The sequence below is a fragment of the Pipistrellus hanaki genome, assembly GCF_964339955.1.
Source record: "Pipistrellus hanaki genome assembly, chromosome: 14".
NCBI classification, from domain to species: Eukaryota; Metazoa; Chordata; class Mammalia; order Chiroptera; family Vespertilionidae; genus Pipistrellus; species Pipistrellus hanaki.
In genome coordinates this window covers 24,480,929-24,769,286 of record NC_140516.1, presented here as the reverse complement: position 1 = coordinate 24,769,286, position 288,358 = coordinate 24,480,929, and the positions used below count along the sequence as shown (strand labels likewise).

Genomic DNA, 288,358 nt, shown 5'->3' with positions numbered 1-288,358 from the left:
ACAGATTCTTCTGATGGATCTGGGTAAAGAACTGAAAACCTCCAGAAAGAATTCACCCATTCTAGTTGTCATCAAGAACATTAATGATTCATGGGAAGAGGACAAAATATCAACATTAATAGGAGTTTAGATAAAGTTGATTCCAATCCTCATGGATAACTTTGAAACTTCAGTGAAGAAAGTAACTGCAAATTTGGTAGAAATAGCAAGAGAACTATATTTAGTAGTGGAACCTGAAGATGTGGCTTTATTGCTGCATATGATAAAACTATCATGGATGAGGAGTTGCTCTTTACAGAAAAGCAAAGAAAATGGTTTCTTGAGATGGGATTTACTCTTGGTAAAGATGCTGTGAAGACAGCTGAAATGACAACAAAGGATTTAGAAAATTAAATGAACTTAGCTGAAGTAGCTGCAGGGTCTGAGAGGACTGACTCAAATTTTAAAGCAAGTTCTACTGTGAATAAATTGCTATCAAACAGCATTGCATGATACAGAGAAATTATTTGTGAAAGAAAGAGTCAATTGGTGTGTCAAACTTCAATGTTGTCATATTTTAAGAAATTGCCACAGCCACCAACCTTCAGCAACCACCCTGATCAGTCAGTAACAAGACTTTCTACTAGCAAAAAAGTTAATGACTTGTTGAAGTTTCAGATAATGATTAGTGGGTATTTTGTCTTGTTTTATCAATAAAATGTGTTTAATTATAGTATGTACATTCCTTTTTAGACATAATGCTACTGTACATTTAACTACAGTGCAGTGTAAACTTATATCTTATAGTATACATTTTGTGCACTGGGCCTCTAGTATATTATAATTCTAAAGAGTTTATATTATTTCTCCACTCTTGTTAAAAATCAACAAAAATTTTTAAAAGGCCTTCTGATGTAAAATTGTGAGAACTATAGAACTTTTGCACTGGGAAGACAAAAAAAATGTGACTTGCTTTACTATAATATTCCCTTTATTACAGTGGTCTGGAACCAAACCCACAATATTTCTGAGGTATGCCTGTATATTTACTGCTTCTCATATGTATTAACCTATAAAAAACTGAAAAAAATAAATTCTTTTATTATGTTTACTTTATGCATAAGAAAAATGAGTCTTACAGAAAGCAATTTGCCTAGGGACTTTTGGCTAGAAAGTGACAGAGAAGAGATTTAAAGCAAAGTCTGATTGCTAGTCAAACTTCTAATCACTACATTAATGTACTCCCAGTTTTGTACGTTCCTAAGAATTAAGAATATAATTATGGAACAATGCTATATAATAAAAGGCCAGCAACCATAATGGCGTAACGACCAGAATGACTGATTGACCAGTCATTATGTGGTGCATTGACCACCTCTCAGTCCCTCTCCACAGCCCACAGACTCTGATCACCGGATGACGAATGTGTAACCATGGGGAACCGGGGTGGGTATTGGTGACGGGGCAGGACTGGGACTGGCGATGGGTGATGGGTGGAATGGCTGACCTCTTAGTCTCTCCCCCTGGCCTGGTCTGCAGGCTCTGGTAGATTGCCAGATGGCAAATGGGAAACTGGGGTGGGTGTCAGTGGCAGGGCAGAACTGGAGACTGGCAAAAGGGCAGACAATGGCCCTGACTGCAGGCTAGGCCTAGGGACTCACCCGCGCATGGTTTTGTGCACTGGGCCACTAGTATATTATAATTCTAAAGAGTTTATATTATTTCTCCACTCTTGTTAAAAATCAACAAAAATTTTTAAAAGGTCTTCTGATGTAAAATTGTGAAACACCTAACTATAGAACTAATGTCCTTGATTAAAATTATGACTTTTTATACTTAAAAATTCTCTGCTCAATGATACAGTTTAATATTAAATATATTTGTTACAATTCTCAATCTCATATCTGTTTACACACATATCTATTCACACACACAAGTATAGTTCCAAAAATAGTCCAAAGGTCTCCTCACAGAATTGCTGGGAGCCTCTTTCTGGCAAATTCAATGGGCAGAGGTCAGCCTGGGAGCTTTTAAAGGCTGAGGGCAACGTGTACCTCAATGTTTCACTGAGGCTGAAGTCTTTGGAATACTAGTGCTGATTTTCTCTAAATGGAAATTCTCAGCAGGATGGTTGTTAGAAGCCAGAGGAAGTTTGAAGAACCTACGTGAAATGAAAAGCAGTATTTAGAAATGAAGAGCTGGAACCTGGGGCTCTACTGTTACAAGAATTAGTGTTATTTTCACTTGTCTGAAGAAAAGGCCAACAAATTCTTAATCTGAATAACTATCAATAAAGGAAAGCTTTTGAGAAATGTGCCCATTTCTCTGCCCTTATGACACAATCACTTTCCACAGGCTCTAGCTTCAAACCATCACATTGGGGATTAGAATTTCAAAATTTGAACTTTAGGGGGATACAATATTCAGTCTATAGCAGTCCCTAAGCCTTCTAGCACTGCACTGTCTGGGAAGGCAAGAGAGAATATCCATCAAAGGTTTAGCAGAGGGCATGTCTATTCCTCTGTTCTGGGCATTGCTCTGAAGGAGGATGAAGTCACATGGGATAGAGAGTGAGGTTACCACCCGATAAGGCATTACTAAGTAACTCTGAAAATTGGTAAGGGCTATTCTTGTGTCTGGGAGAAATATCAAAACCCTAAATCTCTACTTTCACAGAAATATAAACAGATAAGTTGAACTATCCAAGTCTCTGTTAATTAAAATAAAATAACTTAATATTAATATCTTGATCATTTGTCCCAGGATACTAATGCTGATATAGGACTTCAGGTTCCTTGCAAGATTATTCAAAACAGTGATGGAAAATGTGTGGAATTAGATAATGGTGATAATGAATATACTAAAAGCCACAAGTATACACTTTAAAATAATTAAAATGTTGAATTCTACATAAGTGAATTTTATCTTGAAAAAGAATTCCCTCAAAATATTTTCAGAATCCCTAAAACTATGTTTCAGAAATGCCTACAAAACCAGTCCAAGACTCCTACTCACTTCTGGCTTCTACTACATGCCACTACTTTTCAATTTAAAAAAAAAAAAAAAAAAATATATATATATATATATATATATATATATATATATATATATATATATAGTAAAATACTTCAAACATGCAGAAAAATGCACAGAATACAATATCCACAATTCAAAATCATATCACCACCAAGAATCAACAAATATTAACAATTTGCCATATTCAGATTTTCATGAGATTTTTTTCATGATAAATGAAATGTAACACAGTTAAAAACTTTTTCCATCTCATTTCTCTCTCTCTCTCTCAAAGGACAGCAACTCTTTAGAAGCTGTTTTGCTTTTTTTCTCTTAACACATTTAACAATATTTATCACTCATATTTTTTCATATATTGACACATTATTTCACAAGTTTAAATGATAAATAAATTATATCTTATAGTACACATTTTATGTACATAATCATGTTTATCAATCTCTATGTTTCAACCTTTGCATCTGTTTCAAATTCTTTCCTACCTTGTCACAAAGACACTATTCTATATTTTATTAAGAATTTTACTTTTTTGCTTTTAACATTTAGGCATTTGTTCCTCATGATAATTTTTGTTTTTCTGGTAATTGACCTAGATTTTTTTTCTCATGTAAATAGACCATTTTCAGAGCAAGTGTTACAAAATAGTGTTGTTGTTTTTCAATTTAACATGTCATTTCTCACATACATCAAGTTCAGTTTATGCATTCTTTTTCTGCTTCGTGTATCTATTAATTTATCCTGAAGTCAGTACTACATTATCTTAAGTATTATAGCTTTATTATAAATAGGTTTTGATATCTGAAAGAGAAAGTCCTCAGATATGGCTTAGATTCCTAAGGGGGAAGAAAACCTTGAGATAGACATGAGCATGTATGGAGATTCACTGGGGATTCCTTTTGGGATTAAAATATGTGGAAGAGGAAAAAAAGTGGGATTGGGCAGGAGGAGAAGTTGATCTGTGATGCAGTTCCTGTGAAGGTCGAAGCCAACCTCACTGGGACCTCTGGAGCTGAGATCACCTTCCAGAGTTGTTCCAAAAGGGGATTAAGGGCTGAGTCTTAAACCCCAACACTGATCAGTAAACTACTCTGAACAAGGGACATGGTCTTGGGTTGGATGGCTCTTTAAACTTTGCAGTCCCAAGGCAGTTGACAACTAAGTGTCTATCAGCAGCCTTCTCAGCATTTAGGGCATTGATCCCTTCATTCCCAGTGAGGGACCTATATGGCACATCATATGCTCCCATTTTTTTCTAATTCAAAATTACTTCAACCATTCTTGGTTCTTTCACTGTCAATATACATTTTATAATCTTCTCATAAAATTACACAAAAATAAAACAACACCTGTTGGGGTATGTTTGGAATTCAGAATGCTTAAATTGTGAGGAGATGACATAATACTGAGTTCCCCATTCAATGACACATAATCTTCTTTTATGCCCTTTAAGATTACTGTATAATATTTTTATAATGGTCTTATGTATCATTTATTAAATGTATTCCTAGGTATATCAATGTTTTTGTCGCTGTTTCAAATGTGATTGTTTTTTAGTACATTTTAAAAACTGTTTTAAGTGGTGCATAAGAACTCAACTAATTCTTCTATCTTGAATTCATAGCCTGGCAACCTAACCCATTATTATTTCTGTTTGTCTGTAAAAGTTCCCTAGGAATTTTTATGTAGAAAAATACCATCAGTGCTATTTCTTTTTTTCTTAGCTAGCTATTGAAAGGAATTTTAGAGATAAAATAGGCAAGTTTAGGGAATAAAGAAGGAATGCAAAGAGAAGGGCAGAGGTATCTTTGGCCTGAGTAATTAAAGCAATTTTAAGGTAGATCAAAAGCAGTCCTGACCTGAGCAGCTTGGAGATGCCAAAATGCTTATCTTACTTGTACAAAGGATAGAGGAAATTTTAAAGATAAGGGGAGAGAAACAGGGAGGCACCATGTGGTCTTTGGCCTTTGAAACTGATATATACAACAAAATAACCCATGAGGAGATCATAAAGGTCCTAAATTAATGAAAGGTTCAATCAGAAACGGTCAGGTTTTAACAAAGAACTGTGGCATATATAAACCAGAGACAAAGGGACTCAAGGCAGGATTTGTTAATTTATTTTTTCCATAAGAGAGGAAGGGACGGAGGGAAAAAGGGAGGGAGGAAGAGAGGGAGGGAGAAAGGGAGGGAGGGAGGGAGGGAGGGAGGGAGGGAGGGAGGGAGGGAGGGAGGGAGGGAGGGAGGGAGGGAGAATGCACACAGGCTTTTCCCATTTGGGGGTCCCTCCCCAGGAGGTCCCCTTGGGTGACACCTCTGCCCAGTTGAAGTTTGTATATGCTTCCAATAAACTTCTACATTTTTATTAAAGAAATCCATTAGTCCATGAATTTACTTTTCATCTTTGTTGGACAAGAATCCACGAGAAGAAGTCTGTACCCAAACCCAACATTTCACTATGACTATCAAGTGCAACCTTGAATGAATGCAGTAATACTTGTCATTCTTATTCTGTTCTTGACTTTAAAGAGAACGCTAAGTAACCTTAATGAGGTTAAGTTCCCCTTAAATCCTAGCTTCTTTCCTAAAATTATTTTTAAAATCAATGTACTAAACATTTTAGAGATATTAGTAAGTTAATACTGATGATGCAGGCACTATTATCTAATTTTATCAATGATAAAATTGAAGTAAAAACTTGTCCAAGATCACACAGCTAGTAAATGTTAGAGCTGGGATTTGAACACAGATGTCTGTTTTCAGAGTACATGTTCTTAAATGGGACACTTACTGCCTCTCTTGAGTTCTTTAGCAAGCTCACCCAACTTCCTTGACATTATTTCATAGTACTTTATTTCTACCTTAATGTTCTTCCCCAACTTTCTTTTTCACCCAGAGTCCCACACCAATGATAAGATGCCTTGCCACTTCAATATTCAATTTGAAAGAAGGGGCAACCATTTTGACATCCTACCTTTGATATTTGTGAAAGAATCTCAGTTCTAGCTCTCATCTTTTGACAGGGGCAAGAATACATTTATGGCCTTTGCCTGGGTACTAAATCCCAGATTCCCAGCCATTAGGATTATATTTGGGGAAAATACCTCATTGGTCAGCAGTTATGGCACTAGCTCATGTTTACTATCCTGTTTTCATGTGTTTTTCTTTTCATTTTTAATTTGTAATGTTTTTCTTTTTTATTGCATTTCACATACCTTTTTTGTTTCACCCAGAATTTCTATGTATTTGAAACCATGGAGCCAGGAGGATCTCTCTCAGTGTCATCTCAGTATCAGTGTTACTGGAATTCCCTCTGCCTTTTTTTTCCCATTAAAATAAATATACAGTATTCTTTTTGTTAAAATATACCAAGTATATTTTTTCCACTGATTTTTAGGGAGAATGGAAGAAAGGGGAAGATAGAGATAAATATCAATGTGACAGAAACACATCAACCAATTGCCTCCTGCATGAGCCCAGACCAGGGCCTGGGCTGGGGAGGAGCCTGTAACCTAAGTACATACCTTTGACTAGAATTGAACCTGGGACCCTTGGGTCTGCAGACTGGCGCTCTATCCACTGTGCAAAACTGGCTAGGGCTTAAATATATATTTTTATTGTTAATAGTATTACAGATATCTCCCATTTCTTCCCTCTTCCCAGTCCCACTTACCTATCCTAGGTCTCCTCCTCCCAGTCCCTACTTAACTTTCCTAATGTCCAAATTCATGGGCTCTGCATATTCTATATAATAAAGGCCAATATGCAAATATACCAAATGGCGAAATGACCGATCGCTATGACACGCACTGACCACCAGAGGGCAGATGCTCAATGCAGTAGCTGCCCCCTGATAGACAGTGTAGGAAGCTGGGCTCAAGGCTGGTGAGCACAGCAGCAGTAGCAGGAGCCTCTCCTACCTCTGTGGCAGTGCTAAGCCATCGTTCAGACATCCCCCCAGGGCTCCCAGAGTGCGAGATGACGCAGGCAGGGCTGAGGGCCCCAAGTGCATGAATTTTGTGCACTGGTTCTCTAGTAAGTATATATGTTCTTCGGTTTATCTCTTCTCTTCCCTCACTGCTTCTTTAGTCTCTTCTAAGCTCTTAGCATTTTCTGGGGCTCTACCGCCAAGTCACTTTGTTAACCTGGCTCAATCACTCCCATTTGTTTAATGTTACTCAGTTTTGCAGTTACTTGTGAAGCCAGAGGGAGATTCTCTGCTCTGTGTGACACTGAGGTGCTGGTAAAAGGACAAAGCAGGTCCCTAGGCTTAACTATGGCTTGTTCCTGTTTAATGCTGAGTAATATTTCATTGTATGGGTTTACTATAGTTTGTTTAGCATTCACCTGTTGAAGGAAGTTTGTTTTTTCTGTGTGTGCATAAATGTAAGGGTTCATTTCTCCAGGGAAAATTCAGGAATGGGATTGCTGGGCCAATAGTAAGTGTATTATATGTTTAACTTCAAAAGAAACTGTTACACCATAATCTAGAGTAGATATGCAAAAACACTATATGAAAGTTCCTGTGATTCCACATTTTTGGCCAGAAGTATTAATATTTGTGGGGTTTTTTGTTGTTATTTTTAAAACTTAGACATTCCATAATAGGCATGTAGCAGTATGGATAGCAAATAAGCACACAAAAAGATGCTGAACATAGTTAATCACTAAGAAAATGCAAATGAAGCTCTTTAAAACTGTTATGAAAGTGGTATTAGGTTTCATAAAAAAAGATAAGAATATTTCCTTCTGGGAGGTATACAGTGCAGCAAGGCTAACAATAAGACTCTCAGTTAGATATAGCCTATGGGTGGAGGAAGAAAAACAAGATTCTGGAAGAATGCCTGGTCCCAAAATAAGTCCACAGTGTCCTAAAAGTATAGCGAGTATCTCTAATCTGTTGGAAATTGGTTGTAGAATTGATTTTCTAATAATGGATTTTTGACAGTTTTTCTTTTTAATAAAAGTTATCACATTTGCAGTTGAAAAGTGCAATTCTTCTGTGCTGTCTGTAAACTCAATGGTCCCTTCAGTACAGAAACAATGTATTATAACAGATAGAGTTATTGGGCATCAGTTCCACCAATGGATTTCATAAACTTGAGACCCTTTGGTGGTTTGTATAGTGTTAGAAACTTGAGATGAAATTATAGCCATAGATTTAAACTCCTGCTAGAAGCCCTTGCCCCCTATGAGTTATGTTCCCTTGGCCTTCTCTAGTTTCCCCTCAGCACTATGGAATTCTGAATATTATTTTCCTACTTCCTTCTTCCTAAGACTTGAAGGACTCCCAAGTCCAGGACTCCTGGTCTGCTGTGTCTCAACTTGCCTCCTAATGTCCCGAAACCTTAGCCCCAGGCTTCTAACCAGAGACATCTCACTCTTTTAGCCAGGCATGCTTCCCAGGGTTGCAGGGCATTTTCTCTGTGGTTCCTCTGAAGACTCCCACAGAATACTCTAATTCTGCCTTTCTACATTGATGATCTTTTCTTTTCTTTTTTTGTCAGCCCAAATGACATGTTTCTCTATTCTGAGCTTTGGCCTCACTGTTCACTAAACTCCACAACATATTTGAGTCTTGAGTTACTTTTCTTTTATTTCAGACTAGAGGCCCAATGCACAAAATTTGTGCATGGGCACGGGGGGGGGGGGGGGTGCGGGGTCCCCTCAGCCCAGCGTCCAATCTCTCCAATCTGGGACTCCTCAGGGGATATCCGACTGCCAGTTTAGGCCCAATCCTGGGGTTGGAGCCTAAACCAGCAGTTGGACATCCCTCTCACAATTCAGGACCACTGGCTCCTAATAGCTTGCCTGCTTGCCTGCCTGGTCGGCCCTAACTGCTGGCCTGGGCAACCCCAACTGCACCCCTGCCAGCCTAGTCACACCCAACTGCCCCCCTGGCCAGCCTGGTCACCCTTCACTGCTCCCCTCTGCCAGCCTGGTCACTCCTCACTAACCCCTTTGCTGGCCTGGTTGACCGATGCAGCCTGTTCAGTTGTCCATTCAGTTGCGATGGTTGCTTAGACATATATATATTCTTGGAGAGGAAGAATGGCCTGAGAGAATTTATGACATGAGCTTGGAACTTCATGCACAAATTCTAGTCCTTATTCTATTTTGACCCATGATAGGCCTTCAAGAAAGCTATTTAGAGGCATACTTGTCAGTTAAGTGAGGATAAACCGCGTCACAGGGTTCAGATGAGGAAAACAATGCTAAATACCTTTCCGAACGCATTGTGTTCTGCAGCTCATCCATTGCCAGGGACCTGAGCCAAGAAGTGGGAAAATGGCTTTCCATATATCATCACATATCCCTTCCTCATAGGTGAGTCAATTCTTTTGGGCAACAGAACTCACACATAGAACCTAGAAAATTTTTTTTACCTAAATCACAAAGGAGTTAATACTTTTAAGCAACTAAAATTTGGTGTGTGCAGACAGACACAAATTTTCAGATAAATTTAATCTAATTTTTAGTGAGATGGAAGGTTCCTTTTCCGTGTGTGTGTGTGTGTGTGTGTGTGTGTGTGAGTCTTCTAAGTGGGATTTATTTAATAGCCCACAAATGTCTGACTTGAGGTCTAAAAACACAAAAGGCTATATTTACATGGGAAAATTACATTGGAGGTCTACATTGGGTTAGGTCCATAGAATTAATCATCAGTGAAAAATGCCTACTTCTATCAACTTGGCCTCTTCCCTCAGTCATGTTTGTGGGAGCACCTAACTTTTTTTTAACGTGTACTTGAGTGTATGCAATAAGTACAATCTCTGACTACCTCCAGGATTTTCTTGTTATGTGCCTCTGGAACTACAAAGGATTCCAACAGTATCTGTTTATGTCCTCTGGGCACAGCTGAGGCTCTGCTGGAGGTTGATCATTAAGCCCCAGAATCTGACTGCACCTGTTTTAATGTCATTGCTATAGTAGTCACTGATTTGGCAGGTCAGGGAATAACATACTTGGTGGTAATCTGCCATGGAAATCCCATATCAAAGCAGAATCCTCACTTTGTTGAGCACTGGTCTCCAGGACACTCTCACCTCCCTCAAATGCCTTTAGCAAGTTGCTATGTGTCCCTCTGCCAGCCATCATCCCTTTCATCTTCATAATAAGTTTTTATAACTCTTCCAACTCTCTAGTATAAATGTAATCCATAATTTAAAGTTAAAAAATACTCAACACTGCTTCAGATCATAACCTCAAACTCTTGTACATGAGGAAGTGTCATTCTTGTTGAGATGGAAGACTTGAGTAAAATCAGAGAAGCAAAGGAAGAGTTGAGAGAGGGGAATACAACTGTCTAAAAGACCAACAATGAGTGAAAGAGTCTGGTTCTTTTAAGGAGCTGAACGACGTGAAACATAGCAGGGTAAAGATGAGGGAATAGAATCAAGAATTTAAAGAGTTAGATAGTGCAGGGAATTGGAATGTGTCTTCCTATTCTTCCTATTTTTGCTTCTCCTTCTCACTTCCATTGCTACCCTTATTCTTTTTGTTTTTTAAATCCTCACAAGATTATGTTTTTACTGCTTTTTAGAGAGAGAGGAAGGGAAAGAGAGAAAAAAATTTATGTGAGAGAGAAACATCAACTGTTTGCCTCCCCTATGAGCCCTCACAGGGGATCAAGCCTGAAACCTAGGTATATGACCTGACTGGGAATCAAACCCACAACCTTTTTGTGTACAGGAGACAATCTAACCAACTGAACTACCTGGCCAAGGCACTAGCTTATTCTTGAATGAAATACCTAACAACAGCAGCTCATTTTCAACTAGTCATTGAAGTGTACTATAGCTTTGGGTTTGTGACTTTGGGCTTTCATCCATAAGCAGGCCTTCATAGAAGACCAGCTGTACCACTTGCCAGTTGGTTAACTGTGGACCAATTAATTAGGCCTCAGAATCCTCATCAGAAAAGTGATAATAATAATAGTGTTTCTTTCTTAGCATTATGGTTCAACTTAGAGATAATGTATGTAAAGCACATGGAGTATCTGATACACAGATACTGCTATGGTAATAATAATAATCATAATATATTAATTATTATTGAATCACATTCTGCATTTTATGTTTAAAAACTGGATGTAAAATTAAATCTTTATAACTATTGGAAATAATACACAAGTAAACAAAGTTGCTTATATATCAAATGGCTTTTGATAGGGATAACAGTATGTAGAAGGGTTACCTCACTCTGTGGGAACCGACATAGAAGCATTTTGCCTGAACATTAAGTGAGAGGCAAGATTCCATCTTTTATCTCCTAACCTCACACCTTCCCCTTCCAATGACTAAAGTATGCCTTCTCAAATGAAAAGTAATAATGTTTTCTTTATGTTTAAATTTAGTTCGATGCTTTAAAGTTCTTACTCTATCCAGGGAAATGGGATGCTTTCTATTAAGAGATGGGGAATGTCCAGCCTATGGGTCATATAAGGCTAGAGAAATCATTTGGTCTGGCCCTGTCAAGGCATTAGGGGTGAGTTAATTAAATGTCTGACCAAATGTAGCAGGCTAATATTTAAGTTGATAATTTTGTATGGTCTATGAATCTATACTAATAAAAGGGTAATATGCTAATTAGACTAAGAGACCTTCTGGACATCCTTCCAAACAAAGCCATGGTGGCAGGGCTGAGACAGAGGCCATTAGGAATGATCAGGCCAGGAGGGGAGGGCAGTTTGGGGAGAGGAGGCAAGCAGGGAGGCATTTGGGGCAAGCAGACAAGCCAGTGAGGGGGCAGTTTGGGGCTAGCAGGCCAGCAGGGTGGGGGCAGTTAGGGGCGATCAGGCCAGCGGAGGGCAGTTGGGAATGAGAAGGCCAGCACATGGGGAGGGTGGAAGTTGGGGATGAGCAGGCCCAGGCCAGCAGGCAGAGTGCTTACAGGCAATCAGGCAGGCAGGCAGGCAGGCAGGCCAGTGAGCAGTTAGGAACCAGCGGTCCCGGATTGCGAGAGGGATGTTCAACTGCCAGTTTGGGGATTGGGCCTAAATCCTCTAAGTGGTCCCAGATTGGAGAGGGTGTAGGCCAGGCTGAGGGAGACACAAAGACACAGACACACACACACACACACACACACACACACACACACACACAGTGCAAGAATTTCGGGCACCAAGCCATTAGTGATTATATAAATATACAAATGGCCCTTGTCAGAAAAATAGTTCCCCACTCCCGTTAAGATGATCCTATGAAAGGGTCAGGCTGATGTGTGTGTGTGTTCCCCCCGCCGCCCAGGATTGTGATTTTGGTATGCTGTTGGCACAGACAGTCCCTATGGTTACACACTCTGTTAGTTAGAGCACTTCCTACAAGCAAGCAGAGGAATAGGGACCAGAATGGAGGAGGCAGCGGGCAAATGCTCAGCAAGCAATCTTGAGAGGGGAAAGTATTGGGGTAGGAATGATAGATTAAAAAAAATGGCTTGTGAAACAGAAGCAAGCAAATGCAGGAGGAATAATAACCAGGCTGAAAAGGACTCTGGATATAAAGCAAAAAAAAAAAAAAAAAAAAAAAGAAAGAAAGAAAGAAAGAAAGAAAGAAAGAAAGAAAGAAAAAAAGAATTTACAGCAGAAAAACAACATAGGGATAAAAAGATAGTAATTATTACTAGAAAAACAGATCAAAATGAACTTTTCTTTAAGTTCCTAAGTTATTATGTGAAAAAAAAATATTTATTTTGTTAATTTAAAGAATTTAGAATTATTTTACAGCTCCAAAGAGTTTTTGCAATTAACTTCAGAAGTCAAAGTTATTTGATGATACCAATTCTTTCCCCTTTCCCCCCAGCCCAGATCCAGAGAAATGGTTCTTCAGTTTTCTGCAATCAAGAGATATTTCTATAAAAATACTAGAGGCCTGGTGCATGTATTTGTGCGCCGGTGAGGTTCCTTGGCCTGGCCTGTGGACATCCCCTGAGGGGTCCCGGATTGTGAGAGGGCAGTTCTCAGGTGGCAAACCCCATAATCGGGCTCCCTCCTCTCTAGTTACAGGTGCATCACCCAAGAACCACAGCTGCCAAGACACCGCAGCTTGACAGCTCCTGCATTGAGCATCTTCCCCCTGGTGGTCATTGTGTGTCATAGCTACCAGTCAGATGAAGGGATGGATGGTATCTTAGGCTTTTATATATACAGATAGCATGCATAATTCTATTAATGCAGGGACATGCTAAAGCCTTAATTCTATTAAGTCATGGGCTCCAATATTCTCTGATAAAATGACTGATATAAAATCTTTTAACCTCATTTAAGTAATGCCTTAATTAAATGAAATCATATTTTCAGAAAAGAATCATGAGATTCTCAAGTGGTAAACAATGAGGAGGACAGAAAGTTATTATTTGGTCCTAAATTCTAAGAAAATATTAAAACCTTCATCCTGATTATGTTACAATACAAATTAAATATAACATTGACAAAGCTGTCAGATTGATTTAATACTCTCTGCTTATGTGTTTTCTCTAAGGGCCAGAATTATGTAAAAGAAAGTAAAAACTGTACATTTCAGTTGATTTACTTTAGTAGTTTGCTTGTCCTGTCAGAGGCAAGGGGTCTTCAGAAATAAAAAGAGGAAGAGGGCCAAAGAGGGATGGTGAACTGGGGAGAGATTTACAAACCTATTCTGTATGGGGAAATGAATGATGAATGCAACAAGATCAGAGAATTAAAGTCAGAAAATGGCCAAAACGTATAATTGACATGATATAAGGGCTCTGTAGAGCATAAATATTAAGACTCAAAAGTGAAATTTAAGAAACTATGAATTGCTAAATGTGATGTAGAATCCTGGGTTGGAACCGAGAATAAAAATAGTTCATCAGTGGAAAAGCTGGGGAAATCTGAATAATGTCTATGGTTTATTGGCTAGTATTGTAGTAATGTTAATTTCTTAATTTCCATAAATATTATGGTTCTGTATAAGATTGAGATTGGGGGAAGCTGAGTAATATATTTGCAACACTTCCATAAATATAAAATTATTCCAAAATAAAAAAAGTTAAGACAATTTTAAAGGAGGAAATAAAACACCTTGAAAATATCAAATGTGATTTTAGAAAATTAAGTGCTGAGCCATCCTACTTTGAAAGAAAGATTATATTCAGATTCTCAGTAAATCTACCCTCTTTATTTAAACTCCCATACTTTCACTCCTACGTTTTATTTACCTTGGTCCCTCTGATCAGGCTTCTTTTTATTCACGAGGAAAGGAAAATGCCATGCTTAGACTTTCATATTCTTTAATTAGCTCTTCCATTTCCTAGAGCAAAAGGATTCCTCTTTAGCCTTTCCCATAGACAAAAGTAACCCAGCAATTAATCATTTCCATACTGTTCAAATTTGCTTGAAAATTCAGATCCTCTTAAGATCCTATCTAATACATACTCAGTTTAATTAGGTGGGGAAATATCTATTGTGTTCTATTAAGTGGATGCCTTGGTGTGTGAGCAACGGGGGAAGAAAATACTGCTTTTCCAATGTTTAAGCAATATTGGCTGGCTTAATAAAAACAGTTCCGCTGAACATTTTTTATGTAATCCAATACAACAAATGTTAATTGAGAGCCTTTTATGAGCCATGTGCTGTGCTAAATGATGGAATAAGAAGGCTAAGATGAAATCCCTCACTGTAAAAAGATTCCATTTCTGGAAGGACACAAATAGGGGAAAAGGTAATTTCAGTGCATTAAGTGGTATTAGAGAAGTATGTATAGGGTCTTATAGGATTGTATGAGAAAGGCATTGGGACTACAGCCAAATGCATATTTAATCATTCTTTTGCCCAATGTTTAACACCTATAAAACAGACTAAAATGGTACTTTCCCATGGCTTAAAAAAACCAAACCAGATGCTTTCCCCCTTCACACAAAGGATCCTTAGATTGTCCTACTCTAGACACAATATATCTATGCCATGACATTTTCTATGAAACACACTTGCATTTTGTTTAACACGCTATTTTCCCAATGGCTCTATTTATCATCTGCTCCATGTTTCTCTAATGAACAAAAAGTGTGAGGCGACAAAATAAACTCCAGTGTAACAATGAAAAGGCAACCATGCATCATCGATTTAGCAGGAGTAAAAAAAGGAACAAATGAAAAGAGCATAGAGACTCAGTTGCTTCTGAATACCAGGAAAAGGCATCTGTGTTTCTGAATAAGTTAATAGCACCAACTGTGCCAACTAGTTGGAATCACTGAGAAAAAAGTCATAGACAAAGCTAGCCAGGATTTTAATTCCAAAATAAACCCAACAACTATTCAGCTGTAATGAGATATTTCAACAGTATTCAGTCAAGCAAGAAGCCAACAAAGCAGCTATAAGATTTCACATGTCCATACACAGTGATTTCTCTTACCACTACCACGAATTCAACAAAGAGAAATATACCAACATCTAGAACTACTCATGCACCCAAAGTATGTTGTTACGGCCACTTGGCTCCCGTAACAAAATAGCACAGACTAGGAGGCTTAAACAGAAATTTATTTCTCACAGTTATAGAGGCTAAGAAGTCCGAGATCAAAGTACCAGTAAGGGGGGGTCATCTGAGGCCTCTTCTCTTGGCTTGCAGGTGGCTGCCATCTTACTGTGTGCTCATATGGCCCTTCTTTGTGAATTGGGAGTCACAATTAGATGGGGAGTCAGCCTCTCTGGTATTTCTTCTTCTAATGACACTAATCCTATCAGATCAGGGCCTTACCCTTATAAACTCATTTAACTTTAGTTATTTTCTTAAGGACTCATCTCCAAATAGACACACTCTGGAGGTGAGAGTTTCAATGTGTGAATTTGGGGGGCACAAACATTCAGTCCATAACAACTCACACACAGAAAAAGAGAGGTGGGCTGGGAGTGAAAAATGCAGACCATCAGTTGAAAACTATAAAATTACAGCTCGTCCATCATACACATCCTCTAAAAGCAATGCCAACTACAGGAGCATTTTTAGAGATGTCAGAGCCTTAGGCATATCTTCGCTGATTGTCAGGATGAATGAAATGTCCTTGGAAACTTACATATGCCCCATGATAGGAAGTAATGTAGTGGTTGGAATAGAGCTAGAAAAAAAGGTGGTGGCCCTAACTGGTTTGGCTTAGTGGATAGAGGCCTGTGGACTGAAGGGTCCCAGGTTCGATTCTGGTCAAAGGCATGTACCTTGGTTGCAGACACATCCCCATTGGGGGGTGTATAGAAGGCAGCTAATCAATGTTTCTCTCTCATCGATGTTTCTGACTCTCTATTCCTTCTCTTTCTCTCTATGGAAAATCAATAAAATATATATATTTAAAAAAAAGTGGTGGATGAAAACCAAGTACCTAGTAGTTGAATAATATTCTGCAGGAAAGTATATTTAAAAATTTGAGAAATTGTAACTTTCTAAACTTGCATTTGAATTAAAACAATATGTTGATGACTTTCTGAAAGTATGTTTAAATGTTTTGGAAGCATCAGAAGAGAGACTATGGGGGTGGTGTGTGTGTGTGTGTGTGTGTGTGTGTGTGTGTGTTCCCAGTTCTATCCTCAATGTGTAAAGTGTCTTAAGGTAGAACAGTTTACCTTCCCTGTGTTTAAGTCTCCATATTTATTCTATAGAATATTACTGCCAAATATTTTTTCATAACTTATATTAAGACAGAGTAACTTTTTTTAAATTTAATTTGGGGAAAGGGATTCTTAGCACACGAACAAATACAGCTCATACATTTGAACAATGCACTGAGCATCACTAGTCATTAGATTCCTCAATTATAAAACAAGGACATTAAAATAAAATCTAATCTAAGATTCCTGTGGATTTTAAGACTATGTTTTTATATGATCTAACTTACAAGTGTAAAAACATGCCAGATCTTTATTCTTAGATAAAACTTTACACCTATTTTTTTTTATTTTACTTAAAAATACCATTTATCCTTTGTGTATATTAGAGGCTTTATAAATCATTTCCTCTAATTTTAATATTTTTTCTCACTATACCCTGTCAGAAGGAATTCATTTTCCATTTTTCAAACAAGGTAATCGTCCAGAGAGGTGAAATGAGTTGCTAAAAGTTATATCACTAGTAAATGGCAGAGACTCAATTCATCCTTTTAACTCTAAATCCAATATGCTTTCTACTCTCCCTGTTTGTAATAAATTTTACTTTTTAGGCAACATAAATAACATTTTCAAGTGGAAAATGAAAAATTATTCCACAATCAACCATATTATCGCATAAATATTCCATTTATTAAATACTTAGCATGTACTTGTGCTGAACTTTGCAGATATATGAATTAAATCAGAGCCCTTGCAGGACCCTTCTCAACAAAGCAAATATGAATCTACAGACAATGTTTGTAAAATTGAAATTTCCACCATTTAATTTCTTCACTTACCCACCTCACTAAATTCTACCCCTTCCATCTGCTATATATCATCTTTGACATTATTTAGTATACAAATGTGCCTTGACTTAAAGATATGGCAAGAGGTAAATACAAAAGGGGGGTAGTGTTACACACTTATTTTCGTTGTGGGTGCTTCTTGGCTCTTAAACATGGGCACTGGTTGCTTTGTGCTATTAGACTAATGTAAAATGATGGAGGATAAATATAAACTCTGTTGCATTGGCAGCTATTCAAATAAGAGCTCTAATGATGGTGGAAATTATAAGAATTGGGATGAAATGGGGCAGTTACACAAATAAGAATAATTCACTAAAGGAAATTCCATACATTACACTGTCTTGAGGTGATAGAAAGATCTCCTGATCTTTGCATTTTAGAGCCTCAAGGTTGAACATGCAGTGTGCTGGTATAATTACTATACAGGATTTCTACAGTCTAAGCTACCAGCAGCTGGGAAAATTTAGAAAGGCAGATCTTAAATGATATTCTCTATTATTAATAGACAACTGAAAACATAGGGACTTTGAGAAAACAGCTTGGTAGTTAAGAGCTCTAATAATAGACACAAAGATATTCTGAATAAGGGGCTGAGAGTGGAGTTGGATTTGGAAGTGGAAGACTTGTTACATTGCAGAGCAAGTTAACAAGCTGAGGTGTTTGGACACTCTCTAGGGTAGGGGTGTCGAACTCAATCAGAGAAGGGGCCAAAATCTAAAATCCAGCCTAAATCGCGGGCCGAATGGTTTACTGAACAGTCATAAACTGACAATGTCATAAACTGACAGCGGAGTGCAGTGATGACAGCGCGGTGCGGGCCACATTGCAAGGCCTGGCGGGCTGGATTTGGCCCGCGGGCCTTGTGTTTGACACATGTGCTCTAGGGTCTGGTCTAGGCTATGGCTGTAGGGTTGACAGGAAGGGATAGCCTAGACCTGAGATAGAGGTCACCAACGAGGCTATATAACTGGGAATTCTCATACCTCCTCAATTAATAACTCATTAACATTTACTGAGATGGGCACATTCTGTTCAAATATCTCCACGTATCCAAAAGAAGCTTTCTAGGAGCACTTCAGGTAAGACAATTATATTCTTATGTTAAATTGGCAAAAGAAGTCAGACGAATGGTTGCTTGGGAGTCTTGAGGTCAAGGAATATTTCTAAAAAAGTATTTCACTTCTGGCCCAAGGGATCCTTAACATTAAAGCGAACTACGTGGTTTCATTTGTACATAAAGATCACATTTACATTGCTGAACCAAAGCTGAGGAGCATTCCTGTCAAATAATTCTTAGGCATGAAAGAAAATATATGAAAAGTGCCTTCATTGAAAGGTAAGGATTACTTTATTAGTATTCATTCTTTGTTATCATTGATTCACAGAAAAACTAGAAAAAAAAATGAGGCAAGGGAAAAGAAACTGTTAGTGTTTGTTTTGTGTTTTACAATACTATACATATACTACATATCTGTAACTATCTTATTTAATAAAAGAATAATACACAAATTAACCATCACTCTGCAACAAAGATGGTGGCGCCCAAAGTGGCCAGGGCAGGACGCTGGCACACACATGCACACTGCCCACAGGCCCACCATCTTTGTTGGGTTAATTTTCATACTCAATCCTGATTGGCTGTGGGCATTGTGGGGGTATGGTCAATTTATATATTTGTCTATTATTAGTATAGAGATAATGCTAACTCTAAGCTGTTTTGTGTCTATTTATAGATATAGCTAAAAAGTCAATAGATACATTAAAATGAAATTCTTAAAAATCCAAAAGAAAATAGGGGGAACAAAAAAGAAACAGAACAGAGAGGGGAAAGCAAAAGTAAAATAAAAATGGAATCTGAATCTAACCATATAAACAATTATAATAAACTAGAGGTCCAGTGCATGAAATTCATGCATTTGGGGAAGAGAGGTCCTCAGCCTGGCGTGTGCCCTCTCGCAGTCTGGGACCCCTCAGGGATGTCCATCTGCTGGCTGTACCCTTTTAGAGTCCTGGACCCCTCCCTCTTCACCACTGGTCTGCAGTGGAGGTAGGAGAGGCTCCCGCCACAACCGCTGTGCTTGCCAGCCATGAGCCCAGCTTCTGGCTGAGCCACATACTGTGGGAGCTCACTGACCACCAGGGGGCATCTCCTGCATTGACTGTCCACCCCCTGGTGGTCAATGTGCATCATAGCGACTGGTCATTCCGTCATTCAGTTGATTTGCATATTAGGGTTTTATTATATAGGATGTTAGTCAACTAAATCCTCCAATTAAAAATTAGGGATAATCATAAAGGATTGACCAAAAAATACCCAAATATATGCTACCTATAAGAATAATCTTTAAAATACAGATACAAATAGGTTGAAAGTAAATTGATTGAAAAGATATATTAAGCAAAAAATAAATATAAGAAAGTTGGGAACTCAATAACAGATAAAATAAAACTCAAGACAACCAGAGATAAAAAGGAGCATTTCATAAAGTTTAACTCATAAGAGAGAAATAACAGTCATAAATATGTACATGCCTAATAATCTGATTTTAAAATATAGGAAACAAAAATTGAAAGATTTAAAGGAAGACATAGACAATTTCATTATCATAGATTGAGACATCAACACCTATGTCGCAGCATTTGATAGATGACATAGGCAAAATTCGTACAGACAAATGATGTGACTGGCACTATACACAATCTGGTCTTAAATGATATTCCCAATAACTACAGAAAACATATTATTTTCAAGTGTACATGGCATATTCACCAACAAAGGAAATTATTCATACAAAGTAAGTTTTCTTACCACAGTGCAACTAAAAAACAAAATAAAATAAAAATCTAAGGATTTTCTAAATAGAGATCAGAAATGGACTGACAAAAATAGTAGTATTGAAATGTATGATTAAACACTGTCCCATAGAATTATTATTTATCAATAATATAAAACAAAAGAAATATTTTAAAAGCCCAAACTTCAAGTGGGACAATAACCAAAGCCTGCAAAGGATATCTAAGTTTGAAGGCTTTAAAATTAAAAGTGAAAGGAAAAGAAGTAAACTATTAAACAGATTAAATAGCACTTAGGATAAAAGTAAACATTTCTAGGACAGGTCAACAGTGGCCACTTCACTCAGAAACCCTTGTAGAGTGTCTATATTGAGTAAAAGGAGCTTTACAACTGTGGTTCCTGTTCAATTTGGGGAACCCGGAGTGCATGAATTCAACTCTTTGTATTTTTGTTTCCTGTTTATTCTTATCAAACTTGGCCATGGCTCTTAGGAGAATTAATGAATTAACAATCTGAAACCATTTGTGGTTATTTGAGAAGATGGTGTTCATTTAGGTTTAATGTCCTTAGAGTAGAAGTGCTACTGGGTGTTTAGTGGTTATACTGTATGCTTTTCTTCCAGAGCAGAAGTTTGTGAATACAATTCTTATCTGATCACTTCTATTTGGTGGTGCATAAAGCTAACATTTACTTTGAGAAGTCTAAAAGAGGAAACCCTAAGGATTAAAGACTCGGACTTTAATTATCTCCTGGCTTACACACTGAGTTATATTTTTGTAGCTGGGCAAGTGGTAGTTAAATTATCATGTCTACAATGGGTTCCATCTTATCCTGGCCCTATCTCTTCAAGAATCCTTGTTAGCTAGTCCATGACCAAAAGCCTGATCCAATAAATGAAGACATTATAGAGATACACAGTGCTGTGCATAGAAATAAAGCCAAGTTTCTTATTTAATTACAAAAATGTAAGAGTGGTTTGAAAATGCTTATTGATTCCTTAATGTACAACCATATTTGGGTGAAATATATTTATAAGACAGATTTAAGCAAGGTAACTATGCAGTTTGTCTTGTAATCAGAATTACCTGACTAGATCAATTTTTTTTTCAATGTTTTCATGGTACCATGTTAAATTTGTTCCAGTTTTACAGTTGCTTTTATGATTATTTTAATAATATTTTTATCCTTTACCAGACCATAAGTTATAAGGGAAGATAATATGTTTGTTTTGTGAATGATTATATTCCTAGCACTTAGCATAGTGATTGGCATACAGTGTGCATTCAGTAACTATTTTTCATAGAAAAATAATGATCAAGTTACAATCTTTCAACCCCATCCATATTTCTTCATTCATATAATGTAGATAATAAAATACCATTAGCTGGTATTAAAAAGTTTAGATAACATAGATTAATATTCCTTATAAACAGCAAATTGCTTTGCAAATCTTATATTTTACTAGTGGCCTGGTGCACAAAATTTGTGTGTATTAAAAGGGAATTAGAGGAAATATTTTATATTGCTATTTGCCCTTTCTCTATAATAGAAGTGTCAGAGATGAAAGAAAATTAGCAAAATGTATATGAAAATCTTCCTCTGTCAGACTCCAGGGCGTGCAGCGGGACTCAGAGTCAAGTCCCCGCCCACTTGTGTGCACCTCAAAATTGTGCGAGACCCAGACCCAGCTGGCCCCACTTCTGTCAAGCCCTGCAGGATGGGGGTGCAGCCTCAGATTCCCCGGCTTGGAGCCTGGGCAGGGGATGTGGCCTCAGATCCCCCAGCCCCAGCACCGGGGGGGGGGCGGGGGGGATGTGGGGGGGTGTGTGTGCAGCCTCAGGTCCTCCAGCCCTGGTGTGAGGGCGCAAGGGCGTGGCAACCATTTGCATATTAGCTCTTTATTATATAGGATTGTTTTTATGATCCTTTTCCCCATACCCTTCTGTCTTACCAAGAGTTCTTATCATTTCATTCCTTTCTCTACCCCCTCCTTTTTTCCTTTGCCATGTCCTCTTCTCTGTATCTCTTTTCACTTACTCTAAATAAAAACATGAACATATTTATGGGTAAAAAATTAAGTTAACAAAGGGCATTAGAACTTGAAACATAGACATATTAATTATAAAATAGAATTACCAATATAATTATTAAATATCTTTTATATTTCTTTTTTTTCTCTTTCTGTATTAAGGCTATAACTTCTTGCAATGTACATACAAATTGCTGAGTTTCATAGATACTTGAAAGATTTATTTTCTGTGTGACTAAGCTACCAACTTGATCTAATTAGTATTGTTTTTAATTTTTAAGAGAAACTTGTTTTTCAGATTACTTTTATCAAGGTTGATTTTATATATTTATACACACACACACAGTTTATATGGTTATCTTTTTAAAACAAGTTTGAGATATAATTCACATACCATATAACTCACCTATTTTAAGTGTACAATGCAATGCATCTCAGTGTATTCAGTGTTCTCCAAGCACCACCATAATCTAAGTTTACCTAGAAGTGAAATATACATCTTTAAAAAGTACATTTTTATTATCTATACTAATAAAAGGCTAATATGCTAATTAGACCCAACATCTTCTAGACGTCCTTCCTGACAAAGCCAGGCCCGGGACAAGCTGCCCATCCCATGGTCCCAGGCACTAGAGCCAGCGGCTGTGGCCTGGAAGAGGGCAAAGTCGCCTGCCCCCGATCCCCTGTGGCTGCAGCCAGCCCGGGAAGTTGGCCTGGGTTTCAAGTGCCTGCGGCTGGCCAGAGGGAGGGAATCCTGGGTTCTGGGTACAGAGCCAAGGTGGAGGTGGTTAGAGGTGATCAGGCAGGCATGCAAGTGGTTAGGAGCCAGCAGTACCAGACTGCAAGAGGCACATCCGACTGCTAGCATTCGGATATCCCCTAAGGGGTCCCAGATTGGAGAGGATGCAGGTCAGGCTGAGGGACCCCCACTCCTGTGCATGAATTTCATGCATGGGGCCTCTAGTTATTAAAGAATGTAGTAGTGATGCTATCATTTGTCATGCTTTACAAGATCTAATACTAAGGAAAAAATATCTTACAGAAGTTCCCCCCTCTTTTTCTTATTTAATAGGTATCCACATCTACCTCAACTCAGATTTTGACATGATTTAGCTTTCTACCCAAAGCCCAGAAACACTTTTCATGGATAAAATCATTTGTAAATCTTCCTCCTGATTGACCCAAAGTATCAAAGGGTTCTTACTAAAATATGTAGACAAAATGAAGAATCACATTATGGAGAAGGTATGTGGTTGAAAATCAAAGATCTGGGTTCAGACTATAATTCTGCAACTCAGTAACAATGTTACCAAGAATAAATTACTTAACTCTGTGCCTGAGCTCTTTCTCTATAAAAAGAAGACAAATTAACAACACAGACCTTGTTAATCTTGTAAAGGTTAAATTTAAATTTTGGGGTAGTATGGATATTTTAATGATGTTGATTCTACCAATCTATGAGCACAGTATGTTCTTCCATTTGTTTATGTCTTCCTCTATCTCTTTTTTCAGCGTCCTGTAAATGTTATAAAGAGTATTGCGGGATGCTTTGCAACATATGTTCTATGAAAAATGCTAGTCATAATTATTTTCATTGTATAATTTCAGTTTAAGGGTAATATTAAGATTTTGTGAAAGGAGTTTAGTAACTACATTGAATTCTTAATCTCCAGGCTATATAATTTATTATCATCAATTCAACAGAGGTTTAGAACTAGCATGGTAGTGGGTTATAACACTGGTTTCCTTGACAAGTTATTGTGGAAAAGTTGTAAATATTCTGCTTTCAGTGATTTGTTTTTCTTCCTTTCACATACTATTAATAAAAAATAAAATAAAAACTTGGAAGATTTGAGGGGACAGATGAGAAGATGTCCTTAAAAATGATTATAGATAAAACTCAAGGAACTTGGCTCCTGCCCAGTGTTTCCTATTAGTTAAATGTAAATACCTCCATTTAGCTTTCTCCATTGAGACTTAAATCTCTTCTAGTAACAGCGTCTTCTATGCCTATTATCCTTAGGAGAAAAAAATTAATTTTACTTGGTTAAGATCCTATTAATAGCATAATAGGTCCAGGTATTCAATCATTGAATCTAAGTTAGTTGGTCATGACCTAGCCCCATTTGTTTCAAATTATAATTATGTTTGCCAAGTTAAATTTATTCATAAATCTTCTCAGGTGTCCAAAGGTCTACACAATGCTCATGTAAATTTGTTAAGAATTAAAATGCAAATTTAAGCTCAGCATCCTTTTAGATTTTCATTTATTTCAGATAACACTGTGCACTGCAGAACTGGTGATAAGCCAAAGTATCTTCCATAATTCTTACAAAATCATTACGTTTTACAAATTTGCTCTCTAGCTGTACTTCCTTGTTTAATAATGGAATAAAAAATATTTAAATAAAATTTATTCTATAGCAATAAACTTTTCAGAAACCTTATCATTATCCTATATAATAAAGGAGGTAATATGCAAATTGACCATCACTCCAACACAAGATGGCCACCCCCATGTGGTCAAAGAGGGCCAACCCCCATGTAGACACAAGATGGCCATCACAAGATGGCTGACAAGGGAGGGCAGTTGTGGGTGATCAGGCCATCAGGGGAGGGAAAATGGGAGGGACCAGGCCTGAAAGGGAGGGCAGTGGGAGAGATCAGGCCTGCAGGGAGGGCAGTTAGTGGTGTCTGGGCCAGCAAAGGAGGGCAGTTGGCGGTGACCAGGCTGGCAGGGGAGCAGTTAGGCATTGATTAGGCTGGCAGGGGAGTGGCTAGGGGGTGATGAGGCTGGCAGGCAGGCAAGCGGTTTGGAGCCAGCAGTCCCTAATCTCCCACCATTGGGATTGGGCCTAAATGGGCAGTAGGACACCCTTGAGGGGTCCCAGATTGGAGAGGGTACAGGCTGGGCTGAGGGACACACACACACACACACACACACACACACACCCATGCACAAATTTTGTGCACTGTGCCTCTAGTTGTTTTCATAATAAGAAATGTAAAAAAATCTGTAATGTCTTGTAACTGGTCCATTGACAGAATTATTGTTTCTCTCTTAAAATAAAATTCCTCATGTAAGAAAATAACATTTGGCAATGTCAAAATGCATAATAGGTTTTGTGAGGTATAATAAAAAGTTTATTCATTTTGACATGTAAATGTAGCCCATGAAACCATCAACACAATCAAAATAATAATAATTATTTCCAATAGTTTTCTCATGCTCCTCCCTTCCGCTCCTCTCCCCACTCTCCCACTGCTGCCTCATCCCTTGGCCATCACTGATTGCTTTCTGTCCTGTAAATTTGATTATAATATAAATGTATTATAAAAATAAAATTAAAAAGTACTCTTTTTTTTGTCTATTTTCTATTACTCCGTATAATTATTTTGAAATTCATCCACATTATTATATATCACAGTTTCTTTATCTTTTAGCCTATTCATAAATATTTGGGTTATTTTCAGTTCTGACTATTACAAATAATATTGCTGTGAACATTTGTCATAGGTCTTTGAATGGTCACATCATTTTGTTCCCCTTAGTAGGAGTAGAGTGGCTAAATCATATGGTATGTGAATGCTCAACTTAAAAAACAACAATCAGCTATTTTTCAAAATGGTTGTACCATTTTATATTCCCAGTGGTAGTGTATCAGAGTTCTAGTATACTCATCCACATACTTTAAAAAAAATTATTTTTTTAATTTTAGCCATTCTTACTGTTGCTTGAATTTGCATTTCCCTAATTCATAATGGTGAGCACTTTTTAAGGGCTTATTTGACATCTCTATATCATTATTATGTTTTTTCTTTCCTCAGTATTGAGTTTTGAGAGCTATTTATATGTGCTGGATACAAGTTATGCATTTTAAGTATTTCCCTCAGTCCGTGGCTTTCTTTTCATTTGCCTAAGAGTGCCTTTTGAAGAGCTGCTGTTTTTTTTGTTTGTTTGTTTGTTTTTTCATTTTTATAAAGCTCACTTTTTATGGATTGTGTCTTTGGTGTAATGTTGAAGAAATATTTTCCTAACATAAGATCACAAAGATTTTCTTTTAAATTTTTTATAGTTTTAGGTCTTATATTTAAATATAAGACTCTTTGTAAATTTTTTTTTAAATATATTTTATTGATTTTTTACAGAGAGGAAGGGAGAGAGATAGAGAGCTAGAAACGTCGATGAGAGAGAAACATCGACCAGCTGCCTCTTGCACGCCCCCCACCGGGGTTGTGCCCACAACCAAGGTACATGCCCCCGACCGGAATCGAACCCGGGACCTTTCAGTCCACAGACCGATGCTCTACCACTGAGCCAAACCGGTTTCGGCCCCTTTGTAAATTTTTATTGAATTGAGAGAGGGAGAGAGGGGAGGGAGAGAAAAGAAAAAAAAACACATTGACTTGTTGTTCCATTTATTTATGCATTCATTGGTTGCTTCTTATATGTGTCCTGACTGGAGATTGAACCCACAATTTTGGCATACTGGGAAGATAGTCTAACCAACTCAGCTACCTTCACGGGACCTGACTTAATTTTTGTATATAGTGCAAGGTACAGATTGAAGTTCCTTTGGAGGAATGGATATAAACTTGTAATTGTCCAGTTCCATTTGTTGAAATGACTTTCTCCACTGAATTACCTTTGAACCATTATATAAAAGCAGTTTTCCCAATGCATGTGTCTCACTTTCTGTTGGAAAAATGAGACAGTTGCTTCCAGTCAATCTTTTAGCTCATACCTTTTCTGATTTCCCACTTGGTCCTCTTATCCCTAGGTAAATACAGACGTTTATTTTGATTGCTGTCCCTTATCATGATACAACAGTGGATATTTTTCCTGCTGGGAGTGAGAAGAATGATAAAGAAGCAGCAATTCATTTATTTTGGACTCTAATTCTGTCCCTTTTAGTACTGTTTGTTATTTTATTTTATTATTTGTCTGTATGCAACAATTTGGTGATTCTTGCCCTTATGTATATGATTATAGCTGGATGCATCATCCTATGTCAGTAAGATATGAACTGAGCCTTCAAAAGCCCTCTTGCACATAGATAACATCTCTTTAGAAAAATCAGACTGATATCAGGAAGGCACACATTTCACACACTTTTTTACATGGCTGGTTCAGGAAGCAGACATGTAGTAAGTCCTCCCATACAGGACAGGACAAACATACGCACATAATTAAAAGTCTGTAGACAGAGAAATAGGAAAGGAAGTGCAAAAAATAAAAGGCATAGATAGAAGGAGGGCATAGATAGGAATGTGCCTATTCCTAGAGCATGTGGTTCTATAGATTGTCTCCTAGAGAACCAGCAATCCCTGATATCATAGTAACATAGTCAACCTTTCACAAGATGACAAGATCATGGGTTATTGTAAGATACCACTCAGACTATTCCTGTGGGTATGTGCACATGTGTGCACACACACACACACTGGAGTTTCTGAAACAAACCTTTAGCTTTAACTCACAAGAAAGCTGTTGAGTCACCTAATATTAAAATTGTAATAATGACATTAAATCGATAGTTAGCTATTGTTTTTTCAGTGCCTTTGCCATATCCCTATACAATATTCATATTTGAAAAAGACTTCTCCCCACATTTAAATGCCTAGTTGATGAAGAATAAGGAAATAATTAGAGAACTCTACAGCTGAAAAAAAATTTATTTAATTTTGATTATGTCTCTGAAATGTCTGGTAGAAGAGCCTCCATATAAATAATATAACTAATACCTCCTAAGTCATTCACATGTGCACAGGAGTCATACTGGTTGTACTTACAAATCAACCCCCAAATCATTGACTAAGTCTAGTTTTCCTTATCTATGTTTTTCATCGTCCAGGTATTTTTGCTCCTTATCACAAAAAGTTGAGAGTTGGTATCAGAATAAAAAAATATTGTATTATCATTGCAAAATAATAATGATAATGAGTTGGCCTACTATTTTCATATCTAAACTTGGCCAGGTGATAGTTATATGATTGGAATAACAATGTATGAGATTTGTGTTTAGTACAACTTAGTGCAAAAGTATCTAATTTCCTCCTATGGAAACATATCACCCAGGAAGTCATATATATATATATATATACTCAAGACAAGCTAATGATCATAATCTCTAAATAAGAAGAGAATAAAAACAAATTTTAGTTGCAGCTAATGGGTTTCTCAATAGCCTAGAACAAAAGTAAATAGTACATTTGCCATTGTCGTTAATATTTCATGAAACACCACTAAATTGTCCTTTGCTTTATGTTTTGGTTACATATAAAACCTCAAATCAAATTATTCTCACCCATAATTACTTTTCAGTCACTAGATAGTAGAGAAATGTGAAAGAATAAGGACAACTCCATGGGGATCTTGTATACTTAATTATACAATAAGTATTAAATAAGGATTCACAGTTCTTGAACCATATTTTTAAATATTAGCATTATACGCTTTAGGACAAGTCAATTGTCTCTTTTGGGTCATCCCAAGGGCTTTGTCTACATATGGCCAAACAGCCACCTGCTCACACCAGGATGTCATTTAGTTGGCTCTCTTAAACAATCCAAGTAGGTCACTGCACCACTGATTTGTAGGCAGCACATTCAGATAGATTAAGTATATTGGCCAGTTCCATTATGCTTGCCCATTTTCCAATTGCAACAGCTTATGTAATGTGTGAGTAAAACTTGAGGAATAGTTTGGGACACACTTGTTCCAAGTTTAAATTTTTTTACAGAATGAATATATGAACTACCTTAGATATTATTAACTAAACAGAGTCTTGACTGAAAGTGTTTAAGTAATGACAGGCCCACCTTCCTGTTGTTTTGAGGGGTAGAAAACCATCCTTTGTATATTAAGAGAAAATAGCTACAAATACTTACTTTGTACCTACCATGAACCAGGTAATTATCCGTATATTTACATTCATTGTATTTATTATTGCACAACTATAAGAAATGGATTCAATTATTATCCTCATTTTATAGAGATGAAAACTGAATCAGAGAGAGGTTCTGTAACTTGTCAAAGTCTCACAATAATAATTGGCTGAGATGTCATTGGGATTCCAGGAGTATGACTTCAGAGCTTGTGCCCTGAACTATTAGGCAATAATGCCCATCCTTTCTTTTACCTTCTTATAGTTTTCCTCTTGGAAAGTTTAAACCTCCCTCTGATTTCCAAAGAGACTTTTCACCATAGTTATCCTTTTATCAATGTGACCTCTTGCACATAGGTTGGGGTCGGGGATAGTCTAGAAAATAGTTGAGTTAAAAAAAAATAAGCTCAGTGATCAAAAACAATTTTTATGAATTAATGTAAAGAGATAAGTTCAGAGTAGGAATAACAAAAGTTTTGGTAAGTCAAAAATGGAATTTGATGATTAGTTTTTCCAAACAAGAGGACGCATTTTCTTTCTGAATTTGAAAGAAAATAAACTGGGGCAACATAATGACCTATCTGAGATAGCACAGAAGGCCTAATTAAGTAATGTGGATCTCTAATATTGCCAACTGCTGGCAAATCATGTTCTAAATATATTTCTGAAATGCTACAAATGGCAATTCAAGTGATAGTATTAAGGCAAGGATCAGCATAGTGGTAATGTGTTGGGTGTTCAGTGCTGATAAAAGTTTAACAGCCAGCTAGGAGGGAGGAGAAGGTGCCTGATATGTGGTGTTAACTGATATCTGTGGAATAAATGCTCCCACTCCAACCAATTTCAACCTGTAACTGAATGCTAATGAACACGAAATTTTAGAAAAAAATGTGTAACAGCTTTCTGTTCTTTGGTGTTTCCTCAATATAAATAAAATGTCAATAACCTCAAGAACATAGATAGTAGTAAATATGTAGCAAAATGATGTCTTTTCATAATATGTATATATATTTGCATGTTTATATAATTTAATTTTTGTTGTTAATTAAATTTATTGGGGTGATACTGGTTAATAAAATTATATAGGTTTCCAGTATACAATTCTATGATATATCATCTGTATATTGTATTGTGTGTTCCAAGTGTACCTTCCATCCTCAACCCTCTTTCCCTCTTGTGAGCTGATATGAACTACAATACTCTGCCACCAAAAAATGTTTAAATTACTTTGTAGGCTATACTGTCAAAAAAAAAAAGTCCAATTTCTCAGGCCTGATATAAAGTAACTAAGCATATGACATATAACCCTTCTACTTGAGTTCTAAATCCATTTGTGTTCCTTTAGTCTTCCAGCTTTCCTACTCAAATCTCCAAGTCATTAAAAATATGTTCTAGGTTTCTTCTGGTTCCCTCAATCCTGCTATATAAATCTGTCTCTGAGAACAGCTGGTAAGTTTCACGTGTCCTGGCAAGTTTACTGATACATTTTAGGTGCTTAAGCCAGGAAGGGAGCACACATTCCAAAAGACAATTCAATTTTAGGCCCGTAGATTCATACCATACTCCACATTTCATTAAGTAGTTATATACTATCCTATTTCTCTCTTCCTCCAAAAAGTGGTAACTTGATTCCAAATACCTGTTATTGACCATGTCCCCCCGGCCCCCACCACCATTGTCTCTGAAGCAAGGAATATCAAGCCATCTTCAGAATGTATGAATTCACAATGAACTATACTAAATTTCTACTCCTTTCTATTTTGTGACAGGTTCTGCCCCATGTTAACCTCTTGGAAGTGGTTTTGATTGCCTTCTATCTCCTTGAATCTTTTTTTTTTTTCTGACTTGCTGATTTCCCCCCAACAATCTGAGCAGCTTTATCCTGACTCATAAACCAGAGTCATCCATTCCTCAAGTCCCTCAGTTTCCTCCTTAGCAAGAAAGCTTGTTTGCATGAATATGCTAGAGAGGAAGGCAAAAGCATCATATCCCTGCTAGCAGTTTAAACAGACCCCTTAAATTTATGCTAATGGACCACAAGTTAAAATTTCCTCCTGAGAGTAGTGATTTGATAGGTCTGTTTTCTGGAGATTGAACAGACTCCTACAAACACTGCCTTAATCTGGCTTGGCCACTTTGCTCCCCTCTCAAATAATCTGTGCTAAAAAATAAATAATTATTATAACTAATTTTACCAGAATATCAACCTCATTTTTCCTTAATAAGCAAATAGCTATGTTACATGATACTTACCATTTAATGAATATCTATTATGTAGCAGGTACTTTATTTCATTTATCAAATTCTAGTATAGATAGTTATTATACTAGAGGCCTGATACACGAAATTCATGCAAATTAGGCCTTTCTTCCCCTGGCTGCCAGCACTAGCTTCCCTCTGGCAGCTGGACCCAGGCTTCCCTCTAGCCCTGGCTTTGTCTAGGACACATGTGTCAAGCACAAGGCCCGCGGGCCAAATCCAGCCCGCCAGGCCTTGCAATGTGGCCCGCACCGCGCTGTCATCACTGCACTCCGCTGTCAGTTTATGACATTGTCAGTTTATGACTGTTCAGTAAACCATTCGGCCCGCGATTTAGGCTGGATTTTAGATTTTGGCCCCTTCTCTGATTGAGTTCGACACCCCTAGTCTAGGACATCCAAAGGACATCCAATCTAATTAGTATATTACCCTTTTATTATATATTTTTATTGATTTCAGGGAGGAAGGGAGAGGGAAACAGAAACATCAATAATGAGAGAGAATCATTAATGGCTGCCTCCTACACTCTCCCCACTGGGGACTGAGCCCACAACCCAGGCATGTGCCCTTGACTAGAATTGAATCCAGCGCCCTTCAGTCCACAGGCCAACACTCTACTGAGCCAAAGCAGCTAGGGCTGCACACATTTTAAAAATGTATTTATTTCACATTTCTATGTGGCTCTACTTGGGCTGAGCTTGCTCATGCATCTGTACTTAGCAGTAAATCAGGTAATCCTGACTGGGCTCACTCACATATCTTGACTGTTAAATGATTTAGGATAGTATTTGTTGCAATGCCAAAAACAATTAAGCTCTGCCAGCTTGAAAATGCTCTGAAGGCAATGGTAGAAATCCAACAAAATAGGGAAAATATGAAGGTCTTTTTCAAGCTTTTACTTGTGCCATGCCTACTAACAACCCACTATCAAAGAAAGTCACTTGACTGGACACAGATTCTCAGTGATAGCACACTACTATCGGGTCTAGTAATAATTAATGCCGTTTTTAAACATTCGTTTAAAATCTTGCTTGGCGTTGACTTGTATTGACATAACCTTCAAACACGTGGTATCTACAGAACGTGTGAAGTGCAATTAACAAGTTTTGCTTGAAAAAGTTTGTGTTTGGTTTGGTTTTTGTTGCAGAACTAGGGCTAAGAAGATGGCGGATGAAGAGCATATTCGGCACTGCATGCTTTACGAGTTCCAATTAGGAAGAAAAGCAAGTGAGGCTGCAAAAAACATCTGTAGTGCTCTTGGTCAAGATGCAGTCAGTGCCAGAAAATGCCAGAGTTGGTTTGAGAAATTTCGCGAGGGAAATTTTTCGTTAGATGACAAGAGTGGTCGAGGCCGTGTGTCCAATTTTGATCAAGAAGCTCTTCAAGCTCTTTTGGTGCAAAATCCTCAAATTACCCAACAAGAGCTTGCGACAACTTTAAATTGTTCACAAAAAACAATTTCCAATCAATTGCGTGCACTTGGCAAAGTCCAAAAGTTTGGAAAATGGGTTCCTCATGAGTTGACCGACAACAACCGTAATCAAAGAGTCACAATTTGCAGTTCGCTCCTCTCTTGTCAAAACCGTTTGCCGTTTTTAGAGCAAATTGTTACCGGAGATGAAAAATGGGTGCTGTATGTTAATTTGAAAAGGCGGCTTCAATGGTTGGACAAAAATGAGGCTCCGCAGCCCACGCCAAAACCTGACTTGCATGCGAAAAAAGTGATGTTGTGTGTTTGGTGGAATTTTAAAGGAATTCTTCATTATGAACTTTTACCATCTAACCAAATCATTACAAGTGCAGTGTATAGTGCCCAATTGGAAAGGTTAGCCCAAGCTTTAAGAGAAAAAGAACCCGCCCTGATTAATCGGAAGGGCGTAATTCTTCACCACGATAACGCATGACCGCATACTGCAAGAATCACTGCTGAAAAACTGCGTCAGTTGGAATGAGAAGTTCTCCCTCAACCTGTATATTCTCCTGATATTGCCCCTTCCGATTACCATTTGTTTTGTTCTTTGCAAAACTTTCTTCTTGGAAAAAAATTTAATAATGAAGAATGCCTCAAAAATGCATTGACCGAATTTTTTGCATCAAAATCACAAGAATTTTACAACAGAGGGATTAAAATGCTTCCTGTGCGTTGGGCACAAGTAGTAGAAAACAACAGCAACTATACTGTTGATTAAATTTTGTTGTATTGTTTAAATAAATTTGATTTTAAAAAGTATTAGAAAACGACATTAATTATTACTAGACCTAATAGTATAAGGTTGCATGGCAAAGGGTGTCAATATATGAGGGGTGAAATATTGGGGCCATAATACAACCAATCTCCTGCAGGCTTTATCAGTGGGGCTCAGTGAACAAGTAATAGCACTATTCACTTAGTTGTATGTGAGAACTGATTATTAAACTTTCAGGAATTTTTGTGAGCCAGTTGTCAAACTATGGCTAGCTTCAAACAAGTCCATAGTGAGAGCATTTCTATTACAAAAACTAGTCAAAACTGCAAAATCAGGGCTATCTATTTCATTTATCAGCACACTAGTATATGTATCTCAGAAATTTCAATCTAATGTTTCTGCTACATACAGAAACTATCAAATGACTATGTCAGGTTACTTTTCTATTATGCATCAAAGAAACAGTAATGACATTATGATTAGGTTATTTTGTTTTCCTTATTTACCTTTTATGTCTGCAAAGAGCCTAAAATTAATCATCATTTCTTGAAAAGGTACATAAGAACATTAATTAGAATCAAAGAAATTACTTATGAGTCTAATATTCCAATTTTCTATTTTTAAGGGTATTTTAATTCTCATTCGTTTTGTGTTTTCTGCTATAGATAACCCCAGGGGCAGCATCAGGTTACAGAATTATGAATTTTTGTCTATAGACAGTTGAAGCTCTAATTTATGTTGACCTAGAATCATAGATCATATATGGAGTTCCTTCTATCACTGAAAGGATTTGAGCATAGCTGTGTCTTTTTTCATAAAAATAAAATAAAATTTCATTCTATTTCAAATATTAACAAGTGTTTCACAAACTGTGATTGATGAAACTGGGGATGCAGGAAATGTGAATCTTTCTAACCTTTTAATCATTTTCCAAGTCTCCAATATCTCATCACCATCACCATTAAAAAAGAACAGGAAAAAAATAAAATAGTTGCCTTGTTTCAAGAAATTATAATATATAATACTGGAAAGTGTTGAAAACGACCTGTATTTGCGTTTTTCCTTCCTCAGAAAAGGTAAAGAAAAAGAAAAAAAGGGCAAAGAAAGTGTGAAGTGATTCCTCCTTTTGTGAAAATTGTAACTATAGTAGTAAATTTGAAATTGTATCCAGTATTCCTTTCTCATTAAGAAATGAAAACATTGAATTTGAGCACATACACATATCTTTCCTCTCTTTCTCTCTCTCTCTCTCTCTCTCTCTCTCTCTCTCTCTCTCTCTCTCTCTCTCTCTCTCTCCCTTTCTCTTTCTCTCTCTCTCTCTCTCTCTCTCTCTCTCTCTCTCTCTCTCTCTCTCTCTTTCTCTCTCTCTCTCTCTCTTTCTCTCTCCATATAGTATATAATTTCTCTTTTTTGTTGTTATTATAAAATGTAAAATGCTTAAGCTAAAGTGTTTTAATTAAAATACAAGCTACAAGCTCCGTGTCTTTGAGAGAGTATTTAACTTCTCTGTGTTTATTTTCTCCATCTACAAAATGTGGATAAAAATAGTTTACATCTCGTAGGGTTGTTATATGTATTAAAAGAATTAATATATGTAAGGTACATAGAATTGCCTATAAATTATTTTAAAATGCTGCCTACCATTATTCCATGAATCCCAAAGCATTTTCATCCAAGTAAGTTTTTAAAAACTAATCAGTTAACTCAGAAAGTATAACAGCATTAGTTGTAATTATTTCAGATATTGCTTTCTTTCTCAAGGACTTGTATGCTACATTCATATAGTTTAGGAATGTGCAGATACAATCTGAGGAGGGCATCAGCAGCACAGGCTCACGATAAAGAAAAGGACCTCCCACTTCAGCTTTAAAGGCCAAGTATATTGATATATATGGGAGTTTATATAATAAATACCTTATGAAATCATGTGACATCTGTACCACTTATAACTCCATAATCTCTGAGATTATCCTTGTCTCAGATATCTCTTAAAAAGGAAAAAAAAACTTGTATGTTTTAGAAATATTTACCTGTATTTTTATCTTTTTATAACTCTAACTTCACATTTCACACTGGAGTGAAAGTTAAAGTGAGAATTGTTATCTCTTGATGGTATATGCCTAGCAAAAGCCCAGAACACATACGCAAAAAGAGAAGAATATATGATCCTGATATTGAAATATGAATTATTATAAAATATGACTTTATAATTTTATAATGTACTAAGCTGAGAATCAAAAGTGGTTTTATATTATGCAAGTATGGAGCTTAATTATACAGAAAAGATAATTGGAAATCTCATGTGTACAAAGACATGCATCTGTCAACAAAAACACAGAGGTAAAAGTTGAAAAGTTATTTCTATAAATGACTTTATTATGCAGTACTTATAGGACAGCAAAATAGGTATAGACTAGTAATGATATTTATAAATTTGGGTAATTATGTGATGTTATATTAGGTAGCATCAATAAAATAAGTCCAGTTTGTTTTTCTAGGCTTTATCTGAAAATAATATATATATATACACACACATATATATGTATGTATGTATGTATGTATGTATGTATGTATAATATACATATAGTTACATATGTTTATATCTTGGTACAGAATATCACTTATTCTTATGTTTATATTTTAATTATGAGAAATATAACTCATATTTATAGATTAAATAGCCTCAGACAATTTCAATATAATAGTCATAAAATATATTGTAAGAAAACAATACTGAATAATTTAACTTAAAAACTAAAACTTATGGTATGATAGCTCCTCATTCAAAATCAACCAGAGTTAAGTCAATATTTAGAAGCTTAGGTTTTCAAATAGCACTGAGAGACCAACCTGAGTGATCTTTACAGACAAAATCAGAAAACAAAGAATACTTTAAATATTAGCCTTTATAATAGTAGGGAGGTGTTTTATAGTATACACAAGTACTTCCAGCATATTAAATGAAATTAAAGTTGTCTATAGCTCCGATTTTATTATTCATCATTGTTAAATGGCCTCTGCACACAAAGCACTCATCCGCTCTGCTCATTAAAAGGATCCAATCTAAAAGAGCTTATCAGGTATGTTAACACTGGGCCATTTAATCAAACAACCTTTTTTTTCTGAAATATCTATCAAAAAAAGGGAGGGAAATGCTTTTAGGGGTAAGGTAAATGCTTTTGTGGATCCCTCCACAGGTTAAAACAGTCACTCAGCAGCACTTTGAGTACAATGTAGGGCCTACAAAAGCAATCAATCGAATGGCCCTTTAGTCTACTGTATTTAACAGCACTCAGAACAAGTGTTATTTTCAATGGATTTCCCTGAGCTGAAATGAATTTATCCCTTCTTTGTGCTTACACAGCACACGATTTCTTCTCTCCTACAACATTTGCCACATGTTGCCTTATTCTAAGCTCTACTTTTTGTGTAAAAAGGTAAAGTAACAATCTTACAAATATCTTTATAAAATAATTTTTTTTCTATTTTCCCCTCCTCTACATACCCTTCTTCTAAATCAGTAATTTTCAACTGTTATGCTGCAAGAATTTTTAAAAAATGCAATACCTGATTATTTAGCCGGGGCACTGACCTCATTTCCCTTACATTATCCAAAAATAAGATAAAATTTAAAAAAGACAATACAACAATAGTCATTCAGTGTGAATACATCAAAATTATACCTATTTCTTTTGTCAAATTGGCTGAAAATACATTTTTTGGTGTGCTACATAATTTTAGTAATTAATTTATGTGTGCCAGGAGATGAAAAAGGTTGAAAGTTACTGTTCTCAATTAATATGTAAAGCACATGCTTGCCACCCAAAATGCTAGGCAGTAAATAAATTGATATCACTGTTTAAAAAACCAATAACGTTGAAAAGGAAAGAAGAGTGAACTAGGATAAAGGCACAATGTCATATTTTATATATATTTTAGTCTGTACACTGGCATGCTAGAAAACTATCAATGTTTCTTTCTTTCTGACCAAAACAATGTTGGTAGTATTACTTTGCCATAAAAAATAAATTACTTGTGTGAATCTGAGTCTACTCAATGGCAGTAGACTGCTATCTTCTCATGGGTAAATTTAATCACAGATTAAAGTCTTATACTTCTCTGCTCCTAGTACGACATGGGAAGTAGTAAACATCTTTAAGTTGCATTAATGAAATCAATGGAATTTACATTTGTTGAAAAACCTCCCCTTAAAGAAGTCAGGCCACTACTATAAAAAGAAAAGAAAAGATGAAAAAAGAAAAGAAAAGAAAAGGTTTTAACTGACCTAGCTTTAGCTGTTTGTTTTGTTGTTGTTGTTGTTGTTGTTGTTGTTTTAGTCTGGAGAGTTGAGGAACAGAGAACAGACAGTTCTAGTTAAGAGGTCATGGATGAAACTTAAAAGCTTTAAAATATTTTATAATTCAGCTGATTAAACAATTTTATAAGTTAACTCTTTAAATCATTTATAAGTTATCCTATATAATAAGAGCCTAAAATGCAAATCCACAACAACCAGTCACTATGACGTGCACTGACCACCAGGGGGCTGATGCTCATTGCAGGAGCTGCTCCCAGCCCACAGGCCCCAGGCCAGCCAAAGTGAGTGTCAGTGGGGGCCCCGTGATCACCCCACCAGTCGCCTCCCACAGATCAGCCCTGGGATCACCGGCCAGGGCTAGGGACCCTACCCATGCACGAATTCCATGCACCAAGCCTCTAGTTTATTATAATAAAAGGCTAATATGCAAATTGCCCCCTCAACTGGGAATTCAATCGGGAATTCGACCAGGGGATGTGGCTGGCTGGTCAACCGCCCATGGCCTCTTCCCCTGGCCAGCCCTGCCTGATCAGACATGATTGGGTTGGGCCAGCCGGACCCCATCCGTGCACAAGTTCATGCACCAGGCCTCTAGTTATCTCAATAAAGGCCCTGGAACCTTAGGAGTGAAACAAAAAAGATAAGAGCTTTGAAAAAGAAATTAATATATCCAAATTAAGTCTGCATGTGAAGTGACAGGAAAACAAATCAATCATAGGTTTTGACCCAAGAGTATTTTGCTGCTCTTCCATAGGAAGGTGAGACCATTAAGTATCACGTGTTCCATTTACTACTACAGATTTGCATCCTCTTATGAAGATATGGGACACAGTCATTAAGAGCTGTGCTTTAAGAAACTCTACCTTGGTTTCAATAAGAGACTCAAAAAAAGTACTTTAAAAGTATTAAACAAATTAGATGCTTGGTTTGTTCACATGACACCAGACAAATTACTTAGACTGGCTACATACTAATATATTTCCTGAAGTAAAGAGTTGTTTGGGATCACATATAAAGACATCCTTAAGAGAAATAAGAAATAGAGAAACTAATGACAGCCTATAATGGTCCCAGTGCTATCATGCTACAAAAAAAAAGAAAAAGATCCAGAGAGAATGATTGATTCATGGGTGTAAGAATGTGACATAATATAAAACAGAAAACAGGCAATGAAATGTAGTGTGTGGCAAGAATGAAATTAAATGTGCCTTAGTCTGTCTTGGAAAACTAAATTTTGCCAGGAGATGGCTTAGAATTTAATTGGTTCCTTGGAATAGTAGCAACTTGTCTGTAAGCTTACAGTATATATAGTGACTCTATAAACTTAATCTATCTTTGGCTATGTTTGATTAAGGGCCATTTACTCCTTAGTTTTGCGATACATTAAATAAATTACTCTTAGATTAGGAACATTCTTATGGAGGAAAAAGTAAAAGTAAATACAGTACCACATAAGAGATGAAAAAAGTAATCTCCCTTATCATCATAGCAGCACCAACTAAATCCTTATAAGACTGTCAGGTTTGCTGTGAGAATATCTGATATAAGACTTCTTTATTGCAACTGTCAACACCTTCCACACCATGGAAGATTAGCCCAGCGTCTGTCCCACAAAATGTGTGAATGTACAGATACTTTGTTGTTATATGACACATATTATAAACAGAAAATCTTATCACCAAGATTCATGACATATCCTGATTTAAAGGTCTCAAGGACCATAGCGTAATCACATAAAATGTAACTACACTGCAGTAATTATTTCATTTTTTATATATTATGCATAATTAGCTTTAATATAATCTATGAATTATAAAAATAAGACCTGCAGTCATGTCATTCAGCTTAGAAATACAAAACTTTAAGAAGGTTGTCATGAGAAATAATAAAAGAAAGTTACTATAAAGGAACTTTACAAATATGAATAGGCATACATTGTCAAAAATTATCAAAGAACATTATTTAATGTGAATGAACTGGCAATTTATGTAAAAGTTCTTATTTGTAGATAAACAGTTTAAATGAGTTGCTTTAGTGTAATCAGATCTCGCCATTATATTGTGTGTTTAGTTATGGGCATTATATTCTAAAAAAGAAAGTATGCAATCTTAGAGCATATTCAGAGGAAAATAATATGCTCTATCCTATAAGGTAAGCTATAGTATTTGAGAAGATTTATACTGGAGAAAAGATAAATCAGAAGAGACAATGTTTGAATCACATATATGGCTGTCATGTGAAGAATTTTTTCTGTGTCTCCAAGATAAGGGAATAAAATAAATAAATAAATAAATAAAGATAAGTGGGGAAACATTGACAATGGAAGGAAGTTTTTTATTTTATAGTAGAGGCCCGATGCACGAAGTTTCATGCAAGAATGGGCCTTCCTTCCCCTGGCTGCTGGTACCACCTTCACTCTGGCCAGAGCTGCCTTTTTGCTCCCGCCCAGAGCTGTCTTTCCACTTTCCCACACTGCCCAGAAGCCCAGAGTGGCTGGGGTGGCACAGAACGCCTGTGTCCCACCCCGCTCTGGCCACTGGGCACCTGTGTATGCAAATTAACCGGCCATATTTGTTGGGTTGATTTGCATACTCACTCCTGATTGGCTGGTGGATGATATGAAGGTACAGTCAATTAACATGGTTACTCTTTTATTAGGTAGATGATGTTGACTCTGGAGTTCTCTGTGAATAGAATAGGCTATATTTCCTGAAGTAAAGAGTTGTTTGGGATCACATATAAAGACATCCTTAAGAAAAATAAGAGAGAAATAGAGAAATTGACTAATGACACCTTATAATTGTCCCATTGTTATCATGCTACAAAAGAAAGAAAGAAAAAGATCTAGAGAGAATGATTAATTTATGGATGTAAGAATGTGACATAATAGAAAACAGAAAACAGGCAATGGAATGGGTGTGGCAAGAATGAAATTAAATATGCTAGATATATTCACATACAACTTAATTACTTTTCAAACATAGGAAAGGCAGTGGTTAAAAAAAAAAAAAAAATCCTGAACATAAACTGTACACCTATGGATGAGGACAATGGGGGGTGGGGAAAGGGTAGAGGGTGGGGTGGGAACCTGGTGGAGGGGAGCAATTGGGGGGGGGGAGAAAGAGGAACATTTGTAATAATCTGAACAATAAAGATTTAGTTAAAAAAAAATAAAAAGTTAAAAAAAACACACATATCTTCCAATCTTTAAAGCACTTAACACTCATATAAATACTTGAGGCCTGGTGCACAAATTCATGCATCATAAGGGTCCCTTGGCCTAGCCTGCAGGATCGGGCTAAAACTGGCTTTCCAACATTCCCTGAGGGTCCCCCAGATTGCAAGAGGGCACAGGCCAGGCTGAGGGACCCCACTGGTACACAATTGGGGCCAGGGAGAGACACTGAAAGTTGGCCAGCCAAGGAGGGACTGCGGAAGTGCTCCAGGGCATGCCCAGCCAGTCTCGCTCAGTCCTGATCAGCTGGACCCCAGCAGCAAAACTAACCTACTGATCAGAACATATGCCCCCTGGTGGTTAGTGCCATCATAACGACCGGTTGACTGGTCAACTGTCTGCCCCCTGCTGGTCAGTGCACATCTTAGTGAGCAGTTGAGCCACCTTAGCATATCATTAGCATATTATGCTTTGATTGATTGAATAGCCAAATGGACACTTAGCATATTAGGCTTTTATTATATAGGATTATATAATGAACATGAATACATATTAGAATAGTCTAAAATATGTATCCTAATGATGGGGACATTATTATGAAGAGAAGAAGGCGATGGTTATCTATCTCCATGGCACTCACTATTGCCACTTTCTAGTTGAATCACCTCCTATGAATAGCTACTGTGATAATTTTTATGATCCCATCTCCTCTGGATAAAATTAGTTAACCAGAAGCAATTCAATTTCTCTGCATTCTAGAGTAACAGCAATAACAGGGTAGAGAGAGATGTTGTCATGGACAATGCCTCTCTTTTATCATCACAGAAAACCTAGTAGCCACTCAATAATGCACACTGATTTCATCCATACCTACATATCTATATACACACATACATACATATAAATATACTAGAGGCCTGATGCATGAAATTCATGCTCTGGGGGGTGTCCCTCAGGCCAGCCTGCACCCTCTCCAATCTTGGACCTCTTGGGGGAAGTGTGACTGCCTGTGAGATCGGGTCTAAACCGGCAGTCCCAAATCCCCCGTCACAATCTGGGACTGCCTGCCAGCCTGCCTGATCACCCCCTAACCACTCCCCTACCAGCTTGATCGATGCCTAACTGCTCCCCTGCTGGTCCAATTGCCCCCAACTGCCCTCCCTTACCAATCTGATGGCCCCCCACTGCCCTCCCCTGAAGGTTTTGTTGCCCCTAACTGCCCTCCCCTGTTGGCCTGATCACAACTACTCTCCCCTGTTGGCCATCTTGTGGCAGCCAACTTTGACAACATGGGGGTGACCATCTTGTGTGAGGGCATGAAGGTCATTTTGCACAATACCTCTTTATTATATAGGATATACATAACTGCATACAAATAGTACATACATAGCATGGAATCATCATTCAGTAGATGTTATTGACTGAATAATCTCTTTAATAAGCCTCTATCCACCCTGAAGTTTTTCTCATTAGATCTTGGAACAGGCCCCGTTTGGATGCAGTCAGGAAAGTTAAATTCCAATTAAATGGAGTCTACTGTCCTAGTCTATAAATACCTTATAATAATTACTTTTCTGAGCTACAATACTCTCCTAAACTCCTGTTTTCCTCCATCTCATTCAACCTATGAAACATGGGCAGATTAATAGCACTGCAAGTAACGTATACCTGCCTAAAAAGCTTTAGTAGCTTACCATTAACCATAGAACAAAAATAGTAGCCATTGTAATTTATTGATTACAATGTGTTTTAAGATTTGGTTTTAGTACATTATAGACTTTAAAAGTGAGAAAGATTGTATACCTGAAAACTTCAATAATCTGGTGAGATTATTGAGAACCTAAATGTATTATTTACCAGTATAATTTCAGGGAGGGAACTAGACGTTCAAGAAACATTGAAAATTTTTAATTGTTTTGAAGCTAGTTTGATTTACAGAGGAAAAGACAAATCTAAGTTACGTGATACTAAGGGACTAAGAGGATACTGCTACTGCTGCCAGTTGCTATAATGAGGGAAATTAGAAAAGGCAATCAATTTTGGGAAGGGATAGATTAGTTAGAAATGGTTATGGGAATGTATATTGTTCATTAATTGAAATAGGGCAATGACTTTGTTTATAGTTGGGGACTTGAGATAGGGATTTGACCATAATGGGGAGAATTTAAACATTAAGAAGACGTTAAAATTCATGGGAATACATGCATTATCAGAGAAAAATGGCTTTAAACAGGGAAGAACATAATGTCAGAGGTTGAACTTTAAATAATACTTACACTCGAGAGGGCAGCTTAGAAGCTAGAGTCGGTAAACATTAAGCACACAGGTAAGAAGAGATACAGCAGAGTTCAGTGCTATAGAAGTTCAGCAGAAATAAACTTGTAATATCAAAGAGGATGCAGGTGATAAAAGGCCTTTATATTTGGTGATGTGAAAAATCTCATCAAATCTAAAGATGACATTTGAAGGGTAAGAAACAAAGTGGAGAAGATAGATGACAAATTGTATGAGGATTAAAAGGAAATGGAGGTAATGAATAACTTTTATAGCACACCATAATTTATAATGGGCATTTTACATACCTTAGAACATTAGGAAAATGGATAAAGACTGTTTGGTTCAAGTAAGGTAATTTTTAAAATTAAGGAGATTCGGCAATATTTAAAGGCAGAAAAGGAAAAGAAGACTGATGACTGATGCAGCTGGAGGGGGTAAAAATAGGAAGCTATAATTCTATTCTGCAGTACACTGAATGGAGAGAACATATGATGGAAGAAAATGTAGCAAGTTTTCCAGGACCCACTGAGCTAAAAGCAACAACAAATTAGAAATATCACCTTGTCTTCACTTTTTTCCCGAGGAAAGAGAGGTGAGATCATCTTTTGAAATTGAGTGTGGAGAAGGGGTTTTCAAAGAGACAAGTCTGCAACAGCCATTCAAATGACAAGCACGCTGAATTTTGACAGCATGAACTTGTAATGGATCAAGTCATCCTAGGTCTCCACCATCTCCCATCATGTGATGATATAGAATTAGGAATGTAAGAATCAAATATTGGGGAGAAATTCAATATTGAATATTTGCTTATGAGCATGGCAAAACTTAACTACTGAGATAAAATCAAAAGCAAACATAATCTGATGTAATTTTAAAGGGCCCCTACACACTAAAACCAACGATTTTCAACTTCTTTTCCCTTCTTAGACTGTCAAAAAACAAACAAACAAACAAAAAAAAAAAAATCAGTGACACAAAAAAATCAGTGACAACAACCAACACAATAATATCATCTGGTGTGAATGAATCAAAATTATACGTTTTTGTCAGATCAGCAAAAAAATATAATATCTATATTGGTGTGCTGCAGAACTTTAGTAATCAGATTAAGGTTAGGAACCATGTGTGCTTCCACAAGTTCTCATAATACCCATCTATGAAGTAAAAAGGTTGAAAAATCACTGCACTAAACTATGAAGATATTCTAAATATAGGAGTTCTTTTAAGTTAGCTATATAGGTACTAAAATATTTCCAGAAATTTCTGGTGTAAAATTGACCAGATAGGCTTTCTTAGTGGCATTCCTAGTGTCCCATAATAACAATACCCTAACTTTTGAGGCGCTTTACAGTTCATACAACATTTTCATATGTATTATCTCATTTGGCATTCACAAGTCTCTTGACACTGTCTCGATTTGAAGTCTAACAACTTGCTAAGCAATCCTGTATTAAATGTTGGAAGTCAAATATTGACTCATTCTTATGTGATCTAAATCCTCAGCAAAAAGGTGCTTTGGATTAAACAGATCTTCTGCCCAGAAAGTCACATTAATGTTTCCCAAAACATTACCTCCTGCTCCCATTACAAAAATATTCTGGCCCAAGGACCTAATCATGTGAGCTTGCCATTTAAAGACTTTCAATAATTTCCCATTCCCTTAAAATAAAACCCTTTTCATAACTAACCAGACTAGATTAGGACCCATTTGTGTGCTTCCACAAACTCTCATAATACCCATCTACGTTTTGTGGTTGTTAGTCCTCACCCATCAAAGGATATTTTTTCTATTGATTTTTTTTAGAGAATGTGAAAGGTCAAAACAGGTTTGGCTCAGTGAATAGAGCGTCGGTCTGCAGACTGAAAGGTCCCGGGTTCGATTCCGGTCAAGGGCACGTACCTTGGTTGCGGGCACATCCCCAGTGGGGATGGGGGGGGGGGTGCAAGAGCAGCTGGTGATGTATCTCTCTCATCAACGTTTCTAACTCTCTATCCCTCTCAATTGCTCTCTTTGTAAAATCAATAAAACATATTTAAAATTTTTTTTTTTTTTAAAGGTAGGGAGGAAGGGGGAAGAGAGAGAAACATCAGTGTGAGAGAGATACATCGATTGGTTGCTATCCGCACCTGCCGCAGGGGTTCAAACCTGCAACCCAGGTACGTGCCCTTGCCCAGAAATCGAACCCGAGACCCTTCGGTGCCTGGGCCCACACTCTAACCACTGAGGAACACCAGCCAGGGTTCATAACACCCATCTTACTTTTGTTTTTTTCAATGTCTGCCTTTCGTGATAGACTTGAACTCAAAATTTCCAATATCTAGTATATCTTTCGTGGACATAGCAGGTGATGAATAAATATCTGTTTGTGTTGCAGTTTAATTATAAGCAGGAATGAATAGTTTTCGGCTATAAGTCAACCAACCGATAACCTAGCTCCCTTTGAGATTTGTAAAATTGATACTAGTATTCTGGAAGATGAACCCGCTGTGATTGGGTTGGCAGTATCGATGTCAAGTCCTCCAGAGCCAGGCATTATAGAACACAAGGAACTCACCAGTAAGTGCCATCTTGTCAGATTGCTTGACAAGTAACATTCATCCTCTCCTGGTGGACACCCCCACCTTATAAAACTACAAAAAGGAGATCCATCTTCACTCACACCTAAGTTCATAACGAGGACACTTCTCTTTAAGAAACCAATTATCTCCCACGGGTTTGTTTGTTTGTTTGTTTTTAACAACTTGCAGTTGTGGCAAGTTTTCTCTCGGGCTGATTGCCTGAAGCTGGTTCTTCTGTTTTATGAGACTTCCATTAACTATATTTAGTTATGTTAGGACTAAACGGATGTGGCTAGAAAAGATGGCATATAGCAATCTATATGTTACTTTACGGGTTAGACATTTTTGAAATTGGAAAATCAATTTAAAAAAAAAAAGGAACCTTAATGTCAAACACAAATACACACCACAGAGGAGAGGGAGGTCACAATTTTTTTTTTTTTTTTGATCCTGAGATAGCAACACAACTAAAAACTACCCCCAAAGAAGCAAAAACGGCAACAGAGGTCAACACGCTGGGAACTGCAACGATGTAACTTTTCAAGCATTTGTAACCTTCACTAAGTGCATTGCACATTCTCAACTGTCACTGACAACAATGGGCAGCCCCGAAGAAGCACATTTCCTAAAATTACAGAGAAGGGAGGGAGGCAGGGAGGGGAACTGGCTCTGTCCCTAAACCGTGCCCACTCCTCAAATAACCCACTCTTTCCCCGAACAGACGAAGCTGTCCAGAAGGAGCAGCTGGACAAGCAAGATTTGGGCATCGAGTCGCCAGAGACCTTGAGCCTGCGAAGGCAGTAGCCCTCTGGTTCCAAAGCGCCCAATACAAAGGGTCTAGCTAGACTCGCCTTAATTTTTTCCCCCAACCCTTGACAACCAACCTGCCCACCCTCACCTCCCCGTGCAGAAACGCCAGCCGCAGTGCCAACCTGGGCTCCCAGGGACACTGCCGGGAGGGAAAAAGGACACCAGGTCGCCCTCGCCAGGAGCCAGCGCCAGGTGAGCGCGCACGCGGCACCCCGGCCGCCCGCCGTTCCCGCGTGCTCCGCAGCCCGACGCCTCGCTCGCGGGATTACGGGGCCCGCGGCGCGAGGGCAGCCGGGGGCGCGTGCGCGCGGGGGGGTGGGGGGGGGGAGAGGAGGGCGGGCGCCTCGCGCCGGCAGGTGGGCGCGTCCTCTCGCGAGCGTGCGCGCGCCGCGCCGCGCCTCCTCCCGCACGTTCCGGGCGCTCCGCGTCCCCTCCCTCCCCGCCAGGAGCGCGCGCGCCTCCCGCCCTCGCGCCAGGTCCCTCTCGGTCTCTCCCGGAGGCGCACCCTCCCCGCGGAGCTCCTGCCACAGCCGCTGTCTAGCCTCCTGTGTCTTCCAGCCTCGATCCCCGCGCGCCTCGCCCACCGCGGTCCTCGCCTCCTTCCTTCCTCCGCCCACCCCCGACCCCTTCCCTTTCCCGCCCTTCGCTCCCACCCGGTCCGCGGGGAGAGAGCCTGGCCGCGAGGCAGGCGGACTCGAGGAGAAGGGGGTTCGGAAAATGGACGTGCCGCGCTTGGATCATGCCCTCAACAGCCCCACCAGCCCCTGTGAGGAGGTGATCAAAAACCTCAGCCTGGAGGCCATCCAGCTGTGCGACCGGGACGGTAAGAGCGGCCGCCGGCACCGTGGGGAGAGGAGCCGAGCCCTCGCGCGCGCCCGTGCGCCGCGGCCGGCCGGGTTCCGCGGACCCTGCCCACTCGGGCGGGCGGGCGGGCGGCAAGGTCTTTTGTTGTCCCCTCTGTACACATACATGCAGGTGGGGTGGGGGGGGTTCCCCTCAGCCCCGCCGCCCTCCCCTCGGACCCCCAACCAGAAACAATAGCACAGGGGCTGGCGCGTTTGGCACCGGGAAGGCGGCGGCGCCCCCTCGCTGTCCTCGCCCAACGGCCCCGGCGAGGAGCTGCCCGGCCGGCGCGCCGCTCCCGCCCGCCCGCCCGCCCGCCCGCAGCTCCCGCCCCGGTCGAACCAACCGCGACTCGGATCTTTGCCGCAGTCCCGGTTTTCCTGGGTCTCCTGGCACCCAAAGGGAGATGCCCTCTAGAGTGTCTAGATGTTTCCAGCAACCCCCGCCCCCGCCCCCCACCCCACACTAGTTAGCATTTTCTGCCCAGGAACTTAGATCAGTTCCTTTTAAAAACCCTCCCATCTTCGGCCATCATCCCCCCCGTCTCGCGCCCTCCTCCCAACCCCCATCCCCAACACACACACAATTTAGAATTATTTTTATCCTCTCTAAATGGGATTGGGACCACGGAGGTTTTTGGGGTGGGGGTGGGGGTGGGGGGTTGTTGTTTGTTTCCAGTGAAAGGGCAGGAAAAAAAAAAAGAGTGAGTTTCAGCACCAAGGACAGCCCCAAGCTTAGTGGTTTGGGGCTGTCGTTCAGAAACTCTGAAAAATCTATCAAGGAATCTCATTAACCAGTGTCACCCCAAAAAAATAATATAAAAAATAAAAAGTTCAGACAGGAAAAAAAATCTGTAAAGGAAGTAGACTCGCATATGTGCTGGGATTCAGAATCTGTGCCTTGATATTATCCGGTGCATTCCATTGTTAAAGTTGACAGTCTCCTAAAGAAGGAAATGGATTGAAGGCAGGCAGGTCTGAGCATTCTTCAAGATAAGCTGGTGCCATGTACAATGCGGGTATGTTCTAGGGCTTCTGTGTTAGTTGGAGTAGTTGAAGAGTCGGTGCTATTTCAGGAATGTGGAATAAAACTTCATTTGTAAAGAAGTTATCTGATTAGTAACCATTGGCCAGATATTTGTGGAAAAGGAAAAAAACAATTGTGTTTAAAAAAAAAAACAACAACAATTTATATTGTCAAGTTGACCCTGAACACTTTTGGCTGTAAATTAAATTAATGTTTAACTCTACATAACGTTTAACTGGTGATTTAAAAAGACGTTTTTAGCTAAGGTTATGTAGAGATACTGATGTGCTCACAATAAGGTTGTAAAATTTATCAGTGTGTAATCCAAATAGAGGGCATAGGTCTTGTTTCCCAAAGTCATTTACGTGGTAATAACTTGGTTAGGTGTTGCTATACAGTGCAGTTTAGATCAACTGAACATTGAATTTGTTTATTAATAAATTTAGGACACAGAATAATTGTTCTTGGAAACCAAAGTCACTTTAAATAATTTCTGAAATAGGTGTAGTATGGATAAGTATATACTCTTGCAAATGCTGCTTATAGTATCATTTATCCTTAGACTATTTTGGTCACCCTAATAATAGGTGCACATACTTATGGCATCTAAAAGTCATTATTTTGGAATTTTGTATATAAGCTTGCATTATTAGACTGTAAGGCTATTTTTAGTATACCATATAGAAGTCATGTGGGTTTTATTTATGCTTTTGTGAAATGACTTTTTGTAATGTTACCATTGTAAATATTTTACTTCATTTTCATTTACTTCAATTATATACCAAAAGCTCATTACTGTAGTAATTGGAAATACGCAATTCATAGTTGCTCCTCGGAACCCAGTAATCTTAATACTTAAAATTGCCCTTACCATTATGTTTTAGAGATATTAGGGAAAATAATGTTTCTTGTACTTTTTTATGAACTTAACAATGTTAATAGTGTAGAGTGCAAAAATAATGCTACATATATTGTGGTCTCTTTTAGAATTGTAGCTATTATATTTTGGTGGTATTTTTTAGTGTGTCGCTCACGATATTGATTCTGAAAAATGAGTAAGTTATGTAACATTTAATTTTGAGGCGAGGTGCTGGCATTAGGTAATATCTATGAAAATTACTACCTATTATAGACTTTTAATTGATTAAATATAAGTTAAATAGGATTTTATTTTATAAAATAGCTTATGCCAACAAATCTACCTAACTCCTCTATTAAAAGATGTGTAAAATTTGGAAATAGGTTACTCAGAGATGTTGTTTAAATGCTTACTTTTTTATTTTGTGACTATACATGTCAATTCCAAAAAATGTTGACTTCATAAGAATAATTTAAAAGAGATACTATTGTTGTTTTATAGAACAATTTAAAGTTGTTGCATTAAATTTGTCAACTAGACCTTATTTTTCATAATTTTATACTGAGAATTTTTCAGCTACATTGATGCTATTTGCTCCCTTCACTCCCAACTTTTCACTTCTTCTCAGGTCTCACTCATCATTTTATTTCTATAACTATATAACATAGAAAGATTATGTGGCAGAAGATTTATATGCTTAAGTACATAGTAAGTGCTGTGTCATAATTCTATGATCATAGAAACACATTTGTCTTATTTGCTCTTTACTTTTCTCACTATTTTACTCTATTATTCTTATAATAGGAAAAATGGGAGCAACATTATTTCTTTGGAAGTGGAATAAAACAGGAGAACATATTATTGTTAAATATACATTTCCTTTTACCCTCTCCACTTGTAGATGTTTTAATTTTATGATGTTTTGCATATTACATCAACTAAGAGCTATAGTTGCTGGTAAATGTACTTATTTTTTGTCTGTCACTTGCCTGTTTTCTTATAAATTAACATGTACATTATTAGTTACAATTCACAATGTTTCTTTATTTCATAGTTTCTCAAAGTATTTAATAGTCTGAAGTTAGAGGGTTCTTATACACTCACATATTATCTCATTGTGCTTTTATCCTAGGCATGTGATCTTTGGTTCCTAGTTCATGCTTGGATGTTACTTGTAGTTTAAAATGATGATTCCTGATAGACTTCTATTGGGAAAGCTAGGTAGATGTGCTGTAGATATAGTAGTTTGCATAATCTCTATTCCAAGTAGAAGAATATTTCTGTTCCTCCTTTCTGTTGTGCTGAAGTATCCTCAAGTTGCATATGTAATGTACTTTAATTGTGTCTTTCCAAAACTGAAGGTGGAAAAAAAGCATTAACTTCTCATCAATAATATGAGAAGCCACCTCCAGTTTGTTTCCTCATATACTTCAGACTCTAATTTACAGATGATAAGATAAAATAGCCCACTACTCACACATAGAATCTACATTACTTGTACTTTTCATTGTTTTTATCGTGCATATGTATATAGAAGCTTTCTTTTGTTGCTGAAAGGAATGATTTATCCATATGTTGCTTTATATGCGTTCTAGCTCCCTGCACTCTTGTGTGACTGATGTGTCATAAGTATAATAGTAAGGGAGAAAATACAAAATTAATTTGTTGTATAGCATTTAAATCTATCCCCAAGGTTTCCTAGCTTTAACAATATTATTTCCATGATCTAGGCATTTTATGACTCTCTTGATATGGTTTATGGAGTTTATGAAGCTAGTAGTCAGCAGGGGAACATGCTTTAAAGAAATTGCGCATACAGACACTGACAGATTTCCCTGTCTTTGTCTCTAACAATAGTTTTGTGGAGGAAAAGAAAGGTTTCCTCCTTTTTTTATATAGTTAAAAAAAAAGATAAATTTCTTTAAATTTGTACATTATCTTATCTATTAAGTTATAAATCATCTGGGACTTCCTTCTTTATGTTTATTGACATGTGAATTAAACAAGTTTTCACTTTGGAAACATAAGATAACATGGATATGCTTAGTAGAAGTATAGTTTATCTCTGCTGTATTAGGTAATCCGTAGGGACATTTTCTGAAGCAGACATCTAGGAGGTGTTCCCATAACTGTTACCTTTAATAGTACAGGACTGTGAGGTCTCACTGGCATGCATATAGCATAGTGATAATACCATCTTAGAATCAGAAAGACCTCTACAGAATATTAATTTTTATAGATATGTTTGTTATCTTAAGCAAATTACTTAACCTTTGTTTAGCCTCAAACTTTCTCATTTTAAATGGGTGTAATAATGTTGATCTGTAGGATTGTTAAAATAAATATTACATATCTTTTCTCACAAGTTTTGACACAAAATAAAGATTATTATAAATGGAATATAATTATCTGCATACATTCTCAAGGTGAACTGCTTTTTATTTTCACTTTTTGCCAGTGTTTTGAACTCTGTTTTTTTGTTTTTTTCATTTCAGTTGTGTTTTATTTACTTGGTAAATCCTTCTTATGTCAATTTAACTTCATGAGTAATAAACGTAAATTGTAAATCTGAATTTTAAAAGGACAGCTACAGTATTCTATCCTTTGCTTATATTTTCCTATCCCATCAGACATATCCTTGTCAGCCTTAATCTTGCAAGCTCTTTTCAGCTTCTGCTCCGCATGAATTTGCTGCATTTCATGTGCCTTGTGACTTTGATATCTGCTTTGGGTAGGCATTTGCACCGTTCTCTGTTATTGATTTAACAATTTTTTTCCTTATGATTTTTTTCTAAAGATACCTCTGTACTACCATATGTGATCTCTATATTCATTTATTTGACCCAGATATGACTGTAGAGATACTGTAAATTTTTATTAGTGACTGAAACAAAACAAAAAATAAAATAAAACAAAAAGAAACAAACTTGAAAAAAACTCTAAAACCATCAGATTATGTTAACTAATAGGGTTTCTGATTCATTCCCAGTGAAGAACAGGAAGTTATTAGAGTAAAAGTCACATCAAAGGATATGTGACCAGACTCCCTCCAGTGGTAGAGTGACTGATGTGTCATGAGTGGTAACACTGGCAACTTCCTTTGTTGCATAGGTAAGCCAGTCAGAAATTCTCTCCATAGAACACTATCTAGAAAACTTCCAAGTCGCTTGGTTTTTGCTGCTGATATTTCTCCCTCTTTTCAGCCCAATCTTGATTTTTCCTTTAACTTACGTGAGTATAGTTTTCTGATTACTTTTGTATTTTATCCTGGGCTTTAGGAAAACAGCAGTTCCATAATCCTAGTTTCTGGTTTTCCTTCTCTGCCCTTAATAGATGCATAATTTAAGTTTTGCCTTATAGTATTTGCTTCTTTCTTGGATTTGTTTTTCGTTTCTGTCAAATTTCTCTATATGAATCTTTTTTATTGTTTACAAATTATTTAAATTCAGTTTTTACTATAAACCATATCCCTCATTCTGTAACTGATTAAAATACTTTATTATTACTAGGCATTAGTTAAATTGTCTTATTATCAGGCTATATTTTATTCATACATTTGAAAGTAAGGTTAGTATTTGGGGAAGATTTCTAGCAAAAATGTATAGAAGTGTTGAAGAATCTTGACCAAAAAAACAGGTAGGCATCATAGCGTGTTCTCTATATGTAATGACAGTGAGTAGCAGTGGTATAAAAGAAATAACAAAATAATTACTACTAAGTCTTTGTGATTGAATTTTCAAGCAAATGGAAACTTATCAGGAGTAACTTTAGAATATTAAGTCTGGGAAATTAGAAGAATCACCAACTGGAAAGAAAACAAGGAGAAAGAAAATAATATTAAGACCCCATGATGACAGCTTTTTTCATTTCAAATTTTAGGTCTCAGTGAACATTCAAATGTGTCCCGAGCCCTTTTCCAGGGGCACTTTCCTCTCTCACAGAATTTATATATGCAGAACAGTAATATATACTGCCTTCTCATTATTGTTTCACTATGAATGCCCTTCACGGAACCCACTTAGTACATTCATTTTTAGACTTCTTTTACTTAATTCCTACTCTTCAAAGGCAGTTACTCATAGTCCAATGATAACATTTTTGAGAATCATTAATAGACAAAAACCAACCACTTGATACTTTATAGAAGATTGTGAACTAGAAATTTTTTAGTAATCTCTGTAAAGGTAGTTTTAGAGTCAGGAGAGTTTTCAGAGGGATTTAGCAATAATGTTTATTTTAAGACATTTTGAATCTAACTGTAAGACTCCCTTGGAAGCCTATTAAACATTTAGCAACTTCTATTGTGTTCTGGGGAAAAGAGTTGTAGAATGAGAAAGAGAATTGTTCACAGAACTGTACATTCCACTAGTGAGATCTTGAGCTTTAGCGTGCCTCACCCCTTGAAGGAAAGGAGTGAACATACGCTGGGGAATCCCAAAGATGAAATAAATCTACATCCCAGGTTTGTTAAAAATGGAAACAAGAGCTCTGCATTTGAAGTTGCCCAATAGATATAGTTAAGCGAAAAGGATCCTACTCTGAATTGTGGTTAGTTTTGCCTGTGATATTATGACTTTTTGGGCCAAGTTTATGGTTCACTTTAAAAGGGCTGCTCTGTGGGGATTATTGTACATGTATTACTTGTTGCAGTGGTATGGCAATTAATGTAAAAATACTCTATCTTTTTTTTTATGGCCAGTGGGAATGCTGCTATCTAATAATAGTATGAAAGGCTTATACCTTCCCTAAACATATGGGAAGGTATAAGCCTTTCATACTATTATTATGGTATTAAAGAAAAGGCACAACATTTTTTTCAATATACTTACTTTTATTTTCTTAAGAAATAGTGTCTTACCTTCTGTAAGCCTGAATGTTCACGAATGTCTCAAAGTCTTTCCATTTAAAAAAGCTGATGATAAATGCAAACAACAATGATAATTTTGAGCATCTACTGTGTGATAGTTTTTTTTTTTTAATGATTGTGCATTTATATTATAAATAATAGTGCAGAACAGGATCAACAAGTTAAAGTCCTTGGGCCAAATCTGAAAACCTGTTGCCAGTTTTTGTAAGTAAAATCTCATTGGAACACAGCCATACCCATTTGTTTACATGTTGTCTATGGCTGTTTTCTTGCTACAACAGCAGAGTTGAGTAGCTGTGATAGCCTATAAACCTCATAATACTTATTATTTGCTTCTTTACAGAAAAAGTTTGCCAGCTCGTATTGTCTAGGATTGATAAAATAAATTAATCTCTCTTGGTAGGAATAAATATATTGAAAGAAGTGTTTCTGAAAGAAAACAATACAGTTATTTTGCTTTTACACGTTACCAGGGTTTTGATATAATGCAGATTGGGCAGAGAGCTGAAGAAAGCTGAAAAGCTTTACCAGGCAATAGGATAGCTCTATGTGGAGTCAGTTAAAGATGGGTAGCCATCTGTGCCATTGTGTCTGATAGGCAGTAAGAGAAACAAGTCCTAATTATAACTCGAAATTGTCTTCATATGAATAACTTTAGAAGTAAATATTAGCTATGCATTAAAGTTCAAAAATAATGATGTGAACTTTCAGAAATACGGATAGTTTTGATGCATATTACAGAAATATATTTTTTTTCCTTCTAAACCAAATACTCATTGAAAGAGTCAAGCAAGATCTTATCTTCTATCTTTTATCTCTATTGTAATACTTCTCAATCTATGTTTTTTTTATTTCTAATCTATTATTGACTTATTACTTATAAAAATATAATTTAAATGAATTTTAGAGAAATTAAATTTAAAAGATCCAAAAAGATTGAATCGATATAAAAGTTCCTATCAAATTCCTAAGAAAGTTTCTAAATGCTTCATCATAACTTTTATATTTATCACATCAAAGACTGGTAAATAGGTTGCAGACCATAATTTGAGTACATTAGCTAAAGACAGTACCATTCTATTCTTGTTCAATGATTAATAAGTTTTAGGTACTAAATTTACTCTATTAATATATTTTTATTAGTTTCAGAGAGGAAGGAGAGGGAGAGACATAGGAACATCAATGATGAGAGAGAATCATTGATCAACTTCCTCCTGCACACTCCCTACAGGGAATTAAGCCTGCAACCCTGGGTATGTGCCCTGATGGAAAATCGAACTCTGACCTCTGTTTCATAGGTTGACACTCAGAGTAGAGTAGATGTATTTTCATATTAGAGTCAAAGAATAAGTGTTCTTTTTGGAGGGAGATAATGGGATGGAGTCATCAATGAGTTTAGGTTTTCATTGTGTTTTGTTTTGTTTTGTTGAGAAAATAATGTGTTTTGTGATATCCTGAGATATTTGTTGATAACATTAAGAAAAAAACACATACTTTTTGCTGATCTGTTAAATTTCAGGCACTGGAATTTATTTTACTTTCATAATGAATCTTAAAATTGTAAGAATCAATTTATCTGCATTCATAAGTTTGGTAACATTGTAACTATATTGTCAAATTGAATTTGTTCAGCGTATTAAACATCTGCATAATCAAATTAGTTTGTCCCTTATTTTTTTTGAAAGATATTATCAAAAGTTTTTTGAGCCATAGCCTGTTTGGTTCATTGGATAGAGCGTGGGCTTGCAGACTGAAGGGTCCCAGGTTCGATTCTGGTCAAGGGCATGCATCTTGGTTGTGGACACATCCCCAGTAGGAGGTGTGCAGGAGGCAGTATCTTGCTTCAGGACATTCACCTAAGCTCGGTATAAAAATGAATTTGGAAATTTTCTATTCATAACATTATAATTAGTTTTTAAAATCTTTAATTTTAGCAAGTCTGATGTGATTATCTAAAACTATAAATACCTTATTATTCAGTCCTTATTAGTAAACAATTATTACTTCATGAAAGCTGGCAACAACTTTTACAGAAACTAACCCCCTTAGATTTTAAAATTTTATTGACTTCCCTTAATATAGTCCTCTTAACACTTCTAACAATTTAGTTGATGGTATGTTAAAAACTGATTTAGACATTAAAAATTTATTCTCCATTGTTTGTCATTTTACCATTCTTGCATTTACCTATTTGAGAAACTTCTACATATGTAATGGAGAGATCTGCCACATTCATATTCTCATTAAGTTAAATTGGAAAGATTTTACATTATGTCACTATTTGAATTAATCAAGTATAAGTAATGAGTAATTTTGTATTCTCAGCATTTTCAGACATGTACCAAGGTTTTATTTCAATTTTTGGATAACAGTTTTATTAATTTAATATATTTATTGCAATGTCAGGCACACCTTTTCTTAAATCATGGAACTTGTCAGAGACCATATTTGCAAAACCTTGTATTATCACATATGTAATACCTTAATCAATAAAGAAAATTAAAAAGAAAAAACAAAAAAGAAATCTAATGAAAAGTTACCACTTTTTACCAGTACAGTGTAAATTTTACTGATAGATGGCTATCATTGAAATTTAGCATTGTATTTTAGCTTTTGTGAGAGCTTCCAGCATATTTATTTCATTTTGAACATAGTTGTGAGTATAGTAATATTAGCTGAAAAATCAAGTGGTACTAATTAATAGTAAAACTTTGAGACATCTTGAGTCAAATCAGTCTCAATACATACATGTTAACGTTTCTTTAACATTTCTTATTGTAACTAAGTAAGTTTTATAGATAAATTGCCTATATTGGAAAAAGTAAAACTTTATCCCAAACTTAGAATAACTTAATCACAGAGATAATTAGAATAATTAGAGAATTACACAAAATTCATAGAAAGCTCTTATATTTGAGCTGAAGGGCCAAACACATGCACCTGATATATACTATCCTACCTCTTTAAAAAACACTATCTCCAATATTTATTTTGTAACTGAGACACTTTTTAGTGTACAAGTATAGAGAATTTGAAGTAATGGGGGAAGTGCCTATTTTTATTTAGGAAAATAAATTTCAGTGTGCTGATCAATTTTATAATAATGCTCTGAATACAGATAAAGTCTCAGTTTTTAAAAGTACATTATGATACAATAGCTTCTCTACTGTTTGCAATTATACTTGCTAATGAAAACAAAACAAAATAATTTATCAATAGCCATTATGTATGTTTTGAAACTCCAATTTTTAAATTTCTGGTGCAGAGAAAAATGTACACCTCTCTTCCTAATTTTTCTTCATAAATCACAATTGTGGTATCTGTATTTCAAAGAAATGTTTGCTCTTGAAATATTTTAACTGCTTCTGTGCATACTGCTAACTAATTATATTGTCAAGTTATTCTACATTAAAATTTTTTGCATAAAGTTATATTGTGCAAAACAATGAAGGAACAGATGTGGAGAAAAATATCTAAATTATGGCACATAAATTATGTATTGTAGTGATATATCTTTATTTAATTTATAGAATAAAATTTAGATAGCTTGAATGTACTTATGATTCCTAATAAAAATGTAAGAAAAATGGAATGTATAATAATGCTTCCTACTAAATACATTTAATAGCTTTCATCATTCTTACCTTCACTGGAGAAACAGTTCCTTTTTAAGCATGCCTACCAGAAAAAGAGATTCAGGTATTATGTCAGCATAAACCTTTCTGAACTTGAACTAAGATAAAATACTTATTCTCTTTCCACTAAGTGTTACCTTCTATAATAGTTCACTACTGAAAGAATAATTTTGTAATATTTGTATAAATTTAATTGAAATCAGACTCAAAGGTGCCACTGCCAGTTCTGTGAGTCATCCAAGTCTCCAAGCTAATGATATTTGCTTAAGTAGCTGTCCTTGTTTCTGAATATGTTGGAACTCCATATATGAATTTTTTCTTATTATAGACATGGATGGATCCAAGTGTCTGAAGTTTATATAGTTTGGAGTCCTATTTTTTTTGGGGGGGGACAATATAAAATCTGGGGTACAATACCAAGTACTAAAAACAAGTACAAGTGAAAGGGCCCATGTAGCTTAAACTTAGTTTCTGGATAAATTCCTCTCTCCTGATATATTAAATATCATCCTCCCCATTTTTAGTGTGAATCACTTGAGTACAAATAATTTAGGCAACCCTTCCTAAGATCAGATAACTAGAAGTGGCAAAGATATGAAAGTCTTGTTTTATTCCAAAGCCTATGCAACATAGACATAGGGTAAAATAGAAGAATCTGTGGACTATATAGTACTGACAAAATGTTATTACAGTTCGAAGGAAGCTATCTGGATATCCTAGAATCATCAGGATAGGCTTTCAGCGATGTGGCTGGAAATCAAGTTTGAAGAATAGATTGCATTTTTTAGGAACCTTCAAATAGCCATCCCAGTAGGTCTAAGATGATTATCTCATTGTGGTTTTGATTTGCATTTCCCTAATGATTTGTAATGTTGAGCACCTTTTTATATACCTGTTGGCCATTTGTATGTCTTCTTTGGAAAAATATATATTCAAGTCCTTTGCCCATTTTCAGTGGAATTACTCTTTTTTGCTATTGAGTTATGAGTTCCTTATGTATTTTGTATATTACTCTTTATCAGATATATGGTTTGCAAATACTTTCTCCCAGTCTGTAGGTTGCCTTTTCATTTTGTTGATGGTTCCTTTGTTGTATAGAAAGTTTGTATTTGGATATAGTCCCACTTGGTTATTTTTGCTTCTGTTGTCTTTGCTTTTGGTGCCAAGACCTATATGTCAAAGAGCTTTTCCATGTGTTTTCTTCTTGGAATTTTAGGATTAATCATAAAGTTTAAGTTTAATCTATTTTGAGTTATTTGTATATGGTGTAAGACAACAGTTCAATTTCATTCTTTTGCATATGGATATCCAGTTTTCCCAGCATCATTTATTGAAGAGACTATGCTTTCTGCATTATGTGTTCTTCATAACCTTGTGGAAAATTAGTTGACCATAGATGCTTGGATTTATTTCTGGGTTCTCTAGTCTGTTTATTTGTCTGTGTGTCTGTTTTACTATAGCTTTCTAATAAAATTTGAAATCAGGAAGTGTGGTGCTTCCCACCCTGTTCTTCTTTCTCAAGATTGCTTTAGCTATTTATGGTCGTTTGTTCCATATGAATTTTAGATTATTCCATTTTTATGAAAAAATGCCATTGGAATTTTAATAGGGATTATGTTGAATCTGTATGTCATTTTGGGTACTATGGACATTTTAGCAATTTAATTTTTCGAATCCATGAACGGGATAATTTTTATTTATTTATGTCTTCAATTTCTTTCATAAGTGTTTTATACTTTTCAGTGTACAGATCTTTCACTTCCTTGGTTAAATTTATTCCAAAGTATTTTATTCTTTTTAATGCTATTGTAAATGAGATTATTTTTATTTTATTTTCAGATAGATCATTAATTACTAGTGTAAAGAAATGCAATTGGTCTTTGTATGTTGATTTTTTTAATCCTACAACTTTACCAAATTTTTTAGTTCAGATTTTTTGTGTAGTCTTTAGGGATTTCTATGTATAGGACCTTGTAAACAGTGGTAATTTTACTTCTTTCTTTCTGATTTGGATACCTTTTATTTTTTTTCTTGTCTGATTGCTCTTCCTATCATGTGGTTCAGCAATCTCTATTTTGGATATATACACAAAGGAAAGGAAATCAGTATCTTGAAGAGATAACTGCATTCCATGTTCACTGCAGCATTATTCACAATAGCCAACTTATGGACACAACCTCAGTGTCTGTCTATGGATAAAAGGATAAAAGAATCGTGACATATATATGTGTATACACACACACACACACACACACATGTGCAATAGAATATCATTCATCCTTTGAGGAGGAAATCCTGCCATTAACAACAATATGGATTAACCTGGGGGACATTGTGCGCATGCGCTCTCTCCCATCCCCCTTTCCTCCCTCTCTAAAAATCAATTTAAATAAATAAATAGGTAATTGGGAATACAGATTATGAAAACAAATGTGATTCAACATTTGCACTTTTGGCAATTTATCCAAATCATAGATAGTACAGAATTTGTATAGAATAGTGGTAACTGGTGTGTTATTATGGGAAGAGATTGGAAACAACATCTCCAGTATTAGAACAACTGATTAATAGAGTAAATCAACTTTCAATTTGAATTATATGTAGTCATGGAAAAACGTTCACAGTATATTAAGAAAAAGACAGGTTACCAAACAGTATGCACAGTATGTTAAGGGAGGATCCAGGGAGATGGCAGGAATGAGAAAAGAGGAAAATGGAAGGTCTAATTGAACTATGAGAGAATCTGAGTAAAGGGTATGGGAGTTCTTAAAAGTATTCTTGCAACTTTTCTATAAGACTGAACTTAAAAGTTTTATCAAGAAATTAAAAGGTGAATTAGGTAGTAAATAAATGAAACAAAAATGGCAAAATATTGAGAGTTGTTGAAGATGGGCGATAGGCACATGAGTATCATTATGTTGTATTTTATACTCAGTGTATTCTTACAAACTTCCTTAATAGACTTTTTTTATAATTATGCGAGCATCCTGGTATAGTTAACAACAGAGTTGGTAGGAACCAGGCCCAGGATGCCAGCCAGCTTCCTCCCAACAGTGTAACACTTACCTGGGTACAAGGCAACCTAGGCAGCTGCCTTCGGCTGGGGCCTTAATAGACTTTTAAAAGGGAGTGAATTGCTGAGACCAGTTTGGCCCAGTGGATAGAGCGTAGGCCTGCGGACTGAAAACTCCCAGGTTCGATTCTGGTCAAGGGCATGTACCTTGGTTGCAGGCACATCCCCAGTAGGTGTGGTGCAGGAGGCAGCTGATTGATGATTCTCTCTCATCGATGTTTCTAACTCTCTATCCCTCTCTCTTCCTCTCTGTAAAAAATCAATAAAATATATATATATATATATTTTTTTAAAGGGAGTGAATCTGCTATGATTTTTTCATTGATAATATAAATTTCTTTATTAAACACTGTTGTTTTTATGGCACTTAATATCTGAACATGTCAGAATAAATTAATGGTAAGGTATTTTATGTTCATAGATTAGAAGACAATGGTCAAATGGTTATACCATTCAAATTGATCTATAGGTTCAACTCAATCCTTACCAAAATTTCACCTGTCTTCTTTGCAGAAATTGACAAGCTGATCCCAAATTTTAGGTAGAAATTCAAAGGGCCCATAATAGCCAAAATAATCTTGAAAAAGAGCAAAATTGGAGGACATCATACTTTTCAATTTTGAAGCATACTGCATTGCCACTACAGTAATCAAGACAGAGTAGTAATGGAATATGAAAAGAGATATAAATCATTGGAATAGAACTTAGAGTGTAGAAAAGTATAGAAATAAACCTTACATTTATAGCCAACTTATTTTTTTTTACAAGGGTGCCAAGTCAGTTAAATGAGGAAAGAATAAATTTGAATAAATAATGCTAGGGCAACTGCATATCCACATGAAAAAAAGAATGAGGCTGGATGTCTATTTCTATCCAAATACAAAAATTAACTAAGAATGGATCAAAACCTAAATGTGAGGAGTAAAACTATAAAGTTCTTAGAAGAAAATGTAGGTGTAAATATTTGGGGTCTAAAATTAGACAATGGTCTCTTAGATATGACACCAAAAGTACAAGCAACAAAATAAGTTAGATAATACCACCTGGGGATGAGGATGTGGTGAAATTAGAACCCTCATACACTGCTGGTGGGAATGTAAAATGGTACAGCCACTTTGGAAAACAGTCTGACACTTCCTCAGCCAATTAAACATAGAGACTCCATATGAACTAGCAATTTTACTCTTAATTATATATCCAAGAGAAATGCAAACATATGTCCACACAAAAACTTATACATGAATGTTCATTGCAACATTATTTATAATAGCCAAAAAGTAGACACAAACCAAATGTTCATCAGCTGGTAAGTAGATAAACAAAAGATGGTATATCCATACAGTAGGATATTCAGCAATAAGAATAAATGAAGTGCTTATGGATGAAACTTGAAAATATGCTAAGAGAAAATACACTAAAAGTGAAAGAGGGCAGTCATGAAGAACAGCATATTAGTATATGATCCATTTATATGAAATGTCCAAATAGGCAAATATATAGAGACAATCAGTAATTGCCTGGGGCTGAGGAGAGGGAATAAGTAAGGGATGGGATATGATAGTTAAGGTGTGGAGTTTCTTTTAGAGTACAGTAAAGTTCAATAATTGATTGTGGAGATGGATATATAACTCTGAATCTACTAAAAGCAATTTAATTGTATATTTTAAATTTGTTATATGTTATATGGATTTATATTTCATAAAGCTGTTTGCTTGTTTTTAAATCTGGTCATTCTTTTGTAAGGCAACTTAAGTTTTGTGAGAACAGTCATATATACAAAATATGTCAGTATAATCTGGCAATGTTTCCAACTTGCATTTCAATAACTGCTGTTAGAAAAACTCTTTTGAAATGTCCCAAAAGCAGTTTTCATATTTTGGACGAATAAGAATCATTTATTTTTTATTCAGTATTACCAGCACTATAGCCATAGACATTAGAATAAGTTGGTATGTAAAGCAGAAAAATATAGCTAGAATTTACCCTTAATATGAAGTCTTACTAAGAAAGGGAAGCTGCATTTGGAAGTACACTTGATTGTGCAGATCTAAGATGGTACTGGTTGGTTACTGAATATAGGTGTCATGCGGATCACTGTTGTTTCACCAGTTTTATAGACAAAATCATTGTTTTCTGTTGCCTATCTTAAATTTCAGTTAAATATTCATTTTCAGAGTATAAGGAAGAAGAATATTACATGTAATTTAGGACTAATTTAAGTTCAGTTCTTTACCTCTTCTGCCCAAGTAAGAAAGCTGCATAGAGAATAATCTGGTGGCTTTGTAAAGAACTGTAGACTATGAACGGTTAAGTCATGGGTGATTTGACTATTGATACTAACTTAATCTAGAATGGTTACTGTGATCTCTGTGGATAAGAAAAATGGGGAACCAGGCCTCCCTGTGGCTCCTAAGAACTGGCTGAAGCTGGGGTTGGGGCCTTTCAAATATGGGATAGTTCAGGTTTTGACACCACATGTTGGCAAAATACTTGATGTTTCCCCAGCCTTACCTGAAGTTCCCAGAAACCTTTGAGAACTGTCAACAGAGCTACAGGAAAGTCAGTAAAGACTAATGGGCCTCACAAACAGAAACAGACAACTTTCTCTGCTAAAACGATGACCAAGAAGACTATTAAAGCAAAATGCTCTGCTCCTGCATCAGATGATACCTGTTGAGGAACAGAAACATTCACTCCCTTCAGTCCTTTATATTTTGAGAGTTTTGACCTGCCTGAAGAACACCAGATTGCACAGCCCCCACCCTCACCCCTTGGAGTACCTCGAAAATTGAAAAGCCGTTACACCTTGTCCCCCTTCACCTCTAAAGATGGCCTCTCCACTGTGGGAGTCTAATCTTTGTAGTCTCCCTCAAGCATTCTGTGGATTGTGAATGTTGAATTGCCATCTGTTTGCCATGACTTAGAGATTTAAGTTTCTTAATGATTTATAGTTTGTATATATGTCTTAATAGTTTAACAGATTCTTTTACAAAAAAAGAACTGGGACTATAATAAGGAACTTGAAAATGAAGATTCTTGATATAACAAATCCTTTATAAGTTTGAGCTTTATTTTGTTCTGAATGTGGAAAGGAGTAAAAGTTTCCACATTTCAATATTTTATATCTCAAGTTTTAATAGTAAGTACAAATGTATAACACAAAGTATTCTAGGACATAATCAAGCATTTGTTATTTTAAGGTTGCATAAGACAACAATAGTGTACGTGTAGTGGCAAAAAGCAGTGTTTTATATAGTGTTAATATTTCGGAGTACTTTTATTAAATTGCATCAAATGCAAAATAGCTTTACTTTTCTCTGTATGATCTTAAATAACAGTTTTTTCACTCAGTTGTGAAATTATATGGGCAGTCATAATCCAAACAAGTTCTACAGATATTTCTACCATTACAGTCCAGAAAGATTTTCATTAGTGTTGCTTATATTTTAAACACAATTACAATCAGAATATCAGGTTTAAATGTCAGCTTTTCTAAAGAGCAAAAATTACTAACCTTTGAGTATTTATTGCTTTTCCCTTTCCTAAGGCCATTAAAAGCATTTCACTTGCTATCTTCCCTTCCTTTGACATTTGAATGGCTTTAAAGCAAAAGCAATTTGGAAATTCTTGAGGTCAGGTGGGGAGGGATGAAAAAGATGGGGGAGTAATTTTTCTGGGAGTTTCACTGGAGAGGAAATCTGGTAAAACTGGAGTGTGAGGGAAGTACACATAAGAAATAAGGAATTTAAAAAGTATTGTTCAAAAAATGATAAAGTTATTTTGAAATTAGTTTCTATTGTCACTGGGTACCTCTGGCTACAACACAGCTTGACATGAGACAACATATGTCAAACATTTAATAATGCTGGGAATCGTCAAACATTTTATATTAGTAGTTGAAGTCAGAGTGTGGGGGCACACTTTTCTTTTTTTTCTTTTCTAGGGCATTGAATTTTATCTTGGCTTGGGAAAAGGGAACATGGGAAGGATGACTGGAGTAAAATTTGATTCAGGATGTCATTCCTATATATAAAACAAACTTGTCTAATCTGTTTCCATCATACTTTTAGCCAAAATGATAGCATTTGCTCTAAATGGAAATGTAGGACACAGTCATTAAAGTTATCGAATGTCAGATCAGTTCTCCAGGATTTTAATATCAATCAAGATAGCAGTTTTTTCTTTCCTGCTTTATCTATTGTTTTAGCACTCAAAATTAAATTTGTCAAGTTACAACAAATAAAAAGAGTTCTAGAGTAATTCTTGACATAGTAACTTGCAAGGGAATGGTCTTTAATATTACTTGTATATGTAGTATAATTATTACATGCTGTTGTGTATATAAATTTCCAAAAGGGAAAAGGAGAAGCAATTTTTACAGACTGCAACTGGACCTCATAGATTTTTTTTTTTTTAAGAAACATTTTCTTTTTGACTGGACTCTTCATTATCAACATTTCTGACTTCATCTAGCTTAAAACAACTGATATGCAATTTAGAGCAGAATTGTTTAGTCATATAGGAAAAAAAAAATGGTCTCTTGAGGCTTTTCAGATGGAATATACCATGTAAGGCTAATCTTTTATAGACTAAAAAGATAGATTAACAGTTTTTCTCATTCCATGAAAGCAGAAATTGGAAATTTAAATTGAAAATGTAGAGTTGGTAAGGGCTAATTATTGATAGTTATGCTTTTTATTGGTAATATGACTTTTTGCTATCATTAACACTCAAATTACTTCATGAGCAAAAAGAATCTCAAAGTTAGTAATTAGGTAGTTAAATTCAGAAATATGTACACAGCTTGTAAACTGGAGGAAAAATCCATTGGTTGGAAACTAACTATCAGTGCATTGTTCTCTTGCAGGGAACAAATCACAAGACAGTGGCATAGCTGAGATGGAAGAACTTCCAGTACCACATAACATCAAAATAAGCAACATTACATGTGACTCGTTCAAGATTTCATGGGAAATGGATTCCAAATCAAAGGACCGTATTACACACTATTTCATTGACCTCAACAAGAAAGAGAACAAGAATTCCAATAAATTTAAACATAAGGTAAAATCCTAATATGCCTATTTTAGGATCTTAAAAACTTTCTAAGTCTAAGGACATTTTGAAAGAAGAAATAATGTCTTATTAATTATATATAATGCATTTAACATTGGGAAAAATAAAAATTACATCTCATTTTAAAAACCTACACCTCTAAGAAATTTTGTAAGAAAATAGAATGCCAAGAATATTGTTAAAATACAGTTTTTCTCAAAAAAAGGTAAAGTCATGACTCTAACACAGACATAAAAAATGAACATATATTAAAGATTTTATTTTGCTTATTGGTAAGGTATAACAACCAGTTCAAAGAATAATCCAAAGAAAAGACAATCAGGATACTGAAATAAATGTGTAAGTAGAGACAAAACTTTTAGGTTGGAGGAGAGAGCAAAGCCAGGAGGGGAGGGTTGTGTGTACCCCCAACCCCACTGAACAGAATTCATTTGCATGTATTTAGACAGGAATAACTGAAATGTTATAAGATACCTACAAATTACAGGGTAGTAAAATATCTTCCATAGAATCAGAAGATAGCTAGAGGTGTGAGATAGGTGATGTATAGTTTTCCATAAAAGCACTCATTTTTCCTTTTGTTAACTGCCAAAAGAGGAATGTAAGAGAGCTTATAAACTTTAGGGTGCTTGTTAAAATACTTTAGGGCTAAAAAAATTTTTTTGTAGTCTTTTGTTTTATGGTTTGAGAATGGAAATTGTCCTTTAGTTATTTTAGGAATGTAACACTTATCTACTTAATCATATTATCTACTTAACACCTATCTTTTCTATTACATATCTCCTTTCATAAGTAACTACAAAAAGAAAATAATTACCTAGTTTAAGTATTCTTATGTTTCAGTAATTTTACTGATGATGGTCTGGTTCTTTATATTGATACTAAGTTTAACTTGACAAATCTTTTGAAAGTACTATCTTATTTTGCCTGAAAATTTTGCATTTTACTAGATATACAGTTATACATACTAATTATAAATGAGGATCATACTACAGATAATGTGATAACACTAGAGAAGTCATTATTTACTGTGTTCCAATTCTAATTATGCTTCCTTCGCCCCTCCCTCCCCCCTTCCCTCCCTTTCTTCCTCCCTCCCTCCCTCTATCTTTCCCCCATCCTTCCTTTCTTTCCTTCCCTAGGATGTTCCAACAAAATTAGTGGCAAAAGCTGTTCCTTTGCCAATGACTGTCCGTGGACATTGGTTTCTGAGCCCAAGAACGGAATATACAGTAGCAGTGCAGACTGCCTCAAAACAAGTTGATGGTGATTATGTTGTGTCTGAATGGAGTGAAATTATAGAATTCTGCACAGCAGGTAAGAGAAGAAAAAATGTTTAATAATTCCTATAAAGCTAATTATAGAAAAGTTTTTTTGTAATTATAAGGTGATATGTATCACATAGATCATTGTTGCATTGCCAGTAATATTGTATAACAGAACAAGCTGTGTTGTACTGATTGGAAGGAGCTGAGATTCTTAATAAAAGCTGGATAATGGCATTAAATGACTTCTTTGCTATGTGCATAGTTTGATTTTTCAAAGTAAAAATTTTGCAAATAAAAATGGATGCAGTTTGAAAATACACTCAGCATATTTTGTGGAAGAGTATTCTTTTTCTTTTTATTTCCTCCCCCCCCCCCCCCCCCCCCCATGAGTATTGAAAGAAAGAAGCAGCAAGAAACATCCTTCTCTCATTTAGGGGGAAAAAGGCAGATTTCAATGACTGTACTTAATGAGAAATGTTACTGGATTTTTTTTCACTTGAGTGCTGAAAATCTCTCTCTAAACTATCAATAGTATCTTGTGTGTGTGTACGTATACTCCTTTACTTCATTAGAAAATACCTCATGGCTGGCATGGCTCAGGGTTAGAGTGTCAGCCTGCAAACCAAAGGGTTCCTGGTTCGATTCTGGTTAAGGGTATGTGCCTGGGTTGCAGGTTGCCTGCCTGGTTGGGGCAAGTGTGGGAGGCAACCAATTGATGTGGCTCTCTCACATTGATGTTCCTCTTTCTCCCCTTTCCCCTCCTCCACTCTTTAAAATCAGTGGGGGGAAAAATCTTCCAGTGAGGATTAACACACACACAAAAAAGAAAATACCTCATAGCTATTTGGCATTGAGATATCTAATATGGAGAGCCCATCCCCTTTGATCTTGAACTTACCTTAATACTCTATTATATTGGAGATGTTACCAATCATCTCATTCATTTATTTATTCATTCAATCAAGAGACATTTATTGAGCATTTAAATGTGTTGAGGGATACATCCTCTCCTTTTGTCTAACAAAATGGTGCTTTGTTTCTTCTGTTTAGGTGATTATTTCCTAAAATAATTGTTGAGAGAGACTGAGTATTTAAAGGAGCTTGTAGAAAAAAACTCTTACAAATTGACTCACCTTTTGCAGGTTGCTAAGCAACTTTCCTCAGCTGAGGCTTCTTTCAGATAAATCAGCTATCTCTGCCTCCTAACAACCTAAGGGGTCCTCAAACTTTTTAAAGTGGGGGCCAGATCACGGTCCCTCAGAGAGCTGGAGGGCCGGACTATATGAACTACTAATTCCTACTGTAACACCTCGGCTGCGCTCACTGCCCAAAAAACCTGGCGGGCAGGATCAGACTCCTCTGCAGGCCGCATGTGGCCTGCGGGCTGTAGTTTGAAGACCCCTGCTTAGCATATTACACTTCGATTGAATGGCTGGCAGGACACTTTGCATATTAGGCTTTTATTATATAGAATTTGCTTAGCTACTGCTTAATCTCAGTATCTCCTGTTTTTTTCCTTAATCTAAAACTGAGTATAAAACTTCAGTAGGTATGCTGAATAGATGGAACTTAATTGGGTTATTTTGATTTTACCTTTAACCCTTTTTGTTTATTCTATGAGAAAGTTGCTAAGTACTGTATTGTGATATTCTTGGTTGCTAAGGATTTCAATGTTTAAGAGCAAGGAAAATATCTCTCTGGTATGTCATTGATTATAAGAAAAAAATACTGCAATTAAACTATGAAATAGTGTTTTCTTAGCTCATTTATCACACTCATGACAGAGATACTAAAATGTTTTTTAAAATACATTTTAGAATAGATGAAATATGGTATTGATAATAGACCAGTAACCAATCAGTAAGGAAATAGCTGAAGGTTTCTATATCATATTAGTCAATAAAGAATTCTCATTGACATAACTTTTACCTATATTTGATGTGTCATGTTGAAATTAATATTGCCCCTCAATTTCTTACCTGAATTAAAATTTCTATTTGGAATCTACCTTGTGTTTACTTCTCTTAGAGTATTTCTGTCCACTTACTTTAATTGTGCCTTCCCGGAAAGATTTAAGTAAGATACAGTATGACATGCCAAAACCGGTTTATCTCAGTGGATAGAGCTTCGCTTGTGGACTGAAAGGTCCCAGGTTCGATTCCAGTCAAGGGCATGTAGCTTGGTTGCTGGCACATCCCCAGTAGGGGGTGTGCAGGAGGCAGCTGATCAATGTTTTTCTCTCATCAATGTTTCAAACTCTCTATCCCTATCCCTTCCTCTCTGTAAAAAAAAATATCAATAAAATATATATATTTTTTAAAAGATACAGTAAGACACCCACACATTCTCTTTGATATTGTTTGAATTCATGCTATTTTCCATAAGACTAAATTGTATCATAGTATTTGTCCATTAAAAAGAGCTATAAGCTGGCTGGTGTTGCTCAGTGGTTGAGCATTAACTCATGCACCAAGAGGTTGCTGGTTTGTTTCCCAGTCAGGGCACATGCCCAGTTGCCAGCTTGATCCCCAGCAGGAGGCATCCAGGAGGCAGCTGATCAATGTTGATGTTTCTATCTCATCACTGTTTCTCTCTCTCTCCCTCTCCTTTCCTCTCTCACTAAAAGCAATAAAAACATATAACATTTAAAAAAAGAGCTATAATTTACCATTTGACATTAGGGAAAGGTGTGAAATATTAATTTATCTTATGGGAACCCTTTGGCATTTTTAGTTCAGAAACATATCTATCATCTATCAATTGATACACACATTTATTCTATAATCTATTTAACTAAATGTCTGTTTTATTTCTATGTATATGAAGGAAAAACTTAAATCTTCTTTTGTTTAGAGTGATCTCCTGTTGCTCTTATATTTAACTAAGTCCCATAATTCTTCTAAAGAAGTTATGGGGTAAATAATAAGGAAAATGCCAGCTTTTAAATGTGCCACAAAACTTTTCTCTATTTTGTATCTTTATTTCCATAAGTAAAATGTAAGAGGAACTTAAGCTGTTTAAAGCTTGTTTCAGTTTATCAAAACAATTCAGAGACTATTTCACCTATCTAAGCTTAATCTATAACGACTGTAAATTTTGAAGGCTGTTTTGTATAAATTATCTTTTAATCTGGACATCTCATTCACTCAACATTTATTGAGCGCATACTGTGTGCAATGCACTGTGCAAAGTATTGGAAGTAAAACAATACCACAGACTAATCTACTACTAGCCCAGTCTATGACAGATAAAACCCTGTGTTTACCCCATAATAAGTCATAGTTGTCTGTATATTTATCTCCTCCTTTAGACTCTGTGTTCTTTGAAAGGAAGACTAATATTTTTATCTTTTAACCTGATCATCTAATTTTGCATATTACTTTGTACATCTTATGTTCTAACCTAAATGTTTGTTGATCCAGTGAGGAAACAAACCATGAGCAATTCAACTAGGCTGTTTTTATTTGTAATTTTTGTAGATGAAAACTTCTGCTCACCTTCTGGTACGGGAGTTTAACAATAATCCTCAACTTCAAAACAGAAAGTTGGTGAAAAGATCAGATTATTTTGAGAGATGATTTACACTTTCATCGTCTTGTATACTCAAAAGCCATCAATTAAAAGCCAACCAGACCTAACCTATAAAATACGAACCACATAAACATTTGGCAAATCATTAAACTGATAAGCCACAATTTCTGCATCACTAAAATCACCATATTTAATCTACCTTGCCAACCTCATAGATTTAGGGAGTAAATTTAATGAGCATTATTTTGACTCCCTTACGTTCTACTTGCTATTTATTTCAGACTATCAGCTTTTTAAATTCAACTTATCAGCTGATTGAAGAAAAGCTTTCATGGTGCTGATTGACATTACTTAAGTTATGCAGAGTCTGTATTCCTTATTAACATTTTGTTTTAGGATCTTTCAAAGCATGAAAAAATGCAAGAGTATTCTAAAAAACAACCATAAACCAAACAAAACTATTTTTGTACAAAGAAACATGTGCCACACAAAGACAGTGAATATTTTCATTGTTAAATGTAATTTCCTGTTTACTAAGATGAATTTCCTCAAGGTGACAATAGTAACAATCTTCAATTTATTAAGTACACAGTTGATACTTACGGTAACATTTTTTTCTCTAATCATTTATATCCTCATGCCCTGTTCCATCTTCACCAACCCTTTGTGCCCCCCGCCCCCCAATCACCACGCTGTTGTCCATGTCCATGAGTTGTTTTTTTGTTTACTTCTTCCATCCCCCATCTGCCCCCCACCAGAACTGTCTGCTTGCTATCTATCAATCTGCAACATATTTTAATAACAGATTTTTTTTTTGTTATTTTCAGACTATTCAAAAGTTCATCTAACACAACTTTTGGAGAAGGCTGAAGTGATTGCAGGACGGATGCTAAAATTTTCTGTGTTTTATCGTAACCAGCACAAAGAATACTTTGACTATATTCGGTAAGAGTCAAATATATATAATATTAGCTTTATTAAATTATATTCAAAATTCTAGGCTTAGGTTTACCTTGAGCCTAGTTCTGGGAAATAGCAATTTTAGTTTTCAAAATAGTTAATTATACTCTGATTTTATTTCCCAGAATAATTAAGTAGAAAAAGTTAGATCATATAATTTTTCCACTTTATTTAGATTCCTTTCCATAATCATTTGTAATACCAATCCTGTCTATTTGAGTAAAAGATCTTAACTCTACAGTATTTAGGTTGATGTTCATTTCATGTATACACTCCTCTAATTCTCAGTAAATCAGTGCCTCTGTCTCATATCAACTACTAAATCTTCACCTCTTCTGTGGATCTCTAAGACGTTAAAAATTCGAGAATAAAAGAGTGATTATTTCCTGAAATATGATGAATCAGGTGGGATTTTTAGATTTCTGTCATGAGGACGGTTTCTTTTTTTAAATTTTTAAATTGTTGGTTTGAGAGAGAGAGATCCACTTATTTATACATTCATTGGTTGATCTTGTATGAGCCCTGACTGAGGATCAAATCATCTCCTTGGCATATCTGGACTATGCTCTAAACAACTGAGCTACCTGGCCAGGGCTTTTTGTTTACTTTTGAATTAAAGAGTTTGGCCAATGTTTTCAGAACAGCCTACTTTTAGTCTTGGGAGCAGTTTCCAAGAATTCAAAAGAATTTTAAGCAATAGGTAATTTCAATATTTACAGTCCTTTTATATTTGTATGAGAAAATTTCAGGAGAATAAATAAGGCAGATGTGTTTTGTAAAGTAAGACTACATCTTTTAAAATAAATCCTATATATAGGTTCTAAAACTTTTAATTTATAATAAAAAATTATAGTAACCCCTATGTTATTTTTAAAAGCCTTGGTTTCATGTTAAACTCTAAAGGATTCTCAAAATGACAAGATTGTATAGGAAAAATTAGGAAACTTTGCTTCATCTAGCTTAGTTTTTCTTAAGTCAAGACCCTAGTTTCATATTTAGATCAGCTCAAAGTTGTGAAAAATGAAAAAAATAAAGATTGTAGAGAGAGAAACTATAATTTATGCAGCCTTGTTAAAATGAAGTACTTTGCAATATCAAATGTTTATATATTTTGATGTCAAAAACTATTTCTGCCTTATATGTTTTAATAATATTATTATTATCCATAATAATATCCTATGAATAATGAGTTTAGTTCATGACTCTTTTAGATGGTAAACTTTCTACCCTTAAGTCTATATAACTCATGGTGGATGCCATTCACTTAATTTACAGAGTACAAAATGAGAGATACAGCACAAATCATTATACCTGTCAATTGTTGAATAGAAATGAATATATATACTCACCAAGAAAGGTATTTCTTTATATTTGTTAAGCATAAAAATTTGGGGCGGGGGGGAAAGATCCACTATTGCCATTTTCTTTAATAGAAATACAGCAATAGAAATAAACACATCTTTGGTATTAGGTTTAGATTCCAGAAACATTGCCCATGTCTATTTTAGATGGCCACTGGAGGTCAGTATTCCTCTGATTTTCTCTGTTCTTTGGGCCCTGACCTTCTGTTTTCCCTTCCTTGGATACTCTAAAATTGGCTTCATCTGTTTCCAAAAATTCTTCCAAGAAAAAAAAAAAAAAAAGGCAGAGCATGGAATATGCAGTTAGTGTATACGTAGTTATTCCAATATGCTAGTATGAAATATGTATTTACTAATAAGGAAAATTTTTGTTGGATTTTTCCGTAACAGTTATAAATTCAAGTAAATTCATTTATTTTTTCTGAGCAGGATTTTTCCATAACAGTTAAAAATTCAAGTAAATTCATTTAATTTTTCTGAGCAGGAAATTTATTAATGTTCTGTTGCAAACTCCCAAGGTTTGCAACAGAACATTTTTACCTATAGTCAAGGCTAGAACTTAGCCATCTATAGAAAAGGTAAAAAATGCATTCTGCTTGATGTGATATAGGACAAGCATTTGGGCTCTTAATAGAGAGTTGACTTTTAGGCCTATAACCATTCAAATTTATAAATCAGGAGCTTTACCCACTATTGTACCAAGCACTGACCATTTCTTTTCTCTTGCAGAGAACATCATGGGAACGCTATGCAGCCCTCTGTCAAGGATAACAGTGGCAGCCATGGCTCTCCTATCAGTGGAAAATTAGAAGGCATCTTCTTCAGCTGCAGCACTGAATTCAATACTGGGAAGCCACCCCAGGATTCACCTTACGGAAGATACAGGTTTGAGATTGCAGCAGAAAAACTTTTTAACCCCAATACTAACTTATACTTTGGGGACTTCTACTGTATGTACACTGCTTATCATTATGTGATTCTTGTTATTGCCCCTGTGGGCTCACCGGGAGATGAATTTTGTAAGCAGCGTCTTCCTCAACTAAATTCCAAGGATAATAAGTTTTTGACCTGCACAGAAGAAGATGGGGTGCTGGTATACCACCATGCCCAGGATGTCATTTTAGAAGTCATTTACACTGACCCTGTGGATCTTTCTCTGGGCACCGTGGCAGAAATCACTGGTCATCAGCTCATGAGTTTGTCTACGGCAAATGCAAAAAAAGATCCCAGCTGCAAAACCTGTAATATCAGTGTTGGACGTTAATGCCCCCTTTTCTTACTCTTATTCGGTCCCTTTCTTTCCCTTAGAAGCATTGATCCTCAGCTGTCCATTTTCATTACCAGATGTTTTCCACTGAAGCATGCATTTGTCGCTATCACCAAAAGCAAACTTCCACTTTTCAAATTTCATTCAGAGCCGTTTTAGTGTTTCCTGTTCCCTACCCTTCCCATGACTTTCTCTGATGAAATATCCTGTTCTCCTTCTGACACTTTATTATCTAGATGCTGCAATGTTTTTATTTTTCTTTTATGCCAAACTTAACAAAACAGTTATAGATCGCTTTAGCAAAATACAAAAATAATGGCTTATAAATGGTGTTTAAATATGCATTCATTTTTATCTACTGAAAAAAAATATTGGGATAACTCCAAACCGCATGACAAGATGTAATTGCAGCATGAGTTAAATCTTGAAGTCTAGAATTGTCAGCACTTCCAACTTGTTGTTTGACAGTGTTATTTATGTTATTTATATTAGCTAACAGGAAACAACTACTGTGTTTCAACATAATAAATATAATAGAAAAATATTTTATTTGTATTGTATAAAATATTTACAATCATATAGAATATATAGTTACATTTTAATAGCAATTGTACACGTCATGAAACCATTTCCCTTATCAAAGATGTAGTTTGTAAACCTCAAATAGTTGTGTATCTGTCCTGTTACAAGTATATGACTTTAATTAAATTATGAAGGACATTATTCTGATTCATAGAAATTACAAAGTATCAGGTAAATACAGAGAAAACAATAAGACTCTGAAATAGTCAATATTCTTCCCACCCAAACTATGTGAATTTGTTCAACATCATGCTTAAACATTACAGAAAATAGAAATACAAACATGGTTGGTACAAGAGAAAACAACGACTTTTTAATTATTTTTACAAAAGCAAAACAAACAAACAAACAAACACAAAACAATATAAAGTTGATGAAACTAATAAAATATTCTGGCTTTTTTTTCCAAGGTGTCACAGCAAACAATTTTCAAATCTTTCATTTTATAGAGAATGAAGAAAGCTCTTTGACTTGACTTTACAAAGTATAGACCTTGGAACATTAAGAAAAATGCATATTCCCAATGAAAAAATAGTTATATAATCTTAGTTATAGTAAACAAAAAGATTAGCAATCATAGCTATAATCACATTAGATATATACTGCAGACACTTACCTATCCAAAATACCTATTTTCAAATTTCAATACAATATTTTATTTTAATATAAACATCTGTCAGTTATAGACAAAGATAATTCACAAAGTACATGCTATCAGAATGAACTTTGGTAATCAGAAATGTAAAATTTCAATTAACATAAAATAATGTGCTATTTTTATATAGAAATAAAAAATTAGCAGTGACACATTCTATTATATTTTAAGGTATTAAAAGCCTAAGCAGACAAAGGGGACAAGGTAGATTTTTTTTTTTATCACTTAAAAATCTATTAGAAGTTTCAAATAAATTACTTTCTAACTATCTATATTCCTTCCTACCAAAAAGAGTTTCTTTTCCTCCTCTTAGAGTTTTTAATAAAATCATACTTTTTTCCATTAGCATAAGCAGTCTTTGGACACTAAATAGACTTCCCTGAACAAGTGGGTGTTGTTTAGATTTGATAAAATATTAGATGTTTTCCGAAAATATTATACTGAATGAGTTGTCTCCTTGGCATAGAGGAAGTTGACTTTATTTTTCTAATTATACTGTTACATATTGTATTTCCCTCCCCACTTAAATCTCTTCATCATTTATAATTACACTTGCCATCCCTTCTTAAAAACAGCTAATACTACCACTAAAGTGCTTTAGTCTTCAGTATGTCAAAACTACTTACTCAGCAAGAATGGCAGAGGAAAATAAACTTTATCTTGGATGAAAATGATCACAAGCATTTCTTGAACCTCAAATAGTTTTGGCCACATCTTGCTTGCTGATTAGGACCTCTAAAAGTCTCAGTTTGGCTTTTATGTGCTTATATTCATAGTACTCATCTGCCATGGGTATCTTATCTTCCTTTTGTGGACTTCTGCAAAACAGAAAATACCCTCTATTAGTTCACAATGAATCAAGTCATTACAAATCCTTTCATGATTCTTACTTGAGAAAAATATGGGGTAGCAGTTTCCACTTGATTTTTGCATTATGCCTTTTTTACCTTCCCTTTCACCTTCACTCACTCTCTCTTCCATGTATTACTATAGTAACCTTTGAGAACTTGAATTTCATATGTATTTGGCAAATATAGTCCAGTACATAGACATATCAATAGGGCAGGTGAAAGGTCTGAGGGGGAAAAAACAGAACAAGGCATTCCTTGTCTAGTGATTCTCCCATTATCCATGCCACAGGTCTATGCCTATACAGAATGTTCCACCTTTATAGTGATACTGGTTAAAAATATCAAGTAAAAACAATACAGAAATCATGGTAACAAAAATATTTTATAAATGTATGGTAATATAAGGAAAAAAAGCTCAATGACTACTTACAAACATTAAATACAAGTTTTCTTGAGATGATAATAGCTGTTTTTGCAAAAGTATAGTGGAATCACTGAGTTCTTTAAGAAATTTACCAGTGTAAATTTCAGTGGTTCTCTTAGCAAACTATACTAAGACTAGACATGATAATGCATAGATTTACATACATATGCATTCTAACTACTACATGTTCTTGCCATGTTCTTTGAACAACAATTGGGAAACATACGCAGTTAAAACCATTTGCCTTCCCACAAAAATGTTGCCAGGACATGTTCCCTACAGAGCAATAATTGCTTCAGGATATCAAAAGACTCATGCTTGACAAGATGGCCAATTGCTTTTAAGACATTTTATCCATTACTTTGAAATACAATGGGTAGAAAACATAGGTGAAGTCATCACAGTTGCTACTAAATATAGAAAACAAATATTCTCCAATAATACTATGACTGAAAATGGGTAAATAGCAAATTTTTAATGCTTTACCTATACCCTCTTCTATAAAGATATATTTATATCTCAACAAATAAAAAAGCTAGTCCCTAAAATGTAGTTATCTACCTGTATTGCACCACTATACTCAGAATAGTATTCAAATCTATAGACAGGGTTCCTTTTAAATGTCAAAATTATATAACATAATTCCTTTGCCTTCATTCTGTCTTATGGCCCACATCATGACTGGGTGTCTAAAAGCTGCCTTAATTTGTGTACACATATATAAGTGAATAATTATCTATTTTATAGGAAAACAGGAAGAATCCATTCTGTAATTTTCCCTGGTTCTGTGTACTCCATTTTGGCTAATAAATAAGAGTGCATTGGGTCAAATGAAAAATTTTGCTAGTATTTCCTGAAGCAGTTTTACCATTATATAAAACATGCTTTAAGTGTTTATTAGCATAGTTCCTGGCTCATAACTGCTAACAATGTAAAGTCTATAGGATAAATGTCTCATGCATGATAAATATTACAAGAACATTTATATTAGCTTAAAATTTTTAGTAATCCATGTGCATGGTTATGTTACCTTATGGATAGATAAGCCTTTCCAATAAAATTTAATGAAATTTTATTGGAAAACTTCTTATGAAAACAAGTTTAAGAAACATATTTCGAAGCCATACAATAAATTGTACTATATCACTACTTTTATATTTAGTTAAAATGTATTACCACAAGAGGGCATACAACCTCAGTCAAAACAGGATTATCTGAAATGGATTCAAGACTAACAGGTTCAGTAGAATACTGTATGTGGAACATAACTAACTTCCCTGTATATCAGAATTTATGTCAAGTTACCATTGCAGTCAAGACTACTAGTAAAAAAGTTCTCAAACTCTTCATAGTAGACTCATCGGTTCAAATAGGTAAAAATATAAATATAAGAGTTGTATGGAAATTTTATAAAGGGAAAAATGGAAATTGCACAAAACAAGAAATTATGTTTTATTGTCTAAGTTTAACTGCCATGTAACATTCTCACTAGATTAGTTAGCATCAGCAAAAAAAAAAAAAAAAAAAAAAGTAGCTTGGACTTGTACCAATCAATTAGAAAGGAAGATTCCAAGCAGAAAACTAGGTTGGTTACATCTGTATTTGCAAAATGCATAAAGTTTCTGACTTAGTAGGACCAGTTTTAGTAAACAGCCCTGAAGGACTGAAATGGAAACGTGGCTTAAGAGGTGAGTAGACTTACACTTTTTCAAGATGCTTTAGAAAATAGCCTCTATCTGTCAGGGCAACCTCATTCTGCTGAAATGAAAGCAGTTTAGGAAGGGCAGATGTGTAGATGGAGAGGACAACAGAGGACTCAGTGCACCACTGACTTCCACCTTTGCTACCTAAATAATTTGGGTGACTTTGGGAAAATTATACCCTTTATTATTTAAGACTGATGTCCCCTGTGACAGCTATGTGCAGTCATTTCATCATGGAAACAGGCTCAGGATATAGTTAAGTGATTTGTCACTGTCTCTTCCAGAAGTAGATCAGTAACCCTTGTATATAATTTTGGTAACTACACACCAAAATTTAGAGGAAATTAATGGAGTACATAATGAGACACTTGGGACAACACAGAAAAAGAGAAGACAAATAGAGGATATAGCTAAATATTTTTGAAGGAGCAGAAAGAATCCTGACCAAAATCCTGAAATAAAAGAAGGGCAGATCCTAAAGTTTAAGAGATATATTTAAGGGAAAGGAAGAATTACTTAATAAAATTAGAGAATAACTTTAGAACAAATAAGTTATTTGGACTGAAAAATCAGATTTTTTAAAGCTTTAAGTAAATTCAATAGTTACATTTATTATTTAACATTAGAGATTTTTGGAGTTCATCCTTTATTTTTTAAACTTTCATGTCATACTTGATAGTTACAGCCTTCCATAAAACATACCTAATAATGGATTATCAGAATGTTGCATTAGACAAATCCTGTGTCTAATTCATTACGAGAATTGTTTATATCTTGTATAGAATCACTGTTCCTCAAAAACTTTTAGTTCATTCTTAACAATAGGTCCCCAGGAAATACTAACTTAAAATATTCCTCTGCAAACTTACCTTCCTGTTTGTTTAAAAAATTGTTCTTCAAATTCTCTTAAGGCTTTCCGAAGTCTCTTCTTGTCAGCCCTAGTTTCTCGGAGATGGTCAAGAAGTACCGGCCTATATAAAATAAAATATATATTTGCCATAATTGAGCTCTGGCATACTTGAGAGATCATCCTAAGTAGACATCTACTTGGCAAAAACATATAATGATAAAGAAATGTTCTGCCTAAAAGGGTATCTTTGAATCAGTATGGCACATGTAGAGCCTGATCACAGGGGAGGAAAGTACTTAATGAAAACAATGTCATGGGAAAGGAGAGAGGACAAGGACAGATAGGAGGAAAGCAGAATAAGTCCATTAAAAAAGTGGTGAAGGTAAAGGGCATATAAATAAATGAGGAAGAAATGGACATTTTTAAGGAATATTCATCGGTATTTGGTGATAAACTGAAGAGGAGAGGATTTTAAAGAAAATTCTATCCTTAATCTAGAGTATGGGGAGAATAGCAAAACCCTTGGGAATGAAATTAAGACCCCCCAAAAAAGCTACATGCAAATTCCACCCATTTCATTCTAAGACAAGAGAGAAAAGTCATATACTTTAGAGCAGGAAATTTTATCTGGGGAACTTGTATGTGTTTTCAGAACTCTGAGTTCTTGGAAATTATATATGTGCATTTTCATTTAAAAAATTTCATTGCATTCAAAAAAAGTCTATCATCCCACATAAGAATAGCTGCTTTAGAACTAACCAACCAACCAACAAAGGAAAGGAGGGAGGAAGGAAAAGATAAAAGGAAGGAAAGGAGGAAGGAAAGGAGGAAAGGAGGAAGGAAGGAAGGAAGGAAGGAAGGAAGGAAGGAAGGAAGGAAGGAAGGAAGGAAGGAAGGAAAAAAGAGTGATTTTCTGCTTCCAAACAGGTCACTCATCTGTGAGCTGAAATTCATGTACCAACTGACTCTACAATTACACTAAAATCTCAATTTATACTTTAGTCCTTAATCCCACCTCATATATTTGCAGAGATTATATCCCTATCTTGGAGCATACAGTTATCACATTATAATACACATTAAAGAAAATCTCATAATCTGGCTAGTAATATACAAACCAAAGGAAGGTCAAATAGTTAAGAGGAATGTCCTCTACTGAATGATGATAATGACACCACTAATGAAATAATGAAAAACCAAATAGCTCCTGACTGAGGGGCCGTTAGGAGACAAGGAAGACTCATTTAACTTAAGGTCAAGGGGATTCCCAATCTGGAGAAATCATCTTTTTTGAATGAAGTGGAATGTGATAAAGGTTTTAACAACTATCGACTCAAGATCTCAATTCCTTTTCGCCCAGTATTTTCAAAGGCCAAGAATTAGACTGGTGCCAGGCCCTGAGGGAAAGATGTACAACTGTAGTAAACTGAACCTAAGCATTTATGGCACCCTTAGGGAGCCTTGGTTCCTCATGGCATTGTCTTCCTACTTCTCCAGTTAAGACAACCAGATTACGCTTTGAAGGCCACCCTCTGTTTGATGGCGTTTTCTAAAGTCTAATAGCGCTTCTGAATTTTGTGTGTATACATAAAGTACCACAGACCAGAAGGCATTAAAAGGTGACCCCATTCATTTTTAGGATTCATACTCACATGGTGGCCTCATGTAAATTAGACATGGAGAGGGCTGGTGGTTTGATTTCTTTCTTTTCATCTGGTAGCAGGACCCTGACAGGTTCAGTCCCAGAATAGGTGAGGTGATCACCACCAGGAAGGTAAGATGCTGGATTTGGCAAAGAAAGCTGTTGGTTTCTTTGTGTACAGTCTTCATCAGAGTCCTCTTCCTCCTGCTTATTGTGGGCAGAGTTAAATGAAGTCACAAAATTCTAAGTGCCTCTTGAGGGAGCAAAAACAGGATAGGGAACCATAGGTAAACACCCTGAAAACAGTAGATAACCCCTATGCCTACTGAGAACCAAAAGAAGAAATACCAAGAGGAACTCTTCCTCAGTTGCATCAAAAAATTTACGGAAGTTAATGAGCAAAGAAATACCCATGCTGGGCTAAAATGTTCGCCAAGTCCATCTCTGTTTGCTGGGCCAATGAAAGCATAAGCATCCAAGACATGGTATACTCTGGGCTGCATTCCCTCCCTTTTACCCAGACCTTCTGGGCCCCAGCTTCATAACAGTTATATGGGTCAGGATGGCAAAACACCTCTTGCCATCCAGAAATACCTTAAGTCAGATCTTAGTGTGGGCCTAATCAAATACAGAGAATACTCAGAAAATTGACAAATTCAGGAAGAGTTCTATGAAAGTCAAAGCAAAATGAAGTTATTTATTCCTTAAGCTGTTCTGGTAATGCTTATCACAACCAAGAGACTTTTTTTGCGGGGGGGAAAAAACACACACACACACAAAAAAAACCCTGAAAACCATACCCCATTTTAAATTATATTTACTTAATAAGAAAATTCCAAAGATTATGAATCGTTATTGTCGTCTTTAAAACTGTGGAAGAATAAATGTACTCAAGTATATTTAAATTTATATTTGTTAATATTTCCTTTTATATTGACCAAGTGACTGTTTGAATATTGATGAAGTAGGGTTTGTGGTGCTTTTCTAGTTCTGTATCCCCATAAACCATTCTTTATTAAAAGTAGTCTAACTCAATTTCAGTAGTCATATTTTCTATTGAAATGAATCTACTTATATCTTTACAGTAATGGTCAGATGGTACCAAAAACAGATGTTGCATTATATCAATCGTTGCATTATATCAACAGCCAATTATCTTGTTAAGGGAGATAAGTTAACTAACACAGAGAAGAGAAAGGCTGTCTAGCTGTGTTGCAAATTAGACAATGCCAAGCTGAAATCTATGGTTTGTTCTCCTCACCCAAGCATGGAAACGAATGTTAAAACTGACTTCAATATTACAGTTGCCATAGATTCCTGTTTAATAATAGTTTTAATCATCAGCCACATTAAGTAGAGTATGGGTGTGGAGAGAGACCATTCTTCTATTATTTTTTTTATTTTTTTTTTAATAACTGGCCTTTTTGGCAGCATATACTGCCAAGAAGGTGCCTTTATAACTTTCATAGTACTGCCTCTCTAACTAAACATCACTCCAAAGCACAAGTACAGGTCTGGTTAATGCAAGCATCCTGACTCACAATTGTTGGAATCAGGGAAGGTGTTGACAAGATTTGCTTGATAATCCGGCATCGATCATAAAGAGGCTTTACGAGGTTCTTATCTTGCTTAGTTACCTGAAAAAAAAAAATTAATTACTGTTCCTTTCTCACACAGGAATTAAACTTGATATTTTTAGTAGGCAAAAAAAAAGTTCTGAATCCTCAAAGTAAGGGATTATAAAATATAATGCAATAGTAACTAGAAAGGGGGAAGTCATTTATAAGATACTGTGTATAGCACATGCCAATTTTCTCCTAGGAAAAGTTTCTTAAAGGATAGGTCCTAGTTTAGAAAAAAAATTTTTAAAGCTTTTTAAAGGAGTCTTCAGTGTGTAAGTGGTAAGGAGTCTGTTCTTTAATTATTTTTTTCATTCTTAAAAAACCAATGGGTGAACAAAACCTATTGATTTTTCTTCTGAAATGTTTTGTATCTGGACTTTTGTGATTATATTCACAAACATTTATCTCACTCAGGTCTTCATCATTATATGCTCAGATTATATCCTAGCTTACTGGCTAGCTCTGACATCAAAACTATTTTGGATAAGCAATTAACTTCTCTGAATCCTCAATTTCCTACCTATACAAGGTGGTTAGAATTTCAAAGTTCTTTACAAATAAAAAATTCCATGTCTTGTTCCACTAATGCATTCTATCACCCCTCTGCTATATGACCCATCTCTCAGCACTATTTTCAACAGGTTATTGGTACATTGTGCATAAAAAGTTTAAATAGCTTCCTCTTTACCTATGTATCCACCTTCCTCCCTCTTCTATCCAAAGTGACGGACTTCTCTACTTGCTTTGCTTTCCTCCCTGTTGTATCCATGTTAATTCACTACATATCACAACCACCCTTTCATTCTGGACCAATGGTTCTCCTTTGGCACGTAGTGAGAGGTGATTGATAAAAATAGCCTGTAGCATAATCACCCAGGTATCTTTTATTAAAGTACAAGACATAAAAGGGGAGGGAGTAAAGGTCCAAATTTTCCAAGGGGGATGGTTTTTTAGATGCATTAACAAATTACTGTATATATAAAACTTTCTTTTTCATAAACTTAATGGTAATCTCTCTCACACACACACACACACACAAAAAAAAAAAATACTGAGACATATAACTTAAAGGAAAAAGAGGCAACTGACCAAATTGGAGATATTTACAAACAAAGATTTACTGTCAAAAATATATAAAGAACTCATATAACTCAACATCAAACAACCCAATTAAAACATGACAAAGGACCTGATCAGAAACTTCTCCCAAAAAGACATATGGCCAATAGATACATGAAAAGATGCTCAAATTCACTAACTATTGGGGAAATGCAAATCAAAATTATAACAATACCACTTCACACCTGTTAGAATAGCTATTATCAACAAGACAAGTAATAAGTGTTGGAGAGGGTGTGGAGAAAACCACCCTTATTCACTGCTGGTGGGAATGTAAACTAGTTCAATCCAGCAATCCCTCTTCTGGGTAACTATCTGAAAAATTTGAAAATATTTATTCCCAAAGATATATGTACCATTATGTCCATTTTAGCATAATTCATGGTGGCCAAGACATGGATACAACCAAAGTCCTTCAATAGAAGATTGGATAAAGAAAATATGGTACATATATACAATGGAATAGAACTCAGCCATAAGAAAAGATGAAATACTGTCATTTGTGACAACATGGATGGACCTTGATAATGTTATTCTAAGTGAAATAAGTCAGAAAAAGCTGAGAATCATGTAATTTCACTCATATGAGGGATACAAAATGAAAACTCATAGGCACCACAACAGTATGGTGGTTACCAGAGCAAAGAGAGAGGGAAGGGTAGTAGAGGGTACAGGAAGCAAAATATATGGTAAGAGAAGATTATTTGACTTTGGTGGGTACACAAGGCAATATAGTGATCATGTATCATAGAAACATTGAAACATATGATCTTATTAACCAATGAAACCTATATGATCTTATATAATTTAAGATCCTAATAAATTAAGTATAAAAAACAATGAAATGTATTGGGGGGAGAAGGGGAGTTGAATCTAATGAGATCATCTCAAATGCTAAAGAGATAATTGAGGAGCCAGAAATAATACTAGTTACTTTGAAAATTGACAGTCTTCCCTTTGACTCTGTTGTAGCTTCTGGACTCCCTCTGAAGACCCACATGTTAAAGCTCTCCCAGGAGCAATACTGAGGCTTTAGATAGGCCTACATGCTCGTACAGATGCTCTCTATTTAAAGGACCAAACTTCAGATACTTGGTTTATTTGAAGGGGCTTCTGACATTAAATTGTTCAAAAGATACTTTATTATAAATAATTAAAATAAATTGCCACTTAAAGATGACATTTGAAGGACGCTTAGGTTATTCTTTGATCTTTAGACTCTCGTTGCATGTCCCTGTTTTACTTTGATGCCTCAGTAGGATATCCAACCATCCCAGTTTGCCCAGGACTGAGGTGTTTTGTAGACATGGAATTTTCAGTGTTAAAAGCAGCACAATCCATGGAAACCTGGGGTGGTTGGTCACCCCATTCCTCAACAATCTTAAAATTAACATGTCCAAAATCAGACCTCTTGAGTTGTCACTTCCACTCCCAATGAGCCCATCACTAACTTGGATGCTTCCTTTTCACTTTCTCCCACCCAGTAATTCAGCATGTCCTTTGATTTTATGTCCCAAATATACTTTGAATATATCTTATTTCTTACCATCTACAAGGTTACCATGTTAATCCAAGCCACCTGTTTTACCCTCCCTTTTCCACTCTTTCCCCCTATGATTTATTCTCCATGCCTCAATCAGTAAGAATTTTTAAGTAAATCACACCAAGTCATTTTCCCGCCTATATATAACCACTCAACAGCTTCCCAATACTTTGAAAATACTTTGAAAAGTGTTGGTCCCATGAAGAAATGGAGAGGTACCTTAGAATCTTCCTCAAAGGGAAGCTGCTGTCTCTTATCCAAGCAAGTCAGCACGGCATCTGGAGTCCCCTCTCCCGAGGAGCTGGGCTCAGGGCCCACAGCTTCTGGCTTCCCTTCTCTGGGGACCGTGGGTTGCTCACAGGACAGGTTTCTAGGAGGCCCTTTGGGAGCACCTCCTTGTTCTTCCGACAGCTTCAATTTTAGTTCTAAGAGAAATGCCATGAGTTACCGTGAGCAAGGTAACTGGGCCTTCTAAGAGCACAGAGACTTTGAGGAATTCCCACCCCTTATGCCAAGTCAGCAAAAATGAAGACTGCTGATGGTGGCTTTCCATAGGGCAAGGGCAGTCTAACACCAGGACTAACAGCATTAGCTCCCGGTGACATGTGAACGTAGAGGGACCTCATGGAGGCTGGGATCTCATGGAGGTGGAGGATTATGTGTGGGAGCAACTCAGTGGTTTACATGTTAAAGTAGGAGTTCTGAAGGAAGACCAGTGGTACCTGGCCCCAAAGTTTTCACCTGTTACCTACTGTAGCAGCTGAAATTCTATACTTGTAGATTCATTTACCTGGATTTTGAAAGTTTTGCAGTCATTAAGAGCCCCTGTGGAAATGCAAGTACTTCTGAAAGGCACTGCACATGCAAATGTCAGAGGACATGCAAGAGGGATGGGAAAGGGGATGTGCAAATAGCCAGCCCCCTCTTCACAGATGTCATAGTTTGTCTAATGCCAGCTCTTCTAATCTAGGAACCACCACTATTGCAATGTGGCTTTATATAAACCTACATAACTTAAAAAGCCACCTGAGACTTATCAGGGAATTACATTTCACAATATGTTAGGGGACTGGTCATTTGAGCGAGGCTATTTAAATTGATTTCTCAATTACATAGCGCATTTTCTTTGCTTGATGTTTGCTTTTAGTGAGACACTGGTGTGGTGTTTAAACACTGCATATTTTATAAACCCGCTACATCATTCCAGTTTAACACCACTGAATTATTATGACCTTCCAATTCTTTAGTCACCATACTTCTGAAAATGTGGAAACTCTCCAATGTTTCTAAGTAGTGAAATGAATGTGGAGAGAGGAATAAATTTGTATTGGTAAATAACTACAGTCCTTTAAAATGGATTTTAGACTTAATTAACACTCACACCACCATCTCCAGAGAAAGAACAACACTAGATTAAGAGGCAAGAGAACCGAGTTTTACACTTAGCTCACCACTCCCCAGCGACATAAACTGTGGGCACAAATGCCCTCATCTGCGCAATGTGGTATGTGAAGTAAATGACTGCTGGGACCTCTTCTGGTTCTAACATCCAAGAATCCAATAACCCAGGGAAGTTAATGCTCCACATATTGAAATGTGCCTGGCACTGAAGTGCATCATTTCACTTGCGAGTCTCAAGTTCCTCAGTCTATTTATAAAAGATTTATTAAATGGGCCCCAAACAATGAAGGAGACCCAGATCCCTTTATTTTCAAAATGGGGCTTTCAATCTAGGTGGGAGACAAGGTTAAAGGGGGCACAGTTGAAACAGAATTTTTAAAAATGCCCTGGAGTACATTTGTCGTTACTTTGACTGCTTCTTTTCTCAGAAAACACATTGTCATTATTTTAACTGCTGCTTTTCTTAGGAAAGAGACCCTTGGCTGGTTTTACCTTTGAGTTGTTTGCGACCTTTAGCCAAATCATTCATCCATTTCAGGACTTCGGGATTAGAAGTCTTGTCACCATGTGAAGGCTACCAAGGGAGGGGGAAATGGGAATGGGAGGGAGGGAAAGAAAAAGAGAAAGAGAAGAGAAAAATTTTAAAACAGCTCAACACACAAAGACAGTTCCAGAACAAAATATATAAAGCTGAGAGATAAATTCAGGCATTAAAAACTCTAGCTCAGTGGTCGGCAAACTCATTAGTCAACAGAGCCAAATATCAACAGTACAGCGATTAAAATTTCTTTTGAGAGCCAAATTTTTAAAACTTAAACTTCTAAAGCCACTTCTTCATAATAGACTAGCCCAGGCCGTGGTATTTTGTGGAAGAGCCACACTCAAGGGGCCAAAGAGCCACATGTGGCTTGCGAGCTGCAGTTTGCCGACCATGGCTCTAGCTGATGGAGTTGCTTCCTCTACACTTTCATTCTTGTCATGGACATTGTTTCTAAACAAGCCTGGTTACCCAGCATTTTCACAACCTCCTAACCATTCCAATGCCCTGCAGTCTAACTCAGTCCCCTTGTGGGCCACGCCACCCCCCAACTACACACACACATACACACACACACACACACACACACACACACTGCCTGCACTTTTTTTTTTTTAATTGATGTGGATGAATGCACTGATACAAAACAGCGTTACTTACTTGTTTGTGTTCACATCTGCGACTTCTGACCACAACCTGCCTGGAGAATACTGAATATTTAGCTCCTATCAGTTATATTCTCCACGCTGAACAAAGGAGACCCGAGGTTCTCTAAAACCTGACAGTAGTCTGGGAAGTCAGTATGTCAGGGTAACACCCAGACTTCCACTGTTTATAGACTCAGTATCAACTTAACATTAAGCTTAATCATATGTGTGTAACCTTGAGAAAAGTATTTAGTCTCTCTGTCCCTCAGTTTCAGCATCAAATGAGAATTATAATCACATTTCCCTCATAGGGATGATGTGAGGAATAAATTAGTTAATATATGCAAAACACTGAAAAACACCCCAGGCATACTCTTAACACTATAGATGTGTTAGTTAGAATTACAAATATTATTATTATTACTAACAGGGATGGTAGGTAGCAGTGTTACTACCAGACCTTCAAAGAAACACTGAATACATCTTCACCAACAAACAAATACATATGGGTATTTTTTTTTAATCAATCTTTATTGTTCATATTATTACAAAGGTTCCTCATTTCTTCCCCCCTCCACCAGGTTCCCACCCCCCATTGTCATCATCCATAGGTGCACAGTCTATGTTCAGTCTCTTCCCGCATCCACCACTCCCCTTTTCCCCCTAGAATTGTCAGTGCACTACCCTCCCGTTTCTCTGATTCTATTATAATCAACAGTTGATATTGTTCATCAGGTTTTTTAATTTCCTTGTGTTTTTTTTTTGTTGTTTTTTTTTTAATTAATAAAATCTAATAATTTTAAACCTTGTTTTTTCTGCCCTGGGAACTGAGAAGCAAACTTGTTTACATGTAAACTTGCCCTTAGGCTAGTAGCCATTCCAATGTAAATGGACACATTGTTTTAAGATAGCTGCTGGCTGGAATTGGATTACCTGTTCTGGGTGGGAAGGGCTTGTCCTCCCCTTTCTCCATTGAAATTAAGGTGTTAGCTTTAAAACCTCTTTTTGGCAAGATACCTTAAACTTTCAGAACTTTAAATTTTTCAGGTAGTAAATCAATTACTTAGTATTTTCTCAAATCAATAATACCTCCACATGCCCAAGGATACACTTCACACAAAAGACACTTCCAAATAGGTCAACCAACCTCATCCAGACCCCACACAAGGCACTCACAGATCAACACCCCAGCGCTATAATAACTCAACACATCCAGATCTAAGTCTTCATCACTTGATTCAGCAGACCCTCCAGTTCCCCCAAAAGTTTCCAGCCATGTCTGAGAGGCAGCCCTGGGGCATGGGCAGGCGAGGAGTAAGCTGTTTCGGGCCTGGCTGCTCCGGGCTTGGCCTCTGTTGCTCTGGTCCATTCCACAACCAGCTGCTCCGGGTCTGGCCCCTGCCACTCGGGCCTGGCTGCTGCTGCTCTGGGCCTGGCTGCTCCCGACCCGGCTGCTCTGGGCCCGGCTGCTCCGGGCCCAGCCGCTCCGGGCCCGGCCACTCCCGGCCTGGCTTCTCTGGGCCTGGCTGCTGCTGCTTCACCCCTGGCTGCTCCCAACCCGGCTGCTCTGGGCCCAGCTACTCCAGGCCCGGCTGCTTCGGGCCTGGCCACTCCCAGCCTGGCTGCTGCTGCTCCAGGCCTGGCTGCTTCCGTCCTGGGTGCTCTAGGCCCAGGTGCTCCGGGCCCAGCAGCTCCTGGCCTGGCTGCTCCCGGCCTGGCCACTCCCGGCCTGGCTGCTCCGGGCTTGGCTGCTGCTGCTCTGGGCCTGGCTGCTCCTGACCCAGCTGCTCCGGGCCCGGCCGCTCTGGGCCTGGCCATTCCCGGCCTGGCTGCTCTGGGCTTGGTTGCTGCTGCTCTGGGCCTGGCTGCTCCCGACCCGGCTGCTCTGGGCCCGGCTGCTCTGGGCCTGGCTGCTCCCAACCCATACGGGTATTTTTGTCCTACCAAGTAATTAATCATACATACTAGGGTATGAAAATAACAATATATGTTTTATTTTAGAAGGACATGACTCTGTTAATATAAATCATTCACCTTGATTTCTGAATTTCTTCACAGAGCATAAAAGTGGATTTTCTACAGAAAAGAGAAAGTAGGAGATAAGAGCCAAACATACTGAGCCTCCATCCCCATTGATCAGTAAGAAACTTTCTTAAAAGAGTTGAGGCCACCCTGTTAACTAAAATGCAGGCTCAACAAGATTAATAGTTACTTTGAACTGAGGAATATACATAGAAATATAGAGTAGCGTTCATGATAACTTAATCATAAACATCATAATAAAAGAACCACGTGCACTGCTTGTGGCCAAGTCTAGGGGCTCTGCCATGTTTCTTTATGGGTCCACTAACTCCATGTAACATAGAGTTTTTGGTGAGACAGAGGCTTAGGGAGATGACTGTGTTCCTCTCAACTTCAAAGGGGAAAACTGCTTGTGTGACAGGGCCATCAAATGTGCTATTAGGGATTAATTAGATTAATTGTGAAACACCAGACATGCTTCTGTCACTCCTAGAGTGACGTAAAAACCATGCTTTCTAAATCAGGATGGAAAAGATGATTGACAGTGATTATTTTCCCCAGGGGAGTTTAGAAGGGATACTATGGCTTCCAAAAGGGAAGCCCTGGTTTCAGGACCTTGGAGAGTGAGATGGGGGCACCCCTCCAAAATATCGAACGGAGCTTGGTCCTATCCATGGTTGGCTAGAATGAGGCCCTGTGCTACTTCCTTGACATACAGTCTCCGGTACTTTGGCTTTGGGATGTATATCAAGTACAGATCCCATTATATGGGCAGTCAATGTACATTTTGTTTCTCTAAATCCTCACAGAATTCTCCACTCTGACCTAAAGAATCAGTCTTTGAAACTTGTCTTTTTTTCACTGGATAGGCTCCACATAGTTAATGCCATCTTTTGAAATACTGTTAAAAACAAAAACAAAATCTTCTGACAAAATGTTTTAAAGTTTGAAATTTTCTGGAATGAATTTTTTATTTCCCTGCTCTTGGGGGATATTTCAAATGAGGTTAAATCAAGCTCACAAGGGTAGCAGCTTTCAAATCACATGGAAAGTTTTCATGCACAGGTTTTGAATCTTTAAGCTTTTTAATTTTTGAACTGAATAATTCCAGTTTAAAAGGATCCCTCCCCCCCCCCCAAAAAAAAGCCATACACTCAGATATTACATTGTAGATTTTGTTCAGGGAAATAAAAATGGGGTTCCAGAGTTATATACTGAGGGGATCACTGGCCCAGAATTGTGGTCTGCTAACAGCAGTTTAGAAAGATTTCTAGGTTAGGAATGAAAATACCTGAATTATTGTCTGGCTAGATCAAATCTTTCCTGTCTGATCCTAGAGAAGTCATTTCCCTTCTCTGGGCCTCAGTTTCTCAATGGTCAAGTAAGAAATAAGACTGTCTGAACTCTTCCCATTCAAACTTCTTTAACTACAGTAAAAGTGGACATCTAGCTACAGCAGCCTTTTTTAGATCTATGGGGCTAACGATAGTTAAATGTAAAATCAGTTGTAGGGAATAAACATGGTCTTGGATAGGAATGCAAGGTGGTTACTCGACAGAGAGGGAAAGATGTACTGTATGTTATACCAGGGCCTCAGACTAGCAAGCACAGAAGCCTGGCAGGAGCTCAGGTTCAAAAATTAGCAATGGGTGCTATTAATTCCATGGTCAGGCTGCCAGGAAGGGAATGCCTTACCCACAGCATCCAATGAAAGCCCACTGAGATGTCCAACCTCTCAGCACAGCTGGCACCCTGACAGGAAGGGAGAGGAGAGGCCCGGTTTCCTGAGACAATGGCAGGTTCTGATGACCCCACAGACTGACACACGCTGAAGCAGGGGTGAGCATGAAGCCTCTCAGCCCTACTGCGTTGATCTATCCATGTGCATGTGTGAGTGTCTACCTGCGTGGGCCTGTGTCTGCTCTGGCGCCAAAGCTCCTCTAGTCAAAGAAGGTACCAGGAGACATTCTCTTCTAAAACAGGCAGGTGCTAGGTGCCATTATAGTTGAGAAAAAGTAACAGGGTCTGTGACTGCATGCAGAAATGTCTAGCAGAATCTAATGTGTATGGTTTTCCTTCCGTTTCTGCCTGCTCCAACATCACTTAAATAGATTCAAGAGTGGATACTATCTAGGACCACTGACTCCCATTGTGCTAAACACTGTAATAAGTTTATTTGTGTACTCCTTCACTTAATGCTCACAAACTTCTGAAGTCATTACTGATATTAACTCCACTTTACAGATGGATAAACAGAGACTCAGAAAGGCAAAGAAACAAGTCCCAAGTTATAAAATTGCTGAGTGTCTGTGCTGGATTCAAATCCAGACCAGTCTGACTCACGAACTGCAGAGTAAGAATTATTGACAGGGTTTGGGAATGGAGGCCCCTACTTGTCACTCAACAGTATCCAACGTGAGGGCATCACAGATCCACTAACACTCCAGCAGCAAACAGAGAGAGTCAGCTTCTCTCAGGAAACCTAGAGCTTTCCAAATGTGGTTATTATGAATTTGGCCTCTACTCCTCCATTGTAAAACCTACTCGAACTCAGTCTACCGCCCAAGCCTGAGCTGACAGAGCAGAACTACATTAAGCAAGTTATAAGCTCTTCGCTGGGCCTCAGTCGCCTTACCTATACTCTCAATGTGTAGAGCACCCTCCTGCTCTATAAAGGACAATGCGTAGCTGTAACTCCCTGGCTTCAAAGAAGGGAATAATTTTTAATACCCCAACTTAGGTTGTCCTGAAAGTCAATCGGATTTTTCTCTCCATTTTGCAAAGCTAAACACCATTCCCTTAGTAAACTTAAACCCACTGTAGGAAATACAAGACAGAACAGGAGTGGCACATCCCCCACTCTCGCCTTCCTTCCCAGAACTTATCCCACCTTCACGGAGACCTGCCGATTACCCCTGTACCAAGCGCTTAGTGAGCCCTTCAATATTTCAAGATGTATGAGACGTTATTCCCTGTTCTCTTTTATTCTTATAACAAGCTGATCTGGGCTCTCTGCCAAAGACCCTGTATCTTTGTGCATTTCTACATGAACATGAATTTTCTCTATGACATGGTCACCATTACAGAGAATAAATAAAACTAGCATTGCCCAGGCCAGTGTGGCTCAGTTGGAGCATCCCAAAAGGTCACAGGTTCGATTCTCGGTCAGGGCACATACCTAGGTTGCTGGTTCAATCCCCAGTCAGGGTGTGTACAGGAGGCAGCTGATCAATGTTTTTCTCTATATATATCTCCCTCTCTTTTCCTCTCTCTCTCTCTCTAAAATCAATTAAAAAAAAAACACATATCCTCAGGGGAGAATTAAAAAAATAAAACTAGCATTGGCTACCAAGACATGTACCTCTGACTCTACTGTTTCTTATGTAAGAAAACAATTGGACAAGGAGATAAACCAAAGATCTTATATACATAGATCATAGACATGAATAATAGGGTGGTGAAGACCTAGAGGTGTCAGTAGGGGCTGGGCAGAGGGAGTACAGTGGAGAGGGGAAGAGGTAGGAGACATCTATAATACTGTCAACAATAAAATAAAAAATAATTAAGCTTTAAAAAAAAATGAATTCTACACTGCAACACCAGCAGGCAGCCAGTGTCTCTCTGACAGGAAAGGACAGATCAGGGTGTTCTTATGAGTGGCCTGAACAAATGTCACTTGAGAGGCCCTCATCCATCAACTAGGATGCACTCTCATGTCAAAGAGAACTCTCTCATTATGTTCAATTAGAGATTCTGTCCTTTAGGTCATTAATAAGTTCTTATCAAAATGCAAATGGAAAAGGGTTAAAGGGAAAAATAAAAACATAATTCAAAAGCTTTTCAAACTTTAATTCCTAGAAACACTAGTGATAGTAAGGTTCCTTGAGGGGCAAAGAGGAGAGATCAGTAATTAAATTATTTTTAAAATAGCACTGTAATTAATTACTAGTAGCTATCTTAGTGGATATCAACTGACAATAGCATGTGAAAACAAGACAGACCCAAGATGGGAACTCAATTTAGGATGGGTCCTGGGCTGGCCAATGAAATGAGAGCTGTCCCTCATACAAAATGGTACCGAACAGGAAAGACAGAAAAGCCAACGCATCTCTTTACAAAAACCATGCTCTTATTTAAAACCCTCTAGTCCTTACCCGGTATTTCTTTTCTTGTTCAAATTTCTCTTCAAATTTCCGAATTTTCCTCTTGAGGCTCTGGATGTGCTTGGTGAGCTGGGCAACGGTCTGGGGCTCCTTGCCACCACTACAGCTGCACCGTGAAGAACTCCGGGGCCTGCAGTGATCACAGGGAGAGAAAGAATAAGCAAAACCAACGGTCTTCCAGTAAATGCCGCTGCTGATCTACAAACCACTCATTTTTTGATGCGTCTGCCATGGCATCTGCTCATCAATGGATGCCCCCGATCAGTGTCAGCAGGGACTTTAATATATAATTATTAGCTCAGAATATTAGTTCAAGAAATACATTTCATAAAGATTGGAAGAGACCCATCTAAAATTAAGAAGAGACAGTCCTATTGTAGGATTATCTTCAATAGCGTGCATGAGCCACAACTACCAACATTTCCAGGGAAGATTTAGGTGAGTGGTTAACGTTGACATAACAGAGCCTTTGCAAATCGGATAAAAGGTATGGGCCTCTTCTTCAGAAAATGCATCCAACTTCTCACATGACACACATTTTATAGTAACAGTAATTCACTATCTCCCTCAAGTCTATCAATATATAGTCCATAAGCCCAGGTTTGAATAAATTCATGAATAGCAACAGAAGTTAAGGAGATACTAGAGATTTTCTGCAGGTATTTTAGCTAAGGAAATCTCACTTTAGCTCTCAAATCAAAATTATTTGTGGAACTTAAGTAAAAAAGGCAAGAACACATAGTTCCACACTTTTTCTTAGGGGTGGGCAGCTATTTTAAGCTCCCACTTAAGGAGAAATTGGGGTGGACAACTAAACACTGCTACAGTCCATCCATGGAAGCCACTGGTGGACATGGAAAGAATACTGAACTCATGAAGAATGATATTCCTGATATTTGCACATGCATATACATACCTAGGATTCTAGTCATTTCACCAAAAAAAAAAAAAAAAAATGTTCAAATGTACAAGCCCTGGGGTGGCCTGTATATCATGACCATCTCCTCCTGAGATAATAAGGCCTGAAACAGCATTCCCAGCTGGAAAGTACAGATATTTGCCATTTATTGTTCAGGTCTCACAGTTGCATTTGGTAGTCACGTTTGCACTGTTCCAGACACACTTCATTTGGATTTGTAAATATAGTATTTAAAAAAAACTGCATGAAATGAAGACAAGAACAAAAACAAGGTTTGCTCACATCATAAACTGCTGAGCGCTGGGTGGAGAAGGGGCTGATTCGGGGTCTAAGTTGAATCTCTGGCTTTGGCTGAAGATGGAGCATCGCGGTGACAGCAGCGGGTTGTCGCCGTCAGTGATGTGATAGAGCAGCCGGCTGGTCCCCAAAGGCTGGAGGTCTTCCGGTGCACTGTCTGCTCCATTCTGCCCGTCTTTGTGGACTGGCGCAGGGTCTGAGGAAACAAGGTAAGTCATCAAGACTCAGAAGGGAGAGAGGGCTTGAGACTGTCATATTCCTAAATAAGGATCATCAACAGTCATTCTCTCTTGCCTCTTTGTCATTTCTTCCTTCTGGGGATATGAAGGCTTTCAAAACACTGTCATGTTTGTTCTCACAGAACCATGATAAAAAAAACAATTGTGTGCAAAGCCACCAGCAACAACAGAATGGAAACACAAATTGTTTCAGTATGAGTAATAGAATCAGCATAGCCCAAAACTACAAAAATCCTCTATTTCATATTATCTATAATGATAAAAGCATAATATGCTGATTAGACCAGATGACCTTTTGGGACCAGAGGTTCCCAAACTTGTTTGTGCCGTAGACCCCTTGCCATGTTTTTCGGTTTTGGGTAGACCCCCTAGTTACCTGATATTGATTTTTTTGTAAATTTCTAACTGTAGTGAAGTTTAGTGTTAAAATTTAATAAAAAATAATGTACCTACTTTTCTCCGGCATTCTCAAACAAAATAACACTGATTCACTATAATTTGTATGATAAACTACCAGTTTATATTTTTTTTAAATATTTTCTCAGCACTTTCCTATTCAAGATTCAGGAAACGAATGAACGTATTTTTCTCACATTCATATTTATAGAGTGATGAATTGAACAAGTCGGTGCAAGTTCGCGAAGCTTTGAGACAAAAATTGGCAAGAATGTTTACTGCGCGTATACTTGTAACAAAATGATACTGGTATATCATTATGTGCAGGTTTTTATCCTACAACTTACACAATTTTATAAACATATATAATAAATTTTTTACTTCATAGGTACTTTTATAAATAATTTATATGTTTTTATATTATAAGATAATATGATGTAAGTAAATAGGTACTATCAGTGTATGTTGAGTTCCACTATCGTGGATCCCCATTTTCATTTCATGGACCCCCAAATTTTTTTTTCGCTGACGTAGACCCCTTGCAGGTTGCCATAGACCCCTGGGGGTCGATATAGACCACTTTGGGAATCACTGTTCTGGACAAAGCCAGGGCTGTGAGGGAAGCCTGGGTCCTGGGTGCAGGAGGGGAGCCTGGGTCTAGGATGCCAGAGGGAAGCCAATGCCAGCAGCTGGGGTAAGGAAGGCCTGCTCTTGCACAAATTTCGTGCATCGGGTCTCTTGTTTGTATTATGTTGAAGGATGAATTACAAAATGTTTAGTGAAAGAAAGAGAAAAAACACAATAAAATGAAGCTGGGACAAAGGATGATAGACTAGGAGGAAGAAAAGAGGTAATACAATTGCCAGTGAAGTAAGAGAGAGGAGAAAACAAAAAAAAAAGGAAGAGAGGAGTCCCCAGACAGAAACATATTCAGCAGTCATTAAAAAGATGGAGAACTCTGCTTATCAACATGGAATAATGTTCAAAATGTGCTACATGAAAAACACAGATTTCAAAATAGAACAGAAATTATAACACACACATTAGATCCTTGAATTACGTCAGAGATCAGTTCCTACGGCACAATGTAACGTGATTTTCACTGTAAGTTGGAACCCACCTACGTAAGCACCTATGTCATTCACATGGAGCACATACACAGCAGTAGTGAAGTGAAACAATAAAACAAATTAAAAGAAATATAACAATTCCTGACCTTTACTTGTGGTAAATAAATAAAAAAAAACATAAAGCACATATGTACATACATTGAAATGATGGAACTTTTTTAAATAAATGGGAAATGGCGATGCAACCACAAAACAACAAACAACAAGTCCAACGTAACCCAAGGACTGTCTGTATATATCATAGATTTAGGTGTAGAAATAAATGCACTAAAGGATCAAAGAAGCTGCATAGCACCTACAAAGTAGGGTGAAATTCGAATGATTCTGTTTCTTCTCCAAAATTTTAGGAAACATTTCATTTTGGACAGAAACAAAACACAAGGACAAAACCTTCTCCAATCACTCTTTGTGCTTTAGACAGCCCTGTGCCTGATTCTCACTGTAATTATTCATTCCCTTTTTAAATGAGCTCATTAGCTCCCCACCCCTGGGTCGGTCTAGATGTGGGCAACCATGTTATAGAAGTCGGCAAGCAAAACGAGGAATGTTAGGACACGAGTCTCTCCCTCGGAGGGCTCCGTACAGTTACTCAGCAAGCAACCAAAACCAGCTCTTTTTCAGTTACACCCAGCAAACAAGTCAGGACAACCAGAGGCTCTCTCTTACTCCTACTACCCCAAAGAAAGAGGAAAAACACAGATTATCTGGGTGAGAAAGCAGAATCTGAAAATACTGACAATCCACTCTTACAAAATAAACACTGATCATAATTTGGTACCAGGTGAATCTTAATCAGGTTTAGAACGACTTGTGTTCTGTAGAGCCAGAAATGATGCTTTGTGTCAGCATCAAAGGTCTGATTAGGTTCTTGTGTGTTTTCAGTTGGTATCTTCCTGTTGGACTGTAGACCACGAGTGTGACTGACTTCTCCGAGGGTGCCTTTGAAGCTCACGGACAGTGGCTGAGGCTGGTCAGAACTGAGCAGGATGAAGGCTGGGGAAGAGCTAGAGTAGATGGATGCGACGGCCCAGACCCACAGGCAAGGTGTGTGCTGCTGTGACTGACACAACTCACCACAGGCAACACTCTTGCTAAGAATAATTTACCCCCAAACAGTGTGGTTCTGGCAGGAGCCCTAAAGAATTACTAATCAATAAATCACAGCATACACTAACAATCACCTTCAAAACCCAGCAGGAGCCATCTGGGTTCCTTTCCCAAATCCTTTTCTTAAAACAACAGGCTTAAACCATCTGAAATGTATTTTATTCCTATTACCTGTTTCTGGGTAGTATCTTTTGATGATAATATCAGGGAAGAAAATAATCTTTAGCAAGTACCTGGAACAGGCATGTTTCCATGAAAATGGGAAAGGTCTGAAGCCTTCAATCCTTCAGCTCAGCTGTGACCACCCCCTTCTTCAATCTCCCCCACCCCCGGCCGACCCCGCTTCAAACTCATAAGAGTCTCTTGGTGCTGTTTTCTAAGGCCACAACAGGGGGGCGGGGGGGGGGGGGGGGGGGAGGCTTAGGGTACCCAGCCATATGACTGAGGTAGCAGTAAGAAAAGGGCTTAGCTTCTGAAACCTGGAGTCCCAAGATGTAACTTCATAGAATTCCAGATTACTATGAATGGCTCTTTTTTTTTTTTTTTTTTAGTATATTTTATTGATTTTGTACAGAGAGGAAGGGAGAAAGATAATGAGAAACATCGATGAGAGAGAGTCATCGATCAGCTGCCTCTTGCACACCCCCTACTGGGGATGTGCCCACAACCAAGGTACATGCCCTTGACCGGAATCGAACCCGGGACCTTTCAGTCCCCAAGCCGATGCTCTATCCATTGAGCCAAACCAGTTTCGGCTGAATGGCTCTTTTTTTAACTGCACTGCAATAGTAGCTGTAAACCTCCAGTTACATGGCATCTGCTTCCTTGGTGCATGCAAATAATTTACCAGCGCTGCCTAATTAGCATCCTGATCCCCATGCTTCTACCTCACCACGGACAGGACCAGTGAGCCAGAAACGTCCCAAAGTGACCCATTGAAAACCAACAGTCAAAAACTCGTCATTCGGAATCATCTTAGGTCTTTGTCCAAACTTCCCATTGGAGCTGAGAAGGCTTGATCAAATCAGCTGGAGCATGTCTACATGTGCTCTTGTGCAGACGGAATCACTGAGCTCCTTGTTCCGGAGAGGCCAGCGTGGATGCTGAGCAGCCATCACTGCTGCCGTCTGGGAACAGAGAGCCCAGGCCACCAGGAGACTCGTCCCCAACAGGGAGAAGCTGATGGCAGAATTAACTCGGGTGGCTGCCAATGGTCCCCTGGGGGCACATGACTTTTCCTTCTCAAGGAACGGACAGCTTTGCCAGGGCCTGCGGTGTGATGCAGCATGGCTTAGAGGGAGGGGTCAGGGAACCAGGAGGCACGGCGTGCCTGTACTCTCTCCTGGGGCTCCAGTGGGGTCATCGACCTTGTCCAGCCCTCGTACAGGGCCGTGATAGAAAAGGAGATTTTGCCTATAATTATTTTGCCTATAATTTTAAAAGTTGCTAAAAATGTAGCTCTCATGAATGTGTTCTTTCAACAATAAAAAAATGCTTTTTCTTCTTTTTCTGCTTTTTCTGCTTTGTATTTTCTAAAATTTCTGTAACAAAAAGTCAATTTTATAGAGAGGAAAAAACAAAGTTAATATTAAAACTTTTTAAAAGGAAAATAAACCTTCTTGAGAAAAGAAGTGAGAAACCACCACAGAGGAAGCACAAAAGAGGGCAAAGATAGTTTGAATCCCATGTCTACCACTTATTGAGGGACTTCACAAATAATGGACCTTTCTGAACCTCAAGTTTTATACCTGTAAAATTAGGAGAATAATGGTACCTGCCTCAAAAGACTGAGAATGAAATGAAACTATCTTCACCAAGTTTTTGCTATACCACAGAAATCATTTTTACTAGATATATATATATATGTAGTGTGTGTGTATGTGATTATCCTATATAGTAAAAGCCTAATATGCAAATTGACCAAACAGCAGAACAACTGGTGGGACAATTGGTGGAACGACCAGTCATTATAATGCACACTGACCACCACAGGGCAGACGCTCAATGCAGGAACTGCCCTCAGCCTGCAGACCCCAGGCCAGCCAAGTCTGGTGCCAACGCCTCCTCCCCCCCATCACCCCATGGGTAGGGCAGGGCCGGACAGCAAGTGGACATTGCTGCCCCTGATCCCCCCCCATCAGTTGCCTCCAAGGCAGGTGTCAGCAGAAGGCGGTGACCAGTGGTGGCAGTGTGGAGCAGGGCCGACAAGCAGGCGGTGCCTGGCCAGCCAAGGCAGGGGCCAGGGGGAACCTGGATCGCCCTGCCAGTCACCCCTCAGACTGGCCCTGATCACCAGCCAGGCCTAGGGAGCCTACCCATGCACGATTTTTATGCACTAGGCCTCTAGTCCTATCTCATAAAGAGGGGATATGCTAACTGAGCCTCACTCCATCACAAAGGTGGTGGTGCCCCATAGCCAATAAGGAGGGAATATGCTAATTAACTGCTTCGCCTTCAAAGATAGTGGCACCTACAGCCATTAAGGAGGGAATATGCTAATTGACTACCATGCCCTCAGACATGGCAGCGTCCACAGCCACAAGATCATGGTTTCCCAGTCCCCTCAGCCCCACCAGGGCGGCAGGCGCACATCAAGACTAGGCCCACCCCCAGGTGGCCCAGCTGCTCTGCACGCCTGCCTCAGGAATTCCCCACCCCCCAGCTGCCCAGGGCCAGCCTGAGGCACAGGCAAGCCTTGGATGGTGCTGCCTGAATGGTGCTACCCAGCTGCCTAGGGCCCCTGAGGTTCAGGTAACCAGGGATAGCCAAAGCTTGCGCTGCTGGCAGTGGCAGTAGTAGAGGTGTAACGGGGTATCGCCTTCCCCTGATCACTGGGTCGTCTCCTGCCCCTGAGGGCTCCTGGACTGTGAGAGGGAGCAGACCAGGCTGAGGGATCCCCCCTCCAGTGCATAAATTTTCATGCACCAGGCCTCTACTATATATATAAAAGAAGTACATGTTATATACATAAAAATTACATATTTATTATGCATTTTATAGATTAATTTCAACCTATAGCTTTTTAAAATTTCAGCTTCATTCTAGGCCACAATGGCCAAGAAATCATGAATTTGATGTGCTAGTTACATTTTTTTCTAACAATACATATTAAAATAAATTCCTATCAAAACTAATAATGTCCACCCATGCATCTTTTGTATAGCTATGTTTTTGGTGAAACATTGAAATAGGGCATAGAAACTGCTAAAAAAAAAAAACAAAACCAAAAAACAACAACTATAACAACTATCATTTTAATAATATCATCAATGTAAGAAAATTGAAGAGTACCTTCTCTTATTGAACAACAACTATACCCTATAGGAATCTCTATGGGGTTAATATTTGAAATGAGAACCAACATGCCCATCAGCATGCTGTCCTTCTACCAGTTCTTATTTATAAATTAGAGGCCCAGTGCACAAAATTCATGCATTCGGGAGCCGGGGGGGGGGGGGGGGGGGGGTCCCTCAGCCTGGCCTGTGCCCTCTCAGAGTCCGGGAGCCCTTAGGGGATATCCAATTCACAGTTTAGGGGAGCAGGCCTAAACTGTCAGTCAGACTTCCTTAGTTCTGCCACAGAGGCTGTAGAGGCTCCCCGCCACCACTGCTGTACTTGCCAGCCATGAGCCTGGCTGAGCAGCACTCCCCCGATGGGAGCGCACTGACCACCAGGGGACAGCTCCTGCGTTGCGCACCTGCTCCCTGGTAGTCAGTGCGCCTCATAGCAACCAGTTTTTCTGCCATTGAGTCGATTTGCATATTGGCCCTTTATTATATAGGATAAGAATAATAGTTGTATATACTATTTATGGAGTGATTCTCTATGTCCTCCAACTTGTCATAATAGTTGTATATACTATTTATGGAGTGATTCTCTATGTCCTCCAACTTGTCATAAGAGTTTTTGCATGTATTTAATTTTCATAACAGCCACATGAGACTGGTAGTAATATGATCTCCATTCTAAATGCAATAGGGAAGGTGGTATGACTGTGTTCAGTTCATTCAGGGAGGTTTGACTAGTGCCCGTGGTAAAAGACTCCACACCTCTAACCCTGGGAGCCAAAGAGTGCGTCTGGCAGCCCATTCACTGAGCCATTGGGAACATAGAGAAGTAATTATCATTAGTGTGTGAAGGCCAGGAGACCACTTCTGATCTGGCGGTAACCCCAGGCAGAAGCAGATGCTGTATTACAGCTGTTAAATGAGTTAGTCATACTTAAAAATATATCTTTCTGATGTAAGTTTTTAAAGCCTTTCAAAATTTAAGGAAACCTCTATTTGCAAACCACTTGAGATGGATTGTTGAGATCTAACTGAGTAATAAATTAGTCATTGTTTTTTGTTTTGTTTTGTTTGTTTTTTTAAATATATTTTTATTGATTTTTTTTACAGAGAGGAAGGGAGAGAGATAGAGAGCTAGAAACGTCGATGAGAGAGAAACATCGACCAGTTGCCTCCTGCACACCCCCCACAGGGGATGTGCCCGCAAGCAAGGCACATGCCCTTGACCAGAATTGAACCCGGGACCTTTCAGTCCGCAGACCGACGCTCTACCACTGAGCTAAACCGGTTTCGGCTAAATTATTCATTGTTTTGTGGATTTGTTAATCTGTACTCTTGGGTTTGCTCATCATGGTGGGCTCAGAGGTAACATTCAGGTACTTTCCAAAGTGTCCAACGCCAGCCTTCGCTGGTTTTAAAAGCCAAATGAGCCCAAAGCATGACTCTAATGAGGATCCAGCATCATAGTTCCGAGTCAGCCTCACACAAAGAGCGCCACCAAGACAAAACACAAAATAACCCAAAAACACTTGATGGAAACACAGAGGTTTGGTGTGGGATGTGCCGAATTTGAGTGCCTAAAGGCAGTAGGGGTTAAATACAGGGTCATTAGAGAGAACACAGGGAAGGCTAAGTCACCCCAATAAGTAACTCTGGGGAAACTGATGAGCTCTTTTGCTCAGAGGCCACAGAGAGGAGAAGTGCCATCTCCAAGGTTAGGATGGACAGATGGAGAGGGGTTCCGGGTTAGTGTGGCTGACCAAGTGGGTATGTGAGAATTCTCTGTACTGTCTAATTTTTAAAAATCATAAAACTGATCTTAAAAATAAAATCTATTAATTTAAAAGAAATTACTATAACCCTGTTTGTTATGCTTGGGCTGACATGCCACTTGCTCACTGTTGTTATGTCCTGGGCCCGGCAAGCCTTGTCACTCAGAATCCTCTGTAAAGGGTTGTAGTGAGGAAAACTGAAAAATGTGTGTTACACAGTTCTTGGCCTGCCTTAAAAACTGAATTAAAGAAATTTTTAAATAATCACCCAGAAGTTTCTGCTGTAAAACTGATATTCTCCTTCCTTTCAAGGCAATTACAGAAACAGCAATTACAGAGAATAATATTGTCATCTATGAATTCTGAAATCATTTAAAAATACTTTGTTTGGAAAACAAGTGGTTAATATGAAGCTCCCTCTTTCAGAGACCATGAAGCATCAGAGAAAAATATTATTAACAGGAACAGTAAAAAAAATTATTAACAGTATTCTCACAACAGTCCTAAGTAGATTCTATCCTTTTCCCATTTTAAAGAAAAGGAAACTGAAGCAGAGAGAGATCAAATAACCTGTCCAAGTTATGTCATAGTCTTATCACAAGATAGGTTTTATGGTAATACATGTAGTTTCAACTGTAATAGAGGTAATTATTCAGCCATCACCTATATAGATTACTGCTGTTAGAAATAACTTTTGCTTAAGGGAGACAGTGTAATGTCAATCATATGCAAACTCCGGAGGGGACCTAGGGAATGAAGAGTATTAATAGTGTATAGATATCTTGAAAGTAGCTGGAAATTATAACAGAGTAGATATTTAAAGACAAATGTAAGCAGTATCAACTGGAGGAAATGCAACCTAAGCTCTGAATATTGCAAAAATGCCCAGCTTTTAAAATAATGAAAGCTGACATTTATTGAGCATTTACCTTGGGGGATATGCTAAGAGCCTCATACGTATTTAGCTACATCATTCTCACAAGTCCTAAAAAGTAGATACTATTCTTTTCCCATTTTATAGAAAAGGAAACTGAAGTAGAGAGAGATCAAATAACCTGTCCAAGATCCACCCAACTTGCACATCAAATTCTGCAAAGATCTGTTTCTGAACAAGGCAGAACCAAAAAATATAATTTACTTGGGCTTTCCAGAAATCTATGGCAGTTTTTCATACCAGATGTTTAAAAACAAAACCAAATGATGATTGGGTTAAATGCTCTGCGATGGATACAAAATCTACTTAACAATATGCAGCAAAGCACAGGGATGAGTTAGTATCTTTGTGATGAACAGGTCACTGCTAACACTTGCAAATGGATCCTGGGATAATCTTATTTTTACATTTCAGAAATGACATGAAAGAGGAAGTTGAGTCATGACTTTGAGTCTGCAGATGATGTTGATATTTTTCAAAGAGTAGAATGCTAAGCAACCACAGAAAAAGCCCACAAACCATGAGGAGGCTTATCAGTACAGATGACCTTCACTGTGGGCCAGTAGGCAACACAGCTACAGAAAATGAATCCATCTACTCTTAAAAAGTAAGCACAAAAGTGAATTTAAAAATAAAAATAGAATAGTAAGCACTAAACTATTAGTCTGATAAGTAACTGGATTTTTTTTTTTTTTTTGAGATCTTATGGAATACACAGAAATGACAAAAGGGTCAAGAAAATAGTAAAACTCTCTAGGAAGAATTTTGAAAACAATACAACAAACATAATAACTTTGTAATTATTTTATAAAACACCCCAAGCCAATATTTTTTTTTTAGGTATTCATTCATTTTTATGGAGATCATTGTAGTTTCACAGAAAGTTGTAAGAAATAAATCCCTTGTAAACTTTGCCCAATTTCCCCCAATAATAAAAGTATAACACCTATACCCATATGCACAAATAAGATTCTATTTCACAACATCTGGAATACACTATGCAGGTCAGGAAGCCCCCGTTCCTTGCCTTTCCTCCCAACCCCCACAACTTGTCAGCAAATTGCATTAACTCTTCAAGTTTACCTGCTCATCTTGCATCTGGGGATAATAATGGCACCTGCTCTCAGAATTGTTAGCTAATGCTGATATTATTAATTTAAAATCTTTTAAAGTAAAGTTTCTAAACCTTGAAACTATTGACATTTTGGGCCAGATAGTTCTCTGCTGGAGCAGTGGGGGTGGTGAGGAGGTCCTGTGCCTTGCAGGATGTTCAGTAGCATCCCAGACCTCCACCCACTAGATGCCAATAGCACTCACCCTCCAACTGTGACACCAAAAGTATATGGAAAGATTGTCAAATATCCCCAAGGATATGGAGAGGAAATCAGCTCTGGTCAATGTTTTGAAAATCACTTCTTTTAAAGGAACCAATTTAGGACATCAAGATGAAATACTACTTTCCATGTGGAAGTCATTATTTTAGTTAAAGCAACCAGTAATACATATTGGTTGTACAAAAAGGCTCAAGAAAGATATTGAAATAACACACACACACACACACACACACACACACACACACACACATACACACAAAATGAGTAAACTTTCTCAAAGATATTTGGAATTCTGTACAATTCTGAGGTTAAAATAACAAAAACTACCTCTTGACTTTCAGGAAGGCAAGCAGGCAAGCAGTGGGAGCCAGCAGTCCTGGATTGTAAGAGGGATGTCTGACTGCCCATTTAATTAGATCGGGTCTAAATGGGCAGTTTAACATCCCTCGAGGAGTCCCAGATTGGAGAGGGTTAAGGCGGGGCAGAGGGACACCCCCATCCTGTGCACGAATTTCTTGCACCAGGCCTCTAGTTTTATAATAAAAGAATTAATCAGGTACTTCTAATTATTTCTAGTAAAAAGTCTTCAGTTATCTTGTGACAGTTTTTGCTACAAAAATCTGTGCTGTCAATCACCTGTGGTCAGACAGAACCAGGATTACTCTGCTTAGTCATGTGAAACATCAAACAGTCCTCATGCATACTTTGAAAGTGACAAGCAGTTAAAAAGACAACCTCATTCCATTTTTCGTTCACAACATCAGAATAGATGCTTACTAATGCCACAGAGGAAACATTTGCTTCAGCTGTAAGAGGCTATTCATTCAGTTAGAGGGATTTTTGGCCCAAGTGTTGTATGTGATTTGCAATCTACAAGTGGGGTGGCTAGCTGTCCTGGATTGCCTAGGACTAAGGATTTCCCAGCATGTAGAACACTTAGTGCTAAAACAAACAAAGAAAAAATGGTCCTGGGCAAAGAAGACATTTGGTTACACTATGGACAGTTCCAAAGATGCCTTGCAGCTGGTTCCCTCTCTATCACTTTTCTTTAAGGGCCTCTATACCCTCAAATCTGGGTCTGTCTCCATCCCTTGTCCTGGTCCCCATGCCACCAATTTCTGGCCTGTAGACTTGGGTGCCTAAGCACCTTTCTCCTTCTGATAAAAATGGACTAAGCTGACTGGACATAGACCCTGAGTTATATGTCCTGTGGTCTGTAAGACTCTTCCAGTTGATGACATGGATGACACTGAGGTGAGGTAGAGGCAAAGAAACCCTGAGAGAACCTGCCCTTCCCTCTCATAATTCAAAACACTGTCAGTTGAAGAGTGGTTCCCAATATTAGGGAGTAAGTTTATGAAATTTAATGAGTCCAGGACTGTCCAGAGATGAGTACTGAGGATCCGATATTTGAAAAGCCTCCTAATCATCATGATGTGCAGGGAGGTTCAGGAACCCTAGCCAGAACCCAGTGCCTCCCAGGGCTGCCGGACTGTGCTCCGACTGCAGGTGCTGTGTTTAGCTGGGTTTCTAGAACAGGGAGTATTTCAGGTAATCTACTAAGAAGGACTGACCTTTGCAACTATAAATCCAATTAAAAGTCAATATTTTGATCTCAAGACATAGAGACTACTATACTTTGCTCAGACCATCATTTCAGATGCCCACTTAAGTCATGCCATAATTAACTATAAAGTAAGTTTGAAATCTACTTAAGTAACATCAATTTATATTTATGAATGTTTGTTTTTAATGGTTAATTGATAGTATATTTATAGCAAGGTATTCCTGTAAATATCACTTGGATTTTGTCTTTGTCACTAATTATTGATATTAACAATTATTAATTGAATATTCATATACATGTAAATCTCAGGGCTAGATGCTAGATTTTTAGAGAAAATTTTAAGTCACTATAATCTTTTATAGACTTATGGCCATCTGTGCTAATTTTATGCAATCAAACTCTCAATTGGGAATTTGTATATGCATACAAACAACTAAAGTTTCAAAGATCACTCCTCATATCCATTCACAGCCCCAAATTAAGAAATGCTGATCTACTATGGGAAAATTGTTTTTCCTTTTGAAAAAAAGGATTATAAAATGTATGGCCTTCCTATAAGTGTGTCTTGTGAAACCAAAAAAAGACCAAACCACCCCATAACTTGAAAGCCTCTTCCAAACGCCTGTCAGTCATTTTATATCAAAGGATTTTACTTTAAAATTAGAGGAAACAATGTGTCAAAGTATTGTAAGGTCCAATATAGGGGTTGGCATTTCTTCACTTTCCCCACATCAACTCCCATGCAGTCATGTTAGTTAATGGACACTCCTTACCAATAAGCTCAACGAAGATGAGAAACTTTGGGATGGGCTTTATCTTTGAAAACATGCAAGAGCTATTGCTGCCTATTGGAGAGAGAGAGGAAGAATAAGAGGGAGAAGGAAAGGGAAAGGGGGAGGGGAGGGGGAAGGGGAAGAGGATGGAGGGGGAGGGGAGGGGGAAGGGGAAAGGGAGAAAAGGAGAGGGGGAGGGGAAAGGAAAGGGACAAAGGGAGGGAGAGGGAAAGGGAGAGGAGGAGTGGGAGGGGGAGGGAGAAGGGGAGGGAGACGGGGGGAGGGAGAGGAGGAGGGAGAAGGGGAGGGAGAAGGGGAGGGAGAAGGGGAGGGAGAAGGGGAGGGAGACGGGGAGGGAGAGGGGGGGAGGGAGAAGGGGAGGGAGACAGAGGGAGGGAGAGTGGAAATCTTTTTCATAGACTTCCCAGATTCACCTATATTTTGGAAAATCCAACATCCAACCCACAAGCGTTATCTGTGAGGAGACTTCTGCCTGTTTCTCCCATTTGACACTTAACATGGAATATATTGACAGCTCCTTTGTATGAGCAATTCGGATGTAAACTCAGTATGTATTCCCCTTTGACAAGGAGTGTTAATAAGCTTGTACAAAATCCAGTCCATCTAAAATGAGAAAATGCAAAACTATTCTTGACCTTTTGAAAAAATGACAAATCTATACACATACAAAACTCGTAATTAAAAATATACACATAATGGGGGCAATGGGACATCCATAATACTCTCAATAATAAAAAATTAAAAATACATATATCCATTGCTTAGTAAACACTCTTTCCCAGACACTTGTGTACAATATAAAACATCATCAGGTAATTCAAAAGTTAAATTTGTATTTGGCATGAGTCTTTTCTATAGTTTTGAATGCTGTTTTTTGGGATTGGTGAAAGAAGAAGAAGGGCATTGTCTAATAATATGAATAAAATCTCTAATTGGATTGACACTGGCTCCTGCTCAATTTTACTTGCATCTCATCCAAACACAATAGCCAACAGAGCAGGGGAGCCCCACCAGGCAATAAGGACAGCCAGCTGGCCACCTGCATCCATGGGGAAAAGCACTACTTGCTAGCAGGATTGTCTTAGGCCTCAGTGTCCTTACTGTACTGAATAGTTTAATTTCACAGGTCAGTTTAAGAATTTAACATAATAGATACAAAATGCTCTGACCAGTGCCTGGATCATAGAAAGTCTTCAGTAATAATAAGTACAGCTACCAATCAATAGCTATTAACCACTGTTACTAATAAACATTCCAAAACTGGAGAAGAGTATTTTGCCTGCTTATACCACATGGGTCTGTTTTAAATAGTAATGTCTTAAATGTACTATCAGTAACAATACTAAAATAGATCACTTTGTAAATCTCTTCCTGCAGTTCCTGGAGATAATAGGTGTCATCTATGAAGCAAGCTCACCAATTTTTACCATCGACCCAGACACCAATCTGCAAACCTGACCCATTTGTGCTCTCATTTCTACTCACATAAGTTAATGTTTCCTACGTCTTCCTGGGAGTATTAATTTGTCTCCTGCTAGTTAGCCACCCTACCATCCCCTAGATTAAAACTAGAGGAACTAACAGACAAATAAGATCCAATTTTGAGACTTCTCAACACAGAAATTAATGCTAAAGAAATGAGACAGAACAAGACAATTTGGGATCAGAATGAATATACCACTCTCCTCCACTTTCCCTGTGTTGACAGACCATCATATGAGCAATATAGAAGAAAGGAAATAGCAATGTTGAAATTCTCCCATCCCTCAACACCTCAGAAATGTCATGAGTCTCGAAACTCAACGAGTTGCAAGCAAGATTATCTAAGTCCAGCAATATAAAATAAGGACTTGTTTGTCACATGATACCACACAGGAAAATGAAGTCTGGGAGTCCCGCTAACCCTCTCCCCCCCACCTCCTCATTTCTGTAGGTCTGTCTCTGACTCTTGGCCCCCAGTTGAAGAGAAGGTTCTATATCAGAGCACATCTTAATTCCTCCTGCTCCCTCTCAGCTCCCCTGGGGGTAACCCAAGCACCTCTTCAGCTTTCATGTTGCACCAGGCACCCTTTCCCACAGTGGTTTAGGATGAAGCAGCAAAAGCTAAACTATTCTGAGGGTAAAACGAGGACCTCCCCCCGCCCAGCCTCTTACCTGCAGCATCAGCCCCTTCAGCAGGCACACTCTGGGTGGACGCTGGGGCTGGGTCCTTGATTCCATGCACCTGAGCAGCTTCTTCCTGGTTTGTCAAAAACGCAGAGCACAGATCAGTTTCGAGGGCTTGGAGCTTCAGCAAGGAATTCTGCCAGCAAAAGCAGAACATCGGGCTAGCTAAGTAGATGGCTAACGCACAACAGTGGGTCTGCAGATCTTGTAAACAGCCTTCTCCAGTGCTTGCCAGGAAGAGGGTGGTGGGCACAGCTGCTTCAGGCAGAGGTGGCTGTGCCAGAATCAGCTTGCATTAGTCCTCATGCAGCCTCAGTTCCTGCCTAATTTAAAACCTAACGTTTGTGGGTTATCAGGGACACATGGGACTAGTGATTTCGTCAGCAAGAGACGCTGCAGCCAGAAAACCAATCTGAGAAGGTGTCTGCTTCCCGGGTGCTGGAGGCTTTACGTTCTGCAAGTGTTTCATTCATTGTGCTGACATCAGGAGCAGATGACATTGGCCCCTCCCAGGCTACCATTCACAAAAGCCAGCATCCCTACACCGCAAAGACTGCAGCAGACCGCAGTGCACACAGAGTTACTGCTGCAGAGGCCACCTGGCATCTGAGAGCTGCTCTGGGGCTCCCTTATCTACATTTGTATGTGGGGGTTGTGTGCTTGTGAGTGTGTGTATGCGTGTGTGTGCGTGTCTCCTGAAGTTACTTCTCTCACTTGGAATGTTTGTAGTGGCCTTTGATCAAGAACAGAATAGGTGGAGTGAGGAAAATGATCTTGGTCATTCAGTGTGGGCCAAGGAGAAGCAATTTATCTTTCATAGCTCCCAGCACAATTGGTTCTTAAAAAGAACAAAGTCATACAGGCTGACGCACATTCCTGCCATGATGCAGATGCCCAGCAAATTAATTCCAACCAGGTGAAAGTGAGTCACGCCTGAGTCCCCAGCAAGGCACGACTCCCCCGCAGCTGGGAAGCTCTGCAGGCCTCAGCAGCTCCTCCACCCACCAGGCTCCTGGCAGGAGCAGCTACCTGGAATGGAGCCACCAGTCCTTTCTTTACTACGACCCTCCAACACACACACACACACACACACACACACACACACACAAACACACACACACAACGACTCACACCCCACCATCCACATACCCTATTCCCCACCCCCCACCCCCATCTGCCTCACCTCCATACCCTATTCCTGCATATCCCCATTCCCAGCCTATACATATCTTTATCTCCATCTGCCTACTCAACCAAGTATTTTAACACCCAAATACCTCATATCCACTCCATATACATACTCATTCCTTCTCATGGTCATCCCTTCTGTCCCCTATTCCACACACATACACCTTACCTTATGCACACACTACTTACCACACACCCTCATCCCTAACCCCCACTCTCACACCCTAATTTATATACACATCACACATCCTTTCCCCTCATACACACCCTCATATTCTGCATCACATAAACACCTACCCCCAACATCTCCTCACACCCCAAGCCCTCCCTCCATACACACCCACTCTCCCCCACACACACACTCTAATTCTTTCTATTACCATGAGTCGACATGAACCTACAGCAGTGTTAAAGCTGCTTATTGAGGAACATCTTAATCTATTGTCTCTTGGCCATTGTGAAGGTGGCGAGTGCCTGAGCAAGCTCAGGGTCCCCTCTCTGCATGCTCAGAGATGGGGCGAGACCGGGTACAAACCCCCGCTGTGCTCAAGGCCTACTGCCCAAAGGCCCACAGCTCGGATAAAGCATCTAACTGAGACCAGGCCAGTTTTCACTGCTTCCCCCTCCTTTCTGGGATGTTTTCCCAGCAGCTAAGTATGGAAGCAAGAGCCCAAGGTTGCTGACAGGACATACAGCAGGAGGAACAAGGGCACCAAGTTTCTAGAAAGATTTAGTAACCAAACATCTGAGAGGCAAAAAGCAAAACAAAAAAAAAAAACAGTTCCAAGGCTAGCTAGCTCCCTACTGGAAGACCTTGGCTATCAGAGTGACCTCTAAAAACAGAGCAAAATTATTCATTAGTTAAGAAAAATTAAGAAATAATGCCATGAGAATGTAAAATGGTATAGCTGATACAGTAGGGGAAAAAAAACCAAAAAATTAAAAATAGCATTATTACATGATCCAGCAGTTCCACTGCTGGCTATATACCCAAAAAGTATTAAAAGCAGAGACTCAAACAAACATGTGTACACCGCTATTTATAGCAACATTATTCACAATAGCCAAGAGCTATATTATAGACTGAGTTATGTCTCTCCTAAGTTCATATGCTGAGGCTCCAACCCCCATGTGACTGCATTTGTAGATGGGGTCTTTAAAGAGGGAACTAAAGTAGAATGAGGTCCTAAGAGTTCAGTATGACTGGAGAGAGAGACAGACACACAGAGACAGAGAGACAGAGACACCAGGGAAGCACAGGCGCAGAAGGCCATATTAGGGCACAATGACAAGGTAGCATACAGTTTCAGATTGGAAAGATGAATAAAACTCTGGAGATAGATGGTGATGATGGGTACACAACAAGATGAATTACTTAAGACTACTGAACTATGTACTTAAAATAGTTAAATGGGCCTGATGGGTGTGGTTCAGTAGTTGAGCATCATCCTATGAACCAGGTCATAGTTCGATTCTTAGTTGGAGCTCATGGCCACAGGTTGTGGGCTAGATCCCTACAGAGGGCATGCAGGCGGCAGCCAATAGATGATTCTCTCTCATTATTGATGTTTACATGTTTTTCTCTCTTTCTCTCTCTAAAATTAATAAAAATATTTTTTTAAAAGTTGAAATGGTAAATATATATATATATATATATATATATATATATATATATATGGAAGGATCAGTCCCTCCCTACAATTCTACAATTAGAGGGAGGAGGATGTAGAACAAACTGAACCAACTGAGCCGCCTCTCATAAACTCCAGTTGCTCCTGTATACAAAGCAGAAGAGGACATGACCTTCACACAGAGCCAGAGGCCCTGTCAGTTCTCCTACATACTATGCATCTGACTGTGGGAATGCATCTTGGCTATTTTAAGCCTTATTTCTTCATCTGTAAAAAGGATGTAATAACAACAGTGACAAGAGCACTTGCTCTAATAATTAAATGAGGGCAAGCATGGAGAACACTTTGCACAACACCAGTGTTTGTCAAACTCTCAAGTACTGGACTCGCTGGTTAGTATACATATCTCCAAACCCCAGAAGTGCTGGGCAGAGCCAAGTTCTGCTCCAACTCTAAGGCCTTGACTCATCCCTTTACCTCCTAGGGCCTTACTTTCTGCATCTGTCTAGTAAGGAGCCGAGATTAGGTGCCTTCTAAATATCCTTCCAGCTTTAGAGGAGAGAGAGACAAACGTGCACCTATCCTGAAGATGGGAGCACAGAGTCTGGCATGGAATCAGTGCTTAGGCAGTGTTTGTGGAACTGAACCAACTATTCATGCAACATAAACAAACAGCAAATAATTCACTGCATAGCAGTATGTCAGCTCACATTCAGAAGACTCTAAACTCCCACAGAGAGTAAGAAATAATGTGGAGACTATATGATGGCTAAAAGTAGTAATGGGGCTATTACCCATCTTCCTCCCCCTCCCCCACCCCTTTCCCTGTACTCATATGGAAGCAGAAATGAGACTCTAAGCTTCAAAGGAGATATTTACCTACCTGGTTTATTCCTCTGAGATACTAAATAGTAGTAAGCTTAAAAGAATGGGGAAGGGTAAAAAAAAAAAAGTCAACTAGAACAGGAGAGAGAAGATGAGGGACTCAAGGGACAAGACTCCACATAGAAGGCTCAACATTAACTGCGATGCATTGAGGACAAGATGGAAGAAACTCTGCAGACTACCTGTTACTGATGATCTCCTTCACCACACCTATGACCTATGACCTGAGAACAGCCTGTTTCTCAGCAGACAAAAGGTGGGGACTCGAATACTCTGTATGGGGTGGGGTCATAAAGGGATATCTCTCCTGATGACCCAAGATCCCAGGACAGGAGTCTTTACCTATGAGCAATCCATGCCACTGTCACATTCATATCCTGCTAATGGGTCATGTCATCATGGCTGAACCACAAAGAGCCACTGGTGAGAGGGCCCATGGGCACTGTGTACCATGCAGGCAAGGGCCATGCCCCCTGCAGATATCATACCAGCACACTGCTCCCTCCCTCTGACAGCTTCCAAAGTACAGAGAGCTGCACTAGGCTGTGGAGTATGAAACTGATGTCAGCCCCTTCCTTGTGGGACTTACAGTCTAGTGGGAAGACAGTTAATACACAGGCGAATGAATCAAATTATAAGGACAGTTATTAGCGTCATAGGGCTGTGCAGGAAAGAGACTGTAAACCCAGGGAAAGACGAGTAAGCAGCTCCAAGATCATGCCTGACTTGGCAACTTTTCACGCATAAATATGGTTTCCCCCTACAGAAAAACCAAGGGCAGTAAATCCCTGTGGTCCTAATGCAACCTCGTTCTAGCCCTTCTCTTTCTAGGACCTCCACTCCCTGTAAGGCTATCACCAGCCCATCCCTGGGGCCCAGCCTGCTACTGCGTTTCCAGGTTTAGCGGCAATGTCTCCCTAAATGGTTTTCTAGAATCTGCAGGGAAAGTGAGCAAAGGTTGATGGATCCTAGCCTAAAGAGCAACAACAAGTATCTCTGTTTCTCCAACGTTCCCATCTGGTTACGAAAGAGCGGTCCACATAACCTAGGTGTGGTTTTCTAAAAGCTACTTTTTCTCTTTTACATAATGGAAAATATGCTGCTTGTTTTAGAAAATACTCCACTCATTTTCTCTCCTCTACAATTACCAGGTCCCACTTTAATTGGGTTGGAATGGAGAGCACCCACACAGGCTGATGGTTAAATGCTATTTTCGGGTGCCCTGGTCTGCAATTCACCAGTTGCAAAGCAGGGTCAACTTTTCATTTCTATGAAGAGGTTTAGTGGCCCTCTCCCATCCCTTTATCTATCAAAGAACCGTATATAGATTCTCTATGGTGATAGGAAGCAAACTCAAATTGGAAATCTGCTCAAATTTGGGAATATAACTTGGTCCCTGAATTTCTCCATGTCTATTTACCACTTTTCTTCCCTGAGTTCTTATGTTTTCTGTGCATACACACACACATACACACACACACCCTTCCTTTCAACCTCCTCTCTGCCCCCACCTCCCCAGGCCCAATTCAGCTGTCACTGCTTCACATCAAATTTCCATCGAATTCTAGAGCCAGTGCTGATTACCTTATCTAAACAGGGCCCCCATTTCTTTGTTACTGCCTTGTTTATTTCCTCCCTCATGTTCACTACAATAAGTCACTTTTATTTGCCTACTTGTTTATTGGCTCTTTCCAGCTCCAGAAGGGCTGGACCCATGCCCCCATTGTTCACTGCTGGACACAGCACAATGAGTAGGACAGGAGGCAACCAATAGAGAGACTGCCACTGTGTATCAGTTTGTTTTGCTGGACCCTTTAGGCAATACTTGGAGGCTCTTTGGAATAATCAAATTCAAGACCCCTGCTGCTGTGGTTTGTATATTTAAATACACGTATAAGTCACTGAGGAGTATGTTAAAGATGTGCACTCCCAACCAGGAATCACCCCAGAGACTTGGATTCAGTGGGGGTGGGGCAGGGTCATTTTGGTGCAGAAAGTCCAAGGTTTGCACTTTTGAGAAATATTTTGCTAATCCTTAGGGCCTTGACCCACAGAAATATTGCCTTGCTTGCCTGATTACTAGCTTACCTTTCCCAGGGACAATATCCTTTCCCTGACCCTCAGCTCTCTGGCATCCTCATTTGCCTCCTGCCTGAATCTCTCCTGGAGTTGCTTATGTCCCAGCATACTTTGCAGCCAATTCTAACTGAAGGATGTCACACCTGACTCAACCCATCCCAGTTTCCTCTGTGTGGGTTGGTTCTGTAATACCCAAAGGAGAAACTCAATGGAAAAGAACAAGCTGTCACTTCAAGTAGCCTCTGTTGATAAGAAGATCCAGGTCTTAAAGTAGTGCTAGCAGTACTTACAGAAAAACAATACCCCCACAACACACTATAACCAAAACCAAATGATTTCAACCTGTGCTTAGCTCTACCTCATCGTGCTATCCTCACTCTGTTCGCTTTATTAAATAACCAGGATGTTTGAGAGAAAATAATAGTTTTGTTAACACAAAACTATCTAATTCAGGACTCTGAGTTTCTAGATAAGACCTTGATTTTCTAAGAGTAGAAGATGTCCCATTTCAACTCATAGAATGGGCTTTAACATGTTAAGTGCCCAGCCTGTTTTTTCTTTCGGACGGAAAGTATAGTGTCAGTCACTGGTGACTGACTGAGCACTTAATGTGTTAATTGTTTCTCTCTGGAGTTTTAGTACTTAAATTATCCAAAAGCACAGGTATTAAGATGGACAAACCCCTAACAAATCATTTCTTTCCAGAACATCAATTATACCCTATAGGCTAAGTGCACTAATCTAGTCTGCATTGTAGCGCATATAATTATTGTTTTTGGCTACTTAAGTTCCTTTTTAGCCCTGAACATTATTCTGCTTAAAAACTACATTTAATAAAATGTTTGTACATTACTAGTAGAGGGTCCACTGGGGCTTTGAATCCCAACTCTGCCACTGGCTCATTTTGTGTTGAAAACCATCCAAGTATGCTGGCCTGTAGGCCCTTTATTTTCTCTCATGAGACTACTGTAAATTCTAAAATTAAATGGATATTAGGAATTAATAACCATCCCACTGGAAAATGAAATAAAATACCCACCGATGCCTCTGAAGATGGCAGGTCACACTGGAAAGCATCAGCCAGTCTCTCAAATACTAGTATTTTTGTTAGAAAGCAAGAAAATTAAGCTTTTGTTTGCCTAAAAATGAGTATTATAGCTCTAAGAAAACCAGCAGTGTCCTAAAAAAGGGTAAAAGATACCAACACGAGCAAGGCCAGGCTCTGTGATATGAGCTGATTTATATCACTCACTATAAATCCCTGAAAAGCAAGGATGACAAGTTTAATTCTTCTATTGCAGTCCCTACACACCCCACCCCAGCACCAAACCTGGAGTTGGGTACATAGTTGCTTCTCTGTAAGTAATGTTGGGGGGGAAAATTACTCTGTAGGAAAAAAAATTCAAAAAATCAGTTTTTAGGCAAAATTTTGGTCTTATGACCAGCAGAAATATTTTTTAAAAGCTGGCAGGGATTGGGGGTGCAGAATCCTATATAATAAAAACCTAATATGCCAAGTGTCCGGTTGTCTGGTCATCTGTTCAACCAATCAAAGTGTAATATGCTAATGATATACTAAGGCCACTCAACTGCTTGCTATGACATGCACTGACCACCAAGGGGCAGATGCTTTGACCAGTAGGTTAGCTATTGGGGTCCAGCTGATTGGAACTGAGTGGACAGGCCCAGACACACCCTGGAGTCCTCCTACGTTCCCTCCTAAGGTCCCTCCCCAGCTGGCCAAACTTCCGCATCCCTTCCCAGCCTCGGTTGTGAACCAGTAGGGTCCCTCAGCCTGGCCTGCACCCTCTCACAATCCAGGACCCCTCAGGGAATGTCAGAGAGCCAGTTTCAACCCGATCCTGCTCAATGCAGGAGCTGCCCCCTGATGGTCAGTGCACTCCCACAGGAGGAGCACTGCTCAGCCAGAAGCCAGGCTCATGGCTGGTGAGTGTAGCAGTGGTGGCAGGAGCCTCTCCCGCCTCTGTGGCAGTGCTAAGAGGGAGCAAATCTAAGCTATCAGTCAGACATCTCCAGAGGGTTCCTGGACTGCCAGAGGGTGCAGGTCGGCTGAAGGACCCTCCTCCCCATCCCGCGAGTGCACAAATTTCATGCACCAGGCCTCTAGTATATTACAAAAGCTGTCAGCTTTCTATTTTGCCAAGTGACAACATGTAGGAAAATAAACAAATAAAAAAACCTCCATTTCATTACACAATGACATTTTAAAGAACAATCTCTAAATTAAAGAATTTTTAGTAGACATTAGCTTCATGGAAAACTCACTACATGGTTCTTTTCTCCCTTAACTACAATACAGGCTGACTCCTGGGACCCTCTGATCTAGATACAACTGCTTCCAGCCTTCCATGAGGGGGGAAGAAAATTAGTGTGAAGAAGATTAAATGAAAGAATAGGGTGAAGAAGATTAAATGAAAGAATAGGATGAAGAAGATTAAATGACAGACTGAGAGACAAGGAAAAGGATTGAGATGCCATACAAGAAAGAGCAGAGGCCTACAGAACAAAGCTACAGTGGAGTGAGGGACCCGGGGAAAGCTGGTAGGCAAAGGCAAGCACAGGTGGGTCAGCATTGGTTAAGTCTTGCCACAACTTCTCTGTCCAGCCCAACACCTCTCAAATTTCTCCAAGTTAATTCTCAGACAAGGAAAAATATGGGCAGCTACTGGCATGGCTTGTGCCTTTTCTGCCAATACCAATCTAAAGATTCCCTGGACAATGAGTCCTACAGACCTGACTCCCCTGGAAATAAGAAGCCAGACTGGATAGGTGCCTCTGAATGATGGGTCAGAATAAACCAGGCCTGGAAACAGCTCAAGAGTTTATTTGCTGTGCAGTTCATTCAATCAAAATTAAAACTAGGGTTCACACCATCACTGTATTGGCCAAGGGATGTCCTCACGAACAGTGGCAAAAAAAACTTGGCTTAAACTAAATGAATCATAGGACACCATTTCAGCTTCCAGCTGAGTAATAAATATTAGTAGGAAAGCAAGGTCACATTATCCCAGCTCAGAAAACTACACCAGAACAAAATGCCAAATGGCATCCTGCAGTGGTCCAGCAGACAGGAAAATTACCTTGGATATTTTGTTTCCAGAGACCAGTATTATGCAGCACAGCATTCATTCATTCACCTTCTGATAACAGCACTCCCAGAACCAAAATGGGAAGTGTGGTCTATGTCTAGCCAATCTAGCCAAACCCCACGGTCATGGTGACTTGGTCAAAAAAGGGCTATATTCCACAAGCCAGAAAAATGAAACTCATCTATGGAACTTTTCAAAGCTAGAAAGAAGGACTTCCGCTGTATAGTAGGCAGAATCCTAGAGATATCCCCCAAGATACCTATACCCAGGCATTAAATCAAACATTAGTAGGTGCTGCCATAAAGGGATTTTGCAGAAATAATTGAAGCTCTAACTCAATTGGCCAAGGATACAGATGTAATTTGAGTGGGCCTGACCCAATCAGGCAAACCCTTTAAAAGCAGAGCGTTCCTTCCAGTTGGTGGAAACTAGACAGCATCTGAGAGATTCAGAGCACAGAAGGATTTAGTGTTGCTGGCCCACAGGTGAAACGATCCATGTGAGGAAGAATACGGACAACCTCTAGAAGCTGAGAGATGCCTCCAGCTGATGACCGACAAGGAAATGGGGACCACACTCTACAACTTCAAGGAAATACATTCAGGCAACAACCTGAATGGGCTTGGACATGGATTCTTCTCCCAACCTCCAGATTGCAGCCAATGCCTTTCAGTCTTGTGCGACCTTGAACAAAGACTCTAATGGAGTCTGCTCAGGTTTATGACCTATATTACTGTGAACTGATAAATGGGTGTTTGTAGCTTCTAAATTTTTTATTTTTTTATTTTTTATTTTTTTTTTTTTGTAATTTGTTACACCGATAGAAAAACTAATACACACTGGAATTACCAGCAGTAAGAATAACGTGTCCCTAGAGAGAGGTTGACCTAAAGATAAAGTCCATATAGGGAGGCAGGGTCCACAGATGGCATCTATACAAGTCTTTAATCCCTGTATCTAGCCATGCATGGAGCCTATTCCAATCCTAACGTTTCAGCTGTGTGAGTCAACAATATCCTGTCATTTATTAAAGCCAGGGTGACTTTACTTTTAGTCTCAAGGGGAAAAAATCCCTTATTCAGGGAAAAAAAAGAATCCTCAATCAATCCTAAACAAAGGCCTAACCATATAGCCTGGGTTTGCATTTCAATAGAAAAATACAGCTGCCTAGTCTATAGAAATAATACTTTTCAGCATACTCAGGACTATCAAAGGACTAAAAAAGCTTTTGCTGGATCTTTTATTTAAAAAAAAAATTAAAACAATTTTGAGGGAGAAACACATTCTTTAACCAAATAGCAAGAATCATCTTGAAATGTAATATGGCCAGGTGCCAAAATATATGCTAAAACCATGCCTGGTAATAAAAAGACAATCACATCCATCACATGGAGACACACATAGACACATGCATATAGGCTCAAAGGGGGGTGCACCAGAAATATGTAAATTGGTCTATTTTTAATAAAATTAAATTTTAAAGGATTCATCATAAACTTTAAAGAGGAAGATATTTTTAATATTAAGGCAAATGTTGAGCTATTTTGATCAGCATATTTCAAAAAAATAAGGGGTAATAGTAGCATGTGAAGGAAAGTAAATTTTTCATATTGATTTTAGGTAAATAATCTCTTTCATAGCCACCTAAATAAAAACACATGTCCCCTTCATAGTATAAAAACTATGATGAAAAATTAAAGGTTTAACTTGTTATTGATGTTACATCATTATTGAGCATTTGTTGGTTTAACTGGTTACCAAGGGAAAATGTGTTTCTATGCCAAGTTTTCTCTTGAAGGAGCAATAGAACTAGAATTTTCTCCAACTTCAGCAACCATTTCCTTTTCCTATTTCCCACCTCACAGAGTTAGATAGGTGGTAGCAGGGTGGGAAGGATGGGTTAGCATTACTCTTTTTGACCCTCACTGCTAAGTCCATCAGTTTTCTCCCCAATAAAAGGCAATGTCTTCTCCAATTCCATGACCTGGATGCATATGATGCAATGACTGCCATTTAGGTTGGTTTCTTCCTCATCATCAGTGGCCCTTTCTACATTCAGTTACTTTAACATCAGACTCATAAACATGCTAATAACTGGTCCCATAATTCCTCAGCCCCTTCAATTATAACACCACTTCCACTTAATTATGGCTGGCCATTTCAACAGGTTGACATTAACTTCCAGGATCTCAAACCTTCTAAGAACAACCTCTATCTATTTTCTCTTTTCCTCTCAACCCTGAAAGTAAACTTATTCTATCCTCTTAATTATGGTAAAGTTCTAGACTTCTCTGTTCTAATGATTAAGCATTCTATTTAGAGTCTTTGTTAGTTAGTGAGAACCATACATCTCCATAGTTTGATTCCGGGGATGGACACACACACACACATCACCCAAAAGTATTTCCCTCAATTATCCCCTTAATAATTAGCTACTTTGAAATCCTCACATTATAAGGCTTATTCTGAGCAAAAGAGTGGTGTGGCTTTTGTTCATTTTCCCATTACATTGTGCTTGACATACCTCCTCTTAGATAAACTTACTAAGCCATTGCAAACTTTTTTTTAAATATTATTTATAAACTGACTCCTTAGGCCCAGAGAGGATAAACTGTAGACTGGTCTATGTCAGCATAAGACAGTTTCATAGTCAGCAAGCCTCAAAAGGAAAGGAAAGAAGAAATCTATAGAAGGGCAACCAAAACCAAATTTGTCTTTTAGGGCTAGTTGCCTTGTGGCTGACCTTACCTCTAGGATCGTTAAAATTCCAGGTAAAATGTGAATGGAAACAAACTCTTATTCACACAGCAAAGGTTAAGTGCAGAATACCTTCAAAATATTTATTAGTTAAAAAATGTGCCCATTTCCGTCTGTAGGATGATGACATAAGAGTTGGGCAAGTATAATGGCAGAACTAGACAGAAGGTCCAAATTGATCCAAGCTCCAGTCTGTTCCTTAGGAAGGCTCTACTGTTTCAGGCCCCCAATCAGCTTTAATTCTTCACTTAGGATCACATAGGCACTTTCTCTCACTTTCACTTTCTCTCTCTCTCTCTCTCTCTCTCTCTCTCTCTCTCTCTTGACTGATAAATATGTCAAGCATATATTTCACTTTTATAGTACTAATTAGTATTCAATCCCTAAAACTGGCCTCAGTGGCTGCCCTTAAGGAGGCCTTGCCCCAGAGTAACCATGGGGAAACTCATCTCATTCCACCCCTGATGGAAATCTATGACTAAATTCTATAAATACTGGGAAAATGGAGGGAAGGATGGGGGGGGGGGGGGGTCATAAGTGTGCAAACTGAAAGGACTCCTAGAGTTAACCCAATTCAAAAGTTCCTGCCCCAATTTTACAAATGAAAAACTAAAAGGAGCTGATAATGGTGCTTTATAAAATGCAGTCTGGGAGGTGGAAAAGTACTAAGACAAGATTTCTCAGGATATGGAAGATCCATTAATTTTCTTAATACATCTATTGATTTTCTTACTTGGAACTGAAACTAGGAATGGGATCTATTAGTATGTGGAAAGGGAAAACAATTTTATTTCTTTCATTTTGTCCTTCAATAACTTTTTGATCTATCAAATGCTATCAATTACATGGACTTGGGTAAATAACTAAAACCAAGGATTAAGGTGGATGAGACATTAACAAATCTCAAGTCTAGAATATTTTTCATTCAGGATCTAGGAGATACCACAAATAAAATCTCCTGATACCTCACAGAGGGAGTCTGACAGCTCAGGTCAATGGCAGTTTTTCAGAAACCAACTCCTATAACATAGTCCCAGAGATAGCAAAATTCATCAAATAGAGACACACAAGTTCTATTAAGGTACCCAAGGTCAAAAACTGGATGCTTGAGACTAGCAGAAGAAACAAGAGACAGGCAGAAATTGAATCTATACACAAGCCAAGTGAAAACAAGAAGTGAGTTTCTTAGTTCACTGGGAAAATATGGGGATCACAGACAAAGTCAGATGCTCATTGTTAGATATGCCACACCATGTATCAATGTTACTGAATAGAGGAGACCTTGGGGTTAAGTACCAGCTCTGGAACCAAACTAAGCTGAGCTCTATCTATTGTTCAGAAGGTAGAAATGAAATACAGAGTGAAATTTTGGGAAAGTATAAAGCACATATGTAAAATTTCAAATCATTATTATTTAGGGTCTGGAAAATATTTTGGAACCATACTTCATGAGAGGCTCAAGAAACTCTTTTGGCTTTAGACTTGCAAGTTGGAGTGGAGAAGGAGAGAAAATATGGAACTAGTGGGTTCCTTTTAGAGAAATGGAAATCTGGGGGTAGGGGTAAAGAAATAAAAGGAATAAAAAAAACAATGAAGAGAGCTAACAAAAGAAATAATTCTACCTTACATTTCCATTTAGAGATGGAAGGAATACTCTGATAAAAAATCAGCCATGCAAAGAGACCAAAAAACAGTTAATGAAAGAAACAAAATAAAACTACAATCAGTAACAACTGATCATAATTGTCAAAAATTGGAAACAACCATACAAGGGGCTACAGCAAGGAGAATAAAAACTAAAAGTACATGCCAAACACAATTCTCACAAACACAATACTGAGTAAATGAAACCACACAAAAGAGTGCACAGAGTCTGTTTCTAAAAAGCTCAAAAATTAACAAAACAAATCTATGTAAGTGGGAAGAGCAATTATCCTGATAGGAGCGTAGTGAATGGAAGGAACTACAAAGGGCTGTCTGGGATGCTAATACGTTCCATTTCTTGACCTAGGGACTTGTTACATACTTTGTGAGAATTCATCCAGCTGGGACTTACAGTATACACACTTCTATGTCTTTTCTATTTCCATTAAAAATATTAAAGCAGTATTTCCCACCTGTATCCTATAGGACTTGGATGCCTAAAAAAAAATGTTATTATGGGATACTTTCATAAAAGAGTGGTTTCCGTTAAATTTGGGAAATGGTGGGAAAGATGCAGTTAAATACAGACCTCTACTGTATAGGAGGTCTCCATTAATAAGTCTGAACACGTGGTCTGGACCCACTTATGATGCCTTCTACAAGCTTTTCTAAAGTTTCCTCAAATTTCAGCCACAACAGAAACTTCATGAAATGATGAGGGCCTGCACACACAATTTGCCCCAATTGGAACAAAGCCAGTCTGAGCACACACTCACTGTTATTGATCTGTCTGGATCAGCATCACCCCCTTTCATGAAAGAGTGCACATTTAAAACATGGCACTGACTGCTCCTTTGGCTGCATGTCTCCATTTAGCATTCTTGCACCCATGAAATGCTAGAGCACATGTGTCAAACACAAGGCCCGCGGGCCAAATCCAGCCCGCCAGGTCTTGCGATGTGGCCCGCACCGCGCTGTCATCACTGCACTCCGCTGTCAGTTTATGACATTGTCAGTTTATGACTGTTCAGTAAACCATTTGGCCCGCGATTTAGGCTGGATTTTAGATTTTAGCCCCTTCTCTGAATGAGTTCGACACCCCTATGCTAGAGCAATGAGCTGGCACATAGCATGTAATTTGCAAATACAATAGTGAAGCAATACAGAAAAGCCTATTTTCAAATAGAGCTTTTTGCAATTATCACGTACGTAATCTCATGAGTTTCCAGCTCACAAACCAGTTTCTCCCAAATACTGGAAACCTATCACAAGTTGACTCTTACTACCACCTCATTTTTCTAGTCATTTGTGTCAAAGCAAATCATCACTTCTTTACAACCAGCACTTTGCTTGTTCACAGTGGGGCAAAAAGTTGTGTTCACTGATTCAGATTCTTGCCTCTTTTCTCTTAAATTCTTTTCCACTCTTGCTACCATGTATAAGATTGTGAAGTTTGAAGGCTGTCTCCGGGCACAAAGAAATAGCAAGCAGTGTTCTGTATTTGTTATCTTTAGGAGATTTCCACACCTTTAGCAATTTATTTAACTTGATTCAATCAGGCAGCTAGTTTACCTTGAGCTATTCATTTCAACCAAGTTCTACATTTTAAAAATATCACCTAATGTCAGTTCATTTTTGAAAGGGTAAGAGAGATGCATCTTCAAATGACAAATAAAAAATTTGCCTAAAACACATTCTTTCTCTTTCTGGCATTTGAACATCAAATCTTTTCATTATTTTTGTTATGATCCTAATCAGATATACCACCCACTGCTCCTAAATTATACAATGAGAACAAAAACAACTAGGCAGTATTACACACCAATGTCATAAGCCAAGGCATTCATAACAGAAATCCCATTTTTATTATATTGATTTCCAATAGAATTAAATTATACATTTCAAAGAAAATCAAAACAAGCTTATTAACACTGTAATGTCCAGTTTGGTGGGAAACCATTTGGGTTGGAAAAGATGGCTTCATTGTCTCAAAACACACTAAGGCTGTGTTGCCAGCACCACACTGACTCATGTTTCATGGATAAATAGCAAGCATGATTATATCTGAGACTGCAAAAGCTGTTAGAATAAAAGGAGAGATGAAATCAAATTAAGAGAAAAATTTTACAAATGTAAGGGTCAGAGCCATGGCTATCCAATCCTGAAGCAAAGTGGGAAAGTGTGCAATGAAATGACTGCTGGACTTGGTTCAGGTCCAAGACATGGTGAGCAGCCTGCAAATAATATTTTAAATGTGTCTGCTCCAGAGCAAGGAAAAACATTACCCTAAGGACAAAGGAAACAAGTTCACTTAAGAGCAAAAATACTTAAAATTGTTTTTCATCAGAGAGAATTCCTAGGTCTAGGAAAAAGTAATAGCTCTCATAATTGGCTAATTCGTGTTTCTGCAAACAACAATGATTGCACCTACCTCATTTAAGTCCCGCCGAGTTTCAAAAGCATCCTTTGGCAAAATGGCAGCCCTCTGGTCTATTCTATAAAATACAAAGAAGAATTGTTTCAATGTAAAAGAAACCTTTCAGCCGGGCACTTTTAAAGCTGGTGACTACAGATCTGAATATACCTGTTAGAAACCTTCAGTGGTACTCCACTGCCCAGAGAAAATATTGCAGACACTTTATAGTGGTCTGCAACACATTACAGTGTTTGAATCCTGCCACCCTCCCTGGCTCCACCTCCTATCATACTCATCCTTGTCCCCTATACTCCAGCCTCTCTGGCCTTCTGTTTCTTTAACACATAATGCTGGTTCCCTGTCCAAACCTTCAACCTTGCTGTCCCAGAGGCTCTTCCTCCAGATCTTCATAGAGCAGTGGTTCTCAACCTTTCTAATGCCTCGACCCTTTAATTCAGTTCCTCATGTTGTGGTGACCCCCAACCATAAGATTATTTTCGTTGCTACTTCATAACTGTAATTTTGCTACTGTTATGAATCGTAATGTAAATATTTGTGTTTTCCGATGGTCATAGGCTACCCTGCTAGCAGTTAACCTGTCGTGACCCACAGGTTGAGAACCACAGCTGTAGAGCCTAAGACCATCGGAAAACACAGATATTTACATTACGATTCATAACAGTAGCAAAATTACAGTTATGAAGTAGCAACGAAAATAATCTTATGGTTGGGGGTCACCACAACAAGAGGAACTGAATTAAAGGGTCGAGGCATTAGAAAGGTGGAGAACCACTGTCATAGAGGGACTCTTCTGAGCATGTAATGTGATCTGATACAGTTGTTACAAAATGACACATTTGTTCACTGAAAACAGCTTTTGGAAATTTCAGCCACTAAACTATCACAATAAATGGTATAGCAATTGCTGTGTAATATGGTGAAGCTGGTTTTTGCCACCACAGAGTTAACAATAGAAGAAAAAGAACTTGAAACAGGCAAGTCTATTGTTTTTTTTTTTTTTTGTGGGGTGTTTTTGTTGTTGTTGTTTTAGTTTAAAAATAAAAAAACAAACTTCACAACTGGTAGATGCTCAATTCCAACTCAATTCATCAAATGGCATCTATTACATAAGATTAAACTTTCTCTGCAGCAGTTTGCAGACTATTATATAATAACCTTAGAAAATGACAGTTATTATCCATATTAAAAAGCCTGCTATCTTGCCGAAACCGGTTTGGCTCAGTGGATAGAGCGTCAGCCTGCGGACTGAAAGGTCCTGGGTTCGATTCTGGTCAAGGGCATGTACCTTGGTTGTGGGCACATCCCCAATAGGGGGTGTGCAAGAGGCAGCTGATTGATGATTCTCTCTCATCGATGTTTCTAACTTTCTATCCCTCTCTTTCCTCTCTGTAAAAAATCAATAAAATATATATTTTTAAAAGCCTGCTATCTTAATGAATGAAAGATTTACTCAGTGTTCAGTCATTTGTAAAAAAAGATGTATTTGGGGACAGAATTATTTACAGTTGTTCTGCCTCAAGAAAGCATACATGTCCTCTAAATGATTTCTGAAAGCCAGGATGCACATTTAGAAATGCCATGAGCCTCACTTTGAAATAGTCTTAAGAATGCAGAGATCTTTCAGTCCATGGGCATTGCTAACTGTGCAAACAATTTATTTCTAATGAGAAAGGTAAAGAGATGGCCACACAAAATTGTAAAGGTCATATTAATGTCTCCCATGCCTGCACAAGCCAGTACATCCCTCCTGGGTGTGGTAGAAGGCTAAGGGTCCCAAACCAGCAGCTCAGAGAGAGAGAGAGAGTTCAAGTGAGAAGAGTGAGGATGTAAGGAAGAAGGACCTCTGTCATACCCATCCTATGCCCATCCAGTCTCTGAGCCACAAACACAGTGATTTCAGGCCTTCAGAAAATACAAAGCAGACCTTTCCTGAAAAATGGGGAAACCCTCCTGGGGATAGGGATTAATTTATTCTAATCCGTAACATCTAAAACACTGCATGACTCATAATTTCTTTGTAATTTACAGTGGTTCTCAAATTGTGTTTCTATAAATTATGGTAGCAACAGAAAAATGGAAGTGTTGTTCTTTAATAAAAACAATATTTATGTTTTTTAAAATATACTTTTATTGATTATAGAGAGGAAGGGAGGAGGGAGAGAGAGATGGAAACAGCAATGATGAGAACCATCAATCGGCTGCCTCCATACGGGGGAGGAAGCCCGAAACCTGGGCATATGCCCTGACCAGGAATCGAATGGTGACTTCCTGGTTCATAGGTTGATGTTCAACCGCCGAGTCATGTTGGCTGGGCAATATTTATGTTTTAAGCAGAAGTTTCTCTAGGTCTTCGGTGCCAATAGATGGAAAAATAAATGCACAAGTAGTGAACATTAATGGAAGAAAGAAAATATAGACTTGGTTTAAAACTATAGTATGGCTTGGCCAGAGTGGTTCAGTTAGTTGTGCATCTTCCTGTGCAATGAAAGGTTGCCAGTTTGATTCCTAATCAAGGCACACACCTGGGTTGCTGGTAACTGATTAATGTTTCTCTCTCTCAGATCAATGTTTTTCCCTCTCACTCTCTATCTCTATTTCTCTCACTTTCCCTCTCTAAGCATGTCCTTGGATGAAGATTAAAAATAAATAAAATTAAATTATATGTATTGTTGAGATGCACAGAATAGCCTACAAGTAATATATTCACATGATCTTCAAAAAAAAAAAATACTCATAAACTCAAAATCAAGTTTGAGAATTGTGGTCTAAGTATAAAAAGTGCTTTAATTTATTAGTCATTGGAGTATTTCCTAAGTGCCTGGTACATAGTTGAGGAGATAATAATCAATAAGCTGCTTTTATGCCTTTAGGAGTCTTACAATTAGTGGAATCTTAAGCACAACACAAAACTAACATTCAGCCTTGATGCTATTTCAGTGAATCAGGGACCAGCACATAGGAACTGGTGTTTGAATGGTAGAGAGAAACTGAGGAGGCAGAGACAGATCAGAGATACATTTCCAAAGGTAAAATAATCAAGAGATCTTGGGTATGGATTCAAGCTATGAAGTACAAGAAATTGAAAATTAATCTAAAGTCTTGAGCCTGTGTGATAAGGAAAATGACGTGTGGTTTCTCTAGTGGAGATACAAAAGTATGTAATTTTGGTGAGGAGCAGGCATAAAGACAGGTAATTTATGAGTTTAGATTTAGATATTCAAAACTTGAGGTGAGGCTAAAATAGGGAATTGAAAATACCTAACCAAGGCTCACCTAGAATGGGGCGCTCTGCAGTGTGTTCAGCAGCATGAGAGTGGTGACCGTCAAAGCGACGAGCAATTACCACAGGTTCCACACCCGTTTTTCCCTATTGTGTGGCCAGAGCACAGCACCGTGACTGCCACATGGCCTTCCACATGGATGGATAAATGAGAAACAGAAGAAACACATCTCAGAATGACTTCTCCATCTACCACTTAGGAGAGATGTGTACCCACGGGCAAGATATTAACATCTCTAAGCCTCAGTTTCCTTATCTATAAAGTGAAGATAATAATAACTACTCATGGGCAATTCATCATGGGAAGGACAGGTCATGAATAATGCTTATTACTACTGTTAGCTATATTAAAGTAATATGTGCATTCTACAATCATGTATAAAATACCATCATAATGATAATAAGGAGTTGTACATTTTATTAATAACAATAATGGAAGCCTATGAATGAATAAGCTGAGATAAAAGCTGGGACACCCTTCCTCAGGACCACTAACCAGGTTTCTGGAAGTGGCCAGTTATGGGGCAGAAGAAAGAAGAGCAATGAAGAAAATGGACACATCACTAAGGAGGCAAAAAGCTAAACAGGCTGCCACTCTGAATGCTGAAGAGAAAGAAGTTACAGGAAAGAAGAATGTCAAGAAGAACCAAACAATTCACCAGCCCTCACCATGCCAGGCCAGGATTGCCAGACAGTTTACCTATATTATTTTGTTTCATCCTCATGGTAACTAATGGTGTATGAGATTAGGCTTATAATACCCCTAATTCTGTGCCAGGTACCACTGAAGGTGTTGGGAATAAAACAGTGAATAATTAAAAAAAAAAAAAGTTTCTGCCTTCATAAAATGTATATTCTTGTAGAAGGACAAAGAACAAAAATAAATAAATAAAACCAGTAATCTCTGGTGCACCAGATGCTAATATGGGGGAAAGAAGGAAAGGCAAGGGGAACAGCATACACAGAAGGACTATCCAAGCTCATACTGCTAGAAAATCTCCGTGTAGAAATTAAGAGATTATGGACTGTAAAAGACAAAGGTCATGGCAGAAGAGGAAACAGAAACAAAAGCTTCTCATTGGAGAAGTTCAGCAATGAAAAGTGAACTGAAACAGTAGCTAGGTATCTCAAATTCCCTTCTTTGAAGATCTTTAAAGATACTGCCTGGGCCATTTACAATCCCGACTAGAAGCTGGCCTGAACTCAAAACTGGATCGCAGTGTTTCAACTCTCTCCTATTCTCTTTCCTCCCTTTGCCCAAAAACAAAAATAGATCAAATATGTCTCTATCACATGCATGCTTCTGGATAGGGCAATGGTCAGTAAGGCAGTCAGAGGTCTCTGTCAACTTCAATATATCCCTGCCCCCAGCCCAAAATCCGGGCAATGGGAAAGGCATCGTGGAATCCTCAGAGCCCAATTATGGCTCTCAGTGCTGATCAGAATGCAAAGCCTTCAAACAACACCACCATATTGTTACCACCACCATTATCACCTCACCATCACCATCACCATCACCATCACCATCACCACCCCACTGCTGTCCCATTGTGCCACCACATCCCTGCTGCCAGCACCATGATATAATATAATTCAAAATAAAAGCACTTCTCAGCAGAAAAACACAAAACCAAATTGTTTGCTGATACTAAAAGAGCTTCTTGCTGCTGGATTCTGTGACTGCAAATTATGGCTAGCAGACTGAAGTACAACTTTTCTAAAAACCTTTGGCGTTTGTTTCCACATTGCAGGAGCCCTAAAGCATGCGCTGAGCCAGTCTGCAGGGCCAGCCTGCAGTGGCCTTCCCCCAGGAGGTGGACTGGAATTCAAAATAGCACAACGCACAAAGCATGGAGACATGTTTCTTGGCTAAGAATAATGTCAAACCACAGATGTGATAATTTGTGAAGAAGCAGTCTTCAGCATAGGATTTTTTATTTATAGCAACATTTCAACTATCCATAATTAAGTCGGCAGATGAGAGTGTTCCCTAAATCGGTGTAAGGAAGATAACTCAGTTGTCTTCCCCAACTGCTCATGGAAGACAACTGAGTTACCTAACACTTTCCTCTCCCTCAAACCCAAGAGTCAATTTATTGCCAAGTCTTTTAATGTCTTATCCCAAATAACCTTTGCATCTGTCCTCTCCCCACACCCTTAGGCCGAACCACCATCAGCTATCCTCTTGACTGCCCCCAATGGGTCTCCCTACTTCTCCTCTACCCTCCCCACATCATCCCACACAACAAAGGCCACTGCCTTTATGCACTGCACTTATAATAAAGACTAAACTTCTTAAATTATGACATCCTGAAGGCTTTAGTATTTGTTCACATCTTCAACCTCAATTCCCATCAGTCTCCCTCTCTGTGCTCCCGCTACACTGCGTTCCTTCAGTTCCGCAGACACGCCGTGCCCCTTTCGACCTCAGGCTTCGTATGTGCTCTTCCTATATCCTCAATGCTCTCCCCGCTCCACGTTCCCTCCTAATGAGCCCATCCATCCCTCAGATGCAAAGCCTTCATACAACACCACCATACCTATCAGACCGACCACGGCTCCCTTCTATATGTCTTACTGAATTCTGGGCCTCTACCTCTGCTGTGTGCCATGTCTTAGGCTCTAATTACGTATTTGTATAATCATATGATTTGTCTCTTTCTCATGAGACTTGCTTAACAGTTATCTAGGGCTAATCCTTGTATCTGGCACACAGTAGGAACTCACATGTGGGCAGCTACCAATTCTGATGTATGCCTGAATATGTACAATGAACATGATAAAACTCATGCTCTCTCTTCCAAGTGCAGCATGCCAACAGGACTGACAAGAGGGATGTCTCTCATTCCTACAAGCAAATACATTTCTTCCACAGGAGACCTGCTGAAGATTACCGAGTGTCTTTCTAACCCACACTTAGAAAACCTGGGCAGAAAGAGTAAGAGGAGAGTATCCAACACACTTTTCAGAGTGCTTCATGGAGAGTCAGGACCTGAAAGCCAAACAGTGCCTACGGTAAACCACGTAAGAGTTCCAGGTAATCTCCTACATTAAACTGAGCCTCTATATTAAAAAGTCTGTATCAGAAAGCAACACAGGAAACACTAATGTATACCCGGAAGACTGTCAGCAGGCTGTATGACTATGGTTTCATGAAACTCTTTTGAAAACAAAAGGTATATCCCAAGAGGACAACCCTCTGAGCAAAACATTCTTTATGAACTAACAATGGCTCTATATGCAGACACAGACAAGACGCCAATAAATTCCAGTAATATTATTAGTAACAATAACAATCCTCAATGCCAGTAAATATAGAGTTTCTTTCTCCAGAGAGTTTAAGTTGCATTAAAGGCATTCTCTTACTGGTTTTCCCCAAAATTTCTATGCTAAAGGAATGAGATTAAATATTGGGCAGCCAACTTCCAAGATAAAGAAACCAAGGCACAGAGTTTAAAATTACTCTCTAAGAGACCACCAGCAGAAAACAAAACTAGAAGTCAATAAATGTTCACGAACTGACTTTCCAACGTAATGCATGTACTGGTACAGGTCAATGAACTCCCTTAGAGGAGATGTGGATGTCATGGCCAGAGGCAGAACACTGATCCCTAATAACATGCCTTCCCAATAGACAGAGCCTAAGGCCCACCCTCAACTCCCAACTTATACTTCTCTGAAGATTAGAATCAACCAGTTTTATTCAAAACAGATTCCTAGGCCCCATACTCACTGAATCAGTTTCCAGAGGAGTATACTGGTAACATATATTTAACAAGCATCCCAGGAGATTCCTAATTGGGAAATATTATCCCAAAGGTCTAGGTGCAACAACCTGGGAAGGGACCAATGATTAAAAGGCACAGGAGGTGAGGGGGGTCTGTGAGGACAGGTAACTGGGTGTTTCTCACCTGGCCTTTCAGGAGACACATTTCAGAAGCAGGAAGTGCAGTGTCCCTGGGGACACTACGAGAAACTCCTAACACAAAGCAGCCCAGCTATATTGAAATAAATACCTCTCCTCACCTTGGTGGGCTGGAACAGAGCCCAGAAACAGCCAGAACCACTCCAATGGCCAGAGAATGGGGGAACTAGTGCGTCAGACCACGAGGCCAGCGTCAGAATGGGCAGAGGGAAGGAGGAAGAGGAGACATGTGTATAGTTCAAAATTCCCCGTGAACCAGGAAGGAAGAGTTTGGGAAGGGATGTCGAGGACAGAGAATTCAGTGGGAGCTGAGATCCTAACAATACTTTTTGATCAATAATAATTAATGATAGCGCACCTGGCCTGCTGATCAGGAAACAAAGCCCTTTGCTCACATCATCTCATGTACCGCATTCATTTAATAAGTGATTATTAGACACCTGCTCCCTGTGCCAGGCAGGGCCGAGCCCAGGAGGCCCAGTGGTCGTAGCAGGTGCTACGGCTCCGCGGTCAGTTCTGCTTCCCCCTCAAGCACCTGCCAAGTCTCTTCACTTTCAACCTCAAGGATTTTGTGAGGCAGAGTTGGCTCCCCCGACCTGCAAGTGTTGGAGAGCTACCTCCCCCAGGGGCAACAGAAGAAGGAATGTATAGATAAACACCACAGCCCCCAATTTTCAGAGGGATACAGCTGAGAACTTTCTACAAAGTCCCTGAGAGAGGCCTCAGAGCACGAATTCCAGTCACTGGAAGAGTTCAGTTACACACCTGCTGTCAGCTCTTCCTCCTCCTGTGTTCCTGCTTCCTGGGGTCACCTCCTTATACCCAAGGCCTCCTATGAGGCTCTAATTTCTGTAAGAAAGTGAGCAATGTAACTAAGTAGACCTAATCCCTATCTCTCTGGAGTTTACAGTCAGGGACAGAGAAAAAAGTAACACACAAATGAAGAATTAGTTCAGGTGCAGACGCAGTGAAGGGTATAAAGGCTCACAAGTAATTGGGGGGAGGGGGTTGGCTAATTTGAATAACATGAATATTTGATGAATATTAAAGACTTTTTGCACTGGGCACTGTGATATTACATCTGAAACTTGGCCTTCCAACACTTTAACTTTTAAGTCATAAATCAGGATAGCTCAACAAACAATGGAACTTTAAAAAAAGCACAGAGGACTTGGGTGGGCATTGATATTAAGTCTAAATGCTATGTGTTCCTCATAAAAGTTTTCTTTCTTTCCCAAAAGGGAAAAGTCATGAGTAATCTATCTTCACCTGTCACATTCCTGCCTCTTTCATTGCCACCATCTCCTCCCACAAGAGGGATGCTTTCGCCTGCGAGATGTCTCCCCACAACACACGATACTTAGAGTGGTCTTTTAAATATGTAACATGAGCATGCCATTCCCATTTAGAATCTCCAATGGCTTCTCTTTGAACTTAAAATCTGAAATCCACACCCTGGCTACCAAGTCCTGGGCAGCCCGGCCACTGCCAACCTTTCTGACACACATTCTCTCCGCAGTGCAGTATCCTCAGCCTGACAGACCTTGGTCTGTGTCCTGAACAAGCAGCACTACTGTGCCTGCTATTCCCAGAGCACATATGTTAGGATTCCTATTATTATTTATTTAGAAGCAAACAACAAGTGCTATGCATACTTGCTGTCCTTACCAATGTGGTCTTGGCACAAGATCAATAAAACCTGGGTCAGTGTCTATCTGAGGGGCAAGAGAGGATTAATGCTCAGAGAGGCAAATCCACAGAATAAAACACTCAAACAAAGGAAGAGATATCTAGGACAGAAATTCTGGTTTTAAGCATTATCTGACCCTATAAAAGTCACCTTTAATATTTGCTTTCTGATCCCAACTGACCCAAACCACTAAAGCCACTGAAAATGCCTTGTTTCCTTTAGTTAACAAAAATTAAAAATAAATCCATTCTCTCCTAACTCTCTCCCAATATTTCTGTTTACCTCAGATTGAGATAATTACATCTTATGATTACAGATATTTTAACAAATATATTAGGGTTCCATAGCCTGAATAGTATACTATTTTTTTTTTACTTATAAATAAGTTCTTAATTTTCAAACTTAATAGGGGCTCAATGAGGGAAAATTTTGGAATCAAAAAGAATCTTTTTTAAATCACCCACTGTCATCCCACCTGAAAGTAACCACCAATAAAATATTGATATATGTCTCTCCAATATGTTTCTGTACATAATTATATAGTTAGGAAAAATAGAATCACACCCCAGTTGGGTGGCTCAGTTGACTGGAGCATCATCTCATGCACCAAAAGGTTGTGGGTTCGATTCATGGTCATGGTACATATGGGGGCAGCTAATCAATGTACCCCCCTCTCTTCCTCTCTCCTTTATTCTCTCCCCTCCCCTCCCCTTCTCTTCTCTCCTCTCCTTCAGTCCCCTTCCCTCTACATGCCTCCCCCCCTCCTCTCCATCTTTCCTCTCCTCTTCTCTTCTCCCCCTAAAGTCAATAAACATATCTTCAGATGAGTATTATTTTTTAAAAATGGCATCACATAATAACATAATGTAACTACTTTTCCCATTATAAATAGAAATGAAAATCATGTGATCATATCAATAGATGCAGAAAAAGCATTTGACAAATCCAGCACCCATTATGAGAAAAACTCTCAGCAAAGTGAAAACAGAGGGAACATACCTCAACATAAAAGCCATATATATGACAAACCCATAGCTAACAACATACTCAACATGGAAACACTAAAAATAATTTACCTTAAGATCAGGAACAAAATAGGGATGTCCACTTTCACCATAATATTCAAAACTAGAGGCCCAGTGCACGAATTTATGCACCAGTGTGGTCCCTCAGCCTGGCCTGAGGGATTGGGCCCAAACTGGCTCTCCAACATCCCCTGAGGGGTCCTGGATTGTGAGAGGGCACAGGGCAAACCGAGGGACCCTACTGATGCACAATCGGGGCCGGGAAGAGATGAGGGAGGTTGGCCAGTTGGGGAAGAACCACAGGAGGGCTCCAGGGTGTGTCTGGCCCATCTCACTCAGGCCAGATCAGCCGGACCCCAGCAGCAAGCTAACCTACCGGTCGGAGCACCTTCCCCCTGGTGGTTAGTGAACATAATAGCAACTAGTAGACCAGTCGACCGTCTGCCCCTGATGGTCAGTCACATCATAGTGAATGGTTGACCGGTCAACTATCTGCCCCCTGGTGGTCAGTGCACATTATAGCAAGTAGCTGAGTGGCCTTAGCATATCATTAGTATATTACGCTTTGACTGGTTGAACAGACGACTGGACATTTAGCATATTAGGCTTTTATTATAGAGGGTAGTACTGAAAGTCCTCACACCTCTGCAATCAGACAAAAAAAAAAAAAAAAAGAAAGAAAGAAAGAAAGAAAAGGCATCCAAATTGGAAAGGAAGAAGTAATACTGTCATTATTTGTAGTCACTATATTGATGACATAATAATGTATATACAGAACCCTAAAAATTACACACACACACACACACACACACACACACACACAACAAAAACAGAACAAAACAAAAAACACCCCTGATAGAATTGATAAGTGAATTCAGTAAATTAGCAGGAAATAAAATAATCAGAAATGGGTTGCATTTTCATATACCACTAATGAACTATCAGAAAGGAAAACTAAGTAATGCTATTCACATTTTACTCAAAATAATAAATATATATCTAGAAATAAGTTTAACAAAGGAGGCAAATGACCTGTTACTCAGAAAATATAAGACACTGAAGAAATAAATTGAAGATAGAAATAATGGAAGCATATATTGTGCTCAAGGATTTAAAAAATTATCATTCAAATGTCTATATTACCCAAATCAATTTATAGAGTCACTGTAATACCTACCAAAACAAAAATGGTGTTTTTCCCAGAAATAGAACAAACAATTCAAAAATGTATATGGAACCACAAAAGACCCCAAGTAGCCATGGTAATCATGAATAAGAACTAAATTGAAGGTATCACACTATTTGATATCAATTTATACTACAAGACTATAATACTCAAATAGCACGGTACTGGCATAAAAACAGACCTATACATCAAAGGAACAGGACAGAGATCCCAGAAATAAATCCACACCTATATGGTCAAGAACATAAGAATGGTGTAAAGACAGTGTATTCAATAAATGGTGCTGGAAAAATTGGAGATACAGGTAAAAAAAAAAAAAATTAAGACCACCTTCTTATATTATATACAAAAACAAATACAAAATGAATTAAAGACTTAAATTCCATAAAGAGTTTAAACCATAAAACTCCTAGAAGTAAACATAAGCAGTGAAATCTCAGACATTGCTCTTAGCAATATTTTTTCTGATATATGTTTTCAGACAAGGGAAACAAAAAATTTTTTAAATGGGACTACATCAAACCAAGAAGTTTTGCAAAGCAAAAGAAACTATCAACAAAAAACAACCTACAGAATATGAAAAGATACTCATTTGGTAAGGTGTAAATATTCCAACTCAACACCATCCAATTAAAAAGTGTGCAAGAGACCTGAATAGACCTTCTCCAAAGAAGACAGACTGATGGCCAATGGACATATGAAAAGATGCTCAATGTCACTAGTCATCAGAGATATGCAAATTTAAAACACAATGAAATATCACCTGTTAGAATAGCTATCATAAAAAAACTAGAGGCCCAAAATTCATTCAAGGGGCTTGGTCCTCGCAGCCCTGACTTCATCCAGAAAGTTGTCTGAAAGGTTGTCTGGAAGGTCATTCAGCTGTCCAGTCTAATTAGCATATTATGTTTTTATTACAATAGATGCACAATTGACAAGTGTTGGCAAGTATATGCAGAAAAGGGAACCCTCGTATACCTTCGGTGGAAATGCAAACTGGTGTAGCCACTGTGGAAACCAGTAAGAGGGGTCCTTAAAAAATTAAAAACACAACTGCCTTAAGACACAGCAATTCCACTTCAGGGTTTATATCCCAAGAAACCCAAAACACTAATTTGAAAGAATATATGCACTCCTATGCTCACTGCAGCATTATTTACAATAGCCAAAATATGGAAGCAACTCAGGTGTCCATCAATAGCCAAGTGGTGTTACATATATACAATGGAATATTGCTCAGCCATAAAAAAGAATGAAATCTTACCAATTGTGACACCATGGGCCTAGGTGGTATTATGCCAAGTGAAGTAAGTGAGTAAGAGAAAAACAAGTACCATACGATTTTAATATATATGGAATGTAAAGAACAAAATAAATGAACAAACAAAATTAAAACAGACTCATAAACACAGATAACAGAGTGATTGTTGCCAGAGGGGAGAAGGGCTAGGGAACTTGTTGGAAAAGATGAAGGCATTAAGAAGCACAACTTGGTAGTTACAAAAGTCACAGGGATGCAAAGTACAGCATAGACAATCTATATATATAAAAACCTAAGTGACCATTGCAACCAAAACAACTGATTGATTGATTGACTGATCGATAGAACAGGCTGCGTGGGGCAACCAGGCTGGCAGGGGGTTAGTGAGGGACGACCAAATGACTAAGCAGCTGGCTGCGTGGGGTGACCAGGCCGGCGGGGGAGTAGTGAGGGGCGACCAGGCCAGCAGAGGGAGGCAGTGAGGGGCGTCTCAGCTGGCAGGGGGGCAGTTGAGGGAGACCAGGCCAATAGGGGGGGCAGTTAGGGGTGATCAGGCAGGCAGGCAGATGAGCAGTTAGGAGCCAGTGGTCCCAGATTGTGAGAGGGATGTCCAACTGACAGTTTAAACATTTCTAGAAGATTGAACAAAATGTAAATGTAAACTGGCAGTAGACATCCCCCAAGGGATCCCAGATTGGAGAGGGTACAGGCTGGATTGAGGGGACCCCAGAGACCCTCCCTCCACCCCTCTTGCACGAATTTTATGCATCAGGCTTCTAATATAGTTAATAATATTGTAATAACTATGAATGGTGCCAAGTAGGTTCTGGAAATATAGGGGGAAATACTATGTAAAGTATATGATTGTCTAACCACTACGCTGTATACCTGAAAAAAAATACTTAAAAAATAAAAAATATCACTACAATTTCAAAAATATATTTTTTAAATGATTCTTACTACAATATCCCAAATATAAATCCAAGAAGTGACCAAAGTACCCAATAATTTGGAATTATTTAAATAAATCATGGTATAGTCACAAAATGGAATATTTCACAGCCATCAATATTGGTAATATTTCAGAATATGGGAAAACTTAGTAATTACATGGAATAAAAAAGTTATGCAGGAATGTGTTTAAATCTAGCATTGATTAAAGATAAAAAAGAGAGAGGAGGGGTTGGAGCTGTGTGTGTTACTATATGCGATTTGTGTTCATGTGTGTGTGTGTGTGTGTGTGCGTAGTATTTAACATAAGTCTTGGAAAGGAACAACTTGTTGATGAATACTATGACAGAAGCAATGAAGTAGTCACTGCCTCCTTGGGAAGATGAAGAGTAGGTTGATATTCTTACAATTCCCATGGCTTCAGGAACACTGACCATTTAACCAGCTGGTTAAAGATCTAAATTAGATTTTAAGTTTATACATTCTATCTCCTATCATTATTACTGAAATTTCTCTCTTAAATCTACTCCAAATTAGGCCAAGAAGCTTTCCAAGATGTTGAGATATCAAGAACAAAGTTTTTCATTCAATCTTCTAGAAATGTTTTTTCCATAACATGGCTATCATGACACTAAAGTCTGTAAAACATGTTTCCTGTAGAAAATTATATGTTATGCTATTTGTTGAGTATACAAGGATGGATAAGGCTTCCCCATTTAGTGGGAGAGAGGATGAATAAACAGATGAATATGATAACAATGTGGTGAATGCAGTGAGAAGGAGCTGTTTAGGGAAGGGTCAATGTCCAGCATTGGACTTGGGAAGAGGAGACAAAGGGGGCTTAAAAAAACAAAAGAATTTGTTGCCCACCTGGCATGACTCAATGACTGAGCATCCGAGTGTGGGGAGTGTAGGAGGAGCTGATCAATGATTCTCACCATTGATATTTTCTCATCATTGATATTTTCTCATCATTGATATTTCTCTCTCTCCCTTCCTAACATCAATAAAAAATATATTTAAATAATATTTTATGTTAGAGTATTTGTATGGCAAGTCAAATTTGTTCACCTTAGCCATAAAAGAATTTAGCAGCCTTGTGATAATTAACCCACTTGTCTATTATTTAGCTCAGATTGCATTCTGGCCCAACTTTATGCTCTGGAATCTGCTTGAAATAAATAGTGCTTCTAACAGATTCAAACCCTAATGCATCAGGAAGCCCCTTTTCAGACATAATTCTTTTTCATGCCCACATTAAAACAATAACATAAAAATGTACACTACAGTGGGAACAGTGGTTATATCTGAGTAGTAAGATTATAAGAAATGTTTGTGTCCTTGGAGTTTTCTGTATTTTCCAGTATAACCATGTTTAATTTATTTTATTATTGTTTTTTTAAATGAGAAAACGTCTGAGTTGCCCTCTTATCTGTATGCTTAATCATTGTCCAATGAAAGTGCTAAAAATTTATCAAGTGACCAAGGTCAGACTCCAAAAATAAAAAATAAAAAGAGGGTTTCATTTCCAGAATAATCAAGCATGGGCTCTTTTCCCATCACAGTTTAAGGATTTGGTGTGGGATTCTTTGTGCTCTGCCATCAGGGAGAGGGAAATGTTTTTATATGTGACTGCAAGAGCTTGTGCTATTAAGCTAAAGTCTTTCCATGTCTAATCCTTTAAACATCTAGAATGTTGAGCATTTCCGGTATAAAGGCCAGAAAGGGCCTTAGAAATCATCTGGCCCAAACTCCTGTTAGAGGAAGGGACTCGGGGATTTAAGTGAAGCAACCTAGGTCATCTGACAGACATAAGACTCAGCACTGCTTAATCTGAATGCTCTTTCCATTCTCGAGACTGTTTCTGCACCTTGGAGGTGAAGACAGGATAGGGGGTGACGCACAGCCTCGCTATATGGCTCTCTTCCTATGTAGTATACACAAAGCAAGCTATTTTAGAAACCACTCATTACATAGCTGCACTTCAGGGAGTCTTAAAACATTGTCAAGACAAGCTATTTTGTTATCTCTATCTCATCCCCTGCACTCCCCCACGTCCAGTTTCCCCACCCCCTCATCTCCACCTTCCCCACCTCCCCACCCCCCTGAAAAAAAGAAAAGAAACTATTAGTAAGAGCACACTAATGAGAAAGATCATGCTGGCAACAGGCAGAGCTCCTGCCCTGGTTCAGTCCAAGAAGGCAGACCTTGTTTTCTGTGTTATTAAAAATCTCTGGGTGCTCACTTTCTTCCTCATTATTTCTCTTTTTAGTAGAACTCATTAAGACTCTGCTTATTTCTATGGAAAACATTTAAATAAGAAACAATTAGCTATTAAAACACACACAAGTCATGTATATCAAAAACAAAAGATGAAAGGATTTATCCCCCATGGAAAAGATGCTGCCAACAAAACTTCCTCTTTCCATAGAGCAACAAAGCTTTTGCTTTCATCTGGAATGTCACAAAAATAGTCAAAGCCATCAAAGGCCATTCTCCTTACTGATACCACCCCCTTCAACCCCGGAAACTGGGGACTTCGAGATGAAGAGGCCAATGAACTTCAATTCAAAATGTAACCTCGGCCTTAATTAGTAGGAACACTATAGAATACTCCTATTTGTAGAGAGGCTTTAACAACATTAAAGGTTTAATGCTGTCATAAATTTTAATACAATGTTTTAAACACAGGTGAGTTAATCACTCTCAAATGTAAATTTACTTAGCTAGGTAAGAAGTTCCTGACTTCATTAGTTTTCTCTTATACTCATAAATTCCCCTTTGTCATATCTGAGGGTTCACGGAATTGGCACTGGCTTTAGCTATAAAAATCAATCAAACTGCTACGTATTCTTTCAGTGGCTGCTCTACACAGAGTGATGGTGCTTGTCTTGGTTCTGTTACAAAGGGAGTGAGGGCTTCAGCAAATGACAGCCACAATGAGTATCACACTAGAAAAATGAGAAGGTCGTATTAAATGATTACTAAGGTTTCACTCTTGTTCTCACTAAATGCCATTCTATAATTTCACATGTTTTGAGAAGCTCCAGGTACTGAGGAGCATGCCAGAGGAGTGCAATATACAGCCTCTCCAACTAAGATGCCCTGAAAATCCAAGTTAAAATATATACACACCATCTTGGGAAAGAAGGCATTAAGACAGTATCAGCCATCACCTTATTGGGGGTTAGCTCCAATCAGCTGGAGTCCCCAGAGGACAGTAGGATGAGCAGTTGCTGGGAATATAATGCCTATTGAAATAGGCATTATAAATCAAATACCTGTAGGACTTCAGGCAAAGAGCATACAGAAATGGGGAGATATGGGTGGAAATTGTGAAAAAATATAGTTCAGCTTCTCAGTTTCAGCTAATTGTTGCTTTGTAGGAATGGAGGCTCTGGGTCATCCCATCTTCAGATTTTTCAAAAGAATGCCAAAGATCTGTAAAACCTGATGTTAAAATACTTTACAAGCCAAATATACAGGTATTTCCACCCTAGATGTACCGACAGGACACCAAATTTGAGACCTCTGAGGTGGGGCACTGAACTGCCAAGGAAGGTAACATAGGGATGAGAAGGGAATGGCAAGTAGGAGGGATGGAAAGATAGAGGACAGAGGGGGCCACATTGACATGTGAGGTTGGCTCTGTTGGAATTCAGAATAGGAAGCAGACTTGAAGGAGCAGGGATTCAGACAGTCATTCAAAACCTTTTTGGGGATCATGAATACCATAGGAGATTCTGATAAATACTTTTAGAGTTTTTCCTGAAAGAGTAAAACAGTAGGTATAATAATGGTCCCCCAAAGATTTCCATGTCCTCATCCCTTGCCCTCTTCCTACATTACCTTACATGACAAAAGAGGTTTTACAACTCTGGTCAGTTTTGCTCAGTAGTTAGAGCATCAGCCTACAGACTAAAGGGTCTCGGGTTTGATTTTCTACTCAAGGGCATGTACCTCAGTTACAGATTTCCCAGCCCCGGAGGAGCACATGCGGGAAGGCATGTTTCTCTCTCTCTCTCTCTCTCTCTCTCTCTCTCTCTCTCTCTCTCTCTCTCTCTTTCTCTCTCTGCCCCTCCCTCTCCCTTCCACTCTCTCTAGAAATCATTGAGGGGGGGGCGGAGAGGGGGAATATCCTTGGGTAAGGACTTTTTTTAAAGTAGTTTTATAAATATGGTTAAATAAGGACCTCGAGATGGGGAGATTATCATGGATTACCTGAGTCAGCCCAATCACACGAGTCATTAAAATCAGAAAATCTTTCCCAGACATACTCAGAGAGGTACTATGTTGCTAGCTTCTAAAAATGGAGAAGAATCCATGAACCAAGAAATGTAGGCAGCCGTGAGAAACTGGGAAAGGCAAGGAAATGGTATAATTCTCTCCTAGCGCCTGCAGAAAGAATGCAGGCCGGCTGACCCCTTGAGTTTTCAGTCCAGTGAGACCCATGTTGGATGTCTATCCTATAAAACTGTAAGATTACACATGTGTGTTGTTTTAAGCCACAGGTTTGTGCTTATTTTGTTACAGTAGCTTCTGAAAACCAATACAGTACACACACACACACACACACACACACACACACACACACACTCAAACTTTGGCAAAAATATTCACAGTCCTCCCTGAAGCTCATCCACACTCAGAGATAAAGGCTCCTTGTGCTAGAAAGAGCTTAGGATACAAAGGCTGTAAGAAGGTATGAAGCTATTTCTCGTTGGCAGGTATGGAAAGATCAATGCCCACACCATAGCACAATCGGTTCCAAAATCTCACTTCTACAAGGATGGATTCATTCTCTGAAAACAACTCCTTTAAGTCTCACTTAAATGACACATGAGACATTTGTCACTCCCCTGACTGCTCACCTCTACAAAAAGATGTGCTTCTCCCCTTTCTCAAATTGTTTTTTTGCTACTAACATTCACTCTCCATCTTCAAGAAGGTGGCATTTCACACCTGCTGAGATTTAGCCAGGCTTCTTTCCTCACTCTGAGCCAGGCCTAAGTCTTATGTGTCCTGTTACAGTATCATGTTTCTATCAAGATCTTATTGGGCATGATCTGTCTGAACCTGACCATATGCTGACGTAAAACGGAAGACGAAGGTTATCAGGAATGTGAGCTACCTGACTCGAAGTTGTTTTTAGCCTCAGATCTCATTTCAACAGTTCATCAAGTTTCACAATCCCTGTCATATTTTGAGATGTTTTTAAGTACCATTAGAATGTCCCCGGGTGATGCCACCATGATTGTAAAAAATAACTGTAGTTTGAAGGTTACTGGCCCGGTTTAAATACTAGCCCAACAAGGCTCCTGATCTGCAACTTGACCCCCAGACCTTGGGATGGCCAAACCTGGGGCACGGAATTCCTGGAATACAGCTAGACCCTGTGAAAGTACAGCCTGGAAGCTAAAGAGGAAAAAGCAGACAAAATCAACAGGTCTTTAAGGTCTTGTGGACATTTACTTAGGTAAAGAGGAAGAGAGACCAGATCTGTCTTTGCAAGAAGTAGCCAGTCTAGTGGGAAGACAAGCCAGACTTACTGAGGAAGGCTGCCGATAACCTTATATCTGGTTCCTTTCCCTGACATGTGGCGGAGCTCTGTAACCTCCTAAATTTTATACAAAACTAGTGTGTGTGTGTGTGTGTGTGTGTGTGTGTGTGCGCGCGTATCTCTTTTTTTCTGAAAAAAGGTGCCATACATCTTTGCGAATCTGAATAAAACTTATTTTCCTACCCTCAAAGTAAGAGTTACTTCCCTCTGTGTTTCCTTATCTGGGGGTCCTAATTCAATACTCTTAGTCTTACTTCTCGTATGTGAATGATACCTATCACTTAATCCTATTAAATATCTGACTTGCCCTCTGTAAGAGTGATAACAGTAATATCACTATTTACCTTCCTCACTGTATATAGAATATACATTGTGTGTTGTTTTTTTATTGACTTTTGTTGTTGTTATTTATCCTCACCAGAGGATACTTTTTCCTTTTATTTTTAAAGAGAGTGGAAAAAATGGGGAGGGAAGAGTGAGAGAGCAGGAGAGGGAAGGGGGGAGGGAATGAGAGAGAAACATGAATGTGAGAAAAATCAATTGGTTGCTTCCCAGGCTTGCCATAACCAGGACAGGGATTGAACCTGCAACCCAGGTATGTGCCCTTGACCAGGAAATCAAACCTTCAACCCTTTGGTGAGCAGGCCAATGCTCTGACCACTTAGCAACACCAGCCAGGGCTAAAGTAATTTTAAGTTTGAGAAGGTTAATTGCTAATACTATTTTCTCCCATCAGCTTCTGTGGAATATCCACTCCAAAGGGCTATCATAATTCTATACACAAATAAAAATTATCTAGTGGATTTTTTTTGGCCTTTTATTATTATTATTTTTTACTTTTTTGAAATATGTATGTGAGCCAAGACCGGTTTGGCTCAGTGGATAGAGCATCGGCCTGTGGACTGAAAGGTCCCGGGTTCGATTCCGATCAAGGGCATGTACCTTGGTTGCGGGCACATCCCCAGTGGGGGTGTGCAAGAGGCAGCTGATCGATGATTCTCTCTCATCATTGATGTTTCTAACTCTCTATCCCTCTCTCTTCTTCTCTGTAAAAAAATCAATAAAATATATATTTTTTAAAAATATGTATGTGAATATAGTTGGCTTTATTCAGGCTGAGAGAGTCACCAGTCTGGTCGGTGCGGGGAGGCAGGGTGCAGACAGGATTACTGCCTAAACTGGCCCCAGTCAGCCCCAAACAGCTCTGTTACAATAATGCCTTAAATAGGACAGAGAATGTCCTCATCAGTAAGGCTGAGTCTTACCTGGCCTGAGGTCAAGTAAGAATAAACAGACAAGAGACGGCAACTTGTGAAGAGGGCGATGAAAGGTGCCTGTGAATCCAACTGGATTCTGGATCATCTTACTTTGGGGCACCCTCTAACTCTTTGGGTTTCTATGATTCTAAATTTAGTATGCTGGATATTTAAAAGCACAATCACATTGCACAATCTTCCCTGTTATTGTTGATTCATGTAGACTCTGAAACCCTAGGAAAAAAATTTCTAAAGGTCATGCTCAGAAGCACCGAACTCCCTTTCCACTGAGTCAGGGCTATGATTACACCGTACACAAGATCCTACAAAGACAGCTGACACACTAGTGGTTGAATTCTTTCTTCTGTTTACTTCTAGAAGAGATGTTCCACAGACAGCTGCAATGCCGAGCTCCCATCAGAATGTGGTGCCAACCTTGCTGTAGACAGCTTTCTACCCACGTCCCTGCCCTCGGTCCAGCAGGTCTAGCAGAAGCGCTGGTGCCTACTCGGATCAGCACAGAAGCCACACCTGCTATGCCATAATTAGACATTTGTCGGTTCAAATTCTGGTTCAGCTCTTTTCACTTGTGCAACAACAGGCCAATACCTTAATTTGCCAGCCTCAGGCTCCTCCTCTGTGAAATGGGGCTATGAGTAAGGGCTGAAGACTATATGATATAACCCGTGAAAAGCAATTGGCTTGCCATCTATACTGTCATCTCTATCGTTATTACAGAGGCAAGCCTAATCATGGCTTCCCTCCAAGGGCAGGACTAGCTCCATTCCTCTCTGGGTCTTAAGGCTGGTAATCTTCAAACTGCAGGCAGAGAAAGTAGGTTATTTACATTTCTCTTAAACTCAGAATCAGTGATACTCCCAGCCCCCTAAGCAGCTTTTACAGACCGTAAGAAATTGTCAACAAAAGTGAGGAAGCCTAGGTCCTACTGTGGGGGTGGCAAGCATACAGGAAGAAACCCCAGGCACAGGGGGACTTCTGACACCAAAGGGCCCACCTTGGTTGAAGCCACACTGCTTCTTGGCCTCTGAATGTGTGGTTTTGTGGACTCTCATGAGCTGGCGTTCCTGCTCTCCCCCGACACTCCGACGGGCTGGGGGCTGCATGCTCCGTGTCCTGTAAGAAGAAACAGCAGAAGTAGATGAGCTTTCAGCAGCCATCAGTTTCACAGCGTTCCTAGGCTGGGGTAGGTCTCCGGGCAGCGGAGCAGCAATACACAACACGTGCTACCAAATAGTAGTGGGGGCAGGGGGCTAGTAAGTGACCTCAAATTTACAAAGCCTCTTTCTATCAGTAAGTTGCTGCAAGATAACAGAAGAAAAATATAATAATAAAATAGCCTCATTTCAAAAGATATAGTCATACCACATTAAAACGACATTTTAAAAGCATATTTAATCAATAAGTGTGAAAATATAATTTATAGAATAGTACTTATAGGATATGATCATTTTTGCAAAAACAAAACATGTATGAATGTTCACACACACACACACACACACACACACACACACACACACTATTGCCATTAGCTACACTGCATCCAAAGAAATTGCTACATTGGTTATTTTATTTTGCAATCTACTAATTTAGGAAAGAAACCATAATGCTAAATTCTCTAGAGAATATCATAAAGACACCCAAGCTAATATGAATCTGGATTCAACACAAGGACACACAAACCAAAAAAGAAAAATTTGTATATGTTCAGCAGGTGAACCACTAGAGTCTTTGAGCAAGGTCAAACCTCTGACAAATAAAGTAGCCTCTCTTTACCTAATAAATGAAATACTAAAGCCAAAACCAGTGACAAATTCAGAATCTGGTGGCGATAATCTTGCAGTCAAAATATTCAAGTGGCACCATGAATCTGGGTCTGACAGTGCAGTATACTGTGGGGCACTATAGGGCAAGCTCTATTAGGTTGTGGGTGAGTCAGTACTTGTGCCAGTATGTCAGGTGTCTCAGAAGTCATTTTCTGAAATACTAGAATAATTTGGTGGAGCTATTTTCCAAACAGTCGTCACAAGCTTCTACAACAAAATTCGATTTGCCTTCCAATAAGAGGGCTAAATTGGGGGTTATGTGGAGCAGAGCTGAGAAAAAGCAATGAAGTAGGCCTGCCAAGATCCTTTCTTTAATTCAATTTTTCTAAAGCCCTAGCTTCAGGCAAGAGGACATTTCACATCAAAGTAGATACTAGCTCCCTAGACTTTGTAGATGCTGTGAAAATTTCTATAGCTACCCAAATGCTGGCCACATTGCCCTAAACAACAGTTTAAGTGAAATAAGTTCTGCTTGCTACTTGCTAAGTAGAACTCAGTTTCCTTGTCTGTAAAATGGGAATAATGCTCCAAGCTCATAAGGTCATTGAACAAGACCTTATTGAACCTCTCTCAGTGCCTGCCAACTGGAGGCATACAGTCGATGGGAGCTCTTCATGATACTATTCCTTTTATAAAAATCTCCATGATGCGCAAATTTCTGCAACAGTGTTAAGAGTAAGTTCAGCAAAAGCAAACCTATTTTTGTGGTGGAATTCTTATTTCAGGTTTCTATACAAATAATGATATTATTTTAAACATCGTATTTAGAAGCCTCAATACATGAAGGCCTAAAGAAATGGCCTTCTTTTTAATCTCTAAAATGTTTTAAGAAAAAAATTACCATTTTATTAAAACTTTACCCTTTTGGGTTATTTGTTTGCTTTTGTTTTTCTTTATTTTCAAGAACAATATTTTATCTAATCCTTTGAACCCACAAAGTGTTTAGCCGGGTAAGAGGCCACAAACTCCTGGACTTCTCTGGATTTTACAATTTACTTTAGAAAAAGTGCTGCCTTAATCTACTCAAGGCTGAGATATCAAATCATTGCAGAAACAGAACCATTTCTCCGGCCTGGGTGGATAAGGAGTATTTGCAGACAGCTGACAAGCAAGTCCCTGAGGAAATAAATGGCACTGTCAGCAATGCTTTTTCTGCCCACCTAGAGTTTAAAACTTCGACCTGGCATGGAGAGGTGGGAAAGAAGTAGTAAGGAGTTTGGTATAAGTCATCCTGAATACCAATCAAGAGAGTAGAATAAGCATGTCAAACTTGCGGGCCGCCTATGGCTCACAATGAGTATTTTTATGGCCCAGCCAATATAACAGTATCTAAGAAATATTTTAATAAAAATTTCATAACTTTTTTTAAAATATCCTGTTATACATAATTATTAATAACAAGCTACAACATTCACTAATGACTGATGACTAAAATGGTGTTGCATTCATTTCCCTTATGTGCCTTACATGCAGAAGTTCCATTTCTACCCACTAAGACCAGCAGAGAATATTTTAGCAGCCAATTGCCACATCATTAGTCTTGGACTGACTTGTTTGGTGTACACAACAGGAAATATTTCACTTTCAGAGAACAAGAAAAATAGGTTTATTTGTGTTACGCTTATTAATTTGTGCAGTTATTCAGTGTCTGGTAAGTTAGTATTCAAGAAAAAATATTAATCTTTATTAAAATTTTCTATTACTTTATGTTAACAATTACTCATTTATTTCAACCCTTTGTATCAGCATGTCTCTATTAAAATACACCTACATTTCTATGAAAATTAAAGCTTTTGGTTTTCTTGTGGGCCACATAAACTTAAACTTTGTTTATTTGGCCCATGTTAGCCTTTGAGTTTGACATGCTTAGAGTAGACCCTGATGCAAAATACAGGCTTAACTATAACGCTGCCCATTCCATTGAAAAAAATATCAGGTCAGCCTCCTAAGTGCTGATCTTCAAACCCCCTGAGATCAGAGCCCAAGTACAGCCCATCTCAGAAAATGTCAAATGGTTTCATCCTTCCAAAGCCCCTATGAGTTTGACAGTTCTTTTGTTCATAAGAAAAAGAATAAATATTTTCACTTGTCTCTTCATGGAATAGTCCTATGTCAACTAATAGCCCCTGCAAAGTTCACCTGGGGTCAGCCTTCAGACGATTCTAACTTGGAGGCTACAGGTCTTCCAGCTGAGGCTCCAGACAGCATGGAACAGAGACAAGGCCTCCCTATTGTCCCTAAGAGAATTCCTGATTCACAGAAACTGTAAGAGGTAATAAATTATTACTTTTAAAAGTTTTTTTTTTTAAATTGTTATTTGTTACACAGCTACAGATAACTAAAACACCACTACCTTTCATGTATTCTAAGATACTATAAATTATAAAAGTGACCTTTAGTTTGATTAAATAACAGCTTTGGGGGAGGGAAATGCCATATTAAATGTTTCCATAAATTTTAAGATGTAGTCAGCTATGAGAAATGTAAAAGATGTGTGTGTTCACATCAAGGAACTACTTAGCATGCCCAGCAGAGAGCATGCTACTATGAGTGATACACACACAAAAAGTCTTATCAAGGAGACACACAAGAAAAAGCAATTTCGCGGGACCGGTTTGGCTCAGTGGATAGAGCGTCGGCCTGGGGACTGAAAGGTCCCGGGTTCGATTCCGGTCAAGGGCATGTACCTTGGTTGCGGGCGCATCCCCAGTAGGGGGTGTGCAAGAGGCAGCTGATCAATGATTCTCTCTCATCGATGTTTCTAACTCTCTATCCCTCTCTCTTCCTCTCTGTGAAAAATCAATAAAATATATTAAAAAAAAAAAAAGAAAAAAGAAAAGAAAAAGCAATTTCAAAAGTCTAATATGGGAGACTCAGTAACCTCAGAGAAAACAGGGTAGTGAACCACAATCCTATTTACCCCAGTTTTTAAAAATAATTGTATGCTTTCCCCCAAAGAAGGAAGGCAAACAGTAAGGGAATACCATAATTATTGAATTAATAGAACAATAGCCTTCAAAGTGTTATATTGCCAGTTACCACTTATTCATAAGGATATAAAAGGAAAAATACAAAATGAGAACCATAATGCTCCACCATAATCATCTGGTTCTGTAAGAGAGACTTAGCCAGACACATGGGAAAGCAGGACACACGCTCTTGGTGAGCTCCCATCTCTATTTCAGTTGGACTCCACCACCTGACCAGTGACAAGGTTAACGAGGACTACCAAAGAAAGTTCTTATGCTACAGAAGGTACTTGTGGATGATTGAGAGTTAACATTCTCCCACCTCCTACCCCAGGTGACAACATCTGGACAAGATATAAAGAGAAGATCGGATTACCTTTGCCCACTTAAGCTTCATTACACCTTTGCTCGGAATCTGCTGTAACACGCAGCACAGAAATTCTAGAACATTAAAACAGAGTGTTTATCTTGAAATGCTTAAGATACTTATACTTAAAAAGAAACCACCTACTACATACCAAGGATGTTAATAGTTAAGGGGGTTATATAGTGAATGACATATTCCTGTCCCCAAAGAACTTTTAAAATCTAGTTTTTTTCAAAGACTAAAGTGCAAGAGGAAAGACTCTAATTTGCTTACTTCTGTGTTAATGCAACAAATGGTCAGATCCAAGCTGACCAAGGGGATTGGGGAAAGGAGAAGCCAAAACTTTCTCCTCCAGGCTGTCCTCCTGCCACATGGCCAGGTGCAGCCTGGATGGGCACTTGCTCCCAGCCATCCTCCTCTCCCTTTGACTCAGCTCCCCCCAAGGCCAGCCTCATTGATTTGTTTCTTCTTTGCTGCATGCAGGGACAATCAAAATGACTAAGCTCCGAGGTATTTCATGAGAAAACTGTCCATAAAACAAACGTTATTTAGGTTATGTTCTGATTCATAAGCAGAGGCTAGGAGAGAAGCTGCCTATTATGTTGAGAGGCTCAAAACCCCAGCCCAGGTAAGGAAAAATTAACTGCCCCTAAGAAGAAACTGTGAAATACATTTTGTCCTTGTTAGGATTTCAATGAGTTCAGCTGACTCGTGTAGAACCTGAGAGAACTACTAGTTTGGATCCAATGGCACGGCCACTACTTTCAGGCCCTTACAGGTTCCCGTTTCATACAAATGCAAGACCTAGAGAAAGAAAATGTTCCGTCCTAATCCCAGTCCTTGCCCATCTTTTCTAGCTTGCCCAAGTCATAATGTTACCCTTGGGCCTCAAGGACAAATGCATCCTCTAAATCTTGCTTCCAAACTGTGTTCAGCCAAAACATTAACTTTTTTCATCTTCTCTGCCTTGAGGTTTTATCTGTGTCCATTCTATTCCAAAACTGATAAAAAAAAATGTTTTCTTCAACTGCTGGCTTAAATTTTTAATTAAATGCTTTTATAACTAATCACTCCACTGCTAATAACAGTACCTTGTATTTATGAGAGCATGTTCTCCCCAAGAGCTCTAATAGTAATGATTAATACTGCTGATATCTCCATCGTTTAGAAAATCATAGGTATTCAGCGCTTAGATTAAACAAGGAAAAGTTTTATAAATCTATCTAATCACCCTAGGAATAGATAGGGTGTTTGTTACAGATAAACACTTTTCACCTTAGACCTGAATTTGTCTGTAAAAGTGGCTTCAAGACCTTTTGAATTTGGGAATTTTAAAGGCCTCTACTCCTGATTAAAAGAACTGTTGGATTATTATATTCACTTAAATAATTAGAAGGAGGACCTGGATGAGCTGATATAAATTTCCCTTTAAAATTGTGTGGCCCGCCAAAACCGGTTTGGCTCAGTAGATAGAGCATTAGCCTGCGGACAGAAAGGTCCCAGGTTCGATTCCGGTCAAGAGCATGTACCTTGGTTTCGGGTGTGCAGGAGGCAGCTGATCGATGATTCTCATCGATGTTTCTAACTCTATCCCTCTCTCTTCCTCTCTGTAAAAAATCAATAAAATATATTTTTTTAAAATAAAATAAAATAAAATAAAAATTATGTGGCCCTACCTGGTTTGGCTCAGTGGATAGAGCGTCAGCCTGTGGACTGCAGGGTCCCAGATTTGATTCCAGTCAAGGGCATACACCTGGGTTGCAAGCTCAACCCCCCCCCCCCAAGGGAGTGGCGTACAGGAAGCAGCCAATCAATGATTTCGCTCATCACTGATGTTTCTATCTCTCTCTCTCTCTTCCTATCCCTTCCTCTCTGAAATCAATAAAAAAAAATATTTTAAAAAGTCACGTCTGAAATATTGTGGGTTCAGTTCCAGACCACTGCAAAAAGCAACTTGTAACCTTTTTGCTGGTGGAGGGTCCTGCCTTCAATTTGCAAAAAAAACAAACACAGCATCCTAACATCTGTGAAGTGCAATAGAGCTAATAAGAATAATATAACGAGTAATGCCTGTATTTAAAGTATCTTGGCCCTTTATGAAACAGGAGACCGAGAGAACTGTTTCTTCAGACCTATTTTTTTTTTTTTAAAGAATGTCTACCAACCTTAGTCACCATTTCAGCCCAGAAATAAAATAAATCATGGACGAAGACTGGTATTGGTTCAAAATCCAAAGCAGGATCTCCTCTGATCCTGTTTCCTTATCTGTGATACAGAGATATCCCCCAGTTTACTGCTTACAGTTGTGAGCATTTCTAGTAGGAAACAGACATTCAAATTATGTTGTCTATCTTACCCACTTCCCAAATCAAATAACATTCACTGACTGCCTGATCAACACCAGCCACTAAACTAGGCACTTTAAAAAACAAAACAAAACAAAACACCTCTATTTCTTCACTTAAAACTACAAGGTGGGTTTCACTCTTTACCAGTTTTCCCCAGTGGCGATAAACAAGTGCAGACAAGACAGGGGACTGACCACGGCCAAATTGTCTTTTATGCAAGAGATGCCCTCCTGAAGACCCTGCAAAATCTGACTGAGATTTGTGTAATTTAAGAATATTCCCATGACAGAAGAAATTGGGGATTTCTGTTCACTAGCTAAAGAGGAAATGTTTCAATAAAAATAAACACAGCTTATTACTCAGTACACCCAAAGGGCTTTGGAATTATGCAAATCTTGATAGATGTGAGGGAACTTCAATAATTTAAATCATTTGCATGTGAATCTTATTACTTTGTATTCAATATTTAATTCAAAATTACATAAAATAGGGGGTCACACGGTATCACTTGAGTGAGCCAGAGAACTCAGATCCTAAATTCAAACTTTAAAACCCAAAATCAGAGTCCAAATAACAAAACTACAAATTTAGTGATGAGTCTGATGCCCCTTATTCAAGGGAATACAATCCATGGATTGGGGGAAGTTCAGTGCTCTTCCCGAATGGAGGGATTCTGGGATTTCTGGAGTCTCTCACACTCAGTTTTCCACCTGGAAATATTGGAACAAACAAATTCAAAGAGCTCAGAACGACAAATAAGCGGAGTTTCATCCACGAGAAGCTTACCGGAGTTCCCTGAGGGTGGCCCAAGAGGCAGTGAACCAAAAGGTTCCCAGGGCACCTTCACCTGCATCAAGGAACCATCCCAGAATCCTCTGCCTGTGGGTCTCATCAAAGTGCCAAACGGTCAAATAACAAAGCTAAACAATTCAGTGATGAGTTTGACATCCATTATTCAAGGGAAAACAATCCATGGATTGGGGCGTTCAGGCCCACACAAGCCGTGAGACGCTCTTCCAGAAGAATGTTAGGCAAGAGCGAGTTTTATTCAGAAGTGGTAACATGGAAGCAGGGCATGATTGGCTGGGGGTCAGGGATTTCCTTTTAAGGCTAGTGCAGTGTTTCCCAAACTTCTCTCATGATGAGAATCACCTGGTGGAGTTGTTAAAACACAGATTCCTGAATCCCAACTAAGAAGTGCTAAACTAGAATTTTTGGGAACATATAGGTAAAATTGTATACTTAACTAGTGCTCTAAGACAGATTTTATATACAGAGCACTAAGTTAGGTATGCAATTTTACCTATATGTTCTCAAAAATCAATTTTGATTTGACAGAAATTTATATTAAAAAGCATTTTATAACTTGAAATAAATTGATGTGGAAATAAAATACTAGTGCTCTAAGACAGATTTTATATACAGAGCACTAAGTTAGGTATGCAATTTTACCTATATGTTCTCAAAAATTCTAGTTTAGCACTTCTTAGTTGGGATTCAGGAATCTGTGTTTTAACAACTCCACCAGGTGATTCTCATCATGAGAGAAGTTTGGGAAACACTGGGCTAGCGGGTCCTAGTCTCCAAAGGAAGGTAAACCAGCTAAAGCTGAGCTGGAGAATTGTGATTAATTAAATTGCCTGGACAGGTATTTCCAGTAAGTGTGGGCTAACTGGTTTAGATTGGTGATGTGGGCTGGGCCACTGCAGCGGTCTCCATTTGCTGGGTCCCGATATACAAATTAACTTTATCACTGTAGAGCTGAGAAGAATCCTATGCAAATCAGCATGAACACAGTCACGTTTAACAAAATGTAACAGCTGGGGTGGGTAGTATTCAAGTGTATAATCAACAGAGCACATAATAAAGTTTAAAAGAGAGTCATGAAGCATATGGATTCTTAATGGTAGTATTTATTTTTTCCCTTTATAGCTTTTGGATAAAGGTTACAGAGACTCTGCGGTAAGAGAGATTCACAAAGAAAGAAAGGTCTTCCTTTAATGAGCTTGCACAAACTTGGGATGGAGGCAGGTGGGGAGTGGAAGAATTAACCAGCTGTGAGAGGGCAATTTTTGCCGCCCTGAGTGTTGTGACTGTGCAAAATCTATCTCCCTCTCCCTCACTCCAAGAATTCTCACATTTCTACTTTTGCCTCACTGAGGACTCAGGACTTGTACAAGCCTCCAAGTCTCCCACTCACTCCAATTATAATGTGTCGCTAAGTCTACAGAAGGTCCCAAACAGGACAAAGCTTGTAGGAAAGCAAAAGACAGATTCCGTTCATGATCATTTTGCTCTACTCCCTAAAGCACTGGTATCCCAAAATGCCATGCTCAGGCCTCAAAAAATGTTTATCCTCACCTTTGAACCAGCCTGATTCCTCAAGGTGTGTGGAGTTTCTGATGTAACCATTATAACTGGGGATTCTGGAACAGGCCATCCCTTCAGTTCTATGGATTTCTGACTACCGTACATTCATTCATCACTCAAACATGTGGTCCCCATTGGGTGCTACATTCTATGCTCTTCCTAGTTCCTGCCCTCAGGGAGCTCTCACTCTAGTCCTGGCAATGATGTTGATGCTACTGGCAAGGGGAGGGGGGGAGGCAGGAAGGAGGGTGTGACACAGGCCAAACACAGGCATTTACTGTATAGTATTACCAGTGTTACAATAGGAGAAAGTTAAGTGTGAGATGCTCTGGAAACATACAGGAATGATGCCAAACTCAGTTTGTAGGAGAAGTATCCCTGAAGAAGTACTATAGGAAATGGTATTTAAGGGGAGATGATTTAAAATATAATAGTACATACATATTCAATTTATATTAAAAAAATCACAGAAATTGGCACTTCTGATTCTTAAAATAATAGTAATCTTTCAACAGTTGAAAGAAGTCACTAGTTTCTATAATAAGCTTGACAGGCCACTTGGCTGAGAAGAGAGTAGAGACTTGACAAGATGCTCTGGGAACATACAGGAATGATAGCAAACTCAGTCCCAAGGCAAGCATGTGCAGTGAGAACATGGCATGTTCAAGGAACTCAAGTGACTGACTGTTTGGGGTTAGAATCAAACAAAGCTGGGGGTGGTGACCAACAAGGCAGGCAGGCACAGGGCGGAGGCCAGGTCATATGAACTCTGAAAGTCTTAAAAAGTGTGGGCTTCATTCCGAAGGCAATGGCAAGTCGCCGAATATTACAAGGCACGTCTAGATTTGCACTGGAGAAAGATCATCTGGGCCTATGAGGTAAAGAAATTAGAAGGTGAAGAGGGAAAGTGAAAGGAGAGAGGGCAGTAAGATCATTAGAGCACCCTAAGCAAGTGGTGACTGGCAATACAGAGTTGTTACCAGGAAGAAAACTGATTTAAAAGATATTAAAAAGGTAGAAACAATAGGCCTGGGTGATTGATATGATATGGTTGAATTGAGAAAGAAAACTGAAGATGATGCCAACTCCTCAGCTTGGAAAAGGGGGTGAATGATATTGCTGCTCCTGAGATGGAATCAGGAAGAGGAAGAGTGTTCAGGAAGAGTTGGGTATTAGTGTCCATAAGGTATCCAAGTAGACAATGATAGATGAGCTGGAGTCCCAGAAGCAGACCAAGGGCTGGGAATATTTGAAAATGAGCATGGAAGATGACTAAACTACAAGTTGTATAACACCATTCAGAGAGAGCAGAGAAAGGAGAGAAAACCTGGAAGAGAACACTTATGTTGTTAAAAATCAAGCTGCAACATAATATATATAGTGAGAGCTCATGCACAGAGGTGAAAGAGAAGACCAAATATGTATGCATAATTGTGTACTTGTTTTTTGTAAAGCATGTTGTTATAAACTGCTCTATTGCTTGAACTGTTTAACAAGTATGTGTTGCTTGTATAATTTAAGCAAGAATGCTTCATTTTAAAACATTTAAGAGACAAGCAGATAGGAAGGAGATTACAAAGAAGACCAAGAAAGAGAAATGGGAAGAAAATGCTAAGTAAAAGCTTATTGCCTGACCCTACATATATCTTAATGAATGGGATGCTAAGGTATTTTAACTAAGGGTAAAACAAAAAAAGAAACATTAAATATTGTATAAATGCACTTAACTATATGACTTCTGTCTGAAGATGGTGTTCTTTAAAAATAGGTGCCAATGCCTGGCCAGCATGGCTTAGTGGTTGAGTGCCGACCTATGAACCAGGAGCTAACGGTTCAATTCCTGGTCAGGGCACATGCCCAGATTTTGGGCTCCATCCCCAGTGTGGAGCATGAAGGAGGCAGCTGATCAAAGACTCTCTCTCATCATTGATGTCTCTCTCTCTCTCTCACCTTCCCCCTTCCTCTCTGAAATAATAAAAATAAATAAAATAAAATAGGTGCCACTTTTTCTTACAGTCTGCTTATATTAAATTTTAATAAAGATATATAATATTCTCTCCCTGACAGGTTTGGCTCAGTGGATAGAGCATTGGCTTGAGGACTGAAGGGTCGCAGGTTAGATTCTGGTCAAGAGCATGTACCTTGGTGGCAGGCACATCCCCAGTAGGAGGTGTGCAGGAGGCAGCTGGTCGATGTTTATCTCTCATCAATGTTTCTAAGTCTCTGTCCCTCTCCCTTCCCCTCTGTGAAAAATTAATAAAATATATTTTAAAAAATATATAACATTCTTTATATTAAAAATTTAAAGGATTAAGCAAAAAACAAAAACAAAAAACTCATAGACAACAATATGGTGATTACCAGAGGAAAAGTTGGGTGGGGGAAGGTAGGAAAAGGTAAAGGTGGAGATAAATGGTGATGGCAAGAGACTTAACTTGGGGTGGTGAACACTCAATACAATATACAGATGATGTATGATAGATTTGTACACCTGAAACCTATACAGTTTTATTAACTAATGTCATCCCCAATAAAAATTAAAATGCTAAACAAAAGGAAATAAGAGATACATAATTTTCAGCAAGGAATCAAAAATCATGACCTCCCAGCTGGCATGACTCAGTGGTTGACTGTCAACATGTGAACCAGAAGATCATCATTCGATTCCTGGTCAGGGCATATGCCCAGTCTGTGGGCTCAATTCCCAGTGTGGGGTATACAGGAGGCAACCGATTAATGATTTTCTCTCTTTGTTGATGTTTCTCTCTCTCTCTCTCTTTCCCTCTCCCTTCCTCTCTGAAATCAATAAAAATATACTGTAAAGAATAATGACCAAATGGGATAACTGGAGCAGGGAGTCAACACCTATAAATATGGCAACACAAGCCTAAGCTTTCCTACCAGTGCTTGGTCATAACCACAGAGCAGAGGCATGGGGGACAGGCGAAAGGCCACCTTCATCAAGTCTGTACTCCCTTCTCAGCCAAATGGCCTGTCAAGCTTATTGCAGAAGCTAGTGACTTATTTTGACTTTTAAAAGATGAGTGTAATTTTAAAAATCAGAAGTGCTAATTTCTGTTATTTTAATAAAAATTAAATAGTTATGTATATTTTAAATCATCTCCCTTTAAATACCATTTATTCTACAGCATTACCTTCCAAGGAAAAACCAGCTTTTATTACCCTTTTCACGGAGAAAGTGAACAGTCTGTTGCTATGGAATGTCTACCATGTTATTTTCTGAAATTATTAAACTATGTCTGTTATTCTTTGTTTTCAAATATCCTTCAATGTTTTATTTCACAAGCTCCCTTGTTTATTTTATTTCGTTCAGTAAGAATCAAATTATTCTTCTATTCCCAAAGGCAATCATGAGAAAATCCAAAATTACCATCACAACAATTATCTTTGTTCCCGGAGCTTCTTCACTTGTGTAAAGCACAAGGAAAATCAGAGATCCTCAAACGCAGGGAAAGTGCTACAACTAGTGTGCAGTTGGGCAAAGGGGGCCTCCCAATTCTAGTCATTAACAAACTGTGGTTCCTTGATGGCAACTTATTAAAATATTTACTGAATAGTATCTACAGTGCCAGGGATAGTTCTAGCTGTGGGGCTATTGTGACAAGCAAAGCAGATTATCACTCGGGAAAATAACAAAAATGAAGGAGAAGGAGAATGAGGAGGAAAGGGAGAGGGAGGGGAGGAGAGAGGAGGAGAGGAGGAGAAGAGGGAAGACAAGGGGAAGGAGAAGAAGAAAGTTCAAGTTGCTAAGTCAATACAGATTCCTCCCCATTTCTGATCTTCTATAATATTAATGGAAGATTGAATCTACAAAACTAAGAGCACCATAGGACACAAAATATATTCTGAGGAGATCCCTTTGCACCCTGACCTCATTCCAGTGCAATTTCCTGATTCCAGGAATGCCCACCTTACTCCCGTCTTATTTATATCTTATCTTAGTCAGGTCAGCCTGCTATAACACAAATACCATAAACTGGCTTAAACAATAGAAATTTATTTATTGCAGTGCTGGTCACTAGGAAATCCAACACCAGGGGCCAGCCAATTCAGTTTCCAGTGAGGACCCTCACCCTGGTTTACAGATATATGCCTTCTTGCCTTATGACACAGAGAGAAAGAAAGCACACTCTCGAATCTTCTCATAATCAAATTATTTCTATCTCTCCTTCTCACTTCCTCTCTGAAATTGATAAAAGGCCCCATCTCCAAATCCCATCACATTGGGGATTAGAGCTTCAATGTATGAATTTTGGGGGAAATACAAAAATGCATGGATCCTGGGTGGTCCCCCTCAAATCTCATCTCCTCTGATGACTTGAGGCCACAAAGAAACAGTCCTATTTCTCTCTGGAGTCTCTTCTCATTCTCTGTGTGTTTAATTCTGGACAGTCTTGTTTTGCAGTATACACAGAATCTGTGTGCTTGGCTTAAGTCCCCCAAGTTAAAATGTGAGCACAGGGCTCGATCTGGTTTGGCTCAATGGATATAATGATGGCCTGAAGACTGAAGGGCCCCGGGTTCAATTCCGGTCAGGGGCACATGCCTGGGTTTCTGGCTCATTCCCCGGTGGGGGGCATGGACATTTCTATCTCTCCTTCTCCCTTCCTCTCTGAAATCAATAAAAATATGTATTTTTAAAAAATGTGAGCACTCCAAGGGAGAGTGTCTTTGTCTTGCATTTTTTTTAACTTTCTCAAAGTGCTTCAGCACCTTACAAAATATAGGGTGTTCCAACAAAATGTATACACACACTTTAAATAATTATAAAGGCAGTGTTTATTAAAATATATTTCATTTTCAAAAATTGAACTATCAGTTGTTAAGAGTGTATACATTTTGGAGGGACACCCTGTATTTGTTGATTCATTCCGTCAGTCATAACATGTCCACTGAGTACCAGTGCCTGGTCTTAGAGAGTAGTCACACACACACACACACACACACACACTTCCACAGCATTGAAACTCTAAAGATTGGAACTAATTTTAGAAAAAGGCCAGTTGAAATTTCCGGAAATTATTTGGACTGAAAAGCCAGTTTCTCATTGCTTGCACGCTCGTTTCTGTAACTGGAATGAGGCTGAGAGAGTCTGGCCTAGGAAAGGGCCTTGAACAGCTGTTTCACTGACTTCATAAGAAATGGCCAAATAGAAACAGCAGCTTGCATTTGCGGTAGATAAACTTTTCAAATTGCTTTCCCATCTATTAGCATAACTTACCGAGTATGTTTCTTAAATGAGGGCATATAAGTACTTGGAAAGACTTGGAGCGGAGCTTCAGTGGTTCTCCTCTCTACATGATTACTATGTCTAACAATTTTTTATAGATGGTCATGTAAAATTCAACCCAGACCTTTTCTTACAAATTCTCAATAAATGAAAGCTTTAGGTCTTGCTATAGAACAAGAACTCCATCCAAGTGCTGAACAAAAACACAGCATTAGACAAGGGTGTTTCACAGCTTCCAACACTGGGCTGTAAACATGTTTCTGTATTAACAAGGGGCATGTGTCATTCGTTCTGTTGAGCCGGTCATGGAGGACTTGAAGAAAGTCTAAGAGTTCTCACAATATGAGGAACAGGTAGCATGCAGGAGAATCAAATCATTCCAACATTCTCCTTTTAAAAACCATAGAAATATCAGATCTCTGCCATCTTCAAAACATATGGTTCTGCTTTTGGTTTTTAGGGGTTTTTTGTTTGTTTGTTTGTTTTTGAGGGAGGTTATAAAAGGCAGTGGAAAAAGGAGGGGACATAATATTATCTCAGAAAGGCCTAGATAAATTTTGATTTGACAGAAATTTATATTAAAAAGCATTTTATAACTTGAAATAAATTGATGTGGAAATAAAATACTATGTGCTGCACTATCTTAAATTAAAAATAAATTAATAGCAGTAAGAAAGTAAAGTAGGGCAAGAAAATTATTGTAAGATATTTAAAGAGAATAGGCATACAAAAAAACAGTGGTATCTTGTGAATGCTTGACATTCATTTGTTTTATGGCTTCTCATCCATTTTATTAAAGCCAAGTCTTTAATATTAGGTGCCCTTGGTGATATCCCAGATACTAGACTTTGGAGCATTCCACAAAGGTGCAAATAGTAACTACCTCTTAAAAGACCTCCATCAAAAGTATCAGCACAAACTAGAACCCAAAAAAGGAGGTCTTTTAAAGTCTTTTACATGACCGTTTATAAAAAATTGTTAGACATAATAATCATGTAGAGAGGAGAACCACTGAGGCTATGCCCTATCTTTCAAAGGCACACACAAACAACCTCTATGTCTAATTTCCCAATTTACAGTGCTTAGGACTGTTTCCCTCTAAGTCTTTTATCAAACTCTTCAGCTGCAAGTAAAGTATGTAAAGTTTTTGCTTCAAAGGGGGTCTCTATTTAAAAAGAATGTTTCCATCTACACAATAAGACCAAATGATACATGTGGAATGAATAGAATATTCCAAGTAAAGGTAATCCACAAAAACGTTTTTATGTTGACATAGATTAGACCCAAATACTAATTGTAGCACCACCCATACTAAGGAAGTTTTTAATTTGGAAATCCAACAATTATCTGGAATATAGAAAGAGTTTACCACCCAGAACATAGGAATTCAAAAGCATTCCTATCTAGCATATCTAGCATCTCAGAACAAAATGCCACAGCTCCTGGCTCTAAAGGAATTTCTACAGACCTTCAAGATACAGGAAAAAATCTTGTCTCTTATGGGAGACAAGATTTCTTCCACCAAGTGAACCATGATGAGAATAACTGGAGGAAGCCTATAAGAAATGATTCTGCACATCAGAAAGTTAAAATACTTACCAGCCCTCCATTGCCTGCACTGTCCATCTGACACTGGGCTCAAGTCTGCAGGGATAGGAAAGGCAGGCACTAGGCCCTGTGTCAGGAGCACGCAAGCCCACAAGATGTATGTGGTGTGAAAGCTCCACCTGGACTCATTCTCCATAAAATCACATGGAGGTTATCCATAAAAATTCGTTGAATAAAGAGTTATCAGCTTTCCATCGTTTCTCAGGACATCAAGTTTAAGTGAAAGTTTAGGGGGAAATTATTTTCCTTTAAAATAAATATATTAATAAATAACAGCATTCTAAAGATTTTTTAAAATGACATGCATATACTAGTCAGAATTTTAAGCTTCAAACAATTTAAAACAAGCTCAGTGTTGCTCAATGGTTGAGCGTTGACACATGAACCAGGAGATGTCCAATTTGATTACTGGTCAGGGTACATGCCTGGGTTGTGGGCTCGATTCCCAGTAGGAGGCATACTGGAAGCAGCTGATGGATATTTCTGTCTTTTCGATGTTTCTATATCTCTATTCCTCTCCCTTCCTCATTCTCTCTCTCTCTCTCTCTCTAAAAAAGAAAAAAAAAATCGATAAAAACAACTCTAATTTAAGCAAAGAATGAATCTACTAGAAAGCTTATGAAATAACCCAAAGCTCTGAAGAACTAGGCATTGGGCTATGAGGCCAAACTTATGCTCAGAACTGGTCCCACATGGATACTTATGCAACCACCAAAAACTCTGCATCTTATTATTTTACTTTTAAAGGAAAAAATTAGATGCTGCTGCTTATCAAACTCTATCACAACATTGCTTGCAAGGAGCACTCTGATGTCAGCAATATTAAGATGCTAGGATTATGTGAATCTTAGGAGGATGGAAAGCCATGATTCTGCAGTCTCCGCCAGTCACACCACACACTCACAATGGGCACCATCACCACAACCACCACACATAGCCCAAGTCTCCTCTCTTTCTGCGTCCACTCCCACCCCAGATTGTGGTCGTGTCCTAGCCGAAAGGGAGGCTGAAAAAGTTGGCATTTCAGCTTGTACAGTGGAAACAAAAAGATTCTTCTTTTTTTCCTCTGTGGGAAATTTTCCAAGTACAACAACTGAGTTCAGATGCTAGGCAGCCAAAATAGAATGACAAATATGCCCTACACAGGAAGATTTCAAAGAAACTCCTTTTTATGGTAAAAGTTGAATTGCCTTTGCAGTTAAGACTAGAAACTTCAAAAAATGTTTGAGAAGCACCAGAAGAAGAAAACTCCCTAGGATGGAAACCAAAGCCCTTACAATCCAGGCCCTGTAAACTGTTTCAGTTTAGTTTCCATCACCTCACCCCTGCACACCCTACAGTTCAGGGATGACACATTAGGTGGCAGCCCTTCAACTGCCATTATCACTCATGCCTTCACTCACTGTGTGTGCCCTCAGAAGACCTGTCCCTACCCCACATTTTTCTCTACTTTAATTAAAACTCCCAATGCACAACTTGGACCAGAAGTCACTTCTCCTGTGAACTCTTCCATATAGTTCCCTTAGCATCTATACATATTTTCATCATTGAAGGGACAGGTGCCCACTCAATATCTGAACAAAGAGCTGAATTTATTGCTTGCCAAAGCAAGGGAGAACTGCACTTGAACAAACATTCTCCCTAAGCAAAGCAGAGACTATCTCATTCAGGTCCTGGAAAACTTCAGAAGCTGGAATATTCAGGTATTAGCTGACCTATAGGTGCAGAAGGAAAATTAGAGTGAGCATGTGGTTGACTGGCTAACTTGCAGAAGTGTGCACACTAGAGTTACGCTGTTGCCTGCTGTCTGGGGACTGGTGAAGCATGGGGGATTGCTGCTTTTGATCAACTTAAACAGGTGCAAAACAGGTTCTGATGGATACTGGTAACCATGGTCACAAAACAATAAGTCTTTTCCTAGAAGTATAGGAACTTATCAGTCTCACCATTATGTCAATACTGAGGCCCAGTACATGAATTCATGCACAGGTGGGGGTCCCTTGGCCAGGACAGCGATCGGGGATGGCCGGGGGCGTGGGGGGAGACCTTGGGAGGTTGGCTGTGGGAACACACTGACCACCAAGGAGCAGCTCCTGCATTGAGTGCCTGAACCCTGGTGGTCAGTATACGTCATAGCAACCGGTCGACTGGTTATTCGGTTAACCACTCTAATGGTCGCTTAGTCTTTTTCTTTTTTTTTTTTTTATTGCTTGAAGCATTACAAATAGTACCGTATTTTTCAGACCATAAGACGCACTTTTTTCCCCCCAGAAGAGGGGGGGAAAAAGTCCCTGCGTCTTATGGTCCAAATATAGCCTACACATATACTGTAAAAAAAAAGTTTTTTTACTTGCCCGGCTCTGTGTGGTCTCTGTGTGCTTGCCCGGCTCTAAAATGGTTCTAAATGCTGCTGTTTACTTTACAGGGTTGATTACATGTGTTTATGACTGTGATGTTGGGTTTTAATGCACATAAAATATTTTAGGACACTATTTGTTTCAGAATCTTTTTTTCTTCATTTCCCTTCTCTAAAAACTGGTGCATCTTATGGTCCGGTGCGTCTTATGGTCCGAAAAATACGGTAATACATATGTCTCCTTTTCCCCCCCATTGACCTCTTCCCAGCCTCCCCTACCCCCCCCCCCCCCGTGTCTTATATCCATTGGTGATGTTTATATGCATGCATACAAGTCCTTTGGTTGATGTCTTAAAACCCTCCCCCTCCCCCCCTCCGCAACCTCCCTTGCCTTCCCGCTATAGTTTGACAGTCTGTTCAGTGGTTCTTTATCTCTATAACTATTTTCCCCCGTTTATTTTATTTTTTAATTTTACAACTGCAGACTAGAAAAAAACATAATAACAAAAAACGTTTGAGTCCCAATTTCAATGTACAACAGTTCTGAGCCCCCAATGCAGGTCCAACCCTCTCTGGTTTGGTCCTGGGCTATACACACACACACACACACACACACACACACACACACACACACACGCACACACACACACTAGAATATAATAACCATACCAATTAGCAAACATTCTAATATTTATTGAGCTCTTACTAAATTCCAGGTATTACAGTAAGTACTTTACAAGGATATCTCATTTAAAACCTGGAACAACTTTATGGAGAAGGGGGTACTATTATCCATGATTTCACAAATATGTAGATAGCCTTAGGGGCCTCACTGGGATCCAAGTACAAACAGAATGACAACAGAGGCTGCCTCTTACCCTGCACACGATAAGGTGGTGGTTCCTATTGCTGTCTCTCCAAAGATAATACACTCACCCCACGCACACACACCTCTGTCAAAGGGAAGTCAGTGCGAATAACACTGCAACAGGCCTGTCTTGCTGCAACTGCCATCTGAAGTTTTACTCCGAGTACCTGCCCTTTTCCTGTCCCCAGGTTCCCACTTTGGACCCCACAGTAGTAAGTGGATCCCACTCTATATCCACAAATCTCTGCCCTGCCAGTCTGCTTAGGGCCCCACCTCCTCTCACCAGGCTATTGCTCTTTTGGAACAGGGAGGAGCCAGCTTGTGCACAATCTGACTTCCAGAAGCCCCTCGTATTAGTTTCCTTGGGCTGTTATAACAAATTACCATAACTTGGTGGTTTAAGATAGCAAAGTTTATTCTCTCCCAGTTGTGGAGGCCATGAGTCCAAAATCAAGATGGTAGCAGGGCCACACTCTCTTCAATGGTTCTAGGGAAGAATCCTTGCTTGCCTTTTCCAGGTCTAGAAGGTTCCTGGCATTCCTTGGCTGTGGAAGCATAACTCCAATCTCTGCCTGTGATTTCATATGCCTTTCTTCCCTGTGTGCCACTCTGTGTCTTCTCTTCTTCTTACAAGGATTTGGGTCATTGGCTTTTGGGTCCACTCTATATGAAGGATGATCTCATATGAATTCTTACCTCAATAATACCTGCAACGACCAAATAAGGTCACATTTTCCACTGATAAGAGGGGAAACAGAGGCCCCAGCTGGCACACTCAGTCCAGCATCACTGATGAAACTGAGCCTGGTCTGGCAAATCAAGCAAACATTGATAGACGGTTTTGCCCAGGAAGGGATCATTAGTGAAACTGACAGTTTGGGAAGTGAAAGAAAAGGCCTGGTTGGTATGTGTGGGCTGGGCCATATTTTAAATTGAATGTAGGTCCTAAAATCACTAAAACTAAAAAAGATATTAAAATCATTCATTTTGAAATAAGGAGACAGATGATAATTTGTATGTGTGTTAAGACACACTCCTGCCAAAACTGGTTTGGCTCAGTGGATAAAGCGTCGGCCTGCGGACTAAAAGGGCATGTACCTTAATTGCAGGCACATCCCCAGTGAGGGGTGTGCAAGAGGCAGCTGATTGATGTTTCTCTCATCGATGTTTCTAACTCTCTATCCCTCTTCTTTCCTCTCTGTAAAAAATCAATAAAATATATATATATATATATATATATATATTTTTTTTTTTTTTAAAGACACACTCCTTAGTCTTGTTTGCAATGGAAATAAAACTTCTAAAGAATACAACATTAAAAGGCTCTGAGTTAAATCATATTTAACAATTGGCTCACAAGTAAGAAGCCAAAATAAACTAACTTCAAAAGTACCCATAGTCAACAACAAAGTGTTCAGAGTTATGGCATTGCAATCAGACACTGTAATAAATTCTAGAGTGTCATTTCGTAAATTATAACCAAATAATGAAAATGTCATTGACAGGAAAATAAAATAATGCTAAAGTACAGTTGCAGCTGCTGCATTTTCTGATTTTTAAAATTGACCTTTGTGGGAGAGAAACCAAGTTGGCGGCATAGGTAAACACCTGAACTTGCTGCCTTACACAACCACTTCAAAACTACAACTGAAGACAAAACAGACATCATCCAGAACCACAGGAATGCTGGCTGAGTGGAAATTCTACAACTGGAAGGAAAGAGAAAAGCACACTGAGACTCAGAGGAGCTGCAGAAGTAAAGTGCAGAGGTATGGAGGCGCATGCATGCTGAAAGTGATGGCAACTGATTAACAAGGCTGTCTTTCTCAATTGGGAGGGAGGCACAAGCTCCCAACTGCTCTGAACTCCAGTTCTGGGCAAGACTCTGGGGACCCAGACTCATATGGGGAGAAACTGGACTGTCTGGCAGCGGGCAGAACTGGAGGGCAGCTTTCTCTCAGATGTGCTTGCAGGGATTATTGTGGGACACTGAGACCATGGGGGGCCTCTTAGGGCAGGGCTGAAGGGAAGCCATTGATGTTTGCTCTGCCCTAAGATCCTGCCCCAACCAAGCAGGTGCAGAGGCTTTTGCATATGAATTGCCTTGTCCTTTGAAATCTAAACTTACCTAACAAACTGCAGCTGAGTCAGAGAGACCCAGAACATGCAAAAGAAGGCCCAAGGCCCCACAGCAGCTTGCATTGCTTCACAGCTGGTCCTCATCTGGGCACCTCCAAAACCCAAACAAAGAAGAGGAATCTGCAGATCTCTCCGTAGCTCCTGCTGGGTGGCCTCAGACAGAGGCTAAATTAGCACATCCTTGGAGATCCAAGAGCCAGTCTACCCAGTAGTCAGAGTGGGACCACCCAGATTACAACTCCTCAGATCCATAAGGGACACACTCAGGGGGCAGACTCAGTGAGCACCAAAGCCTCACTGAAGCAAGTCTTGCCTCATAAGGGTGTCTCCAGCACAGAAGTTCTCCCATCATAGACACAGCTGATCCTCACAGCCAATTGGCCTAGAGGTCAATTCCTCCCAGTGATACCAACAACAATCAAGGCTTAACTACAAGTCTATGCACACAGCCCACAAAGGAATGTATCAAGAGTGTCCACCTCAAGTAACTGGGGAGGCTGAGCCACTGGGCCCTATAGGACACCGAGCACACAAAGCCGTTCTATCAACACAGGAAAGCAGCCAAATGTGGAGATAAAGAAACAGGTCACAAATGAAAGAAATGGAGGATATAGAGTTCAAAACCATGATTATAAGGTTTTTGAAGAATTTTCTAGAAACCACTGATAAATTTAGTGAGACCCTCAAGGATATGAAAAAGGACCAACTAGAAATTAAGCATACACTGACTGAAATAAAGAATAATATACAGAGATCCAACAGCAGACTTGAGGATCACAAGAATCAAGACAAAGATTTGAAAAACAAAGAAGCAAAAAACACCCAACTGGAAAAGCAATAAAAAAAAAGAATCCAAAAATATGAAGATAGTGTAAGGAGCCTCTGGGACAACTTCAAGTGTACCAACAACTGTAATATTCTGAACAATAAAGATTGTTTTTTTAAATGACCTTTGCAAAGGTTTTCATTGTTTTGTGATTAGGATTTTATATCCACTGCCCAGAGATTAGCTCACTACCCAGAGATTAGATCTCTGCCTTTTCCAGTGTGAACTCCCTGCTTCCAACTTATCCTGTTGCCCACTTTGAGCACACAGCAGTCTCTGCATTAAATTGTTTACGTGTTGGGGAACTGTGTACCTGGGTCCCTCACTTGTCACTAAGTCCTGAGACCAAAGACCACATCTGCTACAACAGAGCTCACTAGACTCCTGCCCTATATATGGCCCACAATGGCTCTCACTCCCATACCCTGATTGCTCCAGACTTCGTCACATTAAGAACAAGCACCCTGAGTTCCCATGCTGTTTTTAACATAAGGTGGAAGTGTGATCATTAGAAATTTAACTTATTCTTTCTCTCTATTTCTGTCTTGATGTTTCATATCAGGTAGAAAAAAGTTATAACTGTCAAAGTTTTTTAAAGTAACCAGCAAAAAATATATATAAAAATTTTCACAAAGAGCCTTAAATTATGATTATTAGCCTACTTTTTATTTAGAGCTGAATTAATTCAGTTTTTTTATTAATCCTTTTGTCTTGAAGACTGATACCTGAGTCTTCAGAGGGCCAGCTCTCCAGGTTTCAAAGTCAAATGTCAGTTTCAACACAACAGAGTGGATAACAGTAAGAGAGAAACCAACAAAGGGACCAGGTGGGAGGGAATGATGCCCTCAGGTAGATCTATAAGTACAACATGGAATGATATCTCCCTGGTGGTTTTTTAATCTTATAGATCATACCTTAAGTACAGTCAGTGTTTTCTAGAATAAAACACACTAAAAGACGGCACTTACCCCCACCACACTGGCAGATTGATTGAGAGCTTTATACCTTGACAGTATCCCTTTCTTTATTCAATGTTAGTTCCAGTTGAAAAGCCTAAAAATCTAAGGTTGGGTGACCTTTCCTCATGGAAATTTCACTGCCACACAGCAACAACAGGAAGCCACGCAATCATAACACTGTAGTTCAGTGTGTTAAGGAACACTGTAAAGAAGTGGAACTGCCAAAACCGGTTTGGCTCAGTGGTAGAGCATCAGTCTGCGGATTGAAAAGTCCCAGGTTCGATTCCGGTCAGGGACATATACGTTGGTTGCGGGCACATCCCCGGTAGGGGGTGTGCAAGAGGCAGCTGGTCAATGTTTCTCTCTCATCAACGTTTCTAGCTCTCTATCTCTCTTTCCCTTCCTCTCTGTAAAAAAATCAATAAAACATATTTAAAAAAATTTTTTTTAAAAGAAGTGGAGCTGAACACCTTTGTTCCTTCAGGAAAGCCCCTAATTGTGACTACCATTTATTAAGTAGTAAAGTAGTAGGGAAAGGTTCAGCTACTAAAAAAAAAAAAAAAAAAAAAAAAAAAGATTATAATAAAACCAAGCACTGGGCTTTGTTGTTTGGGAAGGCAACATTCCCATCATGACTCAAAGACCATCAGTTACCTGGAGTCAAGTGCATAATGAAATAATACTTCAAATAGTAAAGCCATCCTTGCATATTACTCTAGTGTAAGCCTAGAGCAATTTTTAAGGCAGCAATCCTGTCTGTCGTCTTATCTCCACTAGGATTAATGCTCAAAACACAAGGCTATTGTTCTATGTCTTGTATTCGTTATGTTGTTTTTGATCATTTGAACACAGAAACAGGTTCATCAAAATAAACCTTTGTATTGAATTGATGATGGCCCCCTTCATGTAAATAGGATCTACTCGGATAAATGGTTTGCAAACTTTGAGGGCAGATTTTCAAAAGTTTTTATACTTCCATTCAATTTTTAAGGTTTTGTCATCCCAAGAGAATGGGCTGCTTTTCCAGGCTGTTTCATGCTATGGAATACTAAAGATGTAAAATAAATACTACAATAAGCCTTCTAGACCTAGAGAAGCTGCTGACTCCTCTCCCAATGACTTCTGTAATGACCCTAGAAGAATCAAACTTAAAAAAAAAAATCCCAGTGCTCTCAGGCTGCATGGGTACAACCTCTACCTTCGAGGAGAAGGTGAGGAAATGTAATTGTTCATGCCATTAATTCTTGATATGGTCGCCAGATTTAGTAAATAAAAACACATGATGTCCAGTTACAAAGGCATTTCAATTAAGCAAGGAATAATTTGTGCTTGCACAACACTCCCATTCCTGTTCAAAGCAATATCTGCATGGGACATATTTATACCACATTACTCCTTGTTTATCTGAAATTTAAATTTAACTGGGCATCCTATACTTTATCTTGGCAGCTACATCTCTTGCAAAAAATCGGAGCCTAAAATTGCAGGTTTGAGGTTGATATGTTATGTCTTAGTCCCTAAGTAATATTTAATCATGTTTGAAAAAGTTTAGATTGGCAATTCTTAGTTACCCAAAATGTCAGTTCATTCTGCTTCTGCTACCCAGACTTCCCAAACAGCTTCCCTTCCAAGCTCCAAAACAGGCTGTCTAAGTCCCTGCTAAGCTGTTTTCTTTGCCTGAAGAACACCTTACTCTTGGATAAATATCACCAAGTACATGAGGATGTGAATTTGCATATCTGTGTATATGCAGAACCCAGCTCCCACATCTGAAAATATCCAATTTGACAAATCCACTTCCTACAGAAGTATTATTTTTTTATCAACTTAAAAAATGTCTCTTACTCATACCTCACAGGTTTAGCTAGCATAACCCAAAGTCACTACAATCTTCTAGCAAGTGTAAGACCATAGTTATTCCTAAATAAAATAACATAATTAAAGCACTCTGCAGTTTCATTTGGCAATGGAAATGAAATCAATAGCTAACCCTATTTCTTTTTTCCTGAGAATAATGAAGCAGGGGTTTAACTGAGGGAATGTTTACATTAAACTCCAATTACTGTTCAAAAACAATAATGTAATGGTATGTTTATACACTGGTGATACTTAATTTGCCTAATTGATTTTCTTTTTTCTTCTTTAAGTCCTTCACATTAATAACATTAATACTTCAGTATTGTGAAGGACTAGAAGAGAAAAAAATCAATTTGCTTATTGCGTTAGGTTAAATGCTGGTTTGGGTAGGAGATGTAGAAGTCATTAGTGCTGTTGGTCAATATTTCATTCTTCCCCTTAGGACACCTTGTAGAAGTATACTTCCTGGTCTCTTGTGTAATGGAGTTGTAGTTATAGGGGCAGCACATGACTAGCTCTGGCCAATGAGTACAGGATGAAAATATTGTGTGTTGCTTCAGGACTGAAGCTTCTAATGATTAGTGCAAACACCGCCAGAGCTCTTTTCTCTCTCTGACTCAGAAAAACAGCAGCATTCAAGATTGTGACTGCTAGGTTAGCATGGTTTCTTAATTGCCCACCATGAACCAACACTTTCCTGGTGACCAATGATGGATATGTGACATCATGAAATGTACTTAATGTAAACTACTAAGGTTGGGGTTACTGCTACTGCAGCAGTTATGGCCTAACTAGGGGACATTCAATTATTTGGATTTAAGTGTATATCTTGCCAGATGAATCTATAATTGTGTTCTAGGCATTATTTTTAGCCCCCTGAAAATTTTTAAGGTTACATCATTTTCACTTTTAATTCTCATCAAACTCTGAAGTAGATACAAATTATTATCTCCACTTCATAGATAAGAAAACTGACCCTTACAGAGCTTGGAGGTAGATGCTTGGAGTCATACAGAAAGTAAGGGGTCAGAAGGAATTTGAACCCATATCTATCTGGACCCACAGACCATGCTTTTTACCACTTCACTTTACCTCCATTCAACTATTAGCTCTGGGATTTATTAAAGAAAACTTCTGCAAAGTAGAGTGAGCAAGTCTTGGAACCCCAAGGAGCAGCAGGTACTAATAGGGACAAAGCTGTCCCAGGGATGTTACTATTCTCTCCATGCATTATTAAGTCTAGACTATGGGCTAAATTCATAAGGTTATATAGTTAGAAACTGTCTTGGATACTATGCAGGGAAAATAGGTAATTGTTTAAATCAGGATTTATTAATCTATGCAAAAGATGCAGAGGAAGAGGAAAAACAAGACAATTTCAAGAGCCATCCTATATGGAGGCCATCTACATCTGTCAAATATTCTAGTCTGCCTGTAAGCCAGCTCCCACTTGATTCTCACAAGAACCAATAACATTGATACCTTCTTGTCCATTTTTTAAGAGAATTTTTTCTGTAACTCCCATTGTAGGTGGAATTTCAACTAGATAATGTATCCCCAAGTATTACAATGCCAAAATTTAAATTTCCCATTACTTGTAAACTTGTCTCAAACCAATTAGGGTTGTTTTGAACCCAAAATCCCTCAGAGTGACTATATTTTTTTCTAACTTTTGAGATTTACTGCCCAGGCGAATGACTTATATTACTTGATTACAAGATTCTCTCAGGTCATTATTTAAGCTGAATGTTTGTTTATTTTTTTTTTTTTAAGTAATAAAGTGATGTTATAGACATTCCATGTCCCTTCCTAAAATATTTTTCTTCATCAATTTACTCATTTAAGAATAGGTTGGTTGTTAATTCGAAGAGAGGCTTCAGAACCTAATATATCATGAGAAATAAATAAACTGAAATATTAACTCAGATGATCTCATTTTCAAGGACCATAAATTTCTCAGAACTCTGTCCCCTTGAACCTCAACCATTTTACTCTTGGAGGAGTAAAGAGAAACTTGGAAAACAAACCCAGAGGACCACCTTTCTTCCTGACCAGTAGCAAGTCTTCCAAAAAACCCAGACCTAAACAGGAATTGAAGTAAAACCTCTACACTAGAGCTGCAAAAATCAGGCAAGAGAAATAATGCAACACAAACTGATGTGTCAAAAACAATTCCCTAACTAAGACCAATTGTTAGAATCACAGTGATTCTTGACATGCTCTTGACACACTGTAAGAAGCAAGCCCTTAAAGGCATATTCAGAACTTGAAAGTCTTCCTCTCACTGACAAGAAAGTAAAATCCTATTTGAAGTTCACTTCGGCTATACAATGCTCTCGATTTCAAAGTCCTTCAGCTGTCCTGATTTTCTTGCTTTTACCATTTGCACTTGTTCAGTAGTTCAGTAATATATTCAGGGAAAAAATGTACAAAAAGTAGGTCTGTAGTTGGAAAAAAACACCTTAGGTCCTTTTTTTTTTGGGGGGGGGGGGAGGGGGGAGAGTCACCCAGAATTAACTATTGCCTTTCTTCTACTTCAGAGTCTGAATTAACTATTGCCTTTCTTCTACTCCAGAGTCTAACTCAGTAAGAATAAACTGTTCTTATATGAATAGGGACCTCCTAAAAACAAAAATATCATAAACACTTCATAGTTAGGTTATTTTGCCTAAAACATGTTTAGGAGGTTTTTATTTCTGCAGAAAAAATAAAAATGTAAATTTCACAATCAGACCTGAATTCCTTTCTAGCCTCTTAACATGTCCACTGGAGCCAGTGGAAGAAACCTAATGTTGATGTACACCAGACTGAACAGCTGGTCTCTCCAAGGACCAGGGTTAGCAGCACGATCGCCGCACACAACTCCCTGCAGAAAAGCTCTCTATATAGCCTCCTACTTTTTGTCTTCTGCTAAAATAGCCAACAGAAGGGAGGACAGAAGGAAGAAACAGAGCCTGATGCCAGCTGCTAGGCAGTGAAGATGGTAAGACTTGATCTGCCAATGCTAACTCTAAACATCCTCTAGATAGTTATGGGGGTCCAGTGCAGCCGCTGGTTCTGTTAGTCAAGTCAGTCATCCCCAAATCAGGTTGTTAGGGATCAATGCTACAACAACATAGTCACAAATTATTACAACGTATATAATCTATTACCTTTTTTAAGCAGAGTGTGTTCTTTTAATCAGTAGAGGAATATCAATAAATATGGATTTTTTTAAATGTAATAGTGTGTTCATACATTTTTCAATTTTGCAATCAGAAAAGTGTGAATACAAAAATTAACATGAGGCAAGCGGTTCTGGGAAAGGTAGTAGTTGTACCAAGAACAAGACTAATCAAGAGTGGTAGTCACACACATTAAACAGAAAGTGCTTATTCTCCTAGATGAAGAATTATCCAAATATTCTAAAACAGAGAGAGGAAACCTCTATAGCTCACTGTTAATCATAATGAGATATGTTAAAGCACACATACATTTTTAGTATATTAGTTTTAGGTGAGCTACATAATGATTCCATATGTGTATATATTATAAAGTGATTACCACAATAGTTCTAGATAACAATTATCACCACTCACAGTTACAAATTTTTTTCTTGTGAAGAGAACTTTTAAGATCTACTCTTTTGGCAACTTTCAAATATACAATATAGTATTTATCAACTCCATAGGCACCACATATCTGAAAGTTCATACCTTCCAACCATGTTCACCCATTTCACCCACCCCTATATATCGTGCAATTTTTCACAAAATATTATGACATATATAATCTATTGTTTTCAATCAGTTATCTTCCTTAGAAAAAGGAAGACATTCCACACAATAACAAACTGTTGTCACTGGATTCTGCTTTGATAAGGAGTTTCTGTTTAGTACAAATTCACAAGTCTTGTTTTAACTTCATATTTATCCTATCAATGAACTCTAGTATTAGCAAAATAAAACCTGACTTTTCAGAAGACGGGTCATTAAATGGCCCTTAGCCTTTTGCAAAGCCTATTGTCTCAAGAAGAGGGAGATAAATCAGCAGAAAAAACAAACAAACAAAAAACTGCAACTGCTCCTGCTAAAATAAACATACTCCTTATTCCAAACCAGTTAACTTCTTTGAGGACATTCTTGCATTGCCTTTTTGGTGCCTAGACTTTTATTGGACCAGCAAATATACTTAAAGCCCGCCTCTTTTAAATCATTCATTGTGGGTGCAAAACTGAAATTAGTCATCCATCTGTGCAGGCAAAGATTCTGCTACTTTCCTTATGGTTCCTGCTCAGAGATGTGGGCAAGATCAAAATATTAATAATAACAATAAACCCTGGCCAGTGTGCTGCTCAGTGGTTAGAGTACCATCAGCCTACACACCGAAGGGTTGTGGGTTGGATTCCTGGTCAAGGTCATGTACCTGGTTTTCAGGTTTGATCCCCAGCCCTGGTTAAGCCCTGTGTGGGAGGCAACCAAATTGATGTGTTTCTCTCACATCGATGTTTCCCTCTCTCTTTCTCTCTCTTACTCCTTCTTCTTTTCACCCCTCTCCATCCCTCCCTTCCTTCCACTCTCTCTAAAAATCAATAGAAAAATATCCCCGGGTGAGGATTAACAGCAAAAAATTGCTCAAGGTGTGATTTGAATCTCACAGAAGTGAAATTTCTGATTCTAACGTTGGGCTGATCAGAAAACTAAGAAAGGTAGAAACTTCAATGATTACTCTCTGGCCCCTTCTCATTTGCTCCTATTCCCCATTCCCAGCCTGGTTAGGATCAGACTGAAGCTCCAGCCTGGGGTTCCGAACACAAATTATGCGACAAGAGAAACCAGAAATGGCAATAGCTAAACTCTCACCATGATGCCCTTCAGCTTCAGAGAGGGTTGTTTTAGGTTTATTAAGATTGTGCCCACAGATTCTTCACAGGTGCTGTGGGAATGCTACTCTCTTAACAAACCAGCGAGAACTGTGTCTGAGTGATGGCAAGAGGTGTCAGGCAGGACCTGTAGCATAAGCTCAAGTTCTTCCAAAAAATCCAGCTTCACAGACCCACTCTCTATCACAGTGTGTGGTAAACCTACTTGATGTGACATTTACCCTGTGATCAAAACTCATATGAAATAGATCTATCCATTTCTACATTTGTTCCAGTCTTTGTGCAGCTTTCATGCCAATATTAGGCAAAAGCCCTGTAGCATTATCAGTGATAATTGGGATTATTATCTAAAATGTTGACTTGGCCAGAGCCTCACTTCTTTCATTTGAATCTAGCATCATTCAGGCCAGTGGTTTTCAATCAGGGATGTACATCAGACTTACCTATAGAGTTTAACAAAAATGCAGATGGCTAGGACCTACACCAGACTTAATCTTTTTACTTATTAGTTGTTTGCATATTCTCTTAGAAGTATTATGTTATATCTCAAGATTTTTCATCTGTAAAAATTTTATTTATCCATTTTGGTAAAATCTGAAATAAATTTCCTGATTCCTTTTAAAACAGGCTTATTCATAGTCCTTTGAGACATTTAATTTGAGGGGAATGACATTATTATCTGGTTTTGCATGTCACAATGTGCATTATTCTTATTATGATTGCTCATCAGGCTTTCACATTTGAAAATTATTAGAAGTAAATTAACCACAACCACATTCAGTGACTTTTATCTATGCATGTCTGTTTTCCGCAGATGCCTGCCTGAAGTTTCTACCATCCGTCTCAGGCCAGAATTTGTGACTTTAACCAAGAAGAATACTCTCAAGAGTCCCAAAGTAAAGGCCCAGATACTAAACCGATGTTTCAAAGAACAGACTCTGGGCACAGGCATTTGATGACACCAACGGGCTGAGTCAGGATTTACAGAACTTGAGTCATGGAGCAGATGGCTTCATGTTACTGCTAAGCCAAGATCCAGCTGAACAAGAATCAATTACATAGGATGGAAAAGACTGAGAAGGAAAATTTACTGTGGTTATCTGTTGGGAATGTTGTTTTAATGCTCTATCTACTGAATTTATAAGAAAGGCCTTTCTCTTTGTACTTCAACTATCTGTAGTCCATAAATTTAGTAGGTTCTTATATTAACTATATTTTATTATTTTCTACTAGAGGCCCAGTGCACAAAAATTCACACTGGGGGGTAAGGGGGTTCCCTCAGCTTGGCCTGCACCCTCTCACAGTCCAGGAGCCCTCAGAGAATGTCCTACTGACAGCTTAGACCCGCTCCCCACAGGAAGCAGGCCTAAGCCGCAGTCTGGCCTCCCCCTGCGGGAGGTGACCAGCCGATCAGGGGAAGGCACCGCCATCACCCTGCTGCTGCTGCCACTGCTGGCTGCCGGGGCTGCAAGGCCTGAGCTCATGGCTGCCTGAGCTCTGGGACTCACAGCGGCCTGGGCTCACAGCTGCCTAAGCCCATGGCTGCCTGAACTCTGGGCCTCTGCAAAAGGGGGTGAGGCACTGGACTGGCCCATAGTGCCAGCCTGCCCCTCCAGCTCAGCGCCACCCACCCATGCCACCAGCCCTACACCCTCACAGACGCTGTGGCTTTGTCTGGATGGACATCTGGAAGATGTCCTATTTAGCATATTATCCTTTTATTAATATAGATATTCTTGATGCTCTGGCATCTGGAGTCAGGCTGACTCATGGACTGGGAAGAGACTGCCTCTCCCAGGACTGGCTGATTCTCAGTGCTAGGAAGCATAGCAGATGACTTGCCCAGGAGCTGACCTTTCATATCCAAACTAGTGGCCCGGTGCATGAATTCGTGCACATTGAAAGAAAATTAATTAGAAGAAATATTTTAATATCATTATTTGCCCTTTCTCTATAATAGAAGTGTCAACCAAATTCATGATCAACAATGACAGATCAAAACACACACGTGATTGGTGCCAGTGAGAGCTTTATATGTACTGCACATGAGCAAGTCAACTTAGCCTTTTATGGATATAAACTAAACTTGCTGAATTAGACCTGCTTTCTGACTTAGCTAAACTTTTTCCAGCCCAGTGAAACACCCTAACTTCTCTTCCAGGTAATTGTCAGCAACACAGCAGTAAATATCAACATGAAGCAGGTTATTACTGTAAATCCTGCAGGGAGAACAAAGGTTAAAATATTTAACTGCAGCAGTGTTGGACTGCGCAGTGAGAAAACCTGAAGTAATTTTCATGGTCCACCATTTCTTACTTCTTTTCAGTTGGGTCAGGTTTCTAAGCTTTCTAAATTTCTGTTTTCCAGCTAATGAAAAGAAAATAGGATTCCACTAAGTCTTCTATCTACCTACTCCAGGACTTCTGTGTGGATCAAATGAGATGAGGCATGGGAAAATGCTTCACAGACATTTGGTTAAAGTGTAAAATGTTTCCACCTATATTCCTGGGCTGAAGAAACTCCAAGGAGGCTAGTCTCTAGGGATAGGAAGCTAGGCATTGCTACATGACGTCATTACCCAGAGCCCAGAGTGACTGTTTCTGGGTTTGGCTGGGCTGTGGGCTGCATTTTGCACCATGGGGTCTAGGCAGCATTGGCTGAGATTTAGTGGGGTGTCGCTCTAGGGTGGTGGCCAGGCCTGTGTCCCACTTGGGAAAAGTGGAGTGCTGGTTTGTTGGTGCTAGGTTCGAGGTGCCAGCCAGTGCGCTTCATGGCAGCTTCTGTATTGAGCATCTGCCCCCTGATGGTCAGTGCTCCTCATAGCAACCAGATGGATGGTAGGAGGGACACTTCGCATATTAGCCTTTTATATATATATAGATTCACCAACCCAGAGCCCATACTCAAAACCACTTTCTTTTTCTGGCTCATACACTCCAGGGGGCAATCAATATTCCTCTGCCTTCATCATTCCAGATCCAGGTACCAGACAACTAGAGATAACCCTGTACATCAAAGTCCATGGAATTATTCAAACTAGCCAATCCTAAACCTGGTCACCCTGCTTGCTTTGCCAATGGAAACCACAATAAAGGCTCCAGTTCTTGCTTCTCTCTCCCCTCTCCTGTTTCCTGCCCAACCCTGGTGCTTCCCTGTGTGGTCCTGTGTGGCACAGCATCCCCCCACTCCTCTTGAGAACTGATAGTGGGAATCTTATCAAATGGTAGTCATATTCTGATCCGTCAGCCTCACCACACCTGAATAATAATAAAACCCATATTTTAGAACCATTCTATTTATATAAACTAAAATGAAGATTTAAAAAATGGTATCTGTGTCACACTGACCCCCAGAGTTCAGAAATTCATATGGAGTGAACTTCCTTTTCAAGGGAATAGGATTATTTGCATATACTCAATAATTGTTTTCCTTTTTACCAGAGTAACTGGAATGAATGTGATATGCAACCACCTCTTGCCTGAATATCACAGCATTGAGAATGATGCTTAATAAACCTTTTTCTTTTTATCCTACCTGAGGATATGTTTGTTGATTTTAGAGAGGAGCTAATGTGCCTTTTACTTCTGGAGCCTATGCCTGCAAAATTCTCCTAAGATAACTGGCTTACTATCTAGCTTAGAGCTCAGTTGAGTTTACACGCCAGGAACTGAAGGTTAGGGGACCTCAAGAGAAGAATTCACTCAGATGTATAGGAACTGCAGGTGAAATATGGTGGAGTTTCTTGAACTTGGTTTCCTTTGCCTTGGGATAGCAAATAATAGGGGCAGTAGTGCAATCTGAGATTCCTTATGAAAACTTACAGAGAGAGAAGTTAATTTTGTAATTTTCAAGACTAAATGCCTCTAAATTTTACAAAGCATACTTAAGAAGACTTGCATGGTAAATTAACACTCTTTGCTATGTCTATGTAAATAATCAGGTCAAACCTAATGAGATTAGCCTTATTTTGTGATCAAGAATATCTTATTATGATCACAAGGGAGAAGGTAGGGGACAGTGGGAGAATGTAAGGAAAAATTATAAATGACTGAAATTTAGTGGCTGTCCTGGCTAGTTCATCCATCTGGATAATCTCTGCTTTTGTTTGTCTATAACGAGGCTATTTTGCAAGGTTATAGAGATAGAAGTAAACCTGTAAGTAATGATAGCAATGCAAATAATTCCTCTCCACAGAAATGCAAATCGTGTCCAAGAAAGTAATGGATTATCACCCTTACGGATATGGCAAGTTTTGCCAATTTTTAATCCAATTTTAAATTTATTTTAGCATTTATTGTGAGACAACAATTACATAATACTTTGTATCTCTTTTTTAAAATATGCTTGTATTAATTTTTAGAGAGAGAGAGGAAGGGAGAGGGAGAGCAAGAGAAAGACATCGATTGGCTACCTCCTTGCATGCCCCCTACTGGGGACGGAGCCCACAACACAGGCATGTGCCCTGACTGGGAATCAGACCAGTGGTGCATGCGCTGCTGCTCAACCATCTGAGCCACACCAGCCAGGGCCTTTGCATCTCGTTTGAACTGGTTGTAACATCATATTGATTTCCTCTCTGACTAATGATTTAAATAAAATCTATGGCATGTCTGAATGTGATATCTGTATGAGTCTTCATTATATCCTTTTTTAAAATGTAACTTTTCACCACTGAATAAAGATATGCTTACATTTTATTTTTAAAAATGATACCAAACATATATATACCTCCCTTAGCAGCTCTGAGTGATTCAACAGGTTATACTGACTACTGAGGGTTGGATATCCGAAGATAAAGAAGGACTGAGTCATTGACCTCACAGAGCTTATGTCCTAGTAGAGCTAATGTTCACTCACAGGACACTTATCTAGCATTAGTGACCAACATCACAAAGCTTTAGGCAGAGGAAAAACATACTTACAAAATCCTTTCTTTGTAATCCTTTCTAAATAAGTAATTACTGCTTAGCAACACAATATATCATCAAAGGAAAAAAAAAATCTAGAGGGAAATCACAGGTTTTATATAAAAATTATAGTGTAACATGAGATAGGTAAATCTCTAGACACACAATTGGTAGATCTGGGTACCTTTGTTAGAGATACTGTGCTTCTATAGAAAATACATCCTGCTCAAGTTATTCCAAATCTGATTAAGCGCATGTAATTCCTCTCAGCCTTAGTTTTTTATTTGTACAAGATAATAATACCAATTTCATGGGATTGTAGTAAAACATGGTACATGCCTGGAACACAGTAAATGCTCAAATAAGTGTTAGTTGATTTTATTAATATTGTTTACATAAATTCAATACTCAACATATCTTAATTATCTTTCCCCAAAGAAAACAGAAAGAATTAGTCATGTTTCAAATTTTTCCCAGAGATAGAGCACTTAAAATATATTATCGTAGTTCTTCATAGTTCTTTTAGTCATTGGGGGACGTGGGGGGTGGGGGGGGAGGGCGATCTCATGGTGAAGAAATAGATGTTAGGACTGAACTGGAAATTTTACCTAAAGTCCAGGTTTCTGATGTTGTATTATAAATGATATATTATACAAGCACAGCTCTCTCCTGAAATCTTCCCGTATAGCCAACAAATTGGAAATGCCCCATTGGTACCTTATTGCAAGGGATGACTGTGCAATTTCTATGAGGCCAGACTATAGGATGACATAAGGGGCACTTCTAAAACAGATGGCTGGTCACCAAAGGCCAACAATGTCACAGGTGATTCTTAGCAGGAGATTCAAAGACAAAGCTTCCCTATAATCAGACTCCAGAGGAAACTCTGGATACCTATATCCTTCCCAGCACTGTACCCTCCTAATCAAACATGTGCTGGGTGCATTCAGTAACAGGCAAGGTCTCAAGTTTACTTAGGTAAATGGTATATCACACTCATCTCAGCTTAAGATAATCACAACTTGTTTCATGAATTCAGAAGGTATTTCATCTCACTGCAAAATTAACTAACAAAATAAGAAGTCATAATACCAAAGAGGAAATAAGATAAAAATCACAGGCAACGCCGAAACTGGTTTGGCTCAGTGGATAGAGCGTCGGCCTGCGGACTGAAGGGTCCCAGGTTCGATTCCGGTCAAGGGCATGTACCTTGGTTGCGGGCATATCCCCAGTAGGGGATGTGCAAGAGGCAGCTGATCGATGACTCTCTCTCACCGATGTTTCTAACTCTCTATCCCTCTCCCTTCCTCTCTGTAAAAAATCAACAAAATATATATTTTTTAAAAAATCATAGGCCAAATAAGAAAACTACAAGTTCAAAGGAACTGCCAAGCCAAAGTTGTTCTAACAGGAAGGTCACCTACCTAATGCCCATTTACTAACAGGACTAAATTTAAAGTCATAATTAACCTATTACACTTAGAGCCTCGCATATTATTTTGAAGGTTAACAGCTAAGGGTTAGCAAAAAGCAAAGTTAACCTTATGGAGCATCTATGTCCCAAAAACTGTGTTAGGTACATTACAAGTAAAATCTCAGTGTTGGAACCATTAGCCTCCTAGTAAGAATAATGTAGATTAAATTTGTATAATCCCTTTTGAACGCATCATAAATTATTTGAGGATTTTTTAAAACATTCTTTGCTATATCCCTCTACAACTAGAAAAATCTAATTTTCTAGATAGAGATATTAGGACTACACTGGAAACACACACACACACACACACACACACACTCACATGTATATATAAAATGTAAATTTATTACCCAAATCAAGTTGGAAAGATGCTTCATTCATTCATTTAAATACTTATTGACCTTGAAGAACCAGACACCACATGAACACACAAACAGGCACATACACACTTGTGGCTGCTAAACTGCAACCTAAGGAGGACAGCTCCAGGTAAACATGGGAGTTTTGATTTCTTGAGAAGAATCTCCAAGTTTGGGACAAGAAATACATGCCCTAGAAAAAAAAAAGACAGTAAGATATCCTCCTCTACCCTTCCCCCCAAAGAGGAAGGCAGCTTCTAAGTCAATATCACAGTCCAGTATTTAAGAATATAAATTTGAATGGGCACTAAATTATTAGCCTGCCCAGAACACTCCACTATTAACCAAGGAGAGCACTCATATGGTTAAGGCAGGTGATATTCACAATAACAAGTCATGCTGATCACCTCTTGCCCAAGAATGAGCTCAAAACCATTTGCCAGAATTGTGCCCTCACTGGAGAAGCGCCCATTCTGGCAGAGGCCTGAGGAGTAGACACACTACCTGACTTTCTCCATGGCTCCTCCCGTTCTCGGCTTTGAAGATGGACTTGGGCTTCCTGGACTTGAAGTTGCCCATGCTGGGTCGCAGCACGCCGTCCACCAGCACAGTCTGCTCTACATGCTGTGGCTCCCGGGAGGGCGCAGGCTCCTCTAGGAGAGCCCCGGTGTCCGGGTAATTTTCTTTATTGTCTTCATCTCTAAAACAGGAAAGACCCAATTCAGGAAGCGCCGCAAAAAAAATAATAATAAATTGCTGCAGGAAAGAGGTGCTGGCCATACTCATTGCTGCCCTATTTATATGGACCTAGCAACATTTTTGTGTCCACCTAGCCAGTTTCACAGGAATAAAGTTTAAGAAATGTGTTTTTCACTCTTTGGATTACTCCACATTCCCTTCTAATCCTTGTTAATGAATACATACTTTTTATTTTATTTTTTTAAATATATTTTGAGTTTTTACAGAGAGGAAGAGAGAGAGGAATAAAGAGTTAGAAACATCAATGAGAAAGAAACATCAATCAGATCCCTCTTGCAACACACTACTGGGGATGTACCCACAACCAAGGTACATGCCCTTGACCGGAATCGAACCCGGGACCTTTCAGTCCACAGTCCGACACTCTATCCACTGAGCCAAATCGGTTTATGCAATGAATACACACTTTTTAACTTTGTACTATCATGACTTCTTTAAATCTATCACTTCAAGATGCTTTCATGCATATAATATTTTTCTCTTGTAATAATATTGTATTCAGGTTAGATAATATCATCCCAATTTTATAGATAAAGACTCTAAAACTCAGAGATTAAATAAAGTGCCATAAAACAAATTAGCCCTAACCAGTTTGGCTCAGTGGATAGAGCTTTGGCCTGTGGACTAAAGGGTCCCAGGTTTGATTCCCGTCAAGGGTATGTACCTTGGTTGCAGGCACATTCCCAGTAGGCGGTGTGCAGAAGGCAGCTGATCAATGTTTCTCTTTCATTGATGTTTCTAACTCTCTATCCCTCTCCCTTCCTCTCTGTAAAAATCAATAAAATATTTAAAATATTTTTTTAAATAAATCATTTTTTCCCATTAGAAATTATGTAAATTGAATTAATTCATTCCAGACCCTCAAATGATTCCATTTTAACTTTTCTTATACACTGTTTAATCTATCAACAAACACTTCTTAAATTTATCAAACCACTCCCTACCAGCCTTAAAGGAATCACTTTTAGCACTCATTCTGGGGTGTCTTTCAGAAAGTCATTATGTGGCTTCTGCTGTCATTGGCTAACTGCTTTTCATTTATCAGAATCAGAAACAGTTTACCTACTCCTTCAATTGCTTGTGATTGTTTCTTTCACAACATTAGCACTCTTGATGGCCTCTTTATGTTTTAAAATTGTGCTAATTGTCCATTTCACTAGCAACAAAAGCAAAGAAACAAAAATATTCACAGCACAATTTCCAGAGATGTTAGCAGTAAAGTGACTCATACTGGTGCATTCTCTCTTTTGTTTGTGGCCTGAGAGATGGTTTTTGTCATGCTGATCTATCAGCATGAAAGGGTTGTAAATTGGAAAACCAAAGCTTGTTCAACAATTGAGACATTTTTTTCCATGAACAACTTTGTGGAGAACCAAATTATTTCAGATTGGAGACGTTAAAGAACCCAGGTTTGACTTTAGCTGGAAAGAAAAATTAATGCCAGTGAGACTAGTTAATATTTTCCCCTGAGATCATTTATAATTTTTTAAAAAATTAAAAAATTTAAGTCACTAATGGGTTTGGAAACCGGTATTGAAACATGATTTGGAACTACACTGGTTCACTTGAAATGCATTTTTCTCTGAGAGGGCAAATACGTGACCCTAACATATGTCATTTTGGCATGCTGATTATTTCAAACTGAAGACAATCAAGGCCCAACAGACTCCAAAAGAGCTTTTTACATTCCCCTTAACTGCCTACATGAATTTATATCGAGGGACTGTACCAGGAGTGAGCTAATACCAAAGGTAACTTTTTCTATCAGAAAGACTTATCTGCATGGCCTAGCACATATCTGTACTAAAGATTTTCTCATCTTCTTGGGAATCTTCTTCCTCCCCATTGAGGCCCCTGAAACCTATCCTCTTCTCCTTAGCTGAGCTTAGTATATAAACTTCAATTACCTAACTGCCAAAGAACCTCATATCTTTGGGATTCCCATATGCACAAAATTTATTTTTTTTTCTCCCGTTAATGTCATGCCAATTTAATTATTAGACCAGCCAAAGACCCTAGAAGGGAAGAAGTGAAACGTGCTTCTCCCCGACATCTCACTAGAAACAAATAATCATCATCCCTGAAAGGGCAGGGCGGGGCTAACTCCTTGGAATGAGAGGGCAGGGCAGAACTCCTGATCCTCCATTTTGTGTAACTGGACCCTAACCCTCACCCAACCAATCAGGGTCAGCCAAAGCAGTGACATCACCACCCCTTTACAACCCCTTGATCTGTTGAATTTCATGCTCTTCCGCCAAGCCAATGTCGGTGTAAGTGGGACAGAGCCCATGCTAGCATGGAATACATGCTTTCTGCTATTGCATCGGACTGGGCTTCCTGGTGGTCCTTGGGGATCTTGAAATCCCCACACTCTACACTCCTAGATGGCAAACAAAAGGAAGTACAGCTGCCTTTATGGTAACTTAAATGTTCCGCATTCAAGGAGGATTCTGGAAAACTCAAGAATAAGAAAAAAATGACTTTTCAGATCTAAATTGACTCTTTTAATAAATTCCTTCCTAAAATAATACCAGAACTTTATTTTTATATCGTATTTTCAAGGTGCCCAAAATTTATTAATTTCATTTTCCCTCTTGATTTGAAAATTAAAGAAGGTGGGTAAAGGGAGCAAAGAGCATTTTTCTTTCCTTATACAAGTATAAAGCCTAAATACAAAATTCATCTTTAGAAATATATTTATTTTTTTGTTTTTGTTTTTGTTGTGTTAATCCTCACAGCCCAGTATATTTTTTTCCCATTGACTTTTAGAAAGTGAAAGAGAGGAAGGAAGGGGGTAAAAGAGGAGAGAGAGAAACATTGATGTGAGAGAGACATAGTGATTAGTTGCCTCCTACATGCACCCCTACTGGGATCGAACCTGCAACCCAAGGTATGTGCCCTGGACCGGGAATGGAACCTGCTATCCTTTGGTTCTTGGGCCAATGCTCTAACCACTGAGAAACATTGGCCAGGTTTAGAAATATATTTCTAACCTATTACTAGTTCCTCACCCCCCCCCCACAAAAAAACAAAACACACACACAAAAAAACAAAACCAGAAAAATACAGGTTATGTAATTTATGCCACTACTTAATGGGATCACTCATAACTTAGAATGATCATGATGTTCTAAAAAGAACAAGAGTCTTAAGAATCTCCCTCCCACCCCGCTACTTATTAGATGAAGCCTGTGCCACCCCACTTCACTTCCCTGACCCTCATCTGTAAGAAGAATGTCCCTCTATCCTAGAGATAATATAGTCTCTGTAAAATGCCTACCATAAAAGCCGGCTCAAGGCCATAACCCAGTAAATGGGAGCTATTGTTATAAGATTTATAAGTGATTATTTGCAAAGAAAAAACTGAGGCTTCTTCATTGTCTTCCCATACCTCCAGGATAAATTCCAAACCCCTTAGCAAGACACACAAACCCTTTGAAGTTGGGCCTTTGTTTATATCTGGAGATTCATTTCTTATCACTCCTGACCTCCTCACTCCCCACCCAGCTCTAATGATTCCTGCCAACCTGAAGTGTTTGTTGTTCCTTTAACTTGAACAATTTTTCTCTAGACTCTGTTGGTTTTCTGATAACTTGCTCCCCCTGCTTGATGTCATCATCTTTTTCTTGGCTCTAGAGCCCACAAAAAAAGATCATAATAATAATAATAATAATAATAATAATAATAATAATAATGTGCCATATGCCATTTATAATTTTCTTCAGGAATCCCAGAAACCTCTCTGGGCTACTTGGTCTTTCTAAGTGAATCCTGTTTACCTCTGTTAAAATAGGACTTAAAGTGGCATCTCTATATTCTTGCTTATCTCCTTCAATGGACTGGAGCAGGGATTGATTTGTCTTTCACTATCCTGTACCTTGAATGGTTTCTGGGACACAAAACAGGCCTTCAACAAATGTATGTTGTTATCTAAGTGGACTTCACAGTCTGAAAGACTAAGTCCACATTCTGCCTCGTAGTGACTATGCTATCATGGATGAGCTTTATTTCTCTAAGCCTCAGTTTCTCCATCTACAATATGAGAAGAAAAAAAAAACACAAAAAACCAGCTTTCTTTCAGCTGTTCAGATTACATAATAAAATGTATGTGAAAGTGCTTAAACCATTTTCATGGTTTTGCAGTTAGACCATGAACACCTTGATAACCAACACTATAACTCAGATACCCAATGAACCTTTGGTGAAAAAATCTACTTAAGGTCTATGATGGGAACATTGAGATGAGTGAATCAATGTTGAATTCCACAATCATTGATTGAGAATTCCCCATATAAAAGGCACGGTCTTGGATACTAAGGGAGGGGAATTCAAAAGTGGATATGATAAAACTTCCTTCAAAAGCTAATGATCTATTAGAAGAAAAAAGACACAAGAACAAATTATTAGAATTCAAAGAAGAGACTACAGACACCAGGCCCAGATGGTTTCTGTCCTTCCTAATTAAGAACTAAGCAATGGTGGGTCATATCTGAGACTGGAGCAATCAGTCTGGTCTTCATGTAGAGAGACTGAGTCTTCCTCACACCTGGGAGAAGACACAAACCACATCAGATCCAACTGTCTGCTGCAGTAGAAGCAGCAATAGCAATATTGCAGTAGAAACTAATATCTTAAGATTAGCATGGTAAACTAAAAAAATAGAATAATCCTCAGCACTCTCTTCCAAACAGCTCAGATTCCCAACATATCTATCAGGGAATAATATGAATTATGTCATTTCATGTGAGTTTAAAAGCTCAGAACCAGAGGGAAGCTCTTACCTCCACCCCCCACCCCTCCACTGGTCTGCTTCACCTAAGCTAACAAGATCTTAGCAAAGACTTAAGGGCTCATAGCTCTTGAGAGGATACTGACATTAAGACAGATAGCTCTAAAGAGACTCCACTACATGCTTTTTTGCCTTTCCTCTGACTAAGACAGTCCCAAAACACATCTACAATCCCTTCCTTTTTATAAAACTTCTGTAGTAACCTTGTGGAAAAGTCTTGGCTATTCCATATTGAAAAACCTACAGTGTTCCACACTGCCCGAGGGAATCTGGAGTAGACCCATTCTCTGTCACTAGTGTAGGAGAGAGGCTTTGTTCCAGTTCTCAGCCATTCCCACCCCACCTCAACTCCATCACATGCCAGCCTGAAATGCTTTTTCCATCGTCAACTCCTACTCATCCTTCACTGCCCAAGTCTCACTAACTCTGGACCTTCCCAGCCAAGTTCATTCACATGCCACCTTAATACTCTTCATTATGAGATTTTGGTAACCAACTATATCTTGTCTCATACTGCTGTTTAGTTCTTTTGATACTTCCGAGATCTCTTTAATTCTAGGAGAAGAAATAACCATAATTTCTCAGTGCTGACAGTGCTACCCCAGAGTGGACCCTCAATGAGTACTTGAATCCAGTCATTGACGTTGGCCCCGCAGCTATTCTGATCCCTGAAATAACTTAGCAAGCGTGTGTTGAGCATTTATTGACTTCCAGGTACTACATTAGGCATTGGACCTGTGCTTCTCAAACTCTTTAGAATTCAAACTGGACTGACCAGTTTGTTTTCTACTTCCAAACCACTGTGGATAGATACTTTTGTAAAAATGTCACAGGAATGTCAAATTCCTATAAGCATTATTAAATGCTTATCTCCCTACTGTTCTTGTGTCAGACAAGTTATAACAAGTTACAAACAGTTTGGAACCCACACTTTGAGTAGCACTACTTCTAAAGGACACAAAGTTGAAAAAGACCTGGGCCCTATTTGAGAGATTCATTATGTAATGCGGAGGCAAAAATATACCTACGCACATAAATGTAACTGTGATATGGTATTTATACTATATAAAATCATTTAAAATTTTTTAAGATTCTTTACCAGCAATGGTTTATAATTTTACCCTTAGAAAAATTGCTAAAGTGTCCTCTTCTTTCCTTATTATCCCTTTTATATTATGGTTTTGTTCAGAATTAAACAAAGGCCACCTACAGACTAGACTGTACCCTCTCTACCTGCTGAAATACTTTGCTCTTACTGGCAGTTAAAAAAAAAAGTCAGTTGATTTAATAAAATGCTCTTAATTAAATGAACTAAATGTCCCTGCTTTCTCTTGTTTTTGACTGTCAATAACCCACTCTGTCCATCTCATAGAAAACAACAGTTAAATTCCTAAGTATTGCCGTGTTCTTCTCCATCATCTAAGCTCTGTAATGCAAATAAAAATGTTTCCCAATTAAAATTACCTAGCTAAGTAGAAAAATCAATGAAGAACAGAAATCTAGTATTGTTGCTTCCAAAAAATTAGGGTTCAACCAGAGGTTCAAACCTAGAGCTCAACAATATCTATTGTTTGGGGATTTGGCAAGAATTTATTAATCCTCTCCCACCCCCCCTTCATTAGATGTGTTAACCTTTCTTTTCAAAGTACAATTAGTTAAAAATGGAAATTCAGCACCAGCACACACAAAGTTGCAGTTGCTTTCTGAGGTATGAGGCCAGACCTAATTAGCTGATCCCATTCTAAGGCCTATTGAACCACTTCAGTTGCCACTCAAGGAAACACAATTCCTTGCTCACAGCAATGCAACAGATCTCCCTACTGGCTTATATGACATACACATACACAAACTCTTGTAGTTCAGTTGGGTTTTCATTTGCTTTGATGAAAATTGTCAATTTCTACTTAATTAATATTTCCTTTCTGATTATTCTACTGATTCCTTGTCCAGCAGTCACTGCAATGTACAATACTAACCCAATTATAAAACTGGGTTCTATGGTGGGAACTCATATCCAGATATCCCCTCTCCTGGAAGAAAGAGAATTCTGACCAAGTGCCTAACTGGTCTTGGGCCTGACACTCTCTTTTACATTAGAGCCCAATACAAGAATTTAAAGATCAATCTCTTTAATGATCTCCTTCTTCAATATTCACAATAGGCATCTTCTTTTATAATGTTTTTAAAACTGTAAGTTGTGAATTAGAGGGTCTTAAAATTACATAGCAGCTACCAGCAGTTTGCTGTTATTGTTAGAGAAACAGAATAGAAAATGCCACTATAGTAAGAGTTAAGTGTTTTTTCACGAAATTTGTTTAAATAAATCTTGTAAATATGTGGGTGCTGGATTGCAATATAAGATGTTTTTCCTACTGTTGTTTGTAGTAAAAAAAATAAAATAAAATGAAAGTGAGCAACACTTCTATTAAATGACTTCCTTTGAAGCATCAACTAAATGTTAAGTCCCAGAGTTCTTGATTTGTGGTTGCCTAGACAATATGTGGACAATCTGTCCTTTCCATTACCTCTTTGTGAAATGCCCAGAGTTGTTATCTTTTTCTCTGTTCAAACTTTTACTCCCTTTTTCAACCTCAAACAAGAAAAAGCATATGGTTCTTCGCAGCTCACTTTCTCTTTTACATTATCTCAATGAAGCCTGGTAATGCTGTGCCATAAAAATTACCTTCACACAAGAAGCTAAGGAATTGCCCAGGGTTCCAGTGTGGACAGTCACTTGCTCCACCCCTCTGAGTCCACCAAATCCTCTCTTCAGTCTACATTCCCAGAGACTCACAAGAGAGGGAAAACAACTTGTTACTTAGAAAATGGTGGTGAAAGAAGTGCCCCTACAAGTTCTCTTGTTTGACTTGTGGTAAATAAGAAGAAAGGCCTCAGGTTGGCTATTAGATAAAATGTAGTCTAGTCATGCCAGGAAGGAGACTGTCACCCACCTTGAAGTACCGTGTACCTGAAGGCAAAGTTGCAGAGGTACAGCCTGAAATCCTGTGGGATTTCTGAGGGTGTCCCCAGCACCACTTGCATTAGCACCACCTGGAGGGCCTGGTTGAAAGAGCAGGCTCTGATTCTCACCCCTACCCCAACCACACATCACCCTCAGATCAACTCTCTGAGGGTGGGCCCAGGATGTGTATTTTTCAAACCAGATTGCCCTTCCCTCTCCCTAACTAGTATGCTTCTAAAAAGTTTAACAAAGACCTAACTGTTTACAACCCCAGACAGACCAGCTCTGAGCTGACTCCAACACAATCACTCATGCTACGTTTCCACTTTGAGATAAATCCTGGGAAGTTGGATTTTTCCCAAGCCCCAACCCCCTCCCACAGTTGATATAGATCAGGGGTCCTCAAACTTTTTAAAGTGGGGGCCAGATCACGGTCCCTCAGAGAGCTGGAGGGCCGGACTATATGAACTACTAATTCCTACTGTAACACCTCGGCTGCGCTCACTGCCCAAAAAACCTGGCGGGCCGGATCAGACTCCTCGGCGGGCCGTATGTGGCCCGCGGGCCGTAGTTTGAAGACCCCTGATATAGATGATTAGTTGGTTTAGAAAAGCACTGTTTCAGATGATAACTAACTCATTGATAACTAAATCAGAATTCAATGCTGGCCAAGCTTCATTTCAAACAGCAGGTCCGCCAGGACAACCTAGGAAATGACCATGGAAAAAATAACCAATGAAAGAGCACTGCAGATACCAAGGGAAGGCCAAGGCCACTCTGATCTTGGAGGACTGGGTAGAAGAAGAAAGTGACTTGGTCCACAGCTGCCCAGACAGAGCCAGGCCTGGGGAAAACTGAGAAGAGAATAAAATCTGTCGTGAGTCCCTCCCACTTCCCCTTCCCTTTGACTCTTATACTCCCCTGCCCCAAACTGGTCTAGTAGGTTAGACTATCTGATAACATAATTTATATTCAAGTAATAATGACAACTTGAAACTACCTCCCAGGGGCACAGACTTCTTAATTTCCATTTTAATAAGTGTCATCACCAGAGGCCTTAAACCAAAAGAAATCATCTGTAGTTGGAATTTCAGGCTCTAAAAAAAAAATACATGAGTGTGGAAAGGAAGAAGTAGGAGTGGGCTGGGGACAGGAGGAAGAGGAATTTGTCTTGTATCCAAAACAACATATAAGAAAGGCAAGCACCTCTTCTATGGATGCCAAGACCATACCCCCACATTTACTGGGCACCTGCTATGTCTGTCTCAGGACAGTGCCTCCTGGCCCTGTTGGCTTTGGGGTCTTGCCCAAAGAACCAAGGAAAGTGGTTTGTACTACTGAGAGGAGGAGAAAACATTATATTAAACAACCACTAGCTTTAATGACCCTAGTCCATGCTGTGTTGTACCTATGAAGCTTTTGGTAGGTTTTAAATATGCTCCTTAGATTTTTAGATCAGCCAGATGGCATTCTAATTGTCACTCGGGGCTTTTTAAAAATAAACCACTATTTCTTTTCTGAAAACAACATAATCTTATGCAATCAGAATTCCTTGGGGAGTGGCCAAAGACAAGGCACCAGTCTTTCCCCAGCATTTACCTATAAAACCTTTACACACACACATACACACACACAAAAGTGTCCATGTGACATTTGGAGCTCAGTGTCTCCATTTTGAAGCTGTTAGGCCTGTGGCTGACTCTGGGGATGTGGCCACACAGGGCTTAGGAGAATCAGGCCCAGAAAGCACCTGGGGTTTGTACACAGCAGAGGGAGGAGAGCAGTACCTGTGCACCTGAACCAGGAAGTCCCCACCTCAGCATTGGCCAGCAGACTTTGGCAGGCATCTTCCCCCACTTCCGGGCTTTTAGAAAGTGCAAAGTTGCACATGATTACCAAACAATCTCATTAACAAGTTATAAGTTACAATGAGCATATTATATTGCATCTTCTAAATAAAGCCAACCCGGGGGGGGGGGGGGGGGGGGGGGGGAGTGGTTGTTTTTAAAAATAACTCCACTTAAGTGAGTCCAAAGCACAACACTAAGAGAGTAGCAACTCCAGAGAAACAAAAGGATGAGGGAAATAAGAGGGCCTCGGAAGTCCTGTTGAATCTTACCTTCCATCTTCAAGTTAACAACAGTAGTAAGACTTGATAGTCACAAAATATCTATTCCCACATTTATTTGCCTGTTAGGGAACTTCAGCAAACAGCTCCCAAATTACTGGGCTTTCTCTTTTAAACTTGCAGCATTTTCTTATTGTAGTTAAGCATAACATCTTATACACCCCTTTTTCCTAAAAAGCTGTGACAGTGACTCCTACAGAAAAGTCTCAGAAGTAAATATCATGAGTTAGCCTAGATAAAAATTGTTAAAGTATAAATATTCTCACATATATGTATATATGTAAATTACACGTGGTGTTAGCATAATATGCTCTCAATTCTTAACTTATATGTAAATATTAGGCAAACATATTCAGGAAGAGATGACAAAAATTTACATCATGAACTATAAATATTTAATTTAAAAAAATACTGTGTGTGCTGGCCTTGAGTAAAATATTACACTTCTTCATTCCATGTTTAAATGGTTTTAGCCCTCCCAATGAACACTCTAACCATAGGACCGAATGACTCTTTCCTCCTTATAGCCAGATCTTTGAGGTCAGAAGACAAAAATGACAAAGAGCCTGTGAGAAAAGTTTACTGGGTCTTAAGAATCTGTAGACAAGAGAGGTTAGGATAAGTTTAGCCTGTTTATCACATGCTGGAATTCAACTCAAGTCATTTTACATCCGTCTTCTCTTGCTGTAAATATATACAGTGCATTCCATGAAAACTGACACCAATGTTGGCAAAATACAACAGACCTTCCTCTATGACATGTCAAATAGATTTTTTTTTTTTAAATCTGAGCTCCAAGAACACATCTCTTGGTGCACTGAGCTCCAGCAAGCATTAGCTTGTTTTAATCTCTCTCCCGCAGCTGCTAAAAGGCTGATTTCAACCTGTGTAAGATCTCTGGGCCCCATCGGTCCGCAAGTCTCCTGGTCCTTTCCAGCCCCAGATGATAGGAAACAACGTATCTGAGACGAAGAGCCGGCTGGGGACAGTGTAGACGAGGGTACCTTCATGATAGTTGCTTCTTTCAGAGAAAGGCATGCAAGTCTTGTTTTTAGGAAAGAATCACTTACTCTGTCACGGCGGAGCCGCTGAAGGAATTATCCTGAAGGCTGAAACAGAAACAAGAAAACATCAGCCAAGTCCAGCGGGGGAGCCGCCTCCCTGGTCGCTCTCCGGGAGTTAGAGCGCACACACAAACATGGCATTGCAAGGCAAATCTCAGGGCTCGCCCGGCACGCCAGTTCTACCTTGGGCTGCTGTCTGCACATGCTCGCAACGACACCCCCAGCAGGGGCCCAGCCTCGCTGCGAACCACAAAGCCCGGCAGCCCCCGAGGCTGCGGGCACCGCGCTGGGCGGGGCGGGGCGGTGGATGGAGCGGAACTCCGGCGCCGGGTCCCCCCCCCCCCCCCCCCCCCCCGCAGGGAGCACCTGGAGAGGGACAGCGGGACCCCCAACCTGGCCGGCCCCGCACCGCGTTGCGTTGCATCCGAGCCTCCCGGTGCCAGCCACCCCCGGAGCTGGCAATCGGAAAGCCCAACTGTTTCTGCCTGGTGCCCAGACCCGCGGGGGGACTTGCTTTCTGGCACACGGCTCTTACCAGTTTCACAGAGCTACCCCCTCCGGAGATGGAAGCTAGCAGAGATTCATCCATCCTTCAGAAAAAGCAGGGAGGGGACGAGGCGGGGGAGGGGACGAGGAGAAAGAGGAGGAGGGGAGATGGCTGCTGTTTCTGTTTTACTAGGATCGTGTGTGTGTGTGTGTGTGTGTGTGTGTGTGTGTGTGTGTGTGTGTGTGTGTGTGGTTTTACATGTATTGCTCAGGAAAGAGGAGGAGGAGGAGCGCTCCCCGCATCACACCCGGTCTGTCTGCTCCCTGTAAATATCAGTCCTTGAGAGGAAGCACCTAGCCCCGGAGGACGGAGCTGTGATGTGAATGAGCCCATAAGGGCGAGTGGGGAATGTATTCCAGGCTTTAGCGGGGGGGACTGAGAGGGACCGTGCAAGAGGAGGGGCTTCCCACGCTCGGAGCAGCCCCAGAAGCTCCGCTCCCAAGCACCTTTACAAAAGATGAAAAACAGCATCCACAAAAGCTATCCCCTTTAGACAAAAGCAGCCCAGCTTAATGAAAGGAAGGCTGTGCGCTCCCACTCGCTTCCCCCTGGGGATGTTTGTCCTGCCCTCTTTCCTTTGTTCATTGCTCCTGCCAGCTTGACCTTGATGGGGAATGAACAGTCATCTGTGAAAGACGCTGGTTTTGAATTAGGAAGACCCCTTCCCCCACTTTCTAAACTCTCCACTCCCAGGAGCAGTTGAGATGGTGGTTTTTAGTCCAAACTGTATAAGCAGATGAGTTTTAATTTATAACAACAACAAATACCACCAAATTTTTACTTTCGGAAATTACCCCAAATTCAGTAATAAGGGCAAAAGCATGAATTTTCAGTATCACACTGAGACATTGTTTCAGAGCCATTTTCCATTCCAGATGGGCCACTGAAAATGCTTAAATAAGGGGTCCCCAAAGGACCCCTTAATTCTCTAAGAAAATGTACTTGTGTTTCATTTTGCTATTCACGGTAGGTTAGATCCCAAACACTGTGTAGTTACCTGCTCACTTGCACTTTTTGTCCAGTCCGTAGGGAGGAAAAGAACCTCGATGGTATGGTTTTGTTGCCGTGTACACCTTTAACCAATTTTGCATCTAACCTAACAATCTGATACTAATGTTCTTTCCAAATACTGGTAGAAATTCAGATCCTCAAAATGCTCCTGGAACCAAGGGCTTCACCATCTTACAGGTTCTCTCATTAATGTATAAGTATTGTAGATCTCTGACATGTGCCTACATGTGTAAGAGAGTCGTGTTCTCGGCTGTTTCAACTTACACTTTGAAAAATCAAAATTGAGTTTTCAAAGAAAAGCAGGTTTAATTTAAGGCCCTTTCCAATTTTACTTTTGTCTCTTGGAATCTTTTCAAAAGCAGCTGACTAAAAACCTAAATGGTCTTAGACCCGAACTCTATTAACTAAATACATTTAGAAACATTCATCCCTTGAATGATTAAAAATACTATAGACAGCCGCCAGCCTCATATGAGCTAGGTTCAAGAATGTATGTGTATTCATTATTTAGCCATAACTAAGGTCGGTTCTTTCTATTTTATTTAAGCTGATAAAAGGTACTTCTATATTCAGTCTTCTTGGCTTTAAAGATTCAAAGGTAGCTAGTTTTCAGAAATTCGTTTTACTCATTGTCTATGGGTACTGATTCCAAATGTCCTAATGTGGAGAAAGATCATACTTTTCTCATTTAAGCATTTTCAGTGGCCCATCTGGAATGGAAAATGGCTTTTAACTTTGAAACAGGACTTAGACAAGTATATAAAATAATGTGGGCCCTTTGAATTATAACATGAAATAACAACTACATAAAATAAATGCAGGGCTGGCTTGCCAGGGAGCTCAGTTGATTAGTGTTGTTCCCATACGCCAAGGTTGCAATGAATGCATCAATAAGCGGAACAAATATCTCTCTCTCTCTCTCATTAATCAATCAATAAAAAATAAAATAATAGCTCGGCCAGTGTCGCTCAGTGGTTTAGTGTCAGCCTATGAACCAGGAGGTCACAGTTTGATTCCCGGTCAGAGCACATGCCTCGGTTGCAGGCTCCATCCCCAGTTGGGGGCATGCAGGAGGGAGCTGATCAATAATTCTCTCATTGTGTTTCTCTCTTTCTCTCTCCCTCTCTCTCTCTCTCTCTCTCTCTCTCTCTCTCTCTCTCTCCTGTCCTCTCTGAAATCAAGACCAATATATTAAAAAATAAAATAATATAATAAATGCTGTATTCAATAATGCCCATAGAAAAGAAATAAGAATTCTCACCAGCTCCTGGCTGGTATAAAACAAAAATAGTTTAGGTAGTATTCATATTCAATAAAAATAATTTGTTGATATAGCTCATTACCTTTTTAAAAAAAAAAAAATGTCCCAGGAAAACAGTTATTTGGCAATATGCAAAAAATAATCAACCATTTAATTTTATTTCTCCATCATCTCGTCCAACATTTTTTGTTTTCATATTAAATCAGGTTTAGACATTATTTTTATAGTTTCTAAGGCCTTCTTTTATTTTGTTTTTATAATTTGAAGTATTCAACTTGGAACAGAACAGAACTGATGAATGAATAATCATACAACATCTGGCTATTTTTAAGACACTGTATGACTAAATAGCAGTTGAAGGTGAGTTCAAAAAGAGAAGCAGAGAAACCAATATTGAAGTTCTAGAAAAAGAAAGTTCTAGACCAGTGTTTCCCAAAGTGTCTTCAGTAAAAATTTCTAGTCTTCCAGATGATCCAAGAAAAGGAAAGGAAAAAGAGTTACATGGTCAGAAATAAGTTTTTGACAGGATGTAGCTTATAAATTCACATTGCACATTAGGCAACAAAAAAATGTATTTCATTGTCTTTTAATCAGTATTTCTCAAACTCATTGAAGACCAAACATTTTGTTAAATATGTTAACATTATGTTGAACTGGGAATTTTGAGAAAAGATTTCCTAAGTATATCAGAGAAAAAATGCAAAACAGATTAACTGGTATAATTATTCATTGAACAAATGCATGAAAAGATGATGCCATATGCTTGTCACTAGTCAATAGTTATAAATAAGACAGACACAGTCCTCTCATCATAATGTTTTAGAGTAATTGTGCATTGTATGTATATATATGTGCAAATATATAATACATAATCTGTATATATTATATATAACCCTATTTTGAAATTATAAGTAGAATTAGAGGAATATGAAAGCAATAGATTTAAGTATGGGTAATTCACTTACATGTTAAATGTTATAATGTTTTACTTTATCAGTGCTCCTAAAACCAAACTAAATTTCAGATTTAATAAGAATAGCCTCTTTATTTAATTGAAAACCTTTTTATTCTAATGTATTGAATTGCCTTATGCAAAATCTAAACCAATGCCATAGTGTTCAAGAAGGAAATTTATAGAGTTGCCAAGGTTTAAGACCCACCACTTGCTAGTAGTTTGAATTCCGATAACCACTCCATGCCCAAGTTTTCTCTTCTGTTAAGTAGAGATAATAATAACCTATGTCATGGCCTTAGCTGGTTTGGTTCAGTGTATAGAGTGTTGCCCTGTGGACTCAAGGGTCCTGGATTCAATTCCTGCCAAGGGCACATGCCCAGGTTGTGGTCCCCAGTAGGGGGTATGCAGGAGGCAGCCAGTCAATGACTCCCTCTCATCATTGATGTTTCTCTTTCTCTCTTCCTCTCTGAAATCAATAAAAATATATTTTTATAAATAAATAAATAAATAAATAAATAAATAAATAATAACCTATGTCATGGATTCTAATGAAGAGTAAATGATATGACTGAAAACAACAACAATAAAAGGTCAGTAAATGCTATTATCATCATTCTCATTGTTATAACAATAAACTAGAGGCCTGGTGCACAAAATTCTTGCACAGGTAGGGTCCCTAAGCCTGGCTGGTGATCAGGGCCAATTGGGCCTTCTGGCTGCCAGCCAGAGCCTTCCTTTGTTCTGTCCCCTGGTGGTCAGAGCACATCATAGTGAGCGATCAAACTCCTGGTCTCCCAATTGAACTCCCAAGGGGACATAAAAGTATATTAGGCTTTTATATCCTATCCTATATAATAAAAGCCTAATATACTACGGTAAGTGTCCGGTCAACCAGTCATCCATTCAACCAATCAAAGCATAATATACTAATAATATGCTAATGCAGCTCAACTGCTCACTATGATGTGCACTGATGACCAGGGGGCAGATGCTCAATGATCAGTGCACTCTAACAGTAGGAAGCCTGCTGAACCAGAAGCCAGGCTCCTGGCTGGCTAGCCCAGCAGTGTCAGTAAGAGCATCTCCCACCTCCATGGCAACGCTAAGGATGTCTGATTGACAGCTTAGGCCCATGGGGAGCAAGCCTAAGCTGTCAGTTAGACATTCCCCAAGGGATCCCAGACTATGAGAGGACACGGGGCCGGGCTGAGGGACCCCCCTGAGTGCATGAATTTTGTGCACTGGGCCTCTAGTATATAGATAAGAAGATATAAGCATAAAGTTGGTAATAGGATCAACAAACTGCTGTGCTTGGCTAATATGCTTACAGATACTATTTTCTTTCTATTTCCCATAGTGGTTTAGTATTTACATAAATAACAATAAAAATAGAAACTTTACTTAATGTTGATTGGCTGTTCTTAAAATAAAGTGAGCTCTACCCAGAATGGCTTTGTGCTCATTTTACAACTCTTCGATTTAAAATACTCAGACATCCCTGGAGGAACATTCAATTCTGAGAAATCACTTTCTACAAGATGCTGTGGCAAGGAGCCAGAATCTTTACAATGCCAGGAAGTCAACAGAGGCCTGCTCTACTGGCCTGGACACAGTGACTTGTACCTTCCTGCCAGGACCCTTGAGAATGAGCAGGCTTCCCTGTGGGAAGAGAGAACTTTTGCCTAGAAATATAATTTTCCACAAAGAAAACTATTCCCAACTCTGCCCTCCAATCCTTTCCCTCACTAGCTCCAATACCTGACTCCATAACTAGAGAGGCCTCATTACTGGAGTGGTCAATACTGAGCTCCTGAAGACTCAAAGATGCCCAGGGAAGCTAGTTGTGATGGAGTACTGGTTATGATATTAGTCTCCAATCATGCATCCTTCCCTAAAAGCAAATCCACTTTTGTCTGACAATCTTTTTGAAACATCTGACAATAAAATGCAGATATATCTGACAAAGATAGTGATATGTTACTTCTACTGGTAAAGGGAATTAATTAAGTATCAAAGGATTAAAAGTGGACCTTGGAAAAATTTATGAAGCCCTTAATTTCATTTGTTGTCAATCCTCACCTGAGGATATTTTTTTCTATTAATTTTTAGGGAGATTAAAAGGGAAGGAATGGCTGCGGGTAGGGGAGGGAGGGAGGGAAAAAGAGAGGGAGTGGAGAGAGAGGGGAGAGAAAGGAGAAAGGGGAGAGAGAAGAGGGTGGGGGGAGAGAGAGAGAGAGAGAGAGAGAGAGAGAGAGAGAGAGAGAGAGAGAGAGAGAGAAAGAGAGAGAGAGAAAGAAACATCCATGTGAGGAAGACACATCCATTGGTTGCCTCATGCACGCATCCCGACTGGGCTGGGAATCAACCTGCAACCCAGGTACACGTGTTGCAGAATTTACCAGGCGACCAGAAAACACACAACAGATACTCAGAAGATTCAGGAAAAAACCCTCTATTTGCAGATGTACTAGTATGGTGACTCAGGGGAGTTGGTTTCCAAAACCTGAGTACCAAATGCAGAGGGTCTCTCCCATTTATCCCCTTGGTTTCTTTGTCTCCCCAAATACAGAACAGGCTTACAGACTTTTTGCAGGCTCTGCTGTCTCTCTGTGGGTAGGGATGGGGGAAGTGAGATTACATCCAAAGGCCTGGCCTGGGTGGTGACCTCCCCTCTGGCTAAGCTGTTAAATTCTTGGTTTGTGGCCCTTGTAAACTGAGAGTATTTATGAAAACAGATTATTGCCTAAGGAAGGGGCAGTGACTTAATTATAGGCTAACAGGAATGTGCCTTAAGGTACTGGTTACTGGCACAGATTCAGATTGCTAGCCCCCAATTGTCTTATATTCCCCTTCACATGCCTTTGATGGAGAATCAAACCCAACACCCTTTGATGCATGGGCCAACACTCTAACCACTGAATACACCAGCCAGGGTTGAAGCCCCTAATTTTTAAATGTTACCTTTTTATAATTATGCAGTGAGTAGCCAATGTAAGATGCAAGTTTTCATTTTTAGCTAATTTTTTTCAGAAAAATTATACATATATCCCTTGCAATGAGCATAATTTATTCTTTAGTATATCTAAGAATTAACACAGTATCACAAATATATCCATGTGTAAATTAAGAATGTTTTTATAATGTCCTTACTATTTACCATGACCTACCAGGTCCTATGTGTTCTGGCCCCTAGAGACAACTCTGAACTTATCTCCAGCCACACTGGTCTCTCTGCTGTTGTGACAACAGATGAACCTGATCCATCCCTAGCACTTGGTCTTCTCTTTGCTGGGAACACCACCCCCGGGCCTGCTCACAAGTGCTTCCTCTGGGAAAACTTTCCTGCCCACACTCCCTAAATTAGCAGCTCCCATCACTTTATTCTACTTGATTTTCTTTGTGGAACCTGTCACTACCTGATATTTAATAGTTGTCTATTTGTGTTACAATTGCCTCTCCCAATAGAATGGGTGCTCTTGGAGGCCTGCATCCTCAGGGCTGAAATATTCAATAAATATTTGTGGAATGAAATGAATGAGTAAAGACTTCCATTTTTTCAAGGTGAAGCTCTATTCCTCGTATTTTTTCTATTTATTTCAAAACACTAGCTCCTGTGTTAAGTGGTACACTTTAGGTGGGCTTTTTCCAAGACAGCTTATCTTCAGGTAATGAGGCTTATCTATATTATTCACACCTTCCTTTGCTTTGCAAGGATAACAAACAAATATGCTGTTATGCCAACATGGTTGATAGTTCTGGTTGCCTAGATCATTGTCTCTGAGGTGTGGTCTAGTCTAGTCAGAAAGAGCACTGAGATTAACTGGTTAGCAATGTTTGCTATGGCACTGAAATAGGAATTTTAGGGGAATGTAGGCAGATTTAGGGAGTTTTTAGAATTGGGGGTTCAAGGAAAAAAACACAGGGCTACGGACTAGGAGAAGTTACATTTCCATAGACAAAAGAGCTGGGAGAAGGTATATTTTCATATCTCGAGGGAGCAGCAGCATTTACATTTATATAAGACAAGGGAACTGGGAGTAGCCAAAATGTCCAGAAGGAATAGGAGGACAATGAGGGAGGAGGGCCTTGGGAGCGACTATAGTAACCAATTCAAAAAGGAATATTGACCAATCAGGAGGGATATCAGGACACAGGGACTTCCAAACTTTATAAACCATGGAAACAGGAAGTCAGCAGGACTCTTTTCCCCCTTTCCAGTTGGGAGTCTGTACTTGTTCTTTAATAAATTTCCACATTTGCTATTCCATCTTCAGTCCGTGGATTCATTCTTTGACTCTGGTGGACAAAGAACCCAGGAACCATCCTGACCAGGGGAACAGTTTTTTTGTTCCAGTCCAAAAATCATGTATCAGCACAGGATTGGGGCATGGAAGCAGAATTATTGACCTAGAGTGCCCTATTTAAGCAAAAATTTTCTTGGGGAAAAACCCCACATTTCATTGTCAACATTACAGTTTGAATTAGTTTTGTGAAAGAGAAGAGCCACATGCTAACCTGACAAACTCAGGGTAGGCTTGCATGGCAGCCTTGCAAACTGAGAGACCTAAAATAACCACAAAAGATGGTTTGAAAATTAAATATCTAACTACAAACAGGCTATAGTGGGTAGTCATGTCTTAGACCAATATTTCACCTGACAAAGATCAATTTAGATCTTCTTTACTGAGTCCATTTGCCTCCATGCCTAAGATAACATATCAATGAAATGTCTGGGTAACTTATAACTTCCCTTTTTCTGGCGTCCCTGGGGCACAACCAGTTGTGTTGGGCGCCAGGACAGATGCCTCAAATTCCTTCGTTATCATGTTAATTGTTCCTGCACTCACCTAAGTACAAGTCCATCATTTTACTTTGTATCCAATCCCAGGGGTTTCCCACCACTTTGCTTTCTTCTGCCTCCTTACTCCATCACCAATGAATTTCATGTAACCCACCTATGTACCTCCTTTGATTGCAATGTATAAATAGAAATGTAACCCACCATTCTTCGGAGCATTATCTCAATCCATTGAGGTTCTGCTTCCCAGCATATGTCGACAGTTTGGCTCAAATAAACTCACTAAAATTCTTTACAGGTTTCAATGGTATTTTTCATTAACAGTTTTCAAATAACCGAATACATTTTCCTATTGATGCGATTCTTAGGAACATCAGGAGTTATCTGGTATAATTCTCTTTTAATACCTAAACTTGTGCCATGAGAAGCCCTAACTGCCTACTAAAACCTTCAAAGATCAGAAATTCTACCCCACAGATTCGTTTATTGGACTCTACTAACTTTTGGGCTGGGGGTGGGAATCCACTTGAGCCTTCTCCTACCTCTTAGTACTCCACTGGTGGCTGAATACCCTTAAGAATTATCTAACTTGCCCTAGTCAGTTTGGCGCAGTGGGTAAAGCGTCAACCTGCGGACTAAAGGGTCTCAGGTTCGATTCCAGTCAAGAGCACATGCCCAGGTTGAGGGCTCGATACCCACTGGGGAGCATGTAGGAGGCTGCTAATCAATGATTCTCTCTCACCACTAATGTTTCTATCTCTCGCTCCCTCTTGTTTACTATCTAAAATTTATTTAAAATATATTTAAAACAAACAAACAAAAAAGAATAATCTAACTCATCTTCTGGTCTCCTGGCCTAATAATCCATTCCTGTACTAGATGTCATACAGCATGACTTAGAGACCTTTCAGCATCCTTCCTGATCATGTGGTACTGGATAAAGGGTGATAAGTCCTCTTAAAGTGCAGCTGCCACACTATTGCTTCAGGTGTGGTTTGTTCAGTGAAGACTGAAACATGATTTGTACCTCCTTTTTCTAACTATACACACACACACACACACAAACACACACTCTTGGAGGTGACACCCAAGATCATTATGAGTGGTTTTGGCAACTATAGCACACTGAAGATTCAGATTGTTGGAGTCAACTGCTGTTTCAAGATCCACATCCGTGCCATCCAGCAGGAGAGCAATTGATTTATTAAACCTAAGTCCCAGCTTTGCATATATTCAATGAAATATTATATTCTTTTATCTGACATTTTATGCTATTAAATCCAACTTTTTGGACCTTTTATAATAAATATTTTAACAAAAATTATGTTGGCTCTCATATCTAATTTTGTAGAATAGGTGCTCTGTGAATACAGTCCTTCTCAAAACTTGAAGCAAACTATATATATACATTTATTCAATTCACAAGTTATTTAATCATAAAAGGCCTGTGGGCGGATAGGTGGGGCGTACTCGGGTGGGCGGGCTATGAGCACTGTGAGGCGCACGTGGGTGGGCGGGGACTAGATGCTGTGTCCCAGTTGGCACCTGCAGACACTTGGCCAGGAGGTGCATCAGGGGAGTCCCACTGCGCTGTCCCTGCTGGGCAGGACTCTGGAACTTAGGGGAGTCATGGGGCAAAAAGGGCACAGGGACTAGGCTATGAGTGGGAGCGCAGCACAGGTCCCCAGGTGATGAGCAGAGGTGCTTCCGCCATGGGGAGAGAGGCTGGGTCCAACCCAGCTGCATGGGGGGGGGGTGGGGGAGGTGGGGGGGAGGCATGAGTGGGGGAAGGGCGTGAGCTGGGAGAGTAGTTGAGGCAGAAGGTAAAAGCTGTTACTAAGGGAAAGAGCCAAATGGTTCAGAGCAGCCAATGGCTCAGACACTCAACATTGGAGAGAGAGGAATGGAGACCAGCCAGGCACAAATGAGCTCACAAGGCTTGTAGTGGCAGCAGTGGCTGCGTAGCAAAACAAACCTGAGCAGCAGCAGCTCGGGGAGGGGGTGGGCGGGGCTGTGCGATTTTGTGCGCTGGGCTTCTAGTTTGCTTTTATAATTAGGGAAGTATATTTAATTAACTAAAGGCCCAGTGCATGAAATTCATGCACTGGGGGTGGGGTTCCTCTTGCAGTCTGAGACTCCTTAACTCCTTATTGCTGGCCTGCTCACTGCTCCTTACCATTTGGTTCGCTGTGTCTGCTCCTTGTGGAAAGGGACCATGGGAGGGCTCCAGGGCATGTCTGTCCTGTTTCATTCAGTCCCAATTGGCTGGACCCCAGCAGCAAGCTAACCTACTGGTCGGAGCATCTGCCCCCTGTCGACTGTCTGTCCCTGGATGGTCAGTGCACGTCATAGCTACTGGTCAAACCTGTCAACTGTCTGACCCCTGGTGGTCAGGGAATGTCATTGCGAGTGGTTGAGTGGCCTTAGCGTATCATTAGCGTATTATGCTTTGGTTGGTTGAACAGCCAACCGGATGACTGAACACTTAGCATATTAGGCTTTTATTATATAGGATTATTTAATATAGTAAAACTTAGGCTGTTTTACTTTAGCAGTGGGAAGGGAAGAAATGAGAACAAAGGTTTGGGCAAATATTTGGGGTGGGGCTAGGGAGAGAGGTAGCAAATTGAGGGACCCAGGGTTACAAGGTAGCAGTATAAAGGCACAAATCAATTAAAGGTGGGAGTGACATTTCTATCCTATTCAGCACCTTCTCCTGCCAGCAAAGGTACAGAAGGTCTAATCAAACACAAATTGCAATTAAATGAGTCATTCAGTTGAAGAAGAACAGCCTCACACATAAGCAGGAAGCAGCCAAGATACCTGGGCGCACTCAGGGAAGACTTTTCTGTTCTATGAAGAGTAAAGGGTATTTTTCTCCCCATAATTCCTCTTATACCGTTAAAGATTATTATAAGTGTTTGTTCTTCCTCTTATGGTTTCATTTACTACTTCTCTGTTTTTAAATCTTGACAGCATTCACTATGCACATGCTGTCAGGGCTTTGGTACATGCAAATCGGTCTGCATTTCAACTGGTAATCGCCTTTGCTGACAACACAATTGTCTGCATCTCTTTAAAATTCTCTACCCATGGACATTGTTCTTGTTACTTATTGTGTTGATGACTTAAAACAACCATTTGATTTTGCAAGTTAGGAATTCTGGAAAAGTGCTTCTCTGATCCATGTGGAAGCAGCTGGGTCAGGTAAGACTAAAGGACCACCTTCCAAGCTATGGAATTTTGAGCCACATAACCAATAACTCATGCTCCTGACCTCTTTCTCCGCCTGGCATAGTGACCTCTGACAGCATAGTGATCTCAGGGTAATCTATCTTCTTACATGGCAGCTGACTTCCAAGACACCAAGGCAGAAGCTTCCAGTTCACTTAAGTTTTGGCTTAGGTGGCATAACATTAGTTCTGCCATATTTTATTTATTTTTATTTATATTTTATTTTATTTATTTATTTTTAAATTTATTATTATTATTATTATTTAGTTCTGCCATACTTTATTAGTCAAAACAGATACAAGTCAGCTCCAATTCAAAGACAGGATAATAGACCCACTTGTTAATAGAAGGGGTATAAAAAAAATTGCCATTCTCTTTACTATGCCACAGATATTTACATTGATGCATCTAGGAATAATTATTGTTGGTTTCCTTATCCTTAGAGTCACAATAGAAGATAGTAATACTTTTCATTTCAATGGAGCATTAATCTATACTTCTGGGTTACCTATATGTGTATGTGTATATATTATATTCAATATATAATTATATGTTATAGACACATGTGTGTATATATAGAAGATACAGCTTAAGAAGAGAGGGAGGCAAACTGTGGACAGTGTTATTCAATGGTTACAGTGTCAACCCTTGCATGGAAGGGCCATGGGTTTAATTCCTGCAACATATCTGAGTTGCAGGTTCCATCCTGGCCCCAACTGGGGCTCATGTTGGAGGCAACCAATGTCTCTCTCATATTCATGTTTCTCTCCTCCCCCAACCCCCAACCCATTCTCTCCCTCCCTCCTTTTCACTCTCTCTAAAGAAGCAATGGAAAAAATACCCTCGGGTGAGGATTTATAAAAGGAGAGGCAAGATTTCTGGTAATCTCTAAGAACAAAAAGTCTGGCTACTTAATTTAACTAATTCAAGCAATAGTCCTCAACACTTGTTTCAACAGCTGATATGAACTGTGAGGTGTGTTGCAACTTGCAAGTCATTTGTCAAATATTGACATTTGTGAATAGTTACATTTCTAAACAACTTGAACCACTCCAAGTTTTTTCCTACAACAGCATCATTCTCTCACATGCATTACTAAATGCAATCTCCAGTGGAGATTAAGGGGTGGAGTTGCTGCAGCATTTTCCCTGGGAACTGCTCATAACCCTGGCACAGTGATGGGAAAATTCCACACCCCAGCCATCATCCATCCTGTATGACTTGGAGGAGAAAAGAGAGAGAGAGAGAGAGAGAGAGAGAGAGAGAGAGAGAGAGAGAGAGAGAGAGAGAGAGAAGAAAAATGAAGAACTCCTAGCTTAGAGTATGTTGCTAATGAAGCCAATACTAGTTAGCTAGATGAAAGCTGGGTAAAATCCAAATATGAAGCACTTTTGAAGTTTATTTTGTTCAGTATCAATAGAGAAAAATCGTATAGTGCTATCCTCCCTTTTCTCTTCTCCTTGAGCTTCTCTCTTCTGCTTTTCTCTATTCGACCCCCCAGCCCTTCCACAGTGGGCTCACAAATGAAAGCTAACAAACCTTAGTAAAATATTTATCAGCCACCAATCATACTGGAAAAATAACTCAAAAGTCATCCGTTGCTAAGCTTGGACAAGGAATACTGTTTACTGAGACTGAAAAGAGCAGATGTATTTATAGTTCTAAAAGCATAATGCCTCACTCTGCAACTATTTCTAGTTCCTAAGTGCATATTAGTATAAAATTTTCCCTTATTGCCTCCTTGAGACGATGACTTAGCTCCATTTTTTGATGGACCTTGTGAGCTGTCATATGTAGGTGGTTTACACACATCCAGAGAGAGCCGAATGCCCTTGGCTCTGGGACAGTCAGGGCTGCTGTGATTCTATATTTGGTATCAATCCCTCCATGTGAGATTCAACTCCTATCATTGCTGGACCTGCTGTCACCGAGCTTGACTTTGCTCAGAAATGACTAACGTCTTACTGGTCCTCAAGAAATCATTAAAAAAGTAATTGATGTCATTGTAATTTTCAACCAATAGGACATGAATTACGACTACAAAACTCATTAAAAATGGTCAACTTTGAGAGAGAGAAAAATAGAACATCCAGAATCAGTGTTCAAAGAAAAATAAACTATAAAATGTATATCAACCATTAGACCTTTTCATCTAATCACTAAAGTGCTGAAAGCTTTAAAGCCTAGAGAACAGCATAATACAAGAAAAAGTACAGATGGGGAATTCTGGGGCCTGGAAGCTGCCTCAGTTCTACCATTAACACATTTGATCTTGTGTGGTGAGTGGCCTTAAAATTCTATATTTGGGGGAAATGTAGAAATAAAGTTGCATGGCCTATTTTTATAAGAAAATAGTGGAGGGGACAAAAGAAGGAGGGTGGAGAGGAGGGAGAAAAGGGAAAGCGAAAGAAAGAAAAAAGAGAAAATCTATATATAAAGGAAAAACTTAGAAGTTAAAACTCTATCTTGGCAGTGATCACATCAAAATAATAAATGATTAATTAAAGTGGTAAAGGACTGGCCAATGGTTAAGAATTTGAGTTAATGGTATTATAATACTAATAAAACATAGATTGGCTCATTTTATAGAATGTTGACTTATGGGTTCTACTGAGGAATTTCTAAGAAGCCCCAACCACCCAATCAGAAAACTGCATTCCATTTTTTGGAAATAGAATGGAACTGTCTCATACTATTTGCCTCAGTTTTCCATTGAAAGTGACTTGGATTCTGCTACATTATGGGTAAATTAGCTTTTGTGGGGCTAGACTGGGTACCTATGACTCCACCATTCATGAAGTTAATCTGGGAGGAAGGCAAAGAGACTAAAATGGCATTTACCTCCCACCCAACCCCCATTATAATCACTGAAGGTCTGGGAGTAGAAGTAGAGGAAAACTACTTGACCAAGGAGAAGGCTCAGAAGGAGAACACTAAAGATCATCAAAGGAAATGAGGAAAGAAATGACAGGCAAAACATCTGTGGACATTAAGAGCTAATGGGGGTGTCTGGATTTCTAGTCAGACCCTGGGATTCTCCCCACTGCATGGCTCCTACGGTATTTCACACACTAAGGGTCCCCTTGTCTTACCTGTTTGTTATCTACCCTCTTTCTACTCATGAGAAATAACACAGTGGAGGAAGGCTCACTTCACAGGCTCCAAGCTCTAGAATGAACACCACCACAGTGGATAATCTGCTCATAAGAACAGTGTTACAGCCCGAGGTCTGGCTGGTACCACTGAGTGGGCAGGAATGCTTTGTTGTGCTGTAGATTGTCAAGAACCGGGTTGGGAATTGGATGTTCACACTCCTCAAATTGAGGGAGACTATGCCACAGGGCTATAGGAAGTTGGTGTCAGGCCACAATTTCCAGTCTCTTTATCACACTGTCTTGAGCTCTCATCACTCACTCAGCAGTTCCTGTCCTTGGCCTCCAGCCCAGGCTAGGTTTTAAGTCAAGGATTTTAGCTTTTTTTTTTTTTTTTTTTTTTTTTTTTTTAACTTTTCCAACATACATAAAAGTAGAGAAGCTAATATAATAAAACCATATGCCTATCACCCAGCTTCGCCAATTATCAGTATTTAGCCATATATACAAATAGATATATATGTTTTTTTTTTTGTTTGTTTTTTGCCAAACACTGACTCCCCCCAAATATCATCAAAATGGCCTTTGGCCCTAGTCGGTTTGGCTTGGTGGATAGAGCATCGGCCTGTGGACTGAAAGGTCCCAGGTTTGATTCTGGTCAAGAGCACATGCTGGGGATGATAGCTTGATCTCCACTGGGCGGGGGGGTGGGGGTGGGGGTAGGGGCTGGAGGTGCAGGATGCAACCAATCAATGATTCTCTCATCATTGATGTTTCTATCTCTCTCTCCCTCTTCCTTCCTCTCTGAAATCAATACAAATATATTTTTTTTAAAAAATGGCCTTTTGATAAGACAAAGCTGAGTTTATTCTTACCTGGTAAGGGAGAATACTACCTTACCAGAATCTGAAGTAAAGATGGCAAAGTTGGGATGTTTATGAAATTGTGGAGTCTGGTTTAAGGTGGGTCACTGATGGGGAGTATGATTAAGAATAAGTAAGGGTAATGATATAATAATTTATATCATTTAATTATAATTTATCATCCATTCCTATAGCAAAATGAAGACTCTGAGGTGAAGGGTCCAAAGCGTCTTGGGGCCATAAACAGTGGCCTGATGCTATCTGCTGAGGAGTTGAATAGTTTGAAGTTCATTTTGATGGGCTTTATGGGAAATTCCTGAAACAATAAATGTATTTGCCACTTTTACTCCCTGGGCAAGGGTATCCCGGAATAGTGAAAGCAAGTTGTTGAAGGCAGTGGAGTAATATAGTTATGCTGGTAAAGAGGCTGGGTAGTAAAATCATATTAATACACACAGTAAGTTCTGTGGGTGTATATCTTTTGAGTCATCTAACCCCTGCTCACTTTTATTATTGTTATTTGCTAGAGTATTTTAAATTATTGCTTACTTTTTAAATTTGTCAAATGGGCCAAAACTGGTTTGGCTCAATGGATAGAGCATCAGCCTGCGGACTGAAGGGTCCCGGGTTCGATTCCAGTCAAGGGCATGTGCCTTGGTTGTGGGCACATCCCCCGTAGGGGGTGGGTGTGCAGGAGGCAGCTGGTTGATAACTCTCTCTCATCGATGTTTCTAACTATTTCTCTCCCTTCCTCTGTGTAAAAAATCAATAAAATATATAAAGGAAAAAAATAAATAAATTTGCCAAATGGTACCCAGCTCACATACTCAGGCTGTAATTAGGTAAAATCTCTAATCAACAAAACACTCATATATACACAATTTAAAATAAATCAGTTGTTCTGTTCTTAGCTTTACCAGGAAAGCCAAGGAAATAACTTTCATGCTAAGCATTCACTGTCACCTTCTAGAATAAAAAGTGTCCAGCACGATTCAAAATCTCAAAGAGCTTTAAACAGCAACAACAGTCAGTTTAAACCACGATAACAGAAGAGAGAATCGGCAAGTAGGTACACATTCAATGTGGGCTTTGTGGGGGAAGTGCTGGGTGAAGTCAGCACCCTTTTAGTAAATTAAGCAATTCTTCTAAAGGAAAAAACTGCCTGAAGAAAACGTATCGTGACTTTGCACATCTATTCCTTTATGGTTCTGGTGAAAACATAGATATAGTTAGGCTACAAACGTAATCGAACACGTTTTAAATGTAGGGCATTTAAAAAGGAGGGGGTGTGCAGAAGGAAAAAACCATCTCTGCGTTTCTGAGAAAAGCTTGCGTTGGTAGAAAAATCCCTGCTTTTGGAGCCAGATTTGGATGGGAATCTTGAAGAAATCTTAACATCTAATACTTTAATGTTTTTAATTTTTAAATTCTACTATAAGCAATCTCGCAAGCTTTTAATGCTGGCATCTAGAATTTATTGGGTTTTTAATTTTTTTTAATTGATTTCAGAGAGGAAGAGAGAGGGAGAGATAGAAGTATCAGTCCTGAGAGGGAATCATTGTCTGCCTACCTCCTGCACACCCCTTAGTGGGGATTGAGCCCACAATCCAGGCATGTGCCCCATCCAGGAATCAAACCATGACTTCCTGGATCATAGGTGGACACTCAACTGCTGGGCAACACTGGCTGGTCTAGAATTTATTGTTTGTTTTAATTATAGTTTCTGCCTTTGAGGAGACTGTTAAAGGCCAAGAGTAGGAGGAAAGCCCAGGAGGTTCTGTTGAGCTCTGAGGGCCCCAATGCCATAGTTTGTCTGTATTTGGTGCATCTGTCAAGACTTCTGAGTAGAATCCTGGCCTGACTAGAGCCATGCTTCAAGAGTATGAATGTGACAGCCAGCGTCACCCTTAGATTCAGGCAAGAGATTCCGTGCTGGGCCCATGCTTTGGTACTGTTAGTGAACACATGGTGACATGTGGGTCCTTGGGGAGCTGGTACTCAGCAATGACTGAATATGAGCAACAGTTAACATAACATTCACTCCTGCCTCTGATACCCCTCCAAGCTCAGGACATCACTCCTCCACATCTCTTGCCTAATATTCTCAAAAAGAAAAGAAACTGTGTCTATATACCCTGGTAGTTTGAGTGTTTTTCCATAGACTTTATTCCAGAGTACTGGGAGGATTTGAATGACAGGATAGCTTGAGTAGGAGAAAAGACGCATTAGTTAACTTGTCAATCCTTCCTCCCAAATGTACTAGACTTTCATAACAAAGTACATATTTCTCAGTTGTGCTGAGCAATCATTTTTGCCTCTCTTCTTTCTTAGTTGTAATTCTAGAGACACTAACTAGTAAGGTATTGTCAGCTAAGGAATATTTTACAGTATGAGACAATTTATGTAACTTAAATATGTATCAGGCTGAACCATATAACATTGTCCTTTGTTTGGTAGATTAACTTGCATGATTCAGACACAAATACATACACACACCCCTATATCTAAGGACATACATGCTTGAGACATAATAGCAATTATTTCTTTTACTGTATGAATATAAAATTATTTTAAAATAGGGTGAAATTAAGAACTCTCATAGATTTATACAATGAAATTACACTATTTTGTAATATTTTTTATTATATTTTACCATACACAATCCTAATCCTATGTTTGAACATGATATGCAAATCCATGACTTTGATATGCTATGTAAAATGTATAATTATTTTCAAATCAAAATAGTTGCTTTTAGCATTTTTTATAATCCCACTTTTGCTTTAGGAGAATTAAAATTTCTCTGAAATATAATTAATTAAAACTATCTTAGGCCTGGCCAGTGTGACTCAGTTGTTAAGCATTGACCTATGAACCAGGAGGTCACAGTTCAATTCCTTTTTGGGGCACGTGCCAGGGTTGCAGGCTCTATACTCAGTGTGGAGTGTGTAGGAGGCAGCTGATCAATGATCCTCTCTCATCACTAATATGTCTATGTTTCTCTTCTTCCCTCCTCTCCGAGATCAATAAAAATGTATTTTTTTAAACTATCTTAAACCCTCAATGACTAAAAATGACTAAGGCATTGCTGAGAATAGACCACAAATTATTTGCAAATCTTGATTATAACAATATAAGCATTTATTTTGCTGAAGACCAGAAACACAACTTTTATGATATAAACATAAAATAATTTATAATTTATTCACGTCTTAATTTTACTCCTCTTTTAAACATCACTAGCTCATTCAAAGAGCAACCATATGTGCTAAAATAATGAAATTCAATCATCTTTGGCATTTTGCCATATTTAATTCTATTAAAACTATAAGTTAAAGGATATTCTTGATTAGTTATTATGAAGATATATTTGCCACAGTACAAAGACAGATTGGATTTTACTTGTTTGTTAACTTGCTTTATTAATTTTAAATATCTGTATTCTTGCTCCAGTTTCCTCTGATGTTAGAAGCAGGCCTGCTCCCAACAATATCTTTATTCATTAACCACAGTTAATCATTGGCACTAATGATGTTTCAAGTAGACTGAAGAGAATAAATATTTAAAGGTGATTAGACAATAGACGAGACCTTTACAAGAGTCTTTAATTGAAAAACCCAGAGGCCAGGAAGGTATAAGTCAGTGAAGCAGATGTGAAGGAGATAACATGGTGGGGTGGGGCAGGGTGATGACTGTGATGAACTTGACAGAGTTCATACTCTGTCTGTAGGAGACAACCATTGCTCAGCTGCAGCCCTTGTTGCCAGCAGAGAATGTGAGTCAAAGATTACCAGATTTTATGCTTTTTTAAAAGTTAGAAATATGAAAAATTTTAATATAAAATTTCATTTGGATATTATTTTTAATTGCACAGATCAAACAAAATGTTTCTATGGGCTGGATTAAACTAATGAACTACTTACCATTTTGCAACAAGGACATGAACTAAGAGTTGCCTTGTGATCTTTTACTATTTCTCATTTGTTTTCCTCACTGCTGAGTATGTTTTTTTTCCTCCTCTTCTTTTTCTTCTTCTTCCCTCCTTTCGCCTCCTCCTCTTCCTCCTGGTCCCTTTCTTCCTCTCCCTCACCTGCCCTTCCTTCCCCTCCTTTTCTAGTCAGTCTCTTTATTTCACTTTCTTCGTTTTTCTGTTCCGAATGTGAAATATGGCTGCCACACACATTTCAGTTACAATTAGAAACTATTGTAATTGGATAAGGAGAGAAAAGGCTCTGGGCACCACCTATGTATGAAGAGAGGACTTTCTAGACTAGGATGATAGCAAATTGACTGATCCATAATTAAACTGCTTTGAGAATATTTGGAATTAAAAAAATCATAAGAATATTTTGCACCCAAATGACCAAATATTTTCTACTTCTCAAGTTTACCACTTTATACTAAAGTTACCAAACCTATCAACGTCATATACTCTTGCACTGGAGTAACAAAGGCCAATTTGGAATAGTAATAAAAACTTCTTATTCATACATGTATGTAATAGAAGGCATAATTTAATTATAATTATTGCATATACTCAGTCCTGATGATCATTGTCTGAGAAGATGTACTCTCTATGTCAATACCCGGGAGAGTTGAGTACATTTAGGGCTGGATACTGTGTGCAAACACATTTACTCCCACATAAAGGCAATGGGATAAAAAGCATATGAGGCAGAGAAACAAAAGTACTAAGAGAATTGTCACAAAGAACCCAGCAAAAGAATTGGCAAGCTAAATGCCATTGGTCTTAGAGGGTAGCGGCAAAAGACTGAATAGGATAGGAAAATTGCATTTTGCTTAATATCCCAACAATTGACCTTCCCAGATATATTTCCCCAATTTCTTCTCTGATACTTCATTTCATTGTTTGCAACAGGTACATTTCTTGCTTTAAGCAGCTATTTAACGGAGATAAGGCATTGCTAGAAGAGGACAATGGGGGAAAAGGGGAGACATATGTAATACTTTCAGCAATGAAAATTTAAAATAAAATAAAATGTCAAATAATATTTAAGACAGAAATAGTTAAACATAAAATATGCAATTTATGGAATTACTCATCAGAAATTACAGTGACATGTTGAAATATCCTGCTTTAAATTAAAAAATATGTGGAAAGTAGGGTATCATTGTCTCCTTAAACTTCTCCAGTAAATCATTGTTCAGTCTCCCTTATCCCCTTCAGTAAATCGGGAGGTATTCCCATATATCTGATCTAAATCCATCTTGCTGAAAGTTTACAAAGATTTCTTATGTATGTCCTCTCATCGCTTATCACCCACCATTGGTGGGTGTGTTCTAAGAATTATATAATCACCAAATTTCATAGCTATGAAGTCCTCAGACATCTTACCCCATGGTTTATAAATGAGGAGCCCAAGATCCAAAGACATAAATTGACGTACCCAGGGTCAAAAAGCTAATACGTGGCAGAGCCTGGGCTTGAATTCAGAACTCCTCGGCTTTAATACTTTCCTACTCTTTCACAGAATTTCCTAGTAAGACGGATAGACCCTTGTGATGGTTAATTTTATGTGTCAACTTGACTGGGCCACAGGATGCCCTGACATTTGGCCAAACATTATTCCAATTATTTTTGAGAGGATTTTTTGGATGAGATTAATATTCAAATTGGTGGACTGTAACATTAGATTAAATTAGCATTTTAATCAGTAGTGTAAGCAGAGGCCCTCCATAATGTGGTGGACCTCATTAATAAAACAAAAAGTCAGATCCTCTCACAGGTAAGAGAGAATTTCCTATCCAACTTCCTTCAGATTTTATCTACAACATGAGTCCTGTCTGCCTGATTCCTGCTCCACCAGCACACTTGCAGATTTTGAGTTTATCAGCCTCCATGATCACGTGAGCCATTCCTTATAATAAATCCCTTTACATTATATACAGATATTACATGTGTGTTTATCTGTGTATTTCTTTTTTAAAAGTATATTGTATTGATTTTTTTACAGAGACAAAGGGAGAGAGATAGAGAGCTAGAAACATTGATGAGAGAGAAACATCAATCAGCCACTTCCTGCACACCCCCCACTGGGGATGTGCCCGCAACCAAGGTATCTGTGTATTTCTTATTGGTCTGTTTCTATGGAAAACCCTGACTAAACCAGCCCTCTTCCTCTAAATGTTTCTATTATAAATAGGTCTATTTTCCTTAAAAATAGTCATTTTCATGATTTTTCTTCTTCCTTTTTTCTAAATTTTCACATGGCAAAATGGACAGTAGGGTGTTGTCTCACAGTGACCCTTACAAGCCACCTCTAATCGGCTGACTTCCCTCTGCTTATGAGGCAGCAGTCACCTCCTGGACACATCGCGGCTGCCACCTTCACTAAAGACCCCAAGATGGAAGGTGTGAGTTAAATTCTCAGGCCTCCATGGCCCTCATCTTCTTCATGCCAAATCACCCTGGCCCTTCAGGACACAAATGCCACACAGTGGCTTCCTGAGATGCTAAGGGGACTAATGGCACTGTCCAGAAGTGTGGGGGAGTGAAATCCCGCCAGAGCGAAACTGATCTGTGGGAAATGGGGCACAGGAGGGAGCCAGACAGATCCAGCTGCCCTCCTTTTCCAATACCGTGGACAATGTGGAGGCGCATGTCCTCGCAGCCCTTCTAGAGAGCCTCGTGCTAATCAGCAAGCCTCCTGAATGACCTGCCGTTTCTCTTTGTGGCTCACTGGGACGTGGTAGCCAGCATGGAAATGTGTCTCATCACACATCTTCGCATCTTTCTTTCTTTTTGTGTGTGTGTGCAGTTTGAGTGGGTTTTTTTTTTTTAGTTTTGTTTTGTGTGTTTTTTCCCCCTACTGGGGTTTGAGCCTGCAACCCAGGCATGTGCTGTGACTGGGAATTGAACCAGCGGCCTCTCAATGCCCCAACCAATTAAGCCACACCAGTCAGGGCTTCACATCATTCTTTTTTACTTACTTCCCTTCTTCCTTACCCTTGCCACCCCAGGCTTATAGCTCCCAAATAAAATTTCAGTACGTTAACCCTTGCCTCAGGCTCTGTTTTCTTTTAAACTGCAGCAAACTTACTTCTAGAGAATAATTCTCTCTATCCTGCTTAGGTTGCCATGCTAGCTCCAAGTTTTTAAATCTTTGTGGTTTTATATATAAAATACGAACCACTCAAGCTACAAATTTTTTTAAAAATATATTTTATTGATTTTTTACAGAGAGGAAGGGAGAGAGATAGAGAGCCAGAAACATCGATGAGAGAGAAACATCGACCAGCTGCCTCCTGCACACCCCCTACTGGGGATGTGCCCGCAACCAAGGCACATGCCCTTGACCGGAATCGAACCCGGGACCCTTCAGTCCGCAGACCGACGCTCCACCACTGAGCCAAACCGGTTTCGGCTCAAGCTACAAATTTTTAAGTAGCCTACCACCCCCTTCTGATGATGCTCAAGTCCCTTATATAAAATGAGGTAGTATTAGCATATAACCTATGCACATCCTCTCCTATACTTTAAATCATCTCTAGATTACTAATACAATATTTATACTATGTAAATATTTGTTAGATGGTGTTTAGGAAATAATGAGCAGAAAAAATGTGCGCATGTTCAATATAAACAATTATCATAGGTCTAAATACGTAATGCATATCAGCAACATAAACATTGTTTAAAAATATTTTATGTGCTGTTGCTTAAATTCTCAGATGTGGAACATGTGAGTATGAAAGGCCAACTCTATTGCATATTAAATCTGCAGTATCTAAAGATTTTTCAGTGTTTTGAGCAGCAATGCTACCAGTTATCATGGGATAACGAACACAGGAAGCTGGGTAGCTGACCATCGTGGGACAGTTTGAGATCCCTTTAACCAAAACAATATGTGATGTATCTCCTTCTCTTAAAGTGACAAGTTAGGATTATAGTTGGTTAAGTCCCAGCTAACCAAAGTTTTCCTATTATGGGTTGAATTCATATGTTGAAGACTGAACACCTAAAGTGATGGTATTTGGATGTGAGCCCTTTGGAGGTAACTAGGTTTAGAAGAGGTCGTGAGAGTGGGGTCTTTGTGATGGGATTAATACCCTTGTAAGAAGAGAACAGGTAAAGAGAGAGAGAAGATGGTTGTCTGCAAGCCAGGAAAATGGAATCTGCCAACATCTTGATCTTGGACTTCCCAGGCTCCAGATGGTGAGAAATAAATGTTGTTTAAGCCACCCAGTCTATGATATCTTATTATAACAGCCCAAGTAGACTAATATAGGCATAACTCACTGAATTGCTCTTCCCTTTATTGTGCTTCACAGATAATGTGTTTTCATCAACACTGAGGCAGGACCCTCCACCAATTAAAAGATAACAATTTGCTGAAGGCTTAGATGATGGTTAGCATTTTTTAGCAATCAAGTATTTTTTCATTAAGGCAGGTACATTGTTTTTTAGACATAATGCTAATGCACACTTAATAGACTACAGTATAGTATAAACAACATTTACATGTAACAGAACACCAAAAAATTCATGTGACTCTCTTTATTGTGAGATTTGCTTTTTTGCAGTGATCTGGAACTGAACCTAAAATATCTACAAGGTATGCCTGCACATCAACACTGATAACTTACATGGATTCAACCTTGTCCCTGTTTCTCTCTAAACCACACTCTACAAAAACAGTCAGAATCAGTGGCGTGAGAGCAAGAAAAGCAAATGATCAACACAATGTTCAGAGTAAAATTGAAATGCAATAATTCTGTCTGAAATCTTCTCTAAACACAAACCATTAGAGAAATAAACTTCCTCTGAAACTCAGAATCGCTGATGTTGACCTTGGCCTCTCCAGATACCTTAGGACGTCAGAGCTGAAGGCCCTGGACTGAATCCCATAGAAACAGAATTTAATAGCTCCATCCAAAGTCATAGTTAGGGCATATTCTGGTCAGCAAAAGGAACAAAAATATCACCTGCAGCTCCTTAGTTATATTTGCTCCAAGACTTCATTTAAATTTGTTTAGTTTATTATGCAAAGGGGAAAAAATTATCTAAAATCCCAGCTTTTCATAAAGCCAGGGATCACAGAAGTCAAACCATAGATAGATTCAGCCACTTACATCACCAATAATAGAGATTCTAAAATTAGAGATTAGCCAGCTGCAATCATTTCCAATGTTCAGACAGCTGGATCAAGCTGATTTCATCTCTGTTGTGTCAAACTAGAATGTCCTACTTTTTCCTTTTAAAAAGCAATCAGCAAAAATTGTATGACTCAGAAACACAGAGAATCTCTTCTCCTTACCAAAATCTGTAACAAAGGTTTTTATTTTTATTTTATATCTATACTTTTTTTTTTCTTTTCTAGTTTCACACATCTCTGAGCTAAAGCACTTTTATTGCCATGTAGCTGCTGGGTCAGATGCCTAAAAAAATATTTCATCTACATTTTAAATTGATGGTATAGGAATGGTGGCTCTAAACTAAGTCCCATGTTCAGTTCCACCCACAAAAAGTCACTTGGCTTATTTTCTCATCACCAGACAATTGAAAAACCTTGAGATTAATAACCATGGCAAGGGCAGTAACAATAATGACATTAATACTTTCATTATTAATGAAAAAGTAAGCCTTGTGGGCCGGATGCTTCTTCCTCCTAATTCTAACCCATTGGGAGCTCCCACCCCGTCTGCACTCTGTGCTTCAAAACCCTTTCTTCCATTAACAACTGGACCTGCTGATGCTATTTTCGCCACTGTTCTCACCATTTTCTGACTTGTGAAAAGGGTTTTACACTTTAATATAGAGAACAAAATAAGAACACAGCAAAAAAGCATCGCTCAATGTTGTTTGCCTCCAAAACTGCATCAAAATACCAAAGAGCTTCCACAATTTAGCAATTTTCCTATTTCACAGTTGTTATAATCAGGGTTTCTAAGAATAGCCAATTCTTAATGATATCCAGAAATTCTAATGAAATATTCATAAAAAAATAAAGGGATGAGACAATAGGTTTACAGTTGTTCATATTGAAAATCCTACCTAATAAAAGAGTAGTATGCAAATTAACCACTGCTCCACTACACCCACAAGCCACGCCCACCAGCCAATCAGAGCGAGTATGCAAATAAACCCAACCAAGATGGCTACAGCCACAGAGGGCAGGAGGGAGGTTTGGGTTTCCCAGGCAACAGAGGAAGTCAAGCTTTCTGCCTGCCCTTGCCAGCCTAGACCTCCAATCCAGGCTACAAAGTTTCAATTGTAGAAGGTAAATAAATTCCAGATACCAGGGCCTCTGCTTGGGTTGCCAGGGGGCGTGGCTGGCCTGAAAACCATCACAGGCCCCTCGCTCAGGCTGCCCCATGCCCCAAGGGAACCCCCACCCTGATCCAGAACACCCTTCAGGGAAAACCAGCTGGCCCCCACCCATGCACCAGGCCTCTATCCTATCTAATAAAAGAGTAATATGCAGATTGACTATCACTCCAACATACAATAGCTGCCCCCATGTGGTTAAAGATGGCTGCCCTCATGTGGACACAAGATGGCCAGCAGGGGAGGGCAGTTGGGAGGCACCAGGCCTGCAAGGGAGGGCAGTTGGAGGCGATCCACCCTGCAGGAGAGGGCAGTTAGGGGTGACCAGGCTGGCAGAGGAGGGAAGTTGGGGGCAAACAGGCTGGCAGGGGAGTAGTTAGACATCAATCAGGCTGGCATGGGAGAGGTTAGGGGGTGATCAGGCTGGCAGGCAGAAGCAATTGGGGGCAATCAGAAAGGCAGGCAGGCGAGCAGTTGGGAACCAGCAGTCCTGGATTGTGAGAGGGATCCCAGATTGGAGAGGGTGCAGACTGGGTTGAGAGACACCCTCTCCCCCCGCCATGAACAAATTTTGTATGCCAAGCCTCTAGTAATGTAATAATTAATGAATAGCAATACAAGAATAAACTGTGTTTTCCATTCTCACAAATGTAAACCTATATTTTGTCCCACCCTCTATTGTTTCCTTCCTTATTAGACTGTCAACAAAATATTCACCAGCTGACCACCTCCAAAAATAAAGCACAGACTAAAGAAATATACCCCGTGACATAGATATTAGAAGAAAAAGAATTAGCATAATCCAAATTATTTAAACAGTTGACAAAATAAGTGTGTAACCTTTGAGAACACAGGTTCTATTGGATGGCCTACTATTTTTAAAGACTTTCACACAAGAGCAAATGTTCAAATTATGTACATAATATGGCTTTATGCTCCCTCTTCCACCAGTAAAATATCTCATGTTGCTGCTAAGACTGTATTCAGGACCTGATTCAAATGGTACTGAATTAGATATTAGAGTAAGAAGCATGTTCCTTATCAAATAGGCTAGTGCTTTCCAAACTTGGTCAAAGCCAGGAGTTCCATTTATTAATTTTTTCCCCATAAATCTCCTATTTTGAAAGGTTTGTCAATTCAACAACTTACTTATTAAATAATACAATTTTCCCATTTTATTTATTTATTATTTTGTTGTTGTTAATCCTCACTCCAGGATATTTTCTCCATTGATTTTTAGAGAGAGTAGAAGGGAGAGGGAAAGACACAGAGAGAGAAACATTAATGTGAGATACATCGATTGGTTGATGCGCCCTGACAGGGGCCCAGATTGAGCCTAAAACAGAGGCATGTGCCCTTGACCGGATTCCAACCTTTAACCCTTCAGTCTGCAGGTCGACACTCTAGTCACTGTACCAAACTGGCCAAGGTCCCATTTTTATTAATCAGAGATAAATTTATTGTCACTCAAGGTAGGAGATAGGGTAGCTCTATTTAAATGACCTGGACTAAGAATGGGAAAGAATTCAGTGAATTGCTTGCTGGGCAGAAAAACACATTCACCACATATCCAAGACTTCCCTTATTTCCTACAAAATCCCTGCTCTGCCTTATCTTTGTTCCCTCAGTAAGGTGTTTGTACCGTGGGCATAAGATCATGTTTACTCCCCTTTGCCACACTGTGTGCATTTTAAGATCAATTTTGCTGCCTTACTTACATCTTATCCCTAGAGTTGTGCACAGTACCTGACACAGTATGGTAGGTATTCCTAATATTTTATTGACTAAGTAAACAAGTACATGAATGAATGAATGAGTAAATGTACACTATAAAAATTCACTGCTGGTGCTTAAAAAGATAAACGTTCCACAAGACTCTAAACCAGGCCTGAAAGTGGGCAAGGTCTAAGAGATGAGCTATATTCTGCAACACTCGAACATTGTTCCCTAATGGAACAGAGTATTGGATTTGTGGCTTTTGTAGCTAAGAGTTTACTGATATTTGTTTTCAGGTACTCCTCCTACAATTTTCCACTTAAAAAAAAATATTTTACTTCTGAGCCAACAATGATACAGTACTTAACAGGCCACATTTTGCTTTTTATACCCATTATTCTATTTGATTATTATTGATTCTCTTTTATTGGTCTAGAAATGAAGGCTCCTTTGTCCAAGGTCTCTGAGTTGATAAACACAAGGTGGAGTTTAACCTTATGTCTGCCTTTTCCACAAACCACAAAATGTACTTTATGCACCAACTACTTCATTATTATTGCTATCTGGTCATAGAACTGGGCAAAGCAAGAGGATACAGTGCAAGAAATGGTCCACAGAAAACTGTAGAGTAACTCAAACACCCAGATGTGAAATGGTGCCACTGGTAACTCCAGGATGACTTCCATAAACAAAATGCATATATAGTGTAATCTTGATTATATGAGGGAAAAGTACAAATACACACATGGAACTAAAAATACAACAAAAGGTTAAGCACAATTCAGTTACAGATCATTTTAACATAAACTTTATTGTTCAGAATTTCCTGTTTTCCCTATTTTTGCAACAAATGTTTTATCTATATAATGGAACAAGGCTTGACAAAGCAATAGTGCTTGCTGTCAAGACCTGGGCTAAAGTTCTTGGAGGTAAATGTGGAAATGTATATTTTAACATACATTTGAGCAGGCTCATTGTCTCTTATGAAAAATGTAGAGACAGATAAACATGTATCATTCAGCTTCTGAGCTGACAAAAGATCTTTACACTAGCCAAGCAGCCACTCTAAAGGTTGTATTGCTTCTTTAGAATACACAAAAAAAAGGTAGAGAAGCCCCCAAATTCCACACTACATATTATAACCAACATGGTGTTAGCCTGGAACACATTTTAGACATCAGATACCTACCTGTACAATTAAAATTATATCTTTCAGAAAACCCGAAAATATTTAAATTATGCATTCTGACATAGCCTCCAAAGTAAACCAGTTGCAAAATATAATAGAACATAACTGAAGAGTTAAAACTTGTCATATTGAAGTATTGGCTAAAAAACAGTTAAATGCTAGAGTAAATCTCATCCTCCCAAAACTATATCTTTGGTATTAAAATATTTTATCTGAATCCCTTCTTTTTCTGGGCAGTAATTACAGACCCAGGTTGGTTATTTATTAGGAGCACAGCTGGTTCATGATGATAAAATCATGACTCTGCATATCAAAGAATATTTATCTTTCTACACTCTTGGAGGAGACATGTGTCTCTATCACAGGCAAAGGTAGTTTCAGGACTAAGTCAAGCTTTGAATTAAAAGGAACAATGGACAGAACTCTCCTGAAGTGAAAACTGCTATGTGATTAATCAAAATAACAATCAACCCTGACACATACAGTCACATTAACTTTACATTTGTCAAAAAAAAAGGGGGGGGGGAGTTTGGAGGATTTATTTAAGCTGATCAACAGAGCCCATACATAACTGGCATCTGTGCATAGACTCAGAAGCAAGAGAAAAAGTGGATAAAAGAACTAAACCTGCTTCCATTAGTCCCACAATTCTCATCCAGGTGGTGACGAGTAAAACAGCACTCATTTGCTCTTTGATTAGAATCCTGACCCTCCCCCCACAAAGCCCAAACTTGCAATCAAGAAAGAACATATTTTAGATATCTTTCATTTTTGCTGAATAAAGGATGTCCTTTTAAAACATGAAATATACTATTACTTTATAGCTTGAGCAATATATTGTGTTCTTTGTAAGGAAAAGAAATGTACATTTGGCCCCTAATGTTGACTCTTTGGTGTGAATTATGAACCAGCCCACTCTGCACACATATTTTAATTAAATTAAATAAACTACTACAGCCTCCACCCTCAATCCCTTGCAGTGCTTTTGGTAATGAAAAAAGCACCTCCATTTTGCATGTGGGGTGTGTGTGTGTGTGTGATTTACAGCACAGCTTCCTCCAAATAAATTCTCAAAATCATTTCACTGAATCTCCATTCCTTCTATCCTTTGCCATCTTTTATCTAGATGAAGAATCCAAAAGTCATGGCCAATTCTTAAGTATTTTCTTTGAAAATTTGCATATTGGTGGTTGGTCATCTACCCGCCCCCCCCCCTTTTTTTTTTGATTCTACCACTTCTGGATATCTCAGTGTGAGTTTCCAAGTTAACATTCTGCCACGAGGACATTAACACAATTGCCAATATGGGCACTCAGTTCCCCTGCATATCTTTGGTTAATCAGGATATCATACAGATAATCCAGACTGTGATAATTGGGGGCTTATTTAATACTAGAGGTCTGGCACATGAAATTCGTACAGGGTAGGGTCCCTAGACCTGGCCTCCCAGCCTTCCTGCCCTTGCTCCCTCAGTGCCCCTCCGCCACTGCTCTGGTTGCCTGCCATGTTCCACACCGCGTGTCATAGAGAGAGACTGGACTCCTGCTCTCCCAGTTGAACTCTTGAGCGGACAATTTGTAGAGACAATTAGCCTTTTATATATATATATAGAGAGAGATTATTTTTATTTTGTTGAAATGAATTCAAAGTTTTTTAAAATTCTCATACAAAATGTATGTACTGTCTAGATTATGTGTCCAGACATAGTTTGAGAAACACTGGAACAGACCATATTCTGGGTCTAGTAAAATGAGACTTTGCCATTGTATTGGTAAAAGTGAATTCACTGGGCAAGACATCTTCCATGATGTTTATTTGGATTGTAAGATTTTCTGTTTGTCTGCTAGTCTGTTAACTAGTCATTGAGAGAGCTGCTTAGTAAGCAGTTTCAGATTCTCAAAGTCTGGAGTACTGAGTTTGATTTCTGAGACAGAAAACTAAACACTTTCTGCCAAGTAGCCACCGAGATCTTAGCTCAACATACCCAGACCCCATTCCTCATGGCCAACTCTGCTATCCAAACATGGTTCTTCCTACATCCATTTAAAAACCTGAAAGTGTTTTAAGGTGACAAGAAATGTATAATTATATTTAATTTTGATTTAAAAGAAAAGGATTAGATGGACTTCTCAGGTCACTGTGAACTGGCCATAGTTTATTTTCAAAACAGACACTTGGATGATGACCACATTTCCTGTGATACAATGAAGATGGTCCTATTTTAAGTTCAAAGAAAACACTGACAGAAAGGTTAAGAATAAACTTTCCACTGAAGCCTCAGCTGCAGAGTTTTAAACAGACTTGGAATAGCAGTAGGTCACAACAAAGTTTTAAAGTTTGGTTCACCACACTTCTCTCAGCCCCTGGTCTGACAATAAGTAATGCACTCTGGGACTACTGGACTCACATATTAAAATACTGTGTTTATTTTTTCTGGGAAACATTAATTATGCTGAGGATGGAGATAAGTAGAGAGGTTAAGTTGACACAAGTGATGGTCATCAAAATCAGACATGCAGGTCAGGATAGTCACACTTGCATTATGACTTGTGTGGAGAACACACCGTGAAATTTCTGCAAAGTGGTGGCTCTGGAAGGGAAACGCTCTGGAATTTTTTCCTAAGCTACCATGTACACCACCATCATCAGCTTATAGGTATATTTTGTGAGAAATTTTTAATTTAAAGTAATGCATTTGATTTTAAAAAAATGTTCCTACACTGGGTCTTTCTTAAGATTTCTTGTGGAGAGAGAAATACTGCCTGTCTGGTATCATCCTTACTAAGAACATTAATCATCAGTAAAATAAATCAAAATGAAGAAAGAACTGTAGACAAAATCAATTGCTGTGTTTTTGTCTTTCATTTCAATAAGCTAATTTGTGTTTAATAATAAGCATCTGGTTTGATTTTTTCTATAAGCTACGAAGTTTCTGATTCTAAATTAATTCTTCTACACAATATGTATGCAATTTATTTGATATGATTTTTGATTAGCCAGGAAGAAAAGACAGGGAAATTTCCATTGATAAGCTATTATAGTTTATGAACTACAATATTTATTGTTACATACATTTTTCTCATTTAATTCTCATTGCAAGCTAATAGAGCTGCCGTTTTCATACTAATTTCTACAGGTGAGACAAGAGAGAATGAAAACAAGGATAAAACAAAAGCAAGCAAGAGAGAGAGAAACTAGAATCATTTACTTCTCTTATAATATTGCATTCAGGAGATTATATTAATTTTAAAAACATTTTGTCTACATTTTCATAAATGATAAATTCCACATTAAAAATGGAATCATTGAAACAAATAAGTAAATATTAATAAGAGAATGTTTTCTAGGGAGTCATTCTTCTTGTTCCTTTTGATTCTAGGAGGGATCCCATAAGAGTACTGCTCATCCTAAAATTTATTTTATTCCAGAGAAAAATAACTTTGCTATAGGAAATATATAGTAAATAAATGTTAAATGTTCTTATGAAATAATAAGAAAAGAAAAAAAGATAAATAGTCCAGGAGAAAGATGGGCAAATGGTATTAGTAAGAGGGGAATCTGTGAAGGTAGGGTAAACAGAGAAAAGTTTCTAATTTCTTCCATTTCTAGTATAAGTCTTCTCTGTGCTTACTACTGCTTATAACCAGACTCCTTGTCAGTCATGATAACAAAGTTAATCATGGGAAAATATATGATCAATTTTTAATAATTAAGAGAGGTTAGCATGAGTAATATTAAAATACTACAGCAAATAAGAGAGAAAAAAAAAAGAAAAAGGAATAAAATTCAGGTTAAAATAAAAATAAAAATGCTGCCCTAACCAGTTTGGCTCAGTGGATAGAGTGTCATGTCAGCCTTCAGACTCAAGAATCCCAGATTCGATTCTGGTCAAGGGCATGTACCTTGGTTGTGGGCATATACCCAGTAGGGAGTATGCAGGAGGTAGCTGATCGATGTTTCTCTCTCATCGATATTTCTAACTCTGTATCACTCTCCCTTCCTCTCTGTAAAAAAATCAATAAAATATATATTTTTTAAAAAGGCCAACAAAGATGAAAGATTAACAGTCAAAAATAATAAAAGAAAATAAATGACATTTAAAACAAAGTATAAAAAGCCAGAGGTCAATGAGATTAAAGTCTAAAAATCTAAAAGCAAAAGAGATAAAAGATTAAAAAAAACCCCTGAAATAAAATTTTAGATAAAATCCATATAAATATAGGAGATTAAGGATTAAGAACAAGAATTAGAAGATAAAGAGGCAAGTAAAAAATATATATTTAAAAAATCAATATAAAGAGGATTAAAGAAAATTGTGTGCAAAGGCCTGAAAATGAAAAGTTGAATATTAGATTAATCATTGAAAAGAAATGGAAGAGCAGGAGAGTATAAAATGGTAGAGCTGAAAGAGATATGGAACCTATCAACAGCTCTGGGTCTGAGACCTTGAAGCTAATTACAACAAGTGCAGTAGTTCTACTACCTATCTTCTCTTCTGATTATGTGTCACATTTTCAGGATCTTTGTGTATAAAGTAATGTTTTATTGTGTGTGAGGCATTGTAGATGCTATACTGTCAAAAGTCTCTGAGTTGGGGAGTAATATTAGAAAGATGGCAAAATAGAAACACCCAGGCCTTTCCCCCATGGAAACATCAATTTAACTATCATATACAGTCCAAATTGTATTTTTGAGACCTTCTGATACCAGGTAAGAGGTTTTAGCAAACCGAGTGAGCACAAAGCCAAGAAGAGCTGCATCAAATTGTTCAGAAAAGTTCATTGCACTTTTTCTCCAGAGCCCCATACATGCAGAATGAGATGTGACTGAGATAAAGTTCCCAGCTTCTACCTGAGAAGGAAATGAAGAGTGAAAAGTAAGCCCAATATTCTGGCTTTTGGAGGAATTCTCAAGGGACTGGTTTCTGAACAGCCTGAGTTAGAGGCCTGAAGGGAATGGTAATATACTTTGGGACTGCTGAGAAAAAAAAATGAGCATTACCACTTGTTACATCACCAGAAAGGTTACAATACCACAGAAAGACACAAGGGGGAGCAAGTGATTACAGGCTTGTATTAGGTATCACCAGAGAAACAGAAGTAAATATATATTTATATAAAGAAATTGTCTCAAGTTATACAGGGTCAGTTGACAAACTGGAGACCCAGGATAGCTGAGGGTGTTATTCCAGTTTGAAGGTCAGCAGTCTGGAGAACCAAGAAGGGCTAATGTTTCAATATTAATCCAAGGGAAGAGAAAGAAAAGCCAAGTCCCACTTTGAAGGCAGTCAGGCCAAAGAAATTCTCTTTCATTAGAGGGAAGGTCAGATTTCTTGTTCTATTCATGCTTTCAACTTAATGTATGAGGACCACCCACATTAGAGAAGTTTACTGATTTAAATGTTAATTTCACTAAAAAACACTCTCTTAAAAATATTAATGTTTCATCATATATCAATGCACTCCATGGCCCAGTCAAGTTGAAATCACAATGTTCTTTAGAAGAAATAAGGAAACATTTTGAACTGGGAAATTATAAACACAAGCCCAGAGAGAACACATGCCTGAAAAAGTTTACAAGGCTCTAGAATCTCTAGCTGGATGACTGATGAAGTTCTTCATCGGTAGTAAGCCAGTTCATAAAGACTGGAATTAGCAGCTATTTTTTTTCAAATGCCCAAATCTCAACAAAGATCACAAAGCATATAAAGAAACATGGTCCAATCAAAGGATCAAAATAAATCTCCAGAAACCAACTCTGAAGGAGCAGAGATTTATGAATTACCTAACGAAGAATGAAAAATAATCATCTTAAAGATGTTCAAAAGTACATAGAAATGAGCCAAAAGAACATAGAAAGCTAAACCAAATTATGAAACAGTGTGTGAACAAAATAAGAATATCAACAAAAAGATACAAGCTATTAAAAAGAACCAAACAGAAATTCTGAAGCTGAGGAATAAAATTACTGTATTTTAAAGTTCACTAAAGGATTTCAACAAAAGACTCAATCTCTAAGAAGAAAGATTCAGCAAACTTTAAGGCAAGTCATTTGTATTATAGAGTACAGGGGCAAAAAGAAAAAAAGAAGAATAAAGCAAAGTAAGAGAGCCTAAGGGACTTAACAAGATACAATAAAAAAAACAAAGACAAAAATAATGTATACTTTGTGGGAGTCATAGAATGAGAAGAAAGACAGACAAAAAGGCAGAGAGAAATATGTAGAAATAATGCCTCGAAATTTCTTAAATTTTAGGAAGAAAATGGACAGATTCAATAAGTTCAACATACTCCAACTGGGATAAACCCAAAGAAATGCACAAGTCACATTATAATCAAACTTTCAAATGTCACACACAAAGGGAGAATGATGAAAGCAGCAGGAGAAAAATGACTCACACATATACAAGATCATAAACACATTTCTCATAAGTCTGGCAGGCCAGAGGGAGAGGGATGATATATTTAGAATACTAAAAGAAAGAAACTCCCAACCAAGAATACTCTATTAGGCAAAACTATACTTCAAAAATGAAAGAGAAATTAAGACTTTTTGAGATAAAAGCTTAGGGAGATCATCACTAGACATACCCTACCATAAATGCTAAAGAGAGTTCTTTCAGTAGAAACAAAAGGATGTTAGATAATAAAAGTAAACCATATGAAAATATAAAGCTCTTTGCTAAAGACAAATATTAGACAAATATAAAATCATGTATTATTATAATATTGTGCATGAATCATTCTTAACTATGATATATAATTCCAAGGCAAAAACATAAAAAATAACTATAAACCTATGATACACAATAAAAAAAGATATAATTTGTAACATCCATAATATAAAGTAAGAGAAGCAGAGATGTAAAGGTGTAGACTCTACAATACACTGTAGAGTATTGGATGTGATTGAAATTAAGTTATTAGTTTAAAATAGATTATTATAGCATTATAATGTTTTATGTATCTCCACAGTATCTACAAAAGAAAATGTCTTGAAGAGACTCTGAAGGAAATGAGAAAGGAATCAAAGAATGTTTACTACAAAGAGTGAGAGGGAGAAAAGAGAGAGAGAGAGAAGAAAACATCAACAAAATACAAAAGAAAGAAGTGAGAGAGAAAGAGAAACAAAATACCTACAAGATATACAAAAACAACAAAATGGCAATAGTAAGTCCTTGCCTATCAGAGAACTTAAAATATAAATATATTAAACTCTCAAATAAAAAAACATAGATTGATTGAAAAATGATTTAATAAAACCAAGATCCTTGGTTATCTACAAGAGATTCAATTTATATCTCAGAACATACATAGGCTGAAAGTGAAAATATAGAAAAAGATATTCCATGCAAATGGTAGCCAAAGAGAGCAAAACTGACCACATGAAAATAGATGAAATAATCGTTAAGTCAAAAATGATCACAAGAGGCAAATGATATTACATAATAACTAATGAAATCTGATAGGAAAGGAGGTAGAGGGTGAGGGGTGGGAAGAGATTAACCAAAGAAATTATATGCATATATGCATAACCCATGGACACAGGCAGTAGTGTTGTGGAAGCCCGGAGAGGGGGTGGGAGCAAGGAGGAGGTGGCCAGTAGGGAAAAGGGAAATCTGTAATACTTTCAATAACAGAAGACTGGAGAAATAAATGGAAAGGAGGGATAAGGCAACTTTAGTTAGACTTTTTTTCTTGAAGAAGTGCTTGAGGCACTTAGGTCTAGAAATGATAGAAAAACAGGTGGAAAGCTGTTTGTACTAGAAATTCTTATAGCACTCTCTTCATCCTGCTGGAAAGGGCTTGCCTGTTGTCCTTGTTGTTCTAAGAACCATCTTCACAGCGAGAGCTACAGATGTCTGCCTCCCTAGATCCCTTTGCCCCAACAGGAATTAAAACGTGTAGGTCTGCGTATCTGAAAACTGTGCTACTCTCCAGAAAAAAAAAAAAAAAAAGGGAAAACCACCATTTTCAGGAAGTAGCCCTTTTCTGCAATAAGAAAAAATAAGGATTACATTCTCCCACTCTGCTTTGTTTATGGGAATTAAGTTGGATTTGGTGTACAGAATAAATTTATCTCAATAAAATCCAAGTGTCACACAGAAGATAAATAGCATTTGCCTTTAAATGGAATTGCTTTTCATTCTGGCATCAGGGTGATTGGGCATCAAGGCATGTGTGCTTCTATTTTTCCACAGAGAGTCATCCTAAAGGTATATTTCAACGAAGGAGCTTTCCTGTATGAAAGAAGGACCTTGGAGTTAGCTCTAGAATATTACTTCTTAGCCATTTCAAATATTTGAAATGTCTTTCAATTAGACTCATTCAGATTGATTTGGTAATCCACAGGCAATAATTGTTTTGGGTAATACTCTACAATTTTAAAAAATAATCACTAGCCAAAACCGGTTTGGCTCAGTGGATAGAGCGTCGGCCTGCGGACTGAAGGGTCCCAGGTTTGATTCCGGTCAAGGGCATGTACCTTGGTTGCGGGCACATCCCCAGTAGAGGGTGTGCAGGAGGCAGCTGATCGATGATTCTTTCTCATCGATGTTTCTAACTCTCTACCCCTCTCTCTTCCTCTCTGTAAAAAAATCAATAAAATATATATTTTTAAAATAATAATTTTTTCCAGCACAATCTGAAAAAAGCTAATGGAATGTTATTTAATTTATGAGAAAATTCAGACTCTCACATCTTTGGACATTATGAAAATCTTAACATTTTTATTCTTCATGTCCTTGTATGGCCTTAAATTGGCATAACTTAGTTTACTATCTTATAAAAATGTCCACATAATTACACACACACACACACACACACACACACACGTATATATATATATATATATATATATATAGAGAGAGAGAGAGAGAGAGAGAGAGAGAGAGAGAGAGAGAGACAGAGAGAGAGAGAGAGAGAGAGAGAGAGAGAGAGAGAGAGAGAGAGAGAGAGAGAGAGAGAGAGAGACAGAGAGATTGAGAGAGAGAGAGAGAGAGAGAGAGAGAGAGAGAGAGAGAGACTAGAGGCCCAATGTACAAAATTTGTGCAAGAGTAGGCCTTCCTTCCCCCAGATGCCAGCACCAGCACCCAGGACCCAGGCTTCCCTCCATCTGGCACCTGGCACCTGGGCTTCCCTTGCAGCCCTGGCTTCGTCTGGAAGGACATCTGGTCTAATTAGCATATTATTTATGCTTTTATTATTTTATATGTATGTATGTATGTATATTGTAGTACATAGGAAAGTGCTAATAATAATGATAACTTTCCACTGGTATATCTGATATTTCACATCTGATGTGAAATTTCTTCCAGCACATTTTATCTTCTTCTTTTAGCCACTATCTTTACTATTCACCTGTTGACCACAAATCAGTTACAATCATTCCTCCCTATGGATATTCTTTAATGTGTTCTCTAATAGGTGAATGTTTTTATTGACCACTTTAATCAATTCCTTAACTTGTGGATCTCTTCAATTCACTGTCTGAGTAGATTATGTAATTTAAAGGGTCACTTAGGGGAAAATATGACTGGGCAAATATATAAAACACCTAACAGTTGGGATATTTAACCTTCAAACCAAATTCATTCTGTAGCTAATAGTATTAACTGGGAAGGCATTAGTTGTAAGAAGGACCTCCCAAAAAATCAGAACACATCAGAATGAAATATCAGATGTACCAGTGAAAAGTTCTCATTATCATTATTATTACCACTTTCCTATTGTATGCTTTGCCATGTACTGGGATATATATATATATGGCTAATATGCTAAGTGTCTGTCCAGTTGCTCTGACATGCAAGGACCACGAAGGGACAGCAGCTCAATGCAGGAGCTATGGAGCTGCAGTGACTTGGCAGTGGCAGTTCTTGGGTGAAGCATCCTGAAACCAGAGAGGAGGGAGCTTGATTCATTGTGGGGCCACGTGATTATTCCTTCGGCCATGGGTTTTGTTGCTGCTGGGGCATTATCAGCCCCACCTGGTTTACTACACACTTGCTTTTGTGTTCCACACCCTGTATGACAGCAACTTTGCAGAGTGCACTCTCACACTCTTGGATCCCTTGTGGGGGGGATGTCAGAGAGCTAGTTTCAGCTCGATCCCTCAGTCTAGGCCAAGGGACCCCACCTGCCAGAGGGATCGCTCTCACTCCACAGACACCAGGGAGGGGCCATAGGAGTTTGGCTCCAGGGAGTGTCTGACTGGTCTCATCCAATCCGCCCTGCCAACCACCTTCTAATTAATTTCCTTTTAACGTGCACAAATCCATGCACTAGGACACTAATATATATATATATATAGGAGAAATTATGTGGTCATCTTTATAAGATAGTAAATTAAGTAATGCTAGAGTCACTAAAAAATTTATAATGCCCAATTCAGTGGTTCAAGGATGGTAACACAGGGTTACAATTGTTCTTTGTCAAATGTAATATCCCTGCCCCTCAAAGGCTGTTGCTAGGATTCTTGCAATCAACTATTCCTATAGAGCAAAATGTGGGAAAACCATTGCATACCTCTTATTTTTATATTGAGTGATTTTTACATTTTTAAATAGTTGGGTAAATGTCAAATAATATTATTTTAAGATAGGTGAAAATTACATGAAATTCAAACTTCAGTGTCTATAAATAATATTTATGGACCAAATATTTATAGACATAGCCACACTCTTTCAGATTTGTATTATATATGACTACTTTCTTACTATAGTGGTAGAGTTGTAGAATTATACCAGACTTTGTAGCCCAAAAATTTTGAAATATTTTCTCTTTGGCTCTTACAGTAAAGGTTTGCCAAAACCTGATAGAAAAAGTGTTAATGGTTCATGGAACTCTTTTTATTGCTCTCAGGCTGGACTAGTTAGAACTCTCATCTGTAAAGGACGGAAACCCAACTCAAATATGGTTTCAGTAAATAGGAGGATGTATGGATCATATAGTTTAGGAGTAGATTTGATAACAGGCATGTTCAGATTCAAGGATGGGCACCTGACCTAATCAGGGACAACCAGTGACCTTTCCTGTGACTGACATTCAGATCCTGAGAGAGATATTGATCAAGCTCTTCTGTTGGTGTGACTAACCTGGAGTGCCTTAGGCTTGTAGCTTTCCCCAAGTGGTGACAAAGATAGCCACCAGGCACTTTAAATTACCAATGGGAAGAGCTCACCTGTCTTCTAGTGATTATAGAAGTCCCACCGCTAACTCTAACTGTTCTGGATTGAGAGCAGTCCAGCATAGCAAAGCACATGGGCTGAGTATGAGGAGGGATATTTATGCAAAGTAAAATCAAGGATGAGAAATATCTACCAGGCAGGCAAAATCAGCAGATGATCACTATAATAAGAAAGGAAGGCATTTGTTTTTTCTTCTATATAAGTAAGAATACCTAATCTCAAAAAAGTTAACAGACTTCCTCAAAACTACCCAGATGGAAAACACAATCTGTCTAACTCTTGGTCGATATTCTCTACCAAATCCTGATGCCTTCCCAAATATTAGCATTCAGGTGCCAAGTGTGCATATATCAGGTTAATGGAGGTTTTGAGTCTTCCATAAATTAGGTTTCTCTGATACTGGTAAGTATCTCTTGTTAACTACTTGGTCCTATATGAAAATCTGTCTTTATCAAATTAACTTCAACCATTTAACAAGGTCCAAGGGAGAGGGGCTTAGAGAACAGGTAAGTTTGGTGCAAGGGAGGGAACCATAGAGTAGGGACATTTTCAGAGCAGAAAATGTTACCCTGGAAGAGAGCCACAGTATCCCATCATCAGAAATAACTGTTTAGGGGGAGAGGAAGGGAGAGAGGAGGCAAGAAGAGAGCAGAGGAGAGGAAAGAGGCGAGGAGAGGAAAGAGGAGAGGGTTAAATACACGCTGGAAAGAGCCTTGAGAAGAACTGCTAGAAGACAATTTCTGCCTATTTCACAATTTTGCCCCAACGGGATCCTGGCACACTCCCCAGGTATAAATTGGTCTTTATCCAGAGCATAAACTGGGAGTGGAATCAATATGCTAGACAGTCCCACTTGCATTAGGCAAGCAACGAGATGATTTCTTGATAGCTAGCTTTCTGAGGATAATAAAAGCGTTCGGCTCAGCAAGGGTGACTCACTTGGTGAGTCAGTGTTTTAATGCTGTCTTCTTATAAGTCATCACTCAAATCAAGCTCCAGTGATTAGGCCCCAGCTCAGCCCAGCTCAGGAAGAATCTTTCGGCTCAACTCTCTGGCCACCTGCCAAGTTAATTCTTTACTTTGGCATTTGAATGCATAGAACGTGACAATCTTGGGTGCTACAACCAAAAGAAATTAAAAAATGTCCTCTCTGCAGTTTTGTATTCAGTTCCCAGATGAGCGAAATGCCTTAACACCTTCATTGTGAATTCAATCTAATTCCCAAACATTGAAAACAGCAGGGATGTAACAAAGCAGACATTTAGCTGAACAGTGAGCTGAATTCTGGTTTGCACAGAAAACATGAGCTAGACGTTAAATAAATGTCAATATTCATCAAGCTGCTTTCCATTTCCAGACTGGAGAGTTTCAACTCCCCATCAATTCCTTAGGAAGAAAAGTGTAACCATAAGCAGTTTTTATTAATTTGGCTCCTCCCCTTGTTGTCTCATCTCATTCTGAGCTCTGACATTTCTTGAAAGGATGTAATTCTTTTAAATTTAAGAAAAATGTTTCAACACCTATTAGACAAAGGAAAGTCTGGCACATCAGTATTTTAAATAGGTAAATCATGCTACCGACCCAGATATCATCTGCCACAATAGTCACTTGTACTGTATCAATTGCTCTGGACGGACTGATGGAGGAATTAGACTTTCTGGGAAAAAGAAATATAATCAACATGAATTCATATTGTGTGTAGGGGAGAAAAATCATCTTTCCTGTTCATTTTCTGCTTAAGCTCTTTCTTCTCAAGCTTAATAATGGTGCACCCCAGGCAGGTTAGAGAAAATGGCTCTTTTAAAGACCGAGTGGGCTGTGATGAAACCAGCCAGGAGCAGACTAATAAGAGAGAATGTGGGCCAAAGACTCGGGTAAGATGGAGGGAGAGCAGAGGCTGCTGACAGCAGAAACAGGGCTTCCAGGATCCATTTTGCTCCCCAGGAGCAATGTCATTGGAAAAAAAGAGTTTGCTCTGAGCCTCGGGCTAGCATTTTGGGTTCAAAAAAATGGTAAATGGCAGACTATGCAGTTGCTCTTGCCTGCCCATCTCTTTTCCCAGTAACAGAGAGCGTGGCTCTCCTCCTGTGCTCTCGGTCCATGTGGGTCAGCTACGCTGACCACAGCTTTTGCCCCACTACTCAGTTTTGACATTCAATCAGACTGACTATTAACATAATCTGTTCCCTTAGCTTCAGTGTTTGATTCGAGGTTGGGTATACAACCCAGGGTGGTCCAATGAGGGCCCAAGAGCTTCTATGCACCTGTTGGGGGAGATCCAATGGCAGATTGTAAACTGGATGCAACAATTTTATCACTGTCAAGGAAAAATATGCCTCAGAATGAGACCAATATAGGGAACAGTAGACCTGAGACAGATATACAAAGATATTAGCATCCTTTGAGTACCTAAACCAAACTAGACCTGGTTCCCCTGAACTTCCTAGTTATATAAGCTAATAAATCACTTCCTTTTTAATCTTGTATGAACTGAGATTTTGTTGATTTTAAAAAAATATATATATTTTATTGATTTTTTACAGAGAGGAAGAGAGAGGGATAGAGTTAGAAACATCGATGAGAGAGAATCATCGATCAGCTGCTTCTTGCACACCCCCTGCTGGGGATGTGTCTGCAACCAAGGTACATGACCTTGACCAGAATCAAACCCAGGACCTTTCAGTCCGCAGGCAGACACTCTATCCACTGAGCCAAACCGGTTTGGCTTTGTTGATTTTTTTTTTTTTTTAATTACTTGCAGCTGACCTGATTTACACAAGTTATTTATATTCATTTTCATCCTGGATTAGAATAGGAAGCAGACATAAGGAAAAATAAATAAGAGGATAAGGAGAGATTCTGCACTGGTGTGAAATAATAGGTATTCTTAAAATTAATCTTTTACTTGGGAAAACCAAGATAAGATATTTATTTGTTTGTTTATTTTTAGAGCAAGCTGCTTCATTTCCTTGCAGCTGTTGCAGGAGGATTGTTATCTTAAGAGAATTTTCTTCTGTACATTTCATTAGTTATCCTGTCATCTAGGGCAGCGATGGCCAACCTTTCGGACCTCACAGACCTTATTTGCATTATGACAATCTAATCTTCAAAATACTCTGCAGGTTCTGAGACACCTGGCTTAAGACTGAGTCATAGCACTGGGAAAGCTTATAATGAGTAATCACAATCTGTTATAATATGCCTTTAAATCTTATTTTTAAAAGCCTCTCATCTATAGTTATTCTTTCTAAAAATAACTATTATCAAGTTTCTCCTCTATATGAACACAACAGCAAAGAAGCTCTATTATCATGAGATTTAGATAACAAAGATTTACATACTGATGCTTTTCTAAGTAGTATATATTTATTTGTTGTTGCTGTCTTTAAAAAGGGAGAAGAAAATGAGTCAAACAACTGGCCAGTTTTGAATAGAAACCAATATTTCCCTGGAATCTTGTTCTTTTCCAAGAGCAATGAGTCATAAAGCGAATGAGCTTATGAATCGCAATGCCCAACATAGAGCACATTTATGATAAGGCTGCCTTCAGTTGCACTTATTATTTATATTAAAAATATTTTCTTATAGCAATCCAAAACACACTAAACTATGTACCATTTGGAAGCACTTATTAATTGGCTTATAAGAATTAAAGCTAGTTAACAGTGGGAATCCGGAAGCCTAGGTTTAAGTCTTGGTTCTGAATAAACTGCTGAACATCTCTGGACTATTTCCTCTCTGAATGTGATGGAGGGCCAAATCGTACAGTGGACTTTGATTGTACCCATGACAAAATTAGATGTGGAAAAATGGTACGGTTGGCCTCATTTTTGTGGTCAAGATAGTGTTATTTAAATATTACTTCTTGAGGACTTGGGTAGACACTTCAGTAACTTATTTTTATTAAACCTATAAGCTCTGTCTACATAGCACCAAGAATCTGATTAAAAAGTGAAAGAAAATAAGTTAACTCAATTGTTTTTTTTTCCATAACCCTTATTCAATAAAGTGACTGGCGTTTTCCTTTAACACAGTGAATTTAACTAGTAATCAATGTTAAGGAGACTATTTTTGTTTGGGTAGGGTGGGGCCTCTCAGTGTAAAGCTTCATTTTTGCTCAGGCATAAAATCAAACCTGAGGGCTTTCCAGATTTTTTCTAATTTTTTTCTCCTATATGATAGAAATTTTTCAGCATCTCTCATTTTCTACTATTAATCTAGATGTCTTAGATGTTTCTTGTATGTCTCCTTTGTCCCTCCCGTGAATTGCCAACCCTTGGCATTCTCTACCTCTCTGCGTGATTTGTCTTACTCTTGTTTTCATATGTAGCTCCTTGACTTTGCTTTTGGACATGACCAGATTCTTTTCAGGAGCAAATGCTCTTACAATGGGAATAGCACAGGAATTGGACAAAGAGAACTGGAGTGTAACCCTAGCATGGATTCTGTACCCTATTTGCTTTGTGATGTTAAGCAAGACCTATGGTTCATTCCTTTTTTTATCTCATATATAGAAAATATGGATAACAATACTATTCACCCTGTAGCAAATGTAAAAGTGATCGGCTAAGTACAAATATGTTATACTAAAGGCCCGGTGAATGAAAATTCATGCACTGGAGGGGGGTCCCTCAGCCTATCCTGCCCTCTCTCACAGTCCAGGAGCCCTTAGGGGTAGGAGGTGACCCAGCAATAAGTGTAAGGTGACACCCCCATCAAACCTTTGCTGCTGCTACTGCTGGCAGTGCAAGCCTCAGCTGGCCCTAGTTACCTGAGCTTCGGGCAGCCCTGGGCAGCTGGGAAGCTGCCATCTGAGGCTTGCCCACCCCTTGGGCTGGCCCTGGGTGGTTGGGAGCTGGGAGCAGGTCTGGCCACACCGTGCGCCTACTGCCCCCCTGCCTGGGCTGAAAGCAAGGAGCACCACACACTTGCCACCCCTCTCCTCCACGAGGCTAAAAAGACTGAGGGACTCTGGCAGGGCTGAGGGGACTGGGTGCCGCTCTCTTGTGGCTATGGGTGCCACCATCTTTATGACAATGTGATGGTCGATTTGCATATTCCCTCTTTATTAGATAGGATTGCATTAACAATGATTGTTTGGTTGAGAAATTCTAAAGTCCAGTCCATTGTATCCCACAATGGGCTGATACTGCCATCTTGCAATAATACAATATGTTATTACTGATTAAACCATCCAGTTATCTTTATCCAGGTGGGGATACTGTGCCTCTGTTGCTTAGCATACTTATCTTCCAAAATTTTTGAGGGGATCTCAGGAGCACTAGTTTGGGGGAGCATATATTTTTCTACATAGATCTCCCAGTCATTTTTATCAGTCAACTCACATAGTCATAGTTTTTAAGTGCTTTGAGTGCAACTCCATATATGAAAGAAATTATCCTGATCTCAGAACCAATTTATATCCCATTTTCATAGTTATGTGACAGTTGTTTGAAGAATGGTTTCTTGTAGCCCTGGCTGGAGGCTCAATTGGTTGGAGCAGCATCCCTTACACCAAAAGGTTTTGGTTTTGATTCTGGTCAGGGCACATACCTAGGTTGGGGGTTTGATACCCAGTTCAGGGCGCATACATGAGGTAACCAATTGATGTTTCTCTCCTCTCTCTCTCTCTCTCTCTCTCTCTCTCTCTCTCTCTCTCTCTCTCTCTCAAATAAAAAAATAAAATAAAATAAAATAAAATGGATGATTTGGTTCCTGATAGCCATCTCCCCCTAACTAAGTGGTTTCCAAAATGGATGCACATCAGAAATTACCAAGGAGCTTGAATTCCCTGAATCACCTCTTCAACCTACTGAATCAGAATCTTTCAGACTGGAATTACCAAATATAATATATTTAATTCATTTCTCAACTTTGGTATTTACTCTTCTTCCCTTCAGGTCAAAAATCCATTTACTCTTTAATTATCATCCCAACATATCAGGTACATGGAGCCCATGAATTAGAACCTAGGGCATTGCTTTCAGTTTCATTATTTCTGTTCCGGAGGGTAGAAATGGAGACTCAGAAATGCTAAATGAATTGCCTCAAAATGGATAAAAAGGAGGTCACATGGAAACTTCTTAATAAATGCTTTTTCATTAATTATCAGTATTTGTTATTCAATAGATAAAAATCTGGCTAATTGAATTTTTATTTCTTCAGCTGAATAAATAGTACATGAGTGGGACTCATGCAATGAGAAACCAATATATTTACATTCTGTGTTGTCTGCTCAGCCCTTCTCTTGGAGTTCTTTAAGTCTCATAACCTCCCTGGTGACTAACAGAGACCAAATCATCCTCTGGTAACTTTTACTTCCAAGAGTATTCATTTCAGGCATTAAAATGCTCAATTCTGGCAAAAGTAGAAACTCAAATGCCATTCAAATGTAGAACCTCTCCGTCCCCTCAGCTTGGGCTGCTGCAGATGGGGAGCCTTCATACAGTGGAATTCTATTTCCCAGGAGGGTTTTTCTACTCCCCCACCCTGCTTACAAGGCCATGTATTTTGTTTGGCAATTTATTAAATGTTTTTCCTCATTCAACAATTATTCATTGAGTACCTTTAAGAAAGGTAATTCATTCTCTCTCTCTCCCTCTCTTTCCCTCTCTCTTTCTCTCTTTCACACACACACACACACACACACACACACACACACACACACACACACCCCAGAGGTACCATGCCTTCTTTTTATACACTACCACCTCATCCTACTACTTGGGTGTCCCTCATTCAGAATCTTACACTTCATTCTAATTATGTTTTTATTCCAGATCTACTAAGAAGGAATTATGCCTATCTGCAAAGGACTAATTCCTCCTCGTAAGGGGTTCCTGACCATTTAAATTTATGGTAAACACTGTTTGTTCATCCCTCATTTCGTCAGGAAACAACACTCTCCTCTTTCTTAAAAGTTTCTATAAAAGTTTTCATATTATCAGGGGACCAAACAACATCCCTACCTCAGAAAGAGTTGATTAGGACTCAGGGATAGGCTAGCTGAGCCAAGCTGGGTCAAAAGTCCCTTCCCTAAAATATTCGAACTTGGAATCTGAGGGGCTATCCAGATGATCTCTCCTCAGAACCTGAAGTTGTAAGGTGTAAATATTGGGGGACTTTTGGCAGTTGTGTGGGAAAAGTTCACTTGTAGAGAAAGAGAATGGCACTCAGGTACAGGGAAAACCCGATACAAATGTTGATGAGAGAACATTCTGGCAACATCAGAATTGAGGGCTCCTGTATTTGGAGGTTTAGCTGAATCCCTACCCTTCTCTCTTCTTGATAATTCTACCCTTCCATTAATAAATTCATTTTTCTTTCCTATGGTAGTTCAAAATGAATTATAAAGAAATTCCTAGTTAATATATATTTGTTCCTGCCGAATCCAGTTTAGCTCAGTGGATAGAGCGTCGGTCTGTGGACTGAGGGGTCCCAGGTTCGATTCCAGTCAAGGGCATGTATATTGGTTGCAGGCACATCCCCGGTGGGGGGTGTGCAGGAGGCAGCTGGTTGATGTTTCTCTCTCATTGACGTTTCTAGCTCTCTATCTCTCTCCCTTCCTCTCTGTGTTAAATCAATAAAATATTTTAATATATATATATATATATATATATATATATATATATATATATATATATATATATTTGTTCCCTATGCACATAGACCAGGAAATGAATTCAATGATCATCTAGATTAGGGGTGTCGAACTCAATCAGAGAAAGGGCTAAAATCTAAAATCCAGCCTAAATCGCGGGCCGAATGGTTTACTGAACAGTCATAAACTGACAATGTCATAAACTGACAGCGGAGTGCAGTGATGACAGCGCGGTGCGGGCCACATTGCAAGGCCTGGCGGGCTGGATTTGGCCCGCGGGCCTTGTGTTTGACACATGTGATCTAGATTATGAGCCTAATTTTAAAGGTTATCCTATATATTAAAAGGCTAATATGCAAATTGACTGAACAGCAGAATGACCAGTCACTATGATGCACACTGACCACCAGGGGGCAGAAGCTCAATGCAGGAGCTGCCCCCTGGTGATCAGTGTGTTCCCACAGGGGGAGCACTGCTCAGCCAATAACCAGCCTCACAACTGGCGAGCACAGTGGCATTGGCCAGAGCCTCTTCTGCCTCCGCAGCAGTCGGACATCCCTCAAGTGCTCCTGGACTGCAAGAGGGTGCAGGCTGAGCTGAGGGGACCCTCCCCCATTCCCAAGTGCATGAAGTTCGTGCACTGGGCCTCTAGTAATTAAAATAATAACATTAGTTATTATTTATTGGATACCTGCCATATGGTCATCAGTATTTCATATATATGATTTGGAATATAATAGGTACCCAAGGTCCATATCCTTATCTCCAGTTTACAGGTGAGGAATTTGCAGCCTAAACAGGTTCATTATTCAAAGGTCAAAAGGCAGTTGTTGGAAATTAAGAAGCCTCAGTAGTTTCCACGGATATTTTACCCTGCTGGGTCACATTAAATAAAGAAAATCTGTGATAAGGTCTGGTAAAGGCCAAGTGAGTTGATTCATAAACACATTAAATTCACCATAAAAACAGTAGTAGTAGTTTGAAATAGAAGAAACCAATGTCAGGTAAAGTAACATTTAAAAAATTATTAATTCCACAACAGAACAAAACATAATTCTGAAAAGCATGGTACACTATAAACACATTATATTTTGGGGAAATAATACTCTCATACATTGCTCATGGCTATAGAAAATAGGAAACGCTTTTTTGGAGAGCAACTTGAGAAAAACATTCCAATCACCATTAAGTGCTCCTATCTTGTGACACGTGTAATTTCACTCCTGGCAAAATAACCATAGGAAACAATCCAAAAGTATATTCACCAAGATGTTTACTAAAGCTAAACTTATAACAAGACAAACTGGACACTTCTGAAATGTGCAAAAATCAAGATCTGTTTGAGGATGAATTTGTGGATTTATTAACTCATTTAATCATCAATGACGAAGTGCTTACTGCATGCCAGACACTGTGCTAGACACAGAGGTGTAGAAAGGTAAACAGGGCAAACACACAGCCCTTCCCCGTGCAAATGCTAGATGTTTATGTGAGAAACATTTAAAAAATTAAAAACATTAAAAAATTGTATTTTTATGTATGACTGTTTTTTCTTCCTCAAAAGAGGCTAATAACACCATAAAATAGAATAAACAAATGCAGGATGAGGGAAAGTGCATATGTTTATAGGAAATCAAGTTCAGGGAGGAAAAAGTGCAGATACCCAGAGCTGTACTTAGCCACTAAAGTTGGAGCTCAGACTTGGTTCTGAAATTCCAGGCAGGCAAAGGAAAAAGGAAGTATTAGTGAGTGACTGACCTTGTTAAGGAAAATAAAACACAAAATTCCTCAGGAGAAAGCAGTTACCCCTTGCATTTTGATAGCTCTCTTTTTGTAAATGGTCTATATATGATACTACTGATATCTTAAGAGTTTGGAAGAGTTTTAAAAATAAAATATTTCAAGCATATAAAAATGTATAAAGAATAATGTAATGAGCATATGTGTATCCCACCCATGGTCTAAAAAATTACAAAAAAGTTTAAAAATTATAATTAAAGCCCCTTTGTACCTCTCCACAATTCTTTTTCTTTGTATCCCTACTCAGGAAGAGTCATTTTCCTGAGTTTGGTGTCTTTCTTTTTCAATTTAAGTTATTCAATTTAAATAAAATTTATTCAATTTAAATTTAATTTAGTTTGATTTTCAATTTAATTTATATGTATATATCCATTCAAATATATACAATAGCATTATTTTCATGAAATATATAGCATTTCTATAAACGAGAGGTGTGGAACCTCTAGCTCATTCACTTTTTACTGCTGAATAATATTTTATTTTATGAATATACCACAATTAACAATTGATCCAGTCTCTTTTTAATATTTAGGTTACTGTCTTTTTTCCCTTCATTTTTTTTTTAACTATTGCAAAGCTGTAACAAAATTTTTGCTATATATCTTCTTGTCTAATGTATGGAAGTTTGTAAGTTTTTTTTAGCACTATATCTAGAGTGAAATTGCTAGCCAGAGGATATGTGCATGTTTATCTTTATGTAATATGGTCACATACGGGTCTAGTCATGTCATTTTAAATGGAGGATAATTAAATGTGAAGGTATTCAGTGATGCCGGCCACCACTTCCCTTCTGGCCCTGCAAGTTTCCTACTCAAGGGACACGAGTGGGATTGAAATTTTATAAGTACCCTCTGAGCCAGTATCTGATGGCACCAGAAGCAGAGGTAAGGGAAACAGAATTGGAGCAAAAGGCATACATCTTCTATGACCTCTTATGCCTAAACTCTGATTTCTGTTGGACATATGTGTAGAGAGAAGTCCTAGTTTAGGGAGCAAATCCCCTCAACTCATCTACCCACTACCTGCATGGAGCAGAAGGAAGAGGGAACAAAGTCTGCAAGATGGGACCCCTGTGGTAAAAGTGGTCTCATTGGTGGCCACAAGATACAAAACTGCTCCTCCCTGAAAGGGGAGCTCACTCTTGGGGTGCTGGGGAGGCCCAGCAGAGTCCCCATGTCATTGTGGATAGTTTATTTTGTTATCACATGGATAATTTAAAAACCAATATATTTTTTTAAGTTTTTTAAAAAAATATTTTTATTGATTTTTTTACAGAGAGGAAGGGAGAGGGATAGAAAGCTAGAAACATGGATGAGAGAGAGACATCGATCAGCTGCTTCCTGCACACCCCCTACCTGGGATGTGCCCGCAATCAATGTACATGCCCTTGACCAGAATCGAACCTGGGACCACTCAGTCTGCAGACTGACGCTCTATCCACTGAGCCAAACTGGTTTCGGCTTAAGTTTTTCTTAAAGCATAGTAGTGGCTGAGATTTTCCATCTTGAAATTATAATAAGCCTCAGTGATGGAGGGATTGGTTGGGAAGTTCAGACACAGCCAACATTTCTACCCTGGGAAGCTTTCATTTTCAAGTTATAGTGAAGAGTGAAATTTCATTTAGTGTAATCTAGAGTACCTTGAATGTGCTTTAGTCTATTTTTTTTTCAAACTTGGTGAATTTCAAGATTATTAATTTACATCTTTTTATATAATTGTCAGTATTCATCCTTATTTATAGGTGAATTTATGAGTTCATCATATCTGCAATGTCATTTTTACCATAGCAAACACTTTAAAAAGTTTTCATACAGCATGTATAATTGTAAAGGAAGAACATTTGTATAAAAAGGCTTTTAACGCTGCTTCCTGCCCATTTGTGACCACCAAAGATGACCTAAATGACTCTCTTCTTAAGATATTATAAAGAAGAAAGATATGGTCATTGCCAAAAATCATTATATTAATAGGCACTAAATAGCCATTACAAAATACATTTCCTATCCCCCACACCTTCCAACTTCAATTGCAGATACAATCAATAAACAACAAAAGACTTAAAGTGGTCTGGGGCTGTGATGTTTATGTAGCTTCTGACTTTATAGTTTGCTCTCTCTCTCTCTCAAGGTCATTCAAAAGATGCTGGGAACCTAGCCAAGTGTTACTTCTTGCTGAGAAACCCTTAAAAGTTCCTAAGGGAAATATACTGCCAGCCTTTTCCCTTTTGGAAAAATACATTTTATATTTTGCATTTATATCTCCCTATTCCCCCCCCTTCTCTCCCTCTCTCTCTCTCTCTCTCTCTCTCTCTCTCTCTCTCTCTCTCTCTCTCTCTCTCTCTCTCTCTCTCTCCTATTGTCATTGAGTCCACATCTAATAATCTAGTCAGAGTCTCAGGACGCCTCATTCCCACCTCTGTACCTTTCCTCACGTCCTCTCCTCAATTTGCCAAATGCATACTCACCAAGCACTATGTATAGAGCTAAGCATGGATAGAGAGAGAGCAGAAATGAATAAATCGAGAGAGAGAGAGAGAGAGAGAGAGAGAGAGAGAGAGAGAGAGAGAGAGAGAGAGAGGGGGATTTTTCCATTGATTTTCAGACAGTGGAAGGGAGAGAAACATCAATGTGAGAAAGACACATTGACCAGTTGCCTCCAGCATGTACCCTGACTGTACATGCCCCAACTCCCAACTGGGGACAGGGATAGAACCCACTATCCTCCATGGGATGACACTCTAACCACTGACCCAAACTGGCAGGGCTCCCTGTTTTTTACTTTTAAAAGACAGGTCAGGTCAGATTCCTAAGAGCTCAATACTCCCATTTGAATTTTTCTATAAGATCATAGGAAAATATTGCTTTGTGTGAATTCACAGCCATCTACCTTCAGTCTCCAGGTTATATGAGAAATTAATAATAGTGAAATTTCTATTTCGTATAGCAGAAATAGATCAATCTTAAATGATATATCCCCATATAGTGATTCAACTATTATGAGCCACTACATATGGTCAGTATTCACCAAGTAAACCTTTTATTAAAACCCCACATAATCATTCTTTACCATAATAAGAAACCTAATGTTTCCTCAGTAGTTTAAGCCTAAAAACATGGCCTGCTATTCAGAACACTCATCAATGTGACCCCCTGCCTTTCCACTCCATTTTCAACCACCCTTTATACTATTGTCATTGAGTCCACATCTAATCATCTAGTCAGAGTCTCAGGACACCTCATTCCCACCTCTGTTCCTTTCCTCATGTCCTCTCCTCAATTTGCCAAATGCATACTCACCAAGCACTATGTATAGAGCTAAGCATGGATAGAGAGAGAGCAGAAATGAATAAATCTAAGTCCCTTCCTTCTCCTTAATCCACAGAACCTATAATTATGCTATCATATATGGCAAAAAGGACTTTGTAGCCGTGATGAGGTAAAGAACCTTGATCTGGGGAGATTATCCTGGATTATTGGGGTGGGTCCTAAATGTAATCACAAGAATCTTTTTTAAAATATTTTTTTTATTGATTTCAGAGAGGAAGGGGGACGGAGAGGGATAGAAACATCAATGATGAGAGAGAATCACTGATTGGCTGCATCCTGCACGCCCCACACTGTGGATTGAGCACACATCCTGGGCATGTGCCCTGACCAGGAATCAAACCATGACCTCCTGGTTCATAGGTCAATGTTTAACCACTGAGCCATGCTGGCCAGGCACAAGAATCTTTATAAGAGGGAGGCAGAAGGATTGGGGGAGCAGGGGGGTTGGCTATGTCACAACACTAAGATTGGAATGAGGCAGCCAGGAGCCTCCAGAAACTAGAAGAAGCAAGGAGCAGACATTCCTTGAGCCTACAGAGTAAAACAGCTCTGATAACACCTTGATTTAAGCCCCATCACACTCATTTTAGACATTTCATCACTCCAATAAAATAACTCATGCTCCACAGACACTGGAGCAATGGGGGATTGTCCTGGGGGTGGGGGGGGTGGGGGCAGGAGTGGCGGCAGGAATGGGGGGAGGTCAATCAGGGGAAAAGGAGACATATGTAATACTTTTAAACAATATTAAAAAAAATAAAGATGCATCTTGCTCATTTTAAATGAATTCCTTAGGTCTTATAACATAGAAACCCATTCCTATATGATCATATTAACCAATGTCACCCCAATAAATTTAACTTTAAATAAAAAATAAATTAAAATAAAATTAATTCCTTTTGCATTCCCAGCTCCAGGAACCACTAATCTATTTTCTGTTTCTATAGATTTGCCTTTTTAGATATACCATCCTTCCTATGAATCTTTAGAGTACTATCAATCATGTTTTATGTGAGGAGTATATACTTGAAGACTTCAATAATTCAAAATTGATTTATTTTCATATTAATATTCTCATAGAGATTCATACATTTAATGTATAAATTTATTATCATAAATTTGCTCTAATTCTGGTTATTTTTTTCACTATTATCTCTAATCTTTAGATGAAATTCTTGAATGATAGAAATTTCTTTAGCTTCTTTCATGCGTTTTATTTGTCATTTTCATTTATTGTTCCAAAGATCTTGGTTTCTGGGAAACTTTTTTTAATATTAGCATTAGCATACTAGCATGACCACATAATAAACACTTAGATGGCTTCTTTATAGAATAAAAATTTTTGAATTATAATAAGTGTTAAAATAATAGTATAGTAATCATCAAAATCACATGTATATAAATAAACAATAGTAAGCAACTCTGAAAAAGGATGCTGGGTATTTTTATTTACCACCTATAATGGTACCAAAACTGTGTCAGAGCTGAAAGACAAAACACAATTTACAGTACACCCAGTCATCTGTGAAATTTAGACACATTTTTTAAAAATGGAGGGCAAAACATGAGTATTATTAATTTTTTATTATTCAGTTCCAAATTCATATAAAATCTGAATCTCATTTATTCTACCACTTATTTAATACATAATACAAAACCTTTATTATCCTACCTGCCCAATTTTTTTAGGTATACTTGAAACTTCCTTAAATTTTATATCTTTCCTTCCCCATTATTTCCTTCCCCCATCCCTCACTTCCAGCTCTCTGTCTAGGCTACTGATTTGCATTTTGCTCAAAAACTATTCAATCTAGTGAAGACAAGTACCTCTATGAAGCTCTACAAATAATCACTCTAAGCAAATGGCAATTTATGTTACAGTAAAATAAGGTTTCCCTATTCCACTCATGTGCTTCTAAGAATGAAAAGAGGGGAAAATGAACCACTGTCAACTTATAAAATATTTTAATTTATGTGACTCTGGTATCCTAATTTAGAAGAAGATTTCTAAATATCAATATTAGTCCTCCAGAGTCCTTATTTTTTTTGGTATGAAAAATCAAGTTCATATAAATCTAAGACCCTTGTTCCTTAGTAATGATAATGATCTTAAGCAGGAATTAATTTTTGTGAGCAGAAATCTAAGCTGTAGCTCAATTAAAATGTTCCCCATTGATATCAATCAATCAATCAGCAAGGTTATATCCAGCAAGACAGAGTGATGACATTTTAAGTCACATATGTGGTTTTCCAAAGATATGAATTCAGTCAGCATTGATTTACAGGAGAAACTTTAAAATACTGTACGAACTACAAGAGAGTGGTTGTCATTAGTCCTTTAAATGCTACTCCCAATGAATCATTTTCACAGTGGAATTTTTTTCACATAATTTTGTTCAATAAAATAGGTAAAAAATATTACAAAGTTATTTAAATTCTAAATTACAGCTTTTGGTATTTAGCCTTGAGTCCAACTTCAAAGGTCAGATTATTACATACTCTTCTTGGATCTTCGCCTGTTTCTGTGAACCAGGTCACATAAAGTAAACAAGGACAAGGGAATCCAGTCACTATGCTTCATGGATTTAGACATCTTGAGTACAGATTAATTGTAATTTGTCATAAAGGGGCAATGAAAATAGAATAGAAGAGAGTGTGTGTGTGTGTGTGTGTGTGTGTGTGTGTGTGTGTAGGTGGGGTAATAGTTCTCACATACCAAGTTTTTTTGTGTGTTTGTTTTTGTTTTATAAAATTATACATCCAAAGAAGAGCAGTTGCTTTTTTTGGAAACTCTCTCTTATGAAATGGGATTCTTGAATTATATAGTATAGAAGTAAAAACAAACAAACAAACAAACAAAAAAACCCTGAATCTTCATTTTCTCTACCCCAATATACAAATAGTTAGAAACATGATTTTGGGGGGAAATATACTAACCTTCAAACAAGGTTGTTATGTTTGTTTGTTTGTTTGTTTGTTTTTAAATATCTATGTTTTATTTGGCTCTTATTAAATGCCAAACACTTCTACCTGTATGAACTCATTAAACCCAAACAATAACTGATGAAGTAGGTAATATTGCCATCATCCCCATTTTAGTGATATGGAAACGAAATTAGAGACATTGGAGAATTTGAATAGTATGAAAGAGCTAGAATGTGATCCTTGGCTTTCTGCCTGCAGAGCCTGAACAGGTAATCACTGTGCCACAACTGGGTGAGGACCAAAGGGACACAGAGCTGCTCATTCAGGGAACACATGCCATCCTCCCTTCTGATTTTGAGATTTGTGTTAATGTTCCCATAATGATATTATTTGTTCCAAAAGATTCACTGTTAGATTGTTACTATGAATTATATTACTCGCCATTAAAAATTCATCTGCTGCCGAAACTGGTTTGGCTCAATGGAGCGTTGGCTTGGGGACTGAAAGGTCCCGGGTTCGATTCCGGTCAAGGGCATGTACCTTGGTTGCAGGCATATCTCCAGTAGAGGGTGTGCAAGAGGCAGCTGATCGATGTTTCTCTCTCATCGATGTTTCTAACTCTCTATCCCGCTCTCTTCCTCCCTGTACAAAATCAATAAAATATATTTTTTTAAAAATTCATCTGCTAAGAAGTAGCTTTAATGTCCCACATTATAAATGATGAAATAGAAAATTAGAGATTTGGCGAAGAACGTGATAGTGCCAGGGTTCAAAGGTAGAACGTCTCACTCCAACCTCAGTTCTCCTTTGGTCACCAAAGTGGTTTAAATGGGCTTGATATGCATTTGGAACACCAAATTTATATTTAATTTGGTTACTCTAAGTAATTTAAACAATTCTGAAGCTTACTCAAAGCCTGAATATAATGCAGTTAAAAAAGAGCTGAGCTGCTACAGATACTGCAGACTTCTTCGTATCAACACAGAACAGTCTCTTTTCTGAAGGCATATATTCTTTTTTCTTAGCTTCTGTGTGAGGAAAGATTAATGTTTCTTACAGCTACCCCAGATGTCACTGTGCATTGACTGATGAACCAACAAGCATTTATTGAACACCCTCTGTGCAATAAAGGAGTTGACACAAAATAAATGTAAAAGAAAATCAAGCCATTAGGAACTCAAAATGTAGGCACATATAAAAGCCCATAGCACCAGCCGATGCCTTTGGGCTTAAAATGTAATCCCTGAGCTTCATTGTGGTCTAGTCTTTGAATGGAATCAAATTAAAAGAAAAGCATTCTAACTCCAAAGGTCTGATAATTCTTATAGAAGGTTCATCCTTAAAGAAGCTAAGTAGGAATTTTACATAGCATCTTCGGAAATTTTCTTTAAAAAAATCTTTCATAAGCATCTTTCTCTCTTCTCAAATTACCCTGCTCATGGAAGCTGCTTGATTCTCTCCCCTCCCATACCACTGTTTATTGTTCTCACTGCTTGCTGCTGTCCTGATTCACTCCCTTCCATCTCAAACACACAGGGCTCTAGACGTGTACCAGTAAATCCCCTACCACAGACATCCCCATCAACTTTCATCTTTCTCCAGTACCAGTTCCTCATCTTACTAGAATCAGTTCCTGGGAATTGCAGAAAGGAATCACTACGGAGCATGTTCAGGAGAGCTTCCGCTCATGGTGCCATTGCTTTCTGTTAAAATGGTTTGAAGAACCAAGAAGGTACAGCAGCCGGTTATGGCAACAGGAATTCTTACTTCCAAGTCTCTTTCTTCCCAGCATTGAAGGCTGCATGCTTCCTGATAGAAAGAAATCTGGATCTATATTTCAGTGCCAAGAAAATTTCTTCAGGATTTGTATCCTGCAGCCTTTTAGAGTCTACTCATTTTCTTACACCTTGTGGGTTTTCCCTGGTTATAGATGGATTCTTGTCTTCTTACCATATTTTATCTAATTATTTGTTTATATTTTTGTCTAGTCCTTTTTTCTATTTTAATTTTGTTTTTCCATTGCCATTTCTTTTATTGTTGACTAAAAGTGTTTATTAAAAAGCAGTTGCAATAAGTAAAAAGTAAAAAATTTCCCTCTACCTAACTAAATTTCCAGTTAGACACAGTTAATAGTGCAGGGTTTATCTGTATGCAGACATTTACATACAAACAAACAAACACAGACACATACAGATACACACAGAGACACAGACACTTAAAAGCATTGTGTTTCTGCCTGGCTAGTGTGGCTCAGTGATTGAGCATCGACCTGTGAACCAGGAGGTCACAATTCAGTTCCTGATCAGGGCACAGGCTCAGGTTGCAGGCTTCATCCTCAGTAAAGGGTATGCAGGAGGCAGCCGAGCAACGATTCTCATCACTGATGTTTCTATTTTTTTTTTTTTTTTTTACTCCTCTCTTCCTCTCTGAAATCAATAAGAAAACTTATATATTTTTTTTACAAGACAATGTTTTTATTGGTAAGTAAACCTTTTTACCTACTAATAAATCAAGGACAGCTTTCTATTTAAGTATGTATAGATTTATCTTATTCTAATAATGCCCTTTGGAATAGGGCATTTTATTAAGTCTCCTTAGTTTTAGATCCTGCCTTTGTCATACAAACTATTTCTATTCCCTCATGCTCCATATTCCTTTCCCACATTCAACTCAGGGCCTTGCAAATTAGAGGGACAGAACCAGTGGTAAAGTGGACTTGGCTTTAACTATCTCAAAAGAGCCAATTATTAACATTTTGGGAATTTTGGCAAGTTTGTTAAACTTAGCCTTTAAAAAATTAAATTAACCAAACTTAAAATTAAATAAATTAAATTTTTTTAAAAAATGTAATAACTCAAAGATTTTCACTTTCTAATCATTTTATTGGGCTACCAGGCCTATTGAGTTTTCACTGGCAGCTTGAAATCAGCCATGTTAAGAACATTTACCCTCTGTAAATTGATAAAGGTACAAATTGAGGCTTGGCTTATATTTTTATTGTTTAGGCTTAAAAAGGTGATAAAGAAAATCCAATTTGAACTGAAAAGTTTGTTGATAGTCATTAGACTGTCAATATCACAGTATTTGGAAATTACCATTTTCAGCCAAGAAATCATTTACCTCATTGTCAAATGAGTTATTTCACCTTTGTATATTAAACATTTATGTTGGAAATACACTTGATTGTCAGTGAGGTAATTTTTTGGCCAAATTAAATAATCATCACAGTTTGGTTTTGTGAAACTAATGTTGGCAATAGCATTATCAAACCTGATAGATTTTGCAAGAAATAGCAAGTCACACTGAAGTTATAGGTAAAAGGAATTTATAATAAAGTGTATTGTACTATTTTATTATTTGTACATGGTGTGATTATACATCCTTTCTACCAATGAAATATATAATGAAGTTATGTCTTACATATATGCCTACTATTTTTTTCCCAGAGTTTGTTGTTAAACGTTGGCCAGCACAACACTGCACAAAACTTTGGGCTCCACTTACCTAGAGGGAGAATTTAGGAGGAAAGTATAACATGTACTTCGTTATTACTTAAGTGATGTTCCAGGATTTCAGTTTATTCCTTTTTAAAATGAGGACTGTGAGTGATTTTTAACCAATTTTTTTTTCTTTTGTGGATTCCTTTGGGAATTGAATGAAAGCTTTGGGCACTATCTACACACACACACACACACACACACACACACATTTGCAAGTTATTTCTTGGAATTTTATGGACTCCTTTAAGTTCATTTAAGTATTCCAGGCTAAGGATTTATGCACTCTTTGAAAATCCTTCTGGCTCCAGAAGTTAGAATTCTGATTCTGTGATGTCAAAACCCAATCCAATAAAATATTTATAAAAATATTTAGAGAAACTAATCTCTCCTCTGCTTCAGCAGCAAAATCAGAATACTGCAAGTTGGAGTTAAATCAGCAAGTAGATTTATTTCCAAAAAAAGATAACTGAAGAACAACCCACAAGCTGAACCCACATGACAAGTCCTCCTACAGAAAAATCCTTGTTCCTAAATTTGAAATGTCCCACATTACCTGCACATAAGATAATATTATTATTAGAGAACAGAAAACTTATCATGACATGGATTTCAGCAAATATTTATTTTGTATTCCTAAGAAGTGGAATGTTTCTGTAGGGAAGGTAAGAGCTATGTCGATAAATATAAAAGTGTTTCTCATTCCTTCAGTGTTAGGCAGGTTATGAAGTAGGAGGTGGAAAATAAGATACACACTTTTTAAGCTGTTTGAAAAACTAATTTCAGTTTCTCAAAAAGCACTGCCCTATTTATCAGGGGCAGCAGATTCCTTTTCGAATAAGGCGGCCTGAGAATTTAGATATCTCAACTATTAGGTTCAGTAGCAGCCTAGGCCCATCATAAATGGTTAATACACAATGACTTACAAAGTTCACTCAGCATTCTCACCTCAGAGGCCTAAAGGCACATGCTAGAAGCAGGTCAAAAGCAAGGAGTTTCAACAAATTGTTAGTAGTAGCAAAACTATAACATGATAAATGTCCATTGATACCTGTAAATTTGTGTCATGAAATTGCCATGTGGCTATTTCGATTGCTATCTATCAAAATGTAAAACTAAATGCAGATAGCACAAAAGGTCAGATATAAAACTGTATGCTTTAACATGACCATCTATACAAAGATTTTATACGTGTCAATATTCATGGAAAAAATTAGACTATACAGAAAAATAATACTGATGGTTATTTCTAAATGATAAATATAAAAACACCATTTTCATGTTTTTATTTTTTCTCCAATGAACGTGTTATTTCCATAATCAGAGAGAAAAATATAATGATCCTTACCAGAAGGATAAAAGGTCCAACTTTCTAGATTTTTGTTTTGGTTTGTTTTACCAAAAGGTTAAAAATCCAAATAGTTTTTTTAAATACATTGACTTTTAACTCTCTTGGTAGACTCTATTTTAAATACATGAGTTTTAAGCCAAAATATTCTTCATCATCTCTGATAAATTGAAAGTCATCATTCCAGATAGAAAAAGGAACACCCCCTCTCTGTAAAATGAAAGCATTTCACAGTTTATTCAGCAAAATATTAGCAACCACTGAGGCTTCCTTCCTGGCTCATCAGAGAGGAGTTGTCTCCCCTAGCTTTATGTAGCCCAGCCTCACAAAGCAGTGAGTGCAGGAGGCTCATCCTTATTTATTTTCCTTCCTATGCATTATTGGCTCTCGGCTCCTGGAGAAGAAAGTAATCATCTTTGGTTTATTGGCTCCTGACATTTGGATTCACACAGACACAAAAATTAGGACAGATGCATTTCTCTTTGATGAATAGAGCAATCATCTTTATAACCCTCAATCACTAAAGAATTATTGAGCATCTACTTATAGTAGGTGTATTGAAGGATACTTAGGTTTGTAAGACACAACCTCTGCTCTGAAAGTACTACATAAACTGTAACTCCCAGATGTCAAACTTAAAGATAGTGTAGAACCCAAACTCAAAATAATCTGCTCCCAAAAGGTTTAGCATTTGGACTCTTAAATATACTTTATTTGAATATACTGCATCCAGAAGTTGTATAAGCCAGTCTGAAAAAAATGTCAGCTGTCAAATTCTATAAACAAAGAGAGTCGATTGTGCCTTAATTATAGGCAGAGTGGGTAATGGATCACTTGGTGTAAAATGGTTTGCAGTCCTATGACAAAAAAAAAAAAAAAAAATCAGTCTCCACCAAGACCTCAAACAACCTGCAATTCTAGTATTAGAGCTTTAATGCTTTGAATTTTGAAGATTTTTTTTTACCTTTAAATATCTCACCATGAATGGACAATGTCCTTTGGATAACAACAGCTAAACCATTATTAGCTCACAATTTGGAAAAATTATTAAAGGTTGTTTTTTTTTTCTCGTGTATCTGGGATGCAGATATTCCAGGGAAAAATAAATGGGATACCAGGAGAGAGCATATTGAGGGGACCAAAAGCAGAGGTGGACTGATGCAAACACACACACACACTTTCTCTCCCCCACCTCTCTCTCTCTCTCTCTCTCTCTCTCTCTCTCTCTCTCTCTCTCTCTCTCTCTCTCTCTCTCTCTCATTTTCTCCCTCCTTCCTTTCTTCCTTTTTTCCTTAGCCCAAAATTGTGCCCAGGTCTGGCTCAGCTGGAAAGGTTTATATTCACTTATATTTTATCAGTAGCACTAACTATTTAATAGATAACGATCAATACCAAAATTGATTAATGATTATTAAGATTTACCTGCAAAAGGGATGTGGGTGAGCAGGGGAAAGGGAGAGCAGTCATGCTATCTACACTCGGACTGAAATAATTCAATATGTGACAAATGACACCAGGAAGGATAGTTGTAATATTATTAATAGTACCAGTCATAATAACCAGTTTAAAGTGCAAAAGATTAAAGATCACAAGTAGATTTCCACGTGCTATCAAATTAAGCACATTCTTATCTTCACATTTATGTTTTCAAAGAGTGTAAGACACCAGAGCCTTCTTAAAGGAAAAAGAAAAAAGCTCTAATAAACAAACAAATCAACCAAAATTCCAAACCTTGAACATTTTCTTCTGTCTTTGTTATTTTTATCTGCTCTCTTTTCTAGAATGAACAACTGCTGACATTCTGGGAGATTCATAAGTTGGCCTAGAGCTATTATTTCCACTGGTTGACCTTTACATGAATCAGAAACAACTAAAGTTTTTTTTGTTTTTGTTAATTACAACTTCTGGATTGGTCAAAACTTCATTTGGGTCAAGACCAGTTGGTGGAAAGTATGCAACCCTGACAAGTGAGGCATCTGTCAAAAAAACAAAAATATGCTTCTCCATCACAGTGACATTTGAGAAGAGGCCCTCCTCCCATTTAGGAAAAGTGCTTTGCACATGTATCAAGCAGAAATCAAGCCACTCACACCTGACACCCTGCTTATACTTGAATGCTGGGACATCCGGAAAGGCTAACCCTGAAGAGAATGAATGAGTGGGTTTGGCAGTTTCTTAGTGAGGTCTCCAAACGTTTCCGAGTCAGAGGAAAAGAGTATGGGTGTATATAGTGACTCTCCATCCTGAATTTACTAAAAGAGCCAACATTTTAAATTCTCTCTCATTGTCCACAAGAGTATGATCACATTTGTCATGTACCCTGATTTTGGGTTCAAAAAGAAAATGGTCCATATATTTATGGATTGAGTCACTTCCTGGACAATAGTTTGTGATTATAATATGATGCAATAGGATTGTTAGCTTGGTTTAAATTTATTATATTAAGTAAGGGGGAATTAATCTTGATGTTAGCCCACTTTGTTTCATACACTGAATGTTACAGACTAAAATGTCATTGAATATAATCGACTTTCTATCTGACCATGATCCAGGCAAAAGGACAAGAGATAAAAGGAATACATTAACTAAAATACTAAATAATAATGGAATTTTAATGTTAATCAGATTTAATGATTATCTAAGGATTAGGGAGAAATAATTTTATAAAAATAAAGTTTCTGAAATGTCTGAATCATTTGTAAAAGTATCAATACAGTGAATATAATTAAATCTCTTTTTATGGGTTCAGGGTCAGCATTCTGTAATTTGGGGGTTATTTCTGAGAATAGACTGTCAAACAGTCTGTCAGACAATCCTGCTTTCTGCTTAAGTCCTCCCAAAGACTACATGTGCACACTTGTAATTTTCCAGCCAATAAACAGAGTATATTTAGTCATTGGATTAAATCTAGACTGACCATAAGACAGTTTCTAAACAGTATTTGGGACATTGTGCTTTAAAAATTACATGCAAAAAAAATAGCTATTTTGTGTTTTAACTTGTCTAAAAGATTTCAGTTCTACTTAAGATTGAAGATTCTATTTAGTAGGGTCTATATAATAAATCTGCCTACTTTCTATGCACCAGGTATTTTGCTACCTGCTATGATCACGTGATCAAAGTTTTACTGCTATTTTTTCAGACTGCTTCTCTGAATTCTAGATGTTTGTTCTTATTTTTTATGTGAATGCCTGACTATATCTTTGTCTGATGTTTGTGGGAGGCATTTGTGAACCTTGAATAAGAAACACCATCTGTAGTTCATTTCTTTGGCATCCATTTAGAGGGTCCATATAAATTTTTTTTTTTTTTTTTTTTTTTTTTTGCATTTTAACCAAACTGCTGTGCTGCCCTCTGGCTGCTTCACATACAATCTAAGGGAAGTTTTGGCTACCTTTCTCCCCTTCAGGTCTGTGTCTGGAATTTCATGGTTTGTATCACAGACTAGCTGAGTATTCACTCATCTAATCAGGTGGACACGCTTTATTTTTCAGTTATAACTGTGGACACATTTTGAAACTAATTAGAGCAATCCTGCTTTTTGCTAAAGTCTTCCCTAAGACAGCATGTGCACACTTGTGGTAATTTTCCAGCCAATAAACGAAGTATATTTCCTAACAGTTCAGATATGCTGTTATTTTCCATTCCCAGTTCTCTTTGTTTGATGCCTGCAGATCAGGAAAAATCCCACTCTATTTGCTGTACATTTTGTCAAAGATTTTTCATGCTCCCTCATGCCAGGTTCCAGGTGGGAATGGTAAATGATCCATGCTGTGACACTTACAGTATAATTATGATAAAACATCACATGTTTCCAATTAGCTTCACCTCAGATTCAGAAGGCTTAGATATAATCTACACTGAGGGCATATCTTCATCAAGCCTACCCAGGAAGCATTTCTTCCTTCATCATTCAAAGAGCAACTGATTTATTCTTTTTTCAAGATGACAATCTATCAAATTCACAACATTTTCATAATAATTGGACCTTGACTACAATAGAAAGGGTCATTCATCAAAACTTCTTGTTTGAAGTTTTTAAAACTTAAAAGGTGAACATTAATACCAGAGAAGGTAGAAAAAAGGGAAAGAACAAGTGCAGCAAACAGAAAACAGTTCCTATACTGTACACATGATTCTGCTATATCCATAATTACTTTAAATGTGACTGTTCTAAATATTACAGTTAAAGTCAGAGATTTTCAGAGTAGATAAAAATAAGACCCAACTATAATATTGTCTACAAGACATAGTTCAGTTAAAATGGAAAGGTAGAAAAAGATACAGGAATCGTGCTAACACTAGTGCTAATACTAATCAAAAGAAAGTTGGAGAAGCTATAGTGATATATGACAAACAGATTTCAGAACAACAACCACAAAAATAACAGGAACAAAGATACCAAAGAAGATCTAACTAACTGGGGAGATATCTTTCGTTTATCTATTGGAAGATTAAAAATTGTTAAGAGGTCAGTTCTTTCCAACTTGATCTATAGATTCATTGAAATTCCAATCAAAATCACAGCAATTAATATAGCAGAGTACTATCAATTTTACAGAACAGAAAGCCCAGAAATAGACTCACATAAATAAACTGAACTTAAAGAAGCAAAACAATTCCATAGAGAAATAATATTTTTTTAAAAAATGGTACTGGAACAACTATCATTCATATGCAAAAAAAATAAATAAATAAATAAATAAATAAATAAATAAATAAATAATAAAAAAATAAGTAAGACACACTCCTTTCACAAAATTTAACTTAAAATTAATCATAGACCTAAATGTAAAACACAAAACTATAAAACTTCTAATATTATTAGGAATTACAAATTAAAACAATGAGATACCACTACATATAAATATTAGAAAAGCTAAAATCCAAAACATTTACATTATAAAATACTAGTAAGAATGTAGAACAACAGAAATTCTCATTCATTGGTGGTAGGAATACAAAATGTTACAGCCAGTTTTGCAATTTTTTACAAAGCTAAACACAGTCTTTTTTTTTTTTTTTAATCCTTACCTGAGGATATGTTTTCATTGAATTGAGAGAAATAGCAATGTGATGATGTAAGAGAGAAATATTAATCTGTTGCCTCCCCTACACACTTCTGCAACCTAGAGGTATGTGCTCTGACTGGAAATGGAAACTGAAACCTTTTTGAGCACAAGTCAATGCTCCAACCCACTGAGCCACTCTGCCAGGGCACTAAACAAAGTCTTAACATGTGATGCAGCAATTTCATTCCTTAGGTATTCACCTAACTGATTTGAAAACCCATGTCTAAACAAAAACCTGCATGCAAAGTTTATAGCTGCTTTATTCATAATTGCTAAACCTCAGAAGCAACCAAAATGCCTTTCAATAGGTGAATGGATAAAATGTGACACAACCATACATTGAAATATTATTCAGCAATAAAATGAAACAAGCACTAACATTCATAGCACTGACATTCATAATAGCCCAGAAGATGAAAACAACGCAGATGTCCATCAGCAGATGAGTGGATAAACAAAATGTAGTATATACATACAATGGAATATTACTCAATCTTATTTTAAAAATGGAATGTTGACACATGTTTTAGCATGGATGATCCTTAAAAATATTGTCCTAAGTGAAAAAAGCTGGACATAAAAGGGCAAATATTATATGATTTCACCTATATGAGTTTCCTAGAATAGGTAAATTTAGAGAGAGAGAAAGTAGAACAGAGGCTACTAGGGGCTTAGGAATAGGAGAATTTACTGTGCAATGAGTAGAGTTTCAGTAGGGGATGTTGAAAACTTCCTTGAAGTAGATAGTGGCTAGGTTTGCACAACAATGTGAATGTGCTTAATGTAATTGAATTGTATTCTTAAAAAATGATTAAAATGGTAAATTCTATGTTATGTATATTTTACCACAGTATGTATGACTCAGTAAATATTCAATACACATTTGTTGAAAATGGAAAAAAAATGAAATGAGTTTTCAAGCCACAAAAAGACATAAATATATTTAAAATGCATATTGCTAAGTGAAAAAAGGCAGTTTGAGTATTCTGTATAATATACAATTCCAATTAAATGACAGTCTTGAAAAGGCAAAACTAGAGAGAGAGAAATCAGTGATTATTAGGGGTTAGAGAGGTTCAATAGGTGAAGCTAGGGGATATTTTGGAACAGTGAAACTATTCTGTATGATACTGCAATAGTGGATATATGACATTATGTATTTGACAAAACCCATGGAAGTTTATACCACAAAGTGAACCTTAATGCATGCAAATTTAAAAATAATTTAGGAGGGTAGGAGAATTCAGGATAAACTGCAGACTGTGACAAAAAAAAAAAACCTAACTATATTAAAAGTATGAAACTTATTTCACTAAAGGAGATGGGGTGGAAAGTGCTGACCTAAGTAGTTTTATAAATGAGTGAAATCTATACAACGAAAGGCAAAAGGAATTGCACACAAGCACTGTACTCTAGCTAATAAAGTTATTCCTCACAGGAGTATGGGTTCTGATACTACTATAGATGAATATTGGACAATTGAGTAAATGTATTATGGATGGTAGGAGCCAGATCTCACTGTTGGAGTGGGAACTAACAGATAAGCAAGGAAAGGAAGGTAAAATAATCCATATGGCAATGGATTAATGTTCCAAATAGTAATAACTCATATTTTACTTAATATAGACATGTGTATGTCTACATAGGTACTATATATAGTACACATACACACACACACACACACACACACACACACCTACACTAATAAAAAAGAAATATGCAAAAATGACAGTCACTTCATGATGACCACCAGCCAATCAGGAGTGGGTATGCAAATTAGCCCAACAAATATGGCAGTGGCCCCGCCCCCCAGCCACTCCAGGCCTCTAGGCAGCAGGCATGCAGGTACAGAGCAGCTGGGCAGTGTGGAATGCCTGCTATGAGGGAGAGGAGGGGGGGGTGGGGTGGAGGGAGCTACAGGAGTCGCACTCTGGCCAGAGCAAAGACCGAAGGCGGCAGCCAGAGTGAAGGCCTGGGTCCTTGGTGTCAGAGGAAAACTGGTGCTGGCAGCCAGGGGATGGAAGACCTATTCCACGAATCTTCATGCAATGGGCCTCTAGAGTATATATATTTCCTAACTAGGTAAGCTGAGAGGACCTACAAGCAGTTATACCCTAGTAACAATGAACATACCTAGCACTGAAATTCTGGTTTCTAATACTAGTCCTCATCTTTTTTTTTTTTTTTTTTTTTAATTCAGTTCTTTGGAGAAACATCTGATTCTGGCACTGGGACAGGAAATATAGAAAGACTTAAGAGTGTTTTGTGAGTTCCATACAGTAAGAAAGTGCTCAAAAACAAACCCCATACTGGTAGGTGTATGTCAAAGGGACATGGAGTCAATGGAAGAGATCCCAATGGCCAAAGCTGGAACAGTTGAGCAACAAAATAAATAAAGTAGTATTGTAATATCACCCAAAGAATAAATGAATATCCCTAAGTTCTTACTGATATAAATAATTGACTATATAAATAAATAGATATGGAGTATAGATAAGTCTCCCATACAGAACAATTCCAAAACATTTATTCCAGAGGAGAGAAACTCCCCCTTGGAGGAATGGGCACACAATTCCCCATTCCTTAAATATGAGATGCACACAGAGACTTCCTTCTAAAGAGGACAGCATAGAAAGGAGAGAAAAGAATAAGTTTACAGTGGAGAAACTTCAACCAGGTGATCAAGGTCAGTATTGACTCATAAATCATTTTGATGTAAGTACTCTTGATATGGGATGATGAAATGGCCACTTATGTCTGTGGTCTTTCTCCCCAAAGCCCATAATACAAGTCTATTTATGAGACAAAGATTAGACAAATTATGGCAGATCAATACTCCTACAAAATTCTTGAGTAGTATCCCTCAGAACTATCAAGGTAATAAAAAACAAGGCAAGTTAGAAAAACTGTCATAGCCTAGTGGAGCATAAGAGACATGGCAACTACATGTAATGTGTTATCCTGGATGGGATTCTGGAACAGAAAAGGGACATTAGGTAAAATTAAGGAAGTCTGAATAAACTATGATCTTTAGTTAATAATAACATATTGGTATTAGTTCATTAGCTGCAACAAATGTATAATAGTAATGCAAGATATTGATAATAGGGGAAACTTGGGGTGAGAGTATGCATCTACTAGAATCTTATCAGCAGTTCTAATGATGTGCATACCTAGGAGTATGAGCTACCCTAGACCAGAATTCCCTGGGTAAAGTAAACACTTTAGTTTACCTATCTTTCTTTCCTGTCTAGAAGGAACAATTCTGAGGTACATGCTATGTGGCACCTGAGGGGGTCTCAGCAGGACTGAGGTTCATTACCTCATAGCAGTGACCAGCTTTCCCAGCTTCTCAGAGAAATCTCACTCCTGTCTATCCTTGAAAATCACTCCCCTAAATAAACAATTTCCACATTTGGGCTAAGGCCTGGGCACCACCTCTACATTTGAGGGAAGACATGGACTGAAATACTAGTTAAATGGGCTTTTCAGATGACAATACTAAAAGACTACAACAACCTCAAGATGACATATATATCCTATATAATAAAGAGGTAATATGCAAATTGACCATCACTCCAACACACAATATGGCCACCCCTATGTAGACACAATATGGCCAGGAAGGGAGGGCAGTTAGGGGTGATCAGGCCTGCAGGGGAGGAGAGTTGGGACTGACCAGGCCGGCAGGGGAGGGCAGTTAGGGGTGACCAGGTTGGCAGGGGAGGGCAGTTAGAGGTGACCAGGCTGCCAAGGGAGGGAAGTTAGGGGTGACTGGGCCAGCAGGGGAGGACAGTTGGGGTGACCAGGACTGTAAGGGAAGACAGTTAGGGGCAACCAGACTGGCAGAAGAGGGCAGTTAGGGGTGACCATGCCAGCAGGGGAGGGCAATTAGGGGCAATCAGGCTGGCAGGGGAGCAGTTAGCCATTGATCAGGCTGGCAGGGGAGTGGTTAGAAGGTGATCAGGCTGGCAGGCAGAAGCAGCTAGGGGCATTCAGGCAGGCAGGCAGGAGAGTTATTGGGAGCTAGCAGTCCTGGATTTAAGAGGGGTGCAGGCTGGGCTGAGGTACACCCTGCCGAGCCCCCCCCCTTCTTCCCCCCCCAATGCACAAATTTCGTGCACCTGGCCACAACATACACAAGACTCAAGAAAACAGCATGGACCCTCATGTATCAATCTTCAAGCTTTAGTAATTGTCATCCTTTTTCCAGCAGATTTTAAAGGGCATCTTATTTACCAATAATAAACACTGTAATGCTCTATCATGACTACCTTAACTATTAGCATAAAAGTACCTGTGTGTTGTAACAACCAGAAAATCTCCAGGAACTAGGATGGAAATCGTTGCTTTTCTGGGGCTACATGATTGGATCAAGGACTGAGTGAACTGAAGGCCTTAGTCAAGGCATGGTCTTCTCCTTTTGCCCCCATCGCCAAGACCACCACCTAGGTCAGAGGCCATGCCATTTGGTTGGGGGATTGGCAGACTAGACCTATTAGTCTACTCAGACTGGAGCTCAGCATTTTGTTCGATAGTAGTGGAAAGTAACCTTCTTCTTATTGGTGCAAACAAGGCAGCGTGCATTCCCGTAAGCTACCTGCAGCCGTCCTGTGTTCATGAGGCAAGCTGGCCTCAAGCCAACACCATAGAGAACAAAGAAGGGAGAGAGAAAAGTACTGGGTACTCAGTAACATCACTGACCCATTGGATCAATTCCTGTCTGATGTGCTCATTCTCTAGACTTTTCAGTTATAAGAACCAATAAATTCTTATTACTATTTAAGACAATATAGGGTTTCCATAACTGTCATACATATACAGTCTAACTAACTTATTTCGTTTTGAAGTCATGCATTTTGCAAGAGTTTTAGAAGTCTTTTCATCAAACATGGTTATAATAAAAATAAGACAATTTTAGTTACCAGGAGGATAAATTTATCTTTACATTTTGATTTCAAGGTTAACAGATAAATGAAGTATTAGATAAAACATGAGGATACCAGCCCAAACAGTGTGGCTAAGTAGTTGAGCATCAACCTATGAACCAGGAGGTCACAGTTTGATTCCTGATCAGGGCACATGCCTGTGTTATGGACTCAATCCCTGGTAGGGAACATGCAGGATGCAGCTGATCGATGATTCTGATCACTGATGTTTCTAACTCTTCCTTTCCTTTCCTCTCTAAAATCAATAAAAATATATATTTTTTAAATGAGGATACCAGAACTTGTGAGCATTTTTTAACCATAAAGTTATCACCAAACACTAATTGTTTCAAGAGGGCTCATAAATTCTCAAGCATTATGAAAACCGTACTTAGAAAATGTTGCATATATTGGCATCTCATTATTGCTGTCTTTGTCAACCCCAAAATGTCACTGCCATCCCCTCCCCCTGCTGCTGGAACCACAACTCAGACTATAACACTTTCCCTGTGCCATCCTGAGTCCTAACCAGAACAGTGACAAACAGTTAAATAAAAGAAATTGGAATTTACCTAGTTCACCTTCCCCAACCTAATACTCTGGAACATCAAACAACTTTTTCAAACGCATCTGCTCCCCAGGGTTTCCTACAACCAACAGTTTGTAGTATTAAAGGTGGAAGAAAAAAAAAATCCATAACCTTAAGAATTTATGTTCTAAGCTTTATGGAATAAAAAATAGAGCAACAATTGAAATTTATGTTTCTTCAGAAGGAAGCACAAATGGGGTCAGTACAGAAATACCCTCAGGAGTTATGAAGCCAGCTCTCCCCATTACCTTACTGATTTTTATTTATTGTCTTTCCCCCCTTCAATATGGAATGTATTTGCAATGTTACTGCACACTCTGCTTGTAGAGAAATAAAGAAAGCAACAGCGATTCCCACTGTGAGACACACTGTGACACATATAAAAAATGGAAAACACTGTCAGCCCGAGAAGTTTAGACAACCGCTTCTGGAACAAGATCACCGTGGGCTCTGAAGAATAAGTACGGAGACAGGGCATGGAAAGGAGGGCAGAACAGAAAAGCCAAGATGAGAGAAAGAGGGCTTCTCAGGAGCATTCCCCTCAGCCCTCCATGGGAGAAGGACCATCCATTTCCATGCTACAAATTTTTTCCTTTGTAAAAACTGTTTGCTTTTTAAAATCCTCTTCTACTTTATTTATAATGTATTTAATAATTCACATTCTGTTTCAAAATAAGGTTCTTATGCTTAATACCCAAGTACAGATTTTCAAATGTATACTCAGGCTTGATGCTGTCATTACATTACCTCTCACCACCAGGCAGCAGATGCAAACGCAGTGCCAGTGTGGGAAAGACACAGCTCACAATGTATCACCCCAGGGGTGTTAGGATTCTTGCAATTCATTCCCATTTCCATTCCTGAGGTGGCAGCAAGCACCACGGGTCAGATGGGTCCTTTTCTAATGTGGTCACTCTTTCTCCCAGTCCATGATCTGCTGTCAAATGCTATTCACATAGCATCTGCTACAAAATAATTATATTTGGGTCTTTCTGTTGTGACGGGGTGTTTTGTTTTCTGAGAATGAGCAGGTGATATCTAGGTCATGCCCAGGAGAGATTCCTTCTGGAAGCCTTTGCCACAAAAACAGAGTGCATCGCAACTGTTTCCAGAAAAATGAAAGGCCAAGTTGATTTTGGAAGAGTCAATTCCTTCTATTGATGCAGAAGGCCATTTTCCCTTGGAGGCATTGTCAGTGAAAATGAGAGATATGGAATTAATTTTGACTGTTAAAAAAAAAAGCTCTTTTCTTCTGGAAATTGATTTCAGCAATGACTAAGCATTCAAGAAATCTTATAATTTATTGTTGTTATTATTATTTCCTACCAATAGTAAGACATTTTCTATTTTTTTTCTTAAATATTTAGGGTCAACCTAGATAAGGTCATGAAATAAGTTTAGTTTTAGCTCTTGTTAGCACTGTCTCTTGATCCGAGCCTCCACCCCAGTTCCAGGCCCCCTTTTACTCCATGGTGATCCAGGTGTCTCAAATTCCCAATTACATGTCAGCTGGACAGGCACCATTGCTGGTCTAAATGCCTATTCCCAAAGAGTTTTGGGTCTGTAACCACACATTCAGCAAAATACTTGGTCTTGAGCAACTTTTAGTCTGGGAGTTGGGATAGGAGGGTATTGAGGGCCTTCAACAACTATTGTCTCTGTGCTTGAATGAAGTGGAATGGACAAGATGTATTTTCATTGGATACTTAACTCAGGTGTATGGGGTGCTCCTGGATCAAGAAAGTGGTCTTCATGATGTATTTTAGACACCATCATTTCTGGGTCAAACCTTCAATCTTCTGATAAAGATATTAGGGGAAAGACCTAGAAACCTGAATTTTAAAAGATCTAATCAGGCAAATTTGGAAACCCTACATATGGGACACTGTCTTTTGTTTTGGCAGCCATTTTACAGAAAAGGGGTGCCATATGGCCACCAATACCAGAGGCCTTAGAAGGAACAAATGATAGACTTGGATTTGAGCCAAGGGCAAGCTCTCTCTCTGCCTAGTCTATCATTTTCTCTGCCCATTCCATTGCCTGGTTCCCTCCCATTAGGAAACAGAAGCAAAAGCATTGGTATAGAGCACATGTGTCAAACACAAGGCCCGCGGGCCAAATCCAGCCCGCCAGGCCTTGCAATGTGGCCCGCACCGCGCTGTCATCACTGCACTCCGCTGTCAGTTTATGACATTGTCAGTTTATGACTGTTCAGTAAACCATTCGGCCCGCGATTTAGGCTGGATTTTAGATTTTGGCCCCTTCTCTGATTGAGTTCGACACCCCTAGTATAGAGCATCCTTCCCGATCTGAAATTCTCTTCCTTTTGAGGGTGGCAGGCTAGTTACTATGACATGATTCAATGACTCAGCGTTGAGACACACTGGAGGAAATGAGGAATGGCACCCAGAAAATCACCTCAGTTGTGCCAAGTCCAATTGACATTGCAAACTCTCCTATCACACAAGCTACATTTAGGCCACCCATTCCCTTTGATCTTTACCACTGCTATGTGAGAGAAAGTGAAGAGCAGATGGCACACATTATAGGCTCTACAATTGAATGGGCCTGCGCTTGAATCTTGACTGGCACATATTAGCTTCTCACTTCCTGACTCAATTTCCTTATCGATAAAATTGTGGTAATAGCATATTGCTATTCTGTTGTGTTAGTAGCTCTGGACAGTAGATATTATTTTCCCTGTACCCAAGACCCAGGTCAGAGAAAAGTGGGACCTGGTAACACACAGAGTCATGGAAAACTAAGGAGAGCACTTGTATAAACACCCTATCTTCCCAGTAATGAAACCATCCTCCTCCACCCCACCCTGTAAATACTGTTAAAATGCAGAGAGCCACTGAGCCCAGAATAAACAGAGATGCCCAGTGTGGTTTCCCTAGACCTTATTTGCAAACAGGGAGATAATTACAGAGCTAATGACAGCTTTCAAGAGCTTGCATGCAATGGTGTTCTATCTGAATTCACAGATGCTGGACTGAAAGCTCTGAAAGATAATAAAGCCTCTAGACTTGGCAATGAGAGTCCAAGCCCTGCATTTCTGGTTATTCTGCCCTCCCCTGCTTCCAAAGGGCAGAGGCAGGCCTCATTTGGAGTCACTTACCTAGAGCTACCCAACACATACTTTACATGTAACCAGATCATAGGAAACAGGGGTGGAGAGAATTAATAACAGTAGGTATTCTAGAGCAGAGGTTTCAAAGTAGAGTTCCCTGGACCAGACATGTTATAATAGTTAAACCTAGGCATTTGTTAGGATCCTTGAAATAAATGTAAAATAGTTATATTTAGCTGGAGAACAGGAAACTTAAGGGGACATGACAATCTGAAAGGAAGATGGATTAGACACATCTATGTTTAGACTCAGAGGACAGCAGTGGGTCATACATTTTTTAAAAATCAAAAGAACACAGATTTCAAATCAATATAAAAATGTTTCCAACAGTGAAAAAAAAAAGTTTTAAAAATAGACCTGGATGTCTTCTTAGATAGTGAGTTCCTTATCACCAGATATTTTCAAGCAAAAGCTTCAGTTGTTTTAAAAAGAATTAAAGTACAGTAATCCCCCCTTATCTATGGGGAATGCAATCCAAGCAAATGTCTGAAACCATAAATAGCACTGAACCCTATGTCTACTATGCTTTTTCCTATATGTACATACCTATGATAAAGTTTAACTCATAAATTAGGCACAGTAAGAGATTAACAATAACAAGTAATAACAAAATAGAACAATTATAATAATACTAGAGACCCGGTGCATGAAATCGTGAATGGGTAGGGTTTCCTAGGCCTGGGCAATGATCAGGGCTGATCTGTGGGGCGACTGGTAGGGTGTTTGGGGCAGGGGCGGCCCACTGGCACCTGCCTTAGCTGGCCTGGTGCCACGCCCCCCCCCCCACTGCTGCCCCTGGTCACCTCCCTCTGGGGGATGACCAGCAGAGTAATGGGGAGGGAAAGGGCCCCCATTGGCACTGCCTTAGCTGGCCTGGGGCCTGCAGGCTTGGGCAGCTCCTTCATTGAGTGGGAAGCTAATATGTGCCAGTCAAGATTTAAATCCAGGCCCATCCAATTGCCCCCTGGTGGTTAGTGCACATTATAGCAACTGGTTGTTCCACCATTCGGTTGATTTGCATATTAGGCTTTTATTATATAAGATATCGTGGTAAAAGTTATGTGAATGTGCTTTCTCCTAAAATTTCTTATTGTCTGTACTCACCTTTATTGTGATGATGTGGTTAATGACCTTGGACTGTGACATAGCATGAGGCTACTACTGACCTTCTAAGGATACATCAGAAGAAAGATCTTTAAAGCACGAATATATCATGTCTTCCACCTGCAAATTGAATGCTAGTTTCATCTTAACTAAGCACTTATCACTATGGATATATTTTTTTTGCAGTGCAACAGCAAAACCAGCACAAATTTCTTTTTTCCTTCTTCACAATTTCATGAATAGATTTGTTCTTAACATAGATCTTAGCAACCTAAGCATACAATTTTTTTCCTTCCTTATTACATCAAAAACTTTCACCTTTCACTTAAAGGAAGCACTTTTAGGCTTCTCTTTGTCATATCTGAATTGTCAGCACCACTTAGGAAATTAAAATAAAATAAAATAAAATAAAATAATAACTTGACCACAAGTGGTGCAATACTGCTGCAGTGGATCTGATAGCCAACATGGATGGCTACTAGTGACTAAAGGGCAGGAACATCTACAGCAGAGAGACACTGGACCAAGGGATGATTCACGCCTTGGACAGGACAGAGCAGGACACGTAAGATTTTTTATCAGGTTACTCATAACGGCATCAATTTAAAAACATATCAATTATTTATTTCTGGAGTTTTCTACTTAATACTTTTGAAACATCATGTAACTGAAAGTGTTGATATGGGGGAACCATTATATTAGGAAGATAATTGGATTATAAAAGCTTCTAGTTTCTTTCATTTCTGAGATCCTTTAATTCTGCTCTATGCTGTGGCTCTGGCCACAAAATCACTGGTGAATAGAAACATTTGCTAAGTAGAGTAGGAACATCTTGTTCTAACTTACTTTGGACAAACCCTTGCTTTCCCCTGTTCTGATGGCACTGAAAGTGCATCATCACTAATGATTTATAAATCTCCCAGCTGTGTAACTAATCAGCTTTCCTAAACATGGGAAATGTGACTTTCCACTGAGGGTAGATCCTGAGAAATTAATATTCAACTTATAAATTAGGGCTACTTATCCAATGAGAGTGAGAGCTCTGTAAGAAAGATTGGGATGTTTCTTTTTGTTTTATATTTAGGAATAATAAGAAGAATATATGAAATGTTCATAAGGAACATGAGTGAGGTCCTGGAATATCTGAAGGACCACCACTTAGGGAACTCGAGTGGTCCTGAGGGTCAAGCTGAGGCCACAGTATATGTGGCAAACACTTAGAACTGCCTGAAATGGAATGGGGTCTTTGGAGAAGTACTGAAATCCCTGTCATCACTAAGATGTTCAATCTAACTATCTGCCCATGACGAATTAGAATCAACTTCTAGGTTTTGGACTAGATAAACGTTAAGGTGCTGATTCTTAACAGGTAGGACCACAGCCCACTGGTAGGGCGATCAGAGAAAGGGGGCCCACTGGCATCTGCCTTGGCCAGCCTGGCACCATCCGCTCACCAGCCCTACCCCCCCCACCCTCTGCAGGATGACCAGTGGGGGGCTCTCCCCTGGCACCTGCCTTATCCAATGAGTGTGAGGGCCTTTCTGATAGCCTAACACTGATCCATACACACAAGTCCTCCACCCTCTTCTAAGACAAATGTTATACAGCTCATTTTACAAGTGCAATTAATACTAAGAAAACTAAGGACAGCTCCACTTTAGTTGCTATAAAATCAAATTAATTAAGCAACTAATACCCACACAGATTTATATTTGGTTTATATTGCTGCATAGCATGTTACTGCCAACATAGTGGCTTAAAACAACATCCATTTATCATCTCAATATCTCTATTCAAAAGTCTGTGTGTGATATGGCTATATTCTGGGGTCTGATAACTAATGACAAGTCAAATGCCAAAGTAATAAGTTGTACATTGAGTGGCCAGATTATTATGATCTCTGAACACATAATAATCTGGCCTCTCAGTATATATCCTATATAATAAAAGGCTAATATGCAACTTTTCCCTCAACCGGGAGTTCGACCACCTGGCAGGCAGCCAACCGCCCATGTCCCCTCCCCCTAGCCAGGCTGGCCGGACCCCACCCATGCACGCACCGGGCCTCATACACACACACACACACACACACACACACACACACACACACACACACACTGAGTGGCCAGATTATTATGTGTTCAGAGATCATAATAATCTGGCCACTCAGTGTACATTTCAATGTTCAAGGTATCATAAAGCTATAGTCAAGCTGTGGGCCAACCTGTGTACTTCATCTAGAGCTCACATTCTTATTCAAAGCTCACATATTTGGGGCAGATGAAGTTCCTTACAGTTATAAGACTGAGGTCCCTATTTCTTTGCTGGTTGCCAGTCAAAGACCATTCTTAGAATCCTAAAGGCTGCCGGTATCCTTGACATTGGCTTCCTTCTCTAATGCAAAGTTTGTCAAGTGTGAAACACTCCCCCTTGCTTTGAATCTCTAACTTTTTTATGCTCCTGTCTTCTAGACTCAGACTAAAAGGTCTCATAAACTAGGTCAAGCCCACCTGGTAAAATGTTCCTTTCATAATAAACTGTGCCATAGAAAATAACCTAATCCATGAGAATGAAGTCCATCAATTCAGAGTTCCAGGTATTATGCACCATGTGTACACTAGGTGGCAGGGGTCTCAGGAGGCATCTTGAAGTTTCTCCTGTCATATTTTTTGTAAAGTTAAAACATTACAAAAAGACTAAAATTCTAACTGACCAATAGTGACAACAACCAGAGATATCCACTTTATCCATTTGGCATTTAGTATTATAAATCTTTGACTATAAACTTATATACATATATGTGCATGAAACGTGGTGCATTTTTAAAGAAAAGTATCATACTGTTTTATAGCTATTATATAGTTTTGGAGTTTCATTATTTCCTCTTAATACTTTAACTTGAAGGTATTTTTGTATCAATACATAGGAATCTAGAGTTTTTATGCACTATATTGCTATGTTATCTACACTAATAAAAGAGAAACATTCAAATTAATCATCACTCTGCTATGCCAAGCCATGCTCACAAGCCAATCAGGAGCAAGTATGCAAATTAACCAACTAAGATGGCAGCCGGCCACAGAGCTGGAGCAAGCAGGAGGCTTGGGTTGCCCCAGCAATGGAGGGAACCAAGCCTCTCACCTGCCCTGGCTGGCCCTGGCCTCTGCTCAAGGCTACAAAGTTTCAATTATAGAAGATAAATAAATCCTAGATACTTGCTTCCAGCCAGCCCAGGCCTCTCCACTCAAGGATGCAATGGGGGGGGGAGGAGGGGGGAAGAGAGAAAGAAAGAAAGAAGGAAAGAAGGAAAGAAGGAAAGAAAGAAAGGAAGGAGGGAAGGAAGGAAGGAAGGAAGGAAGGAAGGAAGGAAGGAAGGAAGGGAGGGAGGGAGGGAGGGAGGGAGGGAGGGAGGGAGGGAGGGAGGGAAAGAAGGGGCTGGGACCTTGGGTCTTCGGGAGGTGATCAGGTCAGGATGGGATGGCAGGGGCCGTTGGGGGTAAGTAGACCAGCAGGAAGGCCAGTTGGTGGTGAGCAGGCCATCAGTGGGGGTCAGTTGGAGGTGATCAGGATGGGGGGTGCAATTTGGAGTGAGCAGGCCAGCAGGGGGGCAGTTGGGGATGAGCAGGCCAGTGGGGAGGGAAAGTAGGGTCGAGCAGGTCAGCGGTGGGGGGGGGGGCAGTTGGGGGTAAACAGGCTGGAGAGGGGGCATTTGGGGATGAGCAGGCCGGCAGGCAGAATGGTAGAGGCAATCAGACAGGCAGACAGGCAGGTGAACAGCTGGAGCTAGCAGTCCCAGATTGTGGGAGGGATGTTCAACTGCCAGTTTATGCCTAATCTCTGTAAACCAGCAGTAGGATATCCTTCAAGGGGTCCTAGATTGGAGAGGGTGCAGGCCAGGCTGAAGAACACCCCCAGCCCCCCATGCACAAATTTCATGCACCGGGTCACTAGTAGTTTATATAATCATCCTTCTAATGACAGAGATTCCTATCATTTGCCAGTTTTAACTACTATGAACAATGTTGCAATGAGCATCTTTGTAGGTACCTCTTGGTGTCTGAGTATGAATGGAAGTAGTATGTCCAAGTCTTAAACTATACACATTTTAAATTATAGTAGATACTAACAACTGAGTATTAGTATACAAAATTCTTCATTAAAGGTTAAATTTCTCTCTTATAAAGCAACTCATATATGTATCCTTTTTATTCTTATTAAATTCCTTTTCCACTAGAAACTGTGAAAGCAGAGGTAAGATGGGCCATGGGGCTTGCTACCTACCTAAATTGCCCAAGATTCTACAAATGTCCTGAAGAGTTTTAAGTATAACCGTATACCTGGGCTCTATTATCGCACTTATCTTGTGAGCTTATTGAAATGTGTGTGATTTGGGTACAGGTGATCATAGGTGACCTTTAAAATGTGGAAGGCTCACTTTCCCTCTGAGGTGGGGTACATGCCCAGTTTTACAGTTTTTTCACAACGCACATGGGTGCACCAGTGGGAATGGCAGCAGGTTCACCATACCTTAATCATGATTTAACCCATCACTTGCCAACATTCTAAAGACTCCACAAAAAACTATTCAAATTAATGCATGGATTCAGTAAAGTTGCAAGACACAAAATTAATATACAAAGGTCAGTTTCATTTCTATACACTAAACCATAAGAAAAAAAATTAAGAAACCAATCTCATAGTTGCATCAAAGAAAATAAAATACCTAGAGATAAATTCAAACAAGGAGGTAAAAGATCTATATACTGAAAACCCAAAATATTGATGAAAGAAACTGATGATACAATAAATGGAAAGATTTATTGTTTCATTGCTCATGGATTGAAACAATTAATACTGTTAAAATGTTCAAATTATTTAAAGTGATAAAAATTCCATTGGCATTTTTCACAGATAGAAAGAACAATTCTAAAATGTATGGAACCACAAATGACCCTGAATGGCCAAAGCAATTCTGAGAAAGAACAAAGATGGAAGCATCACGGTTTCTGGTTTCAAACTATATTACAAAACTATAGTAATCAAAACAATATGATATTGACATAAAAACAGACACATAGATCAATGGAACAGAATAGAGAGCTTAGAAATAAACCTACACATATATGGTCACTTAATTTATGAGAAAGGAGCCAAGAATATACAATGTTGAAAAAGGGTCTCTTCAAAAAAATGACATTGAGAAAACTGGATATCCACGTGTGAAAATATGAAACTTGGTCCCTATCTTACACTATACACAAAAATAAGCTCAAAATGCATTAAAGACTTGAATGTAAGACCTGAAACTGTAAAACTTTTAGAATAAAACATAAGGGGTAATCGCCTTGGCAATGGTCTTGGCAATGATTTTTCTGTATTTGGCACCAAAAGCAAATGAGATAAAAGCAAAAATACAAGCAGGACTATATCCAACTAAGAAGTTTCTGCAAATCCAAGGAAACCATCAACAAAATGAAAAATCAACCTTTAGAAGGTGAGAAAATATTGGCAAACCACATATCCAATAAGGTGTTAATACCCAAAATATACAAGGAACTTATGCAACTCTATAGCAAAAAAGACAAATATTCTGATTTTAAAAAGGACTAATGACCTGAATAGACATTTTTTCCAGCAGTATACAAATGGCCAATAGGTGCATGAAAACGTGTTCAGCATTACTAATCATCAGGGAAATGTAAATCAAAGCCACAATGAATTATCACCTCACACCTATTAGAATGGCTATTATCAAAAAGACTAGAGATAACAAATGCTGGTGAGGATGTGGAGAAAAGGAAGCCCTTGTGTACTGTTGGTGGAAAAGTAAATTGGAGTAGCCTCTATGGAAAACATTATGGAGGTTCCTTAAGAGATTAAAAGTAAACCTACTGTATGATTCAACAATCCCACTTCTAGTAATATATCCAAAGAAAATGAAAGCAGGATCTCAAAGAGATACCTGCACTCTCATATTTATTCCAGCATTGTTATCAATAGCCAAGATATGGAAACAACCTAAGTGTCTGTCAATGGATGAATGGATAAAGAGGAATATGTGAGATATACACAGAACAAAAAACAAACAAACAAACAAACAAAAAAGAATATTTTTTCAGCCTTAAGGAGAAAAATCCTATAATTTTTCAACAACGTGGATGAAACTGGAGGCCATTATACTAAGTAAAATAAACCAGACAGGGAAAAACAAATATTGCATGGTATCAGTTATAAAGTGAAACTTTGAAAAAGAAAAAAAAATGTTAAAATCATAGAACCAGAATAGAAAAGTGGTTGCCAGAGGCTGGGAGGTAAAGATAAAAGTGTACAAATTTTCAGTTATACAATGAATAAAGTTTGAGAATCTAATAGTGATTATAGCAGCTAACACTGTGTTGTATAATTGAAATTTGCTAAGAGAGTAAAACTTAAATGTTCACTCCCCTGCCCCCTCCCCCTGTCCCCCCCCCCCACACACACACACAAGGTAAATATGTGGAGCAAATGATGTGTTAATTAACTTGATAATGGGAATCTTTTCACAATATATTCATATAGCAAATAACTACTGTACACTTAACTATCTTACAATTTTATTTGTCAATTAAACCCCAATAAAGCTAATGAAAACATAACCCAAAACCCAAAAGAACTCTCTGGAGAAAAGTTGTCAGACCACATAGCCACTTACAGGAAAAAACTATAATATTCTTTCTCCCAGAGGCCTTAAGAATCTAATAAACACCCATTACTGTATGAGGCAAAGCCGAGAAAGAAAAAGTAACTAAAAACTTTTGATGATATGACCCAATAACCAGGTTGCCTCCTATTTTATACCAGCCAAAAATGCATAATATATAATTTGACCTCTGCAGAACCTTACAATTAAATACAGTCCCAGCATGCTCTCCCCACAGTAACTTATTGGAAATGGGTAGAAATTGATATTTGGAGTCCTTTGGGTGGATCAGGCCTCCTCCTTTAACACCATCATTTCTTTGTGTATAAATGCATATCAAAGCTCAAGTGGCCTTGACTTTCATTTGGCATACATGTAATTTTCTTCAGAGGTAACAACACTGTAGTCACTGTGAATTTTACACTCTAAGTCTCTACCAACGGTGCTCAATCTATACCAATTTTAATTTTTCATAACCTGTCATTTGAATACTTTCTTAAAGAGAAAATAGTGAAGCTGAAAGAGTCCTACATTCAAAGCTAATTAGAAACTGTATAACTATATTCAAAGACTGCAAAACATCTGCTCATTCTAAACATTAGCTGACCCGGTTGCAAAATAAAGAATATATTACTTTAGAAGATAAAATTAGAAAAAAAAAAACCACAAAAAAAACTTCCTGGTGCTGCCAAAAATATATTCTTCACTGTCTTATATACAAACATTTGACAGAATTTCAAAACTTTATTTTATTTTTCCTAAGAGACTTCATTAGCATGAGGCAACAGTGCTGGATTAGGACTCAGTAAGCCAGAAATTCATGTTCGTTGGATGAGACACTCTCCTAGGGGTTCAGTTTTCTTTCTTGAATTGTAAAATTAGGGAGTGGTTAATTTTTTTGAAGTTACTTCCAGCTCTGATAATAAAGAAAAATAAAACTTTTTAACAATTGAAAAATATTTTATTGCCAACATGAGAATTTCATTGTAATACTAGAGGCCCAGGGCACGAGATTCATGCACTCGGGGAGGGGGCAGTCTGAGAGCCCTCAGCAATATCTGAAGGATGGCTTAGGCCCGCTTCCTGTGGGCCTAAGATGTCAGTTGGTCATCCTTAGCACTTCTGCGGAGGCGGGAGAGGCTCCCACCACTGCCGCTGCGCTTGTCAGCTGTGAGCCTGGCTCAGGGCTTCTGGCTGAGCAGCGCTCCCCCTGTGGGAGCACACTGATCACCAGGGTGCAGCTCCTGTGTTGTGTCTGCCCCCTGGTGGTAAGTGTGTGTCATAGCAACTGGTTATTCCACTGTTCAGTCTATTTGCATATTAGCCTTTTATTATATAGTATGCTATAGAGAGCATTTTCAAATGGTTGTTCATAAACCTGAGAGTGGGTCATAGTCCTCTGGGGAGCTATTCTAAAATACAGATTCTGCTCTAACTCAGAATATGTAAAAATTTTCAGGGCATCTGTTTGCTTATTGACGTTATTGTTGTTTTTGAAGTGCTTTCCAGGTGGTTATGAAAATAAGAAAACCTCTAGGATTTGACTGAGACAAAGGATACTTAGTCCCAACACTAGTGCTTAATGCTGTATGATTTTACATCCATTTACATTCTTTAGGAGTCATTTTCTCAACTATAAGAAAAAAAAAAGAAAGAAAGAAGACACACAGGGAAGTAAATGACATGCTCTTTGTTATTGCTCCAAATCTAATTTTCTATATAGCTAACAGAGTTAATAATTAGGATGCTAAAGAAATCAATTGGTGCCCTTTAAAAAAAGCAATGCATTAAGTCATTTAATGACTATATAACAGTGGCACAGGGATCTAACTAAAAAAATCATTAGCAGAGTGGGGGAAGATTGATTTATCTCTGTTTTTATTTTTTTTAATTAAATTGAAACTGTGCGTGTATATATGGCAAATCGAATGAGTATATTAAATTTGTATTACAACTCTGTCCATACATTTGTCTTATTGGGACAGATGATTTTTCCATTTTCAAAAAGGTATATGTGCTATCTTATGAATCAATAAATTTTTGGATATTAGCACTAAAGAGCATTCAAAGCTGAGAAATAGTGGACATATTTCAGTAGGTCAATGGCTTAATTTTGAATATTAAAAAGTCATAGAGAGTTAAGTAAACTTATATTGAGAGTGAAGTGGCCAGCAGGTGGGGTTAGGAGGTATTTGTGCCTTCCTGGAGAAGTTCATAGGTGTAAGCTCAAAGTGAGTGAATGTAGAAGGAGTCTATAGTAAGAAGTTCCATGCTTAGGAGGAAGAAAGATAGTGCTTACAGAAAATAAAACAAAAAGAGAAGGAAATACTTGAAATTGGGACTCCTAAGGGAGGAGCAAAGCAGGAGAGAAGGGGGGGGGGGGGCGGGAAATGAGCAAGCAGCAAACTACAATTTGAAGCCTGGACAAAACCAAGGGGTTAATTGGTACCATCTACTAAACAACATCACATACACGGTCCAGGAGAAACTCCAGGACTGGGAGTAGATTCCAAATGGGACCTTGCCATGAAATAGACTTGACTGTGTCCTTTCCATTTGGGTTTGGAAAATAGCCCAACAGTTTGAAGTAAGTGACTCAAAAGGGTACGTGAAATTCAACTATAACAAAAATGAAAAATCTTACAATTAAGGCAAATAGAATAGGAGAGGGCACATGAAATCAATTTTGATTTTAAGTTGAGGCAGATTGTAGATAAAAATTTCACAGGGGTGCTGCCTCTTTACCAACGAACTTGTGGAGGCCGAAGTCCGTGGAGAGTCTGTATTGGCATGACATCGCAACAGCTACCATTCATTGGGCTGCAATTATGTGCCAGACACTTGCCATCCTCTTGGGTAGGGAATGCCATTATCCCCATTTTACATGTGATGAAGGCAGGATTGGGCAAGAATGAGTTTCTTGCTCAAGATCACACAGCTGACATGAGGTAGACAGGGTTTAAGCTCAGGCCTCTTGTCTCCAGGACCCACATACTCATCTGTTATGCTTCTTTCCTTCTCTGGGCAGGAATGGTAGAGTCATGAGAAAGCAAGCTTCATATGCTGGATTAAGGGACTCTAAGCACCCTGTTCATCCTTAGTAGTGTGTGATTCCAGACACTGTTCTGCCATCAAATGGACATGTGGACTCTGGCTGAGCCTTTCCTTGGACCTTGTTTGCCTTTCCTATAGAACTAGATATCAAAAAATTCTCATACATTTGTTAGGCGCTGAATTCTTCAAACAGAATCTCGGTGAAACCTAATGTATATGTCAGATGAAACCAGGGCTGATTGAAGGAGATGGGAGCCCACTCTGCCCAATTTAGTAACCCCCAATTCCCTCCCAAGACTGCCCCTGAGGCCCCTGCTCTGCAGCAATAGATTCTACTGAACACATTTGAAAACCACTGGGCTGGATTGTTTGTAGGATTTCTTCCAACTGCAAGATTCATAGATCCATGACCTAGATATGATCAAAGTCATACAACTTCAGCAAATTGTGTGACTTTGATCACAATTTGGCCCTTCACGTTCAGAGTTAAGTTCTATAGGTTACTTTGGAAAGCTCATTCTCTGAGTTCTTTGAAGAGCCTAGGGAGAAAACTAGTGGCAGGATTTGTTCTGAGAGATATTTGGGTGGGGAAAATGTTTTGCATCCTAAAAAGTGATTTACTCAGAAGAGCAGCTGGCTACCTGAACTCATGGCAAAGAAGCAATAAGATTAATGAAACATGTGATCATTTATACTAATAAAAGGGTAATATACTATTGATAATTAGACCCGGACATATTCTGGATGTCCTCAGTCAAAGCTATGGTGATGGGACTGAGGCAGAGGTGGGTATGGGTGAGCAGGCTAGTGGGGGAGGGGGGAATTGGGGGAGAACAGGCCGGCAGGCAGACTTGTTAAGGGTGATCAGGCAGGCAGGTGAGCGGTTAGGAGCCAGTGGTCCCGGATTGTGAGAGGGATGTCCAACTGCCTGTGTAGGCCTGATCCTGTGGGATGGGGCCTAAACGGGCAGTCAGACATCCCCTGAGGGGTCCTAGATTGGAGAGGGTGCAGGCCGGGCTGAGGAACACTCCCTCATGTGCACGAATTTCATGCACCGGGCCACTAGTTTATATATATATATATAAAAGCCTAAGCGACTGTTACAAGTGGACAGCCAAACAACCAAATGATGGAACAACCAGACGATCGGATGACCAGTTCGTAGCTATGATGCGCACTGACCATCAGGGGGAAGACACTCAATGCAGGAACTGCCCTCTGGTGGTCAGTGCACTCCCACAGCCAACCTCCTGCAGTCCCTTCCCCCGGCCAGCTGGTCCCTGTGGCCCAGATCAGGGCTGGGCTAGAAGGCCTTGATTGGCCCCAATCACTGGCCAGACTGAGGGACCCCACCCATACACTAATTCGTACACCGGGCCTCTAGGGTGAGAATAAACAAGTCATCTTTTCTGTCAAAGAACAGTTTAGACAGCTCCATGTTAGCCCCTGTGACTTGGAAGCTACCATGTTGGCCCCATGACTTGAAGCTGCTCTGGGGACTGCTATCTTGAAACAGCAAAGGCTAACTGTTCCCTTTGAATTAGCCAATTGCAAAGACTGTGCGCTTGAGCTCCAATCAAGAGTGAGGGACAGGTCATGTGCATAAGGGGTTATAAAGCCAAGCAGACCACCTGCTCAGTGTGTGTGTGTGTGTGCTTGCTTCCAGACTATGTGCATGCACACCCTTCTACATAGAAGTAAATTTATTTGCCTTGCTGCCTGGCTCCCAATTATGTTTTGTGTTCCACCGGGACCCCACAATTTGGGGCTCACCTTATTTCTCACAACCAGAAGGTAACACTCACTTCTTCAATGATAGCGCTCAGAGCAGGAGTCAGCAAATGACAGTTCATATCATTTTTTTTTTTGTTAACATTATTGAGATATAATTCACATGCTATGCAATTCATCTATTTAAAGTATACAGTTCAATCATTTTTAGGATATTCAGAGTTGTAAACCATCAACACAATCCATGCTGAAATATTTTTATTACCTCCCCCCCCAAAACAAAAAACAAAAACAAAAACAGCACCTTAACTTTTAACAGTCACTCCCAACCCCCTCAGCCCTAGGCAACCACTAACCTATTTTCTGTCTGTGTAGATTAGTCTATTCTGGAGATTTCATTTAAATGTAACCATACAATCTAAGCTCTTTTCTGATTGGCTCCTTTCATTTAGCATAATCTTTTCAAGGTGCATCCACATTATAGCACATATCAGTACTCCGTTCCTTTTCATGGATGAATATTTTGCTCATACTTTGTGTACGTACCATATTTTGTTTATCCATCCATCAGTTGACAGACATTTGAGTTATTTCATTTTAGAAATGGAGCAAGTATTCATGGCTCCCCATTGGCTGTCACTGCTGCCTTGAGAGATCAAATTAGAGAAAGGGGAGTCACCCCAAACAGGCCGGCTCTCTGTGCTCTCTGCCTCAGGAGGTTTGTGGTAGAAAGGAAAGCAGAAATGGCCAGTTAGATCCTTTCCTTTCCTGGCTGTTGTTTTCAAAAGCCTTAACTTGTTTATAGGTATGCTGTGCAACTCTTTCTCCCTGTTTCTAGGGATGGGAAGGGAAAAGTGGACAAAGACTCAGAGTATAAGGAGCAGTAGGGCCCTCCTCAGCAGTGCCCTGGGACTCTAAATCAGAAATGGTTACCATAGCGCAGGGGTCCTCAAACTTTTTAAAGTGGGGGCCAGATCACGGTCCCTCAGAGAGCTGGAGGGCTGGACTATATGAACTACTAATTCCTACTGTAACACCTCGGCTGCGCTCACTGCCCAAAAAACCTGGGGGGCCGGATCAGACTCCTCTGCGGGCCGCATGTGGCCCGTGGGCCGTAGTTTGAAGACCCCTGCCAGGGGAGGGCCCTGGTCAGTGGTAATTCCCCAGAAGGTTCTAAAGTTTATTCTCCCATTCTCCAACTTCTTCCACCCTCCCCTCCTCCCACACACACACTGCAGACTTATAGACTCAGAGTTAATACCATAGTAGTTTAAAATTTCATTCAGGTTGGGTTTGTGGACAGAGATTCATACTCACAACACAAAAGAAAGAAACAAGTCAAGAAGTAGACTAAATAAATCTATAATTAGTATTCAAAAAAGGCCAGTCCCTTAAGCCTTCCCCATAGAAGTAAGCAAGAGCAGAAGAAAAGCAAGTAATTCAGACAAAGCCAGACCTGCTGCCATTCTCTGACATTTAGGATGTGAGGCAGAGTATCAGCCATGGTAGACTTGCCAAAACCCAACAGATGCTCCAACAGGAGACTGCTAGGCACCCTGAGCATGTCCTGGAAGTTTATTTCTTTGTAATATATACTTTTTTTTCCTGAGCTCTACTGAAGGTTTTTGTTTTTTGTTTTGTTTTGTTTTGTTTTGCTTAAATAAGTACTGCAGTATAAAAGCTACATGTTGTCACCCCAATAAATTTAATTTAAAAAGAACAAAAAGCTATATGTGGTATTAGAAACACACACACACACACACACACACACACACACTCACAATCATAAGCAATTCCTTTGCTCTAGTATAGTGATGAATTTCTATAGTTACGGTTCTTTTACTCCTGCCAAAACCTATTTCACAGCCAGCTTACAGTCATGGAAAACTACAAGTAGGTGGATAAATGTGAATTTATAAGTAAATTTCAGTAATGTCTTAAGATGTGCTTTTAACAGAAAATTCCCTTCCCACAAGAGGTAATGTCAGGTGGTAAGGAGGTAAGAGATCACCAAAGGACTTGTATGCATGCATGCATATGATCATAACCAATGGACACAAACAGTAGAGAGGTGAGGGCATGTGGGGGTGGGGGATGAGGGCATGTGCGGGAGGTGGGAGAGGCTGGGGGGAGGTCAATGGTGGGGGGAGGAGACTCATGTAATATTTTAAACAATAAAGAATTTAAATTTAAAAAAAGAAAACATGGGGGGCGGGAGGTAATGTCATTACTTTTGTCCTTTCTGCTATAGGAAAGTTTATTTATGTATTTATAGTTTACTTTAACCATGAGTCTAACTTTTCAGCCCATAACTCCCTCCACCCCTATCGTTTGTCAGCCAAAACAACCTGCTCAACGTTTCCCACTGACATACCAGTCCTCCGGGTCTTTGTGAAGAATGTTCCTTTTGTTCCATCTGCGACACAAACCCTCCCTTCTTGGTTCTCCCAGAATACTTTATAGGTACTTATGTCTCTGTCCAGATTTTTCTGATAAATCCAAGTTCTCATTTTTTTTTAAATGCACTTGATTGAAGACTCAAATACAGAGTGGAACAAAAATACATTGAAAGTTGTGAGTATGCCAAGAACAGAGTTTATTCTTATATTATTATTTATTAATTATTGTATTATTTTCCATACAAACAACTATAAGCCCACTTTGCCCCACCCTGTATAAGCTCAACTTTAGGGCAATTGTATAAACAGGCCAATTCTTAAAACAGAGTCTGGAGACTAGAAGATCTTGAGGTCAAGATCTTGTTCATTGTATCTCAAATGCCTAGAAAAATGTCTGTTGCATAGTTCAGTAAGTATTTAATGAATAAGTGATTTAAGTCCCATGTTTTACTCTATCCTATTGCTTTACTCTATCCTTTTTTGCCCGTAAGGGTTTGAAAAATATCCCATTTTATGTTTCTTTTTTATCTAAGCCATCACCATGAATATGTTGCTTGACCCACCCTTCTCTTTCCCACTCAGCCCTTTTTCTCCTTGAGGAAGTCTCAGGATCTTATGTGTAGACAGATGACAGGTAATATTTGGAAGCTGATTGCTATTATGAAAATGTAAAATTTAGTACCATTATCAGAGAGAATAGGAAAAAAAAAAACTACTGGAAAAGTATGCCTTTAACTTTGCATTCCCGACTTCAGATATATTCACCTCATCTCATTGTTCTCTCACTGATACAGGTTTGTTTCCATCTCTGTGGCTTTTCTCATAGCTCAAATTATCCTTCATTACTTAGAGACCCATCATCCAACCAAGGCACTTTATTAGCATGCAGCAAAACAAGAATATTTTAACTTTGTCAGGGACCTCAAAGGGAAGGAAATAATTTGCAGTCTTCAGAGCTACCCAGAGGCATATATTGCTTTTCATTAGAGAAAGGCAATTTTGGCAAGCATTATGTTGGCTCAACATTCCCTTAAACAAAACCTTGATGCTAATTTCTCTCTGGCTAGCAAATCCATTATGACAATTAGTCTGCTTAGCATTTCACTTTCCAAATAGCAAATAGCAACACAACTTGAGAATTCTCCTACAGGTCATTTCCTGAAAGCAGAGATTCTGGCAGGCAGTTGGGCTTGAGGATGTGCAGAGGGGTGACCCTGAAAAGAAGGTGGCCGAAGTACATTAGTGGGGAAGGGGTACATTAGCAGCTTTCTAGCTCTCTTTTTGGCAGATTCAGTTCCCCAACCCTTCACCCCATTTCAGAGAGGATACCCCAGAACTATGTTCTTTCATGCCCTTTCAACTTTTTTGCCCAAAATCCCACTTACCATTCCCTAATCCAACAGATTGGTCAAGGAGTGTGGTTTGGTGTAGATCAGTATGGGTGATGCCATTCTCATTTTCCATGATCCTCTCCCGTATAACCCTGAATGACCTTGATCATAGCACTTAAGTTTCACAGATGCAGCAAACATCTTGAGATGGTGACTGAGATCCTGCTGCGCTCAGGGCCAAGGCAACAGGAAGCAGTGGAAGCCCCGTGTTCCCAAAGTTCATTAATCTCAGGTCTAGAATTAGTCTGCAGCTGAGGCACTTTGGGCAAGTCATGTATTCTCCTGAGCTACCTCCCTTCCTCATCTGTAAAATGAAGATAATAAACAGCCTTGTCCTTTTGTTAAGGGAATTCAGAACAGAACATGAAATTTAGTGACAGATAACTGTTATTAGCTTACGTCCTGATAAATGTGGCATTTGTAAATTTTGTGGGAGCCTAAGAAATGATCCTCACTCTGTTCTACAAAGTTTTTTTTTTAATTGGGCTATAATTCATATATCATAAAATTTGCCATTTTAAAGTGTATGAGTCAATGGTTTTTAGTATATTCCCAAGGCTGTGCAATCATCACAAGGATTTAATTCCAGTATGTTTTACACTATTTAATTATAATAAATCTCAATAAAAACATCATACTCATTTGCAGTCTACTCTTCCTTTTCTCTATCTCTAAGCAAGCAATAAGTACTTTCTATATCTATGATACGCATTGCTTATTTTTTAAATATATTTTATTGATTTTTTTTTTTTTTTTTTTTTTTTTTTTTTTTTACAGAGAGGAAGAAAGAGGAATAGAAAGTTAGAAACATCGATGAGAGAGAATCATCAATCAGCTGCCTCTTACACACCCTCTGGAGATGTGCCCGCAACCAAGGTACATGACCTTGACTGGAATCGAACCTGGGATCTTTCAGTCCACAGGCTGATGCTCTATCCACTGATCCAAACCGGATTCGGCTAGACACTGCTTATTATAGACATTTCATAACATTGGAATTGCATAATTTTGGATTATTGTGTATGACTTTTTTCACTTAACAAAGCAATGTTCAAATCTTTTTCATCTCATGACACACATAAACTAATTACTAAAATGCTGTGGCCAATCTGACAAAAAATAGGTATATTTTTTTTATTGATTTACAAAGTAATACCGTGTTTCCCCGAAAATAAGACATCCTCCAAAAATAAGACCTAGCGCATGGAAAGATAAGGCATCCCCTGAAAATAAGACCTAGCGCAACTATGGGAGAAAAAAATTAATATAAGACACTGACTTATTTTTGGGGAAACGGTAATAATAATAACATACCCTTTTGGTTCCAAAGTGACTTTAAAAAGTGCCTATACTTGCATGTAAGAATTTCTAATACCAAGAATTAACTAATCAGGAAAAAGAGGTCACTGCCTCTGACGAAATAGTCAGGCATTGCATGTTTCAAAAATTCTTGCAACATACTGGTTAAAAATTGTTGACTTAGCATAATGTTTTCAAGGTTAATTCATGTTGTTGCACATATCTACTTCATTCCTTTTTATGGATGAATAATATTCCATTGTGTGGACATACCACATTTTGTTTATCCGTTCATCAGTTGATGAATATTTTATTGTTTTCAGCTAATATAAATAATATTGCCAAAGATATTCATGCACAAATTTTGTGGGCACATATGTTTACATTTCTCTTGGAAATATACCTAGGAGTGGAATTGCTGGCTTATATGGTAACTATGTTTAACTTTTTTAACTGTTCCCTCAACATCTATATCATTTTACATCCCACCAGCAATGTATAAGGATTCCAGTTTTTTATTTTCAACCAAAGGACAGCTAACTTCATCTCTATGAAAAATGATATGCATATAAGATTCCTATCATTTTTATAGAAATAGAAAAATGCAATGCTTTGAGAAATCAGCATATACTCTACTACACATGTGTCAAACACAAGGCCCGCGGGCCAAATCCAGCCCGCCAGGCCTTGCAATGTGGCCCGCACCGCGCTGTCATCACTGCACTCCGCTGTCAGTTTATGACATTGTCAGTTTATGACTGTTCAGTAAACCATTCGGCCCACGATTTAGGCTGGATTTTAGATTTTGGCCCCTTCTCTGATTGAGTTCGACACCCCCACTCTACTAAGTGTTCTCTAAACTAGGAAAAAATGTTTAAATCTTTTCTATAATCTCATCTATCCACTTAGACATTGATTTTAATTTTGTTTGGAATTTTGTTTCCTGTGTTGCTTTTTTTTTTTCTTTCCTTTTTTGCCAACCTAGTCCCAAATAGCTAAACCCAGTCCTAAAGGATGGAGCCTAGTCCCAAAAAGCCGAACCCAGACTCAAAGAATCAAAGCCCAGACCTGAAGGACAGAACCTCACCCTGAAGAGCCAGCCTAGCTCCTAAGCAATACCTATTCTTCCTGCAACCCCAAGGAAGCCACTCTCAATGTGTCAGAGTGATTTCCACAGGCACCATTCCCTAGACTCAGCAGCTCCTCTGCTCCTAGGCCAAGTATGCTCACT

At 38.7% G+C, this 288,358-nt stretch overlaps 2 protein-coding genes and 1 pseudogene across 7 annotated transcripts; 2 read left to right on the top strand and 1 right to left on the bottom strand.

Moving 5' to 3' along the window:
* The first annotated feature begins 47,082 nt into the window (after nt 1-47,082).
* Nucleotides 47,083-75,019, top strand: PHYHIPL (phytanoyl-CoA 2-hydroxylase interacting protein like). The gene is made up of 5 exons (XM_084904815.1): nt 47,083-47,532; nt 65,880-66,076; nt 67,231-67,405; nt 71,715-71,832; nt 73,938-75,019. The coding sequence occupies exons 1-5, from the start codon at nt 47,427-47,429 to the stop codon at nt 74,470-74,472; spliced, it is 1,131 nt and encodes a 376-aa protein (XP_084760941.1). The 5' UTR covers nt 47,083-47,426; the 3' UTR covers nt 74,473-75,019.
* LOC311632824 (securin-like) lies at nt 63,364-63,944 on the top strand (annotated as a pseudogene). The gene has a single exon. The product of its transcript is annotated as a securin-like (transcript).
* FAM13C (family with sequence similarity 13 member C) lies at nt 74,990-195,792 on the bottom strand. 5 transcript variants are annotated; one of them, XM_084904809.1, is made up of 14 exons: nt 195,648-195,792; nt 195,119-195,157; nt 183,915-184,110; nt 147,060-147,178; nt 125,905-125,968; nt 110,168-110,252; nt 95,439-95,649; nt 94,229-94,367; nt 87,360-87,441; nt 85,686-85,891; nt 82,724-82,819; nt 81,193-81,389; nt 79,560-79,661; nt 74,990-76,530 (listed from the first exon to the last, which is right to left on the bottom strand). In XM_084904809.1, exons 3-14 carry the CDS (start codon nt 183,987-183,989, stop codon nt 76,407-76,409), a joined length of 1,500 nt encoding a protein of 499 aa, XP_084760935.1. In that variant the 5' UTR covers nt 183,990-184,110; nt 195,119-195,157; nt 195,648-195,792; the 3' UTR covers nt 74,990-76,406. The 5 variants fall into 5 exon arrangements, with proteins under 5 accessions (XP_084760935.1, XP_084760936.1, XP_084760932.1 ...); XM_084904810.1 differs by lacking the exon at nt 195,648-195,792 and adding an exon at nt 195,296-195,380; XM_084904806.1 differs by lacking the exon at nt 195,648-195,792 and having other exon boundaries at nt 195,119-195,288.
* Nucleotides 195,793-288,358: the final 92,566 nt, after the last annotated feature.

Excerpts from the sequence above, each read along its gene's own strand:
- PHYHIPL (XM_084904815.1), top strand. The coding sequence starts at position 47,427 with ATGGACGTGCCGCGCTTGGATCATGCCCTCAACAGCCCCACCAGCCCC. Across the intron at positions 66,077-67,230 it reads CCAATAAATTTAAACATAAG|GATGTTCCAACAAAATTAGT; the intron begins GTAAAATCCTAA and ends TTCCTTCCCTAG. Across the intron at positions 67,406-71,714 it reads TATAGAATTCTGCACAGCAG|ACTATTCAAAAGTTCATCTA; the intron begins GTAAGAGAAGAA and ends TGTTATTTTCAG.
- FAM13C (XM_084904806.1), bottom strand. The coding sequence starts at position 195,180 with ATGTTTTCTTGTTTCTGTTTCAGCCTTCAGGATAATTCCTTCAGCGGC. Across the intron at positions 95,650-110,167 it reads TGAAGGGGCTGATGCTGCAG|ACCCTGCGCCAGTCCACAAA; the intron begins GTAAGAGGCTGG and ends TTGTTTCCTCAG. Across the intron at positions 76,531-79,559 it reads TTTTTTAAACAAACAGGAAG|AAGTCCACAAAAGGAAGATA; the intron begins GTAAGTTTGCAG and ends TCTGTTTTGCAG.